At 36.6% G+C, this 271,927-nt stretch overlaps 25 protein-coding genes, 1 long non-coding RNA gene and 1 pseudogene across 48 annotated transcripts; 17 read left to right on the forward strand and 10 right to left on the reverse strand.

Moving 5' to 3' along the window:
• The first annotated feature begins 2,089 nt into the window (after positions 1 to 2,089).
• Positions 2,090 to 5,518, forward strand: LOC113120294 (uncharacterized). Its single transcript, XR_003294582.1, has 3 exons — positions 2,090 to 2,728; positions 2,887 to 2,910; positions 3,565 to 5,518. It is a non-coding gene; the product is annotated as an uncharacterized LOC113120294 (long non-coding RNA).
• Positions 5,519 to 19,142: 13,624 nt separating this feature from the next.
• On the reverse strand, positions 19,143 to 25,138 carry hgh1 (HGH1 homolog (S. cerevisiae)). The gene is made up of 7 exons (XM_026289714.1): positions 25,084 to 25,138; positions 23,835 to 24,418; positions 23,289 to 23,389; positions 22,966 to 23,064; positions 21,270 to 21,361; positions 20,606 to 20,728; positions 19,143 to 19,753 (listed from the first exon to the last, which is right to left on the reverse strand). The coding sequence occupies exons 2-7, from the start codon at positions 24,374 to 24,376 to the stop codon at positions 19,577 to 19,579; spliced, it is 1,134 nt and encodes a 377-aa protein (XP_026145499.1). The 5' UTR covers positions 24,377 to 24,418; positions 25,084 to 25,138; the 3' UTR covers positions 19,143 to 19,576.
• Positions 25,139 to 25,249: 111 nt separating this feature from the next.
• On the forward strand, positions 25,250 to 29,051 carry exosc7 (exosome component 7). The gene is made up of 8 exons (XM_026290201.1): positions 25,250 to 25,340; positions 25,724 to 25,825; positions 25,908 to 26,002; positions 26,807 to 26,972; positions 27,087 to 27,157; positions 28,043 to 28,166; positions 28,267 to 28,422; positions 28,893 to 29,051. The coding sequence occupies exons 1-8, from the start codon at positions 25,284 to 25,286 to the stop codon at positions 28,995 to 28,997; spliced, it is 876 nt and encodes a 291-aa protein (XP_026145986.1). The 5' UTR covers positions 25,250 to 25,283; the 3' UTR covers positions 28,998 to 29,051.
• Positions 29,052 to 30,945: 1,894 nt separating this feature from the next.
• clec3bb (C-type lectin domain family 3, member Bb) lies at positions 30,946 to 34,924 on the forward strand. Its single transcript, XM_026289715.1, has 3 exons — positions 30,946 to 31,125; positions 31,670 to 31,762; positions 34,065 to 34,924. The coding sequence occupies exons 1-3, from the start codon at positions 31,038 to 31,040 to the stop codon at positions 34,454 to 34,456; spliced, it is 573 nt and encodes a 190-aa protein (XP_026145500.1). The 5' UTR covers positions 30,946 to 31,037; the 3' UTR covers positions 34,457 to 34,924.
• A 1,117-nt stretch (positions 34,925 to 36,041) lies between these two features.
• On the reverse strand, positions 36,042 to 43,611 carry cdcp1b (CUB domain containing protein 1b). The gene is made up of 9 exons (XM_026289716.1): positions 43,074 to 43,611; positions 41,482 to 41,688; positions 41,053 to 41,409; positions 40,597 to 40,962; positions 40,186 to 40,383; positions 38,971 to 39,351; positions 38,143 to 38,499; positions 37,955 to 38,042; positions 36,042 to 37,027 (listed from the first exon to the last, which is right to left on the reverse strand). Exons 1-9 carry the CDS (start codon positions 43,135 to 43,137, stop codon positions 36,478 to 36,480), a joined length of 2,568 nt encoding a protein of 855 aa, XP_026145501.1. The 5' UTR covers positions 43,138 to 43,611; the 3' UTR covers positions 36,042 to 36,477.
• Positions 43,612 to 45,524: 1,913 nt separating this feature from the next.
• Positions 45,525 to 48,089, forward strand: limd1b (LIM domains containing 1b). Its single transcript, XM_026289718.1, has 7 exons — positions 45,525 to 45,632; positions 46,199 to 46,300; positions 46,753 to 46,820; positions 46,904 to 46,966; positions 47,072 to 47,202; positions 47,448 to 47,499; positions 47,662 to 48,089. The coding sequence occupies exons 1-7, from the start codon at positions 45,608 to 45,610 to the stop codon at positions 47,740 to 47,742; spliced, it is 522 nt and encodes a 173-aa protein (XP_026145503.1). The 5' UTR covers positions 45,525 to 45,607; the 3' UTR covers positions 47,743 to 48,089.
• A 74-nt stretch (positions 48,090 to 48,163) lies between these two features.
• Positions 48,164 to 61,233, forward strand: recql4 (RecQ helicase-like 4). The gene is made up of 24 exons (XM_026289717.1): positions 48,164 to 48,487; positions 48,623 to 48,656; positions 48,738 to 48,838; positions 48,945 to 49,091; positions 49,766 to 50,820; positions 50,897 to 50,996; positions 51,731 to 51,881; positions 51,951 to 52,067; positions 52,344 to 52,496; positions 52,579 to 52,671; positions 53,042 to 53,178; positions 53,367 to 53,450; positions 54,203 to 54,391; positions 54,465 to 54,647; positions 55,408 to 55,606; positions 55,691 to 55,968; positions 57,042 to 57,179; positions 57,313 to 57,601; positions 58,426 to 58,555; positions 58,645 to 58,811; positions 60,285 to 60,462; positions 60,562 to 60,730; positions 60,811 to 60,919; positions 61,014 to 61,233. The coding sequence occupies exons 1-24, from the start codon at positions 48,404 to 48,406 to the stop codon at positions 61,133 to 61,135; spliced, it is 4,407 nt and encodes a 1,468-aa protein (XP_026145502.1). The 5' UTR covers positions 48,164 to 48,403; the 3' UTR covers positions 61,136 to 61,233.
• A 2,340-nt stretch (positions 61,234 to 63,573) lies between these two features.
• Positions 63,574 to 73,044, reverse strand: LOC113120296 (zinc transporter ZIP4-like; annotated as a pseudogene).
• Positions 73,045 to 75,852: 2,808 nt separating this feature from the next.
• On the reverse strand, positions 75,853 to 126,249 carry oxr1b (oxidation resistance 1b). 5 transcript variants are annotated; one of them, XM_026289720.1, is made up of 18 exons: positions 126,139 to 126,249; positions 123,853 to 123,898; positions 121,831 to 121,918; positions 114,234 to 114,430; positions 106,516 to 106,601; positions 101,770 to 101,877; positions 100,699 to 100,815; positions 91,291 to 91,437; positions 90,539 to 90,723; positions 89,617 to 90,278; positions 88,746 to 88,914; positions 85,228 to 85,396; positions 81,655 to 81,735; positions 78,458 to 78,577; positions 78,028 to 78,180; positions 77,612 to 77,707; positions 77,441 to 77,514; positions 75,853 to 77,356 (listed from the first exon to the last, which is right to left on the reverse strand). In XM_026289720.1, exons 3-18 carry the CDS (start codon positions 121,845 to 121,847, stop codon positions 77,221 to 77,223), a joined length of 2,517 nt encoding a protein of 838 aa, XP_026145505.1. In that variant the 5' UTR covers positions 121,848 to 121,918; positions 123,853 to 123,898; positions 126,139 to 126,249; the 3' UTR covers positions 75,853 to 77,220. The 5 variants fall into 5 exon arrangements, with proteins under 5 accessions (XP_026145505.1, XP_026145504.1, XP_026145506.1 ...); XM_026289719.1 differs by lacking the exon at positions 123,853 to 123,898 and having other exon boundaries at positions 126,139 to 126,241; XM_026289721.1 differs by lacking the exons at positions 81,655 to 81,735; positions 123,853 to 123,898 and having other exon boundaries at positions 126,139 to 126,241.
• A 431-nt stretch (positions 126,250 to 126,680) lies between these two features.
• naxe (NAD(P)HX epimerase) lies at positions 126,681 to 129,476 on the forward strand. Of its 3 annotated transcripts, XM_026289729.1 has the most exons (8): positions 126,693 to 126,729; positions 126,839 to 126,875; positions 127,396 to 127,579; positions 127,661 to 127,769; positions 127,852 to 127,962; positions 128,062 to 128,172; positions 128,619 to 128,766; positions 128,903 to 129,476. In XM_026289729.1, the coding sequence occupies exons 3-8, from the start codon at positions 127,413 to 127,415 to the stop codon at positions 129,103 to 129,105; spliced, it is 849 nt and encodes a 282-aa protein (XP_026145514.1). In that variant the 5' UTR covers positions 126,693 to 126,729; positions 126,839 to 126,875; positions 127,396 to 127,412; the 3' UTR covers positions 129,106 to 129,476. The 3 variants fall into 3 exon arrangements, with proteins under 3 accessions (XP_026145513.1, XP_026145514.1, XP_026145512.1); XM_026289728.1 differs by lacking the exon at positions 126,839 to 126,875 and having other exon boundaries at positions 126,681 to 126,729; positions 128,903 to 129,330; XM_026289727.1 differs by having other exon boundaries at positions 126,696 to 126,875.
• A 377-nt stretch (positions 129,477 to 129,853) lies between these two features.
• LOC113119962 (ras-related protein Rab-25-like) lies at positions 129,854 to 132,834 on the reverse strand. Its single transcript, XM_026289730.1, has 5 exons — positions 132,659 to 132,834; positions 132,259 to 132,454; positions 131,373 to 131,566; positions 130,780 to 130,860; positions 129,854 to 130,354 (listed from the first exon to the last, which is right to left on the reverse strand). Exons 1-5 carry the CDS (start codon positions 132,693 to 132,695, stop codon positions 130,239 to 130,241), a joined length of 624 nt encoding a protein of 207 aa, XP_026145515.1. The 5' UTR covers positions 132,696 to 132,834; the 3' UTR covers positions 129,854 to 130,238.
• A 738-nt stretch (positions 132,835 to 133,572) lies between these two features.
• On the forward strand, positions 133,573 to 135,980 carry sf3b4 (splicing factor 3b, subunit 4). Its single transcript, XM_026289726.1, has 5 exons — positions 133,573 to 133,650; positions 133,985 to 134,113; positions 134,208 to 134,741; positions 135,252 to 135,584; positions 135,675 to 135,980. Exons 1-5 carry the CDS (start codon positions 133,617 to 133,619, stop codon positions 135,827 to 135,829), a joined length of 1,185 nt encoding a protein of 394 aa, XP_026145511.1. The 5' UTR covers positions 133,573 to 133,616; the 3' UTR covers positions 135,830 to 135,980.
• Positions 135,981 to 136,286: 306 nt separating this feature from the next.
• On the reverse strand, positions 136,287 to 141,720 carry gabpb2a (GA binding protein transcription factor subunit beta 2a). Its single transcript, XM_026289725.1, has 8 exons — positions 141,564 to 141,720; positions 140,628 to 140,735; positions 139,765 to 139,932; positions 139,450 to 139,644; positions 139,228 to 139,369; positions 138,962 to 139,129; positions 138,020 to 138,132; positions 136,287 to 137,830 (listed from the first exon to the last, which is right to left on the reverse strand). The coding sequence occupies exons 2-8, from the start codon at positions 140,733 to 140,735 to the stop codon at positions 137,501 to 137,503; spliced, it is 1,224 nt and encodes a 407-aa protein (XP_026145510.1). The 5' UTR covers positions 141,564 to 141,720; the 3' UTR covers positions 136,287 to 137,500.
• Positions 141,721 to 142,448: 728 nt separating this feature from the next.
• Positions 142,449 to 143,242, reverse strand: LOC113119963 (protein AF1q). The gene has a single exon (XM_026289731.1). The coding sequence runs from the start codon at positions 143,234 to 143,236 to the stop codon at positions 142,979 to 142,981; it is 258 nt and encodes an 85-aa protein (XP_026145516.1). The 5' UTR covers positions 143,237 to 143,242; the 3' UTR covers positions 142,449 to 142,978.
• A 3,428-nt stretch (positions 143,243 to 146,670) lies between these two features.
• Positions 146,671 to 155,068, forward strand: mindy1 (MINDY lysine 48 deubiquitinase 1). Of its 2 annotated transcripts, XM_026289733.1 has the most exons (12): positions 146,671 to 146,850; positions 147,127 to 147,197; positions 147,377 to 147,442; positions 147,728 to 148,360; positions 149,249 to 149,306; positions 151,271 to 151,335; positions 152,299 to 152,457; positions 152,528 to 152,630; positions 152,732 to 152,874; positions 153,136 to 153,327; positions 153,568 to 153,708; positions 154,531 to 155,068. In XM_026289733.1, the coding sequence occupies exons 4-12, from the start codon at positions 147,731 to 147,733 to the stop codon at positions 154,597 to 154,599; spliced, it is 1,560 nt and encodes a 519-aa protein (XP_026145518.1). In that variant the 5' UTR covers positions 146,671 to 146,850; positions 147,127 to 147,197; positions 147,377 to 147,442; positions 147,728 to 147,730; the 3' UTR covers positions 154,600 to 155,068. The 2 variants fall into 2 exon arrangements, with proteins under 2 accessions (XP_026145518.1, XP_026145519.1); XM_026289734.1 differs by lacking the exons at positions 153,568 to 153,708; positions 154,531 to 155,068 and adding an exon at positions 153,495 to 153,561 and having other exon boundaries at positions 147,377 to 148,360; positions 153,136 to 153,365.
• A 1,147-nt stretch (positions 155,069 to 156,215) lies between these two features.
• Positions 156,216 to 164,432, reverse strand: rfx5 (regulatory factor X, 5). The gene is made up of 9 exons (XM_026289732.1): positions 164,293 to 164,432; positions 163,656 to 163,689; positions 163,415 to 163,497; positions 163,075 to 163,194; positions 162,804 to 162,920; positions 162,384 to 162,462; positions 162,004 to 162,202; positions 161,518 to 161,603; positions 156,216 to 161,114 (listed from the first exon to the last, which is right to left on the reverse strand). Exons 1-9 carry the CDS (start codon positions 164,382 to 164,384, stop codon positions 160,137 to 160,139), a joined length of 1,788 nt encoding a protein of 595 aa, XP_026145517.1. The 5' UTR covers positions 164,385 to 164,432; the 3' UTR covers positions 156,216 to 160,136.
• mrpl24 (mitochondrial ribosomal protein L24) lies at positions 164,339 to 169,861 on the forward strand. 4 transcript variants are annotated; one of them, XM_026289736.1, is made up of 7 exons: positions 166,741 to 166,880; positions 167,213 to 167,259; positions 167,455 to 167,641; positions 169,034 to 169,129; positions 169,208 to 169,311; positions 169,396 to 169,526; positions 169,632 to 169,861. In XM_026289736.1, the coding sequence occupies exons 3-7, from the start codon at positions 167,459 to 167,461 to the stop codon at positions 169,766 to 169,768; spliced, it is 651 nt and encodes a 216-aa protein (XP_026145521.1). In that variant the 5' UTR covers positions 166,741 to 166,880; positions 167,213 to 167,259; positions 167,455 to 167,458; the 3' UTR covers positions 169,769 to 169,861. The 4 variants fall into 4 exon arrangements, with proteins under 4 accessions (XP_026145523.1, XP_026145521.1, XP_026145520.1 ...); XM_026289738.1 differs by lacking the exons at positions 166,741 to 166,880; positions 167,213 to 167,259 and adding an exon at positions 164,339 to 164,458; XM_026289735.1 differs by lacking the exon at positions 167,213 to 167,259.
• Positions 169,862 to 171,193: 1,332 nt separating this feature from the next.
• Positions 171,194 to 175,909, forward strand: LOC113119968 (proline-rich protein PRCC-like). The gene is made up of 7 exons (XM_026289740.1): positions 171,194 to 171,291; positions 171,502 to 171,832; positions 171,909 to 171,956; positions 173,005 to 173,490; positions 173,578 to 173,670; positions 174,757 to 174,903; positions 174,979 to 175,909. Exons 2-7 carry the CDS (start codon positions 171,605 to 171,607, stop codon positions 175,129 to 175,131), a joined length of 1,155 nt encoding a protein of 384 aa, XP_026145525.1. The 5' UTR covers positions 171,194 to 171,291; positions 171,502 to 171,604; the 3' UTR covers positions 175,132 to 175,909.
• A 791-nt stretch (positions 175,910 to 176,700) lies between these two features.
• On the reverse strand, positions 176,701 to 180,220 carry mrpl9 (mitochondrial ribosomal protein L9). The gene is made up of 7 exons (XM_026289741.1): positions 179,930 to 180,220; positions 179,483 to 179,642; positions 179,280 to 179,404; positions 178,630 to 178,683; positions 178,400 to 178,501; positions 177,016 to 177,099; positions 176,701 to 176,900 (listed from the first exon to the last, which is right to left on the reverse strand). Exons 1-7 carry the CDS (start codon positions 180,035 to 180,037, stop codon positions 176,787 to 176,789), a joined length of 747 nt encoding a protein of 248 aa, XP_026145526.1. The 5' UTR covers positions 180,038 to 180,220; the 3' UTR covers positions 176,701 to 176,786.
• Positions 180,221 to 180,559: 339 nt separating this feature from the next.
• Positions 180,560 to 188,333, reverse strand: LOC113119970 (LIX1-like protein). Its single transcript, XM_026289742.1, has 7 exons — positions 188,230 to 188,333; positions 187,744 to 188,125; positions 185,815 to 185,978; positions 185,469 to 185,609; positions 184,435 to 184,530; positions 184,277 to 184,354; positions 180,560 to 183,372 (listed from the first exon to the last, which is right to left on the reverse strand). Exons 1-7 carry the CDS (start codon positions 188,272 to 188,274, stop codon positions 183,118 to 183,120), a joined length of 1,161 nt encoding a protein of 386 aa, XP_026145527.1. The 5' UTR covers positions 188,275 to 188,333; the 3' UTR covers positions 180,560 to 183,117.
• Positions 188,334 to 191,468: 3,135 nt separating this feature from the next.
• Positions 191,469 to 202,380, forward strand: LOC113119971 (pre-B-cell leukemia transcription factor-interacting protein 1-like). 7 transcript variants are annotated; one of them, XR_003294537.1, is made up of 12 exons: positions 191,470 to 191,853; positions 193,208 to 193,299; positions 193,397 to 193,481; positions 194,154 to 194,248; positions 194,631 to 195,240; positions 195,904 to 196,131; positions 196,328 to 196,351; positions 197,536 to 197,567; positions 197,667 to 197,729; positions 197,907 to 198,108; positions 199,180 to 201,201; positions 201,564 to 202,380. XR_003294537.1 is itself a non-coding variant. In XM_026289744.1 (11 exons), the coding sequence occupies exons 2-11, from the start codon at positions 193,234 to 193,236 to the stop codon at positions 200,079 to 200,081; spliced, it is 2,289 nt and encodes a 762-aa protein (XP_026145529.1). In that variant the 5' UTR covers positions 191,469 to 191,853; positions 193,208 to 193,233; the 3' UTR covers positions 200,082 to 202,380. The 7 variants fall into 7 exon arrangements, 6 of the variants coding, with proteins under 6 accessions (XP_026145529.1, XP_026145528.1, XP_026145534.1 ...); XM_026289744.1 differs by having other exon boundaries at positions 191,469 to 191,853; positions 194,154 to 194,230; positions 199,180 to 202,380; XM_026289743.1 differs by having other exon boundaries at positions 199,180 to 202,380.
• A 793-nt stretch (positions 202,381 to 203,173) lies between these two features.
• On the forward strand, positions 203,174 to 205,799 carry s100a11 (S100 calcium binding protein A11). 2 transcript variants are annotated; one of them, XM_026289754.1, is made up of 4 exons: positions 203,174 to 203,707; positions 204,124 to 204,279; positions 204,463 to 204,522; positions 205,523 to 205,799. In XM_026289754.1, the coding sequence occupies exons 2-4, from the start codon at positions 204,151 to 204,153 to the stop codon at positions 205,655 to 205,657; spliced, it is 324 nt and encodes a 107-aa protein (XP_026145539.1). In that variant the 5' UTR covers positions 203,174 to 203,707; positions 204,124 to 204,150; the 3' UTR covers positions 205,658 to 205,799. The 2 variants fall into 2 exon arrangements, with proteins under 2 accessions (XP_026145539.1, XP_026145540.1); XM_026289755.1 differs by lacking the exon at positions 204,463 to 204,522 and having other exon boundaries at positions 203,601 to 203,707.
• Positions 205,800 to 207,130: 1,331 nt separating this feature from the next.
• Positions 207,131 to 216,863, forward strand: s100u (S100 calcium binding protein U). 2 transcript variants are annotated; one of them, XM_026289750.1, is made up of 3 exons: positions 207,131 to 207,290; positions 212,796 to 212,928; positions 213,455 to 216,863. In XM_026289750.1, exons 2-3 carry the CDS (start codon positions 212,809 to 212,811, stop codon positions 213,824 to 213,826), a joined length of 492 nt encoding a protein of 163 aa, XP_026145535.1. In that variant the 5' UTR covers positions 207,131 to 207,290; positions 212,796 to 212,808; the 3' UTR covers positions 213,827 to 216,863. The 2 variants fall into 2 exon arrangements, with proteins under 2 accessions (XP_026145535.1, XP_026145536.1); XM_026289751.1 differs by lacking the exon at positions 207,131 to 207,290 and adding an exon at positions 208,689 to 208,750.
• Positions 216,864 to 217,044: 181 nt separating this feature from the next.
• Positions 217,045 to 221,748, forward strand: s100s (S100 calcium binding protein S). Of its 2 annotated transcripts, XM_026289752.1 has the most exons (4): positions 217,045 to 217,134; positions 219,131 to 219,186; positions 219,461 to 219,614; positions 220,819 to 221,748. In XM_026289752.1, exons 2-4 carry the CDS (start codon positions 219,164 to 219,166, stop codon positions 221,017 to 221,019), a joined length of 378 nt encoding a protein of 125 aa, XP_026145537.1. In that variant the 5' UTR covers positions 217,045 to 217,134; positions 219,131 to 219,163; the 3' UTR covers positions 221,020 to 221,748. The 2 variants fall into 2 exon arrangements, with proteins under 2 accessions (XP_026145537.1, XP_026145538.1); XM_026289753.1 differs by lacking the exon at positions 219,131 to 219,186 and having other exon boundaries at positions 217,052 to 217,134.
• Positions 221,749 to 227,886: 6,138 nt separating this feature from the next.
• Positions 227,887 to 232,995, forward strand: pygo2 (pygopus homolog 2 (Drosophila)). 2 transcript variants are annotated; one of them, XM_026289756.1, is made up of 3 exons: positions 227,887 to 228,727; positions 229,924 to 229,973; positions 230,187 to 232,995. In XM_026289756.1, exons 1-3 carry the CDS (start codon positions 228,682 to 228,684, stop codon positions 231,795 to 231,797), a joined length of 1,707 nt encoding a protein of 568 aa, XP_026145541.1. In that variant the 5' UTR covers positions 227,887 to 228,681; the 3' UTR covers positions 231,798 to 232,995. The 2 variants fall into 2 exon arrangements, with proteins under 2 accessions (XP_026145541.1, XP_026145542.1); XM_026289757.1 differs by having other exon boundaries at positions 227,887 to 227,973.
• Positions 232,996 to 234,027: 1,032 nt separating this feature from the next.
• cgnb (cingulin b) lies at positions 234,028 to 253,258 on the forward strand. Of its 3 annotated transcripts, XM_026289758.1 has the most exons (21): positions 234,028 to 234,192; positions 238,401 to 239,423; positions 239,904 to 240,004; positions 240,714 to 240,783; positions 244,866 to 244,990; positions 245,096 to 245,228; positions 245,377 to 245,589; positions 245,833 to 245,960; positions 246,780 to 246,806; positions 247,283 to 247,379; positions 247,529 to 247,741; positions 248,932 to 249,021; positions 249,133 to 249,375; positions 249,815 to 249,985; positions 250,236 to 250,397; positions 250,536 to 250,625; positions 250,712 to 250,795; positions 250,924 to 251,042; positions 251,128 to 251,236; positions 251,427 to 251,590; positions 252,209 to 253,258. In XM_026289758.1, the coding sequence occupies exons 2-21, from the start codon at positions 238,410 to 238,412 to the stop codon at positions 252,339 to 252,341; spliced, it is 3,486 nt and encodes a 1,161-aa protein (XP_026145543.1). In that variant the 5' UTR covers positions 234,028 to 234,192; positions 238,401 to 238,409; the 3' UTR covers positions 252,342 to 253,258. The 3 variants fall into 3 exon arrangements, with proteins under 3 accessions (XP_026145543.1, XP_026145545.1, XP_026145544.1); XM_026289760.1 differs by lacking the exon at positions 248,932 to 249,021; XM_026289759.1 differs by lacking the exon at positions 246,780 to 246,806.
• A 5,983-nt stretch (positions 253,259 to 259,241) lies between these two features.
• On the forward strand, positions 259,242 to 270,368 carry LOC113119978 (tuftelin-like). Its single transcript, XM_026289761.1, has 11 exons — positions 259,242 to 259,394; positions 265,082 to 265,177; positions 265,841 to 265,944; positions 266,031 to 266,093; positions 266,277 to 266,366; positions 267,676 to 267,786; positions 267,876 to 268,096; positions 268,484 to 268,589; positions 269,522 to 269,605; positions 269,692 to 269,783; positions 269,956 to 270,368. The coding sequence occupies exons 3-11, from the start codon at positions 265,912 to 265,914 to the stop codon at positions 270,026 to 270,028; spliced, it is 873 nt and encodes a 290-aa protein (XP_026145546.1). The 5' UTR covers positions 259,242 to 259,394; positions 265,082 to 265,177; positions 265,841 to 265,911; the 3' UTR covers positions 270,029 to 270,368.
• Positions 270,369 to 271,927: the final 1,559 nt, after the last annotated feature.

A 271,927-nucleotide genomic window follows, 5' to 3' on the forward strand; every position in this document is an offset into this window, starting at 1 on the left:
AGGCTGTCTGGATATTAATCTGTTATTTATATGATTAGCGTTCAGTACGCCAGGCACATTCTGTTTTGGGGAATGTTGGTTATCTAAAAATAACTTAAGAAACAGTCATTGTCAGCGCTCCAGTGGTTTTCCCTCAACTCTACAAAAACATGAATGTGGTAGCAGTAATTCAGCGCAGCGTGACTCCTGTGCTCATGGAAAGAGACAAGCCTGATACACGAAAAATCTGCCTATCTTGGCGATTATATTTAATGTTACTAAACAGGACGCATGGCTGATTTTTGCAAAGTACTGTGGAAAACTGGCTGATGAATTTAGTAGAGAAGGAAGTCTTTTGTAAGATTATCAGCTGTTTAACGACTCTCGTGAAAAAAGATGGCCCTAAGATGGTGAGATCTACCAGCATGACATAACTGAACCAGGAAAGCCAGTCAAAACTTGACTAATCATCACAATGGATAAGGAAGTTTACATGCAGTTATGTTTCTGCCGGAATAAAAATTTTTTTTTTGTCATTTTAAAATGTCATGTAAAAACTCTAAGTCCCATCCGTACTGTAATATTAATCATATTAACATCAACACCTGTTATTTGAACCCTGCAGTATAGTATATTGTATGTGCCTTAATGGGATAGTTCGCCCAATAATGTAAATGTTGTCATCATTTACTGACTCTCAAGCTGTTCCGCACCATTAAGAGTTTCTTTCTACTGTTGAGCATAAAACATGACATTTTGAAGAATGTTAGTAACCAAACAGTTAAATGTAGCCAACCACTTCTATGGAGAAACTATGAAAGTCAATGGCTTTTGTCGACTGTTTGGTTATCAACATACTCCAAAATATCTTCTTTTATGTTCAGCAGAAGAAAAAAGTCATACAGGTTTGGATCAAATGGAGGGTTAGTAAAATAAGAGAATTTTTATTTTTGTGGTCAACTATTCCTCTGAAGTAGGAAGAGTTCTGACCGTTAATATTGTTATAATTGTTATGGCTGTTCACAACAAGAACAACTATGTTAGCATCCACACCAATATGCGATGAGGTTATTATAAGCATGTGCTGCAATTCATATGATGCTTTAAATGCTTGAGCTCTTTAAAGCAAAATTGTGAAAGTGATTCCAATTTCTTGGGGAAAAAAGGTATAAATGCGGTCACTGGGTCACAAAGGGTACACGTTTGTAAATTATTTTACATGCAAGTAGGCAAAAAGGTACATATTAGTACCATAAATGCACATATTGGTACCTTTTAAAAAGGTACCGCCTCAGTGACCAGATTTGTACCTTTATTTTTCCTGTGAGTGCAACATTTCTTTCTTTGTGCTGTTATTGTTGGTACATCTGCTATCCTTTTAAATTTAGAACAATTTTTAAAGTCCATACAGTGCAAGTCAGTGGGATTCAATATTGCTTTGGGCTCTTTGAAGCTAATAATGTAATGGTGGGGACACCACATAAGACGCACTTCTCCATTATATCATGTTTCCACTTTTGAAATTTTCTCCTAAAAAACTGAAGTGCCCATCAACTAAACCACATTTATCAATTAACACCGTGAGTAGTCATGGAAACAGCATAATTGATTGCAGCGGTCCATGTCCGTGCTTTTTTCCTGCGGGTCATTTATATCGTGCACACGGAGGAAACATAAAATTACGTTTAATCAACGCAAAGGGGTTTTCTCAAAATTCACAATACAAGCACAACCAGAGAGGCCGTAAAGCGTCTTGATTGATGGGACTGCATGAGGATTCAGAATACTGGGGCTTAATGAATGACGTGATGGTTAACAGTGCCCCTGTTAATGCTCGTCCAGACACGCGACACACGTTCCAAACCCCAAAATGGCACGAGACACATTCCAAGGAAAAACGTCCAGTCTGCGAGATGACATCATCAGTGCTCAGGAGGACCGGGGGTGACCTCATAATGACTTCCTCCAGTCGGGGCCCTCTTAGTGGGCTTGTCAGACGCACAACATTGACGAGACATCAGAGAGCGTCTGTCCCACCATAAAAAAAAAGAAGGTATTTTACAAGCTAGACAGTGGACAGTGAATGGGGTTTTGTAAAATCCAGGTTATGCACAGAGAAGTTTCATGAAGTGTTCCGTATATTTTGCATCCCGGCGCTCCATAATTGGAGTATGACTTCAGACGGTGGCATTGAAACTGTCTGGTAAGAAACCCTTCGGAGGCTCTGGATGTCTATCATGGTGTGTCTCGCCCACAAGCATATGTGTGTGTGTACCTGTGGTTTTCCTGTCGGTGAAACCCAATAACAGTCCCATTGCATCATTTTGAATAGTTTCAGGAGAAAATGGATGCAGTCTTGGCAGTCGGCGAGTGTTTCCATTGCTTTCTCCAAACCGTTTTCCTCCTCTGCTTGCCCTCCCCACAGGGAAAACGGTCAAAACAAACAGCAAATAGTTGGTGTTGAGAGACTTGGGCACTTGGAAGGCCACATTCCAGCATAAGTGGAAAAAATTAGAGTCCTTGCCGGATTGCTGCAGCTCCCGGAGGCTTTGATTCAAAGTTAATTTGGGATAGCCGCTGAGAGCTGTAGGATTTCGAGCTGGCTAGTAAAGATGTTGTCAGCGGGTTTTCTTCGGAATTCCCCCACGTCAAGAACGCTCTGACCCGAAACTCGAGCAGCCTACCTGAGCAGCAGCTGTGCCAGTTTTCCAGATAGACGGATGGGTTTTTAACTCGTGTAACCTACAAGGTAAGATCTAAAGTTAAGCTTTTCACTTAATGACATGGCATCTTAAATTGAACCCCACTTCAAGTCAGATTATTAATAAAAAACATTTTTATTGTTTCCACTCACTTTCTTTGTGAGGAGCTACAACATTCTACTAAACATCTTTTGTTTTTCTACAGAAGAAAGAAACTAACGACATAAGGGTGAGTAAATGATGACAGAATTTGAATTTGAACATGAACTGTCTCTTTAAATATTACATTTGGGAGTGTGCTGCTTCCTGCCTAGGCCACCAGACAGCGCCACCTATTGCTTACAATGCAAAAATTCTCTTGAGTTTGGTTAAATTTAAGCTGGTGTTGTACATGATCAATCTTCACTGTCTAAATTGATTACATATTTTTTCTAATTTACATGACAAAAGTGAACATTTGCAAAGTTTGGCATTACGACAGATACTGTAAAAGTGTGTGTATTCAACCTTTCAAGGCCTATAAAATAAAAAATCAGTTCAGTACTCATGCGCTCTATGAGCGCCATCTTCACGTGTGTGCGAAATGAGTTCTCTTTCACTACTGACTGCTTAAAATCTATTATTTTTAAACCGCAGTGCATAAAAATGCATGCAAACGACAAGTTTTCATGACCATGTAACACAGCAACGTCACGTGAGCATGCAATAGAGACGATAGATTATAATCTGTACCTGTTGACAAATTTCTACTGATATATTGCCCACCGCTATTTCATATCATATCAATGCAGGTTTACAAAACATCCATGAATCAAATATGGTAATCAATCAGCCAGTGGTGACTATCAAGTACTAAAACTCTTTACTCTTTACTCTTCCACAGAAATGGTTCTGGTTCTCGGTTTACTTCCAACTGAAATTTCCACTAATTTCAGAGCCAAGTGATGACATAACCTGCCCTAAATAAACATGCCACTTCATCGACTTTGTTTATGAGTGTTATGAGTTTTGAGGACATATTTTAACATGCAACTGTCTAAGCTGCTTTTGATGCCACGATCATGTTATTCAAGTGAATCCAATTCACCGCAATCAATTTGCACCAAATATTTGTAAACAAAATCATTTCATATTAGACAGAGAGTGAAAAAGTCAAGCCCCTGTAAAATGTGACAGGCATGGGAACGGTCCATCAACTGAACATTCTGTTTTACCTTACTGTGTGTTTCCATTCTAGACAATTTAATTGATTGTAATGCAAACAGTCTAGTTGTGTTTAGTCTTGGTAGATCGAGTTGTTGTTGCTGAAAACTTGACTTGGCTACCAGAAAACATCTGGTTTGTGCACAGATTGACCACCTGAATCAGTGGAAAAGAGGCTATTGAAAGAACCTGTTACATTATTTACTAAATAGGTTTTGCGTGCTCAAATATCATTTCAGATTAAATGATTGATTAGTTTAGTAGATTCTTGTTTCAGTTGGGCTGGAAAATAAGAGTTTGAGATGAAATTTCAGCTTGAATATTTCAGGCTAAATCGTCGTTTGGAGAAGTTTGGAGAATTTTGAGATTTGTATCCTCCGAGGAACAACACAACATGTATGTAGATGCATTGCATAAACTCTACTGGAGTGAATATTTTCAGCTGTAAGTGCAATGTGAACAATGAACCTGAGCTTTCCAAATAACCCACTCCAATTATACGTGAAGGGAATATCTCCCAGAGCGAGTGAGTTGTATCCTGAATGGAGGTGGATTCTAGAAGGATTGAGTGTACCAGAAGACTAGTCTGTCAGCTTTATTATACTGGCTGAACACTGTGACTTATGTCAAACATCTGATCCTCTGGCTTCGAAACCTAATTATTCACATTCAGTGTTAGTGAAGTACTGCATGTAAATGATACCAATGCTGGATCCCAAAGCCATAAAGTCAACATGAAACCAAATTGAGTTGGTCTGAACACTTGCTGTGAGCGATTCGTCAGTGAATGTTTGTGTAATATTGTATGAAAATGCAATAATGACTTAAGTTTCAGCTAACATCAATTGCTCATATTTTTTACTTGCAATCATATTGAGCCACTTTTCACCATTCAGTGTCCCGTTACGCTCAGAAATATGACCGTAAATTAGTTGGGAATGCATTTTCTAGTTGATCAGATAATCCAAACTTAAGGTAATACTTATCTAAAAACTGCATAATAACACACCGGCAGTTGAAAAATATCATTTCGTCTGGCTTTTATTGAAAGTAACAGTGATAAAATGCTTTACCAGGTGAGCTTCAGTCATGTCTGGGTCAAACGTTTACCCGCGCGAGTACGTTTGGCCCGTCAGAAAGGCTTCGGTCGTGAATGTGACAGGCTATTTTGTTGCAAGAATTTCAGGAGGAGAGATGAAGCTTTTACGTGACCGAATGAGAAATCTGAGCCTTAACATTCGACATGCAAAGCCAAAGATGGATGGATGGATCTTTTTGCGTTTCAGTCGGTGAGTTATTCCAAACGGTAGCAGCCAAACACATTATTGACACAGTGAGGGCACATTAATATTTTCCTAGCATCTCATTTGAGAAACGTTGTCATTCTTTTTTGGAGTTCCTCTGCCTCATCGTGACCACAGTTAAGAGATGAGGCTTTTTCATTGGAATCTGGAGGATTGCGACTCCAAGCCAAGTGGTTTTCAAAAGGGGTCTGGTCCTGACGCAGAAATGCAACCTGGTTTATTCAGAGAAATCAATGCAGTCACTAGCTCAGTGTGAATGTATAAATAAACCAGTGTAAATCTTCTCTTAACCACACGCCAGCCCTCAGACAGAATTCTTTATGTTGTGGGCCTTTAACAGATGCTCGTTTCCATATATGGCTCGATTTAAGCTGGAAACTAAACGCCTCTTTAATCAAAGATTCATGAAGTTAAAATGGTATTCGCACCCCTTTGTAACATTTTGAATAAAACCGGTTCTTTAGTATGAAAAACATATAGGATGGGCTTTATTTGATTTATTGTAAGAATTTATTTTTTATTTTTAAATTAACTGGTTTAATTTTATATTTAATTCTTGTTTTATTAATCTACTTATCTTGCACCGTAACACTGTGGAGTAACACACTTCATGCTTCAGATATCATGTTGACTTAAATGGCAGTGAAAGCTATAAGGGCTTATATTATTGATTGTTGTTCTTTAGGAAGGAGGAGGGGATGCTGGGATGCTCAGATCACATGGATGTAGCTGCAAAGTATCCAGCTGAGGCTGAACTCCAGAATGCGTCCCGGGCCAGACTGTTGCCTCACAGATCTTCAGTCTGTCCATGTTGACAATGGAGCCCTTCTTCAGCTTTGAAGACTTTGGCAGATGCTCCAAAAAAAGGAAACTCATTCCTGTTCTTTTTTCCTCCTCTTCTTGTTTTGCAGCTTCGATTTATCCTACTGGAATTCAGCAAAAGTTTGGAATATAAGGTATATTTTTTAAATTACATTAATGAAATTAAAAATATATATATTAGTGCCTGTATTTAATCAAAATACATTTTTCATAAGTTATTTTGGCATAGAAAGCTTCATAGAAAGATTTCCTCTACTAAGAAATATAAAATTTTTTGGTCAATAATTTGATTTAGTTTGTAGGCTACTTTCTGATATATATCACACAATTTGTGTAAACATGGTCAAAAATATAAATTCCCAACCTTGTATGTAGTGTCTTCTTTTTATTTTAGCATGTATTTTGGGGAAAATCTAAATATAAAATGATTTTAATAATGAAAATAACAAATATCCAGTAAAACCATTTCTCTTAAGATTTTTGTACGTTTAACTTTTTCAGCTGAAGTGTCTTGCCAGCCTTTGAAAACACTCACTACGTCCAGATGTACGTTCCTTATACAAGTGTCTTTCTTGTAAAAGAATAAAAAAAACTAAAATCAGTGTCCATGAAATATAAATGATTACTAGGATTATATTATGATAAATACAATTGGCATTTGTAAGATGGCATTTATAACCTTAGAAATGCACTTAATGAATTGCAGAGGCCCAGGAGGTTAAAGGCACAGTGAGAGAGCACAGGAAATGATGGGAGAAAGGGATCAGGAATTATCTATACACAGACTTTCCCCACATAAGCACCAAGGCCCAGTGTGCTCTAACCGCCTGGCCACGTCTCTGATGTTAAAGACTGCTAAAGAGTATCAAAAGAGGGCAGCCAGATCTGATCCTCTTTGACCCCATTTTGCCGCACCTGCAGAAAGCCAAATGCTGGGAGTTTACGGCCGTTTAATTGGAGGGAAAACAGCCCTGTGAACTGCTGGCAGCTGCCTTCATTCAGATCTGTTACAAATTACCACTAAATAGAGGAACCTTTTTCATTTTCCCCACACATGTGCTTACAACCCCGCGATGACATCATGGCACTCTAGCCGTGCAGACGGTGGTGGAAGCGAAACCGCACCGAAATTGAGTTGCCTGAGCTAATTTAGAGAAAAGTAAAAGGCTGTTCTCTGGTTACTTTAAGCAGCACATTTGATATGAAAGGGGAAGTTTTGAAGGAGAGGCCCGTCGGCGGCAGTCTCTTATTATCTGGACACGCACTGACCCGTAAGTGTGTCTGTGTGTGTGTGTTTCGCCAGGAGACTTTCTCACCTACTCTGGCATGAGTCAGGCCGCTTTCCCATGTGTGTCGGAGTTTGTTTTTCTGTGATTTTAAAAGCGGTTTGCTGATGTTTTTCAGTATGTGGTTGATGATGCAATTTTGGCCGTTTAAGAGCCTTGTCTAACCAAATAATTCCTGTAAAGATACAAGCCGCAACAGATATTAGCTGTCAAACTAAACTAATCTTAGTGGTTTTAAAACCTGTGACATTTATTGACTAATTTTGTTGTAATACTAAGCATGTTCTTAAAGGAATGGTGCAACCAAAAATCAGTTACTCAGCCATATGTCATTTCAAACTTCTTTGACTTAATTTCAAAAAGTGAACATTTGATCCTCCCAAAGTCGAAAGCCCTGGATTATACTCACTTTCAGGCTCAAAAAGTCATAATTTAGTGAAAATCTTGTTGCCTGTCATAGACCTCCATTGCGCTTTTAAGAATCCATACTAAAAGAGAGAAGCTATTTCCACCTCAGAATTAAATAAATATTTTTGTATTTATTTATGAAAGCCAGAATTGTAAATTAAAAAGTCACAATTACCTCACACTGTTATTATATAACTGTTATACTAATCAAAATGATGGCTCATTTACAAAATAACTATATAAAGGTTTGGTGTAGTCTTGAAATAATCCAGTAAACAGGAAAAACTAAGCATGCGTATGCTTGAATCTGACTATTTTCTCAATCAAATACACAAATATTTGGCATTGTGATTTCTTTACTTTTTACATTTCATATACTGTAAAAAATAATATGGTCACTAAGTAATGGCAACTTTTTTGTAAGTTATTTGAAATTCAACATGATTTAATTCGGTTTTGAATTGACTTACAATCAAGTTTCTATTCACAGTGGAGGTTTATTTCAACCTTTTATGGTTTATGACTTTGAAATCGCTACATATAATGCACGTATAAACAAACTGGATTGCAAAGTTTAGGGTTCATACTAAGTAAAACTTGTAATCTGAAACTGGATCGGATTGATGTGAACATAACTACGTTGACCGTCATAAACATTTTTACTTTGGTGTTGCAGAAGTTGAATGTTGAAGCAACACTGAACCCAATTGAGTTTCGTTGAGCAAACAAAGAAACCCCTTTAGGGTATTTGACAAAATATCATCTCTTTTGTTCCACAGAAGAAAGAAGGACTTACAGGTTTGGAATGGCATGACGGTGAATATATTATGGGCGAATTTTCATTTTTGGGTGAACTTTCCCTTTAAGCGAGTATAATATTATGCACAGTCTGTTGTATACATAACCTATAATGTTGAAGTTCACTCGGGTAATTTGGGCTGTAATTTCAGGTTTGTGAAATTCTCCACACAAGGTTTGTAGATTATGATGGAGAGGCCATTCACGATAATTGAACATCATTAGCGTTTAGTCACATATTCACCCCCGAGGTTATATTTCTGTGCCGTTTTAAATACAGAAAGGTCATATACAGTAGTTTAACACAATTTACAATAGCGTTTGTGGGCCTGGCTGTGATTACACGTTTCCCATGATTCCAGCACTTGTGGGAGTTTTCATGAGAAGGTTCAAGGATGTTGTACAGATTAATAACTCCTTTTTTAGGTCGTACCTTAAACACTCAGCTCTGCCGTGTGGGTTTGTCAGGGATATGTTGAAGTATAAGCCAGCGGGCGATAAAAATGCCTCCGTGCCCACGTCCTGGCTCGCGCTACCTATTTCGGCACCAATTCTTCTGTAAATTGACATCGGCATCTCTCTGAAAACAGGATGTGGGGAGCGAGTTAAGCAGCAGACGGATGACCAGCGCTGGCCCGGCTCCTGTTACCCTGTTTTCTACTCTGTCAGCCTGCTGCTTCACTTATGACGGTCGGCCCGCCTGCAGGGACTGTTATGAAATCGAGCGTGTCTGTCTGTCACGGGCTCTGTGTGTGCGTCTCCATCTGTAGGCCTCCGTTCTAAACCAAGCTTGATGGTTTAAAAAGAGAATCGATATTATCAAAACAATAATCAGTCTGAATATTTACTAGCAAAAAAGGTAATTTATAGTGAAATATTTGCTATATTAGTTTTCTTTTAGCATCACTGCTAATTTACGATCACATATTGCTGCTCTGTGAAATTTCACCAGATCATGAGTTTCGCGAAATTTAAACAATAAATACCATTTTGTGGCTCTTTGATGATCGTGACCGATCTCTCTTCCTCTTTACTAATCTGGTAAGTCTCAAAATAAACTTGAATGAGCATCAGATGGTATTTTATTTCAGCCGCAGAAAGATGTCAATACACACTTTTTGATGGATAAAAATTCTGCGTTACGATTGGGCAGCATGCCTGTCAATCATACTCAGAAATGTGAGTTGTAATATCATATTATCAGAATATCAAGGAAAAACTGCCAGAATACTGCTTGGTTTGATAGTGTCGTCTGTAAATTGTGCATAATAAATCGCTACACTCTTGTCATCAGACAATCAGCATTTTTTGGTCATGGAGATATATTTCGTCCTCATGCGAAATTTCCATTTGAATTGATTCCTATTGAAATTACTGGATTTTATCTTTGAAATTGTGTTGAACAATGGTAAATGCATTTAATATATAATGCACTAATTATCAAATGGAATATTTGCCAATAAAAGGTAATATCTTTTAAAAATACATAATTCTTCAACTAGACAACCGTTTAGATTTTATTTAGATTTCTATTGTTTCATTTAGCTTTAATTTAAGTTTTTATACATACTTACTTGGACAGGTTTCACTTAATATTACAGTAGTTATATTTGGGCTCTGGGATTTGAACAAACCTTATATGAAGTGTCACTTTTCATGCTACACGTGAATCTTTGCACACACACACACAAAAAAAAAAACTCTAGGAAAAAGACTTTTCAATTTTTCCTCACTTATCATTTTCTCCATGATGATCAACTTTGTGCTCCAGTCTTCTTCAGTTCTTGCAAGACCCCCTGATTTATTCCCCAAAAACCTTCCTGCTCCGGCCCAGGGGTAATCCCCACCCCAGCTGTGGGGTCCCACCTTGATCATAAATCTGAGCCCCTAAATCCTTACCTGGACAGTATTCAGAAAGTGCATTCCCTGCAGGAAGCGGAGGGTGTTTGTTGCTGAGAAGAGGGGGACGGAGCAACGTGAGCATTAAGCAAGCCTAAGTGGTTTGCACCAGCGCAAATCCATGCATTTCTCTGTTGCACACTACATCACTCACATTCAGATGGGAAGCATTAGGCAAGTGCTCCTTAGCTATTATTTTTCCTTTTTCTGGGCTTTCGTGATCAAGATGATGAAGCAATGCATTTTCATATAACAATGCATTGTGGGGAACAGGCCTCGTCCCACGGGGTTGAGTGGTGTTCCCTGGGCCTGCAGTGTTGTGATTCTTAATGTACTTTGTGAAGGGTTTCGGAAGCGTTTTTACAACGTCCCTGCACTTTTTGATTGTTTTCCTGCTGTACACAACTAATGGATTGTGGCCTACTTTTACATTTTCTTTTTTTAAATTTTCACTTGGACATTGCTAGTAAATTCCGTTAATTATTAAGAAACAGCCAGTAACATTTAAACATGACATTGTTAATGATAAAAACTGAAATGTTTACTTGTAAAAGTGTACTCATATAATCTTTGTGTAAAATGGGTCGCAAACATCAGAAAAACAACAGTGCTAAATGCACATCATAAAATGCAACTAACTTTGTAATTGTGTAGACTGTTTAATAAGGAAGGAGAGAACAACACTTCTCATATCTTTTATTACTGGTGTCAAAAGTTGTGCGTCCAATGCAATTCTTGTTCAAGCGATGCCAAGGTTATGGGTTCGATTCCCAGTCAATGCATAAACTGATGAAATCTGTACTTTGAATGAAAGGTTAAGTCTCTTTGGATAATGTGGCCGCCAAATGCATAAATGTAAGGTCAGAAACCATTAACGAAACCACACAAATTTCAAGAAAATATGACCCAGGCTACATTAAACACAGCTTCACTTCCAATGAGGGTTCAAATGGTTTGTGTCGACAACACTGTGCTCTGTCTAGTGAATTATTGGCTGCTGAGAGCATGAAACTATTGAAATTCAAGAGACATTTAGAAACCAAAATGGTCTTTTCAGTCTGTCATGTTAATATGTTTGCATAATTTTGCATATTATTGTGATTCATACTAATATGAATACATCAGTGTTTGATTTGACATTTGACATTTGAGTTATTTCTAACAGTTTAGTAACTATGTCCTGATCTGCATCCATAGCTGCTCTCTCCTCCAGGCGGAGAGATGGTGGTGTCAATCACAGATTACAGCCTGTGGGATCCGAGGGGGGCTGTTGAAAATGAACCGTGGTGTTTGTTGGACCGCAGCTCTCTGGCCGGTAAGAAAATAAGTTAATGGGTGCTTTGAGCTTCGAGGCAGGGTACGGTCAGACCCCCTAAAGGCAGCAGCTCTAGTCTGAGGAGAGAACGGTTGGCAAGACTGGCTGTCTGTTGTACATTAGCCGGATTTCATTTCAGATGGCCTGTAATTATACGGCTGATGGGGGAAACGGTTGCTTGTGCCCTGTCATGATAAAAGAGAGTAAACGGGCGGAACTTGAGCATCATAATGGCCACGTAGCCTATACACTGCAGAGTTTTTGGAGTTACAACTGCATTTAAATCGACTATGTGTAGTTTTGTGACTTTGGAGCTCCCTACAGTTAAGTAAATGGAAGTATATGGAATAGCTGTACATGTGCATTTGTTGCTGCTGCATAACAATCCGCTCCTTTCGCAGAATTTTGTACCCGCTCACCAGAGCAGACGTTTGTAGGGAGCATAGGAAAGAAACTGAAGCCATTCGCCTTAGAAGTCTATATAATTATAATGATTTTGAAACTGATATTTTAATTTTAAAAGAAAAACATGCATACAGTTGATTTAAATGTGGGGAAATAAATTCCCTACATTCTGAGTTAAGAATACAAATACTGTTTGATATAGCGATAAATAAATATAGTTGCATTTGTGTTTAAAATGGCATTAAAATGGCATTTGTGCATTAAATGGCAACAATTTATAGTACGGTTCTAATCACAAGTACAGTATAACAATGTGCAAAACATTTGTTATATCATTTACTAATTTATTCATTTGTTATTTTTTGTTAATAACTTTAACAAACATTAATTCAGGTAACTCAAATTTCCGGTAACTTAACTTTAACGTTATTTCAGGTATATTAAATGGATAAAAATTTTATATTTATAGTAAATTTAATGTTAATTAAGATTAATAATGCTTTAGAAGTATTTTTCAACAACTAATGAGGTCAACTAATGGATCCTTATTGTAAAGTGTTCCCCATTACGCTAAATGTTTTTTATTTATTTATTTATTTTGTTTAATTTTCAAATACAAATTTAGTGAAAAAGTAAAGATGTATAACCAGAGACAAGCTGTCTTTTGCTTTAACTTGTTGTTCAGTGTTGTTATAAAACCATTACAATCATTTGCATTATTTGAAATATAGTTCAAATAAAATGGATAAAAAACAAATATTAAATGAAAAATTGAATCTTAAAAGCTTAACCAAAAATAGGGAAATGCGGCTGTGGCAACTAGCTGAAGTTGAAGTGCTTTAGACTGAAATAAAAGATAATTCATAGTATTAATAAATACTGTAAAAGTATAGAAATAACACTAAAGTGAATTGGTTTTAAGTAGTTCAAAATCATGTATACAAGCAAACTCCGTATAGCCACATCATCCGTGTGTTCTAAGTGCCACATCATCAAACTTCTTATTGGACAATGAGGAAATAATAACCCAGTTAGCTCATGACTTGGAGTTTCTTCGGTGGACAGAACATCTGTGAAGTCTTTGTGTGACCTCACAGGATCTTTAGATTAGTGTTCATCCCTTCAGTTGAGTGGATGTAACTGCATAATGACAGGCCCCCTTCACTGATGATGAGGCAATTTTCCCAAAACTCACTCAAAATTCGTCACATCTCCACCATCTCAAGAATTTTTGTGCAGACTTCTCCATTCATTGTTTATCCCTTCATTAGGTCATCGTCCAGCATACGTTTTTCCTAAGGAATGATATGAGGTGATTGCAGAATTCCAGCCTCCATTTCTCCTAAAACAAACAAAACACGTCCTTTACAGAGGCACTGGTGAAAAGTTCACTCATCAGTATTTATAATGTCTGTATGAAATGTAGCATTACATCACTTGCTCAGTGAATGGGTGCCGTCAGAACGAGAGTCTAAACAGCTGATAAAAACATCACAAGTAATCTGCATGACTTCAGTCTACATCTAGAGAAGTGAAAAGCTGCATGTTTGTAAAAAACAAAAAATTCATTAAGTTTTTTTTTTTTTTTACATTTTAAGATGTTTTAGTTGAAGTAAACATAATTAGTAGAAAGACTGGATTGTTGTTTCAAACCTTTAAAGAAACCAGAAACACATTTTGCCATTTAAAATGCACAATAAATAAAGCAAGTCAGGATTAATAGCATGTTTCCCATCTTCTAGTGCAACTGAAGGAACAGCCAAACCTCACTCTCTCACACTCCTGCTCCCACAGCTCAAAGGCTGAGAACGATCAATTTGACACAAAAAATGAGCAAGCAAAATCTTAACAATTATATCAATTTACTGCGGTCGTAAACTTTAGTGGAAATGTAAAACCTTATGTATGTCTGAACCGAATACAATTCATATTGAATGCAATCAATCTGGCCACCTTAAGAGAGCCATGAGGCTCTGCTGAAATGAGTCGTGGCCTCTGGAGAGCTCTTAAAATCGAGTATCACACTTAAGGTGGTCCGGCTCAAGGCAGCATGCTAAATGGGAGGCAGATGCTTGTTCGTGAGCACCGACTTGTCCCCTTTGAGTGCTTTTGGATACAAATGTTAATATATATCTGTTCATGCGCATCACCTCTCATTGAAGCAGAAGATGTTGAGATGTTCACAGATTCACTTCCTTCAGACTCCTGAGGACTGCTCCTATTGTAGTCTCTTAGAATCCAGGTCAGTATCAGCAGGATCAATACAAATGAATGAGTGGGGCATTTATAGATTATTTATAGAATGAGGCAAATGATGTTAAGGGTGATGAAATCCAAACTAAGGCATAGAAGAAAAAGTGAAAGAAAAAAAAATTGCACTCGGATTTTATTTTAATGACTCGTTTTACCTTCTAATTACCTTTTCATTACTGTAGTGTAATGCATTTTCTTTTGTAATGTAAATAATGTATTGGAATGTACTGTATTTATAAGATATTTAAAAGCAAACACTTATATTTAACCATCTGTGTAATATATTAAATTCTATTTTTATTATATTTTTTTCCATTATTATTATTTTATTTACACACATTATTATTGTGGGTATAAGAAAAACCTGTAAATTATTAAACAATATTATTATTTTTTTTATAAACATTAAAAAGTATTTAAATATTGTTTTATAATAATTGATAGTATATTACATTTGTCGTTAATAGGCCTATTCATCTATCACTATAATTCCAATATAACGCAATGTACTGTATTATGAATATTATTTAATTTATTAATTGCATGTTTTATTAGTATTTTGCCATAATGAGAAACCAAGTGGGAAATTTAAAAAAATGCAGAAGCAGAAAAGTTGGAGGATCCCAATTTAGGCAAAATACAACATCTTGTTTCTTTTGTTTTTAAATTTAATTTAATTTTTTATTTTAGGGTAAAATGGGATGTTTCTGACAAGCTGTATATAGGCCTATCAAATATGTTATTGATTGGTTTTTGTCAGTTCATTCTTAATGTAAATGTGTGGTACCTTAAATGTACTCTGTGCAGATGTCGTGAAAGTTCACTGAGGTCAGCAGCGTTTGTTCCTGCTCCTCAGACAGGCTCAGACGACCTTGGCCGCTCCCGCGTTTGACTGACTGCATTATACTGTGTTTTGTTCCGAGACTGAAAGGGACACCGGGCTGACGGGCCTCTCGCTCCCGCTGAAGGATCAAGTAGCGTTTAACAGCGGAAGCGCGAGAGCCGCAGATTCCACAGCGCCACTCAACGTGTCACGGACAGCACTACTGGGCTCAATCACTTGAAGTTTTCTCGTGTTTGCCCGCATGCTGACACTCCCAGAGCTGTTGACGGCCAGCGGAGCTCCGTGACCCCCCGGGTGGGGCTGCCCAGGTAGCGCGACATCACAGGTCTTTAAAAGGCAATTCGTGGGAAAAATGGGCAGAAACTTCCACTTTGACAGCGCCAAACTGTGACGTGCACTAATGCACATGTGCTTTTGATTCTTTGTCCCACGTTAATGACAAATGTCAACCTGAAGTTATAACTTTCGTCTGTATGACCGGTCAAATTTATACCACTTGTTGTCAAATAATGAAATTCACCTCTATATATTTTACATATATTTATTATGTATTTACATTTTCGATTTTACAGCCTATCTCACAATATTAGCCTACTTGTAGCTATTAAATATACAGTAGCTAGCCTACTGTGCAAAGGTTTGATGTTGGTATGATTTTCTTAATGTTTTTGTCTCTTTTGCTCACCAAGGCTGTATTTATTTTGATGAAAATACAGTAAAAACAGTAATAATTTGAGATATTATTACAATTTAAAATAACTGTTTTCAATATGAATATATTTTAAAATGTAATTCATTCCTGTGATGCAAAGCTGAAATTCCTCCAGTCTTCAGTGTCACATGATCCTTCAGAAATCATTTTTAATATGCTGATTTGCTGCTCAGGAATGCCACTTTTGATCATTTCAGTGAGTCCTTGCTAAATAAAAGTATTAATTTCTTTCAAAACCAAAATAATCTTACTGACTCTGATCTTTTGAATAGGTAGTGTATATAGTAATCAACATCATGCCGCAAAAGTTCTACTGGGCTTGACATGCTCCTTAAAGGCAGAAATAAATGACATTTTGGACTTTAAACTGCGGTATTCAAGGTTGCAATGAAAATATTATTGTTCTGTCATTGACAGAAATATGAAGGCCAAACAAAAGGAGAACTTGACCGTTCAGGAAAGACTGTGGTTTGTACCGCTGCACTAAACATTTCATGATCAAATTTGGTGATTTACAAACTGGCCCATTTTGATGAGATGATTGGGGACAGAGGAAGTGTGCATTCACCTCTTTTCCCCCTCAAAGTGTTCACTGCGCTCCTGAGATGCTCGGTTGTGGTTTACAGCTGTTTAAACACAAAGATATTCTCACTGTGGTCAGTATAAGGAACCCAATTAGGCAGTAAAGTTGAACTGTAGAGGGGAATAAAAACTAGAGGAGGATCCAAGTCAGTGAACTGAGGTGCCTGCTGCAGTTGCCAGGGGTCGCCATGAAGTGGAGCCATTTGGCATTGAATGTTATTCTGGTGGGATACGGGAGCTTTATTTCCGGCTCCATACACTGGTGTTACCCTGATTTATGGGCAACAGGGTTTATGATATGAAACGTGTCAGTTTTAGGTTAAAACTCATGAGAAGGTGAGAGAGAATTCACAAATATATCACTTGTCACCACATAAGGAACATGCAGCGAGTTTGGAAATCCCTTTTTTCCGATAACAAAATCTGCTTCTCAGGTGAACCAGCCTCACACAGCTGTACTGGAAGACTAGAGAATATTGTTTCCATTGTTTTTAAGTACATACTGGCTTTTTATTAGTAGTAGTAGTAGTATGTGTTGGAAAGGCTAATTCATTTTAGTGAAAGAGTTCATCTGGACAGTTCACATAAAAAGCATTAGGTCATCTTTTGTGCTGGAAAAATATTTTTGTTTAATTATAAAAAAAAAAATCAATAAAATTAGAATAGTTTAATTATATACATTTAAAAGGTTTTAATTTAACTTTTTAGGTAAACCATCTTTTTTTAGATGAAAAAATATGGCTCTGCTTTAGTTATACCAAATATCTTATAAGATATTGCCCCAAATATATTAACTAATTTCAGTGCAGTTCATAATTTTTTATTATTAATTGCTATTTAAGTGTGTTTCTGTTTCGAAAGAGCTTAAATGTAGTTTACATCACTAGTAGCTTGGCGAACTATAATGTAAAAGAGTATTAAATTAGTTTTATATACTCTTCTAGTAGCTTGGTGAACTAGTTTAAAAAATGAGCTTTAATGTAGTTGTACATACTTTACTACTTGCTGAACTTAAAAAGAGCTTATATGAAGTTTTACATACTTAAAATCACTAGTATCTAAGTTTAAAAGTAGCTTCTCCAACACTGAGTAAAACAAAGTAGGTCTCCTTTTCTCAGTTGCTGGCATTCACGCTATTAATGGACCATGATAACAACTTTAAGGCTTTTGGCTGTTTTATTCTGGTCTAAAACATGGTTTGACCTTGAATTGCTTTTCTCTTTTATATTTCTGTTGGTTTGATGATGTAAAATTTGACCTCCTCTGTGGAAGTTGGAAAGAGACATCTCAAATGTGCATCACAGTGATGTGACGATAACCCCAGTGGACATTTATTCGAGCGCTAGTGTTATTTGGACTGATTTGAAGTAATTTGTTATTCTTCCTGGTTTGCGCTGGCCTGCTGTAGAATCTGTTTTCAGTGGCGTACATCCATCTGCTTTCTCTGCGCTTCCGGTTTAATTCTCTTACCACCTGCTCAACAGGCGCTCAGCTGAGGGCCTCGTCTAACCTGGATCTCCACTTTAAAACTCACCAGCCTGTCAGAAGCATTAATATTTCCTTGGGCACCTGTGAGTTTACAGATAAATGACTTTCAATAACACTCTGCATTCAAAAAGGAAACGCTTTTTAGTCGTATTCTTATGCCATTTATCATCTTTAAAATAAAATTATTTTTTCTTGCTGTTGTACATGCAGGACATATAATGTTATTTTATTAAATAAATGTATTACCCGTATATACATCTATGTTATTACCATTCTGCAGCTAGATCTCATTCCCTGACGTAACAGGACAAAAATAGCGTTGCTGTGACGCGCCTGTAACGCCTGATTGACTTGCCAAGCAAACATTACTTATGTGCTCGAACTATGTACATATTTGTATTAATTAGTCGTGTTTTTTTTGTTTTTTTTTTCCCAGTCTATTTGTATTAAACCTGTTCACAACTTCTTGTTTTATAGCAGCTGTACAGAATATATGACCTTCACACCGGAGACATGAAATGTTCTCATTTTAGAAGTCAGGTGAGGTTTTTAAGAGCTGTCTTATATCCACACGGGGGCAGCAAACTACAGTTTTGAACAAACAAGTCCAAAACTGCCTCATCACATATTACAAACATTTGCATGAACTTGACAAAGTTTTAATCTGTTAAGTCTGCATAGCCCATATGTGACCTGGACCAATCATAAGGCTCAAAATTGGACTCTTAAAATCTGAAAGTTGAATAAATAGGCTTTCCATTGATGTATGGTTTGTTAATGAATGATAATATTTGGCCAAGATACTACTATTTGAAAATCTGGAATCTGAAGGTGCGCAAAAAAAAAAAAAATACCTAGTCTAAATGAAGTTCTTAGCAATGCATATTACTAATCAAAAATTATATTTAAGGTAGGAAATTTACAAAATATCTTAATGGAACATGATCTTATCCTAATGATATTTTGGCATAAAAGAAAAATTGATAATTTTGACCCATACATTGTATTAGTGGCTATTGCTACAAATATACCCAAACCACTTATTACTGATTTTGTGGTCCAGGGTCACATATAGGTTTTTAAATTGAATATAATGTTATTACTAATCACCTCACAGACATTTCAAAGACCGTGTCTAAAAATGGGGTATGAAAATCCCTTTATTTAGGTTTTACAGATTGTGATACAAAGTGTCTTTATTATGAGCTCCAGGATACAACTAATGGGCATTCAAAGTTTTAAACCCTGCTGGAAAAATGAAGCTAGAGCTAGTTTTATAGCTGGTTTGTAGCTGGCTCATGCTGATTAGGTGGACAACCACCTAAATAAGTTTGAATGACCTGGTCATACCATATGATCTCATACCCAAGATGATGGTCTACCAGGTGTCCACCTGCTAGTCAAAAACATAAACCAGCCTGAACCAGAGAGAAACAAACTGTTCTTCCATAACCAGGTGCTTTTAGAATCAAACATTTTCTATCCACGATAATCCTCAGGTATTCGTTCTCATGCAGATCTTTTTATTCAATGCTGTACATTCAACTTAAAAGTAAAGTTTTGTTCATTAGTCTGTTTATCTCTCCAGGCCCTCTGGAGATTCATTTTGCTGCTTCTCAGATTCCTGCTCGTCCTTTTCCATTTGTTCCTGCTCTTTGGTGTCCAGTTCCTTTAGTTTTTCCTCCACGTCTTTGGGGATCTCCACCTCCATCAGATTCTCCATTCCCTCCTCCGGCTCGTCTCCAATCAAAACCTTAATCAAAGTCACACAAAATTGCACGTGAAACCCTAATGGACCTCAGTATGTTCCGTCAGAGTCGCATATTGAAAGAAAAGTGGTAATGACGCAGGACGGGAGCTAATGAGATGCCAGACTGCACTTCACTTTTACTGTCATTCCCAAGTAGCAATTTCGGGAACCCGACAACATGGAAAAACTTCAGCAACTTGATAGCTGTTAAAGCGGTGTTAGTTAAAAACTGCTGCATAATGAAAAAGCGCCCATTAATCCTGGATAAATATTAGCCTGGTTCTGCGCTTGGCATATTAGCTGTTTTATTGACGCTAATTAAAATGGTTGGGTTGAGGCAAACGGCCGAACCACTGCTTCTGGCCTGGAGTTCAAAAGGGATCTCCCAGACGTTATGGAGAATATCATGCTTTAATAGGAGACCCTGTGACATCTTTTCCATGGGGCTGTACCCAAATATACGCCTGCCACGGTGCAAGGAACAGGCTTTTTCCACCAAATTAGTGTCTCTTGCTGTTTTCGACCAAACTCATAAATCCTGGTTTTGGAGAACTGGAAGTGATCTGCCTACTGTCTGGGGTCTTCCAAAGCACAACAATCCACATCTACAGAAAACGATGCATGTGACGATCTTATAAAACTGATGCAATAGAGATGCAATCGCGTAATTGGATGGAACTGCCTTGATTTGAACCTAATGAGCTGATAATGTGTTACACTAAGCGTAAACGACACACTGCGCCCACAAATATATCTTGAATTTGTTTTTTTTTCCCAATAAGCTCATTGCAATGTTTACTGGGAATGCTTTATCCATGAATGATACATGCATTGCTTCCTTAAATGTTTTCATACCTGGACGAGTTTCTCACAAGATGAAATCACATGTGGATCCTTCTCCCATTTGTGAAACTCTCTCATGATGGGATACACGTTCTTGTTCTTTATAACCTGTCGGCCCACTTTAGTAGCTGTAAGCTGAATATGAACAGATCATTAATAGCTAAACATAAATAAAGGAAGAACAATATAGTGATAATACCATACATTCCAAAATAGTTTAGAAAGAAATCAATGCTTTTATATACAGCAAGGACCTATTAAATTGATTAAAAGTGGCAGTAATGAAAATTATACTTTGTTCTGGTCAAGATTCCTTAAAAATGTAGTTTGGTTTCCAAAGAAATATAAAGTAGCACAACTGTTTTCAACATTAAAAATAAGAAGAAGAAATGTTTCTTGAGCAGCAAATTTGATTTCTGAAGGATGATGTGAAACTGAAAACATCAGCAATGGTGCTAGAATTCACCTTTGAACCAAAGGAATACATTAGATTTTAAATCGTAATAATATTTTACAATGATACTGTTTTACTGTATTTTTGATAATATAAATGCAGCCTTGATGAGACTTTTAAAAACGTTCTTAAAATGTGAAATATTTGAATGGTTGTGCAAGTCATTTACGTCAATACAGACAAATGATAGATAAAATAAAAGATTTGAGATGCTGTTCTTACAAGCATCAGGGTTTCTAAGAGCATCTTGCGGATATCAGGATCATCTTCTCTCTTTTTATCCTCTGGTAAGTACTGCAAGTCCACAGGCAAACCTGTAAATGCAAATAAAAATCTATTAAATATAAATTATGTAATTGGTGTATTGTTACAATAGTAGCACGTTAATCAAACACTTTATCTTTAAAACATTTTAAGAAGGAAAAGTGGTGCTTGCTGTCCTTATCCTATCACTTAGAATAGAAACCGCACGTCTCTTAATATTCAAATCTCAAACCATTAGTAAAAATCATGCTTGCCAATTATACAGATCAAACACACTCTTATTAAATTAGATCGTATGTTTGGGCTATAGTTATACAGACTTTGAAAGGGTTTCAGAAAGGTCGAATAAGGTCACTTATTAACTAATACATTTTCTCTCCTATTTTGGTCAGAAAGGCACAAGTGGAAAATATGGTGCATATAAACTCTTCAAACAGCTTTTATGAAACCGCAAACTTTGAAACAAAGATCCTGGCCTAGCAAATTCACACAACTTCCTGCTGTAATGGTGGTATTTCCACTTTGTTCATTCCATTTTCCTTACACATGCTGTGGGAAATACAATTAACAGTCAACCTGTGTATCATCAAAATGAGTAAACAGCACCACCTACTGGACAAACGAACGAAACGTATTGCTTTTCTGTTTCTTCACTTCAAACAAAAATCGTTCTTGGATAAGGGGCCTGTACCATGAAGCTGGATTAGCAGGCCAGGTAAATTTCAGTTTAGTTTGCACCAACCCTGGGTTTAGGTACCATGAAAGTGCCTTGGCTTTTAGCCAAAAAAAAAAAAAAAAACGTTTCTCTTCATACAACTTAAGTAGTCACTATAAAGTACCTTAAAAAATAAAACAACAATGTCTGGCTTTAATGATAATTACAATTTATTTTCATATGATTTATCTAATTATAATATGGTTTGTTATTATTAATCCATTACATGCAAGTACCTTTAGTTTAATGGTTATTATAAAGCACTTATTTTAAATAAATATAAATATACAGATCATATGCCATAAATAAGTGGTAGAAACCATAGATAACACTTCAAAAATGGCTTCATGTGACCTTACATGTTCGAGTCTCTTTTGCTATATATTATCAACTATATAAACTAATTTCACAAGATTCACTTGTGACTGCACTAATAGAGCAAGATAATTTCATTAATTTGTCCTCTCTCTTTTTTTTTTAAGTACTTCCATGTAAACGCATTTAAATTCCTCATATTCTTTAATATCTTAACCTTTGACAAAGGAGTTTTGAATCTCACTGGCTCTCTCGCTAGAAGTGAATCACACTTTCTTTGTTGCGATTGGCTGTTCACCATGATGTCACACATTCATGAGAACCTCCTCCACAAACTCAGGATCAAAGTCTGAGCTGACAAAGAAAGTAGATGATCAGCATCATGGTACCAATAATGCTGGACTGGAGAGGTTTGGTTTGGTTTGGTTTCGTCAACTCAAAACTAATCCTGTAACTCTGAATTTGTTTGCTGGGGCCTGTTTCATAAAACAAGTTTACCAAATAAGCCAAGTCTGATGACTTGTCAGCTGATTTGGTTCAAAATAAGTCAGACTTACTGTAATAAACCTGGCTTATTTGGTAAACCTGTTTTCTGAAACTTCCAGATGATGTAAAAAGCATCACCTTCATTCTCTTCCTCCGAGAGCTCCTCTGGTCCAGCCAACGGTAATAAAAGGAATGGTAAAATATCCACCGCATCACTGAGTAACCACTCATGATGAGCTGTATGGACAAAGACATGTTTAATGAGAATTAAATGCATTTTTGTTAAATTGTCTTTGACGTATTTTTGCATTGGCTTTGCTTTCAATTGTGAAATTTGCAACAAATCAAATCACATGCTTTTTACATTTACATTTATTCATTTAGCAGTCGGTATTACCATAGATAACTAAGCCAATCACAAGCGTTAAGATATAATTTAAAGAAATAAGAATAACTCTTACTATAGTCAAAGCAGCAATTTCTGAGCGTTCCCACCACCCCTCCTCGCCTGGTGATCGATTCCTTGTACTGTGTGTACGGCAGGAGCCTCTGAATCACACACCTGTAGAAACACACATGAAACAATCAGCACTTAACATTTTATTACTGTCATACTATCTTGTACCACTGCATCACTGTGCTTTTGGAGAGGTAATATGATATTATAATGTTTTTTTGACAAAACCATAACAACACCATATTTTACACAAGTACCAAGGTAATATTTAATATGTAATAAATAAATATAAAACATATATAACATATTACCTTTGTACTTGTGTAAAATATGGTGTTGTTATGGTTTTGTCAAAAAAAACATTATAATATCATGGTATATATATATCATGATAATACCATATGTTGAACATGTACTATGGTAATATTGTAAAAATATAATGTTTTTATGCATACCATGGATTTGGAAATAGTAATATGATTAGTAGTAGTACAGTGTCATTTTGCATGTAATCATTCAGTACTGTAGTAGTATTATTAGTAAAGCTTACCTGTCCTTGTCCAGGATGAAGTGTCGTGCCTCGGGCAGCTGTGTGAGGTTGGACAGCAGTGGTCCCAGATAATGAAGTGAAGCTTTCTTATTGAACCCCTCTGTGCAGAAGATCTCCACCACTTTGTCCAGTCCGATCTCCTGCTCTTGCAGAGCGCTGAACACATCTCTACACGTCCGCTCGTGTCGGCTCAGGTTACTGAGGATAGTACAAATGCGATCTGCAAACATGTAATCTGGGTCCAGGAGGTTCTGGAACAGTATGGCAAGTAAGTCTGTCTCTTTGATCAAAGGCTGGTGAAGAGTCTCGTCTGCCGAGAGGTTAATCAGAGCGTGATAACAGTCCTTGACGATGGCGATGGAGGGGTCGCGGGTCAGAGTAACCAAGGCTTTGAGGAAGTCCGGCTTGGACCGCAGGTACCGGCACCCATCCCGGTTTCCTGTGAGGCCCAGGATGTAACCCGTGGCCTGACCTTTGACATCAGCTCTCATCTCCAGAGTGAGAAATGACAGCAGTTCTTTAGCTTCACCATCACTAAGCATTGTGGCTCGGTCTGTTGACAGACTTTTTTTTTTTAATTAAAACTGCAAAAGAAAAAAAAGAAAAAAACAGGCTAAGCATTAGCTTAATAATAACATTTAGACCGCTAGAATCAAAAAAATTAAACAGAATAGAAATAAAATAATATAAATAATACAAAAAGATAAAAATAAGAATTCGATTAAATTTAAATGTATAACAAAATGTAGATTAAAATACATAAACAGATAAATAAAAATAGAATACGAAAACAAATAACACATTTTTCAGTACAGTGCTATTTTGAGATGAAAAGCGTAATAATTTAACTGAAACTCAATAAATAATATTTTAAGAAACTATATAGATGCGTTTTAAATTTTGGGATCGTAGGAGGGTAATCATTTTTGCCACTATTTGACATCTGAAATATATGTATGTATGTATGTATATAAACCTGCCCTAGTGTATCTCAAAGTGCCATGGCAACACAGTACAGTTTTTTAAAAGTCAAAATTTCTGAAGATAGTACATTTTGTGCACTACAATGCTTCAAAAGTAAATTATAACAACTGACCATTACATGTTTACAATATTCAACTGAACGTGCAAAACCAAAAATCAGATCAGCGATCTACAACTGTAAAAAGAATGTTTAAATATTTTGTATAAAACAAAATCATTTTGTTTTCGTTAACAAATTGCATTTGTTGAAATAGACTATACATACCACATTCACGATAAAGAACACATGTGCGTGAAATATAGTTCCTGCTTTAAGAATTGACATTTTGCTTATCCAATCAGATTACAGTTTGCTCAAATATTCCCGCCCTTTTTTTGACGCAATGGCATATTATTGGACGATAACCTCCAGGCTCTTATTCTCGCGCTTTGTGATGACGCAGAGTGAGTGCGTGTGTTTGAAACATGGCAGCAGTTCAAGTAAGCGAAGCGGAGAAGGTTTATATTATGCATGGAGTCCGTGTAAGTAAAAACGAACGTTTGATCATTTAGTTTTATTAAACGTGTTATGAAAGAAATAATTTGAACATCCGAAAAAGTCTTATGTCCTCATGTGGTCTGTGTTGTTGTGTTCTTGCTGTATGTACTGAAATAAATATCGTATTTCTAAAATGTGCCTTTTATTCCTATTTCAAATTCGCTTGATATGTAATCAAAAGGCATTTTGACACCTGTTCTGGTGATCTGTCATTCAGAATAGAAACGTTTTTCTGCGTGGTGGCAAATGCAATTTGACTAAAGCAGAAAACCCCTGTAGAAAAAAATCAAGTGATATGCTATCACTTTAACCTGATACTTTTCTGAGACATCATAACATGAGGGTTAATGATGACCTCTGTTGCCAGGATGACCTGAGACTGGACGGGCGAGGATGTGAAGACTACAGACACATGGAGATCGAGACGGATGTGGTGTCAAACACTGATGGTTCTGCTAAAATCAGTCTTGTAAGCTGAATTAAACAGTCTTCTATGTGGAAATCGTACCAGCATGTTTGTAAATCATTATGTTGTGTGATGTGTTTGACAGGGTCACACAGATGTTCTTGTAGGAGTTAAGGCAGAGATTGGGAAACCCAGAGCCATGGTACCAGATGAAGGCTATCTGGAGTTCTTTGTGGACTGGTGAGAGTTTAAAGATCGTCACATTAGACATCAAGCATGCACCATGACAGCCATACCAACATAACTGTGCAAAATATCATAATAATAAAGCATGAAGTAGCCTGCTTTACATGGAGTTTAGACCCTATACAGTCTATGGTTTAGACACATGCATGTGTATATGCATATTGAGCTATATTTTTATTTACATACTATTGTAGTACTTGTTAATGTTTTGAATTGTTTTAAATTGTTTTCTATTTTTACTTCAATTAAATTTTATTTTAGTTAGTTGCCGGGGCAATATTTTAAAGTTTACAAATGTAAGTTTTTAATCTAAAATATTTATATTTGATATTTATTTCAGCTTAATTTCACAGTTTTTATTTGTTTTAGTATTAATTAACAACAACACTGGTCTGGAAAATCCTCGTATTTTCTGTAGTGAATATATTTATGGTTTGGTGTAGTATAGAATGTTTAATAACTAAAAGTTAGTTTTTTTTTTTTAAAGCAAATATATTTAGTACATCTCAGGATCATTTTTATTAAATGTTTTATTTTTACTAGAAAGTTTAATCATTAAATGGTGTGAGTTCAGTGGACTAATGCATAAGAATCTGAGATCCTTTTTAATAAGACAGTATGCATTTTTTTTTTTTTTTTTGACAGTTTAGTCCATGTATTGATATAGTGGGAGCTGTAATTGACCTGTGCAGGTTCTTCAGTGTATGAATATGCAATTTAGCAATGGATATCCATAGAAGATAGTTTATATGTTCTTGATATGCAAGCTGATGTTGGTTGCTGATGTTGCTTGTGTAGCTCAGCGAACGCCACTCCAGAGTTTGAGGGGCGTGGAGGGGAGGAGCTGGGGGTGGAGCTTAGTAACACGCTCTATAAAGTGTTCAACAACAGACACAGCGTGGACCTGCGTTCCCTCTGCATCTGTCCGGGAGAGAACTGCTGGGTGCTGTACGTGGATGTGTTGGTGAGTGACCTGAAGAGGGCGAATGAATGAAGAAATAAATATTTCATTCAATATAAGGAAATATTGTGATCTCAATTTGCTGTTGATTTATAATTCATTTAATAATGTATGCAGCTGCTGCAGTGTGATGGAAACCTGTTTGATGCCATATCCATTGCGATAAAAGCTGCTCTGTTTAATACACGGTAAGTAACCGCATGCCGTTTCCATTAAAATCCTGACAAAGCTGTAAGCTTTCTATTGGCCAATTCTAAATCTGTGGCAGGCAGAGTTTTTTTTTTATATATTACTTATGTACTGTCTTTATAAATATTATATTTGTGTACCTTAAATGGTTAGGTTATTTTCCAGTTTAAGTTTGAAACTTTTTTTTTTTCGTGGTACAGTAATAGACATTTTTGGGGGCTTTCCTTTTCTCTTGTGGAAATAATATAAATTTCATCATTTTTATATGTGTATGTGAATGATTGAATATATTTATTTTATTCTTTAATAATATTGTTAATATATTGTACACAATTCAATGAAGTATTGTTATTAATACTGTTTGAATTTTGCTATTTTTGAGTTTGTCTTTGATACTGTAAAATGTAATTTTTTTTTTAATCCAATATTTTTTTTATTTCAGCTTTAATTAAACAAAGGTGATTTTTAATAGTTTTCAGTTTTAGATAACAATAGCAACATAGTTTCCAGGCCTGAAAAAGTCATAGAACTTTCTATAATTATTATTATTATTTTTTTTTTTTTGTTACACTCTACAATATTTTAGAGCTATGTTAGTTTAGTTTAAGATGTTTTCTTGAAAGTAAACCGTAAACTCAGGACTTTTGTGTTTTGAACATGTTATTTCTTTATACTTAAACATTTAACCATTAAAACATAAACATTCCAAGGATTAATATGCCAGATACAAATATCAGTCCACCCTGGGAGTCTTTATAAAATGATTTTAAAATCTTTTATGCCGTAATCCTAATTGGAAAAGTCCTTGAAATTCACTACTTTAACATTGTGGAAACCCCAAATGAACAATGAGGAACTTATCTGCATCCCCTTTCCCCAAACAGAATTCCCAAAGTGCACATATCTGAGGATGAGGAGGGAGTGAAGGAGATCGAGCTGTCAGACGACCCTTACGACTGCATGCGGCTCAATGTGGAAAATGTGCCATGTATCGTAACCCTCTGCAAGGTACAGCACAGCCTGGAGCCGTTACCCACAATGCACTCCTCTCCTGTTCAGTTCTGTGTTTCTGTAGCTTCTATATATGGGATGTGTGTCTGTGTTTCAGGTTGGTCACAGACATGTGGTGGACGCCACGCTGCAGGAAAAGGCCTGCTCTGTGGCCAGTCTCCTGATTTCAGTCACACACCGAGGGACGGTCACGTGCGTCAGGAAAATGGGAGGAGGAAGTCTGGACCCAGAAAGTATCTTTGAGATGACAGAGGTCAGATAACTTCTAATTCTCCTTAACTACAAGTATTATCCCTGTAAAGCCTGAAATATGAAATAATAGTCTGAAAAATCTTTTATTTATTTATTTTTGAACAGTTGAATCTTTAAACAAAATATAAAAGAAAAATCTTTACTGAATAAAGGTTGCATGTGTGTTTTTTTGAGTATCTTATTTGATACATCAGGCTTTTTGTTCATAGTATGAGTGTGTGTGTGTGTGTGTGTGTTTGTGTGTGTGTGTAGGCTTTATAGGGCTAAACTTTGGTGCTATATTAGAGAATGTCATGCAGCTGGTGCTGTTTATATGTCTGCTTGTATATCAGAACAGACTGGAGCTAACAAATGTATTTTCTATTTTGTTTCTGTCACGCATTAAAAACCAGGTGTTTTTCATTTGTTTAATGAATGCTTGTCTCCTGGTTTGGAGTTTCTGTTGACTGTTTTGGTGTGTTCATGTTAAAGGCTGGGAAGCGTGTGGGCAAGGCTCTTCATGCGCCTCTCATGGAGCTGCTGCAGAAAGAAGAAAGTCTTGGCAAGAAACGGCAGAAAGTGGGATTCCTCGGATAGCTTCCTGTTTTGTACCTTTTTTGTTTGTTTTTCAAATAAATGAGCTAAATGTTCTATGACGTTCTTCATGTCCTGCTTGAAAACTCTCAACTAACATAGAATCCTGTCTAATTTGAGGTTATATAAGATTGCTGTTTTTGTTTTTCATTTAATGACTAGCCCTCGGACTGCTGTGTTTAACAGAGGACTGAATGTGAAATGATTCTTCTCTCAAATCTGATTTTTATATATATATATATATATATATATATATATATATATATATATATATATTTTGAGCTGTTTGAGAGAAATTTGAGCACTTAATGTTTTTTTTTTATAGCTGAATTTAATAGATGAGTAGAAAAGAATATCCAGAATCCTTAAAGGAATAGTTCATCCCCCAAAAAATGGAAAACATCTGCTGAATATTTTCTTGGTCTCAGATCATCCAAGATGCAGAAGAGTTTGTTTTTCATCAGAACAGATTTGGGGAAATTTAACATTGGATTACTTGCTCGCCAATGGATCTTCTTTTAGTGAATGGGTGCCGTCAGAATTAGTCTGAACAGCTGTAACCCACACAACTCCAGTCCATCAATTTATATTATTTTTAGTGAAAAACAATGTCTTTGCAGTAAATAAAGCCATTGTTAAAGCATTTTAATTTAAATCTGTTGCTTTTAGTTTAAATACAAGTCCGTAAACCATTTTTCTCCAGAGAAAAAGGCCATTCTCTCCTAATTTAGACAAGGTGACTTTTTTTTTATTTAGAAAGCAATTTTATGAATAGCAGACTAATTTCAGCAACAGTTGTCTTTATGGATTTATTTCTTAAAAACATAGCTTTACGCTTCACAAGATGTTAAATGATGGACTGCAGCAATTTTACAATTTATTTTTTTATACATTTGTGGAATATTCGTAGACTTCTGTAAGTTCACAGGTGCTGTAGTCATTTTTTTCCCGGGATGGTGTTGAGCTCACCCCAGTGTCCAGCAGGACGTCTCGTCTGCCACGTGTCGTCTGAGGAAGATCCAGCTGCTGTGAGCCTGGATATATTCCATCCCATAATAGCTTTGCTTCTTTCTGTGACACGGAAAATCCAAAACAAACAGCAGCAATCACTGCACAGATAACAATATCATACACAAGAAGAATGCATGATGGGAAATGTGTCCTCAGGAGACCTTTAATGCTCCAGGACTCTCAGTGTGTATGAAGCAATTTGAGAACCTGCTTTTCTGTCTGAGTTAATCCGTTCATTCTACATATGAGTCCAGGTTTATAATCTGTATTATAACTCATACCTTTCATGAAAGGATAGTCCACCAAAAAAAAACTAAATTGAAGTTTGATTTCCCATTGACCCCCATGAAAGAATTTTCATTTCAACACTTCTGCTTTAAATGAGTGGGAAAACATACAGGGCAAAGAAACCGGGCTAGTTGTCACACTTCGCCTATATTTATGTTTTTTTTTTATCTAATAATTAATTTTGATTGATTTGATATGAACCCTTAATTTAAATCAAGTCTATTTCCACATACTTTTCACAAAATTTCAAAAGGAAAAATAATTAAATAAAATGAATTATGACAAAAATGTTTAAGGTAACAAAGTCAAACTCTTCTGGGCAAGAGATAAAGTAATTAATATTTTATAAGTATTAAACAAAAAAACAATTACACTGTCCTGTTTTTGTCTAGAGAACATTATTCAACTTTTAACTTTTGTTTTATAAAGTTAATTGACTCTTGTTTTAATATATGTTATTGTGGCTTTATTGTGTTCACATATTTATATAATTAAATAATATGATGATTGGAGGACAAAATTCACAAAACTGATTCTGTGTGAAACCAGCACACGGTGTGTATTTTATGTAACACTTCCAGCCATGAGCTTGAAGTGTGAGGATTGTTGAGATGGGGGGGGGGGACGTCACTCCTCCTCTCTGCTCAGGATGAAGAACAAACGCAGCAGGTTCTTACTACAGCAGTTTTCCTCTGTGAGCTGAGCTGAGAAGCAGAGCTCTCTCCTCATTCTCCAGACTTCACCATGAGACTCCGAGACGGCTGTATTCTGCTGGGAGTCCTGCTGCTCCTCACACACACCTCACACCAGCAGAAACCCAATGCTAAAAAAGGTGAGACCGGATGATTGTGCTCATTTTTGTTTGTAAATATTGAAAAAGATGCTGTTTGAGTAAAAGTCAACTCCGTTTCGTGCACAGTTAGCACTGACCTGTTTAATACATCTGGGTGTGTTTTTAATCTTAACACAACTCATTTTTCAGTTTGAATCTGTTTAATACAATTGATTCTCAAGGTTCTCAAGTTTTAAAATAGATGAAAATACAACTAAATGATTGCTATATTTAACATAATAATGATTATATACATAATTGCAGAAAGAAATATTTTAATTTAATTGCATTTATTGGAAGTCTTAAATATATTAAAATTCAATAAAATAAGTTGTAAATAAAAATTATATATGTAATTATATATATTCAAGAAAAAAATATTTATTTATTTATGGTGATTCTCATTATCATCCCACTTTTCAAAATCAGTATAAATTACATCGTATTTAAAATAGGCTTAATTTACTTCATTCATAATTATAGGGTCAAATAGTTTGTGTGTGTGTTTTCCTATAATTCATCCTGAGATCTCTCTATCTATAAGACTCCAGCGCTACTTTGAAGGACCTGCAACAGCAGATCGATGACATTGTGGTGGAACTGAATCTTCTAAAGGAGCAGCAGGCCCTGCAGACCGGTGAGAACTTCTCCCCATCACACCTTAAATCCATCTGCATTAGTGAAGCATCTAGTATTTCTAACCTAGTCTATGTGACTTTAAAAAAAATGGGATTCTGTTTGTCCCTTGAGCTAAAAAACAAAACAAAATGTTGTACTGTAGACTGTGGCTTATTGTTTGGATTAGAGTTTATACACTTACATAAGGCACATGGCCTCCACGTGTCACTTCTGATGATTTTTACAGCTTGTGTTTTCCCTGGAGAACACTGAGTCAGATGTCATCCAGTGTTAGATGTATGAGGAAATCTTGAGACAAATATGTGTTATATTTAAAAAGATCAAAGGTGTAGCAATAGGGGAGGCAATTGAAATCGAAAATATCATTATTAATATAACAAAGAAATCATGTATCTACATCCCTACTCTTGTGTTACGCTGGATGTGCTTGCTTTTTCCTCGTGATGCATCGGCTGCTGTTTTCAAACTGGCACAGTGCTTACTCGTGCATTTGCTAATTTAAACATGAAGAGAACTTATCTGTCTGGCAGGCCATAAGTGGAAAAAGGCAATCAAGAAAAAGAGGAAAAGAGAAAAATTTCCGGCTTATTTTTATTCAATTATTATTAATTATTAAAGTCTGTGTTGCCTTTAGCAGCTTCTAAATGTCAAGATAACTTAAAGCTCTCCTTTGATGTGTCCTTTTTAAGGCAATGTTTAAAAAAATAATTTTTAAATTAAATCTATAAAAAATCTATTTAATGCATTATTTAATTATTATACCATTAATAATTAACTTAATTTGTCTTTAACTAGCAAAGTTTTTAAAAAATTACCATACTAGGCTGTTGGAGTCTGGGCCTATTTTTTTTTTAATGACATGAAGCTTTGTGATTTCCTGGACTTGCTATACTTCGTAATCATTTTATAATGTATCCAAAAGCAAGATGTGAGAAAACTAGGGAGTTGAAATGGCATCTGGGCTAACGAGTGATCCTTCGCTGCCATCTACTGGATATAATGGTAATTTCATGTCATTTTCATCTTAAGTCTTCATGAATGAAAGTGAACATTTAAAATGATTTTTTTTTTTTGGAAGAGTTAAAAAATATGTAATTATAAAGGCGTTAAATTATTATAATTGTTTAAAAAATGAGGAGAGGGGGCGGGGTTTGCTCATCTTTGTCACCCATGGTTAGTTTGCGTCCCTGGGTCAATACAAATAAATATTACATTTACTTAGTTGATTATTTAGCTCTTCTACATTTAATTAGTTGAATTAACATAATTAGTTGTCATCTAATAAAACTAGTAAAGCTGATAATTCACTTTCACTTTCAAAAACATACCTCAGGTCAACAGTGAACTAAGAGAGGCTGCCAGTTGTATCTTCTGCCATAAAGATGAAGATCGATATTTTGGTAAAGAATAAGCACTTTGTTTAAAAAAAAATAATAATAATAATGTTATATTATATGTGTTTTAACTACTGTTTGTATGTTGTATAAATATATATCTAGGTAATGAAGATATATCAACAAAATAATCTTTTAGAAGGGCCCCATCTATTCATTTTGCCTGGAGCCTCCACTTCATTTTGGTTCGCCTCTGCATAAGAATATACAACTTTAATAACCATTAACTTTTGTATTATTTTATATATACTTTTCCCTTAAATTCACTCGTAATGTTCTCTCTTATAATGTTATCATTTTCCACCTACATTCTGACTTTCTTATTATTAAAAAAGCTATTTGCAATGGTATATTGAATATATGTAAATGAGCTATGTTGTGATTGGCAAACATGTGCATGTGGGCGTGGTTAACACCTTCATATATCAGGGGGGCAGAGCAAGCTGCGGATCGTGAGCTCATCATGTCGTAATGTTTTGCCTAACAATGTTTTTTTCCTAATATATATATATATATATATATATATATATATATATATATATATATATATATATATATATTAGCAATTTGATAAGGCATTCTTTAGTTTAACTTTCTTAAACAAAATTATGAAGACATTTAAAAAAAACTAATAAAAATTACCATATTAAAATGAACTTAGATTAAAAAATAATAATAATTATATAAGTTTACATTAAAATGTAAACTTAAACTTTTGAATTTGTTTTTATTTTCATAAAATGGGAAAAATAAAAACAAAATATCCATTCAAAACTATATCAATATATCAATAATACTAAAACGACCTTGCTTTATTTTAAAAGAACAACAAATGTTTTGGTACATTGTATGAGACTTTTGAAGGACGCAAACAGAACCCAAACATGTGTCTTTGTTCTCCGCCAGTCTGTCTGAAAGGCACGAAGATCCCTGGTAAGTGTTTTCTGGTGGACAGCGTGAAGAAGAGCTACCACACGGCCAGTGAAGACTGCATCGCCAAGGGAGGAATCCTCAGCACTCCGCTGTCTTCTGACGAAAACACGCGACTATATGATTACGTGCGCCAGAGCATCGGGCCGGACGCTGAAATCTGGCTGGGCATCAATGACATGCAGACGGAGGGCGTGTGGATGGACCAGGCCGGCTCAAGCATCCGCTACAAGAACTGGAAGCCCCCGCAGCCCGATGGTAGAATCGCAGAAAACTGCGCCGTACTCTCCGGCGCTTCCGGCGGGAAGTGGCTGGACGAGAACTGTCGCGAGGAGAGAGCTTCCGTCTGCGAGTTCAACATCGTCTGAGATCATCCAGCGCCGGTTTGCATGACCTTAGCTGTCCTTTTCATTGCACAATCCTGCTTGCATTGTGTTTGCTCTGCAATTATATAATTTCTTTTGGGAGAACGGAGTTTGTCCTTTTACTGCATAAAAATGTTCATGATCTACAATCAAAGACCAAACACTGTAATTAAAGACATTTTTGAACGGGCTCCATTAAGATCTCGTCCAAGACGCAAAATAAACAAAGACATTAAAGAAGTATTTCACACAAAAATGAAAATTAACTGAGCCTCAGGCCATCCACACATCACAATAATCCACAAGTGATCCACACTGGACTCCAGTCTATCAATTAAAACTCTGGTGAAGGGAAAAGCTGTGTTTTTAACAAAACAAAATCATAAAGATGTAAGAACTTCAAACCATTGCTAAAATAGATAATCCGAATGAATGCTTCCTCCATCTCTGTCATCTCACATAAAAAAAAAAAAAAAAAAAAAAATATTTGTTTTGAAATGTTTTCACTTGTAAATACATACTGCTTTCCTCTTCTGATTCAGACAAGACAACTTTTTCACTGAAGAAAGCAATTTTTAAGTAATTCCACCAATAAAAATGTATTATTTCATACAAATACACAACTTTTTTTCTCTTCATAAGACATTAATTGATGGACTGGAGTGGATTATTGTGATGTTTTTATCATCTGTTTGGACTCTAATTCTGACGGCACCCATTCACTGCAGAGGATCCATTGGTGAGCAAGTGATGGTACATTTCTCTAAATCTGTTCTTGGATGGCTTGAGGGTGAGTACATTTTTAAGAGTTTTTTTATTTTTTTAATATTCGTTCAAGATTATTGAATTCTGATGATATTTACAAAGAAGTCCAGCCACCAGATAAAATCCAGTTGAATGATGATTATTTCAGATTGCTAGCTTTGTTACTTGTTTATTTTCTAACAAACTAAATGTCTAGCCTGATAACCTGAACGTATATTTTTATCTTAATAAAGTGTATAAAAAACATGGCTCTATTCTGCAGGTTTCCGAACAACTGAGATGCTCATTACATATTCATTAAATATCACTAATTTGGCTTTCACTTGTCACTGAGTTTTGATTTGCCAACTCCCTTCAACACATTTTGCCTGAGAATGTGCAATATCGGTTATTGGTTGATAAGAAAGGTTAATCATTATTTATCGTTCTCATTTTTACATTTAGATGTCTCTGCTATCATCTATCGATCACTTAAATGCATAAAGCCAGTCAAATGTAGTCTCAAATATACATTATTCATGCTGTGATGCTTAGAATTGGTTTAAGCTTTATGATTTGTTTTCCCAATTTCGATAAAATGGCATAGTTTAATATCAGCCATTTATTGGTTATTGAGCATGACATGAAAATAATTTATTAGTGTGCATCCCTAATTTTACTGTGTAAAATGCTAAATGCCATCTAATGTCTAATTCAGAGTTCTTTGGATTTTTCTTCAAATCTGTTGCAGAAAATGTGAAAACTGCATCTGTTTGTGGCCTGTGTGTGTGTGTGATTATCTTCGTTCTTAATACATACATTCTAAACACGATTGGAACATCTATTAAAATACCAGATAATTTATTTTAGAAATGAATGAAGTAAACATACAGAATTGAATAACAAACACATATGAAACCTGTAGCCTGGAGACAATCACTATTAAAACAAAAAAATATCCAATAGAGAAATTCACGGCACACTTCCACCACGGGTTCGGCTCTCAAACGGCTCCAACAAGAGTGTTAAATTTGTACATTTTGGCTACAAGCCCATTAAAAACATTTAAAACCAAATTTTTAATCAAATATACATGCAAGATACACAAACAAACCCCTAGGGCGGCGAGAGAGAGCGTGGCCTTTTTCCATCAGTTTAAAGCTGTTCATAAAAACATTGTCTTTGTATGCGCACATGCACAGGCTTGCAGCCAATGGCTTTTCTGCTCTCCCAATAAAATCTGAATGTTTTTGGCGAGCAGGCGAAGAATCACATCCTTCTCACATGGTCTCCTCGTATTCTGGCTCAGGATAAGAATCTGAGTCTGAATCCATTTGTGGTTGTAGTCTGGATTTATCAGAGGACAGACGAATGGGATTTATATCCCTGCCACTCTTGAAAGTGTTCAGCGTGTTATCCATCATCCTGCGATCTTCGAACCCTAAGCTTCCCTGCAATATGAGCGGCGAGTGAGGCCTCGGCAGGTTAAAGGTGTTGGGTGGGTTTAGGAAAGGCTGAAATGCATCTCCTTCTCTTATGTCCAGCGAATATTTAGTAGAAGAAACCATAGCTGCTGGGATGGAGTTCGTGGGGCCCGTGAATGGACGGTACGCATCCACCTGATGTCCGTTGCTCCAGGCTCCGTTGTCAACCTCTGTAGGTTGGTTCTTGTCCCCAAGGTATCCGTACATGGTGGGGTCGTCGATAGAGGCATATACATGGGACTCATTGTCTGCTCTGGTTTTTGGGAAGCCGGCGTTACCCAGAGGGACAGGTTTCCCGCTGGGCATAAAGATGGAGGACGTGTTGTTATTGGGTTTGTTTTTCCTTCTAAAAGAAAAGAAAATAGTTTGAAAATGTGAATTATTCCTTAAAGCACACAATCAGGACAAAACTTTAAGTTCTATGCTACATATTTTAATTCTGTATTTATGTTTGCAAAATATATACCAACATTTTTATATGCATTTAATCCTCAGATTTGTAGTATATGTGCCAAAACAGCTTTTTTTAACTCACGATTTCATCTGATTGCCAACAGATATTTTTATTTGCACAAAATTGGGATAAAAAAAAAGCAATAGAACAGTATAATTGTTGCAAGAAATCCACTGAATTAAACAATGCATGCTGGGATGTCAAATGACAATGTTTAAAACAGTGTTATTTTAGAATCATTAATAGACTATCATACTTTTTCAAAAAAAAAAAAATTAATTTTCCCCTTTGATTTACCTTATACTTTTAATAAATTAGTTGCGTTTTCTTCTTTTTTTCCAGTTTTATTTATTTTAGTATTCAAGTTAAACTAAATTAGGCCTGCACTTACACATGTTGGCTCCTAGATGAAATAAAAGTTTTATATAAATTTATTTCAAATAATGACATTTTCATAATGGTTTTAGTTACCAATAATAACATAGGTTGCAAATTTTGCTTCATAAAATATGCAAATTCATTTCATAGGGAAAAACATAGATTTATACTATTAAAACTAGTAAAATATTCTGTATATTCCATTCCAAACATTTCCATAACTACATAGTTAATGATTTTTTAAACTTATTTTGTAATTTAACTGTACTATCTGTATGCATGATGTAGTTGACATTTTTATTTAAATATATATTTGATTTTACTGCCTGATTTATGGTGGCTGCTACTTGGAGCAGTAGAGACAATTATCCATTTGTTGCAGAAATATATACATATTTTTTTTAATGTTTGCAACAAATACCAAAGAAATTGCAGACTCACTTTCGAATGACGCACACAACTATAACTGCGATGATAACCAACAACAGCAGCCCTCCGACTATAGCCAAGATAATGCCCAGGAACTTCTCTGTACAGAGAGGGAAAACAGTTGGAATTATTATCTTTTACTGTAATACTAGCAATAATACAACAATGTGAATGTGATGAAATGAAAGCCTTTTGCTTACTGGTTTCCTTCAGCAGACTGATCTTCGAGAGCACAGCGAAGCGGTCGCTCTTGGGCTCACAGTTGGACATGTTCAGGTAGAAGCTCTGCTGTTGGAGAACAGGAACGATGAAGCTCTGATCTTCTCTCCAGGACTGCGTTTGGTCTTGAGAGTCCAGCGAGCCGATCGAGACCTCGGTGTGGCCCGAATCACATTTGGGCTGGCTGACGTTGGAGAACAACAGCTCGGCCTTGTACTCTTGGGGAATGTTGATGATCCATGAGGCGGACGAGGAAGGATTCATGCCGTCGGGCCAGTTTGGGGTTGCAAGGTACATGGGTCCAGAAATGAGTGGAGATACAGTGTAGATTACATTTTCTGTGAAGAAGACAGAAATACACTGCTATGAAACTCAGCCCTCTTTTGGGTAAAACCTTCATCCTTTTTTAACGTTCTACTCATCCAAAGCATCTTGAAAACTGTAAAATGTCTCATGGTTTCCCCAAAAATGTTTAGGACCACAACTGTTTTTAACATTGATAATAATCAGAAATGTTTCTTGAGCAGCAAATCAGCATATGAGAATGATTTCTGAAAGATCATGTGACACTGAAGACTGGAGTAATGATGCTGAAAATTCAGCTTTCATCATTGAAATAAATTACACTTTAAAATACATTCAAATAGAAAACCATTGTTTTAAATTGTAATAATATTGTACTATTTTAACTGTATTTTTCATCTAATAAATGCATCTAATAAATGCAGGCACAGCAAGGGACATTTAAAAACACCACAGAAAATTCTATCATAATTATTTCTAAACTTCTGACCAGTACCAGTACCTACCCGTGATCTCTGGACTAATGCCGATAGTTAAGAAAGGTCCTTTTTCCTGGCTCAGGTATTTTATGATATTAGGAGTTATAGTGATGGAAACGTTTCCTTTGATTTGGATTTTTTGGATAGTGCCTTCAGCTGCAGAGCAAAACTGTCCGATGTGGGAGCCCTCAGTCTCAGAGATGAGCAGCGAGACTCTCTCGTTACACTGCTTGTCTGGTACAGACTGGTGAAGCCTGCTTCCCTTGAGAGGCATGAGATCCACGGTGCTTTGATCCTGTAAACGGAGCAGCCAGGTGAACTGATGGAGGGAAACAGGAAGACTAGGGTCCAGGGTGGGAATGGTGAGGGACGGCCCGGTCACATCACGGGCAGACACACTGGGACAATCTATAATTATATTGAGGAAAGGGAAGAAGACGAACAAATCAAAATAATGTGGTGAATGATTCTGTCAAGATTGTGATTTAATGAATATATAATTCACTTCTGCAAAAGAACACGTTGCATTTTGACGTCGGACAGATGGATTTTCTGTAAAGACATTCCTGTTTTTTTTAAATTGTCATTTTGGGGAGTTAAAAAAAAAAAAAAAAATGTCTAAAATCCTTGTTATACTATTCCACAAAAGAAATCTTGTAATGACCAGTCCTTTTTCCATTCATGAGTTTAATTTAAATTATTGGCCACACCCCAAAGAAAGCTGAATTGGACTTCACTGAACTGTAATTCAAAGAAGATTCAACGCAAGCAATGCATTCTGGGAAATGAAGTCCTCTTCTGGGTTAGTATCAATAACTTAATACAATAAAACATTTTCATTACCTAAAAAAAGGCTTAAGCAAAATATAATACAAAAAATGAATTACTTAAAATATTAGTCAAAAATGTCAGATTTTCATCTATCTATCTATCTATCTATAAAATGCTGTTGATTATAAAAATTTGAGCATTTTAATTTTATTATCTTACATTCAAATTCTATATTCTGTTTGATGCGGAGTTAAATTGGAGACCACAGGTAACATTACTTACTGTACATACCACAAAACAAAAACAGCCAGAAGAGCGGTCAGCTCATCAGTTCCAGTGACTAGACAAGAGACATCTGAGTGATTTTACTTCTCTGATAGGTTAAAGCCAGATCAAACAAAGTAATTTTTCCACATCTAAAGACTCTAGAAGGTTCTTTAACATTGTGACATATATCTGAGCTGTAGTTACCTATGACTTTGGTGGCTGTCAGCTGCAGATCCTGCACGGGGCAGTCGAGGAAGGACAGGTCAGCTTTGGTGCCCGCAGGAACCACTATTTTCTCCTGCATCACAGAGTTCAGGCTCATTTCACAGTACGACTCCGGGTTTTTATTTTCTATTTGCAGACTCAATCCCTCTTCATTCCGGAGATCCACAGTGCAAAGATCTGAACAGAACAGGAAGATATTCCACATTACTTATCAGCAACTTAGAAGCATGAAATATTCAAGCTACCAAACTGACCCTAAAAAGACCCCAAACTCAAAAACAATGATTTCAAACCATTGATCTATAATAGAGAATATATAGAGAGACGTACATACAGTAGATCAGTGTTTCAGACACAAAACCAAAGTTATAGGCTCATTTTTTTCCTTACATGGAGTCCCACTCCTGAACACCTCCACGTTGAAGTTCAAGGAAAGCCCAGGAACATTCGCCACTTTCTTTGCATCACAGTTGGTCAGAGTCAGGCTGAAATCTCCCTGTTTATTAGCCGGCTGAGTTTCTGTTGGAGCCACTGTGAATGAAGTCTTGTCTCCCAGTGCATAATCACACATAACGGCTTTCTTCTGGCATTGTGGTGGAGTGTAATGTTGAAAGCGAACAGTAAAATTTTGCATAGGCTTAACAGCAAAGTTCCACTTCATTTTTTGTTCATCGTAGTAGCCTTTGGCGTAGTCTGGAGTAAAGAAATCAACAGAAAACGGTCCTCTGGGCAGCTTGACATCCATCTCCACTACTCCTAGAGATGCCAGAAACAAGGAATAAAACAAGTGCAATCCGAATCTAAACACTAATGAAAATGTTCTTGTTGTAAGTAACTACTTCTTACCTCTTGCTGCTGGTCCCATGGACACTTTGAAGTCAGATGGGTTCAGGTCTGTACCTTTGGGAACCTCCAGAGTCACTCGACCTCTATACAAGACCTGGATACGGCTGATGGGACCGTTCCGACAGAACGAGCCGATGTTGGCCGGTCCTGTGCGCTGGTATGCGATGATGGTGTATGTGTTTTTGTCTGGACATGATTGTGAAGGCTTGATCTGTCTCATTCCTGGAGATGGGAAGTCTAGCTGGAACACTTTGCCTGACTGAACCTTCAGATCCCAGTTGAAGGTTCTGGTGAACTCCAGGAATCGTGTTGAATTCAGAGGCACTGCAATAATGCTGCAGTCTGTTGTTGAGCAATCTGTGTAGAGATTTAAGTGATTTAGAAGCTGATTTGTATCAAATGGATCATTCCGACTATGTTGTTACTCACCGATTTTTTGGTTGATCTCCACATTAAAGACGTCCCCCGGCTGAGAGCAGTTGAAAGTCACGGTGGTGGGCTGAGCTTCAGTAAGTTCGAGCTCGGAGTTGCAGGTCTGAGACGGACCTTCATCCTTACACACGCTACAGTCCTGACTTTGTGCTTTGAAGATTATGATGGTGCCAGAGTCAGGGCTCACTTCTATTTTATGACATTCTGCAACAAAAAAAAAATGTATATGCATTTTACAAAATTTGTGGAATGCAAAGTAATGTATTGAACATGTATAATTTTATACTTATGATTTATATATTTTGAAACACACACACACACATAATAATTTAATTAATAATTAAATGTGTGTGTGTGTGTGTATTTGTTGCAATAACCTTAAATGACTTTCTCTGTTTTGTGTGTGTTTCTCTCTCTTTCTCTCAGTTTAGACTGACTTTTTGTTTGTTGGTTTTAAACTATTTTTGATTTTTTTGTGAACATGCCATTTTTTGAACTTATTGAATAAGAAAAATGATTGCAATAAAACTCAAATCAACCATTTAATTAATCTATACTGTTCTTGACAAAGAGTTGTCCTACAAAATGATCAGTACAGAGCCACGTAAACGAACAGCTTGAATAAAGCTGACAGTTGTAACCCACATGAAAGCAAACAAAAGAAACACAAAGAACTGATTCACACAAGGTAAAGTTTGAACAGGAAGAGACCATGAACGCATTAAACTACACATGTCAGGCACTCTGGGATCCTCCCTAATAAAATAAATAATTAAATTATGACGTTGCAGAAGGTTTGGTTCATGATAGAATGTCCATATGCTTCATATAGTACCTATAAGAAATTAGGCTTAGATGGTGGTTGGTAAAGTCTACTTTGTTCAAAATTGAACAAATCACACTTTTAGTTATTTTAATCAATTTAAAACCACAGCTCTGACCGTCAATAATACAGCAGCAACACTTTAAAGGTCACGTTCCACGCTGTGAAAATTAAAGTCCATTGTCCCTAAAGCTGAAATGTCAAAAGTAAAGCAAACACTGACATTCTCTGACAATGCATTTCACTAAAGAGAAAGTCTTATGATTTCCCTTCACTGACCAAGAGCATGTTACAGTAAACCGCCCTCCATTTGTACAGTAACAGATTGTTAGTCAATAATTCATAAGTTATTTTGCACAGCATCTGTCATAAATGCGAATTTTTTGACAGTGCTATTTTTTATACTAGGCCACGAGGGAGGCCAGATTCTGCTGTGAAGAACAGTAAATATTAGTCATTTCATATGCGTTAATGTAAACAATGTTACCAATATCCATCAAGCATTTCCGTAGTTTTGATAAAATTAAATGTCTCAATATAAAAACGCAACAAAACCTCCCAGCAGCTCAAACTGTCAAATCATAAGCCCATACTTGATAACCTTTTAAGCTGTTAATGTCAAATATTTCTATATATTTATTTAATTAATTAGGCTATATTTCAATTGCTCGGAATATTAAACCTTAACAAATGATCATTAAACGAAAGATGACAGTGACAAGGATGCTAAAAACGTGTTTGGGGTATTGCTTCTTTGTAGTCTCACCTGAGATTTTGTGAATCTGCAGTAAAATCAATCCAATGCAGACTGGAAACACGCATGAACACATCGTTCTCCTTCAGAGGTTCCTGAACTTTCCAAAGTAATATATCTGTGTATGTGTGTGTGTGTGTGTGTGTGTGTGTTGTTGTTGTTGTTTGATTTAAATCCTTGGATCTTGCATGGTGAATTGAGTTTCACAGGCGCTTCCTGGTTCTTCTGATACCTGTTGTGCTCAAAGACAAGGGCGTGCACGCGCGCGCGCAACTCACCAGTCCAAACTTGCGTTCGGGATCCAACAGCTGGAAAAACGCGATTGCATTATTCAAGAAACAGTTTAATTTAAATTACCCGAGGATAATCTGATAGATCCAGGAGATTAAATCATAAATTCACGCACAAAATCAGGAAATAATAGATTAACACTTAGTTCACGTTTTCAGAGACAAAACACATCCGATTTAAAGTCTGTGATGGTTCTCGGTTACAAGATAAACTAACGTGACTATTTTGTATCTCTACAGTCAAGAAGACTTCGCCCTGTATGAGGACATCGCGTAATATTCATTAGCTAAGCGGCCCTCTATTGGAAGATTATCTAGAGAACGTCATCACAAGCTATTAATATTCATGAGCCAATCCGTAACTGTGGCAGGATGCTACAATAATGTAGGTGTTTATGAACAGAAGTTGTCGTTGACTGTTATTAAACCTATCTTTATATTTATTATGTTGCATTATTGAAATTATCATACTGTGTAAATGTCTCAAGGAAAAATTGTGAAAAAATGTTATTTAGTTATTCAAAAAGTTTCTCACTTACTATTGTGATTTCATAGCCTAATGAGTCCGCACATGCCTGTAGAAAAGAAAGATACATTTCTGAAAGGTATGAATAATTAATTCACAATCTGTTTTTTTTTTTTTTTTTTTTTCACCATAGTCAAAATCAGCATTCAATAGCAAGCACTCGATCAGGAATGAGAAATATAGAAATGGGAAATTCAGAAGACAACATAATGAGTACGTGTTATTGCACACACACACACACACACATTTGAATTAACACATTTAAACTCTTCTTTTAACTTTTTAAAAACTTTTGTTTATTTGAATTTGAAATGTGTATTTTTTTGTCCCTTGAACTATAATAATTATGGGTTTGTACCATATATATATTTAACTATTAATATTTATTGAGAGTGAATGATTGGATAATCAAATGCATTATACTGTGTGATTATTTAAAGAAAATTAGTAATAATAATATTAGTTTGGTCATGCAAATTTTTTCTCACTTACTATTGTGCTTTTAAGTAATGAGTCCGCACATGTCCGTGGACACCAGCATTCCAGTATTTCAATGCCAACAGCCCCGAGGCATACACAGAATTGTAATCAAGCGAAAGTCAACAAACACAAACAGATAAATAGATTACATACAGTAACCCATCCAACAGGTATCACGAGACATCACTTCATTGTTTCTTGTTTTGTTCCCCCTTTCTGATCTCATACATCCATTCACATACCATTAAAACTATGTGACTGCAAGAAATGGATTACTGAAATGGATTATTTAGTGTGGAGTATGTCATCTATGATTGATCATAAAAGCATTCAAATAGAAAATTGTCCCATTAATGGGCTATTGTCTCATAACTGAGCCCTGTTGTTACAGATTTTGACGCATATGGAGCCTATTGTTTCTCAAACACTAAAATCTTTCCTACAAGCAAAACACTCAGCGCCATTATGTCATTTTGCAAAAGAAATGTACATTTCTGAAAGGTATAAATAAATAATTCACAATCTGTTAAACTCTGACTTGCACCATAGACAAACCCAGCATTTAAGAGCCAGCACTCAATCAGCTGAAACCTGTGGGAATGGGAAATTCATCTTCAGACAATGGATGTATATATAAGTGCTGTCAAATGATTCAAATATAATATTAACAAATGTTTTTGTTTACATAATATATGAGTGTGTAATGTATATATATATATATATATATATATATATATATATATATATATATATATATATATACAAATACAAATACAAACATATGCATGTATATATTTAAGAAAAATATGTTAAGTTTCTACATTAAAGATATTTCTATATGATATATATATATATATATATGTGTGTGTGTGTGTGTGTGTGTGTATAAATATATATATGTAATTTTTAGTTGTTGAATTAGTTTAGTAAAATGTATCATAAGAGGATATATTATTTAAATATTTACTTGCAGTTACTGTAGTAACTAGACTGTCATGTAATATCTCAGCAGGTCCATGATACACAGCTGTTTTAGTGATATATATATCATACATTTCCATCAATGGCCTTCACACTGTCTCCAGTTCTCACACATGCACACACACATATGCTTTAACACAAATATAAATACACCCCTCACACGCTGGAGAATTCACAGTATGTTCTCCACTTACAGTCGGAGACAGAGTCTGTCTGCAGGAACTGAATATTAGTGACACTTTACTGTCTTTGTCTGGGACACACAAAAAATGGACACAAACTCTCTATGCTTTGGTAAGTTCCATGTTGTGAATCTTAATATGGGGTGATGTGAAAATATTTGCATGTGTATTATGTTTACAGTTCAGTTTACCAAGCTGTAGAATTGTTTATGATAGAATACAATAAGTTTGCATGCTGAGAATTTCCCTGCATATTGGGAAAAAAAGATTTTATAATTTACTGCATAGTTAATTCGTTTTATTTCAGTTTCTGAACATAGTCAGAAGTTAAAATATGTTTACTCTGTGACAATTATTAAAAATTTCATTATTTATCTATTCCAAACATATCCTTTACTTTAAGTACGTAAATACTTATATACAAATTTAATCAAATACGTATTGAATAAATAATTATATAAAGATGAAATAAGGAATCAGAGAATTTAACTCTGATGCACTTGTGATTCAGTTTTTATGTACTGTTTATATGGTGCGGTAATACCATGGCACTTTGATATACATCATGGTACTAAAATTCATATACCATTTTCATTTTTAATTCGGAAAGTAGTTTATACCCCTGTATTGATTATGGATGAAAAGCAGAATCTCCTGTGTGTTGTCTGCCGTCTGCAGGTACATGTGCGAAGTGCACTGGAGGTGTTTACGGAGCTGCTCAGGGCTGCCAGGCCATGGGACAAGTGTACCATGACAGCTGCTTCACCTGCTGTGTCTGCGGTAAGACTGCAGCTCATGTATCAGTTCAGATGCATGGAAATATTACACAGGGCTGATGGCATGAGTACTGTATATACATGCAGAACTCATCAGGGCACCATGGCACAGTAACATTTTTATTTTACAAAAACAAGTAAGAGTGAAAAAAGTATATCGGAATGCATTGAAAAACAAATATTTCTTGGAGGAACACAATACTTTTGTGAGTGAATGCAAAGTTTATAAGAGAACACAATAGAACTTATTGTTTTGTGAGCAGAAAAACAGTACTTTTGCAAGAGAATGCAAATGTTTTGCAATTAAATGCAAAGTTTTCCGCATTAATGAAATCATTTTGCTAGATAATCTCTTATTGTTCCCTAATCATATGCTGTGCTTCACAACATTCAAATTTTATGGACGTCAGTATAAACTCAATATCATGTGCATGTTTTCTCATGTCCTCAACGCAGGCCAGAAACTGAAAGGGAAGGCGTTTTATGAATTTTCAGGACAGGTGTTCTGCGAGGAGGATTATTTGGTCTGTGGTCTGGTTTTGTTTGTTAATTATTTCTTAAATTAAATTGAGAAGATTGTGCTTTTAATGCTTCCTTTGCCTTGTAGTATTCCAGCGTCAAGCACTTCGCAGAGGTCTGCACATCCTGCGGATATTTAATCACAGATATGGTCAGCCAGAATACCATTCTGTGTGTGTTTTAATGGATAGAGAGAATGCTGTTTAATGTGTCCTACCACATGATCCATCAGCAAGATAACCTCTGACCCCTTTAGGTGCTCCAGGCTTTGGGAAAGTCCTTCCATCCTGACTGTTTCCGCTGTTTCATCTGTAATGAGAAACTGGAGGGACAGCCATTTAGTGTTGACACACAAAACAAGATATATTGTGTGAAAGATTACCACAGGTGAACAACACACTGACATGGAGACTGACGTCTGCACAGATAACAGACATACAGTGAATATAAAATCTAATTATTAATTAATGGTCGATTAGATTACATTTCTTTGAGTGTCTGTTTACAATTATTTTTTTAAATATATTTTAACCATTTAAATGCCTAGAAAAGTAACCCAAGTTATAACATGTGAATAATCTATGATTGTTATGTCTGATTGTATTTTATTTGGCCTCATTTTTATTGTATAGGATTCTGGCACAGACATGTGCTATATGTGAACAGCTCATCCTTCCTACTAAGGTATATTTCTACAGTTTTAAGTATAACTAATATTTTTATTTTGCAAATATTTTTTATCACTTGTAATATGTGATATCATATAGCCTACAGTACATCTATTGGAAAAATAATCCTGTTTAAAATAGTTTTTATTTTTATATATTTATTTGTATATATACACAGGGTTCAAATGAGATTGTGCGAGTGATGTCCATGGGAAAAAGCTACCACGTGACCTGTTATGAAGGAAAAAGCTACATTTAATCACTGTTCAGTCTGAAGAAAATCATAATTATTCATTGTTTATATTTATAGTACCACTGTATTATTGTTTAGTACCATCTAATTGACATGAAACTTGAATTTAAATACCTTATGATATATCTAAGTGCCATGATATATTTTTGATATCATTAATATAATATTAATAATACTGTATTAATAGAATGTATTATGTTATTAAATTAACTTGCTACCAAACCGAACTGTGTCGTCACATAAATTATGTTTCCTTAATCATATTTTAGATTAATATATATCAAATTCTAAATGGGATGTTTTCATTTTATTTAAAGAAAAGTTAATAAAACTGACTATGCAATCTGACCTTGGCGATTTCAGCAATGAGTTTGTTCAGGACTTTTATTATGACATTACCGGAAAGGGGCGGAAGTCATCTATTGTTTTCACGCAGATTTGACATTTGGCGCGTTCAGTGAAAAGTCGCAGCTTAGTGAGTGATAAACACAAGTGCTAATTTATTTAATATAAATGTGGTCTTTTCTGTTGCACACGCGTCTCTGTATAACTGACACGATCCTTTTATAGTGAGTCTGACGTCGATGTGTTTTATGAAGGCATTATAAAGTCAAACAAGTTGCTGGATGAGTGCGTTTCTATGTGTTTTCACGGATAAAGAGAATAAATGGATCGATACAATGATGTTAAAATCCTCCTGAAGAAATGGGAACAGTCTTTCTTCCAAACAAACAACAGGAAACCCAATAAGGTGTCGTATATTAATCAGTATTCTGGAATATAGTTTTGTTTTAAGCTGTTTTATATGCTCTTTATTGTTGTTTTTATCTGTTGTTTCTTCTGTTGTTTAATTAATACTGTCCAAAACAATTTTTTTCTTTTGAAGGACGACATTGATAAAGCTCCAGAGGAGACGAGACGTAAGTTTATTGTGTTGTGTTTGTAATTTTATGAGTTAGGATTGAAATATATATTTTTACCGTGTGTTTTTGTTTTTGCAGAACTCTATAAAGAATACCGTTCACTTAAAGAAGCAAAAGAAAGGAATGGCACTGAGCAGGAGGATCAGACAAAACCCCAGAAGAGTCCGTCTTCTACAGCTGTAAGAGGACACATCGAATTGATTAATTTGAACATTCATCAGCCGTCTTTGTAGTTTCTCAACATTTTATAGATTTATTAAATGTGCATGTGTTCACTGTTTTAAGGAGTCTGGATGCTGGGGGTCTCACCTCAACCGGAAGAGTCTTCCAGCTGCTGTTCCAAAACTGTCTTCAGATGACAAAGAAACACTGAAAGCTTCAGCTCAGTACTTTGGCATGAAGTTGAAGACCAATCTTGGAGCTTTAACAAAGGTGCATGTGACTTACACTGTATCCTGAGCTGGGTGATATCATAAAAATCTAATCTCATTACAATATGTCATACATTTGTGACTTTTTATTATTATTATTTCATTAAAATAAATAAAAGTAATAAATTATCAAGGTAATAAAAAAAGAATCAGTCTGATGCAATAAAAAAAATAATAATCATTTAAAAATAAAAGTAAAGTTTAATTTAAAAAATAAAATACTATAGAATTTAATTTGTAATCATTAAAAAGATAATAAAAAAGACATGTATATAATATATATTTTTTCAAAAAATGTTTTAAGATTTAAAATGATAAAAACAATTATATATTTTTTTTTACTGTGTATATGTTATATTCGGAAACCTTTCTACTGATTATTTTGACTGATATCCTTGTGACATTTGGTGGAAATAGCTCTTTATTCTAGCTATTATTTTATAAAAAGACATAATTTAGAATCTGGATATTATATTAGAAAAATATTCAGAAACATTTCCACTGATTCATCTTTTCTATGTTGTGCTTTTTTGCATTTCATAACTTAATCTGTGTGAAATTGATGGCTGTGTTAAGAAAAATGTGCTTTCTCTGAAGCAGTTCTCAATGAATGTCATTTGGATAAACAGGATACAGATTATCTCTTATTTTCTTGTCACATGTACTGAATTATAGGAGCGATCTTTTTCTCTGAAAAAAGCAACAACCCCTCGCCGAACACCAGCGAAACCATTGAAGGACACTCCAGACTCCAGTGCAACACTGACAGATGTAGACACTCACACACCAAAGCCAGCTAACACGCGTCCAGACCCCAGCGCTCCTCCTGTACAGACGGCAAGCACAGAGTTTGAGGACGAGCCATCAGATCCCTTTCCATCCATAACCCCCTCCAAATCATGTTCTCCAGCTGTGGGCTCTGCACACAAGAGCATGGAGAGGATCCAGTTTCTGAAGCAGTCCATGACTAAGAGGTTTTCCTCTGTGGACAGCGGCTGGCTTGCACGCTGCCAGGATTTCGATGAGTTAGAGGAACCTCAGAAACCTGTTGCTGGGAATTCAGTGCTGTCAAAAATTGAAAACAGTGTCTTACGGCCTACTGTTAAAAGCGAAACTGCATTAAATGAGGGTCAGACATCTCCTAAGGCCTCTCTGGAGAAGAAGAAATCTTCCTTGTCAGAGGACAGTGTACAGAAAGATCCATTAGCATCTTCAGTAAGGAACAATGTGGTGGTGGATGCAGAACTGGGCTCCCCGGGGCCAGATGGTGAACAGGTATATCAAAAAAACACTGCAGCTCTCATGGGAGATGACGAGGCCTGTTCAGAGGAGCCTAAATCTGCTTCATATGCTAAGAAACGCAAACCCAGGGCTAGAAAAGATCAAGACTCAGGTGACCGAGCAAAGGCCGAAGGTGGCAAAAAAAACAAAGGTCGAAAAAGACAGAGGGAGGGTGATGATGATGACGTGGATGAATCTGAGGCGCAGGAAGGTGGAGTGAAAAAGAGAAGGAGGACTAAGAAGGGAGAGGCAGCTGGAGAGGATCAGCCCAAAAAAAGAGGAAAAAGGAAAGGAAAAGTCGAAGAAGAGGAGGATGAGGATGATACTGCCAGTTCAGAGAAAAAAACAACCCAGAAACGAGCAATTCCTCAGGAGAATTTGCTGGGAGAGGTGGATGAAGAGGAGGCCAGAGCCGCTGCATATACAATGAGGAACACCGTCAGGGGCAGGTGGGTACCATAAATATCAGTTATTCTCACATTTTGTTCAGTGATTTACTGAATTATTGTCCTCATCCTGAACCAGGCCAACCAAAAACACTGATGGCAACTTTGTGAAAATCAATTTAAAGAAGAAGTCCCATGTCAAGGGATTTGCTTTGAGAGGAGCTGCACTAAGGAAACAGGTTGGCTGATAACACTAAGACCTACTTCTTTTAAGGAATAGTTCATCCAGAAATTAGTTTGCTCAACCTTTTTGTTGCTGTAAACCGATATAAGTTTCAACAGTGAAATACAAATGTGTTTCAAATGAATTTATGACACAGAAAAGACACATTTTACAAGATGACAGTATATAGTGACCACGACTATTTAGCTCTATAAATGAACAAATTTAAGAAGTGATTTACTAGAAATGTTTTCCATCCATCAGAGCTCCAAAACCTTTGCTGTTTGGTATGGTTGATCTAAGATTTCATGCATGGTAAATGCAATTTATGCAATTTCCTATCTGAAGTATGATACATGTGATTTGCTTGAATCCAGAAGAAACAAGACCGCCATCTCATTTGTTCTGTGAATCATTATATGTCTGTTGTCATCCAAAAAGAGGCTTTAAAGTCCCACAGTGGTTTTGCGCCAAAATAAAAGCCCTAACATTTGAAAGCAAAGAAATGAAGACATCTGCAAATATCAGTAGGCTGTTGAAATTACTGTTGTTCTATAAAATACTGGTGTGGTTGTTGTTGTTACTATTATTATATACTTTTTTTAAAGTAATATTATTAAAAGTAATTTTTAATTATTTTTAAAATAATTTAATAATATTATTTTGTATAATGAAATTATAAATACTGAAACTATCTGTTCATAAAATGTTTTCATTGGGTAATTCATTCATGTGGTTTTCTTATTCTAGATGTACATGCAGAAGTTCCAGCTGAAGGGCGAGCGGTTTGGGGGCGGAGTTGGGAGGGGCAGGGGGCGGTTCGGTGGCTTCAATCGTCAAGGCGACACCTGCTACAAGTGCGGCGGGACGGGTCACTGGGCACGAGACTGTAGAGGAAGAGGTGAGAGGCTGCGCAGGTCACATGAATCTGCTCTCATGAATTTGTGGTCATAGTGGGTTTGTGTTTCAGCTCCTGTTGTGAGTTCTGCAGAACAGCAGGAATCCCAAGCAGAGGAAGAGGAGTTTGAGCTGCCCACACTGGAGGAAGTTGCTCGGGCCACAGGAACTCTGCGGTCAGAGCCTATTGGTGGGTCTGCATGGGGCACATGTTCAATCACAGCGATTAGTTACTTGTCACAAGAAAAACCCTAGAAACCCGTCTGTTTTTATTCAAAATTAGATGTTAGAAACAAGTTTTTGTTTTCATTTTAATTTTAGTTTAAATTTTAGTCATTTTATTAGTTTTTTCTTGCCTCAGAAACTAGCTGAGATATAATAACATTTTATATTTGTATTTATTATCATTTATAATATCCCTAACAATCACAATAGCAAAGGTAAATGTTTTGTTTTCCTACTTCAGTGGCTCCTCCCTCTGTGGGCGGAGACTCCTCTGAGAAGGAGGATCAGGGGGCGGAGATACTGCTCAATATCATCAGACCAGATTATGAGCGGCCTGCCCCTCCTCCACCTATGGAGCCGCTCTACAGACCAAAGGATGATGGGAAAGTTCAAGGTACGTCACATTAATCTGCTGTAAGAGCTTAATTCTGTGCAAATGTCTTTTTATTCTCTGTCTTTCTTTTGATTTCCCACAGATGTCCCGCCAGAGGTGTACGAAGCACTTCGAGACTTTGGTTACAAGTCCTTCAGGCCTGGTCAGGAGACGGCCATCATGAGGATCCTTTCAGGTGGGACGAAGTTATTAGAAGCTTTTCTACATTTCTTTATTTCAACACATCCATACTGCAGTGCAGTATGAATCTTAATATTGATGCTAATTGATACAAATTGCATGCCAAATGGTTAATAAAACTGCAAAATAACAACCACAATTGAAGGGTGTTTTTCCTGTGTGTTTTTACTGTTTAGACTTAAAAATGAATGTTTGTTTATAAATTGTGTTCAGTCTGAAATAAATGTCCTAAAGGTCTTTTTAATATATTTTTAATCCACATTTGAGTGAGTTTTGCTGTTCAGAAAAGCAAAAAGCTAAATGAATTTGAGTTGCATGTGAAGGGTTAAGTGGGTTCTCTGATCTGTTGTTGATTTTTCATTCAGGTCTGTCCACATTAGTGGTTTTGTCCACTGGTATGGGCAAATCTCTGTGCTACCAGCTTCCTGCGTACCTGTACGCCCAAAGGTCAAATTGCATCACGCTGGTGGTGTCTCCTCTGGTGTCTCTGATGGATGATCAGGTATGTTTGACTTTGTAGTGGAAATCTCATTTAATTATTCAAGAAACACTATTTTTAAAGAAGGGAGTTCTCACTCAGATTTGCTAGATTGTGTATGTGAGAATTCATGAGCATGTAGCTTAAAACATCTCCTGGGAGGCAGAACAACCATTTAAAGTGTTTGTTTCGTTTTCACATTCTTTGTGAAGCTCTCAGGACTCCCGGCGAAGCTGAAAGCCGCCTGCATCCACTCCAACATGTCTCAGAAACAGAGAGAAGCGGCTATTGAGAAGGTAAAGACTGTAAAATAATACACAAATCATGTGTAGCATGTCACGTAATACAGGTATAAGGGGTATAGTTGTCTTTTTCATCTTAGTTTTTCCTAACCAGTGTTATTTTAGTATCAGTAATACTCTATTATAGTATTTATTAACAAATATTTTTGAGATAATTTTCATTTTAATTTGTCATTTTTGCCTTTTTTTTTTTTTTTTTTTTAGTTTTTATTAATTTAAATATTTTCTAAAATTATGTATTTTTAGATTTAGTCATTTTATGTCAACTTCAATGTTTTATTTCAAGGCAACAATTCTAATAATTTTTATTGTTTGCATTTTCACGGTAGTTTGTTGTAGTAATTTTGTGATGCACTTTCTTTTTTAAAAAAAAATAAATGTATTTTTTTTGCGTCAATTTATTTTTCTTTTACTTTTAGTATTAAATTTTAGTACTTTAACTTATTTTATTTCAGTTAGTTACCAAGGCAACATTTTAAATTTAAATTTTTAAATTATTATTTTGTTATTTGTTATTATTATATACATATAGTTTTTGTTTTAGTTTATAACAAGACTCTTCCTAACCAGAACAGTAACAGCATCAGAATATTTAAATTTGTGAATCAAAAATCTAATATTTTAACACATTGTTTTGTTTTTCACAACTTCAACAAATCGTAGTTAGAACAATTGAGACTCCTCATGTGCTAAATGAATCTGTGAGCATGTGTGTCTTAGTTTGATGCATTTTAACTTGTGTGTAGGTGAAGGCCGGTCAGGTGCATGTCCTGCTGTTGTCTCCTGAAGCTCTGGTTGGCGGAGGTCACTCGGGGTCAGGATGCCTCCCTCCTGCAGACCAGCTCCCCCCTGTGGCCTTTGCCTGTATCGACGAGGCTCACTGTGTGTCTGAATGGTCACACAACTTCCGGCCTTGTTACCTGAGACTGTGCAAGGTTTGTCTCTCAGATGAATCATATTTTCCTTCATTTGATCACTGCAGAATTAATGTATGTTTGTGTTGTGTAGGTGCTCAGGGATCGGTTGGGTGTGCGCTGTCTGTTGGGTCTCACCGCCACAGCCACTCTGTCCACAGCGCTGGACATCGGCCGACATCTGGACATCAGCGATCAAGAAGGAATCGCCGTCCGTTCTGCTGCTGTCCCTCACAACCTCCAGCTGTCCGTGTCCATGGACCGAGACAAAGAGCAGGTGAGTTTAGAAAGTCTAGTTTTCATGCAAGATGTCAAATGTAACTAAACAACATTAAACTAGAGAAATGAGATTGTTTCACTGCTTAAATCACTAAATTTATATCAATTCATTTAAATATTTTTTAGATTCGTTTTTTTTTTTTTTTTTTTTGCCAAATTACTTTTCTATTTTTATTTTTGTTTTAATGATTTCATTACTCACACTTTTATGCTCCAAAAATATTGGCCAAATCACTAATTAACCTCTGAATACAATAAACATTTACAATTTTAGAGAGATGCAATGCTTAAAGGTCTGTATCATGATGTTATTTTGGACTTGGCACGAACAAGCCGTTACTAGGGATGGGTGATATGGGCTTAAAAATACATCACAACATTTCTAGTATTTATTGCAATTACTATATCAAAATAACAGTAATTTAGGGAATCTTGTTTCTTTAGAGAAAAGTATTATCTTTCCTATTTTTACACAAAATAGGGTTCTGTGAGCATTACTGAGTACACACGTAATGTAATGACTGTTTAATTCATACTGGAAGCCAGAGGGCGCTCTTGTGCAGAAACGCCACATACACATCATAGAAGTAATACTACTGATGAATACTAATGTCAACAACTAGAAGTTATCATTATTATCACGAGTGGACTAGTTCTTATTGTTGGGGGAATTTTAACTAGTATATCGCAAATGTTAAGATATCGCCCATCCGTAGCTGTTACTCTTGTCTCAAATATCTTAACGTGTTTTCCTACAGGCTCTGGTTTCTTTGCTGAAGGGCGAACGCTTTGGCGCTCTAGAGTCGGTTATCGTCTACTGTACCAGGCGAGAGGAGACGTCCCGTATCGCTGCACTGCTGCGCACCTGCCTGCAGGGGGTGATGTTGAGAGAGTCCTCCAAACCAGCACCAGAGGATGAGGACGACAATCCTGTAGGGAGGAAGAAGAAAGCCCTTGGTAAATACATCACTGTCATACAAAACACTTCTGCTCCTTCGCTTTGTTTGGAGGCATTTATTTCATTCTTCCACGTCATCTCAGCCAGGAAAAAGATCCGTAAGCCTCTGAAGTGGATTGCAGAGGCGTACCACGCCGGGATGTCTGCGTCAGAGAGGCGGCGAGTGCAGAATAATTTCATGTGCGGGGAGCTGCGTGTGGTGGTGGCCACCGTGGCCTTCGGGATGGGCTTGGACAAGTCAGACGTGCGTGGGATCGTCCACTACAACATGCCCAAAAGTTTTGAGAGCTACGTGCAGGAGATTGGCCGAGCAGGACGTGACGGACACCCAGCGCACTGCCACCTGTTTCTAGACCCAGAGGTCTGTACTTGTGAAGTACATTTAGATACTTGTAATTTTATATGAGTAGCAATATTTTAATATTAGTAATATAATGTATTCTTTATACTATATATATTCTATACCAGTGGTTTTCCACCTGTGGGCCGCGATGGTATTGCAGGTGGGCCGCCAATTACTGTTAAAAGAAATAATAATATTGTTCATATAAGTAAAAATATCTAAGTCATATCATAATAACATCATTTCATTTTTATAATTAAATAACAAAAACAAAAATTAAACCGTAACTGTGTTTCCACTATTCGAGCTTGCTGGTTGGTTTAAGAATAAACCGCCAATTTGTCTTAGATATTTTTGCTGCATATGCTACAGAACAACAGCAGTTGTGTCAAGCAGTGCCAGCCTGAGTTATTTTCTGTTCATTGCTAGTTCATTCAATCAAGACCGTTAACAATCTAGCTTCTGAGTACTAAGTTATTCACTCAACAATCTGGGGTCAGTTCATTTTTTTGTAGTGGGCCGCGCAAACATATGTGTTTGGTTGTGTGGGCTGCGAGTTGAAAAAGGTTGAGAACCACTGTTCTATACTATTATAGTGTTTGTTCATTTTTACTTTAATTTTAGTTGAAGTTTCAGTAATTTAGTGTTGTGCTTTGTCATTTTTATTAGATTTTAGGTTAAACCTTAAAAACTAAAAGTTTAAACCTAAATTAAACCTAAAATTAGGTTTAGGTTCAATTTATTTCCATTCCAGTTTAGTACTTCAACTAATTTTATTTTATTTTTAATTTACATTTAAGCTTTCATATTTATTTAAATTAACAAAATGCATTTTTTAAACATTTGTTTTTAATTTGAGTTATTTTGAATAATAACAAAACTGCAGTGGATGTAGGATTGGAAATGTAATGATGTGGTTTTGTCATTTTTTATAATTTGTTTTTAAATTTTACTTTATAAATTGTACTTTTTATTTAGTTTTAGCTTTATTTCAATGAACAAAATCAATTTTAATAGTATTAGTTAATTGTAGTTACCAATTTCACTGCAACAATTGGTATTATTTTCTATTATTTGTATATTGCATTTAGGGTGCAGACCTGCACGAGCTACGCAGACACATCTACGCAGACACAGTGGATTTTTATACAGTGAAGAAACTGGTGCAGAAGGTTTTTCCTCCATGTAAATGCAGACAGATTCAGCAGAAGCAGCAGGATTTGGCACAGGTGACACTTGAGTAATTGAAAATATATATATTTATATTTTTTTTGTTTCTTTTAATGTATTTTATTAATGTATTAATTAGTTTTATTTGTATTTATTTGAGTTGCATTGAAGTCTGAATGTGATACCCTGCAGGCTGCAGAAGTATCTGACAGTGAATTACTGGAGATGGAGTTTGGTGAAAACCCTGATCCACACCAGCAGCAGCAGCTGACTGAGACCGTGACTCCCACAGAACAACAGCCACCGCAGACACACGCTCCACATGAGCACAACCAACCAACTCAGACGACAGAGGAGGAGCCGGAGGAGGGCGACGGCGGTCTGAAACTGAGTGACGTGCGAGTAGAGCGTGCATGTCACACACATGAGAGAGCCATCCCCATGCAGGAGACCGTGGAGACCCTCGACATCACCGAAGAGAGTGAGACTTGAGACATTGAGAGAGAGTGCTTTAATATAGAAGTTCTGAGAGCTGATGTCATGTTTGAAGGGATAGATCAACCAAATATTATTTACAAATATTATTATTTATATAATTGGCTCAAAAAAAAAAAAAAAATCAAATTGTTTAATCATTTATGGAACTTTTTATGCTTTATTTGGAGTCCATTGTCATTGTATGGACAAGAGCAGGTTAATTTTCCACAAGTGTTAAATGAAAATAAATATCTTGTTTCTTTTGAATGTAATGAGGGTGATTCGATGATGACAGTATAGATTACTATACCGTCATAATATTTATTCATATTTTTAATTGTTTTCTTTTTTTCATTTTAATCAGGGTTAATCTAAACCTGAAACTAATGTCAAAACCATTGCCAAAAAATGTTGTTGAAAAAAAATCTCAGTTTAATGTAATTTCACTTGATTTAATAAAATAACTAAAGCTAAAATAAATAATAATAATAAAAAATAACTACATATGTATAAAAGAAACACTCATGGAAAAGACAAAAACTAAAATAACTAGAACTAAAATGAAAATTAACTGATTCTAAATATTAATAAATATAAAAAGATAACTAATAAAACACTTTTATTTTAGTAAATTTTTTTAGATGTTTATTAAGGTTCTGGGCATTTTTATTTCAGGATTAGTTTGAATAATTTTAGAATTTCAGCTAAACATTTTGCTTTTTCAATGCAGTATTATTAGTTTAAGTTAAGTCTGTCATGAACTATAGCTCTCTTCTCGTTCTATAAGTTCTATATTTTACACTAAATCTAATTCTCGGTGTGTTTTAGGTCTGGAGACCCTGTTGTGTTACCTGGAGCTTCATCCTCAGCAGTGGGTGGAGCTTCTTCATCCGACGCTCTCCACCTGTAAGCTGCAGTGTTACGGCGGTCCACAACAACTCCGCAAAATCACCAAACTGTACGTTACTCTTTCACAGTGCGACTACGTAGCTTTGGATGCTTCTAGAAACTCATCAGTGCTGATTGTGTATTTTTGTATGTTGTCAGGTGTCCTCCAGTCGCTGTGGCTCTGGCGCGCAAACGCATGGCAGGGGAGCGCGTGGAGTCATGTGACGCTCTGGAGTTTGACGTGGTGGAGCTGGCGGACACTATGGGCTGGCAGCTTCCTCTGGTGAAGAGAGGCCTGAGACAGCTGCAGTGGGGTTCAAACACGGGTGAGAGGAGATCATGTGATTCACAGATCATCTGATGCGTGGGACAAACTAAAAGGACCAAACAAACTTTATTCTGATTGCATAGCACCTCTAAAATTAAAACAATGTACCTCCCCTAGTTGTATTTAAAAAAATATATAGATACTTCACATGACAGTCAGATTGTTTCTTCCTCTCTTAGGTGTGTGTGTGTGTGTGTGTGTGTGTGTGTGTGTGTGTGTGTGTGTGTGTGTGTGTGTGTGTGTGTGTGTGTGTGTGTGTGTGTGTGTGTGTGTGTGTGTGTTTTTTTTGGCCACAATTGATCCAAGTAATAAAGATGAATTCATAAATAATGATTCATGAGAAAGATAAACAACGTTCTGTTTTCATATACAGTGTGTGTACATGTGCTGACTATGTGGTTAGGATTAGGATTTGGCTTAGGGTTACTACTTTCATGTAATTTTGCATAATTTTATCGTCATTTTAATAATAATAGTACATGTAACTTGTAACAAGGACACTGAAATTAAGTGTTACTAAAAAAAATTATCTAATTAATTACATGGTGTGGTAATTAATTGCTAAATAAATTTGGCTGTGAAAATTCCAACAAAATATGTTATTCAAAGCTAATATTTTGCGAAATGAGAAATTATACAAATAGTAGCTTTAGAAAGAAATTTAATTCAACGGAAATATATTACACACAAACCTTTAGTCTACAATGGACACATATTTACACCTAAGATATTTTGAGAAAAATCTCAGTATTTTTTTTCATGCAGTGAAAGTCTGCTAACCAAAACAGCTTAGTTACAGAACGTTTTCAAAATTGCTTCTTTTATGTTGCGTTAAAAAGTAAGTCCTTCGGGTTTGAAATGATATGAGTGAGAAAATGATGACAGATTAAGTATTTCTTTGATGAACTATGCCTTTTATTCGTTCATTTATTTATTTGTATATAAATAAATGAGATGACACTCTAATGAAGAAACTAAAACTGCCAGCAGGTGGCGGTAAATGTGTTTGAGTCATTGGTTCATTCGATTCGTTCAAAGGTCGATTCATTCAGCAATTAATGAAATGGCTCTCTCTATGAATGTGCCTTTGAATCATTGGTTCACATGATTCGTTCAAAATGCGAATTTGTTCAGAAATGAAACAAGACAGCAAAAACACAATATTGTGTTTAAAAAATAAAACTTAACTGAATTGTTGTATAAAATCACATTTAGATTTGTGATGTTCAGACATAAACAGCACTGTGTGATATTGCTCTCGCTGCTCATTTTATAATGCTCACACCATGTGATATAAATATGAGCCAAAAACTTACATTTATGTACCCCACTATCTTGATTTTAGGGCATAACTGCAATTGAGTAGTCGCCCTGCATCATATTTGGCAACTGTATGAAATGAAAGATGTTCGTACAAATAAACTGACAGCCCTAATTCCATTATATCCTGTCTCGTCCGGTTCATATGAAGGCACAGGACGGAGCGGCATCCATGTGGAGTTCTCAGCGCTGTCCTTCTATTTCCGCTCATACGGCGACCTGACGGCGGACGAGCTGGACGCGGTTTGTGCCTTTCTGCACGGCAGAGTGATGGCACAGGAGAGGACACAGCTGTACCAGCTCAAAACCTGCTTCAAAGCCTTCCGCAGGTCAGACCCACACACACACCATGACTGAGCTGCTTTACTGTCTTCATAAAACCACATCATCTGTACTTGTCTGAGTGTACGTGATGTGTTTGTGTGCAGCGTTGCGTATCGTAACTGCAGTCTGTGTATGGATGATCTGGAGGAAAGCAGGAGCCAGGCTCTCAAAGAACTTCTGCGCCATTATTTCGACAAGAGGAGGAACCTGGACCTGAGCAAACACTATCAGGAGGAAGAGGAGGACGAGGAGGAAGAGCTCAACAAATGCAAAGTGTGACTCTTTCACAGTTTCGTTTATGTCGTGAACTCTCGTGTCTATCTCTGAATCCTGTTTTTGTGCCGTGTCCTCAGATGAGGGACTGGGAGGCCCAGATCTGCGCGGACATCAGAGGTTTCCTGTCCAGCCGCAGCGATGAGAAGTTCTCCGGTCGAGCCGTGGCCAGAATCTTCCATGGCATCGGTTTGTTTCTAGTGACTGTTCGCTCCACCTGTTGTCTTTTTTGAATATTTTTTTATTTAGGGGTATTTCAATGTGTTTCTGTGCCCCCACACAGGAAGTCCGTGTTATCCAGCGCAGACGTACGGACGTGACCGAAGATACTGGAGGAAATATATTCAGTTTGATTTCAATGAGATCATTCGTTTAGCTACACAGGAGATCATTAGAACGAGGTAACATGATCTCACGACGACTTATTAGTGCTGTTTGTCACTCTTTTAAATGTTCACGTTGCGTTTTATAACTTTATGTACAATAAAGACTGGTGATCTGTAAACACAGCAGTTGTATTTGCTCAATCTGTCCTGTAGAGGGTACTATTGTGCGGTTCTTTTATTTTTTGTCTTTTTTTTTTTTTGTCAGATCCAGATATGTTTTAGTCAATATATTTATTTATAGCCTACTACATGTATACAGAAAACAGTCCCAAACAACAACATATATTAACTTAATGATTTGTATAATAAAAAATTAATAACAGACGCACATCTACCTTGATTAGATACTTAAGTTTTGTGTGGCATCTCAAATGAATATAATATAATAACCAACGGCACAAATGAATATAATATAATAACCAACTCCAGACTTCAACTTCATGTGTGCAGGAATTTATTTTAGAATTTTTTAATTTATATTTTATTACTATTTTTTTCCATTTGTATGACTTCAAATAATTTAGAAACAAATAAAAAAGTAACAATTTAGTTGGAATTTAATATAATTTTAATAACCATAATAATATATATGTATTTTTACATCAAAATTAAAACTTAGAATGCTGAGAAAAGTACATATAAAATCCCTAAATGCATTGGCTTTATAATGAAATGGTTCATTAAAAATACTTGTCTACTTTTTTTTCTTTTATCAGAAATCAGCTGATAATTGCTTCTGTTAAATATTAACTCTTACGAAGAATATAGTTTGGGAAATGTATCAAAAGTGGTTTCTTAATATAAAGTTTTGTGGAGTCTGTTTAACAGATCAGGACTTCCACGCTAAGAACTGATGGTCTGAACTGTAGAAGAGTCTTCCTCATTTCTCAGTACAAGGAAACAGTGTTGTGTGTCAGGTATATGTGCTGTACTTGTGTCCTTCACGTCAGCTCAAGTTCAATCGACTCAAACTCACCTGTGTTTCACATTATGTGGAGAGAATGTAACGGAGACAAACTTTATATAAGAATAGTTCATTCAGATATTTGTTTGAAAGATGCATCATAGATACATTAATGAATCACAAGGGTTTTATATGTTAAAAACATGTTAAAATGGTTCATTTCTGACCCTTATACAGAGCATTTCCGAGTAATGCCTTAATATGTAGTTAGCTTTATTATTGTGTAAACCCCATTCAATTATTTTAAGTGGCATGGTTTTTTTCAAGGTTTGCAGTTATTGAACTGTATTTTAAATTGGGTGTGAACTTGTGATATATCAGAGACACCAGTCATTGTCCTGCGTTTTAACAAGTCTCATCATCTAATGAGCACTTAAGTCGAGTGAGTCAGAAAACTGCAGGATTTCAGGTTTGAAGACGAGGCAAAATCATTGGCTTTACGAAAGCACTGTAAGCCCTGCAATCTGGAACATGACATAATACACTCACATACATAAGACCATAATGCTGAATGGACTCTTTACGTAAGGTTTATGAAAGAACAAAGACTATAAGTGAATATTTTCAGGCTATGACAAAAGCTCCAGATCACCATTAGTTGATTTATTCACAGGTTTAATCACTACACACCAGGACAGAAACTCGCTTCATACTAGCAGAATTTCACGAATCAGTAAAATCCATGAATCAAGTGTATCTTACAGTACATTTTTAACCCAATTTCCTCTTTACAGTACAACACCGAAACAACAGTAAATTTACAGATTACAATTAACTAGTTGAAGAAGGACAGGAACCTTATGAGAAAGTGCTGATGGCCATAAAAAGTCATTTATTGACTGTAAATAAAGTGACTCGCATGGCTGAGTTATCAGTTGTTAATGTTTATTTCTAATAAGACTTGTATTTGAAAACCTGAAGAAAACGTACAGTAAGTGATGTTTTAAAAGGTATTACAATAACATTCTCAGAAATAATGTTAACATATGTAATAGTAATTATTTTCCCAACAAAAAAATTAAGTATTTAAAAATAAAAACAAGGTTTTAAAAATATTCAATTTCAAAACATGGCAGCACTAAATTGCTTACTATTTGCACTGTTTAACCTGTTAAATGTCACCCCGTCCCGTATACGGGACACCTACGTTGACTATACTATATTACAATCAAGTTTAATCTAATCTTGACAAACTATATATCGTTGGAAAGGTCTAAGACTCACGAATATATATTATACCAATATTTTTTGTAAAAAATTATGTAGGAAAAGTAATAGATCAATTTATGACAAGAGTGCACCCTCAGAAATCTACATTACAAAAGTAGTTTTGACCTTTGTTTAAAAATAAGACTTCCTTGTTGCCTTTTTCTCTATCACATTTTAGAAATCATCAGAAGTTATATATCACTAGAAAACATAAAATTTCAAAATTCATCCTTCAAAACCCATTTTAAAATCAGACATTGCATTACCATGTAAATGGCACATCAAAATCATGTTACAAAATGTTTTCAGACATGAATTATAAAAATTTAGGTTTGTATCATGCACATTCAAGTCTATCTTCAAAACGTGAGTGACAGTTAACAGGTTAAATGACAATCCCATAAACATTAATCGAGGAAGAAAATATGATGATGCACAAGTAAAATCCTACATCATTTCTTAGATCCCTATCTGATCTTCATATAAAGACAGGAGTAATAAAATCCCCCATCCCGTCAACAGACCCAGATTCTGCAGCAGAAATATCAGCCACGGCTTTTTACTGTCCACATGAATCATAGATGGAAGCTAGACAGGAGAAAACAAATCATTGGATCACACTCGAATGCTTCAAATGTTTATGTTTAACATTACACACTATGAAAGATGCAGGACATTAAATTTTTTTCATGTTTCATCATCCACACCTTCATGTTGTTTCAAACCTCTTGATGGTTTGAAATATGATAAATTGATGGTAGCCATTAACCTCCACAGTAAGGAAAAAATACAATGGAAGTCGATGGCTATCGTCAACTGCTTGGTTAACAACAATCTTCAAAATATTATACACTGTCTATAGTTTATATCTCACTATTTTGTTTGTATCTTGCAATTCTTCAGAATTGTGAGGCCAAAAAATATTACCAGTAAATTATTATTTTTTTTTTTGCAAGGAAGAAACCAAAAGTCTGAAGTGCATGATGTCAACTTGGAATTTTTAGGGGGGGGAAAAAATCAGAATTGTAAGTTTTGATATCTCACAATTAAAAAAAATATATAACAGAATTGCGAGAAAATAAATCTGGATATTTTACAATTTTTTTATTTATTTATTCATATTTGTAATTCCACAGCAGAAACAGGCTTCCATGTTCTATAGAAGAGTTCCAAAAGAAGCAGGAAGTGTTAAACGTACCATGTCTGCGAGGGCGATGTAGAGGAAGAAGCCGGCGGTGATGGCAGAGATCCACTCCTCGGCGATGGTTTGAGTGGAGACGGACAGGGCGATGTACAGGCCGATGAAAGAGGTGAGAGCGCTGCCCACGTTCAGCAGCAGAGCCTTTCTCACCGACAGACCGCAGTGTAACAGGATCGCAAAATCACCTGCCCAAACACAAAAACAACCTCAGAAATGTCATCAAGGAATCCTAATTATTTAGCATCATGAAAAAAGCAGCATATCAATCAATCAATCAATCACCTTTATTTATATAGTGCTTTAAACAAAATACATTGCGCCAAAGCACTGAACAACATTCATTTGGAAAACAGTGTCTCAATAATGCAAAATATACAGTCTTGTTCAAAATAATAGCAGTACAATGTGACTAACCAGAATAATCAAGGTTTTTAGTATATTTTTTATTGCTACGTGGCAAACAAGTTACCAGTAGGTTCAGTAGATTGTCAGAAAACAAACAAGACCCAGCATTCATGATATGCACGCTCTTAAGGCTGTGCAATTGGGCAATTAGTTGAAAGGGGTGTGTTCAGAAAAATAGCAGTGTCTACCTTTGACTGTACAAACTCAAAACTATTTTGTACAAACATTTTTTTTTCTGGGATTTAGCAATCCTGTGAATCACTAAACTAATATTTAGTTGTATGACCACAGTTTTTTAAAACTGCTTGACATCTGTGTGGCATGGAGTCAACCAACTTGTGGCACCTCTCAGCCCTCATTCACATTTCTTGGTTTTGCTTCAGAAACAGCATTTTTGATATCACCCCACAAGTTCTCAATTGGATTAAGGTCTGGAGATTGGGCTGGCCACTCCATAACATTAATTTTGTTGGTTTGGAACCAAGACTTTGCCCGTTTACTAGTGTGTTTTGGGTCATTGTCTTGTTGAAACAACCATTTCAAGGGCATGTCCTCTTCAGCATAGGGCAACATGACCTCTTCAAGTATTTTAACATATGCAAACTGATCCATGATCCCTGGTATGCGATAAATAGGCCCAACACCATAGTAGGAGAAACATGCCCATATCATGATGCTTGCACCTCCATGCTTCACTGTCTTCACTGTGTACTGTGGCTTGAATTCAGAGTTTGGGGGTCGTCTCACAAACTGCCTGTGGCCCTTGGACCCAAAAAGAACAATTTTACTCTCATCAGTCCACAAAATGTTCCTCCATTTCTCTTTAGGCCAGTTGATGTGTTCTTTGGCAAATTGTAACCTCTTCTGCACATGCCTTTTTTTTAACAGAGGGACTTTGCGGGGGATTCTTGAAAATAGATTAGCTTCACACAGACGTCTTCTAACTGTCACAGTACTTACAGGTAACTCCAGACTGTCTTTGATCATCCTGGAGGTGATCATTGGCTGAGCCTTTGCCATTCTGGTTATTCTTCTATCCATTTTGATGGTTGTCTTCCGTTTTCTTCCACGTCTCTCTGGTTTTGCTCTCCATTTTAAGGCATTGGAGATCATTTTAGCTGAACAGCCTATCATTTTTTGCACCTCTTTATAGGTTTTCCCCTCTCTAATCAACTTTTTAATCAAAGTACGCTGTTCTTCTGAACAATGTCTTGAACGACCCATTTTCCTCAGCTTTCAAATGCATGTTCAACAAGTGTTGGCTTCATCCTTAAATAGGGGCCACCTGATTCACACCTGTTTCTTCACAAAATTGATGACCTCAGTGATTGAATGCCACACTGCTATTTTTTTGAACACACCCCTTTCAACTAATTCAACTAATTGCCCAATTGCCCAGCCTTAAGAGCGTGCATATCATGAATGCTGGGTCTCATTTCTTTCTGAGAATCTACTGAACCTACTGGTAACTTGTTTGCCACGTAGCAATAAAAAAATATACGAAAAACCTTGATTATTCTGGTTAGTCACATTGTACTGCTATTATTTTGAACAATACTGTATATAACAGGCCCAGTGCCATTTGTTTTGATTAGACCTTAATGTAACCTACATAGTGTTACTGCACAAACCTGTTAAGGGTATGAAGAAAACCAAACCTCAAATGTTCATAAAAGGAATATTTAAACAACATTCAAACAAGCTCTTATTTTCTAGTTGTTTTTAATGCACGTTTTGTGGCTAGATTAGAGTTTCTCTCGAATAAACGTATCTCACCTAACTCGTGTGGCAGCTCGTGACACAAAACGGCCAGCGACGTCGCCAGTCCTGAGCGCCACGACACGGAGAACGCGGCACCCATGGCCAGACCGTCTGCGAAGTTATGAATCCCGTCACCAATGGTGATCATAAACGGCAGCAGACGCTTCTCTGAGAGACAGGAGAGAGATACATACTACTGTTCAAAATCATAAATCACATTATTCAATGACAGACATCTCACAAGCAATCAAACTAATAATAATTCTGCAAAATTAAATACACACACACACACACACACAGAGACACTCACGTGTGTTACCATTTAAATTTACATTTTATAATTTCATTTAATAATTTTATAATACCTATATACAATGTAAATAAATATTAATTACATATATAATAATAATCAAATCTTTTTTTTCACCATTTAAATGTAACAAATGTTTTTTTTTAAAATGAGAATCTTGCTTGTCATGAAAATAAACACCTCTATTCATAAAAACTGTAATAGTAGCTCAATTATACTAAAATAACACTTGTATATGCATTAGTGTTCAAACATATGTCAGCAGACACCTTTAACAACCGTATAGTGTGTGTGTAAATGTTACTTTACACCCTTAAATGTGTCGTGTTCCATCACAAACATGTCGTTAACTCTAACAGGCGTGTAATTATTTACAGTCGTGTCTGACGCAGACTCCTGACCTCGAGTGCTGCTAATGGGCTCCAGGAGGGACTTCTCGTTGTTTTGCCCATCCACCTAAAATCAGGACAAACTGACAGTGTTACAAAACTGATGATCACAGAGGAAGACAGTAATATCTCTCCACTGATAAGCTCAAAAAAAGACATTTTATGAAAAAAAATTATATGCATACGACGTATTTTTATCTAAACATATACACAGGGAAAAAATACATTTCTGATTCACATAACAATCAAATCTCAGCCTACTGTCTGTAAATCCTGAAATGCCCTTATTTCCAACAATTACTGTCTGGGTTTGTGAAACATGATTTCACCTGACCTCCTCAGGGAACACTAGTTCTGTCTATTTTAGTGTGTTTGTGTAGTGATTTGTGACATCATTTCTTCATTCACACAAAGAAGGCTTTCTCACCAGCTCGTCTTGTGAGGCGGAGTTGTTGTTTCGCTGTGTTCTCCTGCTCTGGAACATCTGCAGAACTTTGCTGTGGTTGTGAGGGTCTGACTCCTGCAGACACAAGACAACAGCAAAGACAGACCCTTCAAGAACAGCCAGGTCATTTGGCAGCCATCGTAAAGCAGGACATCCAAGCAAAGCCAGCCTGTTTTCATGCACTGATCAGTTTCAAGATTTTGGGCTATTTTGTTTCCATGAGATTATTTTTGATTAGTGGAAAGAAAATATAAAAAATACACAGTGTCTAAATTTACAATTCCTATCTACATTCTAAAGGATTTCAATAACATACTGTATATCATTCGTCTGATTTTTATTCCTTTTTTCAGAGAAAGCATTTTCAGATTCCATTTTTTTTATGAATTTATGGTGTCTGAAGAGATTTGGCATCACTCACTCCATCGTGATGATGACCGTGTCGAGTGATGATGGCGAAGATGCTTTCCATCAGAAAGAAAACATAGATTCCCCCAATAACCACCAGGGGTTTGTAAATATAGTCCAGGTTCTCTTCCTCATGACTGTGTCCTTCTTCATGCGCATGAAGACCTAAGAACTACACAAACACAATCAGTCACAAAGCAACGAAATCTAAAGGAATAGTTCACCCAAAATGAACATCTGCTTAAAATGAACTCACCCTAAAGCCATCCGAGATTTAGGTGATATTAATTAGAACAGATGTAGGGAAATTTAGCATCACAATATTCACTTGCTCATCAACAGATCCTCTGCAGTGAATGGGTGCCGTCAGAATGAGAGCACAAACAGTTTGACGGAAACATCATAATAATCCACAGTTAACATCTTGTGAAGCACAAGGGTGCATGTTTGTAAGAAACAAGTCCATCAATGCATTTTTGGTTTAAAAATGTTGCTTCCAGCTATCTATAATAATGGTTTCTCTCATCTGAATCAGGACTTTCTAACTGCAGGAAGTGTTATTATGGATTATGGTATTTTGGCCAGAAGCGATGGTTTCAAGTTAAAAATCCACAGCTTTTCACAAGACATTAATTGATGGACTAGAGTGGTTTGGATTATTATCATCATTCTGACGGCACCCATCCACTGCAGACAGTCCATTGGTGAGCAAGTGATGTATTGATAAATATCTCCAAATCTGTTTCAATGCAGAATCAAACTCATCTACATCTTGGATGACCCAAGGTTGACTTGGGTTGACTTACTGTTCGGTTTATTTCCACTGTTGCATTAAATTAAGTCATTTCTAAGTCTAAGTCTTTTTTGCCGGCTGCTCACCATGGGAAGGAGATGCAGAAGAGCGTCCCCCGTGAGGGAACCTACAGCCAGACTGATGCAGAACTGGATGCACATCTGAAAGACTTGCGTGCACCTGGAGAACAGCAGCACCACGATCCCAAACATGGCCATCAGACAGATGACAATATTGGCGAGAGTGGCATATCCATATCCTGGGCACAAAGGGCTTATTCAGAGATTGTAGAAAGAGATCACTATGTCCCAGGTATGACTGGTTTTTGTTAACAGCTACAGGTCACACAGACGGAATGCCAACTTTCTTCTTCTCCAGGAAGAGATGGTTACTAAAATAATCAGTCGCAGTGTCTGGGAATTTTTCTAGATCTCCTTGTTCTGCTGAGTCCAAGAGATTGATGCCAACAAAAAGATGCTAACAAGAACTAAATATTGCGGGAGAACCAGAAAAGCCAGCAGTCATGTATCACCGTTGTATAATGTATCATGTTTCTGATACACAAACTAAATGTAAGCGATCATCTAAACTTTCACTATCATTGTCAAGTACATATAACAAAAGCTCTTTCTAGTTGTAGTATTTTTATAAGGTTTTTAAGATGTTATGCTACCATTCAAATGTTTGGGGTCTGTAAGATTTTTAACGTTTTAGAAAGAAGTCTCTTAAGCTTACCAAGGCTGCATCTCTCCAAATTATTTTTCTATCATTTTGAATATTTTATATATACCTATACGCACAAAACATCAGTACTACTGTGTATTGATGTTTGCCACTCCCATCAAATTAAAATGGCTTTACATAATTTTTTACAAAATTAAAAAAGACATCCTGCAGTTCATAATGTTTTGCCATCAGGTCAACCACTGCCATTTGCAGATTACATGTTTTGGTTTGTTACTGTTTATTAGTTATGTTTCTGGACTTCACAGGTCTAGCTATGCTAATGCTATGCAACTCAGACTAACTGTTGAATGATGGTCTGATGGTGTAAACAGAGGTCACTCACTCTCAGCGGTGCTCAGAGAATCAGGGGTCACGTGGGTGAAAGTGATCTCAGAACAGCTTCCACTGAGGATCTGCTGAATCAGAGCAGGACTGAGCTGTGTGAACTGATCTCTGGTCAGCGATGAAGAGTTCAGCTGGTAGACCCTCAGAAGGTCTTCAGTGCTAAAACACATCTGTGGGCAAAACAACCAAAAAAATCTGAGACATGCATATATTAAAACAGATTATTTGGATTCACTTACTTTCTGTCTCTGACAAGCATACATGCATGACTGTGCACTATTATTAGTTCTATGGATGTCAAATGACAGGGCTTTTTTTTTAGACGGCTTAATTTCACTCTAATTGTCTTTACAGAGAGATTGCATGGTCTCAGATTGCACCATATGTCACAACATCCATCAAGACATCTAAACATCAATTATTAAGGTTGATTTGTCATGTTTCAGGCCTCAGAATAATTTATTGCCCATCTGAATGATTGTTCTCTTTATCAAACTCTAAATGATTCGATTTCTGCAGCATGCATTTATTTCTCATGATGCCTCAAAGCAAACATTGCTGTATCTTGCCGTGTCCCAGCTGCTGTTGTTAGGGTGATCGTCCTGATGACTTTGTCCGGGGGTCGGTCTGCTGCGGTGGGGTTCATCCTCAGTGTGGGCATCATCATGGACCTCTCCGCCCAGGTTTAGTGCCTCCAGAAGCTCTTCAAAATCGGAGTAACAATGGCATCATTAAAAACAGAGCACAAATGTTCAGTATTAAACAAAATACTGCTTAATGCTTCACTTCAGAAAACACTAAAGAACATGAACAAGTATTAAAAACATGAAGCTGCAGACAGAAGGACATTTTGAAGTTCTGTATTAACCGTTTGTGCAAGAAAATGCAAGGTTATGTGGTCGATTCCCAGCTGAGATGCCTGAACTGATCAAATCAATGGAAAATTATTTTAATAAAGCATCTGTCAAATGCATAAATACATAATAAATGCAAAAGCCAAATGACGAAAGATTAAGTCCTGTTTCCTGAACAGTTTATCAAAATTAAGTGAGTTTGTGCATAAAATAATTTTAAAAACTTGCATCATATTTTTATATATTGGATATTGGATATTGTTCTTGTTCGAAGCATAAACCCTCTTAATTTTGACCTTTTTTTATTTTATTATTTTCAGAAAACAAAACAGTCAGTTTCCATCTCATGTAAATGTATTTTGACTTAAGATGTTTAGATATTTGTAATGGAAAAGATGACAAAAATACTAAATGAGAAAATATTTTTCTAAAGAAACTATCATTTGAAAAGTTGCGTAACCAGTGTTATTATAATTTATTACAATGTAAAAATAATGTGATCTAAAACAAACAAAAAAAGTCACTTAAAATAAATAGATAAATAAATAAACAAACATTAACTGAAATTACATATATATATTAAAAAAAACAAAAAATCTAAAAATATTCAAACTATTATTAAAAGCTATAATATTATACTAATTATACTAAAATAACATTGGAACGAAGTCTAAAAAAAATGGCAACTTTTATTGGTGTGACATTATTCTGTCACATTAAAACATATTTTTGCTTGAATGTATAATAATATTTCCACAACATGAAACACATTATAGGTAAATAACATCATCAGGATTATCAAAACAGTCATACCATGAAGTGTAAGATTATCAGAGGCAAAATGTCTGAAGATGTAATCCAGAAAGTACTCTTGCTCAGGAAGGACAAGTGATCTCATACAGTCTCCGAGTAAAGCATGATAGATGATATTTGCAAAAACAGCGTCCAGCTCTATGTGATGATCACCGCTCTCTTCCAGGATGTCTTTTAGTGAAAGACAGGACTGAAAAATGTGGACAAACTAATTACAGATGTGTCTTAACATGTATCACAGCCATGTTACTTATACATACAGTAGAATGGTGCTAAATGATTAGCCCTTTTAGTTTAATCCTAAATTGCAGTTACTGACCTCATTTGTGTCTGGCTGATAGTATTTTTCCATTTCATCAAATATCTGCTCCAAACCCTCATATTCTGTGGCACTGATCTCATTAAGACTGCTGGTGGTGTTGTCGTGGCCTAAGATCATTTGGATGAAGTGATGAGTCTCCTTTCCCCAGCGGCCCTGCCGTATGGCCCCGCAGGTCTCCAGTGGAGAGCTCAGGAACAGACAGCATCCAGGGGCCAGGGTGAAGAAATCCTCCATCTGAAGCCCCTGTGAGCTGCTGTAATTACTCAACAACTGGTGCAGATGTTCAACAGACAGGCACTTTATACAGGAGAGAAAGAGAGTGAGTTCAATACCTGAGTCTGAAACTGGAACACATTAGCAGTTAAAATTTCTGAAGTTTCGTTTGGCTTTTACAAATGTGAAACAGATACCTGTGATGAAGAAGTCATGAGATGTCTCATAAAATGCGATTTGCTGGTGTAGGGACCAGTCTTAATGATTCTTAAAAATGCTTAATTTTTCCCTTTTTTCTATCTTTTTTAATATCTTATAAAACAATTTTCAAATTATGAGCTGGTAATGTTCTTTGCACACTGTATGCTCTCTTCTTCATAACTGATCTATAACGTAATATAATGTTTTTTTTCCCCTAATAAATAAATAAATATGTCTTAATGTCTTTAAAACATCGCATTTCACTTATCACACACACAGTAAAAAAAGAACGGGGCTTAAAGTTCGTTAAATCCGTCCTACCTTTCCACACGACACACCGGAGCACTGCACGCGGTTCTCCAGCAGTTCAAACACCGAGAGAAGCGCATCCTCCGTGAGGAACTCTTCACCTGGAGACACTAAATCCAAAATGTTTGCGTAAATGTCTTTTTTATCGCCACGCGCGCCTGTAAACAGACTGAGGCAGGTGACACAGAACAATAAAACTCCTGTTGTCTCCATGGTGTATGGTGTCTGTTTTGCCCTTAACCTTATTGCACGCAGACTCTCCACAGCACACAGGAGCTTCACAGTTCCTCACACAAGTGATCGTGTACCTGTTCAGGTAATAATACTCAACACTTAACGCTGATTGGTCAACAGAAACTCCTCTCATCTGAGCATAGGGCTTCGAGTTACTGGAACTTTTTTTTTTTTTGAGCAGTTTGTAACCTTTAAGTTAACAGATCATTGGCAAAAGTGGGAGAGTGAAAAATATGTTTGTTTTAAATGCATAAAATAGGCTACATTTAGATCAACTTTCCTCTATTAAAATAGTACTTTGATGTTTTTTTTTCTTTGCATGACATCCTCATTTTAATTGTACAGTTATTTCAGTCTAGACTTCGTTTTAATATATATATATATATATATATATATATATATATATATATATATATATATATATATATATATATATATATATATATATATATATAATGTCGCCCTCTGTAGGTTTTGAAAGTATCTGACAGTTATTAAGATTATGCACAGAATTCAGCATTGTACAATTCGAAGTTGAAATGTAATGAAAATGCCATAACTAAGCCAATGTATCTATCTAAAAAAATACCTCAGAGCCATAATTAATTACGCTTTTATTCGTTCTTTTTAATTTATTTAATATAAATGTATTTGGTTTTTAATGTATGCATTTTTACTTTATTAACTATTATTATCTATTATTATGTCTACCTACTGTTTATTAGGCTATATGACATTTGACCTATAATACATATTTCTTGTAGAGTCAGTTAAAGGGTTGGATGCATTCATCATGAATGGGTATAGCAGTTTTTCTGGTGGGAAAGGGATAATACAATACTTTTTTTTACCTTACAAATGGTTGACAAAAGCAAAAATACTATGAAATCAATTTCATATCATCACGTCTTAAAGGAGTTTTGTTTCTTGGAGATGCTTAAGCATGAAGCATCCTTTAACTGGCGGAGGGATGAGCGTAGCTTCTGCTTCTGGAATTAAAACAGAGTTAATTCATTCACGGTCATATTTTCAAAACCTTGTATTAAAAGGTGATTGTGAAAGCTTCCACTAGAGGGAACTCAATCCAAACGCTCATCATCAGAGACTGGCCTCTTATGTTATTGACTGCTGTACATTGAATAGAACCACAAACACTTGCAGATTATGTTAATATACATTATCAGACCATTTTAATCATAACAAATAATAATAATAAAGTTTTGTAGTCTTAATATTATATCTTATAGAAGAGGCTACCTGTGCTATTTTCAATTGGGAGGGGAGTTTGCCTCTGGATCAGTTGGACTGCTTTCTATGTAGGTTCAGACTTCATCACCCTCAGATATGTAGTTCTAAATTTACATAAACATTGTCTGCATACTACATCTAACATCTATGTCGATCACCAGGTTGAACCCCTGCCCCATGACACCGATCGATCAAAACAGGACAAATCAGAAGTGCTGCTGAGGAGCATGGGAATTCTTTATCATGCATGTGCGGTCATATTCCCTTTCATATTTTCGAATTTAAATACCTCTTTTATGGATTTAGGCCTTTGAAATAGTGTTTACTAAACTGCCTTTTTGTATCATACATCACATGACTCAAAATGTGCATACTTTTTTTTTACTAAAACTGTACTGTGTCTGCATTTCACAGAATCCACATGTAATCAATTTATTTTAAGTTTGGTTTCCATGATGGTGGAATTATGGTTTTAGTGGCCTGAAGATTTTAACAAATTATCCTCTACAAAACGCTGTAACGTTTTGTGAAAAATGGGTCTCTTAGACTATGATCTGTGCTGACAAAGGGGTTAGAGAAAACTGAAGGTGAAAATGAATTTACAATCAATCTTTGAGGAAAATTAAGATGCATGTTCAGTTCCAATGGCAAGCGTTGTTTTCAAAGTTCTCCAAGGTTAAAGGAATAGTCCAGTTTGATGAAAATTTACTCACCCTCTGCCATCCAAGACATAGTTTGTTACTTCATCAGAACAGATTTGGAGAAACCTAGCATTACATCAATTGCTAACCAATAGATCCTCTGCAGTGAATGGGTGCCGTCAGAATGAAAGAACATACAGCTGATAAAAACACCACAATAATCCACACCACTCCAGTCCATCATTTCACATTTAATGAAGTAAAAGGCTACATGTTTGTAAGAAACAAATCCATCATGAACACATTTTAACTTTAGACCATCACTTCCATAATCTATAAAAACAGTTCCTCCAATGAAAAAGTTAATTCTCTGTTGTCGTCCTAAAGAAAAAAAAGAAAGAATTTGTTTCTTGCAAACTCATAGCTTTATCAATAGTACATTGATGCAGTGAAGCAGCTGTCTGTGGGTCAACACTGTGTATTCTCATGGATTCATATTTGAAATAGATTTTGCAGTAAATGTGACCATACTTGAAGGCAAAATTGCACGAGCGAAGATGTTTATCGTCAATATTGCAGCGATGCACAAAAGTGCCACTCACACAAAGGTCATCTTCAAGTCAAACAGCTTTCTGTTTGTCATCATGGTGAATTTGAAAGAGCATTTGAAGCCTAAATTTTGAGTCCAAAATTTTTGCATGTGTTTTTTTTTTGGTATCCGTCATCCTTTCCTACCAAACTACTTGCTACGGATGCATAAACAGAAAATTGGACCTGATCCAATTTTTTTTTTTTTTACGGATACAATTTCAGAGGCAGTGTGTAAACATGATTGACTTAATGCCGGGTTTATTTATTTTTTGTAATATCCCAAAATTTTGTACGACACTTTCAGACCTTAAGTTTTCCTCCTTCATGCATGCACACACAAAACCACCAAAACACCATTATTACATAGATTTTATTGTGATTAATACATTGATACATAATCGTGGATCTTCAAGAGGATTAATGACATTTCCTTGAGCTTCCACATGGGCATCAAATACTGGAAGACCAACAATGTGCAGTTGGCCCCAGAAGGGTTTCCGAGTCCTTCGGCTTCACGATCCCACATCATGCAGAGAGCATCAGACCTTCACTGCAAGACGTCTGCTCTGACAACAGATGCACGCAGTCGGATCAAATGTTTGGGCATGTTTTCAGCTGGCCACAATGGGAAACTGCCATTTCTTGGCTAAACTTTAAGTCTGAACATTGCTAAAAGAGTCAATTTCCCATAAATTCCCACAACTTTTGTGTCGATGTGCCTCTTTGTAAATGTTGCAGTAACTCCTCATGATCGCTCGCTGACAGCAGTCATCCTTAAGCCCCAGAGATGGGCTCTGGTTGCACCAATCATTTCATCACCCTCAAACGCCCAGGTCACCTTATATACGGTTCCCAGGTTACCGTTGAGAAGAAGAGCCCGTCTCAAGAGACCGGCTACCTGATGAAAACTCCACGTTCACATTGGATTAGCGTTAATGTCATGTGCATATAGAAATTTACCTACTAGAACAAATTTACAAGGAAAGTAGCGCAAACCATATCACTGTCACACATAACAGCAATATAGGAAGTAGTTATGTACACAGTACACTAATAAAGGTATAAATATATAATTGCTATATGTATTTATATATGTATATATACTCCTTCAGATGCTCCACCCACTAAAATGGCTTCCTTAAAGCCAAACGAAGGACTTGCAGGAAAGCATACGAACATGAAAAGGGCACCACATGTGAATTTGCATGTTACTCCACATTTTTACAGCAACACGGTACTGAATATTACATTAAGTAGTGGCTTTTGAGTATATAGAGCCTGTGTGTGTACACAGACACAGATAAATAATGGGGTTTTGAGGTTAGATATTTAAAGTGCTTGAAATAGATGCAATGCTACAGTTGAAGAAAGTAGTAGGACTGAAAACCCATTATTTTATGACTCCTTGGAGGGTCTGGAGCTACATTTCTTTAGGAAAGTTCTACAACATTCTGATTAAGCCATTAGCGCCCTTCCTTATCCTCAAAACTAGAGGACCTCAGGCTGCAAATGGTTAAAGAAACTTTCAATGGGACACCAGCAAAGAACAGCCACCCATGCTGACCATTTCCAGAAGTGAAGGACAGTGTACGCTGCCTCTATCAGGGCTTCTTAGGAGCCAAGTGGAGGGTGTACAATTAGTTATTGGGGTCTAGTGATGTGGCCTTATAACCACGCTTTATTGTGAACCGAGTCTGTGAGGTGGAGGTGGGGGTTAGTTTGTTATTCAAAAGCCCATATTTCGATGTCCTGCACATAGAAGTCCTCCGTTTTCGAGAGCATTGGATTTCCAAAAGTCTTACATGAGTGAGTTCTGCCATGATAGAGGTCACCATCCAACCACAGCCCGAATTCACCCCTAAAAGTACAAAATAAGAATTCATTTATACACTATACAGTATACAGTTTGTGATAAATGAAATATGCCAAATTATTTACATACCCTCCACCACCAAAAGCCAAGGAGTCCATATCTCCTTTGATGAAGAACATATTGTCACCAGTCCATTTGAAGACCTAGAGAAGTTCAAGTTGTTTAATGCAATGCAAACACACACACACACATATTCTCCATTTAAGACATACATGTATAATTAATTAATTTGTTCCCCACCTTAAATTCTGGACAGAAGGTGAAAACGAATGTCTCTCCAGTGCCATAGAAGCCATCACTGACTTTAAATGGCTCTGAAGCGAGAGCTCCAAACAGCTGCAGAAAATAAGATTTTTTTGAATATTTGATTAACTTCATACTGTGAAAGCCATGCTTTACAAGACTATGTCATTTTCACAATCCACACATACATATTTCCAGAAACAAGTTTCAAAACAGCCACAAGACTGACCAAAATGCTTCACAGTAAGAAACTCCATAAAATTTGTTAATACAAAAACTGCAACCAGAAAATTAAATGACAGAGAGGAAATGCAATAGCCAAGAATATAATCCTAATTGGCCAATGAAAACGAATGGGTTTTTCAAAGAAAAACCACACACTTTAGCTAAAACCCAGAAGCTTACACTTATACCTCTCCGTCACTGTCCTTGATCACCATGAGTACCGGGGAGTCCTGGGCCTGCATGGCGCGGTACAGGCTCTTGATGCTCATGCCGTGTTTGGATGTGCTGAACGCCAGAGACCAGGGATAGCCAATCGTCCTGGGGGGGAGGTGCTTGGCCAGCTGAGGATTGGAGTTACAGGCCAGAAATGAGTAAAGAAAAGCCCCAAAAGATCAGGACAGCACAGAAAGGGCACATGGAAGCAACTTCAAGTAAATGTATAATACAAATAAAGGCCTCTGGGAGCCAATTATACAACAGCTGAAATGCCACAAGTGTATAAATAAAATGCCACAAGAGCCCCACGAGAGCTAGCCCAAAGTTAAGGTGCATCAGAGTTTAAATATGATAAGGTCAACATATACTGTAGATATGGAGCCAAAATCAACTATAACTTGCCTTTTCGATCTGATCAGGTTGCAGAAGGACACTGGGCTCGTTCAGACTGGGCCTGAAGGATTCGGGTTCTGGGTCACTCTTCACCATGTGTTTGGAGTTCACCTCTTCCTTGGTTGTGATCTGATTCAAAATGGAAAGAAAAAGAGCTGATAAATAGGATCTCACTATTTGATTATTCCTACATTTCACTAACATTCTCTTACACTGAGAGCACACAAATGTGGACAATCCGGTATATTTAAGGTTAGATTACTTTAGAAAACTTTAAAATAGCACACGGTTCATTCGTTCTATCTATCATTTGTTCCATCCATCCTTTTTATATATTCCTCATTTACTCACTCCATCTTTAATGCTTGTTCATTCTATCTAGCATCCATTCATTCTATAGTTTGAAATATCAGTTGACCTTTTGCTTATTCGTTTGTTCTTTCGATCTATCATTCTTTCCATCTATCCTTCATTAATTCTATCTATCAGTCGTTTATTTGTTCTATCTTTTGTTCGACCTTTTATTTGTTTGTTCTACCTGTTGTTCATTCAATATATAATTCATTCTTTCTATCATTTGTTCAGCCTATTCTTTGTTCTATCTATCGATTGTTTTATCGGTCTTGTTTATGTGTTTTATATATATCTGTGATGGTATTTATTACAATATAGTTACAGTCATTTCAAAATGTTACATTTTCAAGATAATTATTTATGATTTTCATTTATACAACAGCTGAATAAAGTAAATATCGAGTAACTTACACTATCTATCTATCTATCTATCTATCTATCTATCTATCTATCTATCTATCTAAAATGGATAGTTCCCGGTCCTTGATTCTGATTGGCTGAGCCGTGTTCGAAGCTGTTGTAAATTACTCTACAAACATACACCTTTGTTTTTTACGTTTGTTCCACTTTGTTGCAACCACAACTTGAAGATTCTGAGGAACTACATTGTTTGGTGGACGAAGACTGTTTTCATTAATATCATTACACTTTATTTGCTCTGTTTTAGTTTGTGAAACATTACTACATATATGGAATAACCGTTTTATAAAAACAATAAGCCCCATGAAGCCATGGTTTACAGTGAATTTATAACAGCTAAGGGGGTTTTAGTCATTCCGCTTCATGTCGTGCCTACCAACGCCCCTTAGCTGTTATAAATTCACTGTAAACCACAGCTTCTTGGGGCTTATTGCTTTAATCTATCACTTCCCAGCCCTGCCATGCATCATCCAATAAAAATACTTTTTTAGGACTTTAGACTCCAGGTAACTTGTACCAGTCATATCAGGTAACGTAATCTAAAACATGCCATGTAATCAGTACTTTCAAAGTAAGAGAACATTTGCAAAATTGTGAAATGGTATCATGCCCTTCCATAGAGAGCATCTCAAGCAGTACAGCTCAATACAGGAGAAACTACAGGACATGAGGAGTGAAGCTTACAGAGACACACATTTATCAGCCAAACTAATCAAGCTTTAAATCTGCTAATGTGTGCTTCTACATCGGTACAACACAACTGATGTAGACAGAGAAAGATGGATGGATGGATGGAGATCAGTGAGGTTTGGCTGGCATGAGAATGTACCGAAGGGCTTCTCTCACAGGTTAAGGAATGAGAAGTATTACCATAGTTAAGCACTGGAATAAAGGTTAGCAGGAAAACTGGGTAGTTTGCCAACAGCAATGCAAACCAAGGCAAATATCCAAGGATCACATCAAGAATTGACAATCCACAAACATCAGATTTGGAGTTCATGTTTTTGTTTTGTTTTTTTATGGAGATTTACAAAAATATATCCAGTAAAGCCTCAAAATCTTGGATGTTTGCACTGTTTTATGTTTGCAGGGAACAGGGTTAGGGAGACCTCATCAACACACTTTCAGGATTGGGTTTTCCTTTAAAGTCAACATGAAATGACATTCACAAGCATTTTACTAAGATAATGTGATGTATTTCGGACTAAAGCATGATATTCAATAAGAAATAATGCATACAAGTTTGAGACAGGCATTAAATAAGTGCAATAATTATTAGACTGCAGTACCTACAACATGTTCCTTCTAACAATGCCTACATAGTTAACATGAACCCTTACTGCCTTGTTAAAATCGAGAAATGGAGGAGCAAATTATTATTTTTAGAATGCAAAATATAGCCATAAATAACAACTAATAAAAACAACATGCAATAAAAACTAAATGATTAAAATATATAAATTATTATAGTATACTTATTGCTAATATAAATTAAATTATTTAAAAAATAACATTTTAATTTTAAACAGTTCATTGAAATATGCTGCTGTCAATGTGGAATGATTCATTAATACAACAGCAGTGCAAGCAATAAAAGCAAAATGACTAAAATATATAACTATTATAATAATATACTTACATAATATAATACAATGCAAAACAAATATAACAATAAATAGAAAATTACATTCTGATTAAAATCAGGCAGTGAATAATAATATACTTCAATAATGATATGCTATAATAATATAATAGAACAAAAATATTAAATTTTCTGATTGATCAACAAAGGTAAAAAGAAAAAGCACTAAATACAGTGAAGAATCAGGCACAATAATACTGTATGACCAGTTAAGTGTATTAAATAAAGTAAATAGCAATAAATGTAATGTCATGTTGACTTTAAGTGTGTGATGATTACTCTCTGAACAAGCACTGCAGTCAAATGCAACTACTTTTAGACTTTTACTTGATAAAACCCTTCTGGAAAGGTCTCTGAGGGACCTGTATTTGCTACATTTATTGCTTCCTCTTTTTCAAGCCATCTAAAACCCATTTTGTCATCCAGATAGAAATGGCAGTTGACAGATATCCAGTTTTATTATTATTGTAGAAATTCTATCAGCATTTTAAGTGTCATTTCATATAAAAACGGCTGTATTTCAACTCAGGGCCAGTTTTATTATTCCACACTCCACATAAAGACCAGTGCAATCTGCTGATCAAGGGGAACAAATGCTGTAACACAGCTATTATGCATTCTGATTCAGATCAAACACTAGAAGAGTATTTTTTAATCCCACTTGTGAAACCCAATCAGATTTGGGTTGATTTCCATACAGTATCATAACTCTTGAGTTTGATGTTGAAATGATCAGCAGACATGCCGCGGCTTTTGTGATGGTTCACGTGTGGATCTGAGCATGTGGCACCTGAAGACGTTTGCAGAGCGAGCGCAGGTCCTCACTGTTTAGCGCATCTATCCGCCGGTAGTACTCGGTCACAGAAACTACCTAATGCACAGACAGAATAGTAGTGTTGCATGAGGATCTGCCTGACATCCAAAAATGTATGTGTGAAGGGAGAAAGGTTATCTGGTTTGTTCCTCTGCAGCTTAAACTCCCAAACTTGGAGATGGAGGAAGGGACACGTTAGTAAGTTCAAGCCATTTACTTGTTTTGCACAACCTAAATGAGAAGACCAAAATAAAAACTGCAGTAAATAAGAACTAAATGACTGGCGAAAGCATTTTAAATACCACTTGAGCCGTGTGTTTCCACAGACAGCTGCATCAGAACTGCTGGGTCTCATGTGCTATGAATCAGCTTAATCTAACAGGATTCACCTGACCAGATCAAACAGCACTGTCTCAAAGATGGATCACACGTCGTTTGCAACAACTTCCTCAGACCAGCTGCTCTCTAAACAACATAAAACAGCGTTTTATAAAGCTGAAGCACTGAACAGCTGTCACTATGGCTGTCTGCCTAAATATCTAAATCAAAGAATAATTAAGTAAACCATGTTTTTGAGTCCCCATTTAGTTGATCACAAAACAGTAGGTCAAGAATCAAGTCAAGAACAGTAATTTGAGATTGTAATAAAATTTCACAATTACTGTTTTTTTATATTTATGATGAAATACGTAAATGTACATTATAAAATTATATTAAGTAGGTGTACAAAAGAAAAAGGAAAAAAAACAGGTTAATTTGATGAGTTGCAAACATGTTATTATTGCATATTACTGCAAACATTACTTGTATATTTTTTCATCTAATATTTTTACTATAATGTATATTATAGGTACAGTATGTATAACAAAAAATAATATATATATATATATATATATATATATATATATATATATATATATATATATATATATATATATATATATATATATTAGGCTACATTTTAAATAATTAAAGACAAACAAAACAAAAAATATGCAGCTGTGAACTGAATATTAACGTCTACAATCTATAGCCACCACACGTTTTTGTATTTCCTGTAACTGAATATTTTGATAAATAGATATGTGGTAATGAAAAACACATTACCCGCAACAACTCCTTGCTCCTCTTGTAGAGTTCATATACCCATGCTCACATATCCCATCCCTAGTAATGCCACTAGATTTAACTCTCAAAAGCAGAAAGCATGCTTTATACTGAATGTGCAATCTACGCATACACTGTTAATGCTCTTAACATGCACTTGCAGCTTTCACCAAAAAAACAACCAAGCAGTTTTCTTTGTAGAGCTTTTTATGACGGAGGCGGCGTTTTAATTTATAATCGCGACAGAACAAACAAACGCAATCTTGCGGTGCTGCTCAAAAACGAAAGAAGGAATTCTGTCATGACATTTACTGCGTCTCGAGCCGTAAGAGCAGAGCGAGTTAAAAATACACTGCGCTCAAAACAGCTAACTTTAGACGCAGCAGCGCAGTGGGAACCCTGCCTTCAGATTCATTTCTTTCCACCCGTTTATCTATTTGCATAACAATGCGAAACTTTTAATCAGGGAACATTAAAGTGGAAAAACTACCGACGACGTTGAGGCGGTTGCACTTTGATAAATTTAGCGTAAAACCAGAACTGCGTTATGCGCGTGAATAAATACTATACTTAGTACACCGTATGTAATGCATACTTAAATAGAAGTGTGCTAGTCTACGGCAAAAACGTTTCTGCAGACTTTACCATCATGTCTAAATTACAGCAATTTTCAAGCCTAGAAAGCAACAGCTGCTTGCCTTGCATGCATAAGCACACTATTCTATTCAGTGTGCATGTCAAGTGCACTCAAGCAAAAGTCGCTCAGTCACACACAAACATTACAACCAAAGGGCATGTGTTTTTTACCAGGCCAAAGCTGTATTTGGGCGTCAGCTGACATCCCTCCTTAATTCTTCTGGAGAAAAACATCACTTCTGCAGAGAGTCTCGAGATATGCAGGTGTATATGCGATATTAAGTATCCACGTGGACCCACGGAGGTACAGACACTCTTAGAAGTGAACTAGAGGCTTTGTGCTGTTTATAACCCAGAGGGACCAATGGGATGGCAGGGCAACAGAAAAGCATGAACTCATGTGGCCTTCCCTCTGGCCAGCCCAGATAAGAGGCTGCTCAGGGCTTGAGTCATATTTTATAGAAAAATTAATAAAGTCAAATAGCTATCTAGAAGATGTTAATAAGTTAATAAACATGCACATTTATATAGCCTAGAAAGTATCCTCTCGAGATCCAGCAAAGTAAAAATAAAATAAAATGATAATAATAATAATAATAATAATAATAATAAACAAACAAAAAAATTAACTGAAATATTGTACAATATAAGATAAATAGGTCATATTTTAATAAAAATGCACATTTATGCAATCTAGAAAATTTCCACTTAAAGTCAGCAAAATAATAAAATAAAGTACACATACATAAAATAAATAAAATAAACAAATAGAAAGGTTAAAATACCAATAGAAATGTCAAAAATAAAAAGACCCAAGAAACCAAGCAAACAAATAGGTTTTGAATTTTTGAAATGACATATTTTACACTTTTGTGCACATATGAAATGTATTGTTAATGATAAAAATGATATTCATATTTTATCTTAACAGTATTTCGTAATTATATAGCATTAATATTATTCGTCATTATAATATTGGTCACTGGTGTCTTCTACCAGGACCTAAATGCAGACAAATAGACAAAAATGAATAGCTGGATCTCAAGAAGATATAAACTATTGGTCAATTAACGATCATATTTTCTTTATCTTCTTCACTGAGTGTTGTTTACAGTAATTACTCTAAAACAATAAAAAGCATAATCTACATGTCTCTGTCATATAGTCTTACTCACTGGAGTAAGTGGTTCAAGAGGGAGGATGAAATGATTGTGTCCATTTGCAGATGTACACTCAGTACAATAACAGCCAAGTCAAACACACATTACAATGAAAGGATATATGTAACATACCAGTTCATCACATCCTTTGAAGGGAAAAGATGTCATTATGAAAATAAGACACTGCAACGAGACATTACACGGACATTGACAGTGACTGGCAACAGGAACAAGCATGCATTCATACTTAAATGTTAGCATGTGTGCATAAACATGGTTGAAGCTGCTGACGAGGATATGAACTCTGAAAGAAACAGACAAACACTCACACGCACACACACACACACTCCAGTGCTGCTGTGAATAACAGGCTCATATGTTCAGGAGAGAACATAAACATCACATAAGAATATTCATGATCACATGACAACACAATCGCAACAAAGACATCAGCATCAAAGCAGCACAACGTTTAAATTAAAAACAGATGCCTGAATTAAATCAAATAAACACACACACTACAAATCATTAAAATAGTAAATTATATTTAAACATCATCAAATGCATAATATGTATACAAGGCTTTGCATTTAACTGATATTTTTGGCATTCAGGTTAAGACTTATCTTCCAGCAGTTGTTCATACCTCCCAGTCCTTGAATGTGATATCAGGTACTGGTTTCTCATGCTCCCCGCTTTCAGCGTCCTGGTTCTTTTTAACCACTACAAACCCAGGCTCCCGCGTCAGTCCACACAAACCTTCTCCAAACACATCAGGGGTCCACTGGACAAAGAACGCATACAGGTGGTCTGACCTACAGGAAACACACACACAAAAATTGATTAAGAAATAACACAAGTCCAGGACAAACCGGACTTCCTCAAGGCCAGCTCTTCATTAACACTGGCATTCCAAAAAAATACATGTTTTTCCCTTTAAAAATATCAAATTAGAATTTCTGATTTACCGTAATAAAAAGGCTATAGAACGAAAAATATGCGCACCAATTAATAGCACTGGTCGTATTCTGCATAATTCATCAGTCTTAAGGGTCTCATACTTGCAACCAATGAAATTCCATCAAATTTGTGATTAAATTAAATTAAATTAAATGTATGCATTTAGCAGACGCTTTTATCCAAAGCGACTTACATTACTAGTTGTAATGGTTTTTTTAATTGATTTCATTTTAAATTTATATTTAATTATTTCCATAACTTTTCCAGGCCTGGACATCATAATTAAAATTAAATCATTTAAATTAAATTATGATTTTAGTAGAATTTTTCGATGTTTCCAGGTTTTCCATAAATTCTACCTCTAATTAAAAAAATATAGTATAAGTATATAAGTATAATTCATTAAAAACCAATTGGACAAAATGTCTTCTTTTTTTTTTTTACTTTTTTCAGCTAAATATCCTGTTGCTTTGAGTAGGTTTTATATTATGGAATTTAAATGCTTTGCAAATTTTATCATTTAGGTTTTATCTGAATTAAAATAAATAATAAAGTTAATTTTTAAACAGGGTTCATGTAATCAACATAATATTAATAATAAACAAACAAACAAATAAATGTTAAAACCATTTATGGAAAAATCAATGTCAGACATTTCTATATTATGTCTACAGTCAATGTAAATTTTTATTGCTTTTGATTTCATTGGTCAGAAAGTGTAAGAACCATAGCTTATGGCATACATTATAATACTAATTTATTTGTATGAAAATTGCATAGTTAAAATAGGGTCCAGGTACTAACTGTCTATAACAAAACAAACCACAATGCACGTCCGTAGTCTGATATACCACTTTCCTGGATTGCTCTGTTCAATTTATAATGGTCTATGTCAACAGCATCGTATAGGTGATTACAGCATGTTGACAGTGATGAAACCTTGTCCTAGTCTTGCTGGCAGATAGCACTGATGCACATATACACACACACGTTGACCTGGTCATAGAGAGATTTGGATGCGATCCAGGCGACTCCTGGGGACATCTTACAGGCTGTGAGAAGTACACATGTACCTGTAGGCAAGCACCAGCTAAAACTGATGTTCCTTTGCAGTTCAGAAATGACTAAATGGACCATTGTCAATACTCATAAGGATCATGTGACTGGCCACCAAACTGGGTCAGACAACAGTAGAGCAGTTATATGTGCTGCCCTTGCCATAGCCACATCTTTGATACATAATGACACTTCTTTTGCATGGATGCCACTCTGACACGAATGCACACTCGGTTTGTGTGAGCTTAACAGGTCCAGATGGAGGTCAAAAACCATTTGTGAACAACTGATCTCTCAAACACACTCTTAAAATCAGGAATACAAAACAAGTTACCGTATGTAAACATCATAACTTGATGAGCAGATGTGTCAGCAGACTAAACAGAAGTCAAAGGGTGAAATTATGCTTTTTCACGCCACTCTTTTGGAGAGAATGTATGCAGCACAAAGTGATTTTTCAAATGCCCTATTTGATTTTAAATGATCTGTAATGGTCATAAATATGGAATCACATTACAGACTGTCATCTATTAGAGATAATATAGTTTTAGCTAATTATGTTGATTGGAAAGTTGAAAAAAAAAACATTGATCCATGCATAATTCAGTTTGGAGATGAAAACGCACATATGGAGCATGCAAATCTCTCCTAATCTGTCTGACTGTGGCTGAATAGCTGTATTATACAAAAGTAACAGATTCTGTGAAGGATTACATTAGGCTTTGCTTTTGAACATTTAGATTAGTAGGTCAGGTAATTAGTCACAGTCACTTCGAGTGGCACCAGACTGATCTCGTTCCAAACAGAGACTAAGGATTGACATCAGATAACCTAGCAGATTCATGTTGGTAAATGCTTAGACAAACATTTTGAGCCCAAACTAACCCTCAACACACTCCTGCTGTACTCTTAAAGAGTCATATAACGAGAAATCAAATTATCCTTGGTATACGGTTGTGCCGTGGAAACACTTTAACAAACTAGAGCTCCCTGCCCGGGCCACAGAGACCATTTATTGAAACATTAGCTGCAAAAAATTGATTGCTTATGTTTGACATCACATATATATAAAGCTTAGCCAATCATAAAAGAGGTCAGTTACATAAGGGTCTTACAAGTAAAACAACAAAAACAAACAATTTCATTATTAGTATCAGAGACAGCATGAAACAATATGAATGCAAAGCTAAGAAAATAATTAATAATAAATAAAAAATCTAAAAAACAACATTTATACATACTTTTAAAAATGTTTTTATTTTAATACTTTATAAAAAATTACACTTTTGTTTAAAATGTTAACTTTTTTAATAGTTTTTGAAAGTTTATTTACAAGTTAATAATATTGTGAAATATTATTAAAATTTAAAATAACAACTTCCCTATTTCAATACGTTAAAAGTAATTTATTCCCGTGAATTTTCATTACTTCAGTGTCACATGATCCTTCTGAAATCATTCACATTTGCTGATTATCTGTGCAAGAAACATTTATTATTATCCATGTTGAAAAGAGTTGTGCTGCTTAGTATTTTTGTAGAAGCGGTCGCACTTTTTTCAGGATTCTTTGATGACTTTAAAGTTCAAAAGAGCAGCATTTATTTAAAACAGAAACTTTTGTAAGATTATAAGTGTCTTTACTGTAACCTTTGATTAATATAATGAATCTTTGCTGAATAAAATTATTATTTTTTATATAAAAAAAAATCTAATGAAACCAAATTTTTGAACAACAGTGTAAAAAAAATACATCAATTATTAAATATTTAATAGAAATAGGAATTTCTAGTGGAGAAATTACTTTTGTAATTCTTAAACGTTTTAGATCAAACAATGTTCAGTGCTGTCAAGGTAATACATCTATAAACAGCATAATTTTATGTATCATGTTACATAATTGATGTCCAGAGAACAAACATCCATGACACATTCTGCCAAATATATTCGTTCTAATGCCTAACCTTTAGCATAGTCTATAATCTTGGCAAGAATCACTAATAAAGTAAAAAGTCAGTACACTGCGCATCTCTAGGTAAAGAACATACTACACCTGGGTCTGGAGCAGTGGATCAGTAAACAATTCCATTTTAGCAGGACAGGAAGCTGACATTTAAAGTGGAGTTCAGCCAAACTGGGAATAGCACTGACCTCTCAGAAGGAACAACGAACCAGTACTCGTGCTTCCTGTCTCTTTGGGCGTACTGCTGCATGGAGGCACTGGCATGGGAAACAAAAGTCTTCCGCATGGCCCTGCCAACCCGCAGGCACAGGAACTTGTGCGTCTTGGACTTCTGCTTGCCTTTGGACCCCGGCACAACTGGGACAGGAAACAAACAACACAAAGCACCTGTTTTTCACAGTTATCTCACCGTGTCAAATTAAAACCTGAATCTTGCATTCTATTTTTCCTCCTCTCTATTTGAGTATATGCTGGATGCAGCACAGAAGCTGTCATATTGAATGAGCCGAAGCTGTTAGTGTGCTGCAGAGCAAATTAAATCTGTGGATCTACAGCCAATTCAGCGTGACTAACTGAAAATGTTTCTTTCGGTTTATTTTTAGGGCCTCATCCTTATTAGACTGCAGCAGTGATACAACAGGATCATATGTAGGCTGACACCTCAATATATTTATACATTCTGTTATGTCCTCAAGAATTGGATATATTTTATATAAGCAATACACTTTGGAAAGATAAATACAATGAGAAATAAGCTTAAAGTCAACATGTATAAAAACAATGTATAAAAAATTAACTTTTTTCTATATATTCAGATTATCTTCCCCAAAAAGTTATTCTGTCATCAAAACATGCATGTGTATAAATGCATATACACTTGTCAACATTTAAAGCGGATCGAAACCTAACACAAAAACTGTATCACTATGTTTTTAAAACAGAATGCAAAGAATTTTGGGGAAAATAATGTGAAATTATGAATCCAGGGCACTAAGCTTGTCAACATAGTAAAAGGATTAGATAAGTTAAGTTCGTGTTGACATTAACAAGTGTGCTAACCTTCCTCTGTACTCTGTCCCTCATCTGCTCCAATCTCATTAGCTGATGTGAAGTCATTAGACATCCCTTGCTCTCCTTCCTTTATTTCACTGGTTGATTGCATAGTCCGAGTTTCCATGCTCTTCTGTGTCTCATGGGCTTTTGCTAAATCCTCAACAGCCACAGTATCTGAACAAAGCGACTCAGATGTGGTGCGTGATTTGGCCTCATCTGCAGACAGCTCCCTCGTTATGTCCACAGACACAAGCTCACTGGATAAATCTCTAGTAATCAGACTCTGCTCGATACCACTATCCCTCCATCCTCTTCCCTCAGTTTCTGCATTTTGTACAGCTTCTTTTACATCCTTTTTGTCAACCATTGAGGGTTCTTCTGCGGCTGTGGCAGCCTGGTTGATGGTTTGCACCGATTCAGAAGACGCACCGGAGGACTTTATCTGCTGCAGCTCGTCAGAAGATGTTGCGAGGGCATCATCACGGACTGGAGAAAGTTCGGACTCTGTAAAAACGTCTTCGGACAGAGATGCTTCTGTGCTACGAGGGGCTGTACTGGCACTGTCGTTGCCCGTCTCATGGATTCGGTGTGTTGCATTGGCTGTGTTGAGACGAGGCGCCCTCTTGAGATGGCTCCCCTCAGTTACAGAAGGCTTTAGCTCCAGATCTCTTGGTTGACCAAACAAAAATCAGTATGAATCGTGTCATTTAAGTCATGCATTTCCAGTGTAAAGATGATTCTGGTTCACATTGACTTCCATAGTAATTATTTTTCATACTATGGAAGTCAATAGGGACTATATCAACTGTTTGGCTACCAACAATCTTCAAAATACTCTACTCTTTTTTGGTTGAGACCAGCTTTAAGGTGAGCAAATGGCAAATTGAATTTTTGGTTGAACTATCTCTTAGGCCATCGAGCAACTTACGGTGGCACCAGATCTCGGACCCTGATGTCGGTGATTTCCCTGCACATGGCTGCAGACTGCACCTCCTCCAGCGGGCACATGATCCCGTACTCCTCACATCCTCGCTCCTGCACCATTCGGTCTGACTTATGAGGGTCAAACATGATGTTGTTTGGGGTGACCAAAAGAACGCCACTGACTATACCCTGAAAGACAGAGAACAGAAGAGGAAGATGGACCATTATACAATACTCTTCTATGGCCAGATTTGATTATCCGAGCAAAGAAGGAACATATTGTTCTTGTTATTGCACATTGGGGGACCACAAAACGCCCACTTAGGCATGAAGAGATTGACATGTAATGCAACCACACACATATATATATATATATATAAACTGTATATATTTTGAATATATTTACATGTATTTATGTGTATATATTTATATTTAATTATATCTTATATAAATATATTCATGTGTGTGTGTGCATGTATATATATATATATTTATATATATATATATATATATATATATATATATATATATATACACACAGACACACACACACACACACGTATAATAAATATACACAGTAAAAACACCTATATTTTGCAAACATATTTTGAAAGCACTAGTATATATCTTTTGAATAGGTTTATTTAACAAGTTAACAAGTTTTGCCACAAAACCCCATCGCAACATCCCAATAGATGAGAAAATGCACTTGACTAACAGATTTAGTTTTTTAGTTTGATTTAGTTTGAAACTTACCTTGCCATCGGTGATGTATTTGCAGTTCATTTTAAGGAACTTTTCCGTAAGCGCCTCTTCTTCCTCGGAGGTGGATGACACCACTCTGGCTGGCCGAGGGGGCCCATGACCGGGAGTGCTGTGCCTCCGATGGACATCATCTGAATCCTGTCGGGATGAAGTGTGAGTGAGAAACAGCTCAATCAGTGGTAGCCCTCGCCACATCACACTGAATGCAGCCCAACCCTAAGCTTATGATACATCCACTAACACCTACACATAATCACACACACACACACACACACACACATACACACACACAGTCATCATAACAAGGAGGCTTGGAAATAACAACCCATTAAGGCATAAGGTAGATCCCTTGAGGGCTCTCTGCTGTAAGAAAGCTGACAGGCGGAAACCAAGGAGACCGAGGCAGGTTTCCTAACATGATGCAGCACAGGTTGAGTGACTGTCAGCATCTTTGTGTGTGAGAAAGCTCATTATAGGACAAGAAAAAGGAAAATCACTTGGTGCTGACACACGAATACAAATCTAATGATTATAAAAACGTACTTTTAGCTTTACAAAATGTCACATAGACTGTAGAAGAAAGTTGAGGTGAAATGTGAACAAACTGAGACTCCTGGATCTGAGCTAAAATCACATTTTCAGATATTGACTCCTCGCCCGATGCATTCCAGCTTTTCACACAAAGAGCTCAGTGAAACCCAGACACACTGAGGAACCTTGATACAAACAAACATCACATGCTCATTTAATACTAATCAAAGAAAACCAGGTTGTTTACTGGAGTGATCAAGCAAGTGATGCTGAGAATCAGATATAGTAGTCTTATATCAGTATAGAAGTAGTCTACTAACTGCATGCATAAAAAAACCAAAAATGCTCATACTGTATGTGACCTGCAAAAGATGGGCCATGAGTAGCATGTTAAGTAATAAATAATGGTTTATTAATGAGGACAGAAAGTCGTAGAGGTTAGAAATGACATGAGGGGGACAAAAATAATCATTTCTTTTTCGGGTGAAATTTTACTGGAAGATTTAGCCAAATATACACTACAGTATAAACATTGTTAGTTAGTTTATTTTAAAATAATTAATTAATACTAGTATTCACCAAGGATCCATTCAGAACTTAAAACTGACATTAAAGACATTTACATTTACATTTATTCATTTAGCAGACGCTTTTCATTTGAAATTTCTATACAAACAAAGGGTCCAAAATAAAAGTTTCCACTAAAACATTTAGCAGGCACAATTTTTCAAGTTTGATAATGATGATGGTAATAATAATTCTAATAATGCTTCCTGAGTACCAAATTAGCAAATTATAATGATTTCTGAAGGATCATGTGACACAGAAGATGTTGAAAACTCAGCTTCGCATCATGGGGGAAATAATAATTTTATTTATATAATTAAAATATATTTTATAAAAAACTGGTAATGTAACTCCAGGCTATTAAAATTACAGGCATATGTGTGTGAATTCTTAATCGTGAGAGGCATGTGTGAAGTCAGTACAGGCGAGTGAAAGTGTGCCTGTGCATGCTTTATCCATTGATGACTCATAAGGAAATGCAAGTGTGTACCCCTGAATCTCTGGCAATGGGCAGCATGACCAGCAAATCCATGACCATATGGAGTCGGAACTACACACAGGGACACACACTAATCCAACAGAGGTGACACAATCCATTTGGCAACCTCAAAACGGCAGTCCAGGACACAAATAAGACCCTTAAAACACACAAGGACAGATGAGCTCACAAGTAGCCATGCATGGTGATCTTTCAAATATATCTTCCTTATTTTTTTGTCATCCAATATCACCAACTAGGGACAAACATAGCCGGGAGGAATGCAATCTGTCTGAATACAACAATTACTTGAATCTCTGGCTTTATAAAGGAATAACAGCAGTACTCAAGAGGGGAAATTCATCACCACCCTCTTGTGGACAAAAAACAGTTTGAGATTAAAGAAAAAGTTAATCCAAAAATGAAAATTCAATTATCATTTATTCAACATTATGATTTTCTAAATATGTACAGTGTTTATGGAGTACAAATGGAAAACTACTGAAGAATATGAAGGCTACATTTTCACTTTATTATTATAATTAATGGAAACTGGAGCTTCTAACCAACACACAAATATATAATATGTACATAAGACTTATGCATTATAATTCAAGGCGATTTATTATTAGGTTCAGCTTTTAAAAAACAACAACTAAAAAACAAAAACAAAAAAACAAAGAGAAAACAAAACAAGATAAAATAAAATAAAATGAGAGAAGACAAAACTAAACAAAAATTTGGCAAAATAAAAAGACAAATTAAATCAAAATTAAAAGCGAAAACAAGACAAGGAAAATGAAAAATAAAACAACAACCAAATGAGACGGAACAATACAAAACAATAAATAGAACAAGACAAAATAAAAAAGATAAGACAAAAAACACAAAACAAAAAAGCAGGTTCCCTTTCAGTCGGTCACTCTCGACGCCACGTCGGATGACCGACGAATATGGGATATCGCTTCGATAGACCAATCTACTTCGAGTGTAAACTAAACGAGCCAATGCACATTGGCATGCAATTATTGCATCCAGCTGCCGCTGATCACTGCGTGAGTATAAGAGGGCAGCAGGTGCAATGCATACCAGCTTTTCGCTTCGGAGCCGAGCGTTAGTATCGCTCTGCTCAACTGTGTCTGCTGTGAACTACGAGTTCAGCACGCTCTCGGAAGCTTCGTGTGTTGGCGAGACGGCGCTTCAGCGGCGGTCGTTCCTGTGTCGAGTGGATCTGCACACTTCAGGTTGCACTACCCCTGTCGTGTTGCAAGCGGCCATCCCCCCTGTGCGCCTCAGCACTGAAAGAGCATTTCCTAAAAGAGCAAATTCTCTCTAAAAGAGCTTCACGGGTGCGTCTTTGTAAAGACGACGGATCGTCCTTATAAGGATGCCGTTTCACCCGTGCGTTTCTGGGTGCGGTCGTTACCTGGCACCGGGTGATGGTCACGATCGCTGCCTCACGTGTCTGGGCGTCGAGCACGCTGAGGTGGCTTTCGTGGATGAGTCATGTTCTCACTGCGGGAATATGACCATCTCGGAGCTGCAAACCAGGCTCCGCTACCTTCAGGGGGGCGGAGTCCCGTTGCCGCGGCCGCGATCTGGGGCTCGTTCTGGCGGCCGACAGACGAGAACCACTTCCGGCAGTAGCGCGAGTGGTTTGAGGATCACAGTGGTGGCAAACCCCGCAGGGAACCAACCCTCTGGGGACCATCACTCCTCTAGCACCTCCGATCCAGTGGAGCAACCCACGGAACGCGCTGGGCCCTCTTCAAGGAGCGTACCAGCGGTATCCAGTGGGACTCCCCCCGACCAGATGTCGATCTCAGCATCGGAGGGAGAGCTGTCGGATCACGGTTCGGTTGCGTTACCGTCCTCTGGGATGGTGACAAAGCCTGATTCGGATCCCGAAGTGGCAGCTATGCTTTCCCGGGCCGCCGAGAGGGTAGGGCTCGAGTGGAATCCCCCACCGCGTCCCGAGCCCTCACGGCTGGATGATTGGTTTCTTGGGGTGGTGCGCGCTGGTTCTCAGCGCCCCACCCCAGTGCCTTTCTTTCCGGAAGTGCATGACGAGCTCACCAAGTCGTGGATGGCACCTTTTACTGCCAGAAACCAGCCGGTGGGCTCCTCCTCCCTCACCACCCTCGAGGGCGGTGCAGTGAAGGGGTATTCAGGAATCCCGTCGGTGGAGCGGGCGGTAGCGATGCAATTGTGTCCTAAGTCCGCCGCCTCCTGGCGTGGAGACCCGGTGCTCCCTTCCCGGGCCTGTAGGCACTCGTCTGGTCTGACCGGCAGTGCCTATGTGGCTTGCGGGGAAGCTGCTTCCGCCTTACACGCTATGGCGTTACTGCAGGTGCACAAGGCTAAGGCACTGAAAGACCTGCACGAGGGTGGTCATGATCCAGCGCTTCTGGAAGAGCTCCGAACCGCCACTGACCTTGCGCTTCGAGCGACGAAGGTCACCGCGAGTTCGCTGGGTCGTGCGATGTCCACATTAGTGGTCCAGGAGCGCCATCTGTGGCTGGGTCTGGCAGACATGAGGGACACCGACAAGGTCCGGTTTCTCAATGCCCCTGTGTCCCAGACCGGCCTCTTCGGCGACGCAGTCGAGATTTTGGCCCAGCAATTCTCGGCTGCCCAGAAGCAGACTGAGGCGATCCGACACATCCTGCCCCGGCGGGCAGCTGCTGCTATCTCCACCCACCCGCCGGCTGCAGTGCCCCAGCCTGCTCGTCGCCGAGGGCAGCCCCCTGCATCCGCCCCTGCTCACGCGTCGCATCTGCAGCAGCCTCCAAGTGGTGCCGTTGAGCTGGGCACAGGCAGGCTGCCCCTCCCGTCCTGGCCCCCGTCAAACCTGACGGTAAGCAGAAGAGCAAGAGGCCCTGGGACGGGTGACCCAGAGAGAGGTAGCTGCTTTCTGGGGGATGGTGTAGGCACCTCTCCCTCCCCTGGAGGAGGGCCAGGCGGAGAATTTGGAAATCTCGACAGGAGAGTAGTTTCCTCCCTCTCTGGGTCCCAGGAGGGCACGGAGAGTTGCGGACGGCCAAGCACCGGACCTCACTCATCCTCCTCCTTCGCCAGATGGCAGCTGCGGGCGGTTCGAGAGCGTCAACAAAGGCCCTACTCACGCACCCTCTGCCAACCCGTGGAACCAGGTGAGCCCTGCACCCCACACTCGCACCACACTCCGGCCTGCTCACAAGCCGCCCGAGTTGGGCCCCTGTGTTCCACCTCGCTGCCCCACTGCGGGTACGGCTGTGGTTCTGCTGGTCCCGCTTGTACGGTTCTTAGGCGCCTGGTCAGCGCTACCCAGCCCGTCTCGCTTGCTTCTGCGAACCATCAGCCTCGGCTATGCGATTCAGATCGCCCGGCTTCCCCCCAAGCTCTGCGGTGTCCGCTTCACTACAGTGGAAGCGTCCGATGCCCCTGTCTTGCGGAAAGAGATCGCAGTCCTACTGGCGAAGGCCGCGATAGAGCCGGTCCCTCCAGCCGATATGAGGAAGGGGCTTTACAGCCCGTACCTCATTGTACCCAAGAAAAGCGGTGGGTTACGACCGGTCTTGGATCTGCGAGTTTTGAATCGGGCCCTCTATCGGCTACAGTTCAAAATGTTGACACAGAAACGCATTTTCAGGTGCGTCCGTCCCCAAGATTGGTTTGCAGCGATCGACCTGAAGGACGTGTACTTTCATGTGTCCATACTTCCGCGCCACAGACCTTTTCTGCGGCTTGCGTTCGAAGGACTAGCATATCAGTACAAGGTCCTGCCCTTCCGGCTGTCCCAGTCTCCCTGTGTCTTCACGGAAGTCACGGAGGCAGCTCTCGTTCCTCTCAGAGAGCAGAGTGTTCGCATTCTCAATTGGCTGATACTAGCACAGTCTCGAGATCAGTTGTGCGAGCACAGGGATGTGGTGCTCCGGCACCTGAGCCTGTTGGGCCTTCAGGTCAGCTGGGAAAAGAGCAAACTCTCACCATTGCAGAGGATCTCTTTTCTCGGTATGGAGTTGGATTCGGTCGAACAGACAGCACGCCTCACAGAGGAACGTGCGCGGTCGGTGCTAGCCTGCTTGAATACGTCCAAGAGCAGGACGGCGGTCCCACTGAAACTCTTTCAGAGGCTCCTGGGGCATATGGTGGCCACAGCGGCACTTACACCGCTCGGCCTATCACATATGAGACCGCTCCGGCACTGGCTTTATGGCCGAGTCCCGAGGTGGGCGTGGAAGCGCGGCACTCACCGGGTCCAAGTTACACCGGCCTGTCGCCAAACCCTCACTCCGTGGTCAGATCTGGCATTCCTATGGGCAGGGGTGCCCCTAGAGCAGATCTCCAGGCATGCTGTGGTTTACACGCATGCCTCCACCACCGCCGGGGGGGCCACGTACAACGGGCATGCAGTCTCAGGGGTTTGGACGGGCCCGCAGCTGCAGTGGCACATCAATTGCCTAGAGTTGTTAGCAACGCACCTTGCCTTGAACCGTCTCAAAGGTCTCTTACGAGGCAAGCCTGTGCTGGTCCGATTGGACAACACTGCGACTGTTGCGTACATCAACCACCAAGGTGGTCTGCGCTCTCGTCGCATCTTGCAACTCGCCCGCCACCTCCTCCTTTGGAGTCAGAAGGTTCTGAGGTCACTTCGTGCTGTTCACATTCCAGGCCTGCTCAGTCGTACAGCCGACGAGCTGTCTTGAGCAATGCTCCCGGGAGAATGGCGACTCCATCCCCTGACGGTCCAGCTGATTTGGAGGCGGTTCAGAGCCGCTCAGGTAGACCTGTTTGGTGCTCCAGAGACCTCTCACTGCCAGGCTTTCTACTCCCTGACCGAGGGAACTCTCGGCACGGACGCACTGGCACACAGCTGGCCGCGGGACCTACGCAAGTATGCGTTTCCCCCAGTGAGCCTTCTCGCACAGACGTTGTGCAAAGTCCAGGAGGACGAGGAGCAAGTCTTACTAGTAGCGCCATATTGGCCTACTCGGACCTGGTTCCCCGAACTAGTGCTCCTCTCGACAGCCCCTCCTTGGCTGGTTCCTCTGAGGAGGGATTTACTGACTCAGAGACGGGGCACCATTTGGCACCCGCGTCCAGACCTTTGGAAACTCCATGTTTGGTCCCTGGACGGGACGCGGAGGTTCTAGGTGACCTACCCCAAGAGGTAGTTAACACCATCACTTCGGCAAGAGCACCGTCTACGAGACACGCCTATGCCTTGAAGTGGAACCTGTTCGTTGAGTGGTGTTCTTCTCGCCGAGAAGACCCCCGAAGATGCCCGATTGCGGCCGTGCTATCCTTTTTGCAGCAAGGGTTGGAGCGAAGGCTGTCTCCCTCCACCCTCAAAGTCCAGGTTGCCGCTATTGCTGCGTACCATGACCCTGTGAATGGGAAGTCTTTGGGTAAGCATGACCTCATCATCAGGTTCCTTAGAGGGGCCAGGAGGTTAAATCCATCCCGGCCCCCCTGTATACCCTCTTGGGACCTGTCTCTAGTGCTTAAATCACTACAGCAGGGCCCATTCGAGCCTTTGCATTCAGTTGAGCTAAAGTTTCTTTCATTGAAAACTGTGCTCCTGCTTGCACTGGCCTCCATCAAGAGGGTAGGGGACCTGCATGCATTTTCGGTCAACGATTCGTGCCTAGAGTTCGGGCCGGCTGACTCCCAGGTAATCCTGAGGCCCCGGCCTGGCTACGTGCCCAAGGTTCCCACTACACCCTTCAAAGACCAAGTGGTGAACCTGCAAGCGCTGCCCCTGGAGGAGGCAGACCCAGCCCTGGCTTTGCTTTGTCCTGTTCGAGCATTAAGGTGCTACGTGGACCGGACGCAAAGCTTCAGGACCTCAGACCAGCTCTTTGTCTGTTACGGAGGCCGGCAGAAGGGGAATGCCGTCTCTAAGCAGAGGATGGCCCACTGGATTGTGGATGCCATAACCCTGGCTTATCAGGCTCAGGATGTGCCCTGCCCGTTCAGGCTTCGAGCTCACTCAACTAGAAGTGTTTCATCCTCCTGGGCGCTGGCTCGTGGCGCCTCGCTGACAGATATTTGTAGAGCTGCGGGCTGGGCGACCCCTAACACGTTCGCTAGGTTCTATAACCTTCGTGTAGAGCCGGTATCCTCCTGTGTTCTCACCTCAAACGGGTAGTGGCACTGAGAGGCCCCGGTTAGTGTCGGCTTGCTAAAACTGCTCCAGAGTGTCCGAACTGTAGACCCTGTTGAGTTCCTCCATCACCCTAGGCAGCTGGACGCGGCGGAACGTCCGGCGCCAGGCCTTCATGATGAATCCGTGAGAACCATGGAAGGCTGGGCTCCGTATTGAGACCTAAGCGGTACTCGTATGTGTATAGTCCACGGTATAGCCTTAGAGCCCGTGTTTCCCCGGCAGACTTCTGCCTTCCCAAGAGGGTTTTAATCACCTCAAATTTCTCCGCAACTCCTAAGCGGATGCTATATGTGTATTTGCCTCCGAGACCTCCTTCGGGAAGGATGGGGCTTCCGCAGCGTCCCGGCTCCAGGCGGACCGGGTACGTTTTCCCAGTGTTATCCAATCTCACCCAGTGAGGTAGTGCTTTGACAATGGTGAGTGGAGCTACTTGTTCTGAGCCCCGGCCTACACCTAATAGGGGCGCAGGCGGCTCGCACAGGGCACTGGAAGGGGCAGCACACATGGCGCTTTGATAGGGATCCCATATTCGTCGGTCATCCGACGTGGCGTCGAGAGTGACCGACTGAAAGGGAACGTCTCGGTTACGTATGGTAACCCTCGTTCCCTGAAGGAGGGAACGGAGACGCCACGTCCCGTCGCCATGGTTGCTGTACCGCCGCTGAGCTGCCGGGTTCCCGGCTCGGCTCCTCAGCGAAAAACTGGTATGCATTGCACCTGCTGCCCTCTTATACTCACGCAGTGATCAGCGGCAGCTGGATGCAATAATTGCATGCCAATGTGCATTGGCTCGTTTAGTTTACACTCGAAGTAGATTGGTCTATCGAAGCGATATCCCATATTCGTCGGTCATCCGACGTGGCGTCTCCGTTCCCTCCTTCAGGGAACGAGGGTTACCATACGTAACCGAGACGATTTCTTCTAATCAACTCAAGTTAAATTTGAATAAATATTTGCATGCATATATATATATATATATATATATATATATATATATATATATATAGATATATATATATATATATATATATATAGATCAAAGCAGGTCTTTAAAAGTTCTTTAAGCATGAAAAGGAGTTTGGACGCAGATTTATATCTCTAGCCCAATTTAATTGGACAGGTTCAGCTCAGTGACTACAAATTAAAAAAGCTGGTTAAAATAAATGGAAAATAATTGAATCGGTGTGAAAATGCAAGGTATGCAAAGTAATAGTCTATAGCACTTCTATTGCACTTTACATGGTCTGCTGAATAAATTAAGACGTACTGTAGATTGAATTAATGTGAAATCATGTTCCAAGTCGTTTTACTTAATAACTTGCTGTTTTTGAGCTGAATAAGTCTTCATATTATACTCAACGGCCTTTAATGAAACCCAGTTTATTACATGGATTATTTAATTTCTCCATCCCTGTTCTAAATAATGTTAAAAATAAAAATATCACACTGAGCTACAGAATATCAGATTCAGTTTTTGGACTTCAGGACGGCACATTAGAAAGCTATATGAAAATGCTGCATGCTCATGAGACAAAAAAAATGTGCCGTCAACATTATGCCACAATTCTTGTGGTTTGAGTATCATGACCTCGTCATTCAGGATCCATATTTCCATTTTGAAACAGTGATAAAGGACAAGCGTAAACCCCTGGAAGCTCTGGATGGCTCTTACTGTGGTGGTCTTCTCCAGGTCAGCCTCTGAAGAGGTGGGGGAGAGGGGGCTGATGGGACTGAGGGAGGGAGAGCTGTCTGCACTGGAGATATATTCCGGATCAGGGACATACAGCACCTAAAAAGCAAGACACGCACAAAATGTATATTTCATCTCACACACACAACAAATGCCATTGTCAGATTAGATCTAGTCAATATAACTAATTTTTGCATTAAAAAAATATTCTGTTCTTTTTTTCAAAGATATAATCTTATCACTTCTAAACTCCCAAAATGTTTAAGAGGAAGAGACACTTTTCATTAATGGACTCACTGTCTGATAGATCTGTAGTTTTTTTGTTAAATAAAACAAAATTAATAATGGGATGATAAAGAATGAAAGACTACGCAGAATAAAATAGCCAACAGTTTCTATGCAAACCATTCGATTTTCATTTGATCGGAAAAACTATTTTTGATTCTTAGAAGTTCTAATTGTCACAAAATGCAATAGTTGAATATATTTGTAATCACTCATCAAGATGTTTATGCAAAATGTTGGCTTGCTTTATATATCACCTATATTGGCCTGCTTGGCTCAGGCTTGGTTATATTTTTCTGCTTTTCCCACACCTCTTAAACAGCTGTTGTGTACTTCAGGAATAAAACCGATCTAAATCAAACACGTTGACACATAAAAAAAAAAAATTAAGTGTTTGATCTCGAACAAAACAAACTGTCAAATAAAGAGATGAACTGCTATGCAAAACTCAGCAATGGAGCTATTTACTGAACAAAAATAAATTTTATTCTTCTACAAAAGCCAAAGTTTTTACCCAGAGGACTATTTCTCAATTTTAAACAGTCCCAGTTCTTACCCTCAGGATCCTGATATCTCTGCTCATTAATGTGAGACTGTAGAGTCACCGCGATGAATCTGCTACTTAAGGAGGCATTTGAAATTTCAGAGAGGGCATATTTTTGACCTTACCCTTTATTACACTAGACTCTGAGAAAAGCAATTGACTGGAATAGAGTTCAGCTGGACATAGAGACCATCTGCTCTGAAAATTAAAAGAGCATACAGTACCTTGCCAGGCACCACGGCGCGAGAGAAGAGTTTGTTGAGCTGGACGAGTTCATTGGGAGTCGTGTCAAACTTCAACGCAATGCTGTTGAGTGTGTCCCGGGACTCCACCTAGAGTTTTGGCACACAAAAAAAAAAAAAGTTAAATATTGTTTCGTTAGCTTAAAGTAAAAAGTTCTAAAATGAAGACATCAGCTTCTAAGGGTTGACTAAGCATTTGAATCTGTCGGACCAGCACAACAAGGCCCTTGTGAAAACCAACCAATGCGTTTTATGAGATGGGGATATATAAAATTACGGAACCATATACAATACTGGATAAAGTTGCTGTGATCCACATTTGCACATTAAAAAGTATACGTTTACACAGTTAAAAATAGTAAAAAAAAAAAAATGTGATGCAAAACTGTTCGACAAATCTTTCAATTTTTAGATAAGGAAAAAAAATCTTAAAAGCTTTATAGTAATCTGAACCATCAAAGATGTTTTATAGGGGGAAACATTTGTTAAATGTCTTCACTAGCTGATCAATTTATAAAAAATAAGTAAATAAAAAAAATCTATTCTTTTTTTTTTTTAAATAAAACTAAATAAATAATAAAATATAATAAAATCATTTGAATATAATAAAGAAAATAGGAGTGACATTCTAAAATCAATACTGGTGCAGAATGATAAAATAAAGCAGACTACTCGCTCTGCAAAGCAAGGCCCTAAAACCAACCAATGTATTTTTACAGATGTCCAGCTGTAACAAAATGCATCATATTAAATTATAGTAACCATATAGTTCCTGTTTTGTCTCCCATTAATCAAAAAAATTGTGCAATATTAAAAGAAAATAGTGCCGTTTTGTTTTCATAATTGCTACATTCGTCTAGTGTTGCATGAGAATATATAAACCCATGCTACCAAACAGTTTAAATCCTCCTTTTGTATGATTTTTTTTCCATTTTAACCTAAACTAAACAGTTTTTATATAATCTATAACTCTCTAGGTGTTTAGTCAATATCTTTCAAGAGCACACATGGTTTTGTGTGAGCGCTAACCTTCAAGATACAATATCTGTCCTTCAGTACAATGGGGAGATGATTGTCTACTTTCCAAATAGCATTCAAGAATCTCTAAATGTCAGGTTAAACGTACAAAAGAGCTCACAGAGGAGCATATTGAGCTCCCTGCATGATGACCACAGAGTCTGAAAAGCTTAAAAAATTATAATACATAACACCTCACCAAATAAAAACAAAAGCATCTTTTTGCTACAAAGGATCTTTGACAAATGATTAGATTAAACATTATGGAAACATAACATCAATAGAAACTGAACCATGAAAACCGCATTCAGTGAACGGAGTCGTTATCTTGAGACACAAGCTATAATTAAGCACATTCAGATTTCATGATGTATACTTGTGTTTGCTGTAATAGTGTGGCTTGTTGCAGTTGTGAGATGTGACATGCGTCCGTTTTGATAAATGTCCTGGTGGCAGGATCTCAGATAACCAGATCACTGTCACCTGATCCAAATCATTGATTCTCATTGGGTATCGCTTACAACAGCAGGTCATAAATAATAGAGGGCCATCTCACAGTCTGCATTCAATTTATCCTTCAGAGGGACCCTTCACTGACTTTACTTATTGGCCTCACACACATATCTGCATATTATCTTGTAAAAAAAAAAAATAATACTTATATATTATTATATATTATATTATAATAAATATATTGTATTTACTAAAGGTGGTAGAGTGTGGTCAATGCATTAATTACAAAAAATTGCACTTACCCAAAAAAACTAAAACTCTAAAATCAGGATCATGTGACACTGAAGACTGGAGTACTGATGCAAAAATTTCAGCTTTGCATGACAGGAATAAATTACATTTTAACATATATTCAAAATGAAAAAAAAAAATTTCATAATGATAATTTTTTCATCAAATAAATACAGCCTTGAGCATAAGAGACTTCAAAATCATGGTACATATAATACCGCACATGCACAAACAAAATAGTCTCATACAACTTCCAGTTTGGATGTAATAAACTGTCCACTTCATGTTTTCCTCAAATCGCCCCCCCAACTTCCAATATCTGCTATATTATATATCTGCTAAAACTCATCTGAGGTACATGGATCTCATCACAGCTTTAGCAATGAAGTACAGTTGTTGCGCAGCGCTAAGAGCATTGGCCATCAATCTCTGTGGTCACAGGGCCACAAATCACTATGATTGGTTAGTGTGGATATTAGGGTGTGCAATTACAGAGGGAAAGTGTACGGTTTCACAACACTGACAATAAGAAAGAGAAAGGTGGGAGCTTGGTTACAAAACACCTTGGTTAAAAAAACCTTAGACTGGCCTGAGAGAATTTTACAGAGAATATCAGAAAATGTGTGGTGGACTCTTTTGACCTGGACCAGTAAACATTAATCTAGCAACCACTCATAATACCTAAGAAACTGCATAGCAATACACTGGCAAATGCACACAACTCCTTGGCATCATGACTGCTAGATTTGCAAGGGTACCACTCACTTTTCCCCCCAGAAACTGCAAAAATCAAAGCTTTTGATATTGATATCAAATATTATAAAATGTATACTTGCTTTCAGTAAAATTTTAACAGTCTAACATTTTAACATTTTAGAAAAAAATGATGTATGTAAAATAGTAAAAATATTTATAACTTTAAGCTGAAACACTAAAAAAGTAATAATTAAATAAAACAACTAAAACAGAACTTACAGTGAAATAAATAAACCTAAGGATATTTAAAACGAACAAATACTAATACAAATTGACAAAAACAATTCACTATAATAAAATTAAATTCATATTAAACATTAAAATAATATTTAACTGAAAGCGATATACAAAAAATAAAAGCTTATTCAAAATAGTAACAAAAAGTTTAATAGTATATAAATAATGCTAAAATAACAGCGATCCTGATATTATCTCATTTCAATATCAGGTCAATACTATATTTTAAAGGGGGGGTGAAATGCTATTTCATGCATACTGAGTTTTTTACACTGTTAAAGAGTTGGATTCCCATGCTAAACATGGACAAAGTTTCAAAAATTAAGTTGTACGTTTGAAGGAGTATTTCTGTTAAAAAAAAAACTCTTCCGGTTTGTCACAAGTTTCGGAAAGTTTTTTTTGAGTATGGCTCTGTGTGACGTTAGATGGAGCGGAATTTCCTTATATGGGTCCTGAGGGCACGTCTGCCGGAAGAGCGCGCGCTCCCCTATAGCAGAGCACTGAGAGCGCAACATACTTCACTGATCAGAGCGTCGCAAAATGTCACAAAAGGAGTGTGTTTTTGGTTGCCAGGGCAAGACAACCCTGCACAGATTACCTAAAGAGAAACAGCATTAAGGGACCAGTGGATGGAGTTTATTTTTAAAGAGCATCAACGGAGTTGTGCAAGTGTTTTTGTTTGTTCCCTGCATTTCGAAGATGCTTGCTTTACAAACAAGGCCCAGTTTGACGCCGGATTTGCACATCGTTTATTTCTTAAGGATAATGCAGTCCCAACGAAAAAGGGTCACGATCGTGTGTTGGAACTGCAGGCGGTGAGTAAAACGGCTTCAAATATCTCTGTGTTAACTTAGCTATCGGCGCGTAAGCACATCAAGTAAACAACATGCGATGTTGTCATCAAACTGCACTTTCCACATGTACAGCTTAAAAAAAAAAAAAAAGACGACATAAAGTGGAACTTAGTCATTTTCCAAAACCGCTAAGCAAATATATACAGTTTCAGTACATACCACATAGAGACGCCTTTGCTGATGCTGCTCTTGTTAAATTTCAGCCTCTGGATCTGTGTCACAGCTTCCAAACGCTCTCAACGCAAAAGCCTACTCGCGCTCGTGATTCTTTAGCTCCGCCCACACGTCACGCCTCCAGGCGCTCGTGTTTTTCCGGGAAAAATCGGTACAGACTATCTTTCTCTTATAAATATAATAAAAATAAAGACTTTTTGGAGTTATGAAGGATGCAGTACTACTCTATAGGTACTCAAGATTAACAGGATATTGAGTGAAAACCAGCATTTCACCCCCCCTTTAAAAAAAATAAACTACATTTACAAAAATAAACTACAACAAAATAATTTACAAGAATAAAAAAAATTTACATAATAAATATATTTTTTTAATTACTGCAAAAACTATATATAAACACACATAATTTTTGAATAAAGCTCTATTTCATGCAGTTTAAGGTGGCTGACAGAAGCACAAGTGAACTCCCAGCATCCCCGGCAATGCCACTGTTACCATGGAGAGAGTCACCACCTGATTTGAGGTCATCTCAAGAGCACACGGAAAAGCTCTCTCCCTCTTTCTCAAATCGATTCCAGTGATAAAGACAGGAGAAAGACATATTTCTGAACAGACTTCTACAACAACATATCCCCATCTCATTTCATTTCAAATGTAAATATTTTCCTTTCACAACACCTGGCTTCACTGCAAAAAGACAAACCCAACTACCACCAACAACAGCAATTAAAGTCACTCCGGCAGCACATAATAACAGCGATGCAGCGTGAATGAATCACACCTGATGTGCACGCACACATTTCCATCCCAGACATAATTACACACATACAGCTGTGTGTACACACATTCATCCTCAGTCCAAACACACACACACACACACACAAACACACCGGTGCATTATGTAAACAGAGCCACCTGGATCAGACAGACAACATCTACTACTCACCACATACTCCATGGTGCCTTTGGGCCTCTGGAAGGATATCCTCCGCACATCTTTCCTCTCCAGCGCACTCTTTTTCTGCCCGGTGTCTGAAAGTAAACGAGGGAGAGCACGGGTTACGCTAGTCATGGTCCTCCTTTCTCTTCTCATCTCCTCAGTGCTATGCTCGGTCTTGTCCCCCTCCCCACCCCTTGCGTTTGTTCGTTCATAAGCATCAGCCGCGGAGCGAGAGAGAGAGAGAGAGAGAGGGGCGCTTGTAGTTCGCCTGCCCGCTCCGCTCACAGGGGAGTGGCTCTCGGCTCTCGCTGCCGCTGCCGTGCAGGTCACTGTGTGTTTGGATACACCTCTCCAGCTCACTCTACTGGGACATCAGGCTCGGCTGGGAGTCTAAGTGTCCTGGTGACAAGAAAATGCCATTAAGCGATGGTTGATGTTTTGTGAATGGGTTATAAATGTCATTTTTATGAGCATACTTATGTACGGATCTACTGTGTGCTCTATGCCAGCTGATGCCATATGTGAATATCTGAGTTTATAGCACTGCAAATTTGATTCTGATATTTAGACGAGACGAATAAAATAAGGGTGATTTACGTTTGGATGATTCAAATCTGCACTTAGCATGAATAAAATGATGTGATATTTTTAAAACTCAATTTAATTTGAAAAATCACAAGAATGTGGTTCCTAATTACTTTTCTGTATAATGTATTAAAATTTAATGTAAATCTTTAGTATAGGGACCAAATCTGACTATTAAAGCTGTTTATTAGCATGCTTATTATTAACATATTGGCTGTTTATTAGTACTTATAAAGCACATATTCTGCATGACCATATTCTATATTCCTAATCCTGCCCCATACCTAAACTTAACAGCTACTTTACTAACTGTTAATAAGCAGCAAATTACTGAGGCAAATGTTGTAGTTAATGGTTTGTTGATGGTCATAACTGGACCTTAAAATAGTGTGTGACCAAGTGTAAAAAAATAAAATATGCAAATGTTATAATAAAATATGGATATCTCTCATCCAAATATAACTCCAATTTAGTTTCAATTAAATCCTTCATAAAATCTTGGATTACTAAATAACATATTACAGTTTAACTATATTAAAGTCTAAACAAATAACTTTTGTGCATAGTTTTCAATCAAGCTGTAATTTTCTCAAATTAAGCAAATATTTTTGCTTATATAATTTACTGTATTCTGTAAAGCTAAAATGCAATAAAGATTAAATTAACTAGTTGAATGTGGAGTTTATTTTGCAAACATCACAGGACTGAAAGTGACCAATGTTGAAGAAATACTATCTATCTATATATATATACTTATTTATATATTATCTTTTTAAATATATTGCTTGTTTTTCAGTTCAGAAGAGCAGCATTTATTTGAAATGTTTTTTGTAAGATTGTAAATGTCCTATACTGTCCCAAAACTTCTGAACGTAGTCGTAGTGTATACCAAAACCTGAATTTACAGCTGTTGCAAACAGCCCACAAACACTGGCCTAAAGGACAACTGACAGCAAATCAGTCCAGAAACCCCTTTACAATCTCAGGACAACAAATCAAGCTTTCATCCTCCTATTATCTTGGCACCTCCGGCCATGACAGGATATTTTTAGAAGCAGGTTCCCTACAGTGGCGGAAATGGCTCCCTGACTGATACCCGTGAGCAGATGCCTTCACAGACGCTCACCGACGGGGATGAAGGGTCTTTGGGTGAGAACAGACGTGTCCACTGAGGCACGCGCTTCCTGCTGAGTTTAGTTTCAATTCACCCCAGACAAACTAATCAAACTCACCTGGTGGCAGCGATCTGAATTTTCATAAGAACGAATCAGTAGTGAATGCAGTCCCATTTTCTAAAAATAAGTTTTTCAAAAGGAAATCATCACTTCTATCACTTGTTACATATTCATGAAAAAAGACAGAACATCTTACTATGGTGAGTGTGCATAAACTCATTCTCATTAAAAGTCTATATACTTTCCGACTGGCTGGCCTCAACTGGTTCTTGGTTATTCAAAGATTAAAGGAAGCTGGAGTGCCAATTAAAGTCATTCTTCCTCTGTGTAAGCCTGAAGTAAAGTGTACCAGGACTGTTCGAAATGCCAGCTGCACACTTCAACACAAATGAGACTCCAGGGACTCCTCTGTCAAAGTACCTGAGCAAGAGGCTGGGAGATGCTGAGGACACAGATTTCACATTAAACGCGACACATGCAGGCCAATTTATTCTGTGGTGTCCCTTTTGTCCCATAAATGTCCCATCATAATGAAACTGCAAGAGCCAGCAGTTTTTAGCTGAGCATTAAAGGGAGCAGATATTGAAAATAGCCATTTTACTTGCTCTTTTGAAATAAACGAGTTCAGTGCACCATTTGGACACTAAACTGCCTTTCAAGACTTTGAATACTAAAGGCTGTGATATACTTGAGGCTAAGTTATTTTTCGACGTTTTCTTATGGGAAAAAATAAGTTTAAAATACCAGTGCAGCATTATTCAGAATCAGAATCAGAAAGAGCTTTATTGCCAAGTATGTTTGCGCATAAAAGGAATTTGTTTTAGTGACATAAGCTTCCAGTACACAGAGACACCAACACAGACAAAAAAAAAAAAAAAAAAGTGAACATATTAGTGTAAATATGTGTATACATAATAAACACATAACAAAAAATCAGTGGTGAGAAAACAGCAGTTAAGAAAGCATCTGATAATGGCAATGTGGATCTGCTTGAATGAGCTCTACCATTTACACTCCAGTCAAGTCATGTGGTGTTTATTAACACTTTATGCAATGGATTGGTTTAAAACAAATAGCTTTACATTGCTAAATAATAACTGTTTTAATTAGTACTACAACTTCAATTTCTACTATTAAGCAGCTCTGCAGTGCATTCATGTTTTCACTCATTTGTGACCTCAATCAATTAAACAGATGAAATAAACCAGAGATTTCTATGTCAAAGAAGGCGGAGCCTCAGACCTCACCTACCTATTACTAGTTATTGCTATACAGACCATTGTTAGTTTGATAGGTGTTTACCAGCTAGAGTGAATATTCCAGTTTTTTTTTTACTATGGCCATTTCAAACTCCCAAAACAAACTCCAAACAAACTTAATTTTGGCCTGTTTTTGTTTTTATTGATATGACACCAGTTTGTTCATTTTTTTTTTTAGGTAAATAAATCCACATGCTGAATAAAGGAAAAAAATAACCGGTTTCACTAAAATAAGAGAATTTATGACTTTTGCTTTCACCAACATGCATTAATCAGGGGGACAAATGTGATTATCTAAAGGAAAAATACGGTCATCTTAAAAAGGACTCTTTAAAAAGGCGGAGTAAGAAATATATTTCTAAAAAGAGATTTTCATGTGCACTCAGGATGGCAGCATTTGTTCTCTTGCGGTGAGATTCGTCAGAGACGAAAGCAGAGAGGGCTTGAAAAGTGTTTAGGTCAGCTGTGAGAAACACCAACTCAGCAGTCTACCGTCTCCTCCCATCACCTGTCACATTACAGGAAAGAGGAGCAGGACTCCTGAGTCATTACATGGATTTATAAACCGCTGTCAATCAAAGTGTCTGTCACTCCCTTCCCTCCACGGCTGTGGGGTTGAACGAGTTACTCACATCAACACCTGCTTGAGTGGCTCTACAACTTTTTAATTGCTTTAGGATTGGAGATTGATTCTTTTTGAAAAGCAATAGAAATTAATCATGAAATAGTGATGGGACGATTTTTTTCAGCATAATTTCATTTTATTTTTAAGACTATGTTGGTTTCATTTCAACACAATTCGCTTTGATTAATTGTGCAAACTTCACAAAGGGACAAATGCATTTAACAAAGCTATTTTTGAGTTAAAACACACTTCAAACATCAACAGTGAGAACGTGATGTGTTAGATTAAAATGTTACCAAATGATATTCACCAAATCTTTCCATCTTTTACACATTTGCTGTTTTATACATCAGTTGTGAGGTGGGACGGTACACCAGCAACTAAACAGCCAGCCTGGAATCAATATAAGTCACATTTAGTGAATCAACCAATGAGAAATGAGTCCGGTGGCAAGTTTAGATTTGTGATAGAAAAAGCTTCATAAATTGAGTCAAATTATTCTTGCACATAGAGGCCTGACTTTACTTTCCACAATAAATCTGTGATATATGAAAGAGCAAGACTAGTGCAAACTCAAAGTTCATAATAAATCTGTGATATATGCCATGTAATCTGCCTGAGCTGCAAAACAACATTCAAAATGCATCGTTTAAACAGCTCCACTACACATACAGCTACATCAACAAAAATTAATGAAGAAATCTAAAAAGCACTCCAATATGACAAGACAAGCGCTTTCATTTGTGTTATTCTGCTTTAGACTGCTCAATTTTAATAACTTTGGAGACTTGAACCTTGATTTGACAGCTGGCTTTAAAAGTAGGCCACATTTAGCTCTATCACAAGATAATTTAACTACAAGCAGTTGTGTCCATGCTTTGCTTTTGCTATTATTTATTTTGATATCAGTTATTTAGTTAATGCAATAATAATAAAAAAATGTGCACATTAAAACTATACAATTAATACTTAATATACAGTTGAAAATTAGAGTTTCATTAAAAATTCCTTATTAATTAATCTGCATTGTTTACATTTCAGTAATGTGTTACCTATAGTGTATATACTGCAAGTTAAAAACACCCTCTTCAGGCTCATCTCAGTAGTGTCTGCCAATGCAGTTAAACTTGTGGCATTAGGACTTTACAGGAACAGGTCAAGTTTGTAAGCTTTCACAATATCATCCAAAAAGAAAACAAATAAATTCAATATTTTTAAAGACATTTACTGTAGATTGATTAGTAATGCTTGTAATGCTTGCAATTTCCATCAACTCTATTTTGGTGTTTTTCTTCAGGAGTTCTGCATCCATTGCACTTCACTTGAGAAGATTAGTTTGTGTGAGCGTGTATGTGTGCATGTTTGTGAGGGAGCGACATAGAGGTAAAGATTCAATCTCCAATACATGCACACAGCTATAAAAGGCTTTAAGGGCAAAGATTGATGCACTGTGCTTTTTCATTAACCCTTGATGGTTCTGAAAAACAGACAGAAAGCATCCAGGACAAAAAATATACTGAATGCATCCATTAAATGCAAGAGCAATATTTAAGAACAAGCATAAATTTGTAAAGCCTATGGGAAAAGTCCTATATTTAAGTTACACTGATAAAACTGCATTTCTATAAACTCAGATGTGATACTGTTTAAAAGACAGCGAACAAATCACCATGATTAACAGTCTAATTAGTCTGACTTACAGCATCTAGTAAACTAAGCCAGCAGGGATCTGATCAAAGGGCTTTGATTAAAAGATTTTCTCAACAGACAGTTAATTGGGAGAGATGCCTAACTGCTGGACAACTAATAGCAGAACCGCACCATCAGTCCCACGAGACTGAACTGAAGCCTCAGGCTGGCATCGACCCTGCCCTGCAGGTAACAATGAGTAACATTAGCCGTAATGGAAGCAATGCTGGGATGTCACAAAATGCCTCCAGTATCTGTCCTTTGGAAAAAATATTGCTGAAAAAGTCATTACTGTATGCTCACAAGGTTAGCCGAGCTGTGGCTATCTGGGTATGTAACTAGACAAAATGCACGCTTACATGCTCACCTGAGGGATCGAGTGCATTTATTCACCTTAAACGCTCCTAAAATGGGCTTTAGTAAGTTTGATGCATCATGGCTATTTGTAGTCGTGCTCAAGACATCAGAAGCTGTTTGAAAGAGCAAGACTAGTGGAAACTCAAAGTTCAGGGTTTGCAGATGTTCTTGCTATTTCAGTGCATTATTTATCATGAGCAACTTTGCAAAAATGTTGTTCTGCAAGTAGCTTTTAAACTTTCTTCAGAACTTCACATGAGCTAGGGAACCAAAAACAAGGGGGGGTTAGGCTACGTCAACACGAAGCCAGAGCTTTTCTTATCCACTCTTTTTTTCCTCATCTCAAGAGTTATTTTTTCATAAAAAAACGACACAAAACGATGTAGTATACATGCCAGACCAGTATGTGGCACTGTAATTCTGCCACAAGTACACTAAAAACGGAGAAGAAGACATATAGGCGCGTTATTCAAACAAACATAATACACTTCTTAATGTGTTAATGTTAGTTTATAAAAAGACAATCGTTCAGTTTTTGTTCATGTTTTGTTGCTGTTATGTGACGTTGCGGTGTCTAAGGGCAAAAATATATGGATTTGCTGTCCACATGAAATTAAAAGGACTGCGTTTTCAGATTTATCCACTCTGGGACCCAAAAAAATTATCGGTTTCACTCTCCCAAAACACCGGATCCGTCTGGACGAAATGCCTACAATACAAAATGTATGTGTATACAGAGAAACGTGTCTCCATGTGGACAGGGCCTTAATTTACAGCCCAACTAGATTGTCCACCATGTTGGAATAAAAGCTGTATTGTTTTATTCAGCCCACCCACCACAAAAGACTAGATTTTTAATTTTTAAGAACCCCATTATAACACCTCAAGTGAAAAAGCAAAACTGAAAGTGAGGCTGTCAAATGTTCAAACAAAACTCTTTTTGTTAAGTTTTTTTGACTTCGAATAAAAAATGAGGCTATATTAAATTAGAGAATAAATAAACTTAAATAATGCCATAGAACTACTCAGATTTTACACTAATCTTTTATACAAAGATGCATTAAATTGATCAAAAAGGACATTTAACCTGTATATTTATCAAATAATCCTGAAAAAAAAATTATCATGGTTTCCACAAAAAGGCTAATCAACTGTTTTCAACATTAATAATAAGAAGAATAAATGTTGAGCAGCAAATCAGCATATCTGAATGATTTCTGAAGGATCATGTGACACTGAAGACTGGAGTAATGATGCTGAAAATTCAGCTTTGCATCAAAGGATTTAATTCCAATTTAAATTCTATTAGAACAGAAACATTTTTAAATTCTGGTTTTACTGTTTTTTTTTAACAAATAAATGAAGCCCCAGTGAGTATAAGAGACTTTCAAAAATATTTAAGAATCTTAATAACCCCAAACTTTTAAATGGTAGGGTATTAGAGTTGCAATGCGTTTATTATGGTTACTGTAAGGGTTCTCTGTCTGAGACTATTGCACCTCCTGCAACTTAAAGAGTAATTACTCTGTGTGTGTGTGTGTGTGTGTGGAGGTCCACAGAGGGATGAGATCCTCTTTTCTCCTCCAATTACAGTCTCAAAGGTATCTGTTTTCCTCTTACAGCAGAGCCAGACAGCCAGTTCCCCTGCCAACACTGGATTAAGCATAACTAATAAGTCTCACTGGACTATTCCTTTCCATTGTCTATTGTTAGACAGTGTTCGATTTGGACTAGATGGGGATCCTTCTCTAAGATTTTTTCTAATGCGCCATAACACTTCTAAGTAATTCTACACCCTAAAATCATTAAGTACTTATAATTAGATCAAAAGCAAACTACAAATACATTGTACATTTTTAAAATGAAGAAATTATTAAAATTATATAAAATACAACAGAGATAAATAATAAATAATAACTTAATATATAGGCTGCTTTGTTCAGGAAGCCATATGAAATATAAATATATATATAAAGAATCGATTGAAGGATAATAAAATTAGGCAGAAAGGTTAGTGAAGAAGAGCTCACGCACCGATGGTATACCCTCGCTTGAGCTCTCCACGTCGAGGACTACGAGCCTTTTGGATGTTAGTGGTATTGATCTCCTTTTCTTCACTTATGGCTGATCTGGCCACATTCTGTATGAGGGGCGACGCCAGCAGGTCTTTGACCAGAGAACCAGCATAACCCTCATCAGGGATGTCCACTGACTGGGACTTCTTCTTCAACCTAGAATAAAAAAGGAGGAAAATGCGTTAAATTTAAAAGACAATTTCTGCGATAAAATCATTTTATTCTAATTTTGTAAAAAAAATATTATAAATAAATCACATTTTTATTTATTTATTTATTTATGCATGCATGCATGCATACTATTCAAAAGTCTGGGGTTCTTAAATTTTTTAAAGAAATTAATACTTTTTTATGCTAGGATGCATTACACTGAATGAATGAATAAATAAAAAAAATGTAATTAATTAATAGAAAAATCTAGTAAAATAAATAAATCAGTAAATCAATAAAAATAAATAAATAGGAAACTGTATTCCCATTTTTCGGCATTAATAATATTAATATTAAATGTTTCCTGAGCATTAAATCAGCATATTAGAATGATTTCTGAAGGATCAGGTGACACTGAGGACTGGAGTAATGATGCTGAAAATTCAGCTTTGTTAAAATAGGAATAATTAACATTTTGAAATATATTAAAATATAAAACAATTGTTTTAATAACAATAATAATAATGATAATCCATTCAAAATAAATTTTTTACTCATGTTTTAATACCTCTATACGAACACAGCATCAAGCATTTTTGCTGAAATACCACACAAAATCAATACATATTGTATTCTGCTTAATTTGCAGAGTGCTTAAAGGTATAGCATGGAGAAAGCATTTTAAGTGACTTTGTCTCTGACAGCTCTTTTGGAGATGCTGCAGTAAAGGAGTAAGCCGAAGGCCAGTGGCTACAGACAACACTAATGATGGAGACAGACAGAAAGCCCCGTCCAGATTAACTGACCTAGATTCAGAGAGAACAGTCTGAAGACTCACACTCACTCTTTCACCCGAGCAATGAGCTCAACGTATACAACTGCAGGACAACAGAAAGCATAATACTGCCATATTGCGTAGCGTCATGGTAAATGTCAATAAACACTGGCAAACTAAAGCAGGTTGCTAAAGGATATTGCCGTTGACCTTGGTAAAGGGGGCTTCATTCTCTCGGCTAAATGAGGCTTCATTCTCACGACTAGATCACCTGCTTTTATTGTCCCACAGGGAGACATTAAGATGCCATAAATCTGGGCTGAACTGATCAGCTAATGGACTCGCTCTCATTTACAATTGTCACTGTAAACATGAAACTGCTCATCACAAGTATTCTACATGTCAACGGCATTCAAGCTTTATCTAAGAGTTCATCATCAACGCCCAGGTAGTTCATCTGCAGAATTGCCTGCTGTAAACTGGCTGCGATTTGAGAACAAACAAAACCAACAAAAGAAGTTAAACAGCTACCTTACATGAAAAAAGGATACTGAAAAAGGACACTGAAAGGATAGTTTCAGGGTTCCTACACGTCTTTCCACCAATGGATTTCCATGACTTGATTTTATTCACAATTTTATATCAATCGCATCCACTAAAAACTTGTGGGGTGCAGACACTCTTTTTGAAACACTCATTCATAAAACAAATCTGAAAAATTGTTTATTTGAAAAACACTTCTTACATGTACATTTGTGCATTGATCGCGCAACAATTCACAAGGGTTTTCTTGTCACATTCACACATATTTGTCCTGCAAATGAAACCTAACATGAGGAGATTTTGGTTTGCATTGATTTTTCAAAGCACATACTCTCTGGAGACCTTTATCAATGCCAACAGGCAAGCATCACCGTGCCATGTGTAAATTAGCTGATTAAAATGGTGGGTAAAAAATGTTTCATCAAGTAGAGCGGACTGCTCACCTTCAAAACATCAAAAACACTACAGTCAAAAGAAGATCCACTACAATAACTTTCACTCAGTTATCATTCATAATATGTCTGCATCAGCATGAAACACGTTTAATGAAGGGAAAGAAAGAATTAATATAGATTAGGACAGATTTTATAACTCCTTAAATATTACATAACAGCAGCAGGTGTTAGATCGATACGCTGTGGGGGCTGATCTTATTAAATAATAAAATATTAACTAACCTAAATCTGTGTATTACTATTCTGATTTATACATCACCTAAATGTCTTGTTATATGTTCAGCCAAATGCAAGCAGAACCTAAGAACTATATTTTTAAAATATTTTTTATATTTTGACAGACTACAAAGAAAGGTCTCTGCATAGCAACATCCTCTTCGCAATCACCAATGCAATACAATGTCAACACAAGGCAACAGATGCAAAGCAGATGTATGTCTGTGTAATGAAATCGTTAAATCCAGCAGTGAGCTTGTAATTTCACAGGCCTACTGATAATATGAGGAATATTAAATATTCACATTCTGTGCCTTCGTCGTACAGAGAGTCTGACATCTAAGTCTGGAACTGGGTCACTGTTGAATATGTCGTACGAAAACAAACACTAACAAAAAGAAAAAGACTACTGGGGAGATGTCGGTTTTCACAAGCTAGGACGGAAATGCAGAGTTGAATCTAAAATAGCAGTAACAAATAAGATAACTTCACTACTGCCATAATTACAGAGATTGCAACCGAATGCAGCGAATTCATTTATATGACTTGGCTTTGACATTACTTTTTTTATGTGCAATAGTCAATTTTGGATACACATTTATCATGACTTCGCCTTAGCCTTCAACTTAAGGCCCGTTCACACCAGGGATGATAACTATATAGATAACATAAAAATCGTTCTCAATATTAAAGAATAGCAGAGTCCACACCACAACTATAACGATAAAGGCACAGAGAAACGATATCATTGGAATCATATAATCAATTTTGGATACAATCAGTTCATATCGGCAGTTAAAAAACCAATATCGTTTGACAACTAGCCTTATCCTAAAATCTGAGATTGTATTTTCATGGCAAAAAAGATAATCTGAGAAGCAAAACAAACTTAAATTCTTAAAAGAATTTCTATTTTAGTTTTATTTCTATTCTAACACTCATTACTTGTAATAAAACCTCATCCTAATGCTAATAAAATTATTTTATTATTTATTCATAATTAAACAGCATCAGACAAAAAGCAGACCTTTAAAATATGTTGAATTTAACAAGGCAAGAAGAAAGATATTCAGTATTTCTATTAAAAGCCAGGAGAGACGCTCTCCTGGACAGAAACCAGAGACCAATCAATTTCTCTGAGAGGTTATTTTGTCCATCCTGTCAAACACAATTTAGATTATTATAAATGTGCCCTTCAGTTTTAAAGAGTGTATTCAAATGAGTAGTATATTTCTCTGGAGATGTAGTATTAAATTATTTCATATGCTGCAATCAAATACATATAATTTGCATAAGTTTCTCAGCAATGTAAAGCCAATTTTAATATGACTATAAATTGCACGGTTGCATTCATGCCACCCATCACTCTTGAAACATCAGCCAAAGTCTCCATGCTGGCTTATTACGCAAGCACTTGAGTTTGTAGCACAGGCTGCACAATCCTCTCTAAGAAAAGTACTTTGGGTTCCTTCATGTTTTTATAGCTAGACACCCTAGTTATTGCAAAGTTTCCTGCCTTTCTGCAAAAGACAGACAAGTCAAACTAAATTACGCAAGGTTGGAGATGGTATAACTCCACAAACGACTATCGTAGAAGATGAATCACTCCAGAAATAAAAAGATTTGTTACTAATTAAGGAGGGCCTAAAGGCAATTTCTCAGTCACAGCCATTTTTCATAGTTACACTGGAAATTGAATTTCACAAGGCGCAATTTTAAGAACATCAGGGTCTTCTTCCACTTTACTGATCTTTTTCTTCAAGAAGAGCGTGTCTTTTACTTTCAGGAGGCCTACAAAAGGTTCTGTATGCAGTGCAGTGAGTGTATTAAATGCAGCTACAGAACAGTCACTCTGAATTAGCCGAGTGCTCATTGTTTGTGCCGTTTAAGCGCTGATGTGGTTAGGTGCCTCTGCACAGCCAAAAAAATGAGTGCACATGGGTGTTTATGTTTATAGGATATGTGCTATATAGGCTTCACATCAAAACATCTCCTACTATTGCCTATCTAAAATAGTTGTTTTTGTCCTCTTGCGTAATTCAGATGGGACTGCATGTTTCATTTATCCCGCAAGAAATGGCTTTCATCTTACAACACTGTATCTACGGCGTATACATAGCATCACTCCTACCACTCCTCTACAGAGCCTCTTATGCTCACAAATAATGTATTTGATCATATTTTGAAATGAAAAAATTTAGGAAATGGAAACAAATGTTTTCTGTTCATTATTTATCCCAGTGTAAAGTTTCCACAGTCAGTGATGGTTTGGGGTTCCATGTCATCTGCTGGTGTTGGTCCACTGTGTTTTCTGAGGTCCGAGGTCAACACAGCCGTATACCAGGAAGTTTTGGAGCACTTCCTGCTTCCTGCTGCTGTATGGAGATGCAGCTATAGATCCAACTTTATGGAGATGCAGATTTCATTTTCCAACAGGACTTGGCACCTGCACACAGTGCCAAAGCTACCAGTACCTGGTTTAAGGACCATGGTATCCCTGTTCTTAAATTGGCCAGCAAACTCGCCTGACCTTAATCACATAGAAAAGCTATGGGGTATTGTGAAGAGGAAGATGCAATATGCCAGACCCAAGAATGCAGAAGAGCTGAAGGCCACTATCAGAGCAACCTGGGCTCTCATAACACCTGAGCAGTGCCACAGACTGATTGACTCCATGCCACGCCGCATTGCTGCAGTAATTCAGGCAAAAGAAGCCCCAACTAAGTATTGAGTGCTGTACATTTCATGTTCATACTTTTCAGTTGGCCAAGATTTCTAAAACTCCTTTCTTTATATTGGTCTTAAGTAATATTCTAATTTTCAAATACTGAATTTGGGATTTTCCTTAGTTGTCAGTTATAGTCATCCAAATTAATAGAAATAAACATTTGAAATATATCAGTCTGTGTGTAATGAATGAATATAATATACAAGTTTCACTTTTTGAATGGAATTAGTGAAATAAATAAACTTTTTGATGATATTCTAATTATATGACCAGCACCAGTATATTACTAGAATATTAGCCATGCATTAGAGCTAATTAAGCACATATTAATGCCTTATTCTACATGACCTTTTTCTACATCCCTAATCTTACCCAATACCTAAACCTAACAACTACCTTACTCACTATTAATTAGCAGAAAATTAAGAATTTATTGAGAGAAAAGTCATAAGCAACTAATAGATGTAACTGTGAAATAAAGTGTTACCTAGATTTTGTTTCACTTTTATCTCAGTTTTAGTTTTATTGTAAAATAAAAAGTTAAACAATAAAAATGAGACATGCTGCTTAGGCAACTAGCTAAAATAAAATAAGTTTACATTTTATTTCAGTTAACATTCAAGTGGCATTTTTATGGTTTTAGTTTTAGTTAACCCCTTTAAAAATAACTTGCTGGATTCTATGAACCTTTTGAAAATGACATTTTTTGCCATTTTTTTTATAAAAACCACAGGAAATGATCGGATCAGCCAGACTCAATCTTGTGTTGCCCAAATGAGCACCTCAGATATATGGGAACAGCTCATTAAATAATAACTCATTTTAAAAATATGTAAAGATGTGCTTTTTGATATAAATTAATATATATATATATATATATATATATATATATATATATATATATATATATATATATATATATATATTGATTGATTGTTATTACATTAAATACTAAATACTCAAGCATGTTTTTTTTTTGTTTTTTTTTTTGCTGCTTACAGTTATTTTTTCAGGGAACTAAAAACCTGTAACCAAATATTGTAGTAACAGATGGCTTTGTTCCGTCCTAAACAGACACTATGCCTTCAGTTAATCAGGTAAAGCTGAAACAGCTCTCAGCTTAATTTAGATTAGTGATTAGTTAAACCTGCCACTGCGATCCTTGTTCACCTGGACTAAGAAATCTGTAAACCAATACCTTTCTTTTCTAGCCTTACGTCATGTACTTGCGTAGTTACTCCATTAGCCGGGACAAATCCAGAGATGAGGCTTGATTATACTGCCATTAGGAGAACCGTTCTCCTAATAATACTGCCTTAAAACCTTGCTTCAGACTATTCTTGTCAAAAATCACCCTTTTGACTTTTTAATGTAATCAACAGGAAGCTATAAAGAAGCTATAAAAATAAATTCTATACTTTTTCCAAACAATTCATCAGAGTTTCTTGCAGAGATAACAGGCGAGTACTGCTGCAGCTAAAAATAACTCTAAATCTCAAAGGACTCCCTTCCAAACATCCTGAAATGCTGCTGGAAAAGGCATGAATGCATTTTGACTGGCACAAAGAAGAAAAAATAACGACTTATAAATAAAACAAACCCTTTAACAATCCCAAAAAGCAGTCATCAATAAAACAGAAATGGAGTCGGCCCTCTTTAATGCAATTGGGCTGACCATTAGAGCACGTCTGGAAGCCTTGAGGAGAATATTTCATCCTCAGAATACTGGAATGGAAAGTGCATATGGAGGAATCCAGATTATGGCATCCATCACGCGGGATGACAGCTGTGTGGGGAGGTGGGGTGGGATGGGGGGATGAGGTTTGTGTTAGGGGTTTTGGAGAGGGTTATGTAATCCTCTTGAGATTTTTACGCTTAAACCTCCTAATGATGCATCACAGGGCTAAAGCAAAATTCAAGAGCCCTACTTATGTTTCAGCAATACGTCGACAACAGCCTGCATTTATTAGAATCCAGGATTACTTTCACCTGGGGTCTATTCTATTTAAATGATAATGCCCTCTTATCTCTTGTGGGTTGCTACCGGAGTTTGATTCTCATCACAAAGTTCACTTTTAGAAAACTCTTAGTGTGAACTGCTTTTGTGTGTGCCTTAGGCATGGTGCATTTACATCCAATGTTTAAGTCATGCAGTCATACTGATTTCTGTATGGTCGATTATTTTATGATGCGTATTTTTTAAATGAACAAGTATCTATACTGTTGTTTTGGTCCATGCATCAAATAGGAAGACCACCAGCCATTGTAAACAAATAACCTCTGTTGCAAATATTATTTACTATATATTAAACTTGACATTTGCAGCATGACCAGAAAAAGAAAACGGCAAACTCTCCGGAAAGTCTCTCTGCTGGCCTTTTTAAAAATGCGGTGGTTCCATTGAAATTAACTAACAAAAAATAAATAAATGTTAGCCGCAGGAAAAAAAAAATATACAAATGCATAGAAAATCTATTTGCAAATGCATGTTTGTTCCCAATAATCACAAAACTATAATATTTTTCTAAAAAAAACATGACATATCGTGCTGCTATGCACTTGCAGGACTAGTGTTTTGAAGATACATTTAACCCCAAGTACAGTATTGAAAAAAACAACACTGATAACAGAGATAAACAAACAAAAACACCAAATATAAAAGCACATAGACCTACTACGGTGTACTGACCTCTTTGTGCTGAACATTCTGGATCCTTGTTTTCCTGTGTTAGATGGGTGACACAATGACAGCGATAGGCCAGTAGTATGGAGTAGACCTGTAGGAGAAGAGTATGGTTACAGGGTGAGGTTCAATCACCATCTCGTGGTATCAGGTTTAAAATCAATAACCTCATCTCTGTAAGGACTGTGACCTATATGGTGGAGCAAATTACAACTGACAGTCACAATCCAGCAGCCTTGAGCAAAATCTGAGGGAGCTCGATACTTTCGTCAACAGACAATGTTTGTTTTCTGTCCACTAATTACCAACCAGATGGTGTTTACAAAGGAAATAGCTAGTGCATTTCCTGTCTACAGTCTTAGGTTATATATAATTTAACCAAAGTGCAGATGAAGACATGTAAATGTAGATTCACTTTTTAAAAATAAATGTTCCAATAGTGGGTTTTTCGCAAAAATGCAATAGAAGAACCATTTTTGGTTCCCCAAAGAACCTTTCAGGGAATAGTTTTATAAAATATTTTTTTTTGTCTTTATCTAAAGAGCATTTTATCAAACCTGTTTCCACTATGAAGAACCTTTTGTGCTTGTGTTTCCATGGACGTTAAAGTTTCATCACCACTGATGCAAATATATAACCTTTATTTTAAGAGTGTTGTCCACTTTGGCTAATAACATTAGAGCGAACATTGTACTGCTAACTCAATTATATTGTCATTAAGAAACCAAGACTCATCCTGAAGGGTATTAACATGCTAATGCCTATAATTCCTGTTGTTTATCTCTCTCTCTGTTTAAATGGATGACACTGAATATTTTAATATTATTCAAATATTTGCAGACACCTGCCGTTGCACAGGTCTTATTTCAGCCGTGCACTAGATAGGGTCCCAAAACTTCTTATGCTTGTCAAAATCTTTGTTAGCTAATGAGATCAGTGGAAGATTAGACATATGTCAACTAGGGCTGCAAATCCAAACAGAGTGCATTAATAATGTATGAACACAGCCTGTATAAGACGTAGGCACTGGTAAACCTTCTGCTATTCTACTAGTCTAACCATCAACCTGCCTCAACCACAAAGCATAGGTAAAAATCATTGGTATATCCACAATATTAATACATCAAGCAAAAGGAGACATGTTTAATCTCTAAGAAGGGACTGGGAAAGTATAAAAGCAGCAGGCTGTACACAATGGACAGCAAAATTAGAATGGCTTCTGGTCTTAATAATGATGAAAAGAAACTGGGACATTAACTGAAGACGATAATGGATAACTTTATGAATGGAAATGGATTTTCCTTAATTGAGGATGACCTTCTGGCCATCTGGTTTCATTACAGTAAGCCAAAGCACAAAATGACAACAGTAATTGTTCCGCCTCAGATAAAAACAGAACCAGTGCACTATAATCAAATTGCCCACGACCATGACTAAACACTAAGGATTTGAGACTGATGCATATAAAAATATAGTTACTGTATTTTAATGCATGCATGAAGGCTATTATGATTTGTCTTCTGTAGGGCTGATTTATAGCTGAATCAAATTTGATGCAAAATGGATGAACTTTGCAACATCGACACATTCATTGGATTCAACAGTTTCAGCATTGGCCTCAACTGAGCTTAAATATACAACTGCCTTCTGTAGAGCTGCTTTGTTTCATAACTGATAAACTTTGCAACACTGAGACTGTTATTGAACTAAATTGAATCAACACTGAACTAATTGGAACTGAATGATGGCAATTGTGTTCTGTAGAGCTGCTTTACAACAGAAGTTGTTGTTGCAAAATTCATTACTTCTGAAATTACTTCACTGTTATTTTACTGTTCATTTCTGTGAAATAAATGTGACTTGACATGGTATAAATACAAAGTAACCTCAAATTTCTAGTCACTAATGAGCCTCATTAATAAACCTCTGGTCCATATATCACACAACAGGAGGGAACTACCAAAGTTCAGCACACTAGATTGATGGGACGTGGCCTCTGGGAGAGAATAACAAACAGTCATTACTTACAGAGGCTTGATGGAGCCAATTACTCCACGTATGACAATGTCCAGAACTAGTGAAAAAGAAATATACATATAATTAACCACAGCAGGGTTTAAATGAAGGTGAATTAAAAACAAATCTGTCTCTTTGGTCAATTTTTTAAGACAGCATGCTGGGTTTCTTCTTATAGAGCAGCAGTTTCAATGCTTATTACAGAAGTACATGCAAAGTCACAGCATATAGTTTATGGTATTTTTACTGCATCTAAGTAATATAGGAAAGAGTGGGTTAAACTTCACCTTTTTTATATACATTTAAAACTCGTCTAAATATATTTAGGGTGTCTGCTAAATGAAATGAATCACATTCCACATGCTGTCTTATTTTGCTGCACAAATTCATAAATAAACCAGGAAATGGTTTAATAATTAAAATATCTGAAACATTAACAGTACTTGTAACATTTAAGCATTTGTAAAAGCAATTCCTGCAAACATATTCACTGATAAATTAAATATTAAATAAGACTTTTGAGATTAAAATTGATTTTACCAGCCATGTAGAAGTATTACTTTGAAGGAAAAAAAGAAAAGCTTTTTAACATAACAATAATTTTCAGTTTCATAATGTTTTGACTCACATGCAGTTGTTTATGATGGTCTCTTTTTAAATGACGAAAAACATACAGAAATTAGATTTGAACTCTTTTAATTATAAATGTCATGTTATATTTTAATTCTGTAATGAATTAGACAACAAGTTAGATGAACTTCCGATGGAGAGGAGCAGAGAGTTGCTGTTGACATCATCTTGATAGTGGGGGAAAAGCCATTGGCAATTTAGCACCCATAAATGTAGGATGTTACATGATCCTAAGCAGATGCTACAATTCTATGGAAAATCAGAAAACTACGGAAAAGACAGAATCAGAATACTACCACAGATCTCCAATCGTAAATGGGAAGGGATTTCAGCACTGGACAGCGCCACAGATCCACAATCTACACCAACCAGGATACATTTACCAAGACAACAATTATATTCATCCACAAATCACACGATTTTCTTAGTCAGGCTTTTACATGAAAGCATTTATACAGATGTTTGAAAAATATAGAGTAACTGGTCTACATTAAAACCTACTATGGCATCCTAAGAGACAAACATGATTCACTAAAACCCTTGCTGGAAAAACATGATGGCATTATTGAAGTGCAGCAGCCATGACCATGGAAAGCACAATGAGCATCTTTATGTAACGAGGCTAATTTACAACGAAACATGCACCCGGTACTCATCAATAGATTGATTTTACAGTGCCACTTCAATTTGTGAGTGCATAGCCATTGCTCTGTGCAGACTGCTCTTCAGTCAATTCAATGGCTGGATCTTTAAAGCGTGTGTCTGAGCCAGGCAAACAGCCCATCAACTCTTTGGTAATTTATAGACAGCAGCTATGAGTAGACATTATAATTTACTGGGTTTTCTATGGCGGCCGTCCATGAGTGTCTGCCTGGATGTAAAAGCCCTGCTGCTCGGAGATCGATCAATGAGGACATACCAACAGTGATACAGCATCTCTGAGTTTCAATTACACTGAGTTTGCAGCAAAACTGCTGCTTAATTAAATAATATCATTCTGAGCCACTTTAACTCAAATAGCATTTTGATTATATCAGATGGTAATACTGGTACCATTGTACTGAATGATTACCATATTCATGTAACATCATATTTACACACAAAGATTTGAGATTTGACATGATAAAGTTATGATACAGAAGGAGAAAAAAGTTTGCATATTCAAATGCAAACGTGTTGTTCTTATAAAGAATTTACCTTTTTTCCATTAAAAGTAATCTCTAACTGGAAACTTAATACTGAATCAGTGCAGATATCACATCCAGTCTTCCACAAAGACAGTCTTCAATTAAATTTGTTTATACACAAACAGTAAATAAAGGATGTGAACTTTCTCTGTAGGTTTCTGAAATTATATAATCCTAGAGATAAACACAAATAATAAACAATACATTAAAATAAAACTATACTGCAGTTATGATAGAAAACAACTGATTGTCAAACATTTCGGGCATCCTCAAAATGTCAATAAAAAAGTCCACTATTTCTTAGACGGTTATTCTTTCCTTTGTGGTGCCCTTATAAAAATACAGGTAACGTTACAAGTTAAATTTCCTTTTATAGAAATTCTTTGTATTTCCCCTCTTTTTTATTTATTGCCATCCATATTCAACAACTTATTATTATATTAAATAACATAACAATTATATGGAATTAATTTGCGTTTACCTTAAGCCAGGTAATGCGTCAGCACATCCAGTTAATAATTCATATCATGCAGTGTTTATGATCGCACCTGCCACAGAATATCATTCACACTATCACAGCATTAGCGTTCTGAGCGCGCTATTAAACAAGCGGAACATACCATCTCAACCTGAGGTAAAGGGGTGTGGATTCAACCAATACGAGACCTGGTCTGAGCCAGAGCTGAGCATAAAGATGTAAATGCTAAATGCAAGGAGGTGCTCCAAAATAGGATTGAAAACATTACATATACATAATATTCAAGGACACATCCACAGAAAATGCAAGGAATAATTTCGACACCCTATTTTTAAACATATGTGCATCCACACACTGTTTATGTCCTGCAAAAAGAAGAAACACTCTATAAATCTCATTATAGCAAACGTCTATAAGAATTATTATTAATAATAACTGTTATTATTTATTTATTTACTTACTTAATTAATTACATTTGATTTGATTTAGATCATTTTTAACAAAACTGTAAAGAAGCAAGACTGTTATTATGAAAAGCGACTCAAGTTCACTAACCCGGATACTGTTTCCAGAGGGCTGCTGCTTGTATCCTTGGTATGTGATGTACTTTTGCATGTTTAAGTTCTAAATGGATTGTTTTTTGTTCTGTTTTTAGTCTGCCGGCGGTAACTTGAGCATTTCTTGGTGTTAACGACTGTTACAGACCGTTTTGACATTAATATAGACACACTTGCTAACAGGTAATGAATGCTTCTGCTTATTATATTTATATAAGGTGATTCTCCACATGACAGTTTTTGACCTGATAATGGCATTTTAAACTGTTCTAAAATTAAATTTTTAATATGTAATGAATGTTGCCCAGGTTGAGTTATAACCTATGCATTAGTTGTATATGTATATTTATATTATTTATGTATATTTATATTAAAATATACGTAATTAATATAATGACTGTATTATTTTAATTATTTAATCCCTCGTTACACACTAAAAATGCATTGCATTGGTCATCAATTCAGTAACTTTTTGGATATATCTGCTAACAACCTCCTTACTAGAAAATAATGAGTGACCAAGTTTAGAATATATGGGCAGCAGATTATTAGGTCTCTCTGCTCAGAATTATTACTTGTCTTACTGTTTTTCCAAGAATTAAGCATCATTTTTCTCTTTTTTTTCTCTCTCTTTATGAAGGCAGAAATCACCAAAATGCACCATCATTTCGTGACATCTTTTTTATCGTATTTCCTCGTTCAGGTGCTTTAGCCAGGTGAATGTTGGGAGTTCGAGCCCTGTTTGGAATCGGTCTTCTTGTGACATCACGAGGAGGCTCTGTCCTGACCCACACAGGAGCATGTGCACGTATTGCCAGTAACATCTACAGTAAAGATCTCACTCACAGACAGGTTTGCACTATGGCCAATACAATCAAGTACTTGGGGTGAGTGTAAATGCACTGCATTTACTAGTATTAGGATTATTAGTATTTTTGCATTATGAGCATAAACATGATTGTATTTAGGCAAGAAGAGGCTCAGCACATTGACGAGGAGCTCTTCAATGAGTACAGCTTCAGTGTGGATCAGTTAATGGAGCTGGCCGGTCTGAGCTGTGCCACAGCTGTCTCAAAGGTACAACTGATGCTCCACCAGACATGCAGAAAGGATCAAATGCATTCATTATACACATTAAAAAGCAGTTTTTGCTTCATAGGGCTATCCTCTACAATCACTGCTCAAGAGTCCACCCAGAGTTCTGGTGATCTGTGGGCCAGGAAATAATGGAGGAGATGGGTTGGTTTGTGCTAGACATCTCAAACTCTTTGTGAGTTCACCTTACGCTGAAAATAAATCATTCCTTCATTAAACGTAATATTTTATGAAGCTGTATTGATTTTATTCATATTGTATGTGAATCTCCCAGGGATATGAGCCTTCTGTATTGTACCCAAAGCGCCCCAGCAAACAGCTGTTCCAGAATCTTACCACCCAGTGTGAGAAGATGGATATATCCTTCCTGACAGAGATGCCTGAGGTACAACACAAACCCCCATCTTTCACACTGTAGGGGGCCCAGATGTTTTTAGCCCTCATATGGGTTCCTCCTTCTTTATATATAATCATGAATGAATGTTATGTACTAACATAACAAAGTCATTATTTATTTATTATTTAGAATTATTCCAAAAAATTTACACACAATTGTTACAAAATAATTCCGTTCATTTGAACTTTCTCTTCACCAAAAAATCCTAAAAAAAGTATTACTGTTTCCACAAAAATATCAGTAGCACAACTGTTATTGTAACTATTATATTACAATTTTATTATGTATTTTTGAATGGATAATTGTAGCTTTGGTAAGCACGAGATGTTTGTTTTTGTTTAAACAGTAATGTATCTAAGTTTTCAACTTTTGAATGGCAGTGTATGTGTTTGATATGTGATATATTGAGTATTTTCCCATCATGCTTTCTTCAGGCTGATGTGATTGATGAAGTGTATAATTTTGTGGTGGATGCCATCTTTGGATTCAGTTTTAAGGGTGCGGTGCGAGAGCCATTCGGTGACATCCTCTCCCAACTAAAGAAAATCTCTGTGCCCGTTGCTAGCGTTGACATACCTTCAGGTGAGAGCACACAGAAATAATCAATGATTTATATGCAATCTAAATATTTTTTTTATCTTTGTAATTAGCATTTATGAGCCAACATGCCTCATAACCGTAAACTAGTTTATCATAAATATCTTCTTACATTTATTAGGTTGGGATGTGGAGAACGGCTGTCCTGATGGGATTCAGCCTGACATGCTCATCTCCCTCACGGCCCCTAAGAAAGCAGCCCATCACTTCAAAGGACGCTACCACTTCCTGGGAGGACGATTCGTTCCTCCTGCACTTGAGCAGAAGTACCAGCTGAATCTGCCCCAATACCCCGGCACTGACTGTGTTTATCAGCTGAACTGAGACTTAAGTCCTCCTTCAAGTCATTTTTGTGTCACTAATTAAAAAGAAAAAAACCCTGGGTTATAACTTTGATTTGCCACTCAGAATACGTTTTCCACTTTTCTCGAAATTGGTAGATATGGACTTGATTAATCAGCATTGTTACAGAATGTCACTCTAATCACTTTAATTAGTTATGTATGAATTTATAAAAACATCAAATAAATAAATCATTATTTACTGCAAGTTTTTGATGGTTATGGATTTAATGACTAGGCCTGAACAATTGCTGCATTATTGGTTTGTGTTTAAATATAATAATGTTACATGTTTACATATGGAAACATGTATCATAAATGGCATAAAAATACAAAAATAAATAAATAAAGCTATAACTGTGTGTTAAGGAATATTTTTATAGACTACCAAGTCAGCACACACTCAGGACAAAGAAATTGAGTCCTTCAGGGTGCTGTAACTTGCATAAAATTCTGTATATATTTATTAAAACAGCATCTTTTTCATGCCTGAATAAGATTTCAAGAATAAAATATTGCTGTTTCGCTAAATATAATGAATTTTGCAAGCCGCAGCAGAGTGCAGAGCGTCTTCCAGTTTCTATAATGAAAATCACTTTTTTTTCCTTCTTGCATGCAAGAACTCAGATCTCACCCTTTTGGAAAATAAATGCAAAAATTAATGCAAAAATCCATAAGAGTATTTCCATGAGAAATTAATAACTAAAAATATATCAAAGATCAGTCCAAGATTGAATGGTTTATATTTTTATTTAATTTATAGACCCGAAGTCTGCAGTAAAATAGAAATATTGTTAATTTCACACCGTATAAATAACTTTATAATACAGCACAACCCATTTGTGTTCCATTCAAAGTAATTCAAATTCATGTCAAGTCATAATTGACAGAAACATATCTTATCTTACATTATAAGTTTCAACTGTTTACATCTTTTAAAAGTAAAAAAAACAAGCCACAAAACAATAATGCATAAAAATGTGGGTCCCTCCCATTTTGCTCGCGGATATGACATCCACTGAGGGTCAAGTATGAAGAAATGCCTCCATGCAGCTATGACATGATCCATGTCACAGATAAATGTCTTAGTTTTGCTCTTGATGTTCATTCATCTGTTCAGGAGCTGTTACAGCAGGACCGTCTCTCCTCGTTAAACTCGCTGGAGGGGCCCAGGGTCACCGCGCTGATCGAGCCTCTGGTGACCTCTTTACTAGCAACTTTCTGGTGTATTGCTGATGAAGGAAACATAAATCAACACTCACTTTCTGCATTTAACATAGGTTAAAATCTACAAAGATTTTAAACTAAAGATATAAACTGGTTATGAAGTTTTGAATAATCATGAGTATCTTATGCTCACCAAAGCTTCATTTATTTGATCAACAATACTGAAAAACTGGACTAAAACTTAAAAGAACTTTGATTAGAATGAGTTCTGTTTGGAAAGGATCAGATGATACTGAAGTCTGAAGAGATGATCAAAATCCAGCTTTGCATCACAGGAATAAATAACATTTCAAAATATTTTAAAATAGAAAACGGTGAACACTGTATAAAAAAAACTTAATTATTCCAAACTTTTGCTTATCAGCGAAATTCTATAAATCGTCCTATGATTCAATGTTAATTAGTGATTTTAAGTCAAATGCAAACTCACCTGTTAGAACTTCAAGGAAGGCAGATTCAACATTAGTTGACTCTAATGCGGATGTCTCCATAAAAAGTAAGCCTTTGGACTCTGTTTTATCAGATAAATAAACCATAAAAGGGAATTAAAATAGAAAATTAAGAGGAATTCTCACACTCTAGTCATGGAAAACATAAGAAAATATTTTGAAGAATGTCTAAACAACATTAGACCCCATTAACTTTCATTGCACATGCAAAAAAAAAAAATATTTCTAAATGTTGTCTTTCATGCTCATCAGAATACAGAAAGTTGCACAGGTTTGGAATAGCATCACAATCAGGATATAAAAATGCCTTTTATTTCTAAATTTTAAATGTAAAAATCATACTAACAATATAAGTACACCTCAGGAAACATTAAAAAAAAATAATAATAATGCACATCATGGGACCTTTGAGGCACATGTCAAACTCCAGTCCTGAGGGGGCACTGTCCTGTCCTGTAAAGTGTAACTTCAAAACCCCTGCCTGAAAATTTCTAGTAATCCTGAGGCTTGTTTAATTAGGGTTGGAGCTAAACCCTGCAAGTCTAAAACAAAAAGTTATTAAATGCATTTGCACCTGCAAAGTCCTTCGCCTCCTCTTTTGGCACAGTGCGTACATTTCCCAGGTCGCTTTTATTTCCCACAATCATGACAACTATGTGAGGATCAGCGTGGTGATACAGCTCCTTCAGCCATCGCTCCACGTTCTCATAGGTCAGGTGCTTGGTGATGTCATAAACCAGCAGTGCACCCACGGCTCCCCTGTAATAACTACAAAGAACCAAACTACTCATTAGTACATGTGCAGAAACAGGACATGGATATTGGTTAAAATTGTACTTTATGATTCATTACTTTGTTTTAAATGAGAAAGGTCCTTTTTCATAATCATAACCTAACATAATTCATTACTTTTCACTGGTAAATACAAATACAAATTTGTACAAAAAATACAATACCATTCAATTTTTTTTTTTTTTTTTTTTTTTAAGTGAATACTTTTAGTCATCAAGTATGCATTAAACTGATAAAAAGTGACAATAAAGACAATCAAATCTTGATGCAGCATCTTTTAGTATGGAATTAATTCAAGTTCACTATTTGCTTTCATGCTAATTATACTTAAAATATCAAAGAATTATCCTCTCTGTGAAGTTGTGGCTCTCAAAAAGTTCTTTGGATACTAAACATGCACTGTATGAATGTTACTACATCGACATAAAATCTCAAAACCAAGAGTAAAAAGCAATCTAAATACTTGTTAGGGCAACTGTAGATGTCAGTCACATGTTAGTGTTGCCCAGACTAATAAAAGAGTGGTTCTGGGTGTGATGCTTAATCAATCAATACAAATTCCACAGCCGGCATTATCCTAAATAAGGATTAATGTGGACGTGCATAGATCAAGTATATCCTTAGGATTAAAGAATATATATTTTGAGATGAGGAAGTGAGTGACTTACGCTGAGGTGATTGCCCTGTAGCGCTCTAGACCTGCAGTGTCCCAGATCTGGGCCTTGATGGTAATATTATCCACTTGAATGGAGCGAGTGCTGAATTCCACTCCAATGGTTGTACGGCTGTCATGATTGAACTCGTTTTTGGTAAATCTGGACAGTAGATTGCTCTTTCCAACCCCCGATTCCCCGATTAAAACCACTGAAAGACAACAAAACTGATTGAGTTTTTAATTCTAATTTAAGAAATTAACAGCTGCCTACAAATTCATGCCTCTAGTAGAAACACAAGGAAACAAGAACAAATAAACAATTTAGTTGTTTTTTCATATGATATGATTACTAGTATTATCATTCAGACTGTCTGAAATAAAATCTGATCTCTAGTCAATTGGTTCAAACTTACCTTTGAAGACAAAGTTGTAGGCTAAATCTGTCCCCATGTTCACCCTAGCAGTAATGTGTCAGTCTGTATGTAGTGCTTACGTGTTACAATGACTCGAAATCCACTGGGAGGAGAAAAGCAGATGCTCAGGTTTCTGAAAAGCTTTATTGATCCATTCTTGTGCTGGTCAGACTCCTCTTTGAGACAGTTTGGGTGGAGGAGCAGGTGAAACAGGTAGAACCACTGACACACAATGGGAGTGACTTCACACTTTCACACAAAACTGTTAAATCTCAGTTCTTTCTCAGAACAAACAGTACATGTATCCAGTCTGTATGTCTATAAACCAGACATACAGCTGAGTCATAAAACAGCTGATCTGTATCAACATGTAGGCTACTTGTCACATTCATAACTTCTGCTGACAGATTCAGTTTCTGTAAACATAAGATAAAGGGGTTTCACTTAATATGCTTATAAGCAGGAATGAACTGTTTTAATAAAAATGCAAATTAACTTTATTTTGATGCAAATATATCTGTTTATTTTAAATTAGGCTGGTAAATCGCATTCCATGCAGCATTTACATGTCAGTATTCTTGCTTATTGATGGGTACATACAGCTCATGGATAAATTAATAAACTGCATGTTTGATTTTGAGGACGGTTTTGTTACTTTTGCATTATGAACAATGCGGTGTGTAGCCTATTGGGTTTCCACAGGTGTCCAGAAAGGTGCTAAAACACTGATATAGCACTGCCCTGGCTCCATTTTACGAGCTTTAGCAAAATAAAATAAAAGATTGAGCGATGTGACAACAAACAAGCAAAAGAGGCAGTAAATCAGAATTAAACTAAACAACAACCGCAAGGGCGATAACGTTCGTCCTCCTGTCCTGTAGGCGGCAGCACTGCGCTGTGGAAGCGCTGTTGTGTTGTATTGAATCACTTCCGTCAGGCACACGCCGGATTCATCATCATGGCGGCGGGACCGATTTCAGAACGAAATCAAGGTAAATTTAAAAATTATTAACTCATAGGGATATTTCAGTGCGCTATGTTTGCGAAATGAAAAGTATTGCAGAACTATGGAAAGATTAAAGCGTTTCATATCTTCTCGATTAGTCTTGAGTCGCTTACTGCCACTCATTAAAATATGCTTGCTAAAAACAGATAACAAAGAAAAGTTTTGGTTTTAATTTAGATGAAATTAATCTAGCTAATATAATATATCCATATGAATATTATAAGTAGCAAAAACGTCAAAATAATGTGTATTTTATTTTATAAGGGCCTTACTTTGTGTCCCGTGCAGTAGTGTTCAATTTTGTCATTGATTTTTCTCAGATGCCACTGTTTATGTGGGAGGTCTTGATGAGAAGGTCTCTGAACCTTTGCTATGGGAGCTTTTCCTGCAAGCTGGTCCTGTTGTAAACACACACATGCCCAAAGACAGAGTAACAGGACAACATCAGGGTGAGATACCTTATCTTTAAACCTTCAGAGAAAAAGAAGAAGAAAACTCCACCATTTGCATGATTTTAAGTTGAGATTTCTCTCCATTCTGTAGGTTATGGCTTTGTGGAGTTCCTCAGCGAAGAGGATGCAGACTACGCCATAAAGATCATGAACATGATCAAACTTTATGGCAAACCCATTCGAGTCAACAAGGCTTCGGCACACAACAAGAACCTTGACGTCGGCGCTAACATCTTCATCGGCAACTTAGACCCTGAGATCGACGAGAAACTGCTTTATGACACCTTCAGCGCTTTTGGCGTGATCCTTCAGACACCCAAGATCATGCGTGATCCGGACACGGGCAACTCGAAGGGTTATGCTTTCATCAACTACGCAAGTTTTGATGCCTCCGATGCAGCCATTGAAGCCATGAATGGCCAGTATCTCTGCAACCGGCCCATCACGGTCTCATATGCCTTTAAGAAAGACTCAAAGGGCGAGAGGCACGGCTCAGCTGCAGAGCGCCTCCTGGCCGCCCAGAATCCTCTTTCACAGGCCGATCGTCCCCATCAGCTTTTCGCAGATGCTCCTCCACCCCCCAGTATTCCTACACCGGTCATGACCGCCCTTGGACCAATTCCAGGTTAGTTAAAGGGATAGTTGCCCAACAATTCTGTTATTGTTTACTCAACTCTGTTTATATAGTGCTTTATACAATACAGGTTGTTCCAAAGTAGCTTCATGGTATTAAACTGGGAAGTAACAGAATCAATGAGGAAGCTAAGTCACTACTTCAGTCACTACTTCAGATAATTCAGTTCCATAAGAGTATAAAGTTCATTTCGGCTATAAGCAGCTCTACATAAGATAATGTTGTAATTTTTCAGCTCGAGTCAGATTGATTGATTCCTTTAGTTTAATAAACGTTGCAAAATTTGTCAGTTATTAATAACTTATGATCTAATTTAGGCTTTTATTTACATGTAAACAATGACTGACGTACGTCTAGCATGTCACATTTGTGTTCCGATCATTGTTTAGCCGAAATTACATTTGTTTATCATATAAACTGATAATTTATCTTCTGAAGACTGGAATAAACTGCTCCAGTCCTACGGATTTGTCTAAATATGTTGTAAATTTTCTCTTGCAGGAATGCCACCTCCTGGTGCTTTCCCACCTGTTCCTCCTCCTGGCACAATGCCACATGGGATGCCACCCAGTATGGGCATGCATCCTGCACCAGGTACTACTGCACCACAGGGTGTAGGCGGAGGGCCCCCACCGGGACCACCACACTTCCCTCCTGCAGGAATGAATCCACCGGGAATGCCACCCATGCCCATGCATCCGTCAGGACATCCAGGAATGGTGCCTCCCCCACCAGGTCCGCCTGGATCTTCTCAACAAAGAGCACCACCTCCACCCGGCATGCCTCCTCCACCCATGGGTGTACCTCCCAGAGGACCATTTGGTCCCCCAATGGGTATGTGTGTGTGAACTAGTGCCTTGTGCTTTTAAATGGAAGTAAAATAGACGTAATTCAATATGAAGTAATTCCTCCTGTATTTTACAGGTCCACCAATGCATCCAGGGATGAGAGGGCCTCCTCCACCAATGCCACCTCCAGGTTATGGTGCCGGCCCACCCAGACCCCCGCCCTTTGGCTTTCAGAGAGGGCCTCCCTTGCCACCACGACCTCCTCCAGTGAGAGCACCAATGCCCCCCTAAACCCTAGTGTGAAGACCTTTTGGAAAGCTTTGTCATTTTTATTTACATTCTGTACTTTGATAGATGGTTCTCTTGCTTCTTTGTATACTGATTTCTTAATTTTGGTCAATGTACCTATTCAGACTTAGCAAGAATAAACAATTTTATATAACTGTGTGTCATTTTATTATTATTATTTGAAGTATTAAGGACTGGAGTAATGGTGCTGAAAATTCAGCTTTGCGTTACAGAAATAAATTCTATTTTAAAAGATCGAAACATTTATTTTTAGTTGTTACAAAATTGCTGCGCTACTGCATTTGATCAAAGAAATGCAGCCTTAGTGAGGTGAAGAGACTTTAAGTGTAATCATATTTACCTCAAGTTTGGATTATTTAGCATTGTTGTGTGCAATGTTTTTTTAGTGGGTTGTATATGACATGAGCAACAGAAAATGTATGCAAAAGCCATAAAAATGATCATTGCAATATTTTTAATAAAAAATAAGTCAAAAGCTGTATACATCACTTAAGCACATAATACAAGTGGGGGAAAACTCAAAAGATCAAAATTTAGCATTTACACCAGTGTAGCTTCATAAACTTAAAGCCCCAGTATATTACTGGGGCTCATGTTTACAATGTGAGGATGGCCATGTCTAAAAAAAAGAATTACATTAATCATTTTATGAATGATTAAAAAGGAAAATAATCACAATTCCTACATCGCAACTGTTTAAAGTTGACCATTTCTGCAACATGACAAACATCATTACCTGTCACTATTTTTTTGTTTTATAGCACAAAATGTGATTCACTTCTGATCTTGCCATGTATATCAGGATGTCAGATAATCATGCACCTCCAAAACCTGACTTTATCATAACTCCAGGATGTCACATTATGCATTGTAAAATACAAATCCCTGATACTGGATTTAGACTTTTTACATCTGGAAAGCTTTTTACTGTCACCGTTCACAAGAGCTCTCAAGTCAAGATTCAAAAAAAGATATACATAGAGAAAGAAATACAAGTTACAGAATGTGAATTAAATCTTCAATTTATGGGAATTACACTTTATACCCACTGAAACAAATGCAATATATTTAATAATTCACATATAATCCTTTATAAATGAAGACTAAACATGACCAAAGGCACTTTTAATTGACCTATAGATTTTAAAATCGTCCGAAGAAAAAGAACAGATTGCCTACAAATCAAATTCTTGAAATTGGTGCATTACTTCACGTCCGGTGCATAGAACATAACGCTGCAGCATTCTGAGATCAACTTTCACTGTTTATTTACAAAAGCGATGAAACTGTCTGAATAAGGCAGCTTTTCTCAAAAACATACAGTTTGCAAAGAGTTCCGTCCTGAGTGGACCTTTTCCAGCTGTTTTGAAGAATCCCATCAAGGACAAATCAGGGGTGACCACTTTTAAGGACACTACAGATACACACTCCCAGAAAGAATAATCTTCCCTGGTCGTGTGTGTGTGTGTGCATATGATGCACATTGTGGTTGTTTCTTTGTGAACTGTCATTTAAAGCAAGTAACATTAACCTTAACAGAACAAGGGAATAAATTACAAAAAGGACTTAATTGCCAAAAATAAATGAACCAAAGCAAAACTGTGCTGATGCACTCTTTGGTTGCTTGAGCACGGAGTCCAACGGGTCATCTTTTTATGAAATGACCTCCGTGTGACCCGCCGTGGCTTCCACTAAAGTTATCTGCTCGTCCGCATAGTCAATCTCTTCTGTTTTGATGACTACGCCACCTTCTGAAAACATGACTACTTCCTCTTCTCCCTCCGTGGATTCTTCTATTCCGACCTCTTCCTGCACAAACACGACGTGCTCCTGGTCGAGGGCCATGGTGCCATTGGTCTGTCCGTTTTCCATGGCTTCCAGTTTCATGCGGTACTCCTCGGCTTCCTGCTCTTTGCGGAGCAACTGCTGACGATAGGCTTGAGCTTTCCTGTTAGCTTCCTGTAACTGCCACTGGAGATGCTCCTAGAGATAGAAGAAAAGATCTATTTAACTTCTGGAGGTTTTGCTCTTAGGGCGTAACAACATGCAGTAGTACCTTTGATAATACTTTATTTTAGGGTGTCACAGAGTAAGTACATGTAGCTACTTAAATGTATAACTGCACTTTAACAAGGACACTTTAGAATAAAGTTTTTTTCTAGTTGCACTCACTGTTTCACCGGTCTCTGTATTATTGGATGAAACTTCAGTTTTTCTTTTACGGGCAGGAGGTTCAGAGTCATCAACCACTTCCTCTGTGATTTGATTGGATTGAACTGCCAATACTAATAAAACAAATTAAATGAAATTAAATTGAGAACACCTTTAAATGACAAAGTACAAGATTGTGGTGAATATATACTATACCTGGAAATGAATGAATGTGATGCAAAATAATAAAACAAATAATTTAGCAAGCATTCAATAGATCAAAAGTGACAGTACTTTAACATTGTTAGAAAAAAATGCATTTCAAATGCTGTTCTTTTGAAAAAATGTTTTTCAAAATTGAAAATAAGAATTTTTTCTTGAATACATCGTTTGACACTAAAGAGTGGACCATTAACTGCTGAAAATAAATTTGTACAAATTACAGAAATTAAACTACAATTCAAAATATATTAAAAATTGTAACAAAAAAAAAACAAACAATCAAAATATAACTTTTACTGCTATTGACTAAATAAAGGCATCCTTGATGAGTATAACACAACAGCATTTCAGTGTGAAAAAAATATAACAATAGTAATAATACATTTTGCATTGAAGCTAACAGAAAAATGTTGTAATTTCTTCTCTGGAAATTACCTTAATTCTTAAAACATTCGTCCTTTAATCTCACATTTCTGCAACTTTAATTTTGTATTGTTACGACTTTATTCTCAAAACATTATGACTTATTATTATCAGGTCCACTAATATTATCTCACAACTTTATTCTTATAATTTTATAATTTTTCTCAACTAATTCTCTTTATTCTCGTTTTGAGCTAAAATGCTGTCATACATAAGATATTTCTTTCTAAAATAGAAAAACACATACCGACACCAAACTAAAAACTGCAACATTGAGAAGTTCTCTTCAAAATCCAAAATAAGTCAAGGAAGTCATACCTTGTCGTCCATCCTGCATTGTGACAAAGAACGGTTGGCCGAGTCCATTCGTATGCAGATTTCCATGTTGATCTGTTAATATGGTTATGACCCTCTGACCCGATTCATTCACAACTTGCTGGATACTCGAGTCCAAGGCACTGACAGCAATGGCCTCCTCTGAGTCACCTAAACATCGAGGGAAAACAGAAAACAACAGGTTTAATTACCATTTAAGTTTAAAAAACATCCATCAGCGTTCACATTAACCAGTCAACATATCGTACCCGAGTTGGCTTTGATCAAGTCATTGAGGTTGACGACTCCCCCTTGGATGTTTGGGACGCCCTGAATGATGAACTGTGGGGCGGAGCTGCCGTTTATGATTGAAGCTTCTGCATTCCTGTTCACCTGATTCTGCATTCCCTCCTAAAAAACACACAAAGAGGATTCAACGTCTTTACCATTTCTGACACAACTCTGGAATGTTTTCCACGAACCCGGCAAACCTGTAATAGCTGCATAAGTTCAGCGTGTTGTATATCGACAGCGATGTCAAAGGCTGATTTGTCAAACTTGCTGAGGGCATGTACATCAGCGCCATGTTTGACCAGCAGCTCTGCGATGTTGTGATGGCCGTGCTGGGCTGCCCAGTGAAGAGCCGTCATCTTCAACATGTCCTTGGCATTGATGTCAGCACCACTCTAAAACAGAAAAAAAAAAGAAAAGTTTAGACTTGTATCGGTCTCCTCAGTTAACAAACTGAGATTAGGAATGTTTTTAATACATTCAAAGAGCATAACACAAGACAAGCATAGATTTACCCTGATTAATAAATCCACAATGACCTCATGGCCCTCTGTGGCTGCCATGTGCAGTGGGGTCCTGTCCACTTTGGTTCGGGCATCTCTGCTGACACCCGCCCTCAGCAGCACCTCAGCAGTCGAGTAATGACCATGCTGGGCTGCGAGATGTAATGGAGATGTTCCAAGCTGCAGAAAACATTAGGAGACAAACGGATGAAAATATGCCAAAGCAGTTTGTAGGTTTACAAACAAATTTTGAGCTGATATGACATTTTCCAGTTTTAAAGTTCCCTGATACTTCACTTTTTTTTTTTTTTTTTTTTTTTATCACATGCATGCATAAAGGCCATACAAATGTAGCATGTTTACTAGAATTTGTCTATGCTTACTTGTACAAGCACATCATTTGGATGGAAAAAATCTATTTTCATTTGTATTATGATATTTTTTTATATATAACACGATTTGTTAATGCAACAATTGAATATGGTATAACTGCCTTCATATTCTACATACAGGGGTTTCTACAGCTTTTATGAGTTTTTTTTTTTAAGACCATGTAAAGAAAATGTAAGGAATAAATCGAAGAGAACAAAAAATATCAATATGGTCTCTAAACATAAGTGTCTTGTATTAGCAGCACGTTAAAGTTTGAAAATGCAACTTCTAACAGATCTCTGTTACTTTTTAATTAATTTTTCATATTTTAATGCTTTTTATACAGCACAAATGTAAATTACTACAAGCAGACAATAACAAATGATGAGTCAGAACATGGCTCATATTTTTTTTTTAAGGCAATGATATCATTGCTTTACTAACTGCTTCTTGTGAAGGCTAAGCTTATAATTATATATGACATTATTGATCACATGACCAACCCAGTCTGTAGTGAACGGAGCTCCGTTGGCCATCAGCTTCCTGACCTCATCATCATGACCGCTCCGAGCTGCTTCTAGAAGACGCTTTCCCAAATCCACCAACGACATCTAGGCAAACACGGACATTAAAAATACCATAATGATAGTAAAAAAAAATTGTTTTTTGTGCTGTCAAATAATTTATCATGATTAATTGCATAATATTTTATTTTGGGAGCAATTAATCAAAATTAATCGTTTGACAGCATTCATTTATTACATGATGATGATGAAGCTTGTGTATAAATCTAACAGATATTTTGGAATGGAGATATTTTGATCTGCCACTGACCAATAATAAGTTTCAGGCCACATCCTTAACTTCAAGTTGTGTGATTGACTAAATGTAAATTTAACTTGTAATGAGATGTCATGAGAGTTGAGTTATCAAATTGGCATATACATGCATTTCATTCACATTTCAAAGCCTAAAATTTTCATTGTCTAAAAAAAAAAAAGCACTTAAAAGATATCTGTACTTTGTATTACAAATTATCCAACTATTTGCATCGATCCAGAACCTAACGTAGGCCGATTTAGACGTGCCATTTGGGTTTATTTTTCCTAAGATTTTAAAAACACATAAACTGATGCAGTAATCAGCTAAACAATGTACTTCTAAACAATCGGGTTGATAACGTTACTCAAAAAAGTGAATAAATGAACAGCAGCGTAACTAACTTAATTAAAACAGAAATAAGAGAGCGAATGGATCTTTTAAAATCGAATCCCTAAAAACACACACCTAGAAATATGAAATGCATAGTAGCTATATATCTAATGGCAATTTTAAAGCTCGTATTTTACATGTTAATCTCAAGTGCCATGTGGAGAGCTGATCACACACATCCTCCATCCGCGCCACCGACTAATGCGATCAGTGCATATTAAACTTACCTTTATACCCTGTCTGTCGGACGTATATTGTGTGATATCAAAGCTCTATATAGTTTTCGCGGCTGTATTTCTCAACTGGCTGGACATAAACATGTCTGTGTGTTTAAAGCGCATTTAGATATGGCGGCTGCTTTAACCCCGGAAATAAAAGTGAAGTCGTTCAGACCCAGTGGGCGTGTCTCAACACCTAGTGTGCAGCCTACTCAGACAGCAGGCTTGAGCCTACTAGATGCGTTTTAACACCATAAATCCTGCACAAGCCTATGATGTTCAAATAAATGCTGACTAGGTAGCTCACTTTGTTTTGACGTAGAGCCCATTCAACTGTATAGATCTTTTTTATATAAATATATTGCAACTGTATGATATATAGGTTTTACGTTTATTTGAATTTTTTTATTTATTATGTATACGTCTGATATTGTCAGAATATTGAGTTGAAATGTATGACTCAATTTTTTGGCAATCATTTTTTTATTGGTTTCTGACTAATGATGTACATAAATTATTAAGTCTTTATTCTAACTGTGATATAAATGAATGAACTTTGCTTATATTTTTGTATTGTGGCCTAGTGGTTAGAGAGTAGAGAGCTTCCTGCTTTCCTAAACTGCTACCGAGCTGTGCTCCAAAACACCTGTGCTTATCAACACAAGTAACCACAGAAAAAAACTCAAAAAAAAAAAAAAAAAACTACTTCAAGTTTAAATTGCAGTTAGAACTAAAACGCCTTTTTTTTTTTTTTTTTACATCAGTTGCATTAAAAAAAAGACGTTTTTGAATATGTATGTTTGTGTGTAACGTTGTAAAATCTCTCAGTGGTTAATGTAAAAAATTTTATCCATTTAGCTATAAAATTATAAATGAAACATTAATACAGATGCATTTTTATTCATTTAGCAGCAAGCTCACTTTAATTGGCATCTGACATTTGGCATCAAACATAATCGGGAAAAAACATATTTTAACATGGACATCTGTTCAATGCAAAAACCCTTTTAAGTGAGATTCCGGTTTAAACTAATACATTACCGTATTCATTAATATCACAAATCATTTGGCAGACAATATTATTATACAGTTTTAGATTTCTTATTTGTTCTAAACCTCCTCAACTCGAAGTGAATTTGGCAGATTATGATCTAGATATCTTAAACTTATTTCATAGCCAGTTGATCAATCACTTGTCTACAAGGCAGTGAGATACTAAATAGTGTAACTAATACATCCATATTCAGTAATGCACTACAAGTTTAATCAAACAATAAGTCAGTTATCAGTTTACTGACATGGTTTAACAAGAAAGGCATGATACACGACTCTTGTATTCATCAATATCGGAGTAGAGAATCGGTGCAACTACAGTGGCATTAAACACAGATTTGGGCAAGAACTGTGAATTGCATTGCAGTGTCTTATAACAGCAGGCTGAAATCCAAGGTATCGACACTAGCGATGGGCTCTTTCCAGTAGTTGAAGGTGGAGTAATTCAACAGCTCCAAATCCTCTTCCTCCTCCGGTCCCAGGGGTTTTTGGGAGCTCTTGGTTAACTTTGCTCCCTTGGACATGGGTATAGAAATGCCAAGGTCTTCCAGCTCTGTCAGGTCTAGTGATGGGATGGGCTGCCTCCAAAACATGAAGGAGTCAAACTGGCTGCTGGTTGTGTCTAACATTTCGATCTGTTCATTAAGAAGAGATTAAAAGATCAGCACTGCACTGCTACAAAGAAAAAAAAAAAAAGAAACAAAAAAAAGTTTTGGACTTTTGGATGAATTACACAGTAAAGGCAATCTCAACTAACTTATTTCATAGAATACATTTCATTGCTTGCTATTTAAAAACCTGTTTCCTTTTCCCTCAGGGAGCTCCTGACTTGCCCATGCACTATTTTCAGTTACCTGCTATTTTCAGGGAAACTTGAGCAATTTACATCTGTAAAACAACTTTCACATGCAGGCCAAAGGCTAAAATCTAACATAAAATAAGCACAATTATTATATTATAGTAAACTAATAATGCTTTTTTATTGATTATTAAAATAATTTTGTTATGCTAATTAACTGTAAGCAATTTAAATGTAAAAACTTGAATATGCATGTCAAAGCAGAACTTATCAATATAATTATAAAAGAAAAAAGATACTAAAACAGTGGCAACAACAAATTAAATAATGTTCAAGAATAATCTTTGTGATTGTGTCTGCACTTTAGGCATCCCATTATATAAATATATTATAGCCAGACGGAAGATTTAAGATCTTACAAGAGCAAGTTTTAGGACCTTACAATAAAATTAAAGCAAACTACATGTGAAAATAACTTTCACATGCATGTCAAATGAGAAATATATTGCAAAACTAGTAGCCTATACTGACAACTGATCAATATGTTTATTACAAAATAAAAATGTTGTGCAAACAAAAATCTTAGATGTCATTTTCAAGAATTATCTTTATGATAGTGTCTGCATATTAAGCATTTAATTATATTAATATTACAATTAGATGCAAGATGTATGACCTTAAAATAAAATGAAATATATTGTGTACTAGACTGTTGTACTAGGCTATAAAAAAAACTTATCATCATTATGCCCATTATAAAAGATATTATATCGTAGTAATAATAATAATAGTAAACAATGATTCACAGCAGTTATGTTCAATAAGCTGTCATGTTAATATATTATAATTAGATGCAAGATTTAAGACCTTAGAGGAATAAGAACAAAGTAGCATTATCTTCTCATTACAAAGAAGATATACCATTTGGAAGCTGCGATTTAAAAACATATGAAACCCTTTAAGAGCCAATCATTATCACGAAGCCGCTCTGATTAGAGCTGCACGTTCGCGTCGCGTCGCGTGGGGTGATTGAGCTCTGGCCACACAATGCAGCGGAGGTGTACGCCCACATTTCAGAGACAATCGGTGGATGGGGTCCTTAAAGGACCATCAGGAATAGCCTGCATGTTTCTTTTTTGCAGCATCTCACATGCACATCTATTAAAAGACAGAATTTCGCAGCCCCAAAAATAGTGATGGCGCATCTCATGACAAAGCATTTCAGAGATGCTTCAGTTCAGTGGTAATTATTATATTATACACACATATATATATATATATATATATATATATATATATATATATATATATATATATATATATATATTACATATTACAAGCAACCTTAAATAGGTCTCAAAAAACATTTACCAGTAAAAGACGCTCAAATTAAAGTGAGACAAAATGAGGTCATATCACATAGGTGGACATCATGCCTATGTGATGGAACACCAAAATACTTTAAGATGCTTATAATGCACAGGATTAAAACAGAAAATATTGCTCAACAAAATAACAACTGAAAGAACATACCCCTAGTACGTGATCAGATTGGCTGTCTCTGAATTACAATCTGGTTTGTAGTAATTCGGATTAGAAGAAGAAGAGGAGATACACCCTGTTGGGTCTCAATCTTCTCGCCGTCTGCTCAGTATGAATCAACCGCACCCAACATCTCTGCTAAGAGTAATGGAGGATTTGCATTCGCCCCGCCCACCTTCTGTGAGCGATTGAGGGGGACCAGTGACAGGTGCATAATTAGCGTCAAGTGGGCGTGGCTGATCAAATGTGTTAATTAAATGGTGAAGTTTAGTAACTGCATTCATGCGTGTTTGTTAGTAATTTTGTGGTGTCTTTACCATCTCTGGTACTCATCTGCTTCTGTTAACGACCCCTTCTTCTGTTTTGCAAGTGGAGTCGTCTATTGAGTGTGATGTGATGGCTGTTTTTGATTGGCTGAGTTCAGCGCCCATCACGTCGATTGATTCTCTCCACTGACTCAATTTCCTCCACGCAAAATCGAAATGTATTGATAATTTCAGTAGAATTAAAATACTTTGGCTTTGGTGTGTAAATATTAATTTTTTATAAAGTAATACCAGATGCACAGACTGTAAATGTTTCACAACTTAATATTAAAATCACGTTAGATATTTACAGGAATATAAAGAAGTTTTAACTGTAAAAAGTATGCCAAAAGATAACGCATTGTTATTCAGTAAAACACATGTTATTTGAAAATCAGTTATTCAGGGATGACCCTGTTGTGAAATATAGAATATTCATTACTGTATTATAGGCCTAGTTTGATAATAATAATAAGTTGGTACATGAAATGACTGACTTGCATGAAAAAAACAAGCTTCAGGACTCACACAAGACGAAAATAAATGATTAACACTAGATTTGAGCTCATTCCCAGTTATAGAAAACTTAATCAATCCTGTTAAACAGGTAAAGTTAAACATTCACTAAATGTGCATTTGTGTACCCTATATTATTCTTGCTGCAAAGGAGTCAGTGAAATGAAATAAAAACTGTAAATAAAAATAAATAAATAATAATAATTAAATTAGGGGTTATATAATATTGCTGAAACTGAAAGGGTTTTATAATAAAGTGCATTTATTGATGAATTTTAAAGAAAGAAAGAAAGAAAGATAATTCTGTCATTATATATATAGAACATAACATTCTTCCAAACATGTCTTTTTGTGTTTATATATATATATATATATATATATATATATATATATATATATATATATATATATATATATATATATATATATATATATATATATAAAACACAAAAGGACATGTTTGGCAGAATGTTTGGGACTGACAGCCTTAGTCAGCATTCCTCATTCATGGATTGCATCATTTTGCCCATACAGTAAATGTAAATAAAGCTGTTACTCTTCTTATAATTTCCTTTTGTCTTCTACTATAGAAAAAAAAAAATCTTATTTGTTGGAAAAATTAGGGTGACTAACTGATGAAAGATATTCTATTCTATTCTATTCGAGTTGCCATCTTCAGTGTATCTCGAGCCTGCACTTCCATCCTCCAACCACGAGATGCCACTAGATACCTGAGAATAATTCATATCCCGTACGTATTAAAATTTCAAAACATTTTACAGCCGCAATTTTGCCATTATGACTTTACAAAACACTTCGCTAAACAGAGAAAATAATAATAAATAATAATAATAGTAATAAAGAGTATATTAGCTTCCAACGTGATGTCACTGTTTACAAACACAGGCACCGGAAGTGAGACGGGCAAAAACAAGATTACGGAAAGAGAGTGACGTGCGCTTTATCAGTCAGCAAAACCTGAAGATTTCAGCCAGACAGCTCCGCTGGATTATTGTGTTTTACAGTGTATGTTTTAGGGGCAAAGAAGAACGTTTTTAAAGACTGCAGAAAGGTCGCTGTGGTAAGTATCTGCTGCTCTTAATGCACTGCTGTACTATTATCAAGAGTGTAAATACACACTAGTATGTTTATGAACTCACATACTGTACTGAGTAGAGTACTTTTTCCAAGTAAACTGATAAATACATACCTTGTTGTTCTAAAAGGAAACAATCCTTGTGTTGACAGTTAATTCATTAACAAACTCATCTGCAGTATGAATTATATATTCTCAACAATTGCTCATTTGCACTTTTACTAAGTGAATCTTGTCTAAATTGTCTTCTGTTTGTTTCAGAGTTTGTGAAATTCACAATATGAGATCAGAAAACTTTCTTAACCTCCAGAGTGTCACCCTTCAGTGATCAGGTGAAAACTAACCCTGAGGGTCTTTAAGTATAGGCTATGTAAATGTTATGCATGGAATAGTTTTGTCAAACAATCTACTGTAACCCTAAGACTCATATTTTCTAGTACTGTCTAGTAATGCATTCTGATTTGTACATGTAGAGTTTGTAAATGCGGACATGCTTTGTGTGTGTCCACAGAAAGCCTCCCTGTGACTCAGCTGTTCCCAGAATTAGCCAACTCAAAAACAACACGACTAGGCAGAGGTGTGCCGAAAAACTCCCACTTTAACAGTTTATTCCTTCGCATATTAGTGATGGGTGTGGCATGAAAGCGAGAAAGTACTAAATTTGTAAGATTGGATGTAATCTGGCTTTTTGGTGCAAGAGATTGCTTTTAAACGTTTTTGGGAAAAGCAACTGACGCTGACAGATTTTCTTTAAAAAATAGTTTTTTTTTATCAGTAATTTAAGATTTTAAAAAATTGTACTTACTTTCAACCCAGCTTTAATTAGATCTGTTAATTATAAGCACACAATCTCACTTGTCAGGTCATGGCAGATTCTTGCCCAGACACTGTTGATGGTGAGATTATAGGCCTTTCCAAGGGACAGCAGTTAAAAACAACCAAAAATGATGACTTTGATGCTGCTAGACCACACGACAAGGAAAGCAGCCAAAAAGAAGGTGACACCAATACTGAGCAATCCTCTGGGAGTATTTCTCACCTTATGAAAGATGATCTCACAGCATGCAAAGAACCTCCTACAGCCACAGCATCTCTCGAAGATGATGCTAATGAAGCTCAGTCTGATATCCGTAAAAGCCAAGACAAAACCGATGAATCTGAGATCCTCAATAGCCAATCCTGCACGCCCAGCCAATCAGAGGTGACGCCCACGTTCTCCATGGTTAGCCTGGAGTTCTCTGAGGAGACTAATGGTATTCCTCCTGATGGACCTTTGATTTCATCCCAGTCTGCTCAGGATGGCATCCAAGTCCCCTCTCAGGGGAGCGAAGGGGCCTGTGCGGGGGCTGTGAGGGCATCTGAGCCTAGCATGCCGGCATATTATTTTGTCAAGTGGATCACCTGGAAAGAGAAGAAGACGGCCATTATCACGCAGAGCGAGAACGGACCCTGCCCCCTGATTGCCATCATGAACATCCTGTTGTTGCGGTGGAAGGTAAGCCATTTTTTCAAACATTGTCCTATACATCATAAACCATACATCAATGAAAGACTTATTTCTTCACATAAAAAAAAAAATTGACCTTTATGACTGGTCTTGTGGTTCTGGGTCACATATGTAGAAATATAAATCTTACTAACCTGATTTTTTTTTTTTTTAAGAAATATGTTTATGCATCAGCGTCACACATTAAAATTAATCAAAAGTGACAGTAAAAACATTTATGTTAATTTCTATTTAAAAAAGAAAAATACTATAAATAACAATGCCTAAAAAACATATCACATCAGTGTTTTCAACACTGATAATACTGAGTAATGTTTCTTATTCTAGCATATTAAAATGATTTCTGGAAATTCAGCTTTAACGTCACAAAAAATAAATTACATTAAATAAAATATTAAAATATGAAAGTATATATTAAAAGTAGTTCTTTTAAATTGAAATAATATCATTGTTTTGCGGTATTTTCTTTAAACAAATGCAGCCGTAACTGAGCATAAGGCTTCTTTAAAAACATTAAACATCTTACCGACCCAGAACTTTTGAACAGTAGTGTTTGTATATATATAAAATGCATTGTAATTAATGATACCAGTACTTAACTGAATAAAACTTTCAGACTTTTCACTGTCCTTGTATTAGTCTAATGACTCCCCTTATCTGTTCCTGTGTGTTACTGTATAAACACTTTCTGGTTACAGTAAAATACTGATTACACATTCAAGAAAAAAACTATTGTGAAATAGAAGAAAATATGTAGATGAGGGTGTGCTGTGACTAAAAGCAGAAGTATTTGTTTGTGAATTTCATGTTCATGTACTTCACATCATTATATGTATGTAAAATATGAACTTTATGAAGTCTGTGTCCATTCTTCAGGTGAAGTTGCCGGCTCAGATGGAAGTGGTCACCACTGAAGAGCTGATGGCTCATCTTGGTAGGATGTTTTAGAGAACTGGACATGCAGTATCTGTTTTACAAATCCAATTACATTAAAACACAAAGTGCACACAGCACATCTATTGTGGTAATGGACTGTAATGCGTTAAGGAGCTCTAGTGATGCACCACAGTAAACTTTATGGTTGGAAACAGATGGCTGATGTGACTTGAGAAGGAGGGGGTGTGGTTACTGTGTGAAAACATTTGTGTTTCAGTACCATTAATGGCACCCCAATCACGGAATATACCATTAAGTCTCTGCTCTTTGTGTAAGTAGTCATTTAGAAGACGCTTTTAGGTTAAGTGCCTCGCTCAAGGACACAATGGTAACACTTTCTGACCCCTCGGTGGGTTCGTATCCTTACTAGTTCAGACGTTTAAAGACACAGTTACCCAAAAATGAAAATTTGCTGAAAATGTGCTCACCCTTAGGCCATCTAAACATTTGTTGGAGAAGTTTAGTATTACATCACATGCTCACCAATAGATCCTCTGTAGTGAATGGGTGCCGTCAGAATGAGTCCTGACAGCTGATAAAAACATCACAGTAATGCACAAGTAATAGTTGATCAGTTAACAGTTCAATAAATGTTGTGTGAAGTGAAAACTCTGCATCATTAAAGTGGTTTAGTTTTAAACCATTGCTTCTGGCCAAAAATACAAATCCACAGTCCATAATAATGCTTTCTCCAAAATCTTGGATTTTTGAAAATTACCTTTCATGCAGTGTGGTCATGCAGTCTCTAAACATCCTGAAAAGTTTTAAATCTGAAAGTGCAACGTTTATAAACTAAAGTTATTTTCTCTCAAAAGAAAGAGTCGACTCTGAATCATTAAAACGAGTCGTTTTTAAAACGAGTCTAGCCCACTTGATGGTCTTTTCTCTTTGGTCTGAATGAAAATGCCAATTAATTCTTTGCCACTAGATGCCGCTTTTGAAGCGGTAAAAATAGCGCTTTCCCCGGTAACGCTGTACACAAAGCAGCACTGCGCTAACAAACGCTGATTTATCAGGTATTACAGGCAGGATTGAATGAAAATGAAACCAATCGGACCAATCACAGCAGATTAGCGGCATGCAAAGGAGGGGTTTGGAAAAATGAATCGATGAGAAAATAATTTGGGAGTCTGAGCAAGCAAGGTGAAAAATAAATGCATATTTTAGGACAAGGACAGTGTTTTTTGACCTTTCATGTGTGTCAACCTGTTTTTGAGAGACTCCTAAATCTAAAATATGAACCTTTCATTACCCATGATGGATTTATTACAAACATGCAGCTTTTTGCTTCACTGGAGTTGTGTGGATTATTAAGGTTTTATCAGCTGTTTGGACTCTCATTCTGACGGCACCCATCCACTGCAAAGGATCCAGTGAGCAAGTGATGTAATGCTAGATTTTCTCTACATCTGATGAAGAAACAAACTATATATTGAATGGCCTGAGTAAATTTTCAGCAAATGTTTATATTTGGGGCAAACTTTTCCTTTAAATTACTACTCTTGATCAGCTATGGGTGTAGGATTTCTTTAACAGTGTCCCAAAAATGTATTTGGAAACGTTTGCACATTGAAGTCACATACATGAATGTCATTGCATTGCAACAATTCAAAAAAAATCTTTTAACTCTTGTTATCCTTTTTTTTTTTTCTAATTCCTATTATCCAACTTGTCTCACAATCTTAGTATTTATATTAATGTACTGACATTTCTCTAACACAATGATATTTTAAGTGTGGCTTAAGTGTCCAAATATTTTTTGGAGCCACTGTATATCGCCTATTATTAGGTTCTAGCTAGAAAGATAAACCTGTTATGTTGCTGAGTGATGGGGAGATAAACAAGTGCTTTCACAAACAAATATGTTTGACATGAAAAGGTTACACTTCTCAAATCACACAACCTTTCACAGAAAGCTGAAGTGTTTTTGAAAGGCTTAAGCCCAACCATTTCTCGTTCTAGGTGAATGTGTGCTGTCCATCAAACCGCGGGAGAAAGCAGAAGGCATGGAGCTCAACTTCCAGCAGGTGAATCGTAGTATGGGACAACCATTGTAACAGGCTCAACTCTGCACATGTCTAGTGAATATAATTAACATGTTAAGCAGCTGACAGGCGCTGGAAATCTCAGAACCAAAAGACATATACAATCAGATATTGTGAATGAGGTCTTCAGTCTGTGAATGAAGGCTTGTGATCCCTTCATTAACATTTTCCAACAATTACAACGTGTGTTTGTGCTTATAGATGCACAAATGAAAGCCTTCTTTTGTTCATGTGCCCTTGGTGTTCCTTTTTGCTCACAACTGAAAATTAAATGAATTCGATTGAATAATTCAAGCTTAATGTTTTATTTTTTACAATATAAATGAAAATAATAAATGAAAAATGTAGACATGATTTATTTTAGAATATTTCAGATTGTTATTTATTATTTATACAGCCTGCTATTGGCTTGACTTGAGAATTGCAAACAAAAATAATCCATTTTTTTTTTTTACATTTACATTTATTCATTTGGCAGACGCTTTTGTCCAAAGCGATAATTTTATTATTTATTATTATTATCTTATTATTTTTATTATTATTAAGTTGCCATTAATTTGTCAAAAGTGATATATATATATATTTATATATTTGTATTATGATTATTATTTCTATTTATTTATTTATTTACTTTTTCAAATAAAAACTTTTTATGTTTCTTGAGCACCAAATCAGCAAATTTGATTAATTTCTGCCCCTAAACCTTTGAACTTAATAATTTTTTTAATGCAAATTTTGTGATTTCACTTTAATAGGTTAGCTAAGAGCAGTCAGCATGTTTTGTGGTAAATATTACTCATACTATTTTACATTTGACCCAGATCTCTCTGTATATCCGATAATGAGGCCAGTAACAGAACCGTCATAAATTAGCCTGTATGTATTTGTGTATATCTTTGTCTCCGAAGATTTTGTTTTTAATCGCATTTCTCATTCCCTTCACAGAACATGAACGATGCGATGGCCGTGCTGCCAAAGTTGTCCACAGGCCTCGACGTCAATGTGCGTTTTACCGGTGTGTCGGATTTTGAGTACACTCCTGAGTGCATCGTCTTCGATCTGCTCGACATCCCGCTCTACCACGGCTGGCTTGTCGACCCACAGGTACGTCAGCAGAAAAATGATATAATGTGTGGATCCTGTGTAACAATACAAGCGCTTTATTCTTCTTCAGAGTCCTGAGGTGGTGTCTGCAGTGGGCAAACTCAGCTACAACCAACTGGTGGAGAAGATCATAGAGTTCAAGCACTCGACAGACAGCAGTCAAGTCAGTGAAGGTACAGTTAATGTTATTTCTTATGCACGAATGGATCAGATATTGAATATATCACAGGTGCGTGGACTCCTCAGCATTATATTAATGTCTGTTTGTTGACAGGTTTGATAGCAGAGCAGTTTTTGGAGTCCACAGCAACCCAGCTGTCGTATCACGGCCTGTGTGAGCTCAACACGACAGCCAAGGAGGGCGAACTGTCTGTATTTTTCAGGAACAACCACTTCAGCACTATGATAAAGCACAAGGTGTTTAGCAGCCTTCCCACACCAGCACTCTCCATAGCAGCTAAGCTGATTATAACAACCCCAGCGCATCAAGCTACTTTAAACCCACCACCAATAGAAGTGGGGCAGATCTTTATAGCAAAAATAACACAGAAGTCTTTATTTGCTTAGGTTTTTTTAAACCCAAGTTAAACATTCCGCTTGAGTGAATGCACTTTGTTCATATTTTAAGGAGAAAGATGCACTTTAATGCAGAGTTTTTGCTATTATAAACTTGTGCAGGGTCATCTTTACCTGCTGGTCACCGATCAGGGCTTCCTGCAGGAGGAGAGCGTGGTGTGGGAGAGTCTCCACAATGTGGAGGGGGATGGAAACTTCTGTGACTCGGACTTCAGATTGTGTCACCCTTCCCAGAAACCCGCAGCAGAGAGCCAGCCCTCCTCACAACAACAGCAGCAAATGCAGATCGATCAGGTGATTGAGATTTTGCCTGCTTTCTCCTATCACATAGGTGTAAGAGTAACCAATACTATCACAGCCCATCTAACACGATCCAATGTAAAACATATCTACATCCTCACCCAATGATTACGCAGTTTCACTCAGAAATACTCTATGTAATTTTATGTGAAGTGAAATGCTTTGAAAAAGCGGTGTGTACCAACATTGGTTGAATTTATCGCCATTCAGTGAATGTTTGGATGTGTTCTGCAGGACTATCTGGTGGCGATGTCCCTGCAGCAGCAGCAGGGTGAGGCTCCTGGACCCCTGAGTGATCTTGAGCTGGCCAGACAGCTGCAGCAGGAGGAGTACCAGCAGCCACAAACACAGCCGCACCAGCCCTCAGCGGGACAGGTACTTCCTGCCTCTCCTTCAGGAGGAAACGCTTGTGCAGGGAACTTCAGGGAAGCATTCTATGAGATTAAATTGGCTTTATTCACGAAACCCTAGCAGAATGAATACCTGAGTAAATCATTTATAATTAGATTAAATAGAGTTTTTTTTTGTTACATTGTCCTTACTGTTGCTTTTGGTCATTTTAATTCCGTCTTGCTGAGAGAAAGAAAAGAAAGAAAAAAAGTAGTGTAGTTCACCCAAAAATGAAACTTCTGTCATCATTTACTCGCCCTCATGTCGTTACAGACCTGTATGATTCTTTCTGATATTTTGAAGAATTTTCTATAAACCGTGTCAGTGACGATGTTGTAGGGGAAAGCTTGTTTCTGCATGGGATTAGAAAAAATTGTAATAATTACGACTTTTTCTTTCGTTGAAATACAGAATTTTTCCAGTTTCCCACAATTTTGTCTTTTGTCCTCACAATTCTAAGAAAAGAAATTGTGAAGAATAAAAAAAAAAGAATTGTGTGATTTAAAAAGTCTCAATTACCTTTTTTTAAATTAAATTCCACAGAAAAAAAAAAACAGAAACTGCTGTATGTAAATTGCATGATTTTTTATTGATTTATGAAAAAAAAGTCTATATTGTGAGATTGTAAACTCATTTATACAAAAAAAGCTTCCACCGATTCCACGAGATACATACGAAAGTTTCCTTTAAAAAGCCCAAAGCAGTTGTAACTTTTCCCCACTCAGTTAAAGGTTTCTGCTGTAGTGTAGTGACAAAATTCAGAAAGAAGATTTGCTGAAACTGAACTCTTTCATCGTGTCCCTGCAGATGAGAGGTCAACACGCAGGACAGAGGCGCCGGGAAAAGAAGGACGACTCGGATTGCTGTATTCTTTAGGTCAGAGTCCACTCACCTCTCAAAGTCTCTTCTGTACCACTACTGAAACATGGGACTTCACTCTTAGCGGACCTGTCGTCCCAATGCCAAGCCTGCCTTTACAGTACAGTTGACCCCTCATTTTCACCTTTCCTTTATCCTCACGGTTGGAACTGTTGCTCATCGTTGTCTACTGGACCAAATAAAGGTAGCAATTGTTCCTAAGCACTAATGAGCATTTGTTTGAGTGCTACTGTGGAGCTCCTAACTATGCCATTAAAGATTGAAGTCTGTAATGGTAAATAATCAGGTATTGTAATAACAATTTAATATTACACTGATATGCTACTGTCTCAAGTTGATCTGTACATAGTAACTTGCCATCGGCTTTTCATCCAAAGTGATGTACAGTACACTAAGTACACAAGGCTCTGTGGAGCTCCCTGGATCCTGTAAGCTGAGCTAATAAAAGCCACCTGTTAACAGGAAATGTGTGAGCATTGATTTATGAAACGTCTGGAATATTGGAATTACACAAAGAAAAACGTAAAAATCATTTTTGTTTAGCGTTATCATAAGCATATGCACAATGGGCTCCAAAATCGGAGAGCTTTTGTGAAAAACCTATTTTGCATTTTTGTCTAATACAAACCCGAGAGCATGTGTGCTTTAATTGAAGACAGAACATCTGGCTGTACAAAGAGACACATGATCAATGTCACAAATCTATGTACATTTGGATTAAAGTGTCACTTTGCAATACATACATTTCATCATTTAAAAAAAATTTTTTTTTTCCAGATTTAAATTGGGGGGAAGAAAGCCCAATGTGTCAAAGTCTCTGATTTTTATCAGACAAGGAATATTCATAAACATGCAAAACTTTGGGGTGATTTTTTTTTTTTAGAAAACTAAATTACTTCTAAGAAAGGATACATTAAACTGATGGTAAAGGCATTCGTTACAAAGATTTGTATTTTAAATAAACTTTTTTTAAAATCTTCTATTCATCAAAGAATCCTGCAAAAATTAGCCAATATTATATTTTTAACATTGCTAAAAACAAGAAAACTTTCTTCAGTAGCAAATCAGCCTATTAGAATGATTTCTGAAGGACCATGTGACACTAAAGACTGGAGGAATTCAGCTTTGACCAGACTAAATTACATTTTATAAAATAGAAAACAAGTATTTTAAATTGTAATCATATTTCACAATATCGACTTTTTTTGTGATAAAGGATAGAGGTATTAACATTTTAAAAAAAATATTACCAGCCCAAACCTTTTGAACCGCCTGTATTGTTTTATATATATATATATTTTTTTTATGTCAAATATATAATTTCAACTATATATTTAGTCTAAATCATTTTCTGTGATAAAGGAGGAAAACAAAACAGACTAGTAAGTGGTGAACTCAAAGTAAACCTGAACTCAAATATTTATCCTTACAGATAACCAGACAACTAAAGTTCCTTTCACACGTTTAAATACAATGGTTTATCATTTTACAATGATACTTTAAAAATGTGGTTCACAAACACTTGATATAAAGAAACACATCATACATATTGTTTATTAGTGCTGATTTATGAAAATGTGCTCACAGTCAGATATTTCTCTTTTTTTTATATATATATATGGAAGATGTCCAATTGAACAGTTTTAACATGAAAAAACACATGAAATACAAAAAAGCAGAACTTTTCAAAAAGAAGACCTCATAAGTACGAAAACAAATAACATACAAGGTGCTGCATTTCATCTTTTTCTCCCCCTGTGTGCTTTCCGTTAAGAAAATTAAAGTGCAAGACAAACACCAGGGTTCAAATATTTTCGAAAGAAATGTCGCAACTCCAAACGAATATCAGATCTTTTGTAACAACTCTTTAAAAACATATTCAATACACAAACCATGCATGGACCGACTTAAAAAGGTGGTAATCGGATAATAACATTAGACATGTTAGATGTCTATGATAGAAATGGCATAGTACTGACACGCACAACAAATGAACACTTATGCAAATTCAACGGGGTTCTCGCGACTAATTAACAATTCTACATGACATGGTGAGATGTTAACGTGCTAGACACGTTCGCAATTGGTTTCTTTTGAGTTTGTCACAATAAAAACATGAGAATTAGCAACACTGATGGGTAATTACAACACACGCTCGACACAACCATTGAGATCAGCGTGTCGTTTTGGTTTTCCTTCTTTTCGAGGGCAACAGTTTTGAGAGCCTTTTCCAAAGATTGAAACAAATAATCCACTCAATGCTTCAGAGCGAAATCACAACCTTATAAATAATGCGAAGAAAATGGATATTTACAGAGCACAGTGGGTTTGTATGAGGCACTATGTTGTACTGAACAAGTTACATTTCTGTGGCGTGACATTGTACTTGCAACAACAACAAAAATGACATTGTCAATGGACTGAGAGTACGAATAGCATATCCATAAATGGATATAAATTATCATATGCCCAAACTGCTTTCAAGCACTTTACAGCTACAGATCCGATTATTCACTCCATCATTATGCAATTTGCTAGATTCATATAAATCTAACGTCTCACTGTTCAGTCATTCTTGTGAATGTTGCAATCTAGAATGGTCAAAATGAATTATTTCTTTAACTGTTTGCAGTTTATTAATGTAAATTAAAAGTTTTCTTCTTAATGTGTTTTTATTTTTTTAAGATCCTAAGTCTGATATTTTATTTAACAGGATACTGAATTGCTGCTGTTAGGATATTAAGATATAATATTAGTATTCAAATCTCAAGATTGCAAATGAGGCAGAAGATTAGAACTGTGCCTGTAGAGGAATATAGTTTGCCAAAAATGAACTCATCCTCAGGCCATCCGAGATGAGATTTGCTTCTTTATCAGAACGGATTTGGAGAAATGTAGCTTTACATCACTTGCTCATCAATAGATCCTCTGCAGTGAATGGGTGCCGTCAGAATGAGAGTCCAAACAGCTGAGAAAAACATCACGATAATCCACATGACTCCAGTCCATTAATTAATTTCTTGTCAAAAAAGCACCATGTTTGTATGAAACAATTCCATCAAGATATTTTTAACTTTAAAAAAATGGTCTCATCTGAATCAGGAAAGAAATCTGCACAGATCATGCACCGTTTACAACAGAAAACTGTGTGTTGTGACAGCAACAGAGGATGGACTTTTTCACAGGAGAAAGCATCATAATGGATTATGAATTAGTCCGAATTTTGACCAGAGGTGATGGCTTTTAAGTGAAAAATGTCTTAATGATGGATTTGTTTCTTACAAGCATGTAGCTTTTCACTTCGCAAGATGTTAATTGCGATGTTTTTAATCAGCTGTTTGGACTCTCCTTCTCACGGCAACCATCCACTGCAGAGGATCCACTGGTGAGCAAGTGATGTGATGCCAGTTTCTCCAAAAATGTTCAGATGATTCCTAAATCTGGATTCCTTTAAGAGGGAATATATTATAATGAACACAAATGAACAAAAGCAACAGGCCCTAACAAGATCACAATGTTCAAAATAAAAGCTCAAGTAATTATAAAAAAGATTTCCATTAATTTTGGCTGGAGTCAAACTTTAAACCCTTGAGTAAATCAAGCAGCCGTGTTTATTGAGAATTAAACATGGCATTTATAGCACATTTATTTCATTTCCTACATGTAATGTATGCTGACGCAACGCTCGCAGGCTGTCTGACAGCCAGTTGCCATTTTGCCATCATTGTACCATAGTAATTCTACCCAGAATCAGCACCAGTGAGCAGTGGATAAGTGCAGTCAGACTGCTGATCGGTGAAATCACTGCCATGTGAATCACAATCATTTGTGTTGTTTGTTAAACCCGTTTAGCTTTTTAAAGCACCGTTTCTCCATTGTAAAATTATCACTTCTAGTCATTTCCCATCTCAAATATATAACTACAATATTTGAATAAATAGCTACATCTGATTTCAAATCACTTTATAAATAATCGGAGTGGCTTTGCTTTTAAATTAAGTGCCTATTAAACCTCTAGTAACCACCAACAGCCTTTGTCGAGCTTTAACCTTAAAGGAGATTTTCCCCCCTAAATCATAGCCTTTCAATAACTTTAAAATTGAATAAAGCGCATCAAATAATAATAATAAAACTACTAGAAACAAATCTATTTTTCCATTCTATTAATTATTTACTTCCAAATAAAAAAAATATTAATTTTAATTGCAAATTATTATTATTTTTTAACTTTTGGCTAAGATCAAGTGTAATATCTGAAAACAACTAGCAAAAATTATTTAAGGCTATAAAAATAGAGCAAAATTCTCCTTTGAGACATGATAATCTACACAAAAGGATGCTGTTGTGGCTAAAGCTTTGTAAAATTTGTATAAATAAATAGTACATATTTCAGTTTAAATTTAAACAATATAATCAAATTTAAGAAATTTAACATCTTAACTTCTCATTTTTTTTTGTACATGCTTTTAGGGTGACAGTGCACACCTTACTAGTAACTAATAGTAATATTCCATATTAGCAATATAGTGACGACGGCTATACATTTGGAAAATAAACCGTTATATTAGCTCTGGTATGCTTTACCTATGAAGATATTCTTCTGGGCTGACGGATAAACTATTTACATCTGTTAAGTGCTAAATAACGTTGCTGTAAGAGAACGACTGAACAGACCTGAACGCAGGGGGCGGGGCTTTGAGAAGAATTCTCATTTGCATATTTAAAGGGACTTTAGAGGTCTTAGTTTTTCCATCCACCTACACTGTGCACCATCTGAACCAGTAGTGTGTTCTCGACCTTCACAACAGCAACTCGATGTAGTCATTTAGAAGTTTGTGTATCTGTTATTTGCAACGTCTAAAAAAAAAAAAAAAAAAAACTCTTAAACCCATTTACAGGGCGAGGGAGGGACTTTTTTAGAACCCTGAAGTTGCAAACCCGTAATACCACTCTTTGTCATTTGAACAGCTAGAAAACACACGCAAATGTCTCAATTCATGTTTCACAAACACAAACATGCAAAGACGGTTAGAGCAAAAAAGACCAACTGCCCTCTTATGGCACTGAGAATGGTGACAAACGCCAACATATGGTAAGCAGTTCCTTGGTAACTTGGATGATTTATCTTTTTTTTTTTTTTATGTCCTTTCATTTTATAACTGAGCTGGACCAGATGGGACTGTTATTTGTGATTATATTCCTTCGTTTCAGTTTTCACTGCTCTAAAATTCACTCTTTCTTGTAAAAACTTTTGTTCTAGGCCACTTAAATTCATAATCTCTTCACAGGAATTCACTTATGTTTTCGTATTAATCATATGAAAATGAGTGTAGTTGCTGTTTGAAGGCAACAATGACAGGTTGTACTTCTATACATCATTTTACACAGAAGGCAGACACACCCAGTCAAGCTCAGCCAAGATGGTACACCTCAGTTTGACTACAAGCTAGAATGCAATTCACAGAAGCACTGGAAAAGCATTGCACATTGAGATCAGGGAGTCGGGTGCTGTGCTGCTGTTACGGGGCGTCTGCTTATGGGGTTTCTCCAAACGAGGAACCGAAGGAGCTGGGAATACTTGCTGAGTTTGGCATGGAATCGACCTGTGGCTCCACAGGAGTCAGAGTAATTTCCACTTCTCCTCTGTCTTCTAATAACATCGCCGGCGGGAGGTACGTAACGGTGGACTGTGGCACTTCTTGGGGAGCCGGCCTTCCTTCTCTGGATAACGGCGCACGCTGGATGACCATCCTGCGGCTCAGCTCGTAACCTGGTTGGTTGGGCCCTCGCATTAGCAGGACGGACTGCTGCTTCTCAGGTTCTGCTGCAGGTTGACATTGCACCACTACACCTCTATGCTCAGCGTCTGTCACTTCCTGGATGGTCGGAAGTTGGCTAAGCATCAAGCCTTGCTGGTCCTGGATCACAATTTCCACCAACTGAGAAGGAACGGCGGGTGCACAGGAAGGCAAGGCCTTTTGGATCACTCCTCTCGTGAGCAAAGCTGGATTCGGATTTGAGCTTGGGGCTGACGGCAGCTGCGGTGCCATGTCTTCTGGCCTTTGCTTTCTGGGACGTCCTCTTTTGCGTTTCAGAGCAACACCAGCAGCTGACACTGAGGTGGTGGGGTCAGGGCCCCGCTTTGGAGCCGCCGGTCGCGCTCTCTGGACGACTGGAGTCGGAGCAGCAGAAGTGGCGACCGTGACGGATGTTTTCTCACGCTCTGGGTAAGAAAGACTCATGCCTGATGGCAGAATCATAACAGGGACGGTGCCGCCTGGTTGAGAGGGTATCGTTGTGACTGTGATGGGTAGAGTGACTTGAACGCTGCCCGAATCGGCTGGTGCGAGACACGGTGGGGAGGTTTTCTCTGGAATGGTGCCTCTGGGAAGGAGCTGAGGAAGCTTCTTCATATAAGCCTCCACTCGAGCAGACTCAACCTTATTGGTTGGTTTTTCACTGACCTGCTGCTTACTGGATGGTGGCTGGTCCACACCGTCTTTCTCTTTTTGCTGCCAAAAACCATCACAATGATACTATATTTACCATGTTTTAATCATAAAACAAAGCTGACAAGGTGATCAGCGTGCCTTTATTGGGCTTGTTCTTTGAAACGGATTGGCTGATTATATTTATCCTACTTTGACATGACTGCTCACCAAAAAAAAAAAAAAAAAGAGCCGTTACATATTGATTTCAGTTGAGAAATATAAAAGTGGCACAAATATTTAGGAAATCAGTTGACTGGGGCTATTATCACTTATACAGTCATTGTACAAAAATATTTGAGGATTCTCCATTCCAGAGATTAGTACAAAAATTATTGACTTATGAATCAAAATGATTCGGTGGAGAGTTTCGGGGGAAAAGCCCAGATACAAAATCTGAAATGTTCAAATTTCATTCCAGTATTACCTTATTTTCTCCAGTGACATTATCTTCTTCTGCTCGGGAAGCTGCTGGAATCTTTTTGATTACTTTATGAGGTTTGGAGGATCCGCCTATGAAAACCAAAAAGTAATGTAGCAAAATCAGGGCTATTATTGTTAACTAATACATAAAAAAAATGTTTTAAAATAAAATATAAAAAAGGTGTGCCAATGCAACATTTCTCATTTTCTTTAGTTGAAATACTAAAATAATTCAAATTAAACTAAAACTTATTAAAACTATGTTATTTAAAAAAAAACTAATATAAAACAAAAACAAATTTTTTTTTGCTGTTTTGCCTTTATTATGATAGGTCAGTTTAAATCTGACAGGAAACAAAGTGGGAGAGAGAGAGGGGAGCGGGAATGGGAAAGGTCTAATTCAAACTATTAACAATAACTATAACAGTAAATCAATGACACCACAATAATGCTGAGAAAATCCTAACATGTCATCTTACAATTCCCATACCTGCCAGAGCAGCTGAAGTGACGAGCTCGGCTTGGCTGCAGCGTGGGTTGACGATGTGCTCCTGTACGAGGAAGCGTGCGATTTCTACCACCGTGTCAAAAGAGCGCTTGAGGATCTTTTGGGCCCAGTCACAGATAAGTTCACAGGCTGCTTCGGTGACCTCTTGCTTGTAGGTTTGCACCAGTTCTGTCAGTTCAGACTGGAGGTGGCACATCACACAGATACATTAACAGAACATTTAAGCATAAACTTAAAATATAACCGACAACCTATATCAGTGGCTTTCAACCCTGTGTGTGTGAGGCAGGGGAACAGGGTTGAAAACCACTAACCTATATTATTTTAATGTTGTGAAAGCAATTTAGAGAAAGAAATCATACCGGGTCATTTTTTAGGTCCAGGTTGGGCAGTAATGGCATGTTTAACACGGTCTTTCGACGTATCCCACTATAGCAGTATGTGCTAGCAATTATGTTAAGGGACACTGAACAATACACTTAGTTCGCATTTAGTTATATTATTTTTATGAATTTAAAGGATGAGATTACATTTACTTTTCAAGAGTAAAAAGACACCTTGAAAACCTCTCTAAACTAAACCATTACAGAGAAAAACTGTATCAAGAGTGTCAAGACATCTAAATCTCTCAAATATTAAAAAAATATTTTACAGTGTTTTTCATTAGATTGGTGAATCTACATTCACTGAGATGTCTTCGACTGCTCTAGACAGGGTTTTAGAAGTCATAAATGTTTGTCTACATTTATACAAATTAACTGAAATCAGAGACAAAAGGATATTTGGACTGCCCTCTACCACCCAGTCTTCGTGCTTTAATGTTTGGGAAGATGTCTCGGATGATTTTGCCAAAATTTGCTGCACTTAGAGGCCGATGCTGTAAGTTGTCACAGTGCTTCCTGTTTAGATATAAAAGCCAGTAAGAAATCATTATATTTTGGACAGAAACAATTGATAATGGACCCTTAAAAGTCTAGGAAAACAGCGAGTGTTTACTTGAATTATAACTCGGTCTAAGAGGCTTGTGTACATATTCAGCACCCCAGTCCTTACCGGTATGTCTCGTAAACATCTTGTTTAGGTAGGCATGTGTCAGGATGTTCTTCCAGGTGGCTACGGATCCAGTTGCAGGTGTGAAGCTGGTCTGCCGTGTTGACCGAGTTTGAATCACCACTGGTGCACACAGAGAAGCGGTTTGCAAACATGCATCACATATGATATCTCTTGTCACATTTGTCATATTTCTAGCTACCCTGATTAACTGGGAATTGAAAAAAAAAACTTGAGACATCAAATGCTTTCATTTACTCGGATTTCATTTTTCAGAATTGATATATTAAGAAATACACAGATTTAAAAAGTGGATCAAGGCTGACTGTGTGATTTTCTCTACCTCTTCTCGCCTGCACCTGGACCTGAGGGTAGCTGTAGATAAAGGTAGAGCTTGTCGTTGTCAGAGAAACGCTGTACATCTTCCTAAGAGGAGACATGTCACAGGGAGAAAGACAGAATAAGGGCAAGAATATGTGGTCAAAAACACAAATAAGCTGAATGAGTGTGAAATACTATATTATAAGACAATACAGATCTAAAATATCAAAAGGCTATGTTATTATATCCTCTATGAAACTTACCAAAATTTTGTCCACTTTGCCCTGCACATTTTTACTGTGAAAAAATGGAATGTGCATATATTTACATTTAAATCTGCATACACACATGTATAGTGCATTCATCAATGACATTAAGGGTTCAGGGTAATAAGAATGTGCTAATAATGAATTTAACCTCAGGTCATCCAAGATGAAGATGAGGTTGTTTTTTCATCATAACAGATTTGGAGAAATGTGGCCTTACATCATTTGCTCAACAATGGATCCTCTTCTAGTGAATGCCTTAAAGATGGATTTCTTTCTGATAACAACTTTTTGCTTCACAAGAATTGATGGATTGGAGTGTTGTGGATTATTGTGATGCTTTTTATCAGCTGTTTGGACTCTCATTCTGATGGCACCCATTCACTGTGTAGAGGGTCCTTAGTTAAGCAGGTAAAGTAATGCTAAATTTCTCAGAATCCGTTCCAATGAAGAAACAATCACTACCACATTTTACACAAACTTTCATTTTGGTTAAACTATTCCCTTAATGCTACAGCTCTGCAAAAAACACTCTGTTTAATTTTAATCATGATTCACCATTTCTTTAGAAAATAAAGATTTAACTTTCTATCTGAACCACAATGAAGAAAGAGTAAAAATAAATAGTTCTTACGAAATGTTGCTTTTAAGCTTCTGCAGCAGCATGCTGGGCTCCGTCTCCCCCTCCCCAGCCGAGGCGTCTGCCTTTAACTGATCTTCTGCCATATCTCAACCACACTGGACCGACAAACTGCATTCAGAACCCTCCTGGACCTGAAGCTCTGGAACACGAGGCAGATGTTAGTATGTGTCCACATAAGGTTTTGGATAACTTTTCAAATCGGAGTGTCTTGATGTGCAACAGTGTGTTTTAAAAAGTAAATTAATCCTAGGTTTATTGAGAGGTCTATTCAACATGCAACCAGAGTATTGCACATTAGATCAATGCAACTAAAAGTCAACAGAAAAAGTTGTAGGGTGTTGCGGTTTTAGATCACATATGTAGTATTAAGTGTTTAAAATGCACAATTGTTTTATAGTATCTTTAATATGCACAACAATTCATAGTCTGCAGGCAAAATGCTATAACAGTCTTGGAACAAGCTGCTTACTGGTAAACACTCAATTCATCACATGTCTGTAAATGATCATCAGTTTCACTACAAACTGACATATTTAGGCCAGGTTTACACGTACAGCGACAGACTGTAAACACGAAATGAAACCACGCAAGCGCCTAATTCTCCCACGTCTAAACGCTCAAGATATTTTCTACCATTTCGAAAATACAGCCACTCATGAAACTGTTGTCAGGTCAATCGGATAGCGACCATGCCCAAATACTGCAGGGCTGTTTTTCCTGCCCCAGTCCAGACATTTCCTCATATTCAGCACACACGCGTCCAATGAAGATCTCAACATAAGAAACTTAAGCGTTCGGCCGGTGTATGCACGATACTAGGAGCAAATCCGATCACTTATAATCACTTTAATGCATGATTTAATCTAATGTACGACTAACGTATATGAGACATGCACAGGTCTGGTTGATTACACCCATGTGTATCTCTTTGTGGGCGTATGGAAAGGCCAACCAACCAGAAACTAGACGAAGCCATTGGTTATTTATGACCAAAAGCACATTTTAGCGCAAGTTAACCCTATTCTCAAACGCAAATGCTCATTGATCAGTAGAAAAAACCTCACAGCAGCCTAGTTTAAATGAGCATGACATAGCAGCTAATATGCTAACATGAGTTCGAACAGGCCGAAGAGACGTCAACTAAACAAAACCGACATAAATGAACAGTTACTTAATATAATTCGTAGCTTAACGACATTTAAAAAAAAAAAAAAAAACTTTTGTTTTTAGAATAAGTATGCACAAGCTAAGCTAGCTATCGTTAATATAATTACCAATGACTGTTGCTATAGAAGTAGCTAGCCACACTTGTACGCCTCGAAAACCTTCGATTATTACGTTGAAATGCCCGGCCTTTCTCATAAACGATACCTATTGTTATTGTACAAAGTTTACCTAGTGCAATATCTCATTCAAATACAAAATAATCGTATCGTTTATTTTATAAACGAAAAAGAAACTACCTGAGACAAATATAGAGCAAAAATCCCCTTTCGTATTATTTTGTGATTGGACGAATGTGTTATGTCTGCCTGACTACAAAGCAAAGCTCGACGCTAGTTGGCTGGTCTGAGTCATCCTACTTGGATACAGAATGAAAAGGCGATTTGATTGGTTAATGGTTTTATGCCAGTAAAAAAAAGAAGAGAGAATCCTTTTAATATTCTGTATGATATTTTTGTGTACATTTCCATAAAACATAAACAACTGATATTGGGCTAACAATAATGAGTATTTTTTTAAAATGTTGAAAATGCATACTATGGATTTATATGGTGGTTTTAATACAATAATTTGAATTAATAAATACTACTGTTGTAATATGAATTGTTCACTGCCCGAGTCTTAACCTGACATTTACTTTTACGGTATGTACTGAAACCAGGAACACTGTGTAAAAGCAAGACACTACATTTATGAACACAGCTTGTCAATCATTAATACAGCTCTTGATTTAATGTCAAGCTCAACTCAATCCAAGGAACATGAAAAGAGCAACTTTTTACACTGCTTTGATTTATTTCACTCGAGTAGTCACCTTAAATAAACTTAATGTCACATGAATTTATTGTCTGTTGTTTACCAAATAGAGTTATCCAGAATTGGCTGACAGTTCCGAGCCCAGTTTGCAGTAAATTAAGAGCAATGTATTAATGCTTTCACATTCTTCCAAAAGCAATTCTTAAAAAAAAAAAAAATACTAACATATATTCCTCCTAATAACTTCTAATGGTTAGAAAAACTTGATATTCATGAAAGTGCCGACAAAACCATTTTTATCCATAATTCAAAACACATATTTAATTATAAAAAATCGTAAAACATATTAAAATAGCTCCATTCATTAAAAAAACGGTAATTTATTTATTTTATTTTTTACAAATCTTTTTTGAAAGTGTGCGCTGATAATCGACACTTTTATTTTGACATCTACGTCGCTTGGCTCGAAAGGAAAAGGAAGTAGCGCATGTTCTACACAAGTTTGACCCTTGTGGTTGTAACGTTAGAATTTATCATTACCATAAATTTATATCCTTATTTTAGTGAAATGTACCTATAAAAGCGGAAAAATAATTCAGGTAGGTAGAATGCCACTGTATTATGAGGGACCGCTCAAAAACATTAAGCATAATCATTTTAACACTGGTTTCAAAGCCGTTGTAGCATTACAAACTGTCACTGAAGAATATATCGCCTCTTTTTTTCCATAGAAATGCATAACATATTTTAACCATAGACTTGAAGGTTTTTGATCCAAACCTACATTTTTATAATTCATGACTGAAAACATTTTGTAACATGATTTTGATGTACCATTTTTTATGCTAATTAAATGTTTGAATTTAAAATTGGTTTCAAAGGATGAATTTTGAGATTTAAAGTTTTCAATCATTTCTGATGATTTCTAAAGTGTGATAGAGAAAAAGGCAACAAAGAAGACTTTTTTTTTTGACAAAGGTAAGAACTCCTGATATGATGTAGGTTTTTGGGGTGCACTCTTGCCATAAATTAATCTATTACTTTTCCTACATAATTTAACAAAAAAGATTGGTAAAATATCTATTTAGGTCAATTCAAGTGTAGATTTCAAATATAATTTCTGGATCATTTGCATATTTTTAAGAATCTCTTGTTCCTTGTAATCTTCCACAGCAGCATGAGACTGACAGCGTGGCTTTCTTTGGCAGCAAAAGCTGCATTTCCACGGGATTATCGTTATGGCACAAACAGACCATGGACGATCGCAGCCCAGCGGCTCAATCCACCCGGCAAGACCAGAAGAAAGGTGTTTGTTGAACCTATAGCAAATGAGGACTGGCATGTCGTGAGAGGAGATACAGTAAGTGATCCTTCCTGTGTGTCTTTTACACCTTAAAAGCATTTCATATTTAGTGGAAGTTTTCATGGCAGTAGCCAGGCTTTGAAAATTAGTGAGGTCCAGGGGGTTTCTATAATAACCCCCTTATTATAGAATTGTGCTATAATAACTCCTATATATACAACTAATTATATACACTGACTAACACTTGAAAAGAGTCGAAATTTATATGTTTTTGGATGGATGCTCATTTTTAAATCATACCCTATATAATGCATCAAATTTTGTTAATACACTATATTTATGGGGTGGATAATTGTATCAGTTGTTTATTATTCATGCAAACATACATATTGCCCACCAAACGTGTTATTTAGTTTACAAAAGATAACTTATTTCTCCCTTTATAAATTTCAAATCACATCAGAAAAGCATTTATTTTCAATGAAAATGAAGTAAATAATCAAAAAGATGAAAATAAAGGATTGGGTATGGTAAGGGTATGTGTAGGGAGGGCTTTATTTTCCCAATAATGTGGCATCCATTTAATTACACTGAATAAGTTATTATATTAAGTTATTAACATACTGTTTTATAATGTACTACAATACTGAGGTGCAGATAATTGCCACTATTTGCAACAAGTAGTATAAATAGCAGAAAATCCTGCAAATTTAACATACTATAAATCGAATCTATAGCTATTTGCACTTAAATAGCCTCTGCCTTTTTTGATAACTGCCAGACTAATGTCGGCGATGCAATGTTGCCAGATATTGCTATTAAAATAATCAAAAACATATAAATAAATAAAATAAACCGAAATTATTTCTAATATTTTGGAAATTAGATAAGATAAAATTATCGCTGATCCTAAACTGCAATTTGCTACTTTATTAACTTTCTAAAGTATCAAATTTAGTGTAAAAACCGAGCGGCAACCTCCCGCTCTCTCTAGTGAAGCCAATAAGGAAGTGACTAAAACTGTAATTCATCGACTGGTCGCTTGAGGCTGGCCAAGATGGTGATGGCTCGCTCAGCACACTTTAGGCTTCAAAAACGTTCTTCAGGAGTCTACGGGTGACGTCCCGGACACTTCGTAACACCGTGTTTTTATACAGTCTATGGTAAAAACAAGTACAAAAAAATGCTTATGATAGCTGTATCTGTCAACAGGAAGGATGTGTTTTTCACACTTGGATACAAATATCCATAGGGTAAAATATAGGGTAATGGTTAAAAATATGTATGTGCCTTTTATATTTTAGAATGAGGTCCCTTTTATTATATCTGGTTATATCTGGGTCTTTGGAATCTAAAAAAATCTTGTGAATGTTTTAACATGTTGCATGTTGTGTGTTCTTTTACAATGTATATTCATAGAACTAACCACTGAAATCTGATGCAAACCAGGTGGAGATTTTGTCTGGAAAGGACAAAGGAAAGCAAGGCAAAGTTGCTCAGGTGTTCCGACGTCGAAACTGGGTCATACTCGAGGGCCTGAACACGGTAGGAGTAACTTTTTTTAAATAATAATAATTGCATTGCAAAGCAGGACTTTTAATTGTTTCAAACGCTCTTTTCCAGCATTACAGGTATATTGGCAGATCTGGAGATTACCGGGGTACTTACATCGCCAGTGAAGCCCCTCTACTGCTGAAGGATGTTACATTAGTTGACCCTACTGACAGGTGAGCATCAGACATTAAATAAAGTAGTAAATATAAAAATGGTGCAATGCGTCTGACTCTTAATGTATGTGTAATGTTTCTTAGGAAGCCCACAGATATCGAGTGGAGGTACACTGAAGAGGGCGAGCGAGTGCGTGTTTCTGTCAGGACAGGACGGATAATTCCTAAACCAGTCTTTCAGAGAAAAGATGGCATCATTCCTCAGCAGTGGAAAGGTGGTGTTTCTGAAATCTTAAAAACAATGCATTTCTTCCTTGAGTTTTAGACATTTAAATATGGTTCGGTTATCAGAAATCTGAAAGTGTTTCTGTACCTTGCAGATGGACCCAAAGACACATCACCAGAAGACACGCTTCAGAAAACATACACGCCATCTTTGAAAACCCTCGAGGAAGAAGTTTTGGAGAAAATGAACATTCGGGAAGATAGAAGGCCTCGTAAAAGCTACTGGTACTGAGTTACCACAGAGATTAGCAAGACAACTTATCATGGAGAAATGTTGTATGAGTTCTGCAGACTTTGTCAATAAACCCAACCAAATGTTTTGGTCCGTTTCCTTGCTTTTATGCCACCAACACATACTACCAGCTGATTACACATTACTTATTTTTCTGTACGAATGATCATTACTATTCATATCATCGATTAGTACGTTTATTCAGCAAGAATGTGTTAAATTGATAGATTTTTTTTATAAAAGACATGTTACAACTGATTTCTATTTCAAATAAATGCTATTTTGAACTCTATTTATCAAAGAATCCTGAAAAATAACTCTTTTTAAAGCTGAAGTAGGTAACTTTTGTAAAAATGTATTTGTGAAACCTGTCATTATGTCCTGACAGTAGAATATGAGATAGATAATCCATGAAAAAATCAAGCTCCTCTGGCTCCTCCCAGTGGTCCATTTGCAGAAATTCATCCGCTCCCGGTAAGAAACAACCAATCAGAGCTGCAGTCCGTAACTTTTTTTTGTGTTCAAGATTTACAAAATGTATATAATACGCGAGTACACAATGAATCCATTTTCCAAACCGTGTTTTTAGCTTTTCCTGAATCACTAGGGTGCACCTATAATAAGTGTTTATATTCGGACTATTTTAGATTGCTTCGGGGGTACCGCGGGGGAGTAACCCAGTACCTTTGTGATTCTTCATAGACATAAACAGAGAGAAGTAGCTCCGGCTACAATGTTCTTCCGCAAGACGCAAGCAGTTCTGTTTATTAACCGCTAGAGCGTCAAAAGTTCCCTACCGCAGCTTTAACATTGATATTACAAATAAGTGTTTCAAATCAGCTTACTAGAGTGATTTCTGAAGGACTGTGTGACACTGAAGACTGGAGAAATGACTTCTGAAATTTCAACTGTTGTCTATTCAAATAATATTTAGCTATATTACTGCTTTTACTGTATTTCTGAAAGTAATTTAGCCTCGGTCAGCATGAGAGAATTCTTTCGAAAACATAAATTATCAACACCACTCCGTATTGTATCGAACACTACTGAACAAGTAGACACTGTTTACATTCTACACAGACAATAAAAGCCTAACACAATTTGAGTTTAATTTTTTGCAAATGTGTTTACAACTGATGTCTGAAGTAGTATTAAGCAAATTTGAACAGTTTAAACAGTAGTGTCAAACAAATAAACTTAGCTTCTTCGTCTTAATAACAACATGTATCTGTTCATCTTCCTAGAGATTGATAAAACATCATTAAAAATACTTTCTAGTATTTCTACTTTCGAGTTTCTAGAACAGACCTGTGGTTCAGTTATAGTTTTTTTTTTTTTTTTTTGCAAGACTATCATATTTAATATCGTTCGGGTCATTGGTTTATTGTAACGGTGGGTCGTGTTTATTGATGAGCTTCCAGTCCGGTTGGTGGCAGTGTTGCGGGATCATGTGAAACTGTGCAGCGGATGTTGAGGATGTACTTCACGATGGTGGAAGAAAGAAACTGTTTACGGATCTAATGGTTAGAGAGGAATGGTTTATAATTATTAACAGTTATCACTTGTTTGTTTAGACTAATATATTTACGTTGTTTGCGTTTTGCAGGGACAATATTAATTTTGAAACTGCATTTCTTATGCACGCGTTGAATTATCTGGAGGCGAATTTTTCATTGATGTTGAGATCTGACATTTATTATATATTTACACACAATATAAATCTGGGCGTACAGGAGGATTTGAGATCAGTGGAGCTGCTTTGATGAAAGTGATGCAAAAGTAGCTCGTCAGCGATACTTTCGTCTGAACTGAAGTGAACGGCTCTGATCTGTGGAGATGTCTCTGGTCGCGTACGACAGCAGCGACGACAGTGACCGCGATGATCGCGATGAACGCCCGGCTTCAGCGTCTCGCCCCCCGGGGAAGATCGGAGGACTCTTCGCGTCTCTGCCCGCGCCCAGAATATCAGCTCCTCAACACAAGAGGATGACTATGGATCTGCCCAAAGCCAAGAAACGCACAGAGCCCGTTAAAATCACCGTTCCTGTTATAAAACCAGCAGATGTGAGTTTTACAGATCCATGAATGTCTTATAATTACACTGAAACTGTTTCTGACTGATGGTGTTCTTCTGTTCTAGTCTGACTCTGATGAAGACGAGCCCGTGCGAAAGAAATCAGCTCCTCAGGTATGGATAATTTTTTTTTTATATATATATATATTTCCTTCACCAAAACAGCTGTAATTTAATTTTAAATGATTATTTTCTCCCTTTTCTGACCCTTAGAATTAAACAAGCTATTTTAAAAATATAAAAACTTCCTTAAATATCTGTAATTAGTTATTTTTATTAGATATAAATTTATAACAAACTATTTGATCCTTTGGATTAATAAACAGACTGTTTTTAAATATTGAAACATATCAAAGTATTATTAAATATCTATAATTAGATATGAGTATATTTATTTGCTATATATTATTTATAATTAACTATTAAGTACGTTTACTTCAGTTCCTTTTTTGAGTGCAAAAATCTCCTTTTTTTTTCCATAGGTGAAGGAATTTAAATGCTAACTTATAAACCATTAAGACCTACTGTAAGGAAAAAACAAACACACACAAAAACAAAAAAACAGACCTACTCTGCAGAAATCTCCACCAATCTACTGCTGTCAAACGATTAATCACGATTATTTGCATCCAAAGTTTTTGTTCACATAATATATGTTTGTGTGTACTGTGTATATTTATTATGTATATATAAATACACACATTATATATTTTAAAAGTGTTTACATGTATATATTTATATTAATATAATTAATATTAATATAAATATATTTAATATATAAACATAACACTGTTTTCTTAAATGTATAAATGCATGTGTGTGTATGTATATAAACATAATAAATATAAACAATACACTCATATATGTTATGTAAACAAAATCTTTTATTTTGGATGCTATTAATCACGATTAATCGTTTGACAGCTCTAAGAGAATCATTACAAGCAAATCTTTCCACTCTCAAACTACTTAAATATTTGTATGCTTCATAGAATTGTAGTTCTTTTCCTTATGAATAATGATTAAGGCATATGTTAGTGAGCTGTTGGTTGTGGCATCGTTACCACAGCATCCTCGTGTTGACCCATTTTTTTAATCATAATGTTAAAAATCATGAATTTACATAATAGTAAATTAGATTATTTCCTCTGTATTCTTCCAGGGAGGTGGTGGTCTGTCCTCTCTGCTGCCCCAGCCTAAGAATCTGGTGATGAAGGAGACCGCGCGGCCCTTGCTGCCACACACCCTAACCAAACGTCCCGGGTCAGATAAGCCGAAGGTGACCCCAGCAAAGTCCCAGGCTCTTTCTGGAAGCAGCCCATCCCCGTCTGCCATCAAAGCGGCTGCAAAGTCTGCGGCGCTGCAGCTAGCCAAACAAATGGCCGCGGATGAAGAGGGAAGTGACGATGAACTCGCTCCAGAGAACTACTTTTCCCTTCCGGAAAGCTCAGCACAGCATGTGATGTCTCAAAACCCCCATACTCAGCAGTACGTTCCCTCTCTGCACCCTCTGCCCGGTGTGGAGGACACCCCACTGGACTTTGTTCCTAACGCAGACAGTAGATCAGTTGGAGCCATGCAAGACTATGAGAGCGGAGAATATCAACCTCAGTATCCTGCAAATCCACTGCCAGAGACCTCTCCACAGGTAAAACCTGTCATTATGAATACGCTTCATACACCAGTATATTGCTCGCCGTGTCAGCAGCTGATGTTTTCTGCATGTGTTTGGCAGGATTACTATGGTGAAGGATATTTCCCAGACCCGAACCCTGTGGCTGATGACCAAGAGGATTCAGGATCCTCTTCATTATTCAATGATGAAGCAGTGAGTTGTTTGCAGTATCTCTATTACTCAGGCGATGTCTTTGTTCTGTATTTATATGGATTAGTTACATATTTTTCAAGCTGAAGTATGACCCACATAAATAGCTTGAATAAAAAAATGTGGTTATTCCACTTGTAAACATAAATATTAGTAATATTAGTATTACTATCATTCTTTAAATAAAATAATAATCAATATTGTTGGTATTTTTTATTTCTCATTTCTAAACTTTTTATAGTATTGGCATGTAACATATTGTAATTTAAATAATAATGAAATATTTTTTTTTATTGTACAGTACATTATTATTATTGCGATAGTAATTTATTCTTTTGTTAATGAAGTTTTTGGAATTAAAATAATAATAAAATGATTATTTAGAACAATAGCAATATTTTAATGTATAATTATTTTATTGTACAAGTATAGTAGTATTATTTGAATATAGTAGTACTATATTTCTTATAGTATATATTTCTCTTCTAATATATTAGCTTATTTTTTGTAATTGTAGTAATTATAAAACTCAAATTAGATGATTTATTAAATTATCTTTTCATTGTACATTGTTGCAATACTATTTATAAATATATAAATAAATATCTTAGTAATAGTGACTTTTTTTTTGTAATTTAAATAATAAAACATGCATTTTATGAAATGTTTTTCTTTTTGTCTTGCAGTACAGTAGTATTATTGCAACAGTAACAAATCTCATTATTGATTGAATTCTAGTAATTGAAATAATAATATTTAATATTATTGTAATGTCATTGAATGGGAACATTTTGTCTTTAGCTGAATCTTTAGCTTTGTCTTTACGAGCTTTTACTCCAGAACCCTAAACTTAGTTGTGTATTTATCTCACATCTTTGAATGATGCTTCATATCACATGTCATTGAGATTTTATATATAATTTTGCTGAATGCAAAGAGGTGTAAAATTCTGTATAGCCCCTTTCCAACCGCTAAGAATGCTCTGGTAAATATCTAGTGTTTCCCAGCATCATGACGGCAAGTTTTGGCATGTCTGAGTCCTCCTGGGTGATCAAGATTCAGTACAAGTTTTTTTTTTTTTTTTTTTAGTTTCGGCGGCTACAGGGCAAACAGAATCGTGGAAGAGAAGAAATCAAGTTCTTGGAGATCAAAGGAGACGATCAGCTGAGTGGCAATAAGCAATGGCTGACAAAGAACATGACGGCAGAGGCAGAGCCCCGCAAGTCCTTCAGCAAGGTGAGCACCTCAAGTGTCCATTTTCTGATGGTAGGTAAATGAAAGAAAAGGTCTGACTTTACATCTCATTTCCAGAAAAAAGGAGATCAGCCAACAGGACAACAGAGACGCAAGCACCAAATCACTTATCTGATTCATCAGGCCAAGGAACGCGAGCTGGAACTCAAGAACAACTGGGCTGACAACAAGTTAACTCGACGACAAACGCAAGCCAAGTATGGATTCTGATGGACTGGATATCAAGATGTTGTGCACACCTCTACCTAATGTCACGCAGATTTTGTCAGAGACTGCAGCCAATCCTGAAATGTCATCGTTTTTGCCAGCTTCTAGAGTAATACCAGTTTGTATTGTTTCAATAAGGAGCTGAGGACTTTGGCTGCTATTATAATGTTTAAGATTTCTCCCAGTTGTCTACCTAATATTATCTTTCCATTTGAACTACATTGTTTTTTTTGGGGTAACATAATATTAGCTGTTGTTGGTTCACATGATTTACTTGTTTATTAAATGATTAAGATGTGTTGACTTGGGAAGGTCTTGTCTTCCACACTGCCACCGTGAGCAGTTGCATATATATATATATATATATATATATAAGATTGAAAAGGTGACAGAAACTGGAAACGCTTTACAATAAGGTTCTTTGTTAACATTAGTTAATGCGATGTGTTATGATTTTTTTTATAGCATTTTTTCATTTTGGTCAGTGTTGGTATAGAAATACTGTTTATTGTTAGTTGAAAATGCATTAATTAATGTTAATGTATACAAAATTAATATTGGATGTTAATGTATACAATCTTATTGTAAAGTACTGCAAAAAAACAACTGCTTGTTTTCATATTATGAATGTCGATTCTTAATTGTAGAACCATGAATAAAGTATAACAACTTCACTGCAACTGTAGAAAATATACTCAAATTTTCATTTTTTTGTGTAAAAACACTTTTATGTGTGAAATAGTTCCTATACCACTTCCAGAAATAAAAATACATAAACCTCCACACAACCAATTTTCTTTACAGTATAATATGACATTTACTATATTTTTACATAGAGCTGCAGAACATTAAAAAGACTTTAATGCTAAATGTGTAAAAATGTCTCAAAATGTTGGAATTAATTCAAGACACAAAACATTAAACTGAACAATCATTTAATATTAACTGAATTCAGGTGTTTTACTCAACCTATTTTTTTTTTTTTTAAATGTTGACAATATCAAGTACTTAACTATGAACTTTAAATGGGTTGGATTAGTAGTAAATAAACCTAGTCGTTTCAGGAGGAAGGAACATTGTGGATGTCTAACTAAATTATTTATTTAAATAAATCACTAATATGTTATAAAGATCTCTTGTCAGGGCAGAAAGTTTGTTCGGGTGGCACATTGGGTCCCTTGATGCCAAAAAAATAGTTATTACTGCACTTGGACAGCATGCTCTTACAGCTCTGTCAGGGCAGACTAACCATTTTCAAACAGATTCTTCCCACGGTATTTTATCATATCACATAACACACACAGTGACACAATGACCAGTGAGAATGGCAGTGATTTTTCTGGTACTTCAGATCTCATTCTCAGTAGAGAATGAGTTTGATGCGGTGGAACAAGACACTCACAGCTGAAAGCTATGCTGGAACTTTATGATGTAGTCAAGTTGATACGGACTGTGGGCTGCTCTGGAAGGGAAAGATACTTCTATAGTACATGCTACGTAATGGATCACAACAATCACTAATACGTGCATCATATGCAGTAGTGTAAATGTAAAAAAAACAGACCACACAAAAGGAAAAAAAGAAAATTTTATTTGAACAAATTCTTTTTGCATATTCTCCAAGTTGTTTCCTGCAAAGCCTTTAAGTAAAGAAAACACTACTCTGAATCTGACTGCTCTTGCTTTTCCTGTTTCTTCATCAGCAGCAGTTGACTGGGCTCCACAAACGGCACCACAGACATGGGCACCCTCACGGTGTCCACTCCGTTCACCTGAGAGAGGGAAAAACAACATTCAGATTGCAAGATCTGCAAGCGATCAATGAAGCATATGAGAGCATTTGAGCTAAATGATCATAAAACTGTATTTTAAAGTAAATGTACTTACTGTGACATTACACCAGTACTCTCCAGGCCCTGTGATTGGTTCTTCTGGAAGAGTCAAGGCATGTGTCGGCACAACCACACCGAGCTGTGGACAGAAACAGCAAATTGTGACCCTGCACCACAAAAACAGTTATAAGGGTCAATCTTTCGAAATTGAGATGTATACATCATTTGAAAGCTGAGCAAATGAGCTTTCCATTGATGTATGGTTTGTTAGGATTTGACAACATTTGGGACAATACGCAACTATTTGAAAATCTGGAATCTGAGGGTACAAAAAAACTCAAAAATGTTGACCCATACAGTGTATTTTTGGCCATTGCTTCAAATATACCCCGCAATTTAAGACTGGTTTTGTAGTCCAGGGTCACAATTGTAAAAGCATAATAACATAATATAAAAAAACATAAACACAATAAATCAGCGCATTGGATTATGTAAACAATGTGGGTCTGCATTATTTTTATACACACATATACACATATATGTGTAAAAACAGTGCCGTAAAAAAGTTTTTGCCACTACCTGTTATTTTTTATTTTTTTCATGTCACATTTAAAAGAATCAGATCATCAAGCAAATTTTTATATTACACAAATAGAATGCAAGTAAATACAAAATGCATCATTTTTAAATGATGATTTCATTTATTAAAGGGAAAAAGCTGTCGAAACATACCTGGCCCTACCTGAAAAATGAGCTGTCATGAAATTATGAAAGAACTGTGATTAACCACATTATTTTAGAAAGCGAAGTTAATTTTCTCTAGCCTCTGTCAGACCTGTTGAATCAAGAAATCACTGGAATAGAACCTGTCTGTCAAAGTGAACCATGCTTAAAAAGCAAAACGTCATGCCGCAATCTAAAGAAATTTAAGAACAGAGTCTGGAAAGGCTTTGGGACTCCAACGAACCCAGAACAACTTCTAAAGAACTGCAGGCCTCACTCGCCTCAATTAAGGTCAGCGTTCATGATTCAACAACAAGAAAGAGACTGGGCAAAAACGGCATCCATGGCAGAGCTCTACTGCTGAACAAAAAGAACAGAAAAGCTCGTCTCACATTTACCAAGAAAACATCTTGATTATCCCTAAAACATCTGGGCAAATATTCTGTGGACTGATGAAACAAAAAGTTTAACTTTTCAGAAGGCGTGTGTCCCGTTAAGTCAGGCTGCTTTTCTACAGTTTGACAGAACAATGAATTCTGCTCTCTATCAGAAACTCCTGAAGGAGAATGTCTGGCTGTCAGTTTGTGACCTCTAGCTCAGGCACACTTGGGTTATGCAGCAGGAGAATGAATATATAAACAGAAATATTGTGTTGTTCGTGGTTAAATTTATTACTAGAATTACTACTTTTAATATAGTTCTCTTTTCTATCTTACCTGTCTAAGAAACCATCTGCAAACGATCTCTTTAGTGAGCGAGTACTGAATTGAAGAGTGCATGGGAACTTCAAGATGAGTTTTCTTCAAGAATTCAACAGTCTGTAACATGAACACAAAGACTAAATAAAGCAACTGGAAACCAATATAAAAATATTAAACATGGACTACATACAACAGCTTAGATGTATAATCATGTTTTATAGTCTAAAACATACAAGTTAACTCACTAGCTGTCCTGTGCGTGTCTGGACTCTGTCCTCGGGTCGTCCCTCCCGAAGTAGCTAAAGGAAAAAAAGCCAACTGTGAACACTGTAAATGATTTCCACCAAAAAGTTAACATTTGCTTAAAATGTACTCCGCCTCGGTCCTTCCAAGATATATATGTTTTTTTACTGGAAAATGTTTTTAGAGAAATTTTGCATTGCATCACTTGCTCACCAATAGATCCTCTGCAGTGAATGGGTGCTGTCAGAATGAGAGTCCAAACAGTTGATAAAAACATCATAATCCACACAACTCCAGTCCATCAGTTAATGCTTTGGTAAATCTATATGTTTGTAATAAATGAATTCGCAATTAAGATTTAATGAAGATGTTACTAACAGCACAGTTTTTTCACTTCTCAAGACATTAACTAGGTTTAATGCAATGTTTTTATCAGCTGTTTGGACTCTCATTCTGACGGCACCCATTCACTGCAGAGGATCCACTGGTGACGAGCAAGTGATGTAATGCTAAATTACTCCAAATCTGTTCTGATGCAGAAGCAAACTCCTTAACATCTTGGATGTCTGGAGAAAATTTTCATCACATTGTAATTTTTTTAGTGAACTATTTCTTTTAAAGACAAATTAATTGTTTTGAAAATGAAACTAACCCTTATTTCCTCTGCAAACATGTCTTTATTTTCTTGTGATGGATAGACAGCCAGACCTTGGAGCAGCAGTTTGTTGCGGCCCAATGATTTCTTCACAAATACGGTGTCGCCTCGTCCACCGAGCTCTGTTAAAGAAATATTTAAGTCAAAAAAACCCAGTTCTGAAATCATACTTAATTGTTTTGTGTGGAAAAAGCACTCACTGGGCACCGTCTGAGTGAGGATGAGCTCCATCTTGTCCTGGGGTTTGTGTTTTGTGTCGTCGACCAAACGGTACACCCGGTGTCGACGGGGATGCAGTCTGGGTGGCTTTCCCTCTTTGGATAAAGGAATCTTCCAGCAGCGTTCAACAATAACTGTATTCTGGAATAAGATACAATTATTATTTGCTTTGAAGAACATCAAAAGGTGTAGATGCTAGCACACATATATGCACACACACAAGAATGCATGCATATACAGTATGTATGTGTGTATCTTTAAGTCAGTCATTCAAAGAGATCATAAAAAAAACTTATTTGCAACTGGGCAAGACGATATCACAATAATAAAAATAGATAATAACAGTCAGAAATCATTTATTCTAAATTGCAAAACCGCACTATGATTGCCATTGCGTTTTCATTTTATATCAGTTATTTCCTGCTTACCTTGCATGCTGTTTGTGACAGATTCTGTATTCGATTCAAGGAAAATTTTAGATTTGTAGGAGTCCAGCAGCTTTGAAGGACAAACCTTGAAGCTGCGACCGCCCACATGATTTCTACTGACTTGACGATAGAAGATTAATGAATTTATTTATTTGGAAATATCAATCATAGCCACCAAAACATAACACAGCTCAAATACTCTGTCAAAATTCACATAAATATCTGCGCGTATGTCTCACAAACTGTTATTCCCCAACCACATGACATGCAATGGGATGTTACAGGACCCCTAGAAGGGTGGTTGTTTATTTTTGCCTGACAAAAATAGCAGAACGTCAATTTGTTTAACGAGTCGAATATTTAATTGCTTTTAATACACCAATATAGCACAACACTCATGTTTCCCAGATTTCTGTATTGTATTATAAACACACATATATACAAATATTTATAAGGGTCCTTATATAACTGGACACCTAAGTTGCTAGATTTCAAAATAAAAGACCTGGCTCAATAAAAGTCTCTTCTAACGGCTACATGTATTTACTGCAACGTTTGAAGCGGTTAAGCTTTTCTAAAAATATATATATATATATATTAACCTTCATGGACCACAGCCTGTGAAATGGGTAAGTTTTAAATTGCTTTATTGATTTGTAAAGAATATAAACCAACAAAACACTGGCTACGCATCAAAATCGTATAAAACATGAAAAATGGTAGACTACAAAACAAATAGAGAATGTATAAAATGTGTTCACATGCACTGATTCAATTTCACTACCTTAAGTATAATTTGAAAAATAATTTTGGTAAACAAGAGTGTAAAAAACACAGGGAAAAGACCCAACAAATTGTATAAAATTATATGCAATGTAGTTTACATTTCAATACACATTTCAGTGGTATATGATGTAGTCATGTGACAAAGTACAAACAAATTACATTGAGAGAACACTCAGAAATTCTTTTCAGAAACGTGGAAATTACACTGAAAAAGAAATATTAATATAACTGCAAATTGTACTTTTAGTAACGGGCCTCATTCACAAAATGTTGTTTGTCATTTCACAAAATACATGGTCTAAAATGAATAAATAATTTGTAGATCTTGCACATTATGGAAAATTTAAAGAAAGGGGCTTTAGGTTTCAGTGATAGCTGCATTTTTACAATAAACTTTGTGTGTGCATAGTTTAACTACACTTTGTTTCTTCTTATGTCATGTAAAGAACTGTAATACAGTCTGTCTATATTACCATTTTTATAATACCAGCCTATAAGCTTCGAGGGCTTTAAATGAATAATTAAGACAGTTCTGCAGTTAAACTATGATGTCTACTTTACTACTACAATGGAAAACCAAAAACAACAATTAGCCCTTAATAGTACATTTTCAGATTTGTCTGGCTAATGACAATCATTGATGTTTCTCACCATGCACATCCTACATTAAGCATCATTGTGATGTTAGTATCAAGATTTATTTTTCAAATTAAGTTTAAGGAGAAAGCAGTGGCACTTTCTCCTGATTTAAATGATCTGAAAGATAACTGAGGGGTGACATAACACTGTAGCCCCTAATACTGAAAAAATGGCTGGGATAAAACATTAACAATCAAGTTTACATCACTTCACTTAGTAACATCAGTTATAATAGTTATTCATGACGATGGAATAAGAAGTGATTACATTTTAAAATATTTGGATTTCAACTTATTTATAAGCATAGTACAGGCTATAAGGACCATTTTGAGTTGGGAGACCAACAAGTGTCTATAAGACGCAATATATGGTTTTATTTCCTTTTGCACTGAATCAAGCAACCTATTGCAAAGCATTGCTCATCTTGAAGTTAGTTCTCTCAAAAATGCTTATTTGCTAAGAATTTAATAACTCTCCAATTATCCGAGATGTAGAAGTGTTTATTTCTTCATCAGAACAGATTTGGAGAAATGTAGCATTACATCACTTGCTCACCAATGTAAGCTGTGCTTGATTTGTGCATATTTCTCTCCTGATTCAGACGGGATGACTTTTGCACTGAAGAGACACCAAAATGTAGATTATTTGTGGATTATAATGATGCTTTTATCAGCTCTTTGGACTCTTTCTGATGGCACCCATTCACTGCAGAGGCTCCACTGGTGAGCAAGTGATGTAATGCTAAATGTTCCAAATCTGTTCTGATATAGAAACAAACTAATCTTGGTTTGTACATTATCAGCAAATTTTATTTTTGGGGTGAACTATTCCATTAACACACATCCAATTTGCACTTGTATGCATATATGCTAATAAGTGTTCACAAAAGCTTTCAGAAAGGAGGTAGAAATTAAATGTTGCCTTGAGCATGAAAATCAAAATCACAAAAGTAACAGAAGGTATTATAATGAGGGCACGGACTCAGTTTTCCTATGCAAGAAGAAGGCAGGAGGAAATGGCCTTGCTATGCTTCCTGTGCCAGGATTTCACACCAGTGACAGTGTGTAAGAAAATCTGACCTTCTGTATTTTGAAAACATTGTGAGGTTGCTTCCGTAGCAAACATTTATGCTAAGGCAATTGGCTCTTGAGGAAAAGTTTAGTTCATTTAAAAGTACTGTATAAATTGTGTGTTTACAAAGCAAAGGTTTGTATATTCTCAAAAGCACATGTGTAGCAAATAAATGAGCAAGGCTATCACGTGAATGTAAATGCAGACTATTGAAAACAACTGTATCACTGTGATCAATCTGGAGCTATAAAAATGACTTGACCTCACAATTGTATCTCCTAAGAAAAGCGAATAGGCAGTGATTTGGCGAATTAGCTAAAAAAAAAAAAAGCAGCGCCCACATGTAATAGGATTCATGAGTAGTACAATGCAAAGAAGGCCTCAAAATGGATTTTCGCAACATATTAGGTCCATGTGCCAGTACAGTCAACCGATAACACTGGAGGATAATACTGGTATAGTAATAATAGCAATATAGCGCTTAATTCTCTTCAAGTTAAAAATGCCTTACATGTTCAGATCAAAAAGACAGAAACGTATAATTCATCATCATTTTTGTCTGTGGAATTATGCAGAATGCTGATTCTTTGACTCCTCCTCACACACAAACACAAGTTAAAAAAAGACTGTTTTGAGTTTTGGAGTGCTATCTGGTACAATCATACGGTACGTCTGACACCTCTTCGTGTTCTTCAGCATGTGCAGGGCAGAGTGGTAGTGTTTGACCCACCTAGCTGCCCCACTGCCATTAGCAGAATGTCTTTCTTTTCTTTATAAAAGCGCAGCTCCCGTCCTGCCAGACGGGCCTCTTCCAGCTCGCGCTCGGTGGCGGCCATCTCTCGATTGATGGTACCGGATAAAACGTGTTCTCGACTGACCCAGTCAGCGGCCATTTGTGTACGCATATCATCGTCTAGCGCTCGGTGGGAGTAATGAGCAAGCACTTCCTGTTTACAAAAAAGGCTGATTGTTATACACACCACAGACAGGTCAGTGAAACATATTAATGGGCCAAATAAATATTTACAAGAAACTAACAAGGAATAATAAAATAAAATATATATATAAATATATATATATATATATATATATATATATATATATATATATATATATATATATATATATATATATATATATCTATATATCTCACACACATACAATGACTTTATTTTTGTGCCAAAATTCTATTATATTTTAGTTTTCTTTAACATTTTTGCCAGTGTTATTTTACTACTATTGAGATACTGTTATAGTTATTTTATTAATATTTACAATTCATTTTAGTTAGGTTTCTTTTATGTCTATATTATTTTTATTAATTTTAATTTTAGTTTCAGTTATTACAGTATATCAAGTTAAACTAAATAAAAATGATAAATGTCACCTTGGAAACTAGCTTTTTTATTTTTGTATATTTTATGTATCTATTTGATCAAACTTAGATTTTTTTCCCCCAAGTAACTACTTGTTGCATTTTGCAGCAGCTCTCTGATCCTAAATCTGTCAGGATCAGTATAAAGTTTGGTAGACTTTCCTACATTTTACTTTTCATTACTTTCCAATCATTAGGACTAATAGCTTCTATGCTACTACTTTCTTTTTATTTCCCTGTGACTAGTCAGCCAAGTTTCTGAACTCAGAATAGCTGTTGTTGACATGTAAACGAGGTCGATGATGTCAGAATAGTTTTAATGAATGGTATTTTTGGAGTGAGGAGAAGGTTTTGAGATCTGAAAACCATGTTTTTACATAGTGAAGTAAACGGTTTTATTTCAAGAGATGAAGGTACATATCACTCCTCATCATATGACTCTTAAGTATTATTGAAAATCGTATATGTGTCTTTACCTGACGAGAGCATTGCCTTTCTCTCATGGCTTTCAGACTACCATTCCAATGGAGAAGCTGGAAAACGGTCATCAGTTCCTAAGAAAAAGTTTTAAAATTAAAATCCACAGTACAGTTACTCACAACTTTTCATATAGTCCAGTAAAGATCTCACTTACCTGGAACTCTAGCATAGATTTCCCCTTATTAGACTCTAACATGAACCGAAAAGCACCGATGCCTGTACTAGGGTTATCAGCTTCTTCTCGGTTTCCCTACAGTAAATACAAATGAGTAAAGGTCAAGAGAAATGAGTTCTTTCATTCAGCAAGGATTGCATTAGATTGATCAAAAGTGACAGTAAAGTGACATTTATATTTTAACAAATCTTAAAGGGATAGTTCACCAAAAAATGGAAATTCTGTCATTAATACTCACCCTCATGATGTTCAAAACCCGTAAGACCTTCGTAAAAGATCATGTGACATCAGGGGTTCAACCGTAATTTTACAAAGCTACAAGAATACTTTTTGTGCACAAAGAAAACAAAACTAATGACTTTATTCAACAATTAGTCTCCTCAACATCACCCTACAACGCCATTTTGGAGAGTATCACATATGTAAACAACGTATGCAACATATGTATGCAGATATGTTGTTTATGTTCAGATTAAAAGCATAATCAATGTAAACCACCTATAAGCGTACAGTGCTGCTGACAAAGAACAGCATACATTGTTTACGTGTGCAATACCAAGGGTTACGCAAAGTAGATGAATTGTTGAATAAAGTCGACATTTTTATTTCTTTTGCACACAAAGCATTCTCGTAGGTTTGTAAAATTACGGTTGAACCCCTGATGTCACATGGATTGTTTTAGCGATCTCCTTGCTACGTTTGATAGTGTAAGGATCCTTGCTGTCTATGGGAGGGTCAGAGAGCTCTCGGAATGCATCAAAAATATCTTAATTTGTGTCTGAAGATGAACGAAGGTCTTTTGGGTTTGGAAGGACATGAGGATGAATAATTAATGACAGAATCTTCAATTTTTTGGTGAACCATCCCTTTAAAAGCTCCAGTGCTCATTCATTATAACTGCATGGTGTTCCCCAGAAGAAATAAAAGAGTACATGAAGCAAGAACTTTAATCTTTGGGTGAATGATCTCTTTAGCTGGAACAAAAATCCACTCCAAAAACTGTGAGAACTCACATTAAAAGAGGCTAGAGCCTCGCACACACTCTTCTCTATGAACTCATCTGTGATGCGTCGAGATGGATGCTCATTGAAAACAGAATTCATTAGGGCAATTTTGGCCGCGCTTCGTCTTGCTTCAGCTTTGGTCGGGCAGAACTGAAAAGATGAAAGATGCTATTTAACCACACTGTAATCGAATCCTGAAGATGCTCGCAGAATTATTTTCCAAGAGATCCTCAAGAGAAAACATTAGGCAGAAAATGTGCAGACACAGACGGCAACCAAAACAAAATAATTTATTGCTGAAGATCTGAGGTTCAAAGACAAATGAATTGGAATATGTGAAGAGAATATTGCTTGCCTGAAAACTCCCAAAGCAACTTCCCCCGGGGAGACTGACGTAGCAGACATAAGGGGGGTTATTAGATGGGACCATCTCATAGACAACAAGAGCCCCGTTCCTCAGGTCAGCACCTCGTGACTGCTTCATCTGCCAGAACTCCTGCAAGGCCTCCACAACATTCACTGTGGGAAAAAGCCCATCAGATCACAGTATACAACACCATTCTAGTTTATTTTAAGACTCCCGAGTTCAAATGTGGCTTGAAACAGCAGCAGTCACATTTCACATATCATCAAACACCTGTTATCGTGCACGAATTCTTCAGTTTGGCTAGTTGTATTCAAATTGAAGAAACTTAAATTGTCTGTCTGGTGTTTTTAATATGCCTAAAGAGAGTTCACCCAAAATGTTCACTCATTTACTCACTGTCAAGTTGTTCCAAACCTGACAGTGGCTACTGGCAGCTGCTCGGTTCAAAATATCTTATTATGTGTTCAACAGAAGAAAGCAGCCCATAAAAGTTTTGGAACAATTTGATGAACGGTACTTTTACAAAACAAGTTCATAAATTAATCTATCACCATGACCGTGTCAGTAAACAATGAAAAGCACATGCTCATTGAATGGCTGATTTAAAGGAAGCTTGTTGTTGTGGAATTGCTTGGATACAAGTTTCTAACAGGAAATAAAGGGTGGTGTATTTGGACAGGAGTAATGTGAAAATCATCACACTCAAGCTCATATATATAAAGCTTACACTAAGCTTCTTGGAGGTCGCATTCAGACGGTTTGAGGTGTCTAGGAGCTAGATTAAAACACTTAGCCTGCCTCTAAAGAACACTGGCAACAGTCTATCCAACAATAATCCATTTAATGTAATTAGGTCAGCATGTCATGTGGCTCAATCTAAGTGCTGGGATCGAATGTTTAAACACACCTACAGTGCTGCAAAATATGGTCTAGTTAGGAGAAAATGTCTGGGTAATATATTGAAAATCAAAAGAAGACAATATATTCCAGGAAAAGTAAACTTTTATTTATTTTTATTTAATTGTTTTGCTCCATGACATTTTCATAACAATTAAGCATACTGCCTTTCCTGATAATTGTTCGTGATGACTCTCATCTTATTAAAATTAAAATAATAAATTTACATTTAAATTAATTTAAATAATAAAATATAATTTAATTTTTTAATTAAAATTTTAATTTAATTTTATTTTTAATGCTAAAATATTAATGGTTCTAAAATATAGGCTTTATACAAAATGTTTTATTTCTTTTTCATTTTGGAATGAAATGAGAATCCAGACAGTTACTGCTGAGACACCGCCAGGTGACGCGAGGTTATGTTTTATGAATTTGTAAGAAGTACTCATTTCTGAATGTGTTTGCTTGAAATATATTGTATGTGGGTCAATCATGTGGCACATTTCTTCCCCAGATCTAGTCTATTAAATAATTAAAAAATGCATTAAAAATGCAATTCATACAGAGGATTAGAATCTATTCTATGATTGTCAAGTTTTTAATTTCTGAATTAAAAATCTTATTTTGCAGCACTTAAAGTCAATGCACACACACATATAGATAGATAGATAGATTATTATTTTTAAGAAAGGGTCAATTTAATTCCTTTCAAATTAATTAGCCCGAAGAAAACTTAATGATATTCATTATTCAAAAACTAATTTGTGAAAATAAAGATTTGTGCATTTGAAATTTTATGGTAATTGTTATGTTTAAACTACTTATTAAACACTGCCATTTCGATAGTTATTAAATAAAATAAAAAATATTTAATTTAATATAAGAACCAATCTGAATACATTTCTAATCACTTTTTACATTTACGATTTAATTATTTAAAAAAAAAAAACATGTTGTTGTTTATCATAGACTCTAATGCTCTCATGTGCAAAACATGTCCATGTTCACCCCACGTACCCCTGCCGTATCCTTGCGTGTGTTTGGCAAAGCTCCGGACCACCGCGTCCACTGCCTCTCTCAGAACCGCGGGGTTGCTAGGATTGGACAGACCCAGACCCGCAGACATGTCCACCGAACCGAACCCGCTGCCCATGATACCGGACCCGAGGCTGTGGAGCTGGAGGGGCGGCGGTGGTGGCGGCGGCCCCGGGGAGGCAGACACCGAGACGTGGGAACCCTGAGCCGAGGAAAGAGTGCCGGTTACACCGGGCCGCAGGGACCGGAGAGTCCCGGTCGCGCTCGCTCCGTATCCGATACCGGGCTGTAAGCGCTGATGGCGAAGAGACTCCATTGTCTCGAAAAGTGATGCAAAAGAAACCAACACAAAGGGAACGATTGCCTGAAACGATTGCAAAGCCGATTAAAGATGCATATGACAAACAAAAAAAGTGTTTCTCGAAGGTATGAGCTTTGTTAAGTTGATTGGGCAAAAATATTATTTACTGTTTGGGGCGTAAAACAGCCATAGGGAGGAAAAAGGAGCAGCATACGCTTGTGTTTGACCAATAGATGGATTCACGCTGTGTGACGTGGCACGTCCGGACAAACCTTCCCAATCCCAAATGCACAAATCTCAGTAACCAAATCAGTCTAAACATCGCCGTTTTCAAATAGCTGCTGTACGGTTATGCATATTTGTGTAGCCTAAAGCACACTTTACAAATCTCACACGACCAAAGATACTTATATAGAAAATTAGAGCAATTTAGAACAACTAGCTAGTAGCTACTAAACAAGACAAGTAAAATGGTAGGCTACTTCTCAGCACAATAAACCACAGATGAATAGATGAAAAACATTTTTTTAATTAATATCACCAAATTTTTTTCAGCTGATTATTCACAGCATATAAAGATTTTTTTTTAGGCGTACTACACGTTTTGTAAAAAGTTTGAATATGAAAATGCTGCACATCAAATTTAAAATGCCACACAAAAAAAGACCTTCCATAATAAAAAATAATCAACATTTTGATGTCTCATAAAGTACTCATTGTTTTTATAGAAATAAAGAGTTGCACTTTTTTAGAGTTCAGAATAGCATAAGCATTCGATGAAGAGAATTGTTTCATTTTGCTGAACCAGATGGGATTTGGATATGCGTTTTAATGCTCCATATATATATATATATATATATATATATATATATATATATATATATATATATATATATATATATATATATATATATATATATATATATATATATATATATATATATATATATATATATAATATGTGTGTGTACTGTTTTATATATAAAGCTACTTTGCAAATAACAGGCAAAAAGAAAAAAAATAATACATAAATGTTCACCATTTTGAGAAAACTGCCTTTTAAGATATGTATTTTAACTAAAATGTAAAGAAGCAAATGGATGCAATAGGCTAGATGTGTAATAAAATAAACACTTAATGTTTTTTTCTACTTGTCTGAAGAAACGCATGTTATGAAAGCAAAATAGCTTAAAATCTTAAAAAATATATTTCATGTGTGCACAAAAAAAGGGGAAAAGGGTGTTTTTGCCTAGTGTCTTGAACCCTATGCAACAACAGCTACAGCATATCAGATATTCAGCTGTTGAGTTACAGTTACAAAACGTGCCATGATAATAATATGTTATTATTGTTTCGTCAAGTATTTTGGAGGAATTGAGTTGGAGGAGTGACCTATAAATTAATAATTTGTTTTTGATTATTATAGTTGTTAAATGACAACTCTGGCATCGATTAAATCAGCGTGTTCTCTCTCTTTCTAATTTGATGTATATTATACATGTTTATACATGTATAATTTACAACCTCTGTGACAATAGCACTCTTTGTACTTAATGTAAATTTGCACTGACCATGTTTATGTGATCCATTAAAAATGAGTCAGTTACTTCCTCCTAATCTTTTATGTTTTTCTGTTTAAGCCTGTGAGTGTGTTGCCATTTTTACTTTAATTCCCCTTGGAGCACTACTGATGAAAATTTGTGTTGAGCTGAAGTCTCAAGGGTGATCATATGTCTACCATCTCCTTCTGCATGGTTTATAACAAGCCGCTCTCTGCTGTCAAAGAAGTAAGATTGAAATATAAAACTGGCAAGAGCTCTGGAAAGTTCACTGAAAGTATGCACAAAGAAACGGCACAAAGCACTTGAAATGAGCTGCACTGATTACTCATCGTTCTGTGGTTCCTCGGTGATCCAGTTGCCTGCATAGAAAAAGTTCCCTCTGTAATGGCAGCAGAACATTCTGGAAGTCTTATGATCACCATATGCAAAAAAGGAGAAGGCCTGGCTGAAAGCTGCTGTTATGAATAGAAGATTCAGACATAGTACAATATATAGAACAAAGAATACAATATTAATGTTTTTGACAGTATAGTGACCCCAAAAATTATTCAGACACTTTAGCTACACCTAAAATTTGTATTTATTAGATTATTAGTTTATAGTTTAATTTTTAGGCAAAATATCAAGTGGCATTTGTGTTGAAAACAAATGATGCTACCCTTTGCTTACACTGCAACTATAATTTTATGTATCATTTTGCAATAAATAGTCTATTTATAAATATTTTATATATCATTGATTGTCTCTTGTAGGTACTTCTGCTACATGTGAAGCTTTGAAACATTTGTGACTTGCCTCATGCACATCATGCTCTCGTTTCGAACCTTTCTGCTCAGACACCGCCAGGTGACGCAAGGTTTTGTTTTATGAATTTGTAAGAAGTACTCTCACAAATCCTACCCTTCGCTGCTGATGGCATTGATTTGGTAAAGCCATGAACAGTGTCAAATATTTTAACTGCTCTTGTTTTAGTTTTATAATTCTGGTTATTTATTTATTATAATCCATACATATTAATAAAAGTACACAGATTTTACAGACCCTTCATATTTAATGGTATTAAATTATAAGTAAATTACATTTAATACTAAAACTTTTGTGACATTTTTGTCTTCGTCGCATTTGCAACTTCTTGAATTGTTATATATATATATATATATATACGCTTGGAAATAGCGAGTGTATTTTGTGAAGCAACTTGTTTAACCTGTTAACTGTCGGTTCCACTTTTTGAGCATAGACCTGAAAATGACATTTCCATTTACAAATGTAAAAAATACCATTTACAAAAATGACATTTCCATTTAATTACAAATAATTAATACATTATTTGCCCAGAGCTGCTTTCGTGTACAACAGTGAGCGCAAGGCAAGCGTAAATTAAAGTTATGATTGTTTTGAATATGGATATTTTTCTTACAAAAATGCATCGATTCGCAAACCAACAACCAATCTGAAATTAAGGTTTGTTATTATTAACATATTTATAGTGACCCAACCAACATTTTTTCCCCCAGTTAAAAACCAGTCATTGTTGTTAATGTAATTATTTTAATGTTCCTGCTGTTGTTTAATTTTGCTTATTAAAAATGTAACAACCTACTTTGGGTGGTAGTTAAATTATTTTTTCAAGGGTCCCCTGGAAACAAGTTTGAGAACCACTGGATTAAAGTTTATGTGAAGTCTATGTTTTGTTTTTTGTTTTTGCTTCCTTTTATATAATACAGCAATGTTTTATACATATCTGTTTGCTTTAGCTATGTGCAAATTAGTCTACAAAAGAACATGTTGCAACACAAGACCGATGTTTATTTAGACCAGTCCAGCTGTAACAGTCAGACATTCGGGAAGTCCCAACAGATTTAGCTCTAGTTGTGTAGACGTGTCATTAGACTGCTGGAGGAGAACATGTCTTGTCCCTATATATAGGGAGTTAATGCATGTTGTGGGGAGTCTTTACCTTCCCTCAAGTTAAGATAAGACAGCACTTCACGTTCAGATTGTCACTTTCACCTGCCTTTGTCAGTCACGGCTGAAATGGGCTGTCTGTATGCGCGACACGACGCTTTATTACCATTGGCTGTTTAGTGTTTAAGCGGAACGCTATCAGCGTCCCATTGGAGAGGAACCCGAATTTCCCGAAGTTGCGAAGTTCGCGAGACGGATCGCGCGTTGTGAAATTAAACGTTAGCAGACGTGCGCAATTCATCTGAGGCCGTTTTAAGCACGGTAAGCGTTTTATGTAACAGCATCCGTTTATATAATCTGAAACTAGTATATAAGGATTCTTATTTCATGCGGAAGAGGGTTGTGTTCATTCTGCATGGCGTGTGGTGTTGCTGAACGCTGTATTGGCTACAGTACACAATGTAAATACGCAGCCTACGATGTGCATCACCATTATGACAGCGCTTTACAGAATCAAATCTGTCTATTTTAATGCAATAACTGATAGGCCAGGAATGCAGCGAGGCCGTCCGACCATTTTTGGTCACATTTGTGGCTTTATAGACTACAGCAGTCTCTTGTGTATTGTTCGTGGCTTGTGTTTGCCTATTGTTATGTAATGGCTATAATCATTATCTCGAGTCGTTGATTTACAAAGGTAATGTCTAATTGAATAAATAAGGTAAACAGTGCGCCAGTGTGGATTATGTAATAATTGTGTAGTTTGGTTGACTGATTCTGGAGGAATGCAACGAAAAACCTGTACAAATTATGTTTATGCATTTATATGCATTGTTGTTTTGTGAACCTGTTTATTTCAAGATATATTTACCTATGCGTGGGGTTTAGGCATCCTCCATTTTCTCACAAAATGTGTTTTTCCTTGATTGTCACTGTGACATCACTGTCAAATACAAACACATTGTGAAATATGCAATAGAAATACTGACAAATCTAGCTTAGCTTGAATGAATGAATGAATAAACTGAGAATATAGTCCAACTACGTATGCAATTGTTACCACAGTAAGATTGAAAATCTTACAATGTTGACTAAATGAATTTTTTTCGCACATCACACATGTATTACAACAGCCTTTAGTAGTCATTTTGTGTTTTAAATGCTTCACATGTTGCTTGCAACACTTAAAATGAGGGAAGTGACAGATCTGTGAAAAGGCAGAGACAAAGTTTTGAAGCCTTAGACAATTCTGTCAGGATTTCGTAGTAATGTTTCTTTGAAATATGCTTATTTATGTGTTTCTTTAATTGAATGTATGTTTTAATCAATATGAATTATTGAGTTATTAGTCTGAAGACAGGTGGGTTTAGGGATAATTGAGAATGCAGTGTCCTTAGAACAAAAAGACAATATACTAAAATTGATCCTCACTGGTTAATTTCAAAGTGTAAATATGTTAAAGTTATGGGATCTGTTGACCGCGTTAGTATAATATCTAAATCAGTACAATCAGTTGCTGTCTGCATAGTGTAGGTGGAATTATAAAATCAATGCAATACTTGCAACAATATTAACTTATGCTATCATTTATTCTGGTGAATGTCATGGCCTGTGCAAAACAGTAGACAATGGTAATAAATCAATCTTTCTGCATGTGGTTATCTTTATTATAAAGGTGCTGTGCAGAGCCACAAGAGGGCCATGTCTGATAACAGCACCGGCAGCACTGGGTCATCCAGTAATAGCTGGACTCTGCTCTCTCCAGAGGTTTGCATAACATATTATCAAAATGCTTGTGTTAGTGATATCGTCTGATTTGTATGAATGAATGAATAAGATGTAGTGATGTGTACTTGATTTTTAGGAGGCTGCTGCGGACCCTACTGCACCAGTGGATGATGGGACAGAGAGTATTGGAGATGCACCCAGTCTTTCAGAAGAAATAGCAGGTTATAAACCTAATTGCTCCTTAATACTTCTTTTGAATTAGTAGTCCGGATCAGTATTATTTTGGGAATTAGGAAAAAAGTCAAATAAATGTTTTTGTTTTTTTTAAAGAAGTTAATATTTTTATCTTGCAAAGGACACATTAAATTGACCAAAAGTGATTTTAAAGATTAAATATTTATTTGAAAATCAGTTCCACATAAATATTGTTAATTTGAACTTTGAACTACTTTAGCAAGTGTCATGATTTTCACAAAAATAAAGTGCAGCACAAATGTTTTCAACATTATATAATATGATTTTTTTTCCTTGAGCACAAGATCAACATATTATAATTATTTCTGGAGGATCATGTGACATTGAAGTCTGGAATAATGACTGCTGAAAATTCAGCTTTGACATCACAAGAATAAACTATATTATAACAAAATCTTAAAATAGGAAATAGTTATTTTTTAAGTTGTATTAATAATACTGTTTTACTGGTCAAAGAAATACATCCTTGGCTGACCATAAAAGACATAAAAACTTGTAAAAATTGTAGCAACCCAAAACCTTTGAACTGTAGTGCTTATTGATGTGCTGCTTATAGGATCTGTTGAATGAAACGACATCATCTCTATAGTTGTAACACCTTTTGTAGATTTTGTTATGTGAAACTGTGTTTATTTCAGGAAGCTCTTTGGAGGTGAGGTCACTTGACCCCGAAACGCCAATGGTGGAGAGTGTTTTGTCCGAGGTGGGTCACCAGGTCAGTGCTTCACCAACGGTATGTAAAGCGCATGACGTTCAGCTATCATTCTATATCACAGTATTTGTTTTGTACACTTTTTTCACATTGTGCATAAGTATGACTTGGTCTTTAAATTCAACCTGATTCTGAATATTGCTATTTTGAAAGTGATTAAGTCTGTTTCGTTTGTTCAGATGTCCGTTCATGCATGTAAAAGAAAAAAAAAATCTGAATCAAATTGTAACTACAATTTCCATGTTAATATTTGAAACGGGTTTTAAACTTCTTTTTCTCTGTTTATCTACTAATCCTACTGAAAGTGGTGTCTGTTATCTGAATTTGAAGTTCAGATTGACTTTTTCTTGATACTTAATGCTAAACCTAAAAGACTAACAATTGTTTGTTGTCTGATATCCAGATTTGCCAGGAAACATCTCCAGATTTCTTTGAGGAAGTGGCAGCATCTGGTCATCCTGATGTTGAGCTTGATCCTGAGATCCATGCTCCTGTCATCCATGACACAATCACCAGTTCTCCCCCTGACAGTGACCTTCTGGGTGCTGTTCCCTTCAGCATCACTACAGAATCAGCCTTTCAGTTTTCAGAGGAGTCGGTCCTTGATGAAGCCACTGAAGAGGAAGTTGCTGATATCTCCCCTGGCCAGCATGTTCCAGTCCAAGAAAGCCCCGCCCCTGGACCAGTGCCCAAAATCACCTCCAGTCCCAAACCATTCAGAGAAATTAGCTCTTCTCCAGATGTCCCTGTGAGCCCCATCCCTGAAATCAGTGATTCTTATACAGTCCCTGTGCTTGATATTCATGCTGATGTACATCCTGCACCTGAAACCCCGCCTCTGGCCCCGCCCTCTGAGACTGATACAGGTTTTGGTTCTACAATAGAAAGCCACGCCCCTGACAGCCCTTACCCTGAAACCATTGGTTCGGTTGAAACTGAGGAGGAGGAGGCTACCTTTGAGAAAGAAGACATCGAGCTGCCAGAGAAATTCCCAGATGTTATCAGAGAGCCAGGTATGATGTTCAAAAAAGGTTTATTAAGCATTATATGTTCCAGAAAATCTTTTTTTTTTCAGCCAATAAATTTATTTTCATTATATTTACCCGTTGTGTTGTTTTATATGTAAACACATGCACGCACACACAGTTTATGTGTAAGTAAAACAACCAGAGTATGTATTTTAAATAAATATTATTAACAAATATTAAATGCACCACTAAATATACACAAATATATTGTATAAAATTTGTATAATTAGTATAAAATATGTTTGTTTTTGTGTAAGCATTTCTCTCTTCGTTATAATAAGTGTTTGTGTATAAATAGATGCACATTATAAATATAATGATATATCATGAATATGATGTGTATATATGTGTATGTGTGTGTGTGTGTGTAACAATTCTGACTGTATACAAAATATTGAAAATTGTATTGAAAATAAATTCTATAAATATTGATTTATATATAATGTATTTATAATATAGAATGTAAAATAATGCATTATTATTTAGCTTTATGCATTGCAATAATGAATTTTACTGAGGTTGAGTAAATGTTACTGTGTTTTAATTTATTAAACATGATGTAGAGTTTTTTCCTACCACCATTATGTATATTTCTACACCATATTTCTGCTCATCTCGTTTCTCCTTATTTTTTTCTATAATGTTCAGAATCTCTTGGTGCTGAACTTCCAGCAGGCATCTCAGCAGAAGATGATGGTCTGAGGCTCCGACATGTGCAACCTGCCGTATTGTTGAAGCGAAGCTCAGACGAGGAGGAAGAGGAAGAGGAAGAATTCAATCTGCCAGCGAGGAAAGAAGAAAAAAGAGGTTTCTCTTTGAATCAGCTGATAGTGGGAGCTTTGGTCCTGCTCTGTGTTGGATCATTCTTTTTCTCCGGTGAGTTTTTTTGTGACATTGATTTGAATCTAAAAAGTCACACACTCTGTAATTGGTCCTATAAAACAGATGGCAAAGGACATCACACACAACACTGGTTGGGCATAATTCATATTTAGCCGATGGTTATGAGGACTTGAGAAAGATCATTAGTTTTCCATTTTCAGTGGTTGCATTCATGTTGTTATGCCTCCAGGTTCTGTGGTTGACCTGTCTGATGGTAGGTGCCTAGTTTGAGCTAGGTGGCAGTGTGTGCTTGTGCTTGAGCTGTAGATAGGAGTTGCCCTCCAGTGCTGATGGTAGAGTTTGTTCCCATCACATATTCAAACATTAACAAATGAGTAAGGAAAAAAGCTACATTTACCTGAGGGCAGCCTCTTATCATCAGCCTGTATCTTCACTCCGGATGCACTGCTTTACCAAGGGGCTTATCAGCTGGTTGCTTCTACATTTCCCTTTTAAAGTTGAAGTGTATCATTTCTGGGTCACATTTTGTCAAACACTCTTCCAGTGCTCAAACATGCAGGGAGCTTCCCAAACTTACACTTTTGTTCAGGCCACTCAAACAAACAGACTTCAGTTTGGTGTGACTTGGGACAAGAAATGAGTCTGACACACTTCATCTTTTTTTAGTTGTTTAGTTTCAGTAGTAGCTGCCTCACCCTGAAATGGCTTAATCCTGAGATTCAGCTGACATGAAGCTGTTTGTAAAGAATGCCAGTGTTACGAAATCTGAAATAAAGTTTGGTGTAATTAAGAATTTTCTTTTCTTTTTTTTAAAAAGATGTTTAGTTTTTATTTGATTTAAAAAATACTGTAATAACGGTAATATTGTAAAATATTATTATTTAATAGTTTACATATTATTATAATTATAAAATGGTGTAATTTTAAAACTTATATTTTTTTATATTTAAAAATGTATTCCTGTGATAGCAAAGCTGAATTTTCAGCATCATTACTCCAGTCTTCAGAGTCACATAATCCTTCAGGAATATGCTGACTTGGTGCTTAAGAAACATTTCTTATTATTGTCATTGTTAAACCGTTGTGCTGCTTTATATTTTTGTGATTTAAAAAATCTGGATTGTTTGAATAGAAAGTTAAAAAGATCAGCATTTGAAATGGAAATCTTTTGCCACATTATAAACACCTTTATGGTTGCTTTTGATTAATGAATGCATCCTTGCACAATACATGTATTAATTTCTTTCTTAAAAAAATAAAATAAAATAAGCATCTTAATGACCCCAAACTTTTCAGTGTGTCTACAGAAACTCGAGAAATGTGTGGCTGCTGTTGCATAAACTACACTGACCTTTACTTGCAGTTTTTGACACTAACAGTTTTGTAATTGTCCATAAAATCCCAAAGAAGATTAAAAATACATTTTCTCTCCTGCAGGTGATTTTGATGGCACAGAATTGAGTGACCAGGTTTGTGCATTGCTTTATTTTTTTGACTTTGCTCTGTTTCATTATTGAGATAGAAATGATTAAGTTCATTTCTCCTCTGACTTGTGTCTCTGTTTCTAGGAACTTCTTGATAAACTTGCTCAAGAGAACAAACAAATAAATATATTAGAGGCTCAGATTGAGGTTAGTACACAGTTCCTCTATTCTCTAACTTTCACCATATGACATAAGGAAATCTCATTGCATTATAGTGAATTCATATAAATGTTGCCACTTTTTCTATGTGAATGCAGTTGGCCTCTATAAATGGCCTCTATAGCACATTTGAGAAAATGATATGTTCAAATGTTGAACTCTTAGGATATGGTCTTTGTCACTGATCAGTCACAGAAAGAGGAGTTGGACCAGGCTCTGAAAATGGCGGCAGATATGCATAGCACGGAGAAGGGAGCTCTAGAAAATGAGAACACTAAACTGAAAGAACAACTGTCTGATCTGCCTGGTTTAAAAGAAGAACTACAGATGCTGAGAGCTAGAGTTGCTGAGCTCACAAAGCTTACCGGTAAGATGAGAGAGTGGGAGTGGCACATGAAAAGTATTTGAATTTTAAAACTCTGCATCTAGATTTGGATGTATTTGGATAGGCTATTTAACAGCCAAAAGATTGAACAAGATGAGAATGATGTTGTTAGCTTTTTTGTTAGCTTTTACCCTATAGTTCAAAAGAGTGTGGTCAGTAAAACATATTAAAAAAAAAAAGTAAATTAATGCTTTGAGCAATGAATGCTTTGAGAATGAAAGCAAGGACACTAAAGAGACACTAAGGACATCTATAATGGTACTAATTATTTACATTAAAATAAATGCTTTTATTTTTATTTTTATATTAATCAAAGGATACTGAAAAATATGATTTTACAAAAATATTTTAAAAAAGTGAAGCTGATTTCAGAACCAAATCAGCATATAAGAATGATTTCTGAAGGATCATGTGAAGCTAAATACTGGACTAATGATGCTGACAAATTCAGATTTAACAACACTTTATTTATTTTTTTACATTTGTAAAAAAATAAATAAATAAAAAATTACAGTTTTTACTGTATTACTGATAAAATAAATGCAGCCCTGGTGAACATGATATTTTTTCAAAAACAATTAAAAAACAATCTCGGCAATCTATTTTTTGAATGGTAGTGTATGTTTATACCCACAATAAACATTACTAATTTACCTATATTTAATTGTGATTGCTAATGGCATTTATTTTTACATTTAGATTACCTTTCTGTCATATAACCCTGACTGGAAGTTTATCTATAAATTTTTTTTTTTTTAAATAATTTAATAAAAATGCAATTTTGTAAATGTAATCTTAAAAATGTAATTTTAAGCAAATTTCAAAATAAGTGCCTTTTATCATATATCCCCCGTTTTCTCACTGCACATAATAATATAGTGCTTCCTGGATTTACTTGTAGTAAAAATGTCAATTATTAGTTTTACTGTTATGTTTAGACAAGATAATATGGAGTTTTTATAATTAAACCATTTTCTTTTTACAACCCTACATCAGTTAAAATGTGGAATAATATATAGGGAGTGTATTCTACTATTTATTTTCCTCCTTCAGTTCAAGAAGACCTTCCACAGCAGCTCCCCGACTCTGGCCCGCCTTCCACTGGTGAGTCTAGTCCAGAAGGAACTGAGAAACACTGGGATAAAAAAGATGAACTCAAGCGTCAGAAAACTCTTTTGGAGGAAAGCCGGAAGAGGCTGGAGGGAATGAAGAAACAGGGTTTGAGGGAGAGCTTGGTGGAGATGCAGAAGAGACTCTCAAAACAGGTGGATCAGCTGGGCAAGCAGGAAGAGAGGAAGAGGAAACACCAAGAGCACAAAGGGGAGAAGAAGGAATGGGGCAGAAAGAAAGAACATGACAGTCACTGGAAGAAGGATGAGATGGAAAGGGGAAAAGAGTGGAAGCATGGTAAGGGCAAACAGAAAGACCATCTCAAGAAGTACACAGAAGAGTGGGACCAGAAGAGAGATGAGAGAAGGCACGAGAGAGAAAGGAGACAGAAGGAAAGACCTTGGAAGGCCAAACCATCCAAGCATCATCACCACCACCACCATGAGCAGGTAGACTTCTGGAAACACCAAGAAGAGAAGCTCAGGAGGAACCGACGTCCTGCCGAAGGCTGCCATGGCACATCCAACTGCGCTGATGCAGAGGGACTTGTTCCAGTAAAGCTAGTAGAGTTTCAGGACCTTCTCGAGGTCTACCTAAACAAAATAGATGGTGTTCCACAGGAAAGCAAGGAGTCTCTCAGTCGCCTCACCGCTCAGTTCTTCAGTGGCGGTGTTTTTGCCCATGATAGAATGCTCTTCAGCGAGTTTGCCGAGGATGTTGCAGATATCCTGGAAGATCTGGTAGATGGTTTAGAAGACAAACAGCATGAGAACGATTCCCTGGAAGAAGAGATGGAGGAGTTCGAAAAAGAGGCTCTGCTTCAGTTTGCCGCCCCTTTGGCATAATTGGTGTTGCCTCCCAACACAGAAACTTGGTTGAATGGATTGAAAAATACACAAAGAAAAGGAAAGCAAAAAGAAACAATCTTACCTGTTACTTGCCTCCGTCTTCACGGACTGTAGATGTAGTTTAATGCCTTGTGTGTGAGGAGTTTTCTTGTTATTAGTGAAGTCCCAGATGTGCGTTGGGTGTTATGTTGTATGCTACCTCCGTTAGTCCTGTTCTTCAACGCCAAACCCTTTGACTCTTGCTTGCTGTGTAAAGTGTCAGTCATCTTAAGTGTTGCCACATGAGTGAAACTGCTTCACTTGTAGATGGATCAATCATTTAGTACATAAGGAGTTGTGAACGAGATTAACACTAAACTGGATAAGTGCAATGAGATTGCTGGAGAATGTCCCTTTATAGTTGTCTGAATGGCAAAAATGTACTTTAAAAACGATGTAGAATGTCTCAACTTTCCAGCAAATTCTTTTTATTTAATTTTTATTATTAAAACCCTGGTTTCTTTGCACCTACCCTATGATTTTGCTTACTAAGCTGGTGTCTATAAACAGCTTTTTTTTTAAAGGGGTCATATGATGTGATTTCAAATTTTCCTTTCTCTTTGGAGTGTTACAAGCTCTTGGTGAATAATGAAGATCTGTGAAGTTGCAAAGACTAAAGTCTCTAATCCAAAGAGATATTCTTAAATCTTACTCGTCCATCCCTTACAAAAGAGGACAAAATCCTTTTCCTCGTTCCTGGAGCTGATCGGTGCTGGCCACTGAGGAAATATATCAACTTTGCTCCGTGGATCGCTGAATCTGCTTTCACCGTGGATGAAGTGAAGTCCAGCCCGGGGTCGTCACATGTGATTGCTGTAAGACCAAGGTACGCTGCTTTGTAAAATCTGCCTGCCACACCATTCTCAAGCCGACCGCTTCTGCTCACTCAAGTCTGCTGTGGCTCACTCTAGACGGTGGCTCACTTTAGACTGTGGCTTATTCTAGACCGCGGCTCACTCTAGGCATCCGGCCTCAGCTCACTCTAGACCGCAGCTCACTTTAGGCTTCCGGCCTCGGCCCACTCTAGAACACTGCTCATTCTAGACCATGGCTCACTCTAGACCGCAGCTCACTCTAGGTTTCCAGCCTCGGCTCACTCTAGACCACGGATCACTCTAGACTGCAGCTCAATCTAGGCTTCCGGCCTCAGCTCACTCTAGACCGCAGCTCACTCTAGACCGCTCACTCTACACCGCAGCTCACTCTAGACTGCAGCTCACTCTAGGCTTCCGGCCTCAGCTCACTCCAGACCGTAGCTCACTCTAGACCACAGCTCACTCTAGGCTTCCGGCCTCGGCTCACTCTAGAACACGGCTCATTCTAGACCGTGGCTCACTCTAGGTTTCCAGCCTCGGCTCACTCTAGACTGCAGCTCACTCTAGGCTTCCGGCCTCCGCTCACTCTAGACTGCGGCTCACTTTAGACTATGGCTCACTCTAGACTGCAGCTCACTCTAGGCTTCCGGCCTCAGCTCACTCTACACCGCAGCTCACTCTAGACTGCAGCTCACTCTAGACCGCTCACTCTACACCGCAGCTCACTCTAGACTGCAACTCACTCTAGGCTTCCGGCCTCAGCTCACTCCAGACCGTAGCTCACTCTAGACCACAGCTCACTCTAGGCTTCCGGCCTCAGCTCACTCTAGACCGCGGCTCACTCTACGCTTCCGGCCATGGCTGACTCTAGGCTTCTGGCCTCTACTCACTCAAGCCGGCCTCAGCTCACTCTAGACCGTGGCTCACTCTAGATTGCTCACTCTAGGCTTCCGGCCTCAGCTCACTCTAGACAGCTCACTCTACACCGCAGCTCACTCTAGACTGCAGCTCACTCTAGGCTTCCGGCCTCAGCTCACTCTAGACCGTGGCTCACTCTAGACTGCTCACTCTACACCGCAGCTCACTCTAGACTGCAGCTCACTCTAGGCTTCCGGCCTCAGCTCACTCTAGACCGCGGCTCACTCTAGACCGCGGCTCCCTCTAGACCATGGCTCACTATAGACCACAGCTCACTATACGCTTCCGGCCATTGCTCACTCTAGGCTTCTGGCCTCTACTCACTCAAGCCGGCCTCAGCTCACTCTAGACTGCGGCTCACTCTAGACTGCTCACTCTACACCGCAGCGCACTCTAGTCTTCTGGCCTCAGCTCACTCTAGACCGTAGTTCACTCTAGACCACAGCTCACTCTAGGCTTCCGGCCTCAGCTCACTCTAGACCGCGGCTCACTTTAGACCATGGCTCACTATAGACCACAATGTTTTTTTTAACCTTGAACCACATAAACACATTTCATTACACCAAATACACAACATAATGTTATTTTTGGCAGCATCATATTACCCCTTAAAGTTTTGTTTTCACCTGAGGTTTTAGTGGTCATTGTAAACATTCGGTTTCTACCCCAACTCAAATTTGCTCACATTTAATGTTAAGTACAAAAAAAGTAAAATCTTTGAAAATATATATATTTCTTGGCCTCTAGGAATTTGATGTTTGCTCATGTGCCTTTATTAGTGAGCACAGAATGCTGGTACTGAAACCAACTCAAAACTACATTGATTGAAAATAGAGAACGTTTCAGTAATTATTTTGTTTGTACTGTGGTGATGTGGACATTTATTTATATCCTCTTTCTATTTAAGGAAAACAGCCATTGTAGTGAATCATCAATATCATTTGATTACAGCTGTGCTATTGTTTTGTTGCACTCTTTGGGGATGAAAACTATTGAATTGAGCCCTTTTCTTGTCTAATTTGTAAATAAGAAGAAAAAGTTATTTAATGGAATTCATAGTTGAAGTTATAATATGGAACAATGATATTTAATATAAAAGACAATACCATTTCAAAAGAAAGGTAATACAAGACCAAATGTCACAATGTATCAATATGATTTTTTTTCTTTTGATTATTAAAATGATGTACCATTGCCATGAGAATTACTCTTTATTGAGATTTATTTTACAACAGTCACATTAGAAATGGGCGATTCCTTGAGGATGTCTAAGTCTCATTTAATCAATGCCTTGACAATTTTGGTTTCATATTCTATATAAAAGCTCATTAAGTTCTCTAAAACTGATCTGCAAGAGAAATATTAGTGACATCTTTGTATTTGTTCCAGCATGTCAGTTGATGCTGAGTAAGTTTTGACAGCATTATCAGATGAAGTTTTGCTGATGACCTATGTTTGAATTGATGACATTTAGGAAACCTGATAGGTGTAGAGTAATCCACCTTCATGTGTTAGGTCACGCATTGAAATAATCACAAACAAATATAAATAGTACACTTTCTTAGTACTGAACACCACAATGCAGGTTTATGTCATTAATCTGTCAAACAAACTGCATATTTTGTCCTCTGGATTACTATAAATGCTGTATGTGCATATGTGTGCGTGTGAGCCTAAACTACTTTGTTATGGAAACATTGAAGTAGGAGATAAGAACATCCTGACTTGTGAAATAGAGCAGTGGGCGTGATTTTGGTTTTCCGCTGAGTTTGACCATCGGATGAAGAGAATATAAGGTGAGATGTGGTCATTTGCACACAACTCCAGTCAAAACGTATTTCATTGACTCAGGTAAGCACATGATATTATTCTGTCTTCTATTGAATCTCATTTTTGGTTTGCATCGGATGTTACTTTTTGCCCTTTAACTGGTGGTTCAGCCAAAAATGAAAATTCTGTCATTATTTACTTACCCTGTTGTTCATCTTTTTGGCATCTAACAAAAAATTACCAGAGCATCCACTTTTTTCATTTTTTTTTTTTTTTCATGCAATGACAGTAAATGATAATCACGTGTTCTTGGTCCTCATCCACTTTCACTGTATACGGACAAATATGCGTAGACATTCTGTTAAATAGATTTGGAGCATGATGGTTATAAGGGAATGGTTCAGGATCTTAATTTCTGGGTGAAATACAATTATACCCCAAAATGGATATTTGACTACTAAAAAGACTAACCTGTCAATTACTTTTTTGTTTTCTAGACACTTACCAAACCCACTCCCAAAATCATGGAATCTGCCATTAACGTGCTCGTCTCCCAGTTCAAGACTTACGCAGCGAAAGATGGCTCTGCGAACACTCTGAGCAAAGAAGAGTTTCAGAGCCTGGTCACTTCCCAGCTACCAAACTTTGTAAAGGTAAGCTTTTTGAGTTATTACAGTATGGTTTGTCCACTTCATATCTATATTCCACAATACAGGTCTACATACTTAAATATAAAGGTCCATTTAGAAACCGATTTAGTTATTTAGAAAATCATCTGAATTGAAGGATAAGGAATATTAATGTAATGTTAAGAACTTTTTTTTAAATCTCCACAGAACCTTAAAACCAACTCAAAATGGTTCTTAATAAGAAGAGGCGTGTCTGCTGACTCTCAGGTGCTGCAAAGAACCGCTTACAGATACTATAAATGGTTATCTTCTACAGCATGCTAAACCTTATTATAGAATTTACTGTAGAATATTTTTTCTTTCATTTTTTTTATCAGTGACCTTTAATCACAATATTTAGAAGCTAAAATTGAAGATAATAGTCTTCATTCCAGTGCTTAAATTAGTATGCGTTCTGAGAAAATGGATAAGAATGCTGAATTTTACTAAAGAATTATTTTACATTTGTTTTACATCTGTGGTCTATAATTATAAATAATAAATAAATTAATTAATTAAATAATAAATAATGGCCTTTATTTACAGCGTTTGTTTAGTAGGCTATTCTGGGTTGCACTTTATTTTACAGTACGTGTACATGTACTTATAGTGTACTTGTGTACAGTGTATTTATCTAAGAAAGTTCTGGTAATACAAGGTAACTACATGGGGTAGAGTTAGGTTTAGGGGTAGGTTCAGGGTTTGTACCTAGTTATTACATAGTTATTGTAATTACTATAATAAGTACACAGTATGTACACGAGGAACAGGACTGTAAAAAAAGTGCTACCCTATTCTGTTTTCTGCAAAGAATGAATTCAAAAGGATAAGAGCACCATTTCAAAGGTCTGGTGTGAGTTCTTAGTTAACCACATCCCAGTCCTCTAAAGAATTCCTTTTGAGTCACGTGTTTGTGATTTTTGTCGAGGAATTTACACAAATCCTTCCTATGCTAAAACTCTCAAGTCAGAAATGGACCTTATCCTGCTAGTGTGAAAACAAACTGGCTCCTTTCAGGATGTTTACATCCAAACCAGATCACTAAAGCTGGATACAATAGAAAAATGCCACATCAGAGCATTTTCTGTTTGGCCCATCCAGAACAGGAACTCCCCCTAAACAAATAGGTCAGCAGAAAAGAATGCGCAGTACCACTGACAACCACTAGATGGAGACGTTATCATTGCAAGTGCGTATAAATGCCTGTCCATCTTGTCTTCTCCCACAGAATGCCTCTGACCCAGCCACCATTGATCAGCTCATGAAGTCATTGGACGAGAATAACGACGGAGAGCTGACGTTCCTGGAGTTCTGGAAACTGATTGGCAGCGTGGCGAACCAACATGGCGGCTTTAGCCAATAAAGAAACCTGAAGTATTAGTCTACTTGAAGAAAATCACTTTAATTTTACCTTGTGACTTTCTTATGTGATTATAACATTCTGCAAATAACTATTGTCCAAAGCAGGTGAAGGCAAATAAAAGAAAGAGTTGTTTTATTCTTTAGGTAACCTTGCCTTGCCTCTTTATTGAGCATGTTGTATAAGATTCATTACCCGCCCTCCCCAATCCCTCCCATTCTTTTGTGTAGACAATATATACTGCATTTGATTTAATAGCATCATTTTATGGTAACCAACACCACCCCTGAGGCCATCGACTATCCGATTGCAACATCGTCTTAGTTTTAGATCTTACCAATTTCAGGTCCAGACAGCAGTCATTTACGAGACATCCTTATTGACATATTCAATCTCCCACACAATATAAAGTAGGTGCCGCCAGTTGCCTTGCTTACAGGTGTGTCTTGGAGCATGGGAGTTGGTCTCTTTTGGATAATAAAGGAGATTTAGATCTTGTATGCAAATACATTAAACCGGAAGAACATTCAGAAGAATTTTGAATTGCCTGAAGAACATTAGTTGTCGATGTTAAATCACCTGAAAAGATGCATTGAGATTTTCATTTTAAACCATCATGCTGGTTTGATGAGGTGGCAGCAGGGGTCTGAGAGTTTAAACCTTGCTGAACCGCTCACAGTTCCTGTCTCAAAAAAAAAAGGGTTTCAACAAAAACAAAAATATATTTAAGATCAAGTCATTGGTCAACTTTGTAACATAATCAGAGCTGTGAGGCATGACCATAGTCTACACAAAGTGACAACAGTCAATACAAGCCACTTTACATAGGCGGTGCCTCTTGAAAACACAGATAATCATAGTACTGCCTAGGCTTTGGGTTATGATTCATTAGCCTATACATCTCCCCTGAGGCCAGTCTGAAGATTTATCTAAATGCATTCCTATTAGCAACAATTCTGACGATATTAGTTCCTGGGGCATTAAATAAATAAAGCACAGTCTCAACATTGCGTTCATTGCATACCAGTGTCAGAATTGTACTTTTTTTTTTTTTTCTGAGGGGCTATTATTATTTGCCTCCTGGAATTAATTTTCAGAATTATTTTCTAACCATAGATAAATATGACTAAATAAATAATTGGTCGCCTCTATCTCTTTCCCATTATTGAAGATTTGTGTGTTGGGTGGCGTGCAAACATTGTGAAGGTAAGGGTTAAAGTTTTCGTACTTCCCAGTAAAGGCCCATACTAAACTCACCGTCCACTACAATGATTCCCAGTGGGTTTTCTCTGGTGTGAAACTACTAGAAATCAAACTGTTGATTTTCACAGCAGTAGAAAACATTAAAAATAACGTATTTTTAATCATATCAAAACGCAAACGTCCTGTTTAAAGTAGCCAAATAAGTTCGTCCCCTAGTTCCCCTCCTCCAGGTACACGCCCTTTCATTTGTCAGAGTCAGGGGCAAAAAAACGTTAACGAAAAAAAAAAAAAATCACGGAAGCGACTCGGCAGCGGTTCGAGTCTGACAAGTTTTTTTCTTCTTCTTCTTTTGAGGTAGGGAAGAAAGGGGAAAGGAAAAAGTAGGTTTAACTGCAGCTACTGCGAACTCAATCCGTGCTGTCCCCATTTTAGGGTAAGTGCTCTAAAATGCGTTTGTTACACCTTGTAGGCCTATTTAAACACAAAACTTTGTAGTTTTTAACATGTAAGAGTTTTCAGAGAGTGTCAACGCCACGTTTTAGGAACACCCTTCGACCTCCCAGAGGAATCTGAAAACTGCTCTCGCTTTCGCACAGTTAATGCGTCTTTTTTATGAATATACAGAACTGTATACTGGTAAATATAAAGTAACTAATGTGGTTTGACGCGTTGTTAATGGGGACGTTTTACTAAGAGAGCAAGCGGGAACAATTGCAGTGTCGTTGATGGAAAACCTATGTGGGTGATTCTGTTGAATAGCATTGACATTTTAAATGTATCTTAAATTAAATATAATCTTTTAAGATTACTGTGTTGACGTTATTTTAAATATTAAAAAATGTCAAATATATTTTTTTTTTTGCTATAAATAAAAAACACATAATAGAATAAAATGATTAATTTATATTATTTTTATTTCATATATATATATATATATATATATATATATATATATATTCATAATTTAAAATTAAGTGTAGATGCTTGTACAAAATTTTGAGTCTCCTGTGCCAACAGCAAATCAAGTCCAAGTCAGTAGCTATACTTGCTAGAAAAAAAAGCGTTCAACAAAAAGGTTGTTTTATCCACGCGTGTTTTCAGGGTGAAGAAATAAGAACTACCTCGAGATTGTTCCCCACGAGTTTTTATGCACTGGCAAAGTTGTTCCTGTGTGAATTTTTAATGGCGCACGCGAGCGGCTGGTATGCGATAGAGCGCGCGCGTATCATGTTCGCCAGTTTGGAAACGCAAACCTTTCAATCTCTTTTGCGCATTGGAGAGAAACGGTAAGGCGCACGCTGACAAACTACATATGTCTCTGTCCCCTTTTCCTTTTTCTGAGCTTGTTTGCACGGATTTATTTATTCATTTCGCCAATGAACAGAACAAGGTCATGTCTGTTTTGAAGAGTCATTCAAGTAATGGAAGATCCCTCTTCATTACTTATTATTAACCCATCCACGTGCTGTCTGTCTGAGGGAGTTTTGGGTTAAAGCTCGAGACTGTCTAGAGTAGCAAGCGTGGAATTGCCAGGTCAGGGGCCAAAGATGTCAATAATTCATATGACTTAATGACTGGCTCTGGATAGGGTTGAGACCCAGGGTTGAAAGAGCCAACCAGATCAATGAACGATGGTGCCTATAGTCACTAGAAATATGATTGTGGAGACAAGGTGTGTAAGACTTGGGACAACGACACAGCACTGACATCAGCAGAGCAGCGGCCCTTTGATCTAGGGCGCATGTAGACATAGTTTGTACTGTGGATAAGGGCTGACTATCTGGATTGTACAGTAGGGGCTGTGTCTCAAACCTATATGGTGCCGCCTACATGGATGTTCCCTTTCATTTAGGATGTTACTTTCTGTGTACACAGGTGCTGATGCAGTAAACTGTGAGTCTATAAGCCTTAAATAAATCTTTTTATGATAATGCTGTCTAGGTTGGCAGCTTAAGCTTTTACTTGTATCATGTATATTTTGAAACTAGGCCAATCTTTTTATGACTTGTTTCAAGCATCTTTATTAGCTTGAAATATTATTTGTTTAGGCTACACCAACAAAATTAAATTTTAAGTCAAATCAGTGACCTAAAGTTTTTTTTTTTTACATGGTTTACATTTTATCTTTGGTTAAAGTATGTGAGAACCCGATTTTTTATGTTTAAAAATTAATATTTTGCATGTTTTTTTTTCTTTATAGTATTAGATGCTTTTGAAGCTTTTTAAAATTGGTTTCAAACAGCAGTCGTTCTAGTTAAAACCATATTCAGGCATATATGTACAGCATTTTGGGGAATCCTAAAAACAAAGGTTCTTTAAACTCATCTACGGTTCCATCATATCATCCATGGAAACTTTGCATTCAGAAGGTTCTTCATAATGGAAAAAGGTTTTTCAGCTGATTTAAATGTTTTTCATGCTAAGAAAAACAATTGTTCACTTAAAGATTCTTAGAAGATGATTCTATGGCATCGCTGCAAAACCCCTTAATTTCTGATGCCCCAAAATGAGGTCTAGATAGAAAGGCAGTCTGCTAGATTTTGAGACACAGTCATTGTTTTACCCGAATGAAGATGTTGCGAGTACGTAGCGTTCATATTCAGCGGCTTATAGTAAGCATAATATAGCTTATTGCTGCATTGTGACCTGTGTGCAAAGGAAGTAGAAAACTATTTCCTGCACCATTCCACCTGACGTGTAAAAGACTCCTTCTAACTTTCAAGCACCCTATGAAACCAGAAACTTTAATATGCGTACTGCGTCATCTCTGTATCTCCTTCTCTCTCTCATTAAATTAGGCTAATGGTCATGTTTCTTAATTGCTTCTACCTGTCGATGTGGTTATTACTGCTGATAAGAGGAAACTCGGTGTATTTACGTCAGCTAATATAGCGGCATCAGAAACCATCTCGGATGACAAACACACCTACACAGATTTTGACCAGCGATAACAGCTTAAAGGGCTTTTTTGCTGACCGCTGGATGTCACTCTTTTTTTGTACGTTCTTGTTTGTACAGCTATGCAAATTATAAGGTTCCAGTCCTCCTCTAACTAGCAAGCCGTAAATTTCTGGTTAAGTTTGAATGACTTTTGTAAAGAGCAATGATTGGAATTCAAAGGATGACTAACCCGCAGAGTTGTGTCTCTGTCTGTTGTTCAAGATTTTATCAATGAAATGTACCTTTTGTTGAATGCAATCTACATCTGGTTCCTCGAATCCATTCTGCTGTTATATAACTGGATCATTTTATATGTTTGGCTTTTTTTTAGGTAGTTAAATACCTACCTATTTTGTAGAGTATTTATTAATATTTTGAATTAGCTTTTATTTTTATATTTTCAGTTTTAATAAACATTTTATATTTTTATTTCTAGAAATATTTTAATTTGACTTTTACAAACATATTTATTTGATTTAGTTTTTTTTTTTAGTTTTTTCAGCAAATAATCTTAATGTAAATAAATCTTAATGTAGTATTTAGAATGATATTGAATTAGGTTTCATTTATTATATTTTCATTTTCACTGTAATTGTATTTGAATTTTAGTATTTTTAAGTTTTAGTATCAAGCTATTTTTTTATCAGATTGATTTTGGTCATTTGACTACCTTAACCTTAATTTATTTATTTAATTCTTAAGTTTTTAAAGTTTTTTTTTTTTTTAAATCAAATATGTAATAATATAGTATTTATTAATTATTGCAGTTTGGTTAATATTTATTTTAATATTTACTGTTTTCATTTTAGTTTTCTTTAAAGAAAAAAATCTAAATTGGTTTGAAGTAATATTACTGCTTACATTTATTTGTTAGTTGTCAAGAAATGTTTAAAAAAACTTTTAAATATATACTTTTTATTATATTTCAGCTTCATTTGAAAAATAGATGTTTAATAGTTTTAGTTATCAGTAAAAACCCTGCTATTGATGTCTTGATGACACTGCGTTTTTGGAAATTATCCATTTTTTCTCCAAATCTAATCGCCTCATCTTCATGCCGAACATAGCTGAGTGATGACCTTTCGCACCTCATCAAAAAAATCTTGAGTAATGCCATTCATTAAGGAGGCAAGGTGACTGGCTATTGGCATTTCCTTTGAAACTTTGACCAATCAGTAAAAAATTGTGTAGTGGAATGCAAAAGAGGGTGAACGTGTGCCTGCATTGGTGAAATCTTATACGTCACAAAGGAGAAGCAATGCTGGTCAAGAAAGAAAAGGGAAAGCAGGACTGAATTCTTTACATTGAAAGAAGTGTGAAGAGCAAGAGGGACAAACTAGCCTACAGAACTAAAAAAAAGAGTGAGTGAGGAAAGAAGGGATGTTTGAGCTGTTGGTAATCCCTTGAGAAACATGAAGCTGCTGTGTGGTTTGGTCATCAGTAGATCAGATGACCTATCAAAGATCAGGACAGCCACTGGGGACTTGCCTCTTTCTTCTCCCTTGCCTTATCTTCAATTGACTGTCAGTTCTAACCCCCAAGATTTCCATTCTCCACACCCTAGTAGACTTTCAGCTACTGTACACTTAGCAAATGGACTTAGTAGAGTGTAGGACCTAACATTATAAAGAAATGTCACCAAGCTTCTAATCATCCCACTTCATCTTAGGGTTAGGGTTAAAGTATTAAACTTAAATCAGACTTTAGATTTTCACCCTAGCAAATGAAAAACCAAATGAAAGGGATTTATTTATTCATGCAGTGACTGATTGCCATTTAGATTACACTGTAATCAATTCTTTAAATTCAAGGTAGTTGTGATTGCCAGAATTTAACATAAAAAAAAAAATAGATTAGATTTGAATTTCCTTGTTTTACCCCGGTCTTAGTTCCTGTTTTCCATATTTGGTCATTTTTCCTGTTCCTGTCCTCAGTTCCATTAGTTCCAGGTGTTCCCCATTTAGTTAATTTGGTTCCAGTCGTGTCCCATCAGTGTCTGTTTATTTAAAGTTTTCTTAGTTGGTAGTTCTTTGTCTGCTGTTGAATGCCTGAAGGTTAAATATTGTAGATGTTGTTTAGTGCCTGTATAAGACCGTTACTGATTCAACTCTATGTTTCTGAAAAATTCTCCAGCTTCTACTCACTCCTTCCTGAGTGTGATGTGACACATACAACCTTAAAGTACAAAACTGATGGCCAGTTAACGGTTATTCACTGCAAATTATATGTTCTTTTTCACTTCCAAAAATGCTATGTTACTGTAAAATAAGCTACATGTAATGTCCATCATATATAGTAGGGTAAGATACTGTTAACCATTTAATGGGTATTTTTACCAGTTTTTTTTTTTTTTTTTTTACAATGTTCTATTGTCAAAGCTCATTTACTTTTACTCTATAAAACCAAATATTTTCATAACCGTCAATTGTACAATCCCGTTTAAAAGTTTTGGCTCAGTAAGATTTTATTTTTAAAAGAAATGCATATTTTCGTTCAGCAGTGAATAAAAGTATTAGCCAAGGACATTTATAATGTTTTGTAAGCACCAAACCAACATATTATGATTTCAAAATGATCATGTAACACTGAAGACCGGAGTAAAGACTGCTACAAAAAATAAGCCTTGCCATCCCAAGATTAAATTACTTTTAGAAATAAATAAATTTTACATTTTAATTATATTTGCTTTATTTTGATAAAATACCACGCCTTGGTGAGCGTAAGAGATTTCTTTCAAAAAGAAAAAAATCCTACTGACAGTTTGAATGCTAGTGTAAATTTGAGAAAATATATTTTCCATGATGTTTTATTATAATGTTGTGATGCCTTGATACCTGTAGCCTTTGAAATAATTTCGGCTTTATCTATCATTTATTTCAACTAAAAAGTGTAGAATTTTAGTATTGGTAATTTATCATCCATCAGCTGTAATTTTAATATCCGTGCAACCCAAATGTCAGTTGGATAGTAAATGTTCCTTTTTTTCATCTTCTTGTAGAGCGAAAGCAAAGATGGAGGCAGCAATTAAAACCGTGGTGAGTGTGTTCCTGAAGTCATCCAAGGGCAAGGAAAACCTCGGAGGGAAGGAGTTCCAGAGCCTCGTGAAGAGCCAGCTAAAAAACATTCTGACGGTTAGAAGCTGCCTTTTGTTAAATCTAGCAACACTTTATTTGATATTCATTCATCATTCAGTTACCATATTCGTCAGAGATCTTTCATGCACTCATTTTTTCCATGGCTACCGGATAGCCCTGGTCTATTTCTTTTTCGAGTAGTTCCTTATTATCTGGACTTTGATGAGCGGAGCAAAAACCACAAACTTGTGTCCAAATAGTCATTTACCATGAAGAATGCTGCTGTGTTATTTGCTCCGGTGCCACATTAAATTACAGAGGAAAACTTTTAGTGGTGCTCGTTCATCTCACAATGTTTGGGCTGCTGACATGAATGATAACTAAAATCGTGCAGTTTCTTGTGGAGAAGTGCGTAATTAATGTTCAAAACTATACTTTTGCCTGGCAGACCATACGCCATTGCTATAGATCTATATATTTAAACAGCTAATAAAAAAAACATGTTAAAACACCTTGATATTGTGATGGCAGGTTATTTATGAGCAAAAACCACTGATTAACATGTGAGGAACTTTGTGTTTAGGGCACAGAGGACAATGAGGCTGTAAAAAACATGCGTCAACAGCTTGACAACAATGAGGATGGGAAGGTCAGCTTCCAGGAGTATATGAATCTGATTGGCTATCTGGCGCAGTCTGTCAGCGAACAGCGTTCTTTGGAAAAAGAAACGCAACCAGAGAGTTCAACCCAGGAGACGCAGGCCGAGGCGGCAGCCAATGCACAGGCAGAGCCCCCGAAAGCAGAGCCACAGGCGGCAAAGGAGGTGGAGAAAGAAGACAAGCCAGTGACCGAGAAGGCAGCGGCCAAAGAGCAGAAGCCAGAGGGAGAGAAAAAAACCGATGAGGAACAGAAAGGGGCGAAAGTTGAAGAGAATAAAACAGAGGAAGCATCGTAGGAGCTCGAGGAAGTGGAGATTGTCGCATCTCAAATGCTTCTGTTTGTTTTGTTCATTTCCATTATTGTGATATTTTAATACATAGGCTGTATATGGAACCTGGCCAATACACTACACATTTTTTTACTACAAAGAGCCTTAAGCCCTCTCATTAGTTTTTTTTTTGTTGTTGTTTTTTTTTTACAATGGCTAGGACACATTTCTCAATACTTTTCAAAACTCTTCACACTGTTCTCAACTTTCAGCTTGGCACTTCCTTCAATTTTACATCCAAAATGCACTAAAAAAACAACAAAACACTAGTTAAGGTTGTGGCCCAACAAACACGCTTTTAGGGCTTTTCACACATTAATATGAATCATTCTGTAAGCGTTCTTATTTGCGGTGACCGACCTGTTGACACGACGGCTATGGCATAGGCATCCTCGTATTGCAGACTGTACATTATCTTAATGGACTTTTCAGCAGACTATAAAAGTAAAAATAAAACCGTTACTTCTTAACTCCGATTTACGGGTTTTCTGTCACCATTTGACAGTTTCCCATCAAACGTTGAAACGACATGTAATCATACTGTATGCATATAACGCACGTCATTTCCAGAGCACAATAATACGATGCACGCAATCACTAATACAGTCTCGTTTCACACTGTACAGGTAACATGGTCCCTGTTAACATTACAGTATAACATAAGTTTTATAGATGAATAAAATGAAAGACTTAACACCCATTTAGGTGTTTAGCTAGGCTTTGTTATTGTTTTGATAGTATCTCATTTTTTAGATTTGGCATATATTTAAATTTACAGCAATATTACTCCAGAAGTGTAGCAAATTGCTGTCTTTCTGTTTTGTGTTATATCAAGGTTTGAACTCAAGTGAAAAAGTTTTTTTAAAAGTATGTAAATGTGTAAATTGACCTTTAGGTTAATTGAATTTTGGTGGTGGTTGTGTTTGCGTGAGAAAATAGTTAATGTAATGTGAGAGCTGTTTAGTCATTAAATGCATTTTGTGCCAAAGCAGTGGAAAATGATCTGCAATTTCGTCTGCGGTTATTTACAATGTGAAGAGACCTGTTGAGAAATGGGTCCTAGCAATTGTAAAAAAAAAAACTATAATACTTATTTCTGTTTGTATGCACATCAATTCATACCTGTGATTTATTATGTACTAATAGTGTTTGAGAAATTGGCAATAGCCGCAAATGTGACAAATGGCCAAAGAGGTGCAATAACTAATCACTATGTCCTTTTGTTTGAGCCAGATTTGTTGTAAGGGTACTGCAACCACTGTGTCCCCTCCAATATCTCTACAAAACATCAATGAATGAAGAACAGACATCATTTTTATAGCATAAATGTGGAAAAAGACATAATTTTTAAGTGTCCATTATGTTTACTTTTTGTTTGTGCCACCTCTTAAGGACAGGGTTACTTAATCGACTCCGGTGCTAGTCGTAAATGTACTATGTATTTTCCAGTGTTGCAGAAGCATGAAAAGAGCAAAATTTTCACCTCTTTTGTTTAAAGAAATGCCAACCTGCAGGAATTTAACATACTGCATGACCATTTAAATGTGGGACTTGCATTTGTGGCGCACATGAGAACGCAATGCAGTCCACATACTTTGTTGTTCACATTTCTGGGCCTTGTTTGCATGAGAATAAACACTTTTGCTTTTATATTACGCAGTTTTATTGCATATACTTGGACCTAACTCTCTCTGACACTCTCCATTAGCTGGTCTTTCTTTTAGACTTTCACATGCTGTCCATCTTAGAGCTTCGTCTCCAGAGCTGGAATATCAGATGCTTAGTGTGCTTATGATAGCTGACACTTAATAATTAAATGCCTTTGGGACGGAATCCACACCAGGGGACCCTTGTGGCCCCTTAGGAGCCCCAAGTCATCCCACAGTATCAAGTCACTATAAAGCAGTTAGGCCCTTTACATTCACATGAATTCATTCCCTTAAACTCTATTTTAACTATATTTGCCTGCATATATTTAGGTGTATTTTTTTTTTTTTACTTTCATTGTGTGTGGAGTGTTTTAATAGCTTTGTTCAATTGTAAAATGTCTCTTAAAGACCACATTTACAGCAGGACTGACCAGTTTCACTTATATTTTGTTCTTTTAAACACATTTGGTCACAACTAGTGCATGTTAGCATTTCTTTAATGCATATAGATAGATTAGATAGATTTTTTTACTAATTATCAATTATTCAATGAATTTTGATATAGCAGCTATGGTAAATATGTAAATTGTTCCTGTTTGTCACGAAATGTCTATGAAAGCCATAACACACAAGAAGAAGAGACAAGGTACTTTCACCAATTAGCCATTATCTAGCAGCTTACATAATACATTATACATGCTACATTATACAGATATATATTGCCTACATCAGTGTGAAATCCTACACTACTTAAAAAGTGCTTGTTTGTTCATGCTGTCATGTATATCCTGGACATCTAAAACCTCTGTTTACTTTGGTAAACAGCCGTGTCTGGCTGTCTAGACCCCACTATATTAGCATTATAGCATCATCAGACATCATCACATTTGGCTGACATTCTTTGACCACATGATGTTTGTATAAGCCTACTGTTGTTTTGATATATATTCGACAAGCAGTGACTTTCAAACTGGATGTTAATTAAGTTTTGACAGTCAAAAATGGAAGTAGTTAGCAGCTCTGTACTCACTACATTAGCATTACAGTGTCATCACCTCTTAAGTTTGGCAAACACTCATGTTTTAACCACATGTGGAAAATGGTATTGATGCCTATTAGAAAAGCCACTAGCATGAACATGTTGCTGTTGACTTTCAAGCTTGATGTTAAGCTAAATGGTAGAAGTTAACAGCTTTTCTTAGGTAACATAAACCTCTATCTTTTAAATGAATGCACTAGCATTTCAAGTGTAGCTCAATTTAACCAACTGACCACATACACAGCCTTCATTTTCTATGCTGTACAGTTGACCATCTCCATCTACTCTGCAATAAAGGACTGTAATGCAAACTCCACTGGCCTGTAGAGTCTTCTTGTGTAGAGTCAACTGACATGATGGGGTCAAATGGCCTTTATATTGGCAGGTGAACTAAAGGAGGAGAGTACGGGAGGGGTGCCGAAACCGAAGATGCGGGAGATGCTCTTGAGAAAGGAGGGGGTAGAGTGAGTGATATTTAAACCCCAGAGGTTCTCTTTCTCTCCTCATCTGTTCCTCAGCTCTCCGGCTGTTTACCACTATATCCTGTGCTTCATTACAGACAAAGGAAGCTCTCCATAGGCATTCAGGTAAGACAGACAACTTAGACGAGAGAAAGGACTCCTTTCTCTCCAAGCAGAAAGCTGATGAATGCTCTTCTGGATTGGATTATCTACTGATGTCTTTATTTGAATATCTGTCCATAGGTTAGTGCTACCATTACTTTTGTGAAGTTCTCCTGGGATATGGATGTAACTTACATGAATGTGTATAGCGTTCAATGTTAAAATTGTCAAATTGAAACATATGTATATAATCTATATTTCACACATACTTTTAAACCTTCACATGTACATAACGGGTGAATTAAGATAAACTGGGACACAATTTGCCATTGTGATTTTATATATATATATATATACATAATTGTTTAATTGTTATTTATTTAAATTAAATACATTAAATTACATTTATGCATTTAGCAGACGCTTTTATCCAAAGCGACTTACAGTGCATTCAGGCTATACATTTTTACCTATCATTATTATTTATTTATTCCTAGGTGTAGTCTTGGACCAGGACCAAGCTGAATACATGTAAATTGTCCCAATTTTACCTGTATTCACCAAATTACACTCCTATCCTAAATATATGGTTTTGTCTGTGATTTTCATTAATGTAAATGTATTTTTTGGGTCTGTTATTGAATGAGATTTAGATTTGAAAGAATTTTTGTGTAAATAAATTAATCTCTTCTTCTTTACATGTCAAAGAACGGTCAGTTTCCTTAGTGTCACTGGGTCACTTGGTGTTCGATTTCCATTCTCATCTTAGTTGCCATCGCGTCACAGTGTCCATTCTATACCGTTATGATACTGCTAATGAGATTGTGCTTCTGTTTTCTCATGCCGTACAAAAAATGTGCCATAATTTCACGTTTCATCTTAATTTTTCAAATTGTCTTGCATTTAAATAGTTCATTGCTGTTCTTCTATCTTCTGCTGCCTTATAGCCACTTTGTCTTAAAATGATTCCAGTTTAACTTTTTTAATGCCTTTTTTGGGGCATTAAACCATTCTGACCTTTCTAGTTAGTGTCCATTTCATGCAGAATGGTTTTTAGTACCTGAGAGCTGTTGTCCCCGTTTTTTGTTTCAAATCCTCATGTCACTATTTGAGCTTCCTAATTAGGCACTCTCTTAGGTTAACTAATTAGTTAAATTAGATGGTGTAGTACTTCAAATAAACAGCTGAGCACAGAGGCCTCATTAGAGTAACCCTGTCCAAAGTTGCAATTCAATTACATTGCTAATTATAGTACAGCAATGTAGGGAAAGGGCAACAAACATTAATTTATTAATTGGTCTTATTTCATTATTTTTAAATTTCTAATTGATTAAAGGAGTAATTCCCATAATTGATTAATACTGTCTTATACTCCAGCTGTTTTCCTTTTTGCTTCATTTTGCAATATTCATGATTATACGGTCTACAGGACTGTTTTTTCCCACTAAATTTAGGCCTATGTCCTCAAAATTAACTAATGGAGTTACTTTATGTGTGTATTGTGTGTGTGTGTGTGTCTTCATGAGAGCCTCGGATTACTTGGACGAAGGTTCCCTTGGGAACTTGCCCGCAGTTTTATCTTCAATTTGACAGTTTTATGTTTCACTTGTGGTTTCCATTTGAGAGATGCGGCCCATGTTACATGAGCAACAGATGATTTAATTGTTCACATACAACTAATGAGCATTCGAAGAAAACACAGAGTTGTGTAACGCTAACAGTTTATATAATCAAGCACTGAGTGAGAATGAGTTTATAATTCCATCTAAATGTCTCTCATGAAGTGCCAAACCTGTTGTTTCACAATACTTAGAGGTTTAACATTACCTCTTTGTGAAACCTTGACATCAAAATGAACTATGTTATGTTGGTTAACCCAATTACAGCTATAAAAACACTGAAGCAAATCGTTCAGCCTTCCATCAATGCTTCTTTTCATGGCCAAATTCTGTTCATGCTCCAGTCTTTCTCATCTTCTGTTGTGCCTCATCAATGACTGTGTCTGTTTCTACATGCGCAGTAGCTTGCTGAACCCAGAGAGAGAAGATCCAGGATGCCACGCTCAAAGTGTGATATGTAAGAATGTTGCTTTTGAGTGACAAACCCCTAATCAGAATTTTCCTCTAAAATCAAATCAACCCCTCAAATCGTAAGGATATTATCTCGAACAAATGATTGAGAGAACATTTCACATTTTTTTTCACCCATAGTCTAAAACGTGTTTGTGCCAGAATTAATTGAGCTTAAAGCTCCGCCCATGCTAGTCATGTGACCATACATGCAGCAGGGTCTAGCGAGGGGCGCGCCAAGTTGTTGTATCTAACCTTTGACCTTTTTAACCACCTTACAGCATGTCCAAAGAGCCAAGCTCCAACTTGGAAAGCGCCATGCAGATGCTCATCAAAACCTTTCATAAGTATTCCGGGAAGGAAGGCGATAAATACACGCTCAGCCGAGGAGAACTAAGGGAACTTCTGACGGAGGAGCTGGGAAATTATCTTGGGGTGAGAGAAAAAAAAAAGCATATGCAAATTTACAAAAAAAAAAAAAAAGATATTTATACTGAAAGGTTATTGTCTCTCAAAAGAAAGAGTCGACTCTGAATCATTGAAACGAGTAATTTTTAAAACGAATCCCAAGCTGTTTCATGTTGACGTCAACACGAAATATTAGCATATTGCCCGCCCACTTGTTTGTCTTTTTGCGTTGGCCTGAATGAAAACGCAAATTTACTCTTTTACCACTAAGTTGCTGCTTTTGGAGCGAAAAAAAAATTGCGGTTTCCAGGTAATGCTGTACACAAAGCAGCACTGCGTTCACAAACACTGCTTTATCAGGTATTATGGGCAGGATGTAATGAAAATTAGACCTAAAAATCATTTGGGAGTCATTGAGCAAGTAAGGTAAAAAGAAATGCATATTATAAGATAATGAACGTGTTTGACCTTGCATGTGTGTCAACCTGTTGCTGGGGACTCCCAAAACCAAAATATGACATTTCATAATCCATAATAAGTGCACTTTAAATAAAAAAAGTTACAAAAATGTCAATTTTGATAAGGGTTTACAGATTCAGTGACCCTGTAATTATGTCTCCTGCAAATATCTTGTATGTGGATGCAGTCTCTGGCATTTTCTTCTGAAATGAACACACACGTTCCCTTTCATTAACATTCCCATCATTCTGCAAGCTACTCACTCACTATTGACTTTACTTTTATGCATACATTCTTAAAAATAAAGGTTCCAAAATTGGGTTTTCACAAAAATGCCACAGAAAATCATTTTTGGGTTCCTCAAATAACTTTTTTTCTTAGCGAAAAGGATATTTTAATGATCTTTTCCACTATGAACCTTACACTTTTAAAAATCAAGGTTCCAAAATTAGGTTTTACCAAAATACCATAAAAGAACCATTTTTGATTTCCCAAAGAACCTTTCAGTGAACAGTTCTTAAAAGAACTATTTGAAGAACATTTGGTGGAATGGAAAGGTTCCATGGATGTTAAAGATTCTTCATGGAATCATTGATACCAATAAACCTTTATTTTAAAGACTGTGTAGAACCATTTTCCACTGTGAAGAACCTTTAGGGCAGTAGAAAGGTTCCATGGATGCTTAGAGGATCTTCATGGAGTTTAAATGTATTTTATTACATATTGATACACAGTTTTAACTCTCCATCTTTAAATGTTTGTCTTCACGCAGAATGCTCAAGATAAAGATGCAGTGGAACGAGTGATGAATGACCTGGATTCCAATAATGATGGTGAAGTGGACTTCACAGAGTTCATTATCCTCATGGGTGCGCTGACCGTGGCCTGCAACGACTTCTTTCTGGACAGCCCGCCGCCCAAAAAGCCAGAGAGCAAGGGCGATGCAGCCACAACAGAGGAAAAGAAAGAGTAATGAGCACATGCTACTAGAACAGAGAGAGAAAACAGAGCAAAGTATTAGTAGTTTGCATGGTTGATACACAAGAGAGTGTGTTTCATACATTTCTTTTATCAGGACCGATAAACCCGACTTTTCTCTTCTTTTATAATTCAACCCAAGCTGTTTATACTTTCAAAGTAAAACTGACAAACCCTGAAGGCAAAGACTTTTCCCCAGTTTAATGCCAGGAGCTGGTTTGTCTAACACTGAATGTTTTTTGTTTAATGAGAAGGTCTTAAGTAACGTCTTTCAGGATGGGTGCCTTCTGTTTTATATGAGTGCAGACATTATATACAGATATATGTAGTGTTTTTGAAAGAGCAGCAAAGTGTATTTTGAGTGCAGTAAGTGGCTACTAAATGAATGTCAAAGCCTGTATTGATAAAAAGTGGTGAGTTATAGACAGTTATGAATGCTCATTTTTAATAATTCTTAACTTTGACTTGAAAACAGATGATAAAGTATTTATATTTATATCTTTCATAATGATGTAATTATAAATACCTTTATTGTTGACAGCAGACAACATTACGTCTACTTCCCGGTTACCATTCATTCTGAACAGTGTTCATAATCTATAATAATTCAGTGTTGAAGATGTGAACCCGGTTTGTCTCTTTCTGTGCATCTATTTTTTAGCCTATATTTTTATTATCAGTATGTATCTTCTTAATTATAATAAACATGCAATTGACCTCCATACGTTGTCTGACAGTTATTGTTCTGTAAATGCAATTTGTTTTTAGTATATTGAACATTTATCATGTTTAAAAATGGTTTTCTTTTATGATTAGTTGTCTCTCTGATTAGTATAAAAAGTTTAGTTTACTACACCAAGGATTTTTTTATTTATTTAGATTTTAGATATCAATTAAATATTAAATAGGACTACTGTCCTTTCTCTTTACTTTCACATATTCCAAATTTGATTGATAATGTTATGTCATCCTGCTTTTAAAATCTGTCCTAGAGTAATCAACTTAATTGTGATTATTTTAATACGGATGCATATAGTTTTGTGAACACTTTATTATAAATATTAAAATTATATAATCTATTAAAAACTAATATTTTTAAATAAATAGATATTTTAAGTGAATCTAACAAACAAAATAAATATTTCCAAGATAATTATTTTGACATTTGGTTTTGTGCAATGACAATACAGAAGTTATAATAACATAATTGTATTTTTTTTAATACTTATTTAATTTTTGGTTGTCTTCACAGTTAATAGTTTTCTCACACAGAAAATCAAAAAGTATGAAAGCACCTGAACCAAAGTTATTATTTTTAGGTAAAAATAAAAGCATAAAAATGTCATTCCTTGAAATAAAATAAACCTTAACAGAAATACTATAAAACACTTTTGCAATGTATATACAAACACACACATATATATACATTAAAAAATCCAAAAGTAAAATCACATTCAAATATTTCCAAAAACGCTAATAATACATTATATAAATTGTAATAAAAATAACATTGCTGTGAACAAGAATTCTGAAACCTAAAACAAATTTGAGATTTTGGGTCCTTTTTGAGCAGAATTGTTCTAAAGTCAGCTGCTTTCACCCCAGACATGTAGTAGACAAAACTTTGTTAAACTATGACTAAACTGTCTGATATTACTGTAAATGCATAACAATATTTCCGCTATTGTGTAAATACTACAAAAGGTGCTTGCTGGAGCACATCCTGGACTTGTTGCTAATTTCCAGCTCAACCTGTCTGACCTGCTCTACTAGCCATGTTTTCCCAGACCTGTAAAGAAGAAACAATAAGCAGCCACAAAATAGAAAGAGCATTAAAATGTCTGCTGAAACCTGCATTCATATTTCCAGAAGCACATTTGTGTTCAGCTCAGAGCTAATTACTTCAGGCCAGACAGTCATGTTGAATCAATTATGAATGGAATGTTTAATTTCAGTGATATAAGCATTTACTGGTTCGTGTTACATAGAAACTGATCACATGCTGCTGTATTCATTATGCTCCAGCCAAAAAAAATATTTAAAACATTGGATCAGACATAGGGTGTTTTCTACAGGAATGCATTGTGACAAAGGTTACACTACATAACCTCATGTCATTCACTGAGATGTACATGACACAAACCTGCACATGCAATGGCACTGAAATCATCAGCAGAAAGGCTGCCACAAACCTGTGGTTGTTTTATGCGGGTTGCATCAGCTGAAGCATGTCATGCATGTAAACAATGCAGAAATATTTGACATATTTTCTCTTCATCATTGTTGCAGTGCAGTTTGTATTTATTTTCTGACCTAATACTAACCTAAACTTTGCATTAATAAAAACATATATTTTATACACACAACTTGACGAAAGTCTCTTACGTTCTACAAGCATTTATTTGATCGAAAACACATAACAACAGTACTGTTTAATAATATTATGATTTTAAGTAACTGGTTTCTATTGAAATATAATCCAAAAAGAATAATTTCTTATTATTATCACTACTGAAAACAGTTGTTCTGCTTATATTCAATAGGAAGAAAAAATATGTTTTTTGTGGAAACTTAAATCCCAGCCTGTGACTTGGATCAGAAAACCAGTCATAAGGAGCAGTTTTATGAAACTGAGATTTAAACATCATCTGAAAGCTAAATGAATGAAAGTTTTGGATTTGTTAGAATAGAACAATATTTGTCCAAAATACAACTATTTAAATATCTGGAATCTGAGGGTGCAAAGAGAAAAGTGCCTATATAATTGTCAAAATTAAGTCCTTAGCAATGCATATTACTGATCATAAATTAAGTTTTGATACTACGATCTATGAGTCGCTTTTATTAAAACTATATAAAATTGAGGAGTACAAGCAGTTATCATGATGAGACAATAATGTGTGAATTATCCAGGACAGTATAAGCCAATAAAGGAAGAACACTAAGGATAGAAAAAGCATTAAAATGTTTTTCTTTATTAATTCTATCTTATAAATGTTTCCTTTATCGCCAAATTATCCATGCATATACAAATCCTACTTTCACACAAACAATTAGATAAAATAAAACATGTATGAACCAAATCTAGAGGATTTTGTCTTCATATCTGTCCTGCTCCAGACTACAGACAGTGTTCGGGACAGTGACTGTGTGTTGGCCAGCTCTGATGTGACGGTGTCACCTGACCAGGTCCGGCTGGTAACTGTAGTTCTGCATGTCACCGTTATCTGGCCAGGCTGTCTGGACCAACCCTGACAGACACCTCCGCTTACCTCACGCGCTGAACGTCTCCACCACAGTCTCCAGCTCTGCTTGTGATCCCTCCGAGGATGATCTGTGCTCATGATAACAACAACGACAACAGTGTCCATTTCAGTGTTCATACATGCAGACAAACACGTACTTCCTACAAACTACAGTGGAGGCGCACACAAGGAGCTGTTCAACACAGGAACACAGGAATGCATTTGTAAAACTGTGTTTGACATTCTAGGGCAAATGTTACACTGACAAACGTGAGAGTTTGAGCAGGTTCAGAGAGCCACAGATGATAACGCAATAGATAACAAACACCAGTATCTATACTGTGACCTACATTTCCTCATACTTTTTGATACTGGATAGTAGTGCACAGTGTAAAAAGCCACTAACACTATGTTTTACTATGTAAAAAATAAATAAATAAATAAATAAATAAATAAATAAATAAATAAATAAATAAATAAATATATATATATATATATATATATATATATATATATATAGACAGCACATAAATATAATTTTTAGTACTATACATCTTTTATGTTTAATTAATACTTTTTATATAGCAAGGATGCATTCAATTAATCAAAAGTCAAACAGTAAATTGATTTAAAAATTATTTTAAATAAACCATTTTAACTTTCTATTCATGGAAAATAAAATGATGCACAGATTCCACAAATAATAGTTATGTTATTTTAAACTGTATTAATAATATTTCCGCAATATTACAGTTTTTGCTGTATATTTTATCGACTAAATTATAATTTCAAAAATATTTAAAACATCTAACCCCAAACTTTTGAACAGTGGTGTATACAAACTGAACGTTATAATGTTCCCACAACCAAAATGTCATTTGGAAAATGTTTCCACATACTGTACATTTGTTGTCTGGTGGTTTTTCTGGTTGAACACTGCAGTTTGAGGTTGAAGTAAACTATAGTTGTTCTCACCCTTACAAAGTTTTGAACACATGGTCTCTATTGTAATTGACTTGATTCCTCTCACTTGCTTTAATTCCTATGTTTGCAGTGTAATTTCTCATTTGAATCACATTTATAAGCCAGCTGTTGAGCTACATTTGCAAACTATTACAATCAGACTAACAGTCTAATTGCAACCAGCTAAATATCATTCTGCGAAATGTTCCCTTGCCTATAAAGTTTTGACTTTTAAACTGAACTTTTTCTTAATAATATCACACTTACAGGATACCATATTTTTAACCATTTGACTATAGGCCAAAATGTTTAGTATAGTTAATCAACTATGAAACCAAAGTGTTTTTTAAGGCCTGTTTGTTTCTGGGGAGAGAAATGATTTACACGTTTGCATGAGTTTGGTGTATCTTTAACAGCTGGTTTGTCTGTCTATCTTTATATGCTCGTGGAGGACGGCTCTGGTCTTACATTGGATCATAGCAGGTGACACCAGAGACCGCTTATCTTTCTCTGCTATCATGATGATGAAGTAAGAAAGGTAAAAAGAGAGGGATCTCAGCGTACCCACTCAAAGGAAAGGGGAGGGCTGGTGTCAATTCAAGCCTTTTCCTGCACGTTAAGTGTCTTTAACACCGGTGAAACGATACTGAGGCAACACTTTGCCCGTTTTTAGCAGCGTGATTCACTTCGGCTATTCGACCCTAAACCCCGAGGGCCACACAGCCTCGTGTTCATCTGATCTCCAAACAGTCATTAACCCCGTCGCCTCTGTCACCCCTTCACCTAACCTTCACTGTGAACCTAACCTGGTCCTGGATTAACAATTCATCTGGATTTAAGACAATGCAAAAGGTAACTCAAACCTGACACTAAAATGAACGCTAATGGGTCTTGAGGAGGGCCTGAGAATGCAGAAATCATTCACGAGGAGCGCTTGGGTAAAGACATATCAATGCAATGATTCATAACTAATGACCAAGAGTGGATCGGGGCAAGATGAAGGTGTGTCCGTGCACCTTTGGAACTGGACAGTCATTTTGCATTGTGTGTAAATAAATATTTTAACTGAAATATAAATTGTATATATATATATATATATACATTTCTTTTCATATAGATGCCAAGGCAACATTTCTCATGTTTCTCAACTTAATTTAGGCCAACTAAAATAACTAAAACTACATAAAAATTAATAAACCCTTTCCACCTAATTTTTCCCGTAAAAGCTTTCAGTGTCATCCACTTTCAGCTATTGCTGGCTGATAAAAAAATCAATGATGATTGAATGAAGATGATTCCATATTGTATTTATAGGAGCATTTAAAATGTAAATGCAAGAAGCAAATAAACAAGATGGATGGATGGATGGATGGATGGATGGATGGATGGATGGATGGATAGATAGATAGATAGATAGATAGATAGATAGATAGATAGATAGATAGATAGATAGATAGATAGATAGATAGAGATGTATTTGGAAAATGTAATTTGGATGAGTAGGAAAATTCCTGTGAATTTATACACTTAAATCCAGTTACTTTTAGTTTACACTACATGCACAGTTCATATATAATATTACATTATATTGTATTACAAAGGGGTGTACCTACCTCATTGGCCTATGCAGTTTTTAGGGCAGTGTGAAAGTATTATCAAGTCATTCAAATCAGGAATAGTTTCATACAATTACAGTAAATTAAGTAACAATAATAGCTGTGAACTTAAGAGCTGCCATGATTGCCCTGTTACTGAACTGATTGTATAAATAACACATTGGGGCCTATATTATTTGCAGGGTTGGTTCTTTGTATGACCAATAGATGCCGCCAGACACTAACTTTTAGTCAGATGGGAACCGTTATGGGAGTCTCATGTCTTTTTTTACGTGAAGAAACCAAGATTTTGTGTGACCTATTAACTCAATAATAAGAAGGCAGCATAAGTCAGTGGTGTAATAAAGTTTAGCTGTCTCCTTAGATCCAAAGCAGGGAAAGTTATGTAAAGCTAATTGCCTTGTTCTAAACACAGTTTTGCTTTTAGTTTCGGCTAAAGTTGTCTACAAAACTGCTTTAGTCACAGAAAGTATTGTTGTTTACAGGTATTTTACATTTAGAACAAGATAAGTTATTTAGGTAAATGAGAGAGGAATTGGGAAAAAATCACGTTAAATCAAGCTGATTCCATGAAACGGCAGTCTTAAAACTACAAATCCACTCATGCAGCTGAATTCAGACACGCCTATAACTAAATCGGCGGTAAACGTTTTATTTTTATAAAACAGTCAAAACATTCCCTCCAAAACAATATACACAAGACCATATATAAATTATAACTGTACCTATTTACAACAATGCCCATAGCAGTGAAGTGACTGCAAAATGCACAACACAAAATTCCTCCCTGCATCATTCGCAAAAGTGGTCTGATCTCGATCAGTCCACATGTTCGATAAACGGGGGGCGACCATAAAAAATATTAAGCAGTTACAGAAACAGAGTCAGGCATTTATCAGGATTACATCACTTAAATGTCACTAATATTATTTTAAATACAAAACAATATATAATACCACTATAAACATAAACATTTAGTCAAACTCGCTTATGTGTTTTAACCCGACCACCCCTATTTTCCACACATGCCCTGCTCGAGTCGACTCCGGCTGTCCCTCTTTGTCCGGCAACGAGCAGGCCGTAATTAACATGGCCAATTTCGCGTTTGGGGATAAATATTAAATCGTAAGTCTATTTGACATTGATTGTTTGTCATATGCGGATTGACATCCATGTCTTGATGCAGCAGTCAGGTGTACATGAATGAGCTGTGTGAGCAACGTTTACCGTGTTACCTTGCTTGCTGATTGCTAAACGGCTAACGTTAACAGTAGCTAGAACGCGAATTCAAATCACGTTTGAATTAAATTCAAACGCTTAACGCGTCATTTACAGTCGCACTGTACATTCGAATCGAACGCAATTTAAAATGCGGGGAAGAGCTCGGTTTGCTTGCATCTGAATGACATTTTGACGGCCGTCCAGGTAGAAACACATCTGTATGTGATCACATTGCAGGCAGGCAGATGTGTATTCACATTCAGTCTATCCCAGTCACTTCTCATCACGGCTGGTTTGCGTGCTTGCAAAGATATTTTGGTTAATAACTCAACATTTTTAGACGTATCTGCGATGCTCATCCAGTGTTATTTGGGGTTGCATGTGTGTAAACGTGTAGAAAATGACAAGTCTGACTCAAATCATTAATACATGCTTCAGACATGTTGCCGGTAGGTGCCTGATCTCATTGGCCCATCGATACAGTTAAAATTACGCATTTCACGCGCGATTCCTGGGGCTACGGGGTGATACTCGTTGGACCCGAGGAGGTTTTCAAATAAACTAATTTCTGTAAATGAACGGTGTCATGGCACCGCACCGACAGTCATTTTAATGGCGGGACAGCAGGCGGGACAGAGTCAAGGAAAACGAGGCAAAGGTAGGAAACTGTCAATCAGCGCATCTCTGTGTCCGAGCGGGAATCCACACAGTTCTGGCTGCAAATCTCCCTTTTCCCTGTCCGCACATGCCTGAATGTACGGTGGCCTTGTTTTCGTGGGGATCTGTCTTTGGGTAGCTTCATGTCAACTTCGCATCACTTGTCTATTCACGCGTGTTCGTTTGGGGTTAGTTTTATTTTATTTTATTTACACGCATTGCATTCAACTCTTTTTCCAAGGTGTTATCTGTCCTAAAACAACACTCTTACTTGGGATCAGTGTTTGGGATTGCTAAAGGGTTGCACAAAAAGTTCATCAGCTTGTCTTCAGAGATAGACAGATATGATAGATTGCCTTTAACTAAATGTCTGATAAACTATAGGCATTTTTGAAATATCCTTTTACTGTTGCTTTTTTAACAATTAAAATTTTATTTTACAATTAATATTTTATATGAATTTAAACAAAATTGTTCTTATAAAATTTATGCATTTTTTGTCCATATTTTTCAGATTTTTACTATTTTTGGATGCTTAGCTGTATATATATATGTGTGTGTATGTATGTATATGTGTGTATATATATATATATATATATATATATATATATATATATATATATATATTAGTATAATAATAATTGTTGTCATTATTTAAAAAAGTGACACTGTGAATACTTACTGTAGTTAGGTGCTAGATTTTATAGACAAATATTGGTGTATATCTATATAAATATTGGCTAAACTGATTATCTGTCTATCTCTAGTCTTCAGTTTCTTGTCATGATGTTTAATAACATGGAATACACTTTGATAATCCAGGTTTTATGGGGATTTGTTTTATTTGATTTGGTTCTCAAGAAATACATGTATTTATTGGAGGTACTGATATTTGTGGTTGTTCTATCAACACCTATGTTTAACATAATAGTCAGTTACCAAATCTATTTGTTACCAGCGCTCTGGTTTATCTCTTCAAATGCCAGTCATGTTCACAGTTGATGCTATTAGTGTTACACAATGGGCATGTAAATGAGCAATTCCACTGAATACCTCCTGGCAAATTACAGTGAAAAATGATCTTGTGCACATTTTTGCATCTAAGAAAGTTTTATATGAATGTGCTTTTGGTCTAACTGCTAATTTCTCCCACCCTATTCTTGTTCATTTTCTCCCTATCCATTTCTGCTTTCATAGGTTCCCAGATGAAGAGCCCAGAGAAAAAGAAGAGGAAGTCCAACACTCAGGTTAGTCTTTGAATCTCTTTATGCTTTATTGTATATTTAGCCTAACTTTGTTGAAATATTTGCAAAGGTATTCTTATTCCAGTGAACTTGGTACCCTCTTTAATCTAAATGTAAAAAATAATTGCAATTAATGACAAATTCAGTGCATTAACATTAGAAACGAAGCAATTCAGCATTACCAACTTATTTCTCACCCTTTGTGTCTCCTGCTAGGGGGCAGCATTCTCCCACCTCTCTGAGTTTGCACCCCCTCCTACTCCGATGGTTGATCACCTGGTGGCCTCTAACCCTTTCGATGATGACTTTGGTCCGCCATCACGATCTGGTGGAGGGGGGGGTCCAGGTGGTGCCTCATTTCTGCCCAGTCCAGGGGTTGGTGGAGGTGGCTATGGTGGACCCGGTCGAATGGGAGGAGGTATGGGATTCATGGGTGGACCTGGAGGCGGACAGCCTGGCCGACGACCCCCTTTCGGTCCGCCAACACCAAATACTGGACCACACCACCCACTTGGATTTGGGGGCATGCCAGGCTTTGGAGGTGGTGGAGGCGGAGGAGGTGGTGGAGGTGGATTTCCATCAGGAGGCCCATCCCAGTATAACATGCCACCCAATTTCAGCCCACCAATGCACCCTGGGCAAGGCTTCAATCCAATGTTGTCTCCTGGAGGAATGGGTGGTGGTCCAGGAGGTGGAGGAGGTCCACCTCATCCAAGGTTTGGGATGCCTCAGCAACAGCCTCCACATGGACAAGGTAGCCATCCCTTCAACAGCCCACCCTTACCTGGTGGCCCTGGCCCTCGTGGGCCTCCACACGGCCCCATGAACCCTATGGGGAGTATGGGAGGAGGAATGAACATGATGGGAATGGGTGGGGGAGGTGGTGGTAATATGGTGGGTGGACATCCAGGTATGCCTCCACAAGGACAGTTCCCTCCTCCACAAGATGGCCCGTACCCTGGATCAAGTCCTCCTGTTGGTGAAGAGGGAAAGAACTTTGGTGGTCCAGGTGGTGGTCCACCTGTTCCCTCTCAACAGCAACCACCTAACCTTAACCCCTCCGGTCCTCCATCCAACAATGCCACCCCTGGCCCATCCCCAGCCCCTGGACCCCCACAGCCTGGAGGTGGTTTCCCAGGTCATCCAGATGTCCAACAACCCAACCCCAACACTCCAGGACAAGCCCAGTCGGCTCCTCAACCCCCCAATCCCAACTCATCCCCAACTGGCCCCCATAACGGTCCCCAGCCTCAACAGGCACCAACCAACCAGCATCCTCCACCCAACTCCACTGGTGGCCCTGGCCCCAACACCCCATCTAACCAACAACCAACGCCACCAAACTCCGCTCCAGGTTCAGCGCCCTACAATCAGCAGAACAATGCTCCTGGTGGTTCAATGCCAAACCAGCCACCCAACTCCAACCAGAACAACCTAAACAACAGCAGTGGTGGCAACACCCCAGGTAGCAACCCCAATCCTCCATCCAACTCCACGCCCAACACCCAATCCCCGCTTCCCAGTGGGCCAGCTCCACCCTCTGCTGGCCCGGGCTCCGGTCCCCCAAAGCTTGGTGGAGGCATGGTGTTCCCTTGTGGCCTCTGTATGTCAGAAGTGCATGATGACCAAGAGGCAATCTTGTGCGAGGCCTCCTGCCAACGATGGTTCCATAGAGACTGCACAGGTCTAACTGAGCCAGCATATGGGCTGCTAACCAGGGAGAGCGCCGCAGTGTGGGCATGCGACTTCTGCCTCAAGACAAAGGAGATACAAGCTGTTTATGTGCGACAGGGACTGGGACAGCTGGTGGCTGCAAATGATGGCTGAAGGAGAGAAGAAGAGGGATCGAGGAAGAGGGATGTTTGATTTATTTCTTGGAGCTTTATGTCTTGTGCTTCATGGTGAGAAAGTGAAATGGAAGTGAAGAATTAATCCACCAGAGGAGAGTGAGACATGCAGATGAAAACTGAACTTCTTAATCTGATGTTGGCTCTTGCATTTATTTCTTCACAGACCTCATAAGCACTTTTAGGGCCCATGTCTCTGATTAAAAAGCATTGTAACAGATGTTGGAAATGTTTGTATATAGAACATCATGACATTTTCAAAATTCAGCTGTTTTTGCACTCATAGGTCTTCTTATCACCTTGGTGACAAATTTGGAGAAGCAGATAGATTTTGGCCACAGTAAAAAGCAAAATTCAATATGTTTGTACAAGAATTTATCCTTTTGTGTGATTATACCCAAGATAAGCCTCCAAAGAGCTGTCCCATCTTTTCTTTTTTTTTTCTAAAATCCACCTTGTTGATCTGCAAAGCACTGACGCCAACTTGCTACCTCAAAATTTTTGACATGTCTGGCTAAGAATGCTTTGATTAAGTCAAGAGTGTATAGTCACCACACAACCTCTCCTCTCCTCTCAGTGATCTCCATTTCAGTATCCAAAGGAAAATGGCAGCGTCCTGAAAAAGGCATACGAGACATGTAGATAATCAACATTTCACTGTGTCTTTGAATACATGAGCGATCTTACAGAAATTGGAGTCCTGCGATTCATTATTAATAAAACTCCAGATTGATTCTCTTCATGTACAGCTACTCACTGTCCTTGACACAAAGTGGACAATGTAAGATGATGGCATAGCCGATAGTGGAAATCCATAACCATATCAGTGTATGTATGTAGTCTTTGGATTGCATGTGAACCAATGCAGTACTTCGTCAGAACTGTTTTAATTGTTACTTCTACTGTTCCGATTAGGCCTCATCCTGGGCTTTGAAGTAGACCAAATAACACAATGAAATCAAATGTTGTCGCAGAGTAAGATGTTTGCAGTTTCTCTCTTTTTTTTATTTCTGCATTTCTGCCTTTTTCTAATTTGTTACTTTTTATGTACCTGTGTGTATGCTGTTCAATGTGCTTGCTCTGGTGCCCTCCATTCGCCAGCATTGTGCAGTAATATGGGGGGAGTTCTGGCCTCTGGCTCTGTACTTAAAGTAAATTGAATTGTTTTTTTACAAGTATTTTTTGTGACTTTTTATTATTGTATTAAATATAGGTAAAAAAAAAAACTAAGGCATGTAATTAAAGAGAACATATATATATATATATATATATGTGGTTTACATGTATATTTTCAGCTTGGCAGTCTTTAAAATAATTTTTAAAAAGTTTCTAACAAATATATGTTTAAAAAAAACAGCATCATAAATATATGTGTAGGGTAACCCAGAAGACTAATTCACCATATTTGCCAGGAATTTCTTATGGATTTTCAAAATTTAGTAAAATAAACTTGCTACAGTTTATAAAACACATCCGTTTGAATTCTAAGTTTTAGCCAAAAACTAAACACAAAAGTCACTTCAAGTAATATTAACCACAGACCTTATTTTATAAAAAAAAAAAAAAAAAAAAAAAAACCTTTTCAAAAAGCTACTGTAAATACCAGATGAAACCCATGTCTCGAAAATGCACATTTTGTGTATATAAACTAGTTAGTAATGCTAAAGTAAGCTATGAATGGCCATATTCATGAAACGGAACAAGAACACGTGTCTAAATCATTCACAGATCCATAATTTTGCAAATGATTAACACGGAAATTTGTTCTAGTGTTTCAGTTCTATTTTGTTTTTTACTAAAGGTCAAAAAAAAAAATCAATTTTGACACTGAATTATATTCTAATAAACTGACTAATCTGCTAATTAAAATCTTTATAAGAACGTTAAAAATAAAACGTATTTGTTATCTGTCTTAAACCAACTGTTATGACCTTATGATATACGTTACCTATTTTTACAGTTTATTTTCACAACTTTATTATTTTTAGTGTGTTGTTTTAAAACAAAATTACGATTTTACCGGGAATAAACCCCGACATCAAGCTTCTTAAATTGGTTAATGGAAAGACATATACATGAAGCCTGTGATGGACGGGCCATGATTTATTTGTATTTGATTGACATAAGATTTCGACCAATCACGTGTTCCAATCGACGGGCCTTGGGACAACTCTTCAGCCAATGAGCGCTCAGGAGGGGCGGATCAATGACGCAAAGGCAACAGGTTGTTTCGGAAAAAAAACGCACTGACAGTTTTGCATGGACTGTCCATCCTTGGTCTCAAGGAGGAGTTTTTAATTGGAACTAAACCTAAAAAGAGCCTCTTAATTGTTTTGTTCCTATTGAAGGTTATTGCTGAAGGTTTCAGAGAACAGGTAAGCAGAAGGAATGTCTTTGTTTACTCAAGCGGTGTATGTTTGCATTGGGCTTTTTGTTTTTCTTGCAGTTCATGGCCGCGCGTTTGTTTCCAGCCTTTCAGTTGTTTTAATCCATAATCCAATGGTTTCATATTTACGATGGAGTTCTGCTGAGCGAAGCAAAAAAACACCTGTTGCTTTGTGTGTCTGAAGCTACTGACTGATCACAGAAGATGCGCTGATCCACATTGGCGTCTCTTCTCTATAAAAATAATAAAGTCAGTATGACTTTGATCTGCGTTGATCCCATTAGAACCGATTAGCATCGTTTTTTATATATTATGTATCGACAAAGTTTTTTGACAAAGTGAATTTTAAATATCTCATATGATTAAAAGGGGGTTTTGATAGCATATGTTTGTACCTTTGTGTCTACATCTTTTACAGAGTCAAAGGACAACACAACTAAACAAGCCAAAACCGTAGCCATGATTTTTTTCTATTCTCTTTTGTATCAGAGATGTAACTTTAGCCACGTATACTAACATGCTGGTTTCGATCCCACCGATACTGACTGACTTGATGGGTGGGTGTGACGCAATTTGAACACGACTGAAAAAATCTTTCATTCTGCACCTTTGCTTGTGCTTCCTCATCTCTCTGAAGTCATATCTGTGGATAAAGAATCTTAGGGACAAACCCAGCACCTCTAAAAAGTGCCTGTCTCTGTGTAATTTAATATTTAGCTGTTGGTTATTTCCAACACAGTGTAACCAGAACATAGTGGAGTTTATGACACAATAACCCAAATTCTGTCCTGTCCTTTATAGTCTAATAAACTGGCAAATAAAATAAAAGTAATTAAATGACAATGAAATAATGGCAATGAATAAGTATGCAAAAGATGTTATAGTATTTTGCTTTCCTATTTAAAATGTTGAGCTGTTTATGCTTGTTTGTTTATGTGCTTGGATATCAGTTAATCAAGCAACTGTATTTTGTCAACAACAACTAGTCAAAAGCTATCTTATTACTTTATGACAATAAGGAAAGAACTTAAAAATATATCCAATTATGACAGAGCCCCTGATACAAGCTTAAATTATCGTGATTGTCTGTTTAAGGTGACAAGATATCAATAAAACACTCTAAAATGAATGCCATTGCATCAAATTACAAAACATCAAAGTAGAACATTGCATTAAAGACAGAGCACATTACAAAAAATTACAATTAAAAAACACAAATTAAACAGATTAAAGAGGAAAATTACTCATTGTCATTTTTGGGTTAACTCATTCCAGTCACAGGGAATAAAACATCAAATTCCAATTTATTACTATTGAAAAAATTAATATGTTTGAATAGCAGTCATATGTTTGTGGAATATGTTCATGTTCATGCGGTTATTCTGCTCAGACACCTGTGAACTTAAGGAGAACTGACTTAGTACATACAACTAAAATAACCATGGGACAGTTGGGTAAAAGTGGATAGAACAAGTTACGTTAAATGTACGTTTGTTGGAGAAGTTGTCTAGCATCATTTTCATGTAGTATAATGCCACTCGGTTAAGAGTTTACATTTAGGTGAGTATGTAAATTAAATAGCAGTTATTGAGACCATATTTGGTGGCATTTTAGAAGGGATAAAAAGTGAAAGATGTTCATATGTTTGGCTAGAGACTATGTTGACATAATTGACATAAATAGCATTTTCCCCATAGAAGCATCAGCCAAGAAAACAATGAATGGATTAAAGCCAATTCAGACACAAGTACCCTCAGGGTACTAATACTTTCAAAGAGTGTGGAAACTGGAAATAAAACCCTTACAGATCTGTTTAGGTATTTTTATTAAACGAGCAATTCCCTTTTTTATATCCGTGTGAAACACGCAGCTGGGATGAGTCTCGTAAGTGTGATATAATAAACCTAAGGGATCTGATGTAATCTGTAACAGTGCATGCAGTGTTTGTGTGTACACATTTACGTGAGGGGTTAACATAATGTGCCTTTAATGTGTGAGTCATTCATACTCAGCTGAAAATCTATTTCTAGAAATAAATGAGTGTAAAGTTTAAAGAAATCAATGGAAATTGGAAGTAAAGGCAAATTAGTCGATATTAATACAGGAAATAAATCTATTTTCTAAATGCATGTTACATTCGGATGTAAGTCACAAGAAAAAATTGGTCACTACTTCTATTTCAACGCAACTTTAAATATACTAAATTCAGTGTGATACATGATGGGTTGTAAAAGGGTGAAAAATTTACCTGAAATTGTCTGCCATTTGCAACCCTAGATGTAACAAAATGTTACCAGTATTGTGGCTGAAAAAAAAAAAAAACACAGTCAAGCTATTGATTACTAATGCAGTAAAACTGAGTATCATCATTCACTAATTAACATGCTAAATCAAAGGCTTCATTTTCGAAGACTGATATGATCTGATATGCCTGTTTGTTTTTTTCTTTTTACACTTTGTCAGAATTAATGTTGCATAAAATAGGTCAGAAATGGGGTGGCAATTTGGTTTATTAAAAAGAAATCAATCATCACATGCTTTTCTAAGTAGTCAAGACAAGAGTATGTGCAGCACAATATTTTGTATTGTTAATTTTACTGAATGAATAGAAGATGGTAGAGAGAACTGATGATCAAGTTTAGTAACATTCCTCAAAGAACTAACAGCCATTCTGATGCCAGCTGGGACCCAGTGCCTTGTGGCGGGAAAGAATCACATCCACACAACTGTCCAGACCTGTTTTCATACACTGTAGCTTTAATGTTTGGTGCATTTAAACACATGGGTTCTAATGCAATAATTTGAGAAACGTGGAAAACTTGTACCCTTAAACCATTTTCATTTTGGTGAAAGTATAAAACATTTTCTGAAACATTTGTCGGTCACATGTTCAAAAAAGAAATTCAGTTCAATATATACAGGTTTCACATAATTAATCTGTTCCTTTAACCAATGAGAAATCACATGGTGGGTTCCATTTTACAGGAATGCCTGGAATCCCACCTATGTGAGGAAGACAATGGCTGACTTTGAGTAGCTAATCACACCTAATGGCTCAACAGAAGCGCCGACAGTTATAATGTAACCAAATACCCCTGTTTCAATAAGTTATTCATTGATAGACCAGAGTTTGTGGACTAAAGTTCTCAGTGTCGTCACAGTTTTTGCCCACCAGTGTTATGCTGGTGCATTATAAGTTTGTGTTCAACACAGGATGCAACATACTGCTGCATACACAAAGCAATTTTTGACTTTTATATAGAGAATGCAGAAAGAAATTTGCTTCAAAACTTCAAGTTGAACACACTGATGAGGTGGTAAAACGTGGGCTTTAGATGATTCCCTGCATAGCTCTGGATGTTTTCTGTGTCATATGCTTCATACAGTAGAGCACATATGCGTCTCTTTAAACGCCAGTTAAACAGCAGATTAGACTCAGCATCTTTGATCTGTCATGCAAGCAGGCGCATTGATATGATTTGAGGAATGTTCCCATCAGAGTGATAAGCTGTTTTTGAGCTAATGTTAGCTCTCCTGTGTACTGTAACTGTGTTCTAGGAAAACGTGAAGACAAGAATCAGAGTGGAATGTTCTAGAACCTGCTCCTACCAGCAGGCACACCTGTTTGTGACACACAAACAATATCTTTCTCTTTTCACATGTGAGAAGACTCTCAATACCTGCGCCGATACCTGATAGCTGTGTCACGCACAAAACTGCTTCATATTTCCATTTACCAAAGTGTGACAATATGTCAAGGAGTTGAGAGTGGTTTGTTAAATGGTCTCTTGGGAGATATTAATAGTCTGAAATATATTTAAAAGGTGAGCAAAGATGGATTTTTCGGCAGACTTGGCATTGAAAAAACCTCTTTGCAAAGATTTCCAGTAGACCAAAAAACTCCAGAGAATGTAGGTTGTGGAAATGAAGTGTCACTTCCTGTTGAACCTTTAAATTCTGCAGTCGTTTGATCAGACTTTAAATCTATCGCACACGGCCTTGGTTTCATTTGAAAATTTAAATATGGAGTCTACCCTGTTTTGATTTATTGCATTGTAATTCATGTTGTGTTTTTTTATGTGTATCTGTGCCCTCTTTGGGTTCCTCAGATAGTCCACCAAACAGTCTAGCCTTTTAATTTAGCCTCTAAATGGACTAGTGCACTGATTTATTAAATTCTTTGTCTTGGCATCACAGCAGGTCACAATGAGCTCCCTCTCAGCAGACAGGAAGCCCCCTCTGGACTACGGTGTCCAGATTCGCTTCATCAAAGATTTGGATGATGCCGGCGGAGGGTTCCCAGACAGGAGTCGAATGGCTGGTGGAGCTGGTGGCGTCAGTAACGGGACTCCTTCGCCATCTAAGTATGGAGTAGCTGTGCGGGTGCAAGGCATTTCGGGTCAACCATACGTGGTGCTCAAGGACGGAGAAAAGGGGGACTCTTACGGGGTACAACTGAAGACTCAACCACAAATCCAGAGCTCAGCTCCAGTTGTCTCTCGAACCTCCCCATACAACACCCTGCGTCTGGGACAAAGGGAAGGTGCTCGGACTCCCCAGGGTTCCTATATCCCCGCTGACCAACCTAGCTCTCCAGATGAGGATTTTGGGAGTCCCTTAAGAAGGCCACCTGGTGATGGACAGGCAGGTACTCAAGGAGAAGCAGAGCCCAGGACTACAGAACATCTCACCCCTTCTGCTCTGGCTCCCAAGGTAGACAAGAAGGACGATGATCGTTTTAATGAAGCAGGGCTTAGGAAGGTCAGGCAGAATGGTATTGGGAGTAATATGAATGGGACGGGGCTAAATGGAACCTCATTGGATGATGAGAAGGCCCCAGCTATAGACACCAAGTCATTGGCTCCAATTAATAAACTCATTAGCCGGTTTAGTGGTGGTAGTTCTGGTGATATTATAAACTCAGAACCCCGAACTCGAAATCTACTTGATAACCGAGTTCGGTCGAACAGTGTGGATGCTCTCAATAAACCTACAGATGACACCCCACCATTATCACCAACAATAAACCCCTATGCTCCTATTACTCCAGCTACAGTGCCCAAACTCAACTCACCCAAACCTTCAACCGGAAGTCTAGGAAGAGACTCCACCTCTGTGGCTAAAGTGGCAGCTATCCCCAATTCCAAACCCCTCACCTTCACCCAATCTCCAAAGCTGTTTGTGCCCAATGAAACGCCACCTGCTCTACCAAAGAAACCAGTGAGTCCTCAAGATATTGTTCTTCTTCTTGCATAAAGTTGGCACACCTAAAAAATCCAATTAGGAACCTTTCAATACAACCAAGTCCGGCACTATATTTTCTTTTAAAAGTAGTCTATTTCATTCAGATTTTCTTCACGATATGTAAGAGAAGATCTGTTACCACATTGTTTTCATTGCAACTTTAAAGGTGGTTTTGGAAAACCATGCTTAAAAAAATCTGTAAACCTTGGAAAAAAATGTGTGTGTGTGGGGGGGGGGGGGCATATTCATGCTTTTTTCCTCTAGCCAATTAAAAATGCTTTCTGTTGTTAATAATTTTGTACAAATGGGATTGCTGGCAATAAGATGCCAAGCATGCTTTTGGAAGGCTGTATTTCTTTAAAGTTTTATGATTTGCTCTCTTAGCACCTATTTCAGGGGCGGTTTTATGTATGGTATTTCAAAAATAATGCATGTTTGATATGTCTTTTTTTCCAGGTGACCCCTGACCTCATAAAGAGCCAGACCACAAGGGCAGAGGACGGAAATGGAGAGGATGCCCAGACCAAACGAGCCATTTACAACATACTTAAAGAGGGGTATAATAATTTTCTTATTTTACAGAGCCTCAGAGTTGCCTTTAAATGTATTTCTCAATATTTATCCAATTGGTGAAGTACATTCATAAAGGTATACGGTCATATTTTATTTTAAGGTCTTTATTTTAATTAACTATGACTTTTACCTCAATAAACTCCTAATTAGGTGCTCAGTAATAGTAAGATAGTTGTTAAGTTTAGGTACTGGGTCGGATTAGAGATGTAGGATATGGTCATGCAGAATATGTGCTTTATAAGTACTAATTAACAGCAGATATGTTAATAATAGGCATGCTAATAAGCAACTAGTTAATACTGAGAATAAGCCCCTACACTAAAGTGTTACTAGACATGCAATATACTACTTGAAAGGCTTTGAAAGGCTTGGCTTGATTTCACATAACAATGTTACTCATGACAGCTGTAATAATGTTGGAGTGACTAGAGAGATAAATTTAATAATATTTTGTAAGCTTATAATATTTTAACTGTATTGCTCATAGGGGCTTCAACAAATATCAACATGTTGAATGCCACTCACACTTTAGCATTGCAGTAGCATTAGACCAGAATACCCTAAAAACATGCTTAAAACCACTTAAAACACCCTAGCAGCCCTGGCATATACCTCTTACATTTTCTTCAGAACATGCCATAATCCAATCTGTCTCTGGCTCATTATATTTCCCTTCATATTTTCTAACACTAGGTCTATTGAGAGTGAGTCAGCCATCAAACGCAAAGCAAGCCTCATTCAGGAAAGGTTCTGTGGGGTCAAGGTAAGCACGCTTTTATTCAGTAAATCAGTTTGCATTTCCCAGCACTGAATAGTGCTCAGCAATGTTTGCTGAATGACGAACCTACATCTACAGAGGGTGTGTGTGTGTGTGTCTATGCCCATGGTTTGCATATTGTTCCCTGTTTTGCATGATTGTGAGAAAGATATTTTGAGACAGTGAGAGGAGATAAGAGCAGCAAGACAATTTTTGTGTGTGTGTGTGTGTGTGTGAAGAAATTAGCATGCGTGTTAAAAAGACGATAGTCATTATCATGATTATTATTTATTTAAAAAAAAAATAGGTCCGCTAAGAAGAGGCTTTTTTTTAAAGGGCCAGAGCACAAAAAGTTAAATTCCCATATAATTTTCTTTTTGGTCAGTGTTATATAATTTTAATGATTAATTTTAATTTTATTATAATTAATTGAGATTAACTATTAACTGGTCCTGCCAAAATGAAAAAATCCCCATGAAAATACAAGGAAAAGGGTACATATGACTAAGGCTTTTTATTTCAGTTTTATAGATCGAGATCTAAAATTCAATTCACTTGTTTTCCTAGTATTATGTTGATTCGAGAGATGTCCATTGTCCAATTTGTTAATGAATCATGCTTTTGAATCGGATGTACTACTGGCAAATGGCATCTCAGGAACCACCCTTCAATGGTTTGAGTCTTACCTAAGGATATAGGTCCTTCAAAGTATCTTGGAGAGGTGAGGTGTCCATGTCTCAACATCTAACTACTGGGGTGCCTCAGGGCTCAGTTCTTGGACCGCTTCTCTTCTCTGTCTACATGGCATCATTAGGTTCTGTCATTCAGAAACATGGCTTTTCATACCATTGCTATGCTGATGACACTCAACTCTACCTCTCATTCCATCCTGATGATCCGACGGTAGCATCTCAGCTTGTCTAACAGACATTTCTTCCTGGATGATGGACCATCACCTTCAACTCAACCTTGCCAAGACAGAACTGCTTGTGATTCCAGCAAACCCATCGTTCCATCACAATTACACCATCAAGTTAGGCACATCAACCATAACTCCTTCAAAAACAGCTAGAAGCCTTGGAGTTATGATTGATGATCAGCTGACTTTCTCAGACCACATTGCTAAAACTGTCCGATCCTGCAGATTTGCTTTATTCAACATCAAGAAGATCAAGCCCTTTCTTTGAGAACATGCTGCACAACTCCTTGTTCAAGCTCTTGCTCTGTCCAGGCTGGACTATTGCAATGCTCTCTTGGCAGGTCTTCCAGCCAATTCTATCAAACCTTTACAATTAATTCAGAATGCGGCAGCAAGATTAATTTTTAATGAGCCAAAAAGAATACACGTCACACCTCTATTTATCAATTGCACTGGCTTCCAATAGCTGCTCGCATAAAATTCAAGGCATTGATGTTTGCCTACAAAACTACCACTGGCTCTGCACTCATTTACCTAAATTTGTTACTTCAGACTTATGTGCCCTCTAGAAGCTTGCGTTCTGCAAGTGAACGTCGCTTGATTGTGCCATCCCAAAGAAGCACAAAGTCACTTTTACGGACTTTTAAATTAAATGTTCCCTTCTGGTGGAATGAACTCCCCAACTCAATCCGAGCAGCTGAGTCCTTAGCCATCTTCAAGAATTGGCTTAAAACTCATCTCTTCCCTCTTTATTTGACCCTCTAACTTTAACACTCACTATTCTAATTCTATTCTTTAAAAAAATCTAACTACCTTTCTAATCTTTTTGTATTCTATTTTCTTTTCATTTATTATGCAATTGTATATGTATGTGTGTGTGTATGTGTAAAGACCTCTAACTAGCTTGCTCTATTCTTTTATTTTTTATTCGATCTGTTTTCTTTTTATTTATTATATTATTTAAAATCCCATGCTATGTGTACTGTGTTAACCTAACTGATACTTGTTATAGCACTTATATATCATTGCTCTTTTTGTTGTTTTTGATTGCTTCCACTGTCTTCATCTGTAAGTCGCTTTGGATAAAAGCGTCTGCTAAATGTACAAAAGTAAATGTAAATGTAAATGTAAATGTATGTTTTGAGTGAACTATCGATTTAGAATTGGACTGGTCTGGTTCTCATACCAGGTTATCAATAAACAACAACTTTAAAAAAAAGTTTGTTGCTCACACAAATCTATCATATGACTACAAGAAGACATTATGATACTTAAAGTCTTTAGAACAAAATGAGAGTATGCAAATAATTATAATTTGGAGGGAAATATCCATTTAATGACGGGTTTCTGTATCTTCCTGTACGTACACCCATGCATAGGTGTGTGTGTCTGTATAATATTGTTAGCCTACGTGTTTGCATAAGCTTCCTGCATGTGAAATATCCTCCTGCGGTCTCTTGGCAACCGTCGTCTCAACAAGGAAAGCTGATTAGGGCCACGTGGTTGAGAGCTCGCTTTTTGTGATCCATCAATAATTAAGTCACAATGAAAACGGATGCCTGAGATGGAGGGTTTCCCCTCAGCCTGTCTGTTTAGTTTTAATGGCCACTCGGTGTACGGGCTCTTATGCTGTCGTATCTCACTGAGCACTCGTCCATGCATGATAAACTCTGTTGTTGTTGTGGGCAGTATTGCTGTCGTTAATTAAGCTCATTAGCATGGAGTGCACCTTTTCAGACACTTGGAGATTCTTGATGCTGTTTATACTGAGACTATACACTAGTACGAAGTTAAACATTTTCAGATAAAATGTTGGTACTTTTATCAAGCAAGGAGGCATTAAATTAATCAAACGTTATGACAGTAGAGACATTTATAATGTTACAAAAGAGTTCTGTTTCTATACATGCTGTTCTTTTGAACATTTATGGTTCTGAAAGTTTACATTGGTGTTGAAGGCTTCTAATAAGATGACTTTAATAGTAAATTAATTAGTTCTTTTTTTAATCAAGAAGTAACTTTAGACCCTGCAACACAAGAGGTCAGTTCAAATGACCTCGTGGTAGCCGTGTGTGGTCATTATAATGATGGCTACAGCAGTTGAATAGTCTGATGAGATATCCAAGAGGACTGGGTTATTTGAGGAGCACACGGCTGCCTTCTGGCTGTGTGCATATTTCAGATATTTCCTCATTAAGTTAAGATCAGCCACGTGCAGATATAAGATGATTCACTTAGGCTTATCTGTATCAGGATTCACAATCATGCGATTGACAGTAAGAATTACTGGTGTAATGTATCGCTCCTGATTCCTGAGGGGACATATGAAGAAATATTACTGCTGTGAGATGAATGCCTAGCCTCAAGATGACACCTAACCTCCCCTATGTAGAAATATGCATGTTTGTTTTGGTGCTGCAGCTTGTATGAACAGAGCTACATGTGTTCTGGTTTGATAAGGCCCGTCGATGGCAAATTCAAAGACTTTTAGTTTCAATAGTTAAATTAATAAAAATGGAAGCAAATCAGCTTCCAACACAGTAGTAATTTTTTATTTGATTTATATATTTAATGCTTAAATCATAAAGTTTTTGTGTATTGTGAAGAAATGTTAACATGTTTATTTAATATTTACCTATTTATTTATAATGTTGGAAAATTGTAGATTTTCACTTTTCCCTCGGTTTGTGAAAACGTGCAAAATAAATTTTTTATTATTATTGTTTTTTTCATTTTATGGTAATTTAAAATTTGTTCAGTCCTTCAGGCGAATTCCAAAATTGACATGAGACTGTGCAATACAATCACTTCGCAATCTTGTCTGTGGAAAGTTATACAGTCTTTTAATTCCTGACATAACCAAGTCAGTAAACCCTATAAATTTCACATAAAGCACGCAAGACACCAGGAAGAAGTATTTATGGGATTTACGTATTTACAATGTACAGCCTGCTCCGCTGCTTTGACCAGTATCCCCATTGCTACAAGGATTACTTTACTGATCATAACATTTTGATACGTGCTTGAGTTTTTTAAACCCATAGTTTTTGATTGTAAATGCATTATTGTAAGTGTGAATTTTCAGCATGCAGTCCGCCGGGCTTTATTGGTTTTGAACCCAAATCATTACAGTAATCTTTAAAGCTCATTGGGGTTTGGTGCTCCACAGGGTCCGCAGATCTTAGTGACTGACAGCAATATGAAGTCTGAACTGGAGCAGGCGTTCAACAGAAACACACAATTCCAGCAACTCCTGGACAAGGCCAAGAGAGAACTACAGGAAAACCAGGACCAGTGAGTCTGTGCATTAACTCAAGAAGCAAATGTGCATTTCCAACAGAAAATATAACCCTGTGGAGTTTGAATTAGATTTGTCTGATATTTACTTCCTCTCTTCAGAATGGTGGAGCTGCGTATGGATAGAGAGGCAGCGGAGTCTCGCTTACGGCAGCAGGAGGATCAGCTAGCTCAGCTCCAGGAAGAGCTCAGACGAACGCTGGAAAACTCACCTCAGTCCGACACAATGCAGCTAGTACGCACACAAGCATGGTTATGATTTTGATACAGAATGATTGTGATGTCTGCTATTAATGACCCTTACTCGGCTAGATACTATTCTTTATAAAGCTGATTTTGAAAGTGAAATTTAGTTTTCTCTTAAACACTCTTTTTCTCTGCAGGACTTGATGACGGTGCAGGCAGAGCTGTCAGAGTGTCTGATGCTGAAGCAGAAACTGGAGGACACCCTGAGGCAGAGAGAGCGAGAGCTCACTGCTCTGAAAGGAGCACTGAAAGATGAGGTGGAGTCCCATGATAAAGACATGGAGGCCCTGAGAGAGCAGTACAGTCAAGACATGGATGCCCTCCGTCACAGCATGGAGACCGTCTCACAGGTGAACATACACTACAAGACAAATTAATGCCTGTGTCTCACATTCTGAGTCCCTTTCTCACTGGGATGTTTTATCGCTTGTCATGTCATGCCTGATACCTAGGCTGGATCGATTCAGATGTCTGATCTGTTTTGTTGTCCAAACCGTTGTGAGAAGAACTTTGCGCAGTTTTTAATGGGTGCAAAGTACAGAATGGAAGTTTTCACTGATACCTGTTGTCTTTTCCTCTGGCCTTATCCGCAGTCTCAGCTGGAAATTGAGGAGGAGCGTCAGAAGGTTAATGCTTCCATCTTGGCTCTGGAGGAGGAGCTGGAGGGATACAAAGAGCAGAGCGACCAATGGAAGGAGCAGCTTGGCTCTGCCAACCGGGAGTAAGCTCTGACACTTGAAGCATCAACTTCTGAAACTTTTAAATAGCGATTCCAAATTTTTGGTGTATCTCGGTTATGTGATGTGAATTTGTTGTTTCATTTTATGCAAATTAGTGTTTAAGCCCACCAGTAACATTAGGGCATCCGGCATTAGAAACAGCCATTATTATTAACAACCATCAGAGTTAAAATTACAGTATTGTAGCAACATATATCCATAACTATGCAGTCTTAATCAGGTAAAACATTATAAAACAATTTCATAAATTGTTTAGTAAGATCTTAAAGTGTTACTCCAAGGTTCAAGTCCATGTTTGTCTAAGGAGTTAAGAGACTCATCATGTGTAAGCATATACAAACAGTCTTGTGACAACACCCTTTATTTACATCCAGACTTCAGTACGTATAATAAATGTTTGGCTGGAATTTTGTCTTCTGGTCTGTCTGTAGGACAAAATGCCTGATGTGTTTCTTCACACGTAGATATTGTTATTATCCTGTATATCCAGTTCACACTCACTGCTGTTCAAAATGTTAGGGTCTGTAAGATCGCTTATGCTCAACAAAGCTGCATTTATTTCATCCAAAACACATTAAAAACATATCTTTTAAAGCAAATTTAGTTTTTTACAGCATGTTTTGATGTGAACTATAACTCATAATCTTGTCCTACAGGTTTCATTATCTTATTTATATGTTGTCTTAGTTTGTTAGCGTTTTTTTTATGTGCTTTATGAGCTTCACGCTACATGTTCATGTCAGTTGTGACTGTTAAATGTTTATTGTTGTCTTTCTGTTTCATGTCTTCTTGTTTGCCAGACAGGGGCAGTGCAGCGCATTTCAAAAGTGAGACAGAGTCCTGTAGTAGACGCATAACTACTGACTCCACTGGCAGAAATGAACTATAACTGATGAAGTGTTTTAGTGTAAATCAGTTAATTGTTGTAAAATCTGGCCCTGGTGAAAACTGACACACTAAACTAGAATCTATTAACATGGTTTCAATTTGGCTGCAGGTTATGAAATCTAATAAAACTCTGTTATAATTAAGACTAATCAAAAAAAAAATCCCTTAATCTCACTATCTGAACTGATGCGTCATATACACTTCTACTAATATATGTCTAGTGCAGGTTACCCAAATTAACGCTCAAACAAATCTTTATCAAATCTTTTCTTTTGTCATAAATAATTTCCATTCTGAAATAACAGATTCTTTTATAGGATGTTGATTCTTCTACTGGATGAAATCATTTTAGTGAATAGCTGAATGTGATATTGTGTGTTGGTGTGTTTTAATTAGTTTTTGTCCCATTGGACAGGCTGCTGCAAGCTCAGCAGGAGAAGAAGGAACTGGAAGAGAAGCTGCGCACATTTAAGAAACAACCTGATGAAACTGATTCAAATGCTTCAATGAAGGTAAGATACAAATACAATGCAACAATCTGTTTAATCTCTTATGTGGCTCAAAAAGATTCATGGTGACCGCTAACTACACACTGTGAATGCTGAATTTTGAGACTGAGATATGTATAAAATCTGGTATAAAAGTTTCTTTGCATTTTCAGGAGCTGCAGCGGTGCCAAGATGATTTGAAGAAAGCTCTTTCAGAAGTGCAAAAACAGAAAGCTGAAGCAGCAAAAAGGGAGGAGGAGCTTAAATCAGTATCAAGAGCCAATGAGAATCGAGAGAAGGAGCTGAAGGCAGAGATTGACAGACTAATAGATCAGTCAAAGAAAGACAAAGAGCAACTCACAAAAGCGCTGCAGAAAACACAACAGGTAATTCTTGAAATAATGAATATTAAAAAGCTAACAGGGTGCATTAAATCCTATTTCATCCATATTAGTTTTTGTCTTAACTGGCCTATTTAAAGGGTAATTAAACCCCTGGTGAGAGCCTGCTCCACCCACTGGCAATATTTGAAAAATGCTGAAAGGTGGTCAGAGCACAGCGGAGATAGAGGGGATGAACCGAGGGCGGGGCTGAGCGGGAGGGGCGTGAACCTGAGACCCGCAGTGACGGATTGATTGACAGCTGCTGTCAAGAGAGTTATGGAGAGTGACTGTAGTAATGCAAGAAGCTTTGCAACAGAGCGATCATTTGAACTAGAGGACATTTCTCCACCTCCTTCAGCTGAAGTGGAGGATGTCGAGGTGTCTGTGGCCTGAGCCATATCAATTCGAGCTGCTGGCTCAAACTGCGGTCTTAACTACGGAAAACTATGCAGTCCAGCAGTGCTGTCGCAACCAGCAACACTACACCTATGTACCATCCTGACCACTGTACTAAATACAGATAAACCCACGCTAACTTGAAGCTATCTTAACTGATGCAATACTATGCTACTAACTAACTATGATTCTAAAAATACTAAAGTTACACTAACAACTATCCTAATTAACTACATAGCCTACACAAAATAATCTAAACAACTATATAAATGCTAAACTAAATAGATGCTATAATAGTCTATCCTGGCCGTTTTCAATACTCGCAATTCCAACTCCTGACTCACTATAGTAATTTTGACGGAACAAGATGGTTTTATACTGCCAAGGTCGTGGTAGCTCGTACCAAGGGGCATGGTGAGCTGGAAACTTGCGGTGCAACATCCAATAGGAAAACAACAACTGCAGTACCCAGCGTTCAACCTGAAGAGGGCAGCATTTAGACGTTTTTAGAACATAAATTGAAGAATTAAAACACTTTATAGTCAAATGTAAAAAAAAGTTACTTGAATCAATGAACAGCACTAATAAAGCCCCATTCTTACAGATCATTAACTAAAAAAAGTTGGTTTAGGGTTTAGTTACTCTGTAAGAAACTAAATCTCATTTGTCTAACTTATCACTCAACATGCTGAATTTGACGTGTTTTATACAGCTTTATTACTTTCTTGAGGAACAGAAAAAGTACTTTAAAATAATGTAATATTTGTTCCCTTATTCTAATTACTTCTTGTGTATAGCCCTCCACATCAGAGCAATCTCAAGATATTGAAAGCACTCTAGAACTTCAAGAGGCCAATGCTCGCTTAAGAGAGAGAATAGCACGCATGGTAAAACATCCATTTTGCATTTAAGCATTTTGCTTTAAATTGATTGGCATAATTATCCATCTCTTCTGATTTAGTTTAGTCTTCCATTTACAATGTTCTTTTCATTTCCAGACACTCTTGCAGTCCAGTGTTCCTGACAGCTCCTCAGATGTTCTGGAGGATGAGAACCGGAGCCTGAGGAACCAGCTGGAGGAGTCCCGGCGTGCCGCTTCTCGACTGGGTCAGGAGAAAGAGGAGCTCAGCAGCCGGTTGGAGGAGAGGGAGAGAGAAAGAGAAGCATTGAGACGTGGCAAGAGTGACCTGGAGGAGCAGAAGAGACTGCTGGACCGAGCGCTGGAGAAGATCAATAAGGAGGTGCGTATGTGTTTTTGTGTAGTTAACAAATGCTTATTTTTTAGAGTTTGGGGTTGATGCAATATTTTTTTAAGTGTTCATTTATCCTCACCAAGGTTGGATTTATTTGATCTTAAATACAGTAAAAACAGTAATATTGTGAAATAATATTACAAATTAAAATAGCTATGTTCTATTTACATATAATTTAAATCTAATTTAAAGCTGAATTTTCAGCATCATTACTCCAGTCTTCAGTGTCACATGATCCTTCAGAAATCATTCTAATATGCTGATTTGGTGCTTGAAAAAAATACATTTTTTTATCAGTATTGAAACTAGTTGTGCTGCTTGATATTTTTGTGGAAAATGTGATGCATTTTTTTTCTGAATTCTTTGAACAGGATTTTTGTAAAAGAACAGCATTTAATTGTTTTTCGTGTTCATTTCTTCCTATCAGATGGAGACTATGATGGGAGGTTCACGTCAGTCGGTGCAGGTTCTTCAGTCTCAGTTCGATGAATTCAGGGATCGTTCTCGTAGAGAGCTGCAGGATGCTCAGAGACTCAGTAAAGACAGACTGGTGGAGCAACAGAGAGCGCAGGCCCTCCTAAAGACCACCCAGGAGGAGGTGAGACAGACCGGGTTTCACTAGATAGTATACACACAGTGCTAAAGTACAACACGGTGTTTATAGAGCAAAAAAATGACATCCTTCATGAAAATCAAGTCATTGTCAGTGAGAATATTCCCACTGCTTTTGTTATTATTATTAACTTTGGACATGAGTTCCCACTGGTCCTTTATTCTGGCTCTGGTCTGAACTTACAACCTTTCAGTTCACAGCATAGATAGTCAGTGCTTCGGTGTGTGTTTCTAAGGTGTCTCGTCTGAAGAAAGAACTGCTGTCATGCTCAGAGGAGAGGGACAGTGCTCAGCTGGATAAAGAGCTGCTGAGCAGCCGTCTCAAACAGCTGGAGAACGAGCTGGAGACGGACAGAAGCTCACAGACGGACCGCAGCAGAGAGATCCGTCTGATAGAGGTAACCGGTCTTCTGAGTGAATCCAACTAGACAGCACCCAGTCTTTCTTTTTAGAGGCTTCTCTGAATGTCCAAAGGATTTAAGAGTGATGGGAAATGAAAACAGGCTGTTTCAGTAATTACTTTGTTGTTGTTTCAGGACAAAGTGAAGACGTTAGAGATCGAGTTGGATGAGGAGAAGAGTGGAGCAGAGCTACTGAATGAACGCATCGCTCGCAGTCGAGAGCAGGTACACAGATAACCATATTTATGTTTGATTCATTCGCAAGCATAAGCTATACACAAGCAGGGATTTAAATGTATTTTTTAATCTAGGTGGATCAGCTCCGTTCTGAACTGATGCAGGAACGTTCAGCCAGACATGATCTTGAGATGGATAAGAGTGCACTGGAGAGACAGGTACAGAATGAAAACGCAGTGAAAGCAAGATGTGATTAATTATCATTAATTACATTAATAGATTATTACTGTATGTGTTTAAAACCTTCATGCTGTCATCCCTCTGTATTTCATCTCTCATCTCTCAGGTGAAGGAGTTCAAGTCTCGTATCGCTGATATGGGCTCTCAGACTCGCCCCTCTGCTGGAGTTCTGATGCTAGAAAACAAGATTCAGGAACTGGAGGACCGTTTGCGTAGTGAAGAAAAGTAAACAACTGGAATAACGCAAGCACAATCAGCACATAACTGGATATTAATAAATAAAGCATCTATCTGTCTTTTGTGCTTTTAGAGAGAAAAACACCATTCTAGCAGCTCAGAGGAGAATGGACAGGAAACTTAAGGATGTGACAGCCACCCTGGACCAGGAGCGAAGTCAACATGCTGAGCAGAGAGACCAGGTAAGCACACACACACATTTAAACATACATGTATTTTTCGTGCACGTTAGGGTATGTGCTTGATGTACTAGTACTACTTGACTACTTGATGTATAAAGATTTTTTTATGATGTTATTTATCATTCCTATAAATGACGTGTAGACGAAGCAGTGTGTCTAAACAGCTGCTGTGTGTTCATGTCTCTGACAGCTGTCTCTGCGAGTGAAGGCTCTGAAGCGGCAGCTGGATGAGAGCGAGGGTGAGGTGGAGCGTCTGGAGGGCGTCAGGAGGAAGGTTCTGCGGGATCTTGAGGAGCAGCGGGAGCTGCAGGAGGCGCTGCAGGCCAAAGCCAACGCACTGGAGAACGAGCTCAAGTCAGTTTTCTATCAAATATCCACATGAATTCATTAATAATAATGTATTCATATATGCGACCCTGGACCACAAAACCAGACTTCAGTCGCTGGGGTGTATTTATAGCAATAGCCAAAAAATACTATGACTTTTTTGCCAAAAATCATTAGGACATGAAGTAAAGACATTTTATAAATTTCCTACTGTAAATATATCAAAACTTAATTTTTAAATAGTAATATGCATTAAGAACTTCATTTGGACAACTTTAAAGGTGATTTTCTCAGTATTTCCATATCTCTGCCAAATATAGTAATATTCTTACAAACTATACATCTATGGAAAGCTTATTTATTCAGACCGTTATGACTGGTTTAGGAGTCCAGGGTCACATGTTATATTTATTTGAAAAAGATACACTTATATATATCAGGCCTGATGTGAAAAATCTTAATCGTCTTGAAAACATCTGAGCTAATGAAAAATGTAGAAGTCAGTAGTGTCGTTTTGATAGATACATCTCATCGTTGTAATGAACATTTTGGCCACTAGAGGGTACACTTACGATGCTAAACTATTAACAGGCCTATGGCTGATATTGGTCTCTCTGTTTTAATGTGTGTGTGATTGTTTGTTAGGAGGAAGGTTCAGCAATCTCGACGCCCAACTCTGGGAAGCACCTTGAGCTCTGAGGAAGAGGACGATTACTCTGACTCAAAAAGCATCACCTCTATTCTCACTGAAACGTCACTTCAGACCACAAGCTGTTGAAAACTGAACAATAGAAGGAGGAAAAACCTTGTTGCACACATTTGATTTGTTTTCTAGTGAATTTAAAAATAATGACATGAAGACATGAAGGATACAATTGGTGTTACATCAACACAGTCCAAAAAAATGGATGGTTGTGGATGGTTTGGGTTTGAAGGCCTAATAAAGCTGTCTGTGTGAAGAGTTGTCACCCAAAAGTGTCTTTAGTATTGTTTTGCTAAAACTGGTTAATTTTGAAGTGTCATGTTGTCTTTTTTAGGAAGACTCCCAGTAAATTGTATTTGCATTAGATGTTGATAGGGTTTTTGACATCCTTATTAATAATACCAAAATTTCCTTTGGTAATGGAAAAAATATAAATGAAGGATACATGATGGAATGTATAAAGCATGCAAGGTTGTTTATGAAGGTGGAATTAAAAAAAAAAAATATTGATTCTTCATGAAATTTTTTAATGAAAGACTGGTAAGTGTTCTCCTCATCATCTTTAATGTTACGCACTAGTGCAAATTATAATGAAGGACTTTTAGAAGGCTTCTTTTTGTGTTGTTTTATTTTGAGAACTAAACTTGCACGATGAATGACACCGTTTGTGCCAAGACAGAAAAAGGACAAACTCTTTTGAGCTAATGGCTTCTGACATTAATGAAGACATTTGCCTTTAATTTTCATACATTTAGAAAGCTAATAAAACTTAAGCTGCTTTTTAGCCATTTCTCCAGAGACACACATGTGCTGTTTTTTCAGATTCATCAGAATGTATTTACCTGTCAGATGACAAGTAATTTGTTAACTCTTTAAGAACTGTTTTTGGAAAATGGTTTCATATGACACTGAACAATATTAGATATGTTTTGTATATACTGTCCTGTTTAAAGTTTCTTCTTCCACTACACAGTAAAAGATCTGAATAACTTGAACTTTTGTCATGTTACTCTTACAGAGTTTTTCTCTCTGTGTTATTGAATTTGAGGCTGAATTCTCTTGCAATCCTGTGTCTCTCCTCTGTGTCAATTATTTCTCAGCTTTTGTCAGTATTTTCCTCTAGACATCATGCAGCATTTTAGCTTTTACCATAAATAACAGAAATCGTTATTCATCAGTGTTAGGTTGTACTCAAAATATAGGTTTAGCCTTTAAGTGAAATATTTTTTTATTGTTTAGGATTACTTAAAGTATCTTAAGGTTCTTAAAGTGTCAAGAAACCTTTTGACCATTAATGCTTTGACAAAATGAACTGTACATGGATGAGTGCTTTATATTATGAAACATATAAGCCAGTGGTTTCAACTCTAAAATGTCGGACTTCAGAGACCAAATAATGAAGATTAAGAGCTTTACAGTTGTTTTAAAATGGCAAAGTGGAAAAATGATTGTGTGCTAAAATCAAGGCCCCTTTCACCTGTCAGCATTTCATCCTCAATGTCAGGCCCAAGCCGTTTCTGGATGTATTCCATCACAGCAGGTGAAAAGCATTGCATGGCACACATCTCTGCCTTGTTCTGACTCTGGTCTCGCTGGTAGTAGAGGTCTATAAAGTAGTCAGCAAACCATTGCTCCCTGTACCTTTCAAGTGATTTCAAAGGGTCATTACTGGAAAGCTCTTGCTGCAATCCCACAGATCTTGAGAGCTGCTTCAGTTTCAGGGTTTATCTCTGTGTCCTTGCAGTCTTCCATTTTCTTGTCAATGAAGCGCAACAGTTAATATATGTCAGGGTTATAGTCTGATTTTGCGCTTGTATTAGTCAAACTTAATGCAGTGCTCTTGTTTATTATTCTTTTGCATGACTGCTGTATGAAATTGTGTTTATTAGTCCTCTGTTTAGTCCAAAGTGAACTCTTGAGTTTTTAAATATGTTAATTTTTACAGTTGTTGCGGAGAAAGGTCCAGTTCCACACTGATCTAGACTGCTGGTATCTGATAGCATCTCACGTATGACTTCACCCTTTGTTTCCAAGTTTCTAAATAAGAGTCTGTATGTTTCCTTCCCCACATCATAACTTGGTAGTGCTGTGAGAGAAAACTGCTCCACAATGTCATCCCTCATTTCTTTTAAATTCCTCATTTAGTTGATAATCAGAGAGGATTTGTTTTGTAGTCTTGTAGGCACTGATCAAGTTGAGCAGTTTTTCATCCCATTGATTTTGTTTTATGAGCTCCACCTTTTCAATTCCCTTCTGTATTAATACAGCATACTCCAGTTTGTTCCTTAGATCAGTCTCATTTCAAAGCTTCTTGCACTATTTAATAAGTCCTCCTTGTAATTTTCAACAGTGCACGTTCAATCTCTCATTCAAAGTATTGCTCAATTTTATTGAAAAGTCTTTTCTCTTGTTTGTCAGCCTCATTAGCAGCTTTGTGTTTTAAATCAGCCACTACTCTGTCAAAGATACTGCTTTGCATATCTGATAAGTAATAATATTAATGAATTCTGTTTTCAAAAGAAAACGAAATATTTATCAAATGAAAGGAGAAGAACAATGTTCACTTTTAAATACATAAAACTGTTAAAAACATGGGCTATAACTCAGATTACAACAATATATAGTGTAATACTCACAGGTCAATTCATTCATTCATTTAGTGTTTTAAAAGAGATTCATCTTCCTTGAGAGTCAAAGATGAAATTATGGTCTCTGTGTCTTACTATGGTATTTATATACACTAACCAAGGTAATACTTTCAGTTTTGATTACATGAGCTCAATTAATGTCATTAGAGTGGGGGTTCGGGGTCATGGGCACTAGTTGGACTGGTTTATGCTTGTTACTGGAAACATTTTGAATTTGAGGTATGGAAAGATGCTGAAAATAGAGTATGTTTTCAGCTGATGCAAGTGAGAACACACTGTTAAAGTAAAAATGTCTATATTTGTTTAACTGATTTAATCTTACTGAGCTGCCTTACGGCTGAAGGAAGCTTAAAGTTGCACTTTTGAATGCCCAATAGACAATTACACTTTTCCACAGCATCTGTTAAAAAAAGAAATACTCGTATATTCTTAGTACTTTTGCATCCTACATAATTTTCTGTATATTCCAAATAAACATCTTTAAAAAAAAAAAAGAAAAAAAGATGATTTAACAAAGATGCAGAATTAGGCAGTGCTTGCATAATATAGAAATTTCAAATTTTTTATTGAAATTCTTATATACACAATATTGATCTATTCAATATTCAGAATCTTAATTTAAGAAATAATAAAAAGTACAGAATCCAGATTGGAGAATAATAAATACTTATCTTTCATTAGTAAGGCCATCACATCATTCATGCAAAAATACTTAATCTTAGCATTTTACTGATAGAAATCCTTAATAAAATTGTCTGGACAGTATATGTGTAATATGTGATAGCATGCCAATAAAAATATATAAAGGCACATGAATAAACATATGCACCCATATTGAGTACAGTTTTGACAAAGCATATGGAAATCTGAACTTTCTGTGTAATGTTCTCATGTTTTCTGGTTAATGTTATTGCTCTCTTTAGCAGAATGCTTCAACTTAATTTTCCTTCAAATAACATGTTCACAAAAATATTGCACATATGTCCTCTTGTGAGACTTGAAAAGTGCCACAGATATTTATGGCAACAAGCTGTAGTGTCTTAGTGCCACAAAAATGCACATCCAGCATGATTAATTTCTTTCCCTCAGCGCGCTCAGCTGAGGGAGAGAGTGCCTTCAGGATATCTGTGAACACCCATGTATTCATATTCAGAATGCACTGATGTCATTTTTGTCTGATAGTAAAAATTGTTGCACAACGTAATTTTTTTACTTTATCATGGAAATGTCTGCTTTTTCACTTTATGGACAGCTGCAGAGGTGATGCATTAGAATAAAGGTTACTGTCCATATTTAAGAACATAGATGATTTAGGGAGAGCTGGGTTAAATAAAGCCTCCTGAATCATCCACCTCACTGTCTCTCACAGTGTCGACAACAGCGCCACCTGCTGGCTATGAACATCTGCAACAACCATAAAGCCCTTGAATAGTGTATAATAGGTATGTTGTCCACTGAAAATGTTCTTAAATGGATCTTTCTTTCTTTCTTTCTTAGAAATAAACACGCTTAAATACACAGGTATCCTTTCATAAAGCAGGCAGCAAACTGTCACTGGGGCAATAGCCCTTCAAAAGGTACTGAGATGTAATATGTACTTTTAAAGTACTAATACGCAGCTTTGCCAGCATTAGTGAAGAATCATAACTAATGTTAATACTCTATGAAGAAAACCAGTTTTTACAGTCCACAACTGAATTAAACCAAACGGAATTAAACACTGTAAGATAGAGAGGCATTATGTATTTTTAGTTGAAAACAACACTGTTTTATCTATTTGCAACTGAAATGGTTCACTCACACATTCACTGAGCTGGATTGCTCAAGTTTTACATGTGTGAACGGATTTTGTTGAGCTTGTGATGACAAGATAGATGTTTTATGTAAATTATTAAGATTATGTAACTTTGTTGCTAGAAGGAGGACAACTGAGGTCACTGGAAACCTCACTTGTTGTATATATACTGTATATACAGTACTTCTGTTGTGTACGCAATATAGTCACTTTTTAATGCTAAGCATTGATTTAACTAAGCAATTATAAAAATATATATACAAATATTGTTAGAGTTTAGAATTAAGAAAATACTACACATTTTTTTTTTTGGTGTATTTAAGTCTTCTTTATAAAATGTAATGTTTTATTAAATGTTTTACTTGCTGTTTCTTCATTTACCAGTGATTTTTTTTTTCTACGCCCATTTTTTTTGTATAACATGGTAATATATTCATAATATTAGTGTGTGCTTGTGTGACTAAAACCCCTTTTTTCCCCCTTTTAGAATATGTAGTTTCACTCAAAAATGGAGTGCAATATCATGTGTTTTCATATAAGTTGCATGAAGTTGTAGCTGCTGGTTTGTGCAGCAGGTGTCCTCATGTGTCCTCTGGCCCATTTTTTTGCAGGCATAAACCAGCACTGTCTTTTGCATGCTATTCTTTGGCATTCAGTCGCTCAACTCATCTATGTTGTGTTCAAATGCACATCTTGTTTACATCTTAATAACAATCATATGGAAAATAAAGCTGGCATGACACATTATTTAATTCAAACAACTCCATTCAGTTAAGTTGACTTGATTACACATTTGTATTAACATGGATGCGAGAAGACTGAATAAAACGAACAACAGTGAAAATTACATACAAGAATGACTTTACATAAATCCATGATGATAAACTACCATTTAAAGGTATTGGAGGTGGTGAGATTTTTTATTTGTTTTTGAAGGAAGGATATTATTTTTTTGTTTTTTTTGCATTTTAATTTGCAAGTTGTTTCGTGTTTTGATTAATTGTAAAATATTTTTTTTCATGTGATTACTGAATTTTCATAATCATTACTCCAGTCCTCAGTGTCAGATGATCCTTCAGAAATTATTCAGATATGCTGATTTGGTGCTCAAGAAACTTTCTTATTATTATTAATATAGAAAACAGTTGTGCTGCTCCTCATATTTTGGTGGAAATATGGTACATGTTTTCCAGGATGCTTTCACGATTTGAAAGAATAGCATCAAAAGAATATATTATTGTCACTTTTGATCAGTTTAATGCATCCTTGCTGAATACAAATATTAATTTATATATTTTTTTAAATTCTGTCCCACAAAGCCAACAAAGAACATTTAATGTATTTCGTTTTGAAATGATTATTATATTTTAATAATGTACCACTTTAACAGAAATCTACATAGGCTACATTTGAAAACATAGAAAGTCTCTCACACAGTCTTTGTTTGTTCTGCAAACATCTGGCTCTCACAATGCACACTGCTGTCTTAAGGCCAAGAGTCTTCACTCAGCACATTGCTGTTATGTAACTGACACTGTTCTTTTAAAGCTATGAAGTATGCAAATTATCTGCCATGATACTGATTTTCAAATAAAGCAGTCAAGTTGTGTTATCATTGTGATGCTGTGCTGGCAGTTCGCTCAAATGCCAACAAAACATGAAGACAGAATCAAGCTTAAAGATGATTTGCCCCCCCCCCCCCCCCCCCCTTTAATTTCTCAATGTTCAGGCATGAGATTTATGAATCTCGGAAACATTTGCTTCATAAAAAGATTTGCATAAAAAGGTTAAGATGTGTCAGGCTGGTAGAAACTGCTGGTCAAAACTTTGTAAATGCAGCCCAAAAATGGATAACGACACCTTTTTCAAATCGATTGCAATTTTTTTCATAAATGTGTAATCTATTAAAATTAATCTACAAATAACTTAATACCTTTACGTATGAAAAGTTCTGTAAAATCCATGTTTATGTTATTAGGCAGGGTTTGGCAAACTAGGTCAGTTAAGCAATAAATATCATTATCCTTTTGTGTTATAGACGCATGCTTATTTTAATTGATTGAATTCATTAATTAAAAATGAACACAGAGCTCAGGTCCTTCAGATTTTGAAATGTTCTGAAGATTTAAAAGTGCCAGCTAGTAAAAAGTTAAATAGGCCTATAAAACTATTTCAATATGGAAAGCATTAATGAAGTATACAGTATTTGTATCATGTACAGTTATACCTATGCAGGTCACTATTTCACTTTTCACCGTTTAAAATGAGCTTTTTTATTATTCTGCACATGACTGCTGTTATCATGTCAGTGTGAAAGTATTACAGTTCATTCATCAAATTAATTTATGTTAACGACGATTGAGCAAAATGACTAAATTAATTAGTTACGTAGAGTAACCACGTCTTTATTATGTGCATTACTGTTTTTAATTGTTCTGATACTACCTCACCAATTTATTTCGAGAAAAATCTGTTGTTTCGTGGTGTACGTGCTGCAGCAGTCCTGTAGGGAGCGCTGCCGAGCGACGGCATCCGGGGCATCCGGGGCATCAGGGCTGGACCGCGGGAGACTCACCCCTGCCTTCTCGCCTTCTCTGGCAAAACTCAGCCTTCTCACTAAATGAGTCACCAGAAAAACACATGCAGCAAGAACAGAGCAGAGAGACTGCTTGTGTCTTCAGCAAGGTAAGCTGGAACGCCTTTTGTTCGTATTCATTTCTGTAGTAGCAGTAGTATTAATGATAAACTACATATTTAAATATTTTAACTAAATGTTAAGATGTATTACTTTGTTATTCAGTTGGGAAATTCCGATGTTTGTTACTTTTCATGCGTGAGAGTGTGTCGTGATAGTTTGTTCTTGGGTTAAACTATTCCTGGGTTAAAGTTTTTTATTGTTTTAGCATTCAACATTACACTTTAAGAATGTCACAAAAATGTTTGAGGCTGGCCTGTGTCCCGTCCTAACCAATAAGTGTTAGTTGTACCAGGACAGAAAAAACAAAAGTTCCCATGTAATTATATTCTTAGTCTGCTGTTGTGTTTGGTGTATACTTTAGGCTATGTTCAATGGTTATATTTTTGTGATTTTTAAAGTCCTGAAACTTTATGACTGACCAGCATGACATGGTTTGGTAATAATAGTTTATATGATTATATATCTTATCAGATACCATCTATGTTTGCTCATCTCCTCTCTATGGAAAATGTAATAAGCCGACTCATTCGTTTATCTCTCTCTATGCCCATTAGCTGGCACTGGTGTAATTTCATATCTCTGTGGAAATATAAACTCTTAATGGCAACCGTTTCAAACACATCGAGTTTGACTATTATTATAGCAATTTATGATTATGTAGCCTAATAAAATATTTGCTTAAAGGTTAAAGACCATAAAGCCTGTATGCAAAATATATTTAAAACAATGTGAATTTCACAAGCAGATTTGCTTCTGGCAAATTCTTCAGATTGTTGTCAAGAGCACCAAAACTGATGCATCATTTCTAAATGAAAACAGTCGGGGGTGGCTGATTTGACCCAGTCTGACCAGTATTATCTAATTCATGTACTTTGCTGACTCATTGAGTTTAGCTCATGTCTTGGCACAAACTATGTACAGTGGCTCTGGGAGGCAAGATGAGGTCATTTCTTTTGATAAAAAGGATAAATGAGGTAGCTGGTAACCTCACTTATGGATTTGAACACCTTTTTACGTCTTTGATGTGTGTCAGATGGCCTTTCAGAATGAGATACGTGTGTGTGTGTGTGTGAAATCTAGCAGTCGCCTTCATGTCAACACAAATTAACAAGTAAGAAGAATCTCTTTATATAAATATATCACATATGTGGAATTTTTGCAGGTTTAAAAAGAGATTTCAAACAAACAAATAAACATTGTCATCGTTTACTCACCCTCATGATGTTCCAAGCTTTTGGGGCTTTGTTGTGAGTATAATAGTAGAAAAAAAACATGACTTGACAATTTTGATTTGCATTTTTGTATCTTTTCTTCATACTGATATGCAAAGCCTTTGATCCTTTGGAAATATGTAAATCATAAAAATGATTAAGCTATACAAAACCTTACTTGTTAGCCACATGCATGTGTTGACAGAAACCTCCAAGGATCCAAATGTACACTGTCATTTTTATTTCCACTTAAACGATCAGCTTTTGTTGTTTTTGGATTCATGCCAATTGATAAAAAAGTTTCTCATTACAGTTTTACATCAGCATTCTGACTGAACAAAGGCTGAACAAGTTTTTGCATAAGTTTGGTTAATAAAATTGCATGAGAAGAGGCTGTGCATTAGCATGAGATGACGCATAAGTACACATTTTAATGGGCTGACTGTATTAATTACAGAAGATTGCTGCTGGGTTTTTCACTGAGATGAGCAGATATCGCAGATTTTTTACATTTTTTTTTATTTTTATGGATGTGCACCTGAAGGGTTTATGGATGTGTGTGTATGTGTGTGTCAGTTCATGTTTACTAAATGAATTTTGGAAGTTAAATCTTTAATTATTCCTTCTACTTCTGTTCACTTATGATTCATCAATTCAGTTCATACAGGGGGTTGCAAAGGACTTAAATTTTTGCATTTTCTTATTAAAAATAATAATTACAAATTAATTAATCAATATGAGTGAAACTGCAGAATCTTTTTTTTTTTTTTACTTAACCTTTTCCTTAAATAATAAAACATATATTTATTTATTTATTTATTAAATTCCCAGATTTTAGTACCATCCATCTGTTTCTGTTCTGTTAACTGCTAACTCGTGCAAGCTGATGTGCCAGACATGCTTGTACAAAAGTGAACAGAAAGTGCATGTACGCTTCTAGCAAATTCCACAGGATCAGAACTTGAAGCAACACATAAAACAGAATCAGCAGCACACATAGAACAGATGAAAAGGAATAAAAATAATAATAAAGTGGCTTCATATTTGATCTCTTAAATTTTTTTGCAGCATTCATAAGTTTCAGACAAACATACATTATTGAATATTTGTTAAGTATTTTGAATGCATGTATACCTGACCTTGAGTTCACATAAGTTGTTTATAGTTCTTTATCACTTGAAGTGTCCATGCATTTACAGTAAACAAGCTTTATTATACCCCAGCCTGGTCAGAACATGCTCATGTGTTCGGCATATCAGGTTTTCCAAAGCAATTTTTTCCCATATTTCTCATCTCCGTGTCCTGTCTTATGTAATGGGACACCTCCGGACTGCTGTGGAGGCTACTGTACAGGCTGTGGTGGAATGAAGTCGGCAGGTTTGATTCAATACAAAGAGTCTGTTTGAAAGTTACGAACTGTTAGAACAGCTACTTTGTATTATGGTTGAGTTGTTAGTGAATGTAGAGATACAGGTCGTCAATTCAGCATTGCAACAATTCCTGTTCAAATGCCTAAAGCTTCTTATGTATGCAAATAGGTGCTTGGTATTTCTTCATGTGAAGGCAATTTCTCCCTTATTTATTAAAGCTTGACGTCAAAGGCAGGATTTAATGTGTTTTGTTTATAAGTGCATGCTCATGTCTCGCCTTGAGGGTAACTGTGTATCAAAGGACTGAGACAGCGATCTGATGGCACGAAGAATAAACCATTAGGATACAAATTATTAACCAAATTCAGAATCAATGATGACGGCAAATGCAAAGTGATGCATGACAGATGTTCAAGGTAATGAGAGGGTGTGTGCACTCAAAAAAAGAACATTAAGTCTTGCTTGCGAGGAGCATGGGGAGTGGCAGTGCTCAATTAAAACTTTACCTTTTCCTCCCCAGAATGCACTTTTGCGTTGCATGTTTTTCTGTCAAGTTTGAAGTGTTCTTTTTCAAAACTGCTGTACTCTTGAGTTTTTATGTGCCATGCGTGTCAGTTTGCAGATTCACCCCAAGGCTGTTCTTGCTCACATCCTCTTTACTCTGCCTGCTAGGATAAAACATGCCAGGACTGATGATTTTTCAGTGCAACTTCTAAGGCTTTTATGCATTTGCACATGTGTGCTGCTTTTCATGTGTGGGCACACAAAGAATAACAGAAGCACAAACCAGATGAATACAGACCGATTTGCATATCATAGGAATGATAGTCCTGGAAATTCGAGGCAGGTGCATTGTCAAAATAAGTCAATTCATAAAATAAATAAATAAAAACCTGCAAAGTACTGCAAGAATTCTATAGCCATAAGTGGTCTCTATGTTATAGTAAGTTATGTTAAATTGCATAGGCCATGCTTGTCTTTTGTATTTGAGTGCCTTTAGAAATAATAATTTTAATAAGTGTAAAAAAAACAAAAAACAAACATTAATGTAAATATTTAATTTTAGCAAATTAATATGCAATTTAATACATTTTAAATATAATTTTCAAGACCCCCCCCCCCCCAAGAAAAAAAGCAAATGCCTGTTGTAATATCTGAACCTCTAATCTTTCATTTACCAGCCCAAAAACAAACAAAGAGTTATTATATTTTTTTGATATTTAATTTATTTATAACATTTTAATATAGGGCAGAAACAGATGTGGGAATTTGGCACATTTATATTGAATTATTATTATATTTAGCATTTTTTTTTATGTATATCAGAAATAAACATATGTTCAAAAGTTTCTGGTCTGTAAAATTTGTTGTTGCCAAGGCTGCATTTATCTAATAAAAAAAATTAGCCTAAACACCAATATTATTACCAATTAAAATAACCATTTTCTATTTTAATGTATATTCAAATGTAATTTTACTGCTGTGATGCAAAGCTGAATTTTCAACATCATAACTCCAGTTTTCAGTGTCACATGATCCACCAGAAATTATTCTCATACTGATTTGCTGCTCAAGAAACTTTTCTTATTATTATCAATGTCCTGCTAAATATTTATTTTATGGAAACTGTGATTATTGTTTCAGGATTTTTTTATTAATCATGTATTTTGATTCAAACAAACAGCATTTAGTTGAAATAGAAAACATTTGTAACACTATAAATGACTTTACTGTCACTTTAAATGAATTTGAATCAGTAATATACCACAACAGCATTACAGCATTTCATTAAAAAGCTAGTCATTGTATCAGTTGTGGCTTATATTAACCTGGTCAGCAAATAATTTAGTTGACCTGTAGTGTATTATTATATTCGTGCTGTGTGTTTAACATTTCTGGTATTTCACACACACCGCAGTGACCCAGACGTTGATGACACACTAGTGTAAGCATTACACTTACATGCTAATCTCCAAAAAGGTGTTTTCTTTATCTCTTGGATCATAAAATTCACAGAGGCAGCTCATACTAACATGAACAAGCCATGCACAGCCACTACACCTCCACCTCCACCTTCACCATACAAGGCTTGCCATCTGTTTACACAGACGCTCTCCAGCGCGCCTCCACCCCTCGCTGGTATCTGGTGTAGCTGGAAGTGGAGTGAATCAGCAGTCTGCACAAGTGATCTCACTTTAATTCAGGATCTCTTTCTGCTGTCTGTGGTCACATCCCAGAGGATCAAACCCCTTTTTTCTCTTGTTCTCCTGCGTGGACTTGTTGACTCGGTTAGGTGTAATCACTTCCTCTCGATTCTACAGAACAGATGTTACATGATTGTCATAAGAAACAAGTTTATTTGCAGTAAACCACGGATTAAATACATTAATAAACCTTTGTTTGCCATTGTAAATGCTTTGGCATGACTCATAAATCAGTTCTGGCATTTTGAAAAGGAGACAGTTTGATATGTATTGAGCTTTTCAAAAATAACGACCGTTTCCATAAAGGCTCCCCGAACACTCCCTCTGTCTACCATTGGCTGGACAAACAGGCAGTCTTGTCCCAAAACTAGTGTCATTGGTTGAGTCAATGGTTTTCAGTAGAGTGACAGCATTTTCACTCTTTCTGGGAAATCGTTATACTAATACCGTACTCATTCTTGTCTGCATATTAATCTAGGGAATCTGAAAGCTATTTAGCAGGAAAAGATTGCATCATCTTTAAATTGCTGGATTAAGTACTCAATTATGTAATATGATGTTGTTCCGCAATTCTTTCATTTTTTTTTTTCTTTTTTTTCTTTTTTTTTGGAGCTTTCACTTCACTCCATCTTTCATTTTCGCAATATCTCAAAGCCTTAAAGAATGATTTTTGGCTGCCGTAGAAATAAAGTTGTACATTGTTCCCATTGTCCTCATTACATGGGACTGTTTGCTGTGGAGATTACATACATATAATTGGGCTTTTATTTTGTCTAATTGCCGGTTTGTTCCGGTGTCTTTTGGAAACTTGTCTCCCTCTTAATCTCTTTTTTTCTCTAATTATCTGTTCTTCACACCCTCATTCCTTTCTCTTTTTTTTTCCACTTAGAAATATCGCAGCAGTCACTGCATAAACAGGAAGATTGCAGGACTCACTGCACAACTACAGAATCAGACTGTCGAGACTTTGAAGAAAATCTTACAGGTATACACTTTTTCCACCATATACAAACACACACACACACACACACACACACACACACACACACACACACATATATTAGATATAAGAATTTTTTTCTTGAATCAAATTTGAATTATTTAAATCAGCATCACAGGCATAAATTACATACATACATACATACATACATACATACATACGTGTGTGTGTGTGTGTGTGTTATTCTCTTCGGCTAACCAAACCTATATTTCCTTGATTAAAATACAGTAAAAATACTAATATTGTGAAAAAAGTACTATATTCACAATATTAGTATTTTTACTGTATTTTAATCAAGGAAATATAGTTTGGTTAGCCGAAGAGAATAATTTTAAAAAATCTTTCCAACCCCGAAATTGAATGGTAATGTGTATTTGGTTGTATGAAGAAAATACAGTTTGGTAAAACTACAGCTGGAACAGGCAGAAATTAAGGAATAGTGAAAGCATATAGAAAGTTTTTCCCTTCATTTCATTTACATGGTCATTTCTACCACCAAATGCTGTTGTATGTGATGCATTTGAGATGTTGGTTCAAAAACAACAAATAATTACTCACTACTCATCTAAGTCCTTTAAAACCTCAGCAGACTTTAGACAGAGCGACGTTTACAAATGAATGTTAAGACCCCTTTATTTGTTTTACCAGGTATTGTAAGTGAAGTACCAAATCCACAAAGCAGAGGATCAGCTGTGAAGAGAAAGCAGAATCGTGTCAAGATGTTGACTGATGAGGTCGCACAGGTGCAAGAGGTGAGTGTTTTTACCACCCACTCATTAACCGTGAAAAATGTGTGCTATTTGTGTGAGTTTATAATCTGTGTTGTGTTTGTGGTCAGGTGAGATACTGTCTGAAGACTCTGCGAGAGCAAATGGCAGCCAGGCAAAACAATAATAATAAGGTACTATATTGTCACCTGGTCAGATGAATTTCACTAAATCAATATACTGTTATACACACTATTAATTATTTTTTAAGTAAGTGTCAGTTATTTCCTCAGTTGCTTGTATTTTTCCCACTAACTTGGAGTGCTTTACATACTACTTCAACTTATTTCTCTAAGCTGTCTCATCTTGTCCTCTAGATTCCCTCCAATGGCTTTAAAGTTGACGTACTCGTCAGCAAAACCAATGGCTCCAATGGACTTGTGAACGGCTCTCACTCTAAACATCCGGTAAACTATTTGTCATACATTGCGCCATTATGAACACACACCTAAATAGCAAGAATGTATACGCTACTCACAAACACAAACAAACAGAGACACTCCCGTAGAAAGAGAGCGAAAGCATTCAGTCCACTCGCTGTATCAGCTTTCAGTTGTTTGAATGCCGTATTGTGAGTATTCCTCCATTAAGGGTATTTCAATCTCAAAAACGTCCCTGTTTGTAAATGGCCTGTTCTCTTGTACAGACGATAATGGACACAAAGTAGCAGATACAGTTTAGCCTCTGATGTTCATCTGTAAATAATTTGGCCAGAAAACATTACTACAGATGTTATTTCTTGTTTTCATGGTAATGTGCTAAGTTGCGTGTGCTGAGATCTGGGAGCGTATGCATATTAACCTTTGGCTTCTGCCTGTGAAAAGTCACACCCATGACATGATGCCCTTGGGAGCAGCAATTGCCAAACTTGTGGCTGCTAAGTAAACAAGCCTTCAACTACACCCCTACAGCGCCTCCCGTGCACACAAAGTACATTTTTACTTCTTAAATAATAATAGTTATTTTAGATTTCTGTTAAAGAGATTACTATTAAACTTTTAATATTTTATAGTTTTTTTTATAAACCTCCACACATTTAAACCAAGTAGTTTTTGCTTCTTTTTAAGGGGACGTTCACATATTGCGTCTTTTGCGCGCTCAATTTCGTTATTTCCAATGTAGGAGCGCGGTATGCGCGCTCATAACGGTAGCGACGACGTGCTCGTTTTTTCCAGCCGCGTCCGCACCGCATCGAGTTAAAAACATTTCAACTTTTCAGAATGCCAGAATTTTTTTTGTAAATTAAATAATTTGACCATTGTCCCAGATCCAGATTTGAACACTACTATATGATTTATATGAAAATCTATCATGAAAAGATTTTTTTATAAATCTATTACAGTTATTTAAATAATTCTAAAAACTGTTCTTTTTAAATGTACCAATTATAGAATATGCTAAAAGAACATATGAAATGCACTGAATAAATACAGCTCATCCCATTTGAACACAGTATATTTTTCATTTCTTAAAATAACAGTAACTTTTTTTCTCTATGAGCTAGAGTAAGACTTGAAAGAATATACAAATTTACCATATAACAAATATATTAAAAGAGAATATGTTCAAAATTATCATGGAGTGTCCAAAAATACATTATCTTGCTTTTTACTGTAAAAGCAAGGTAGATTTTTTTTTTTTTTTTTAAGGTTTAGGAATGCAAAAGAAATGTATTAAATATTGGAGCAGTTTTAATGTTTTCTTATGTTTGTACAGAGCCAGGAGGATGATGAAAGCACTTTAGCCTTGAGAGAAGTCACTAAACATCTGTACTCTCGTCTGCAAGAGATGGAGAGGAGACACCAGGAGGAGAAAGAGAGATTACAGGTCAGAAACGTCACTAAAAAATACCAGGAAAATGAATGTAATTGTGATATAATGTGTCTGAGCATCTTAGTTTTTGAAACTTTCCTCAGGCAGAAAACCTTGAATATCAGCAGCGGTTTCTAGAGGAGCATAACTCTCGCGTACAGAAGGCAGAAACCAAGGCAGAGGAGCAGGGCAAAAAAGTGGAAGAGATGCAGAAGCTCATGCGTGGTTTGGAGCTGGAAAATGCCACACTACGAGAAAAGTTGGCTGCTAATGAGGCTGAACTTGAGAAACTGCGAGGACTGAAGAAAAACGATAGTGAGGACAGGTCAGGCCTCTTTTTTGCTTGCCCAATTTACAAAAATGCATTGTTCTTATATGTTTAGCTGTTTCCTTGGCTACGTTAAATATTTTCCACCTGCAATTTAGTAAGCCATACATAATGCATTGTTTCCTTGGCTTGTTTAATTATTTTCAACCTGCTATTTAGTACACAATAAGTTGGCCTAATTACAACTCTATTAAGTTGCATTGTGCTGCCATACAAACTCATCTTTCAAAGTCACGCCTCTCACATGGAATTCGACTTTGACTCATTCTTGATTGTTAGAAGTAGACTCACCCTCTATGTTGCTAATGCAGTTGTTTCTGTGTTGCATGCAAGTGTCATTTGTGTGTGTGTACACGTGTAACATACAGGTTTTCTGCACTGCAGGTCTGAACAACTGAAAAAGGAGCTGGCAACTCTGAAGGATAAGAACCACAACTTAGATGACATGCTCAAAAGTCAACAGAGGAAAGTCAGGAACATGATCGAACAGGTAATAATTACTGCACAGGATATTTGGAGAAACACCCAATCACAGAGACAAATTGCTAAATGACATTTGCAAACCATTTTATATATGTAACGTGATGATTTTTATTTATATTCAGTGATTAAAAAATGTAGGGCGGGACATGATTGGATCATGAAAAATGAGAAAAGTGGTGGGAGGGGAGAGGCTATGTATAAATGTATCAATCATAATTGAAACAATACTTTTTGATTTATTAATAAAGTTATATAATATTTTAATGTAATTTGAAAAAGTGAAATTAAAGAAGTTATTTTTCAATTAATTTAATAAAATTAAGTGAGATTAAATAAATTCAAATTAATTAATTTTTATTTGAGAAAACTAAGTTATATATAGTATAATTTAAAAACTAATTTGATTTACTACTTCATTTATTAAATATATATATTTAAATCTCATATCACCATTCTGCTGTAAAACATCACAGATAGTACTTTTTAAATTACGATTAATATTATTAAATATTTTTAATTTGACTTTAAAAAAAAAAAATACATTTTTAAAATGTAATTGTATTTTTTAAAACCTATTTTTTTAAATATTTACATTTTAGATTTATAGAAAAATTCTAGAAAGCATCACTAAGATAGATAATTGTGCATTAGATAGAACGTTTGTTGAGAGATGAAACTCAACCTCAGTCGTAAATAAAAGATGACATTATTTCCCTGGTGCTCACCCTCGGTGCACTTTAGATCTCATGTTACACATAATAACTTCTTCCATGAACACTTAAATCACAAATGCAAGCCAAGCATTATGCAAATCTAGCTGTTTAATTTTTCTGTAGGTTGTTCAAATTTTATTTCAACTTTATTTCAAACCTTAAAATCATTTTGAGGGCAAAAAAAGTGCTTGCATTTATTAATTCATATGTCCAAATATGTTAACAGGTGCAGAATTCCCGAACCATAATGGAGCAAAGAGACCGGGTAATCGGCGACCTCAAAGAGAGGGTGGCTTTCCTCGAAGCTGAGGTCAGAGTCTGAGTGATCTCAAAGAGACGCTTTATTCTTCTCTGCTGTTCACTGTGTGACTGTAACCTGTCAAATGTGTCCTGCAGAATCGAGAGTTTCATGACCGGATGGAGTATTATTTGGGCAACCAAGTGACTAATCCATATAACTCAGACACGGGGTCCAAAGTTGTCTACAGGTATTTCTTTCTTATAATATATACTTATTATATATCCCCTCATTTATACAACCTCTTAAAACCATGTTGTTTTTCACCATGTCTATCAAGCTCCAAAAGATTTAGCAAAAGCATAAAAACATTCTGGACAAGATATTTGATTATTTTAAGTGTCTAACATTTTGTATTATAGCAAACCTCTGACGCCAGCAAGCCCCAGAAACAAGTCTATGCCATTCATTAAAGTGGTCGAGATCAAGTCCTGAACAACAGATGAAGGCAACTGATGGAAGAGAGAGAGTCATTGAGTGACAGACACAATGCAGAAGAAGTAACAAGCATTCTTTTCTCTCGACATTTATGCAACATCTCTCTGTTTAGCACATGAGTAGCACTTGAGGTTTCTTTTTCTTATATACAGTGCTTTGTATATACAACATTAATTTAAATGTCTCATGTATATTAGATTTGCAGATCATACACTGCATGTTTATGCCTTAAGCAACTTTATTATTAGTAGTAGGGGTGCTCCGATCACGATCGGCCGATCGTTATGCGTATCTCGTCAGTAAAGCCGGTTTTCTAATCAGCCGTTAATTCCATCAGGTGCGCGATTTCACATAGAGCAGCTGTTACTACACAGAGCCGTTGTTAATAGAGAAGATGCGCAAATCACGTTAATTTTCAGCGTTTATTGGCCCATCTTCTCAGTTAACAACGGCTCTGTGTAGTAACAGCTGCTCTATGTGAAATCACGCACCTGATGGAATTAATCGCTAATTAGAAAACCGGCTTTACTGACGAGATGCGCATTAACGATCGGACGATCGTGATCGGAGCACCCCTAATTAGTAGTAGATGTAAGTGTTGATATTCATATTTCCTTCTGTTCTGTCAGTATGTCTGTTTTGGCATGTATAGAATCGGATAATATAGCCATTGTATAAATATAGTTATACTGACAGCCAATTTTAATAAAATAATAAACCCAAAATGTATAGATGGATAGAACAAAATGGATCCTTATGTATCTGTGTATGTGCATAAACTTTAATTTACATGTCTGAATTCACTGTACCTTACAAAGCTGTCTTTTCCCTTTGGGAACTGTAATTGTGTTTTGAAGAACAATTGTTTTTCTGTTACTGTATTCTGTGCTCAACTCTTTTCATCCATCTCTTATGAAATGTGAAAAATGTGTTACTGTAGATGGAATTGAAGTGCTATGCACATTTCTCTGGTATTGTAATTTTACCTGGTATATGTATTTATCTTAAGGGCTAATCAATAAAAAGTATTTAAGCTCCCTCACAATTTGTGCATGACGATGTTACTTTTTAAAAAACTGGTTTAACAGATACTGGTAAATGTCAGATTTATTTGAAGATATTTAGTGCATGATAATTGTGCCAGTTTTCACTACAACATATTACATGACATCATCTTGTGTTTAAGATTTTTTTTTATATATATATATTGTATAGATTCATCTTCGCTGAAATGGCTGAAATAACATGTTAATTAGAAGTGGGCATTAGTCTGTGTCCGGTGCTCGGAAGAATTCAGCGCAGAACACTAGCGACATCTAGTGATGTAACCACTGATCTATAATAGAGAACATCAATAGATCAGTAGATGTAACTACACTCAAACAAATGCTACTAAATGTCTGAAAATATAAGCAAAACTCGACTCAGTTGTTAAATCTATGAAGCCACTATAATGCTTAGTTTTATGATCAAACCACTGCAGTTTTAATGGATGGGGGGCAAAATGTTCCTCTAAAGCCTGATGTATGTATCGTACATGTTAACATGATTTCGCTAAAACACAGTGTGTGTATAATCAAGTAAACCCAAGCTGTTTCAGTCTAGTAAATGCTAAGCTTGAAATATTAATATAAAAGCGCTTATGTTTACTTTATAAAGATAATTAAAGACAATCATGACCTGTTTTTGTTCGCCCTTTTACTTACTACAATTAAATAAATTTGATCATTTAGAGACTTTAGAAAATCATTTAAGTCACAAACTTACATAATAATCAGATTCAAATTTAAGGATCATTCAATATAGTACACGTTGGGATATTATGTTTAAAAAAAATCACATTTTTAAATCATTTGAGGCACAAATGTATGACATAATGGGAATTAGTAATGTAAT

This window comes from Carassius auratus, chromosome 19 (genome assembly GCF_003368295.1).
Source record: "Carassius auratus strain Wakin chromosome 19, ASM336829v1, whole genome shotgun sequence".
Lineage (NCBI taxonomy): Eukaryota > Metazoa > Chordata > Actinopteri > Cypriniformes > Cyprinidae > Carassius > Carassius auratus.

Coding starts and splice junctions, on each gene's coding strand:
- hgh1 (XM_026289714.1), bottom strand. CDS start 24,376: ATGCTTAGTGATGGTGAAGCTAAAGAACTGCTGTCATTTCTCACTCTG. Junction 23,065..23,288: donor AAATTGCTGCTTTGACTATA/GTAAGAGTTATT, acceptor TTGTCCATACAG/CTCATCATGAGTGGTTACTC. Junction 21,362..22,965: donor CTCGGAGGAAGAGAATGAAG/GTGATGCTTTTT, acceptor TTGCATTTACAG/GTTTGCCTGTGGACTTGCAG.
- exosc7 (XM_026290201.1), top strand. CDS start 25,284: ATGGCAGCAGTTCAAGTAAGCGAAGCGGAGAAGGTTTATATTATGCAT. Junction 27,158..28,042: donor GCTGCTCTGTTTAATACACG/GTAAGTAACCGC, acceptor TTCCCCAAACAG/AATTCCCAAAGTGCACATAT. Junction 28,423..28,892: donor GTATCTTTGAGATGACAGAG/GTCAGATAACTT, acceptor TTCATGTTAAAG/GCTGGGAAGCGTGTGGGCAA.
- clec3bb (XM_026289715.1), top strand. CDS start 31,038: ATGAGACTCCGAGACGGCTGTATTCTGCTGGGAGTCCTGCTGCTCCTC. Junction 31,126..31,669: donor GAAACCCAATGCTAAAAAAG/GTGAGACCGGAT, acceptor TCTATCTATAAG/ACTCCAGCGCTACTTTGAAG. Junction 31,763..34,064: donor GCAGCAGGCCCTGCAGACCG/GTGAGAACTTCT, acceptor GTTCTCCGCCAG/TCTGTCTGAAAGGCACGAAG.
- cdcp1b (XM_026289716.1), bottom strand. CDS start 43,137: ATGTGTTCATGCGTGTTTCCAGTCTGCATTGGATTGATTTTACTGCAG. Junction 41,689..43,073: donor GCAGATTCACAAAATCTCAG/GTGAGACTACAA, acceptor TTTTTGTTGCAG/AATGTCATAAAATAGAAGTG. Junction 40,963..41,052: donor CATGGGACCAGCAGCAAGAG/GTAAGAAGTAGT, acceptor TGGCATCTCTAG/GAGTAGTGGAGATGGATGTC.
- limd1b (XM_026289718.1), top strand. CDS start 45,608: ATGGACACAAACTCTCTATGCTTTG. Junction 46,967..47,071: donor GATATTTAATCACAGATATG/GTCAGCCAGAAT, acceptor TGACCCCTTTAG/GTGCTCCAGGCTTTGGGAAA. Junction 47,500..47,661: donor AGCTCATCCTTCCTACTAAG/GTATATTTCTAC, acceptor ATATATACACAG/GGTTCAAATGAGATTGTGCG.
- recql4 (XM_026289717.1), top strand. CDS start 48,404: ATGGATCGATACAATGATGTTAAAATCCTCCTGAAGAAATGGGAACAG. Junction 51,882..51,950: donor ACGAGACTGTAGAGGAAGAG/GTGAGAGGCTGC, acceptor TTTGTGTTTCAG/CTCCTGTTGTGAGTTCTGCA. Junction 55,969..57,041: donor ACCTGTTTCTAGACCCAGAG/GTCTGTACTTGT, acceptor TATTGCATTTAG/GGTGCAGACCTGCACGAGCT.
- oxr1b (XM_026289720.1), bottom strand. Junction 106,602..114,233: donor CAAGCGAGGGTATACCATCG/GTGCGTGAGCTC, acceptor GTTTACTTTCAG/ACACCGGGCAGAAAAAGAGT. Junction 100,816..101,769: donor GCGCCGTGGTGCCTGGCAAG/GTACTGTATGCT, acceptor CTTGCTTTTTAG/GTGCTGTATGTCCCTGATCC.
- naxe (XM_026289728.1), top strand. CDS start 127,413: ATGTTGGGAGTTCGAGCCCTGTTTGGAATCGGTCTTCTTGTGACATCA. Junction 127,580..127,660: donor AATACAATCAAGTACTTGGG/GTGAGTGTAAAT, acceptor GATTGTATTTAG/GCAAGAAGAGGCTCAGCACA. Junction 127,770..127,851: donor GTGCCACAGCTGTCTCAAAG/GTACAACTGATG, acceptor TTTGCTTCATAG/GGCTATCCTCTACAATCACT.
- LOC113119962 (XM_026289730.1), bottom strand. CDS start 132,695: ATGGGGACAGATTTAGCCTACAACTTTGTCTTCAAAG. Junction 130,861..131,372: donor GGAGGCGAAGGACTTTGCAG/GTGCAAATGCAT, acceptor CTGATAAAACAG/AGTCCAAAGGCTTACTTTTT. Junction 130,355..130,779: donor CTTCCTTGAAGTTCTAACAG/GTGAGTTTGCAT, acceptor TTCCTTCATCAG/CAATACACCAGAAAGTTGCT.
- sf3b4 (XM_026289726.1), top strand. CDS start 133,617: ATGGCGGCGGGACCGATTTCAGAACGAAATCAAG. Junction 133,651..133,984: donor GATTTCAGAACGAAATCAAG/GTAAATTTAAAA, acceptor GATTTTTCTCAG/ATGCCACTGTTTATGTGGGA. Junction 134,114..134,207: donor AGTAACAGGACAACATCAGG/GTGAGATACCTT, acceptor TCCATTCTGTAG/GTTATGGCTTTGTGGAGTTC.
- gabpb2a (XM_026289725.1), bottom strand. CDS start 140,735: ATGTCGTTGGTGGATTTGGGAAAGCGTCTTCTAGAAGCAGCTCGGAGC. Junction 139,933..140,627: donor CTCCGTTCACTACAGACTGG/GTTGGTCATGTG, acceptor TGTTTTCTGCAG/CTTGGAACATCTCCATTACA. Junction 137,831..138,019: donor ATACAGAGACCGGTGAAACA/GTGAGTGCAACT, acceptor TTCTATCTCTAG/GAGCATCTCCAGTGGCAGTT.
- LOC113119963 (XM_026289731.1), bottom strand. CDS start 143,236: ATGTTAGACACAACCAGCAGCCAGTTTGACTCCTTCATGTTTTGGAGG.
- mindy1 (XM_026289733.1), top strand. CDS start 147,731: ATGGCAGATTCTTGCCCAGACACTGTTGATGGTGAGATTATAGGCCTT. Junction 148,361..149,248: donor TCCTGTTGTTGCGGTGGAAG/GTAAGCCATTTT, acceptor TCCATTCTTCAG/GTGAAGTTGCCGGCTCAGAT. Junction 152,631..152,731: donor CAGCAGTCAAGTCAGTGAAG/GTACAGTTAATG, acceptor GTTTGTTGACAG/GTTTGATAGCAGAGCAGTTT.
- rfx5 (XM_026289732.1), bottom strand. CDS start 164,384: ATGGCAGAAGATCAGTTAAAGGCAGACGCCTCGGCTGGGGAGGGGGAG. Junction 163,498..163,655: donor GCAAAGTGGACAAAATTTTG/GTAAGTTTCATA, acceptor GTCTCCTCTTAG/GAAGATGTACAGCGTTTCTC. Junction 162,463..162,803: donor GGTGGTAGAGGGCAGTCCAA/ATATCCTTTTGT, acceptor AATTGCTAGCAC/ATACTGCTATAGTGGGATAC.
- mrpl24 (XM_026289738.1), top strand. CDS start 167,459: ATGAGACTGACAGCGTGGCTTTCTTTGGCAGCAAAAGCTGCATTTCCA. Junction 167,642..169,033: donor ATGTCGTGAGAGGAGATACA/GTAAGTGATCCT, acceptor GATGCAAACCAG/GTGGAGATTTTGTCTGGAAA. Junction 169,527..169,631: donor CATTCCTCAGCAGTGGAAAG/GTGGTGTTTCTG, acceptor TGTACCTTGCAG/ATGGACCCAAAGACACATCA.
- LOC113119968 (XM_026289740.1), top strand. CDS start 171,605: ATGTCTCTGGTCGCGTACGACAGCAGCGACGACAGTGACCGCGATGAT. Junction 171,833..171,908: donor CTGTTATAAAACCAGCAGAT/GTGAGTTTTACA, acceptor CTTCTGTTCTAG/TCTGACTCTGATGAAGACGA. Junction 171,957..173,004: donor GAAAGAAATCAGCTCCTCAG/GTATGGATAATT, acceptor GTATTCTTCCAG/GGAGGTGGTGGTCTGTCCTC.
- mrpl9 (XM_026289741.1), bottom strand. CDS start 180,037: ATGTGGGCGGTCGCAGCTTCAAGGTTTGTCCTTCAAAGCTGCTGGACT. Junction 178,684..179,279: donor TGTTTGCAGAGGAAATAAGG/GTTAGTTTCATT, acceptor TTTTTCCTTTAG/CTACTTCGGGAGGGACGACC. Junction 176,901..177,015: donor AGTACTGGTGTAATGTCACA/GTAAGTACATTT, acceptor TCCCTCTCTCAG/GTGAACGGAGTGGACACCGT.
- LOC113119970 (XM_026289742.1), bottom strand. CDS start 188,274: ATGCTGCTCCTTTTTCCTCCCTATGGCTGTTTTACGCCCCAAACA. Junction 188,126..188,229: donor GCTGTTTTACGCCCCAAACA/GTAAATAATATT, acceptor CAATCGTTTCAG/GCAATCGTTCCCTTTGTGTT. Junction 184,531..185,468: donor AGGCTCTAGCCTCTTTTAAT/GTGAGTTCTCAC, acceptor TATTTACTGTAG/GGAAACCGAGAAGAAGCTGA.
- LOC113119971 (XM_026289743.1), top strand. CDS start 193,234: ATGTCTGATAACAGCACCGGCAGCACTGGGTCATCCAGTAATAGCTGG. Junction 196,132..196,327: donor TGGATCATTCTTTTTCTCCG/GTGAGTTTTTTT, acceptor TTATGCCTCCAG/GTTCTGTGGTTGACCTGTCT. Junction 197,730..197,906: donor TATTAGAGGCTCAGATTGAG/GTTAGTACACAG, acceptor TTGAACTCTTAG/GATATGGTCTTTGTCACTGA.
- s100a11 (XM_026289754.1), top strand. CDS start 204,151: ATGGAATCTGCCATTAACGTGCTCGTCTCCCAGTTCAAGACTTACGCA. Junction 204,280..204,462: donor AGCTACCAAACTTTGTAAAG/GTAAGCTTTTTG, acceptor AAATCTCCACAG/AACCTTAAAACCAACTCAAA. Junction 204,523..205,522: donor GCGTGTCTGCTGACTCTCAG/GTGCTGCAAAGA, acceptor CTTCTCCCACAG/AATGCCTCTGACCCAGCCAC.
- s100u (XM_026289750.1), top strand. CDS start 212,809: ATGGAGGCAGCAATTAAAACCGTGGTGAGTGTGTTCCTGAAGTCATCC. Junction 212,929..213,454: donor AGCTAAAAAACATTCTGACG/GTTAGAAGCTGC, acceptor CTTTGTGTTTAG/GGCACAGAGGACAATGAGGC.
- s100s (XM_026289752.1), top strand. CDS start 219,164: ATGCCACGCTCAAAGTGTGATAT. Junction 219,187..219,460: donor CCACGCTCAAAGTGTGATAT/GTAAGAATGTTG, acceptor ACCACCTTACAG/CATGTCCAAAGAGCCAAGCT. Junction 219,615..220,818: donor AGCTGGGAAATTATCTTGGG/GTGAGAGAAAAA, acceptor GTCTTCACGCAG/AATGCTCAAGATAAAGATGC.
- pygo2 (XM_026289756.1), top strand. CDS start 228,682: ATGGCGGGACAGCAGGCGGGACAGAGTCAAGGAAAACGAGGCAAAG. Junction 228,728..229,923: donor TCAAGGAAAACGAGGCAAAG/GTAGGAAACTGT, acceptor CTGCTTTCATAG/GTTCCCAGATGAAGAGCCCA. Junction 229,974..230,186: donor AGAGGAAGTCCAACACTCAG/GTTAGTCTTTGA, acceptor GTCTCCTGCTAG/GGGGCAGCATTCTCCCACCT.
- cgnb (XM_026289758.1), top strand. CDS start 238,410: ATGAGCTCCCTCTCAGCAGACAGGAAGCCCCCTCTGGACTACGGTGTC. Junction 240,784..244,865: donor AAAGGTTCTGTGGGGTCAAG/GTAAGCACGCTT, acceptor GGTGCTCCACAG/GGTCCGCAGATCTTAGTGAC. Junction 244,991..245,095: donor CTACAGGAAAACCAGGACCA/GTGAGTCTGTGC, acceptor TCCTCTCTTCAG/AATGGTGGAGCTGCGTATGG.
- LOC113119978 (XM_026289761.1), top strand. CDS start 265,912: ATGTTGACTGATGAGGTCGCACAGGTGCAAGAG. Junction 267,787..267,875: donor AGGAGAAAGAGAGATTACAG/GTCAGAAACGTC, acceptor AACTTTCCTCAG/GCAGAAAACCTTGAATATCA. Junction 269,606..269,691: donor TGGCTTTCCTCGAAGCTGAG/GTCAGAGTCTGA, acceptor TGTGTCCTGCAG/AATCGAGAGTTTCATGACCG.